The sequence below is a fragment of the Watersipora subatra genome, chromosome 5 (assembly GCF_963576615.1).
Source record: "Watersipora subatra chromosome 5, tzWatSuba1.1, whole genome shotgun sequence".
NCBI classification, from domain to species: domain Eukaryota; kingdom Metazoa; phylum Bryozoa; class Gymnolaemata; order Cheilostomatida; family Watersiporidae; genus Watersipora; species Watersipora subatra.
The window spans coordinates 65661335-65929740 of NC_088712.1; the positions used below are offsets into that span (position 1 = coordinate 65661335).

Consider the following 268406-nt stretch of genomic DNA (forward strand, 5'->3'; position numbering starts at 1 on the left):
GCTTGTAATGCCGATTGTGTTGTTTTCGAGACATGCTGAAACGCTTTAAAAAAGCTTTTATGACTTTGAAGGTTAGTGGACTAATCTTTATTTTGAGTACAAAATCGGAATCGGCGTGTCTGATTTACCTAGTAAATACGATAAAAGCTGTACGTGACAGTTATGGTTTAAACAAGGATCTGGCTTGGCTTGTCACAGTGCTTATCCTATACCTAGTTCTAGACCCATAGTAGGAAGCTACTGCTTCGCCTCGCGACTCTTTTCCTCCAGTAGGTAATAGCTATAGTATTGCTGTCAGTAGACGTATTGATTTTAACATACATACGAGCAGATTGCATCTCCTTAGCCTGTGGGCCTCAATAGACTAAGCAAACAGAGTATGTCGTCTCGTATCCTATTCACCCTATCCTTTCTCTCTAGCACTCTCTCACATCCTGTTCTTCTGAGTCTCCTAAGCTTAAAGGATATGTTGACTCATTCATTAGAGTCAGCATCTGCTGCCTAGCTACATTCTCTTTTCTGACTCCTTTCCTTCCATCAGACTTCTCTTTTCTCAACTACTTTTCATAACATCGGACTTTCATCATGCCCACGTATCAAGGATATTATTTTGGAGACGAGCTAACCTCACCCTCTGTCACCCCAGGCACTCGCACTCCTGTTTCTACGCCAACCTCTGGGGAGATGCCCACCCCCGGCAGCCTCATGTCAGTCAGCGCAACGCTCAGAGCCTACAAGATGTAAGTTTGAGTTGAAATTTTTTTTAAGTGGTTGCTTTAGTTATATAGGTCAGTATCGGGGTATAGCTACGTTGGCCTCCAGGCATATATAGGTCGGTTTTTTGGCATATATAGGTCAGTGTCTTGGCTTGTATAGGTCGGCTTCTTGGCATATATAGGTCGGTTTCTTGGCATAAATAGGTCAGTCTTCGTGTATACCTAGGTCAATATATGAATATATTTAGGTCACTCTTTGTGTATCTGGTGCAACTGTGTCAGTCATTAGACATATCTTAGTCTGTCTAAGGTATATCTAGGTCACTCATTCGGTATATCTAGGTCATCGGTCTCCTAGTGTATCTAACACTCTTGTTTGGTATATGTAAGTCAGCCGGGAGATGTACTCACTGGTGAGTTCTATGAGTAAACTCAGTTACTTATTATCATTACTGTGACCCCTGCATACCTTTGTTGAATTAGGCTGGAGGGATTGCCCTCAGATGGTTCTATAGAAGGAGTAAACTTGGCTGGAGGGATTGCCCTCAGATGGTTCTATAGAGCGAGTTTGTGTATCTGCTAGACCGTTTAGTAGTGTGTTATCAGCTAGGCCTCTCATTAGCAATAGCAATTAGCAGAGAGGGTGATTAGCACAGAGCTCTTTTGGAGAGAGATTAGCTTAATTACAGGTCAATAACGCTGCTCTGGAGTAGCATTGGGATAGTCTCCGATCTCGAAATTCTACGTGTTTCCAGGCTTATTTACTATTCACAACGACCTCCCCTCAAAGGGTTCTTTTAATTCTCATCTCAGAGTTGCTAGTAGCAGACGACCACCTCACAAGTGGACATCCACACTCCAGCTGCGCTTTAATGGTTTCCGCTCAAATCAATGATCAAGTTTTTAGCCAATGCGCTAGCTTATGCTACTCAATCTCAGGCTTTTACTAGCTTGAGATCACTAGCTCATGCGATCTCAAGCTAGTAAGAGAACTTCACTAGTTATAGTACATTGAATTGAGCTCTACAGTTTATACTCCCGATGGTTGTTAGAGATAGAAGCTTCTCCAAGCATTTCCACGCTTCAATGAGTGGTCATTCATCGCATCACTCTATGAATAGATTCGTGCGAAAGTGTGGATGTTCTAAGTTTTGAAGGAAGCATTTTCATGAGCTTTGTTTATTTGACGCAGGTTGTGTTTCAACGAATATCATTGATATTATTGGAATGTGTCAAGTTAACTTCTGCCAGCGATTTTCGGTTGCATTCAAGGTAGTCTGCTGTAATCGTAATTTAATATAATGAATATGAGGGCTTCATTTCTTAACAAGTTAAACCATAACTGTCATGAACTACTCTTATCGTATATACTAGGTAAATCAGACACGCTGATTCCAATTTTGTACTCAAAATAAAGATTAGTCCACTAACCTTCAAAGTCATTTAGGCTTTTTTAAAGCGTTTCAATATCCGTTTCGAAAACAACACAATCGGCATTACAAGCTCCGCCCATAAATATGTGACCAAACTTAGCTTTTTCAGGAACGGAAGTTGGGAATGTTTAGTCCGATTTAAAATAATAGAGATGGGTGTCTTAAAACCCATTATTATCTAAATCCAGCCTGTAAAATAATTTCAGTTTTTTTATGAAAGGTATATAAACTATTTAAAATTGCTCGTAGCTTGTTACACGGCGTTTAAATGGGCTGAACGCCGAGAAAAATGAGCTCAAAAAGCGCGGTTTTATCACGAGCTAGCGTTGTTATCGCGCATTTTTTAAATATGCAATGCTAAATAGCTTATCTACCTTTCAGAAAAGACTGATATTATTTTTAGGACTGAATTTAGATATTAATGGATTTTAAACACCCATCTCTATTATTCTAAATCGGTCTAAACATCCCTACGTAACTTCTGTTCTTAAAAAGCTAGATTACGTCACGTATTTATGGGCGGAGCTTGTTATGCCGATCGTGTTGTTTTCGAGACCAATATTAAAACGCTATAAAAAGCCTTCATTACTCTGAAAGTTATTGGACTAATCTTTATTTTGAGTACAAAATCGGAATCAGCGTGTCTGATTTACCTAGTAAATACGATAAAAGTTGTATGTGACAGTTATGGTTTGAACCTAACTAGGATGACAACTGATCGCTTGCTACCCACAGAATCGGTCAACAGCAGAGTAATATGCTAGCCTCCAACATAGCTAAGATACCTCCACTTTATATGGTCTTCTGCTTTGCTATGGTCACAGTTTTACATCAAAGGTATGACAACTTCGACAAACCATACTTTGTAAACTTGAGGCTGCTGTGAGAGAGTGATACTCTATCCTCACCATTGTATAGCTGCTCACATCTGGGCCAATGATCAGCGCTGTTATCTGCTGTTCCAGCTCTTGCTCTGACAATGTTGGCCGTATGCTACAATTACCAGCTATTGATTTTATGGTCCAGTTACAAGCTCTCTGAGTGAGGTGTGATGATATGCTAGGATAGTTCTAAATTATGTCTATGGCATGTTCAATAATGTAATGGAATGCCATACAGAGCCTGCTTGTTTATTGTTCAGGAGTGGCGACCGTAATGTGCCAAACTCTACCTAACAAACACATGTTACACTTATCTTAAAACTAATCATTTCTGTTGACTCACATCTGATTGGCTGTTAATTACCTATTAAAAACTGATGTAGCCTGTGGACATCTGATAGTTTTAAAAATATGGTAAAGAGGTGTGTGCAAGGCCCACCTTAACCAGATGTACATAATATGTGAATGACAACCAATGTGAACTCATCTTGCCCTTTGACCTCTGACCAGAGTCGGGCTGACTTAGAGATGAACTTCCACAAAATTTTAGTAGAGTTTATCAGAAAGTATCGGTATTTTTCTATCATTTGTGATTGTTTTTCATGTTTGATTTGACTGCCAGAATGTTTCAAGATTAAGTTGCACAAAACTCGATCACTGTTAAAACTTTCTGAAGAAAAATACGTGAGAAATAAAGTCACTAGTCGCTATCGTTGCTATAGTTGATATCGGATATTGCGTTCAAGTTGCAGCGTTACGCGTCTCTGTTCTGTTTGTTTATTTGCAACTACAGATGTCATAGTCAAATTTTTACTTGATCCGACGTTGATTTCTCACATTTTTCTTCTGATCATTTCAACTGGGATCAAGTTTGGTCAATTTTAATATTGAAACATCCTGGCAGTCAGATCACCTCAAACATCAAAAACAATCGCAGATGATAGAAAGATTTTCTTATAAATTCTACTAAAATTTTGTTTAAGTTTATCTTTAAGCAAATGGTTTCTTTCTGTAATTTTATTTAAAGATATCTTGAAGGCTAGAGGAGTGCGGAGAGTGTTTAATAGAGCCAACACTAGAGGAAACCTTTGGAAATTTCCCTTTCCTGTTTGGAACATAGCTAGATAGTAGAAGTATAGATGTACAGTCAGACCTTGACTTATCACCACCTCAACATACAAACCTTTTAACATACGATGTAAAGTTTGAGCAACTGTTTCTCAAAGTGTGGTAGTTTCATAACTCGGTGCATATATACATACATGTAGTTTACTTTCACCTAGCTTGTCTCTATGACACTATAATAATGGTTGACGGTTCATCATATATTTTAGAGTTTTAAAATCCTGGATTCTTTGCAGACTTGTGTGAGTGGTTTTGTTGGTTAAAGAAAAAAAAGTAAACAGTTTCCTTAGAATTAAAGCAGTAAATTATGAAAAGGCAATTCTTTAAAAACTGTAGGAAGGTATTTAGGGATGACAGGTAGGAAGAAGGTGCAAGAGATGTGAAGAAAGGAAAGCCTGAGATAAAAGAAAAGGGAGAATTTGGACACGATAGTTACAAATTTTACTAAAAGATCGGAACAGATTTCCATTAATATCGAGATTTGACTGTATTGACGCATAGCTTGAGATGTTAGTCAAAATTGATATTTATAGACTATGATACCGTATAGCGAGTGTTATCAGTAGATACGTTCATGGATCATTGTGAATATTATACAATGATACCTCATCAATCACATTTTGTTGAAATACTCATATAGAGAATAACTCTTAGATTGTAGATACACATGGGGAGGTCTCAGTTGGGGAGGTCTCAGCATTCATGCCCGTAAATGGTGGATATTTAGTCTTAGATTGTAGATACACATGGGAAGGTCTCAGTTGGGGAGGTCTCAGCATTCGTGCCCGTAAATGGTGGATATTTAGTCTTAGATTGTAGATACACATGGGGAGGTCTCAGTTACGGAGGTCTCAGCATTCGTGCCCGTAAATGGTGGATATTTAGTCTTAGATTGTAGATACACATGGGGAGGTCTCAGCAGTCGTGCCCATAAATGGTGGATATTTAGTCTTAGATTGTAGATACACATGGGGAGGTCTCAGCAGTCGTGCCCGTAAATGGTGAATATTTAGTCTTAGATTGTAGATACACATGGGGAGGTCTCAGCAGTCGTGCCCGTAAATGGTGGATATTTAGTCTTAGATTGTAGATACACATGGGGAGGTCTCAGTTACGGAGGTCTCAGCATTCGTGCCCGTAAATGGTGGATATTTAGTCTTAGATTGTAGATACACATGGGGAGGTCTCAGCAGTCGTGCCCATAAATGGTGGATATTTAGTCTTAGATTGTAGATACACATGGGGAGGTCTCAGCAGTCGTGCCCGTAAATGGTGGATATTTAGTCTTAGATTGTAGATACACATGGGGAGGTCTCAGCAGTCGTGCCCGTAAATGGTGGATATTTAGTCTTAGATTGTAGATACACATGGGGAGGTCTCAGCATTCGTGCCCGTAAATGGTGGATATTTAGAGATGTGTAGGGAATCTGAAAGCAATCTTTCTATTGTAAAGTAATTTGTCTCGGATTCAGATCCATTGAAGCCAAGGCTCTTTTTATGGACTCATAATCATGATGCCTGTGGTAGATGTAGTTTAGTTTTTGTCATAATTATGCTCATATGAATTAGGAGTTGTCTTCTGTCTCCTTGGTAGTAGTCTTCGTTAAGTTGTAGTGCCTCTTTTAGGGCAGTAGTGCTTTTGTTAGGAGTTGCTTCTCTCCCTGATATTCTCAGCTCCTATCCCCAGTAATATATTGATTACCTAAAGTCGAGAAGCCCGGCCAGTATAGTCTAAGTTCTGCTCTACACTCTTATGACTCAGTGATATTGATTTTCACTAAGTTTGACATGACTTACAATGTGTAAACTGTCCATATTCTATCTAATAATAAAGTGCTCAGACAGGGCTCCCAAGGGAGCCTCTCCCGCTGCCTTAATCCTGCTGCGCTGGCAATGCGGGTCAGCAGCGATCAATAGACTTATTGATAAGGTGGAGTCTTAGGTGACTCAGCTCCTGGTGGCAGCAGCTGTTGTGTGAAGGCTTCACTCCGCGCTAGCCTTCCAGTATAGCTGTAAGTCTACCTCTTGTATTCAGTAAGGTTAGTTACACTCTAGCTGTTGTACATCTAAGGTGTATGTCTGATATATTGCTTCTAGCGTAGATGTGTGACTGATAAAGCACTTCTCATGAAATTATATCAATGGCTTACCAGTCTGCTACTAGTGATCTTGTGTTGATAGAGTATTGCAAGTTTCCTATGTCTAGAAACATGCTGACATGTCAATTTTAAAACTGATGTCGCAACCTGTCCAGAGTAATGGTGATGTTTACCTACAAGTTGTAGTCATGATTGAGTGATAGTCTCAGTGTTTACTTTGACAACACCAGGTTTATTTAGATGTCAAAAACAATAGATTAAGACACTGCTTAGAGGTGGTCATCACTCTCTACTTGCTTTGAGAGTATCTGATACATGTTATGGTAGTATCTGATACATGTTATGGGAGTATCTGATACATGTTATGGGAGTATCTGATACATGTTATGGGAGTATCTGACACATGTTATGGGAGTATCTGATACATGGTATGGGAGTATCTGATACATGTTATGGGAGTATCTAATGCATGTTATGGGAGTATCTGATACATGTTATGGGAGTATCTGGTGCATGTTATGGGAGTATCTGATACATGTTATGGGAGTATCTGATACATGTTATGGGAGTATCTGATACATGTTATGGGAGTATCTGATGCATGTTACGGGAGTATCTGATCCATGTTATGGGAGTATCTGATACATGTTATGGGAGTATCTGATACATGTTATGGGAGTATCTGATACATGTTATGGGAGTATCTGATACATGTTATGGGAGTATCTGATACATGTTATGGGAGTATCTGATACATGTTATGGGAGTATCTGATACACGTTATGGGAGTATCTGATACATGTTATGGGAGTATCTGATACATGTTATGGGAGTATCTGATCCATGTTATGGGAGTATCTGATACATGTTATGGGAGTATCTGATACATGTTATGGGAGTATCTGATACACGTTATGGGAGTATCTGATACATGTTATGGGAGTATCTGATACATGTTATGGGAGTATCTGATACATGTTATGGGAGTATCTGATACATGTTATGGGAGTATCTGATAAATGTTATGGGAGTAACTGATACATGTTATGGGAGTATCTGACAGAGCTGCTTTCAAATGACTTTTTTATGACTCAAATCAAATCATATCCGGCGAACTAAAAATCAAATCCCCCACCCTTGTCAGCAGATTCGAAGCAAATCAAATCGAATCAGCCCAATAACGAATTCAAACCCTTAATCATTTGAGAATGATTTGAAATACTCTTTCAAATTGTTCGCTCAATTGTTGCATAGTATGATCAATCTACAGTATAGCTGTAGCGGCGTAGCCTGTACTCCTATCCATAGGGCCTGAACCAGGGGGAAAGGGTTACGGGGATTGCCCCCCTGCCCGTTTTGGGTTTTATGGATAGGAATAGTATAGCGGTATCTCTGTACCACTGTATGTATTATGTATGCTAAATTCATCACTAGATACGGTTTTTTTCTTTGTTCTACGAGGTATGTTAAAACATCATTGCAGAGCACATCATACCATTGGCTCGATACATCAATGAATGAGGGAGGGTTATGTAACAGTTTATGGTCATGGCTGTGACTTTGAGCTTTTATTGAAGCTTTTAAGCAAGAATGTACAAATGTAAAAAAAAACTTTAGATACTTGTTTAAAGTTAGAAAATATAAGATATAAATATAAGATAAAACCTGAAAATATTGGCAAGTGAAACACAGTTACTGAGGCTTGAACTTGAAAGAGACGAAACTAAGCATTGAGCATATAATTAACAGTTACATAATATTAACACATTCACTTAAATACACTTGTTGCATTTTAGAAAAACTAGCTTGCGCAAGTTTTCAGATGTCACGGAGCTCCTGTGTGGCCTCATGATGAAGCCACTTTTACTAAAAACCCGTTCTATGGGAGCTGATGAAGCTGGCACTGAAAGGACCTTCAGCGCCAGCTTGCTAAGCCTCAGTAACTGTGTCTCACCTTGCCAATAGCTTAGAGTGTTACAAGAAGATCTGCTTTTTGCCATATACTTTTCAATCTCCTGATTTACTGAATCCAGGTTACTTGTACCAGCTAAAGGTGCTCTATTCAAAAAATCAGCGAACATATCTTCATTATCACAGATTTGTATTTGCTGAGTGCATGTGACTTCCCCTTTCTGTACATCGTCCTTTTTAATCGAAATCCCGTTTTAAGTATTATACTTCAATTAGTAAGTGACTGTGAATAAATTATTATTAATTATATTATTATACATATAATATAATTAATTATATAATAATAATGTATACATAAATGGTAACGTTTAAACTATGTATGATATATAATTATTACATTTATTATACTTACTTGGATAGAATGTTATTGTTATGCTATTCATTTATAATTTAAAATAATAAATTAAATCAAAATTCTATTTAATATTATTCTAATAAATTTGATATAACAAATAAAATTTTAATTTATTTTATTAATTAAATTCTACCCAATTATAATATAATGCATATTTATATTCATGAACATTGTCATTACTGTGAATATTGATTGTGTCCGCGGCATGGAATAGTATTGTATAGAATATTATATATTATAATACTCTATTCATTCATTAATGCCGTAGGCACAGCACAAGTAATTTTTATTTTGACTAGTGACTGTGAGGTTAGAGTGGGATAGTCACAACCAATTTCTAGCAATCAAATAATTGATATCAAAGTATTCAATGCCAGAACCACAACTACAAACATGCCTTTTCCTCAACTTACCAGAGCTGCTCATGTTGATTTCTTTTACACACACGACACGCGGCCTTTTTCTTTTTTCTGTAGAGGGACACGCACGCGGTTGCTTAGTCTCGGTATCGATGGTGCGCATTTCTTGCCAAAGTTTGGGCTAACTTCGCAAACGTCGTAAAAATGTTTCGATCGATTACAGAAGACAAGACTATCGATAGCGATGTGATTTGATTTATTTTTCAAATCAAGTCTTCAAATCAGCCCGAAACTTCAAATCAAATCACCATTTGTGTCAAATCAGTACAGTATGATTTGTTTCAAATATTCAAATATTCAAATCACCATGATTTGAGAGCAGCTCTGGGATCTGATACATGTTATGGGAGTATCTGATACATGGTATGGGAGTATCTGATACATGTTATGGGAGTATCTGATACATGTTATGGGAGTATCTGATGCATGTTATGGGAGTATCTGATACATGTTATGGGCGTATCTGATACATGTTATGGGAGTATCTGATACATGTTATGGGCGTATCTGATACATGTTATTGGAGTATCTGATACATGTTATGGGAGTATCTGATACATGTTATGGGAGTATCTGATACATGTTATGGGAGTATCTGATACATGTTATGGTAGTATCTGATACATGTTATGGGAGTACCTGATACATGTTATGAGAGTATCTGATACATGTTATGGGAGTATCTGATACATGTTATGAGAGTGTCTTATACATGTTATGGGATTATCGGATACATGTTTTTTTTCCTATCAAATGTTCAGTTAAATATTTTTCTTTCAAGTTTGAAAATGTCTTTTTCTGCCAGCATCTGCAAGTGGCAAATATAGTCGAAGGAGTAAAAATGAATCGCGTCTTTTTGATAACAAACCGGCTTAGTGTCTGCTACGTTTCATCTGGTTGTTAAGATCTACGAATCCCGCATTCACGTTGAGTAGTTAATGTTTGGTCGAGGGTGTATACTTGCGTTTGGTGAGTGCTGACAACACAACAGACAGCAACATGTGGACTAGGAAGCAAAACATATAATTAAACTGACATTTATGTTCCAAAATATATCTTATGTATATGATTATTAGAACGGTTATGGATTAGCAGCAATGCATCTGTTAGCTATGGTAATGCTTAGAAAGGGTTTGAAAGTTGGCTTTCTTCTACCACATACTGACTATGTTATACTAATCTATTAAATTGTTACAACATTGGAATATTGTAATACTTTATTGTACTGTTCTGTGGTATTACTCCATGGTATCACTCTATAATATCAATCTATAGGATCACTCTATTGCATTACTCTATGGTATCACTCTCCTTTGTTGCTCTATGGTATTACCTTATTGTACTACTCTATGTTACTGCTCTATGTTACTACTCTATGGTATGACTCCATTGTATTATTCTATTGTATTAATCTATTTCATTACTTTATTGCAGTAAGAAAATAGAAGAAATCGGTAAAATGACGGCCATGACGCAAGAGGAAATTGTATCCAGTACAAAGACTGTTCTGCAGGGCTTGGAGGCTCTTAAAGCCGAGCATAATCAGGTACCCGAGAAACCTTATTTTCCTCTTTTCGTTATAACCAGATACCTAGGAGCACACTGTCTTTAATCAAACGAGTCTTGCATACGGGTTTTCTTTTTGCACACAAAGAAGCTCACTAGTAGTTCGCCTGTTTTGGAGTGAGCCATATGGCCACTCACTCGTGGAATGCTTCCAAAATGTGTCATTTAAGCACGCTATCTTTATTGGCTTATGCCATTCTGATTTCTCTCAAGTGGCTTTGTACAACAGTATTTAGGTCCTGTTCGTGTGTATTTAAGCAAGACTAGCATGATACCTATTTGAAATTCTCACCTTCACCCGTGTATTGATTTCAATATGGGAGTTGTCTCTCCCTTCTAAGGCTCTGTTTTCGCTTGTGCAAATTCAGTTGTGGCTTCCTGTTGGAATATGGCCTTAGTTCCGTGTCTCAGTTATACGTTCTTCCATGTCTCATACTACGTTACAGATTCTTGCCAGCATAACGGCATCACTCTCCGCCATTCAAGGGCAGTCTAGCTCCGAGACAACTCCCCATCTCCTTATCGATGAGAAGGCGTGTCTCATGCGCAAGTCACTAGAAAACATAGACTTAGGACTCGGCGAGGCGCAAGTAATGATGGCCCTCGCTCAGCACCTTCAGCAAGTCGAGGCTGAGAAGCAGAAGCTACGGGTGCAGGTGAAACGACTGTGCCAGGAGAATGGGTGGCTTCGAGATGAACTGGCCACCACCCAGCAGAAGCTTCAGCAGAGTGAGCAGGTCTCTGGCTATGTAACTTTATTTCTTTCCAGTATTTGCTTCTTTTCCTACTTTTTTCCTTTTATATCTAGCTCTGGCATGAGTGTTTCTTGGTCGGCTTTCGGAAGCCATCATGTTTTACTAAAAAGCGGTGCTCATTGTTTTGAGGCAGCACCACCGATAGTTCAACATAGCAGATATGTAATGATGGGACAATAGTCTCTAGATTCTTGTTTCTGGAGGAGCTCAAAGGCTTATGATTGAGCCAATCAAGATTTGGTAGCACTGCTGCCGATGTTTTATTGATAGCTAATAGGTAAACTTCACTCCTACAGTGTCACTGTTTGACTACTAGGCAGCACCTGTTTGACCTTGGCTGTAGCCCAGGTCGGTCATGATGGCAACTGGTTCCTATTCATTCAATAGACGTCAACCATGTTTTTGGAAAGATTCATGGCCACTAGTTCTGTATCACACGAACACACTCTAAACTAGCACCTTATAGGCTGTATTTATTCAAAGTCAACGCTGTCTGTCAAGGCCATAAGTATACCCTAGAATGAAATCTTGCTGATAGAATGTGCTCTGCTTGCTCTGAGCAGAAGGTGGCCATCATGGAAGTGGAGAATGAACAGTTGGCCTTTATGAAGACGATGAGACAGTATGATGCAGACCGGCCCGATGAGGATCAGCCTACTGCTGAAGGAACTCAAGCTAATGCACCTCTTGACTTGGGATTTCCCGATGAGGACCCGAACAACACTGATTGTTAGTAAATCTCTTTCAAGTTTCAACCTATCCCTTATTGCAGTCTCTTGCTGTTTTTGCATGTTTTCTCTTCTGCTACGTCATTCCTTCTATTTCAACCCACATGATTTATGCAAGGTAGTTAGCTGCACCGCCAGTAAGTCATGATGCCTGCTGACCAAAGTATCAGAGTTGTATTTTCATGGCAGCTTAATAAAAGTAGGCAACTCCAAATATGAATTGTTTTGTAGCGATATCACCTTCTCAGAATCCAAATGCCATTACAGCTTCAACGACAGGATATGAAATTCCTGCAAGACTTCGAACGCTACACAATCTAGTCATACAGTATGCCTCCCAGGGTAGATATGAGGTGGGTGGCCATGGTATATGTAGTCATACAATCTGCCTCCCTAGATAAATATGAGGTGGCTCGGTGCAGTCTATGTAGGCATACAGTATGTCTCTAGGGTTTAGGCATGTGGCTACATTTACACCTTGTTGAACATTGTCTGAAGTGATTGGTCTGCTGTCATAGCATATGTGATGGCAGACCAATCAATGCTTTCCTAGAAGACCATAAGATGAATTTATAAATAGACTATCCAATGCTGCTAGATCATAAATAGATAGCAAGGTGTAGCATACCAGTAAGTAATTCTGTTCTCACGACTCAGCTATGAGCTATAGCTTTTTTCATGTTCCCCATTATTATATCAGTTGGCCTTGCCTCTATACTTTATGCAGTTTTTCTGTGCAAAGGTATAGCCATGTTCTTAGATGGATAAAGGGAGGTGCAACACACACTTATTAGACAATATGTGGGTTTAATCTGCTTCTCAGTCGATATAAGAAGGGCTATGATGTGCCTTCTAGAACAGATATGAGGTGGGTGCATGATGTGCTCCCAGAGCAGGTATCATGTGGGTGCATGATGCGCTTTCCGGAGCAAGTTTGAGATAGTTAATAACTTAGCTTAAAGTAGATATCATATGAGCGTATCGTATCTCTAGGTGGCTGTGCCTCTGTGCAAACAAGCTCTGGAAGACCTGGAGAAGACGAGTGGTCACAACCACGCAGACGTAGCTACCATGCTCAATATTCTTGCACTTGTCTACAGGTTGGTTCTCTTAGTCATTCAGAATTCAAATTCTGAATTCATCATTCAGAATTTCAGACGTAGCTACCATGCTCAATATTCTTGCACTTGTCTACAGGTTGGTTCTCATTAGTCATTCAGAATTCATTCAGAATTTCAGAATTCATTGCATCTCCTCAATGGCGGTTGGATAGTACACAGTGTATTGTTAGTGTAGTCTATATGGTTCTTTGTCTCTCCCTGTAACCATCACTGCTTCTTTACCAGTCTGTAGTTCTTGTTCGTCTCCCTTGCTTTTTCTCCGCATCTCTTGTGACACCCCTTTTTTATCCGTTTCAAGGTCAGAACCTTACATGATATCTCTCCTCTATCTTTCCTTTTTTGCAGTCCATCTACGTGTACACTCCATTCTCATTCTATCTGTCACTTGCTCTCATCCATCCTTGTTAATAAGGTATCCATTCACTATTGATCTTGTCCCTTTGACATCATTAATTGAATCCTTTCACTGTCTCTTTTGGCCCTTTGACGTAGTTGACAAAGTTATAAAATCAAATAATATAAACATAAAGGTATAAGTACAGGGCTTGACAAACTCTCTCCTCACCGGCACAATGTTTCTGTCCATCTCTGGTTCAGTCACTCGTGAGAACCTGAATGTCCTCTTCCGCTGCGTGAATTTGAAGGTTGTAACAAAGTTTGCCACTCCTCTTTCTTGTAAATGTGCCTTCGCCGGCAACTAATACCCTTTGCTCAGCGTCTATGCTCTCTGTAAGGTCCCTTCTACTATGATCCTGCATACCTCCATCATTCTTAACTATCACTTGCGTGCTACTTCAAGGTGCCCTCCGTCTCTTCCGAAGGAAAGATGACAAAATATCCGACATCTCACTAGAGGCTCCTACACTTACCCTCCAAAATAAAGGTGGAGCTATCTTCCCTTCCTCTGCATTTACTTGGCGTGTTCGCCTACTTATTCACATTATAATCTGTCACTGGTGGTGAGGCTATCGTTCTCGGGATAAAAAGGACATAATACAACACCGACCTTTGAAACAGCCTCATCAAGATCCCTCTCATATAAGGAGATCTTTCTCATATAAGGAGATCCTGGAGCCACCATAAAGCCGGAGCATGATTATAAAGATCCGGGAGCCCGCTGAATATCAATTTCAAACTCGTGGTTTTTTTCAGAGTATTCATACTTTTTAGTTTAGTGTCTCTTTGGCAAGTAACTATGGCGCGTTTGACCTTCAAGTACCCGACAATGCTATTACCAATAAGGGTTACCTGACTCTTCATAGCTATCAGTCATGTATGTGATCTGCCGCTAATCAATAAAATCTCTTTGCTATCTGTCACACTATCCACTTTCACAAGTGGATCCACTTCCCTGTTAACTGTCGATCTCAATCTGTCTTGTTATCACCTCCTAACTGCTGTCACCTAAAAATATAAATTAATAATATTGACAGATGTCATCAGGGAGCTTGGTTACTCTACCTCGCTTGCTATGCCTAATCACATGAGTACTTCCCACACTACTGGCATATGCATTGTCAGCCTCAACACCCGCTCTATCATTCCTATCAACCCTGGTGTCACCATCCTTCGTACCAGAACCCATGCTTTTCTTCAAGGGAATTCTCGATCTCAATACTCTCCACCCAATAGCTACCTGGTTCTTCAGCCTCATACTTGACAACTCCTTTTTTCTCTGGTCTTTGTGGTAAAACTTGACCCATATGTCATCTCCCTTGACTAGGGCTTTTACCCTTTGACCTGCGGCCTCTATCAAATTTCTTATGTCTCAACTTCAATCGCTTGTCAGCGCAGTAAAGCTCTGCAAAGTCCTTAGCACTGTGTAAACATGGCAAGCCGCACCTCAACTTCCGCTCAAACATCAGCTCATCGGGCCTTTATGAACTCTCCAATGGGGATGTTTTATATGACAACAAGGCTTTCTGGTTATTCGATTCTTTTCTCCACATAGATTTTACAGTCTCTATCACTCCCTCAGCCATCCCATTACTCTGTTGGCGGCGAGGAATGCTAGTCACATTCTTGATTTTATACTCTTCCAATAGCTCCTTCCACTCTTTCAACGCATAGCAAAGGCCATCAACTGACCGAATACATAATGGAGAGCCATATCTCGCCATTATGGAAATCTAATTTATTCACTAATAAAAACCCTGTTTGATTAGCCATCTGAATGACCTCTATCTATTCCGTACAATAATTGACAAAAACCGCCTACCACACTCCCTCAAACTCAAACAGGTCTGTTTCTAACACTCCCCGTGGACCTTTTGGCAGTTTGCTATTGATGATATGTAGATAACTCAATCTATGACACCGTATACATGCATCACAATTGTTTACTAGATCTCAAATGTCCCGATTAATACTTGGCCACCATACCTCTTGGCTCTACAGGTGAACTTCACAATACCTTTATGCCCATCATGCAATGGTCCCAAAATCTCCTGATTGTGTCTTAGGTACATAAATCCTTTAATTCATCACTATCAATCCTTCCACTTTGCACGAGCTATCACTCATTGGCCTCAACCTTCTTAACCTCGTTCATTGGGTTAGTGGGCCAAGTGCCATGTATCCTTTGAACAATCAACTGATACTCCATATCCTGTTTAGCAAATTTTCTCAGTCTCCCTAGAGACACGCTCTTTATTGCCCTTATATATCTGAGAGCATGACATTCAACTTTCTCAGCATATCTTTTTTCATGGTGGGGGTCTTGACAAGAAATCCGCTATAAACATTTACCACCTGGAATGTGGAAAACTAAGTCGTATCTCATTAGTCGCATCTTGAGGCGGTGAACACGTAATGGCAGGTCAGACAAATCCTTATTACTTAAAACCAGTACCAATGGCTTATGATCTCTCTCGATCTCAAAAATCCTCCCAATCAGATAAAGAAGAACTTGTCACAAGCCCACGTCAAAGCCAATGCCTCCTTTTCTATCTTACTATATCTTTTTCCAGTTCCGTTAACTTCCTTGAGACAAGCTACCAGCTGCCGAGAGCCATTTGGGGCCTCTTACAGCAGTGCTGCTCCCAAAGAATGTGCGCTCACATCAGCCCTCACCCCATGCCTACATCTATACTCAAACAGAGCCAAAACGGAGGACCTCTCTATCTCAGCCTTCACAGCTTTAAAACTCTTCTGCTGACTCGCTGTCCAACACAAATCATTCTTCTTTTCTAACTCCCTTGGAGGAACCTCACCTTCCCAAAGCAAGGGGTTATATCTGCTCAAATAATTTACTATCACCAAAACCTTTTTAAGTTCTTCATGTTGTAGGGTGCCGGCATCTCCTTTATCACTCTCTGTTTTTCTGGGTTCACTTTAATACCTACCATACTCAAGACATGACCGAGAAACTTCACACTCTTCTTTTCAAACTCATACTTGTCCTTATTCAATGTCATACCTGCACCAGCCAACTTATCCAACACCATTCCAAGTCGCTTATTGTGTCATCATACAAACAACACCCTTCATACAAACAACACCCTTCTCATCACCCAATGTCTTTTCATCTGCCTTTGAAAAAACTTTGGGGCAGCCGAAATCCCAAATGGCATCTCACAGTACTGATATCTATCGAATGATGTAATAGAATCATTGAGTTCCTCGGACTCCTCAGCCAGCCTCACTTGCCAAAACCCTGAATTGGCATCCATTTTGCTAAAAGACTGTACAGCCCTCGAGTGACCCAAATATGTCCTCCAAATAGAGCGGAGGAAAAAATTCTCTAAAGACAATCTTATTCAACCGAGTCAGATTTACACACGACTTCACTCTGCTATTCGTTTTAGGGGCCACCACTATTCCTGAGCACCAAAATGTGGGCTTTTCCATGTTTGCTATTACTCCTAATCTCTCCATTCTTTCCAACTCTCACCTGGTAGCATCCGTTCAAACATAAGGGAACCATTCGTTCTTTCAAATTTATCCTAAACACTTCTGGTAGCACACCAAGTTTCCCAAATAACTTAGAATGCTCATCTCTCACCTCGTCAGTCACTAGTCCCACAGTCTTCGCTATACCTAAACTCAGCATTTCTGGTTTACCTAACAATTTATTCCAACTCTCTCTAAGGACATAAAGGACAGCTTTAACTAAGGCCCCCTTTATCTTCTCCATAACATCCAATCTCTGTCCATCTGCCGCAGTAAAAATATTTGAAATTCTCCTAATTGTCACACCCAATCTTCTAGCAATCTTCTCAGTCACTATGGACACATCTTCACCAGTATCTACTCTAAAACCTACCTCCCTATCTGCACACCTTATTTTCACCTCAAGCGCATCTCTAAAGAAAGGTTTCCTTTCTGCTAGTCACAATGACTCATCTTTGTCCAATAACTCGCCACTAACCACATTCACTCTCCCTGAAGCCTCTTTTTCTTGATCATTCTTTGAACATTCTCTCTGATAGGATGGCCTTCACACAAAAAAAGCAACCTGTCTTCGGCACTTTCGAGCTGTCTCAATTGGCCGGCCAGCAATTCCTAGCCAAATGGTTACCTCTACAGCTATAGCAACCTCTACCTCATTCCATACTTTTTCAGCAGTGGCTGCCACATCTTCTCATGTGATAGTTACTGCATCTTCTGTTAGTGGTACTATAATTATTTCTTTTTATCTTTCCTGCTTCATTAGAAGTATCATTGCCCCACTGTGTGTTCACTTTATCCTCTACAATAACAATATCGATCATAAGTATCAATTGATGGTCGCAGATGCCACTCTTTCACACTCAAATCTCATTTAGGTCGCACTCATCCAATCCGTAGTAAGGTCTCATTCGCCTAACAATTCACATCTCACTCATTCATTGGACATTCCTTTGATAACAACTTGTACCATTACATTATTCAGCAAACCCCTCCCATTTGGAAGTCCTTTTTTTGGGACTCTCCACTTTTTCCATGAATCTATCATTTATCTCCTCTTTTTTCTGTTCCATGTACAAAAACTTCTTCCTCACGGTCACTATAACTTTCTTATCCTGAAAATGAATAGTGAACCTCTCTTTCAACACCTGATACTGTATCTCATTCACTTCAATATCGCATGAGTCAAACATATTCATACCTATTTTTCCCATGCCCTCTAAAAATAAGGCTGCTTTTCTCAGTTTTCTTTCGGACCTCTCGGCTACTGCCTTCTTGCTCTTTTTATCCGCATGGTCCCTTCCACATTTCAAACCAGAACGTACAGTAAAACTTTCAAAAGTCTTCACGAAACGAGTACAGCACTGCAGCTTGTCCCCATTTTCCAATTCCAATCTATATATTTATTTCTCGAAGTTAGTATTGTGTCGTTCCAGCTATAGCTATTAAAATTTTAGAACAAAAAATCCGTATCGCAGAAGATTTGATCTCGGACACTCCGGTTTGCCAGTCCGATTACCAATTCAGCTCCACAAGCTTGATGAATTCATTAAGCAATATATGTCGCTATATGGGAGCAAATACGCTACCGTTTATGGCGTTATGGCGTTATGGCGTAACATCATGAGAAGCGTTAGTTTTTATTAGTAAGCTTACTCAAATTATTCATGGCAATATGCCAAGCTAATAGCAAGTGGCAGGCAACTCTCATTACCTCTCATTGTTTATAAGCTGATTTTAATACTTGTGCAACGCCGAGTAGCACAGCTACTTTAGGCATATGTTTCACCATCTTTCCATCTATATCTAACCAGTAAATCGCTTCTCTGGTGCCCATATGAGTAACACCAGCTACAAAAATTTTACTCGGTACATCGATCTCTCTCTCACTTACAGTCAGCAAATTCCGCACTTAACCAATCACTGAACAAAACACACTATCTGTCCAATACCACCCATGACACCATGTATTGTTGGGTGACTCACACGTAGTATATACGGTTTTTTGTCTCTTCCTCTAACCCTCCCTGCGTCTTTACCAGTCTCTAGTTCTCGTTCATTTACCTCCCTTTCTTTCCCCATTTTTGTGACACCCCTTTCTCATCCTTGTCAAGGTCACAACCTTACACGACATACCTGCTAGTGGATAGTACAGAAATTAGTATTGGTTAGTACAGATGATGCATGAACTCACATTGTTTTACAAATGTATCTCTACTTCCAGGGATCAAGGCAAGTACAAAGATGCTGCCAGTCTGCTGAATGATGCTTTAGGCATCAGAGAGAGAACACTCGGGGTAGACCATCCTGCAGTATGTACTTATATATCCTTCTTCTCATTACATTCAAAACCCAAGATCTACGATGTTATAGCTAAAGAAGTGAAGTGTGTATAAATGCTGGTCTCGTGTATTGTTCATGGTTAGGACCCCAGAATGCCTGATCATACATAACAATAGCATGTATGTATCTGTCAGCTAAGGCTTTTATCTTCTGTAACAGTCATTTTTTGGTAAAGGCATCAACTGATGGCTAATCATATCTTAAACCTTATACAGGTGGCTGCCACCCTAAATAACTTGGCAGTACTATATGGAAAGCGTGGCAAATACAAAGAGGCCGAGCCACTGTGCAAAAGAGCTCTGGAGATTCGGGTAAAGGTACTAGGCAAGGACCACCCAGATGTGGCCAAACAGCTGAACAACTTGGCACTGCTTTGCCAGAACCAGGGAAAGTATGAGGAGGTATGGAGTGCATTTTAATCAGAACACATGTCGGTACACTGTACAATATACATGTTGGCACACTGTACAGTATAAATGTTGTTACACTGTACAGTATACATGTCGGTACACTGTACATTATGCATGTTGGTACATTGTACAGTATACATGTTGGTATAGTATACATGTCGATACACTGTACAATATACATGTCGGTACACTGTACAGTATACATGTTGGTACAGTATAGATGTTGGTGCACTGTACAGTATACATGTTGATACACTGTACAGTATACATGTCGATACACTGTACAATATACATGTCGATACACTGTATAGTATACATGTCGATACACTGTACTGTATGCATGTCGGTACACTGTACAGTATACATGTCATTACACTGTACAGTATACATGTCGGTACACTGTACATTATGCATGTTGGTATACTGTACAGTATACATGTTGGTATAGTATACATGTCGGTACACTGTATAGTATACATGTCGATACACTGTACAGTATACATGTCGATACACTGTACAGTATACATGTCGATACACTGTATAGTATACATGTCGATACACTGTACAGTGTACATGTTGGTACACTGTATAGTATACATGTCAATACACTGTACAGTATACATGTTGGTATAGTATACATGTCGATACACTGTACAGTTATAACTGGTTGGTTATAAGTATTAGACTACATTGTATACACTGAGGTCATGCTCTTCTACTTGTGGTACACTGCATAGTATAACATACACTGTTTAGTACAACAACAGAGTATAACAACTCAAGTTTTATACTCTGTCAACAATCTTTGGCATGATATATTATATGTATACATATATATATATGTATACATTTATATACAGTCAAACATGGATAACTCGCCCTCGGATAGCTCGAACACATGGTTAACTCGAACGGTTTCATTGGTCTGTTCCCACGTAATGATAAATTGCTTTAGATAACTCGACCTCAACACTGTTAATTCGAACAGTTTTTTGCCCAACGGCTACTGAAACGGTTGTTATCGCTTTAGAAAATCACTTTTTTCCAAGCCATAGAGGTAAACCTCCACTTTTCGTAATTCATAGGCGTCGTTATTACCACCATCAACAAAATATTTTTGTCAACGACTTTTCTAAAGGTTTGGTGAAATTTGATTTTTACCAAACATCCGGCTAGCGATGGCCTTTCGGAAGCAAGGAAAAGTGAGGTAACCTTCGCATAAACTTCAAGAAAAATCGGCAAAATTGATCTCGGTTAAAACGCTCAAAAGAAAAAGATGTCTTTTCTTCTGAGCATTTCAACAACGATCAAGTTTTGCCAATTTTAATCTAAAACACGTCCTGGCATTAACATCACCTCAAACAACAAACCAATTTCAAGTGATAGTAAAATCTCTATACTTTTTGATAAAAAAGTTTTAAACTTTACATTAGAAGCATTTAATTTGAAACAAGCCATTTATGCTTTTGATTTATATTATAGTTTGTATATGTACATGTATCTACTAATAAATAAATGGACTTGTGACAGTGCTCTGATAAATTGAACGCTCTGATAACTCGAACACTTTCGCTCGGTCCCATGAAGTTCAAGTTATCCATGTTTGACTGTATATGTATACATATATATATGTGTGTATATATATATATATATATACATATATTATATCTATATATCTATATAATATTATATATATATATTAGATGTATTTGGTGATTTATTGTCTTGCATAGTTGAGAATTGCTGTTAGTCAAAGCCTTAAAACTGATGATATGCGGTGAGTATTGTTATCAAATAGAAGACAGTGCATGGTGACGATGTGTAGGAACTGTCCAATTCTATCAAGTTATGACTGGTTTCCAGAATCTAATGAATATCTGTTGCTTATTTGCTGTTGCTCAGGTCGAGTCGTACTATAAACAAGCCCTCGAGATATACGAGCACACTATGGGTCTAGATGACCCTAACGTAGGCAAAACCAAGAACAATTTGGTAAGGCCAGGCGGCAGCGATTACCAGACATTAATGTTGTGCAAGCCGTTGGTTGTTTAACCCAAGCTTATCACCTTGTGATAGTCTTTAGTTACCAGGCATGTGCCCTGGAAGTTACACAGATGGATATTATTTCTCCTGCACCTAGATGCATTTCCTAACAGCATGTGTATATCGTACGCCCGTGGGAGTCGTTCTACCTAGGCTTGACAGCATATTTACTCGGAGTTGTCTTGCCTATGTAGAATACTCTTAGCTTTCGTTGTTGTTCAGCTACCTTATTGTTTCGCAGGTTGAAGTGTATTATCAGAGAGCGCTAGAAATATATTGTAAAAAGTTAGGAGGAGATGATCCTAATGTCTCGAAGACAAAAAACAATTTGGTAGGTTCCGAGGCTATATTGTGAGAAAGCTTGTAACCATTCTACAGTCAAACCTCTGCATACGAAGTTCCTTCTGAGATCTGCTTTTTATGTTGGAATTTTTGTATGTCAAAGCAAACATTCCTATTAGAGTATGTTGTAGTTGGTTTAATTTGTTCCTCAGCCCAAAATTCTACAATGACTCTTGAATAGATGCTGCGGGCAGTTACACAGCGTTGAAACAATTGCATTATATAAGATTGGGTGATGACTAAACGTGAATAAATAAATATATGTAAAAAAGAATTTTAAAAAAGTGTTTCCTTTAAACTCTCACCAACCTATTCACTTTCAGTTACTAAACTGGGATTTTCGAGATACTTCAAACATCGTATGCTGGAAATTGCTTCGTACACAAACAAATATTTGCTGGATTTCTACTTCGAATGTTTGAAAATCTGTGTGTCGTACATAGAGGTTTGACTGTGTTTATCCATTGCTTTTGCTTGTTTCATCTTCATGCAAAGGTTCCCCACCTTTGAGTTGGCTATGATCTGTGTAATGTTGATATTATGTGTAGACTATGCATGCATTTGTGAGTAGTGATAGATATAGAGGGTGGGTTATAGTAGTCGACAGTAATAAACAGATTGGTGGAATGTAGTAGTTTGGTATATACATCTAGCTGTGTATACATGGCTACCTGCGTCAACTTGCTCAGGCTAAGTTTACACTAACAACCTAACTCTTGTTGGAGGTGCAATGGTTTTTATAGAAAGATTGTCTAGGTCTCTTGTTGAGGAGACAAAATAGTGTGATAGCTTTGTTTTACGATTTCAGGCGTCTGCTTACCTCAAGCAGGGTAAGTACGATGCCGCTGAGCAGCTTTTCAAAGAGGTCCTCACTCGCGCTCATGAACGAGAGTTTGGCCCTACGACGGAAAAGAACCGACCTATTTGGATGCTGGCTGAAGAGCGGCAAGCGAACAAAGACAAAAAGCAAGATAGGACATACACAGCTGACTTCATAGCATGGCACAAAGCTGCTAAGTTTGATCTGTAAGTAATCCACCTGACCTTGAGCATACGACTCCCTCTATACACGGTGAACATTCTTAAGGTCTGGTTACCTTTGGATGAGTAGAATAATTTATATTCAGTGCTTCCTTGTTCTAGCCTATGCTTTCATTGCCGGGATGGGCTCTTACTAGACATCTTAGCTCTCTTCTGCAATCCCAAACTTCAGGTTAAGTTTTTCACTCCTATCCCAAGCTCCCCTGATGTTAGCCCGAGTTTTCCGCTGGTATATCGTTTGCTCATGCAGTTGTCGTATGGTATTGGGTTGTCACGGATGTGCTTGTGGCCATGGCAACAGTTGACAGGTGCACTTCATTTTACAGGACAACTGTAACAACAACCCTAAAGAACCTGGGTGCACTTTTCCGGCGTCAGGGAAAATTTGAGGCGGCCGAGACGCTAGAGGAGTGTGCAATGAAAGCCAGAAAAGCAGTAAGCTCTTTTTTCATACCATCCTAGCAATATTAAGATGCTTTGGTGTCTTTGTGCTAGCTATAGGGTGCCCTTGTCGCAGCTATGTGGTGCCCTTGTTGTAGATATGTGGTGCTCTTGTTGTAGACATGTGGTGCCCATGCGGTAGACATGTGGTGCCCATGTGGTAGCAATGAGATGCTCTTGTTGTAGCTATATGGTGGTTGGTTATTCATGTGTGCTTGATTGTGTGTTTTGGTTAAAAGAAGCGTTAAAATTGAGTAGGTATAAACCTTGCCCTTGTGATAGCGAGTGGGTGCTTCTGTGATGGTTGTGTGGTACTCTTGTAGTAGGGATGTGGGACCATAGTGAGAGGTTGTACGACAGGCTGCAGTTTTAGAGGAAATGGAGGTATTAAACATGTGTCAGTCATTCTCTGCTGACCAGTCTTGGTAATACTCGTATATTACTGCTGTCATTTCTCCTACACATGCAGTGTGTTACAGAAAAGGTTCTCGAGTATAGGTCAACAGTTTTCTGATCACCACACACGTACAAGCGTGTCAAAAGGCACCAGGAAAGAGAATGGAAGAGCTAAAGTGTTGATGTCTTGTAGACCTTATTTGGCTGTCATATTCATACATGCAGGAAAGTTTGTTCCATTTTCTTTCTACTAATCAAATTCATATACCTCACAAATGTTTATTCTAGGCTAACGACAGTAACAAGCAAAGGGTGGCGGAGGTCATTGGTGGCTCTGCAGATGCAGTAGGCGGGCCCATTCATCGAAGATCTGCCTCCAAGAATCATCTCAACGACTCAATGAATAGCCTGAGCTCAGTGAATAGCGATGGGGATTCCAAACAATCTACGGGTGGGTGAGAGGGCTGCTTGTTCCTCATGCTCTTGCACAGGCTTCAAATACCATACACAAATCGTTTGAAATATTAGTCACTGGAAGGTAGAGTTATATTTAGTAAAATATGCAAAAAGGATACATTTGTAATAATAGTTTGATGAGGGTCAGTGAAGTCATCGCTGGAGTTACATTTCCTCTAGATTTTGTATTGTGACCGCAGAAATATCTGTTTTACATACAGCTTCTCTGCTCACCTCGATCGGTGCTCAAACATTTCAGAGAATTTTCTAAAAGCCAGCGTAAAGACACCTATATACATGCGAATTTGTATGCCAAAGCTAAATTTAGATTACCCTGCTTTTTGCTTGATCTTGCGTTCAAGCGCTGCTTATTTTGAATTGCTGCATGCGTGATAGCATGCAGTAAAAATGTGAGAATTTGGGATGTTTTCATAGCAACTCACCAAATAAAATAAGAACTAAGTGGTTTAATTAACATAAGTGTTAAAATTGAGCAGGTATAAACCTGGCCGACTTTCAAATGGCACAGGATGGGACGACTCATAATAATAGAGAGCAAACTTATTACAATTACTAAGTTGTACCCAAGGATGTTAGGTTGTATAACAGCGTACCTACAATTTTATCAGCAATAAGTCTGAAATACGAAGAACAATTAGGTGAGAATACATCACTAATTACATAGAGTTCTCAGTCTGCTCGTGTGACACTTGGGCTACATAACAGTAACAATGAGCTCTTGTCAAACTATTTACCTCTGTAACAGCTCATGCTCACACAGTTTCCCAACATTCTAATGTCTGATTCACCGAGTCGTAGGGCACTACTAAACTCTGGCATAGGAAGATAATGTGTTGCGGTATTCGCTTCACACGTCGAAACCATCGTATATTGGAGCCAATATTTTTATTTTCAATGCATTTTATTTTGTTTAATTTGTTTCGGAGTCGAGAACAATGATGAATGCATCAAGGAATGACGTATTATAGTATTAAAACAAATGCATTATGTAAAACTTTGTAAGAAACTGAATAGAAAAACTAAATGAAGTGAAGAGGGGTGTTCTATTGTTACTTTACCCTAAAGACGCAGACGTGTAGACGAATCAATACTTGAGTTCAGTTGAGGAGTAAATGGTGGAAATATCTGGTGTAATTTACTATACCTTTCACTAGATACAATATAAATTAACTTAATTGGTAAATTTTGTCTGTTTTATATTTTACTGTAAGTTGCTACTGGTACCATTTTTTGCTTTTAATACGAACATTGTCAGGTTATAAAAGAATTTGGACATTGATTAGAAATTACTTCATACACGTATGGGGAGGTAAATATTGAGTGCCTACAACTATGGAAACATCATGCGGGATCAATGTGTGACCATACTGTGGAATTGTCATTACCCTGCTTGAAACTGTAGTTTGGAGGAGGGCACAATTGCTAAGGGAATTGGGCTCCTACTTGAAACTTTAGTTTGAAGGAGAGCGCAACTGTTAAATGGAGTTGTGCCTCCTTATTTGAAACTGTTACTGAGCAGGCTGGTAATACATACAACGGAGCGTTATATGGTTTGAAATGTTACTACATGTTTTATTCTGCTTTCGGCTGTTCATGGGTGCGCCTTCGGCAGTGTCCAGGTATGACAACAGCAGTCAGTGTTGCTAATGAGCAGCGAATAAGCAGTCAGTGTTGCTAATGAGCAGCAAATAAGCTGTCAGTGTTGCTAATGAGCAGCGAATAAGCTGTCAGTGTTGCTAATGAGCAGCGAATAAGCAGTCAGTGTTGCTAATGAGCAGCGAATAAGCTGTCAGTGTTGCTAATGAGCAGCGAATAAGCAGTCAGTGTTGCTAACGACCAGCGAATAAGCTGTCAGTGTTGCTAATGACCAGCGAATAAGCAGTCAGTGTTGCTTATGAGCTTCGAATAAAACCAATGCATATCTGATGAAAAACAATTGCGCCTGCTGCCATTACATCTGCATTTGGAGCCAATGCTAACCTTTAAATCAGGAGTGCATAATTCTAGTTTAATATTCAAACTTAGTCACCAGAAAGCGAAAAATGATGCATATTTCTTAACTTTCATAAAGTTGGCTTTTCAAAGCAAGCCAATCAGATGTTTGATGTAGTGCACGTCTGAAATATTTCGAAAAATGAGCGTAAAAAACAAACTCATAACATGTTTACAAAATGCTTTTCGAATGAGTAAATTCAATTGTAAATGGAGAAATATCCATCCTATGATAAAATCCTAAATGACTTGCCTGCTTAACTTTGTGTCATCGATAGGCCAAGCTTCTTTTAAATTTCCTGTAAGAAGCTAATGACAAAAACGATGGGTTGATGACACCATGCATACTTTGTTGGTCCTTAAATTCATCGATGGCCAATTAAAGTTTGATCTATGATAGAATTGTTGATTCACAGTCTTACCTGATTGGAATGTTTCAACTTGGATGATTGCATTCTACTCAGTTGGTGCTTTCGTTGCTGTTGTAGATTGATGTCTGCGATTCCTAGTCCAAGCCACAACCATTCCCGAGGAAGAGGCTGTTGCAATGAATGCAGGTGGAGATGATTCAAAGACATTCAGCAGATAATTCTTTTGACCTATTTATCCACTGGCTCCAGCGCTTCGCACCACCCGCTATTCCGAGACTAACACGAAAATGAGAAACTTTCGAATGGGCAGCCAGTTTTTCGCTCAAGCAATGTTTACAGTAGCTCTAGGTATTTATCCAATCAGATCATTTTAGGTTGAAAAACAACCAACATGGCTGAAACTACGATGCAGATATTTTTCATTGTGTTCAGTTAATCTTGCCAGCTAGTCTACGGCGTAGTTGTGCTCTCTTGTCATGAACAGCCCTCATGAATACTCACCACTCCTCGCTAGTCTGTCTCTATAGTACACACATATATATAACGCCTCACTATTTGATGCTCCGCTCTCTCCTCCAGTATTTATTTGTCTATTGTTACTAATAAATATTTTATTGTCTATTCTCTGTGTGTTACCACAATATCCTTTTGACCGGTTGGCAAGTACGTGCTAATTCACTCTACCAGTTCTACTCGAGCTTGGCTCAGTTGATGTCAAATTCGTTTGACTAAAATTAATTTAGTCACCTCGTCTTCTGCTCAACTCGTCACACAGCCATACGCTCAACCCGCCACACACTCAGCTCGTCACACAGTCAATTCATCATATGCTCAGCTCATATGTGACAATCGATGGAACAAGGAGATAAGTAAGAAACACAGCTGGGCATCGTAGAAGATTTATGACTATTGCCATTGGTCAAGAATAAAAACAATATGTATCACATGCATTACATATCCATTTCATCCAACAAACAATAACAATACATGTATAAGGCAACATAACAGCACTGGCTGTTAGGAAGCTGGCCTGGAGGAAAATATTCCTACAAGTAGTGTACATAATAATTATGCACATAAATATGCTCTTGATGAGCTGCTACGTTGAGCGTGATGAGGTAGGCAGTATCATACGGGGGAGTGCAACTCCAAATAATTATGAACAACGCCGGCAGTAATTTTCACAAGGTAATAGGATGGCTAATCAGTTAATCAGACATAAATGGCAGCTATATATGCTGAATGTAATGTTCATTAAATTATCCTCGCCTCACACGTAACAGTACCGCATCCATTTACCAGTATTCCAATGTAAAGCGAAAACTACTTCCGTGAGTAGCGAGTCTGTTACAGGCACAAAATAAAGCTTTAGTCTTCTGTTTAAACTCTAGCACACGGGGTGTGACAACAACCCTGCTTGTCAGAGGGTTTATCTTTATAAGATAAGAGTCCGGGTGACTATTTGATACCCGCATACCAGCTGGAAGTTCCACTTGTTCATCCATTCCATCGGAGTACATTGTGGCTAGCATACAGCTAAGTAACTAGTCTGGCACTCCTTAGGTGATATCATTGCCGGAACAAGACCACTGTTATCATGCCTAAAAATAAATACCCAAATAAATGCATTTGCATCATTAAACAGCTATAACCTGGTGGTAGCTCTGTATACATTCAAACATTAAGTTGCAAGTTTGACCTTTGTCCTTACCTAGAACATAAGCAGCTATTAGCTTATGCGAATTTTCCAGCTTTATATAATTAGATAGGAAGCTAGGTGTCTCTCCGTCAATAGGGAGGTATAGTACAGCCAGACAGACTATTCCAATATAGACATAAAGGAGACTAGGTCTTTTTGGGGTGTCGACTGCTGTAATAACAGATAACAATTCTACGTCAAGTCTCTCGGGAATCAGAAAGAGTAAAAAAAATGCATAAACCAAAAACAAAAAGGTGCCATGCTACGTGATCATTGGCAACCAGTCATTATATCAGCAGGTTGAAAAAAATTAAATCCATCAGGTCTGTTATTAATACCAAGACACCACATGTAACAGACCTATCAATATAACCACCATGTCTTATTAGTACAAGGACAACAAATGTAACAGACCTATCAATATAACCACCATGTCTGTTATTAGTACCAGGACACCATATGTAACAGACCTATCAATATAACCACCATGTCTGTAATTAGTACCAAGACACCATATGTAACAGACCTATCAATATAACCACCATGTCTGTTATTAGTACCAGGACACCATATGTAACAGACCTATCAATATAACCACCATGTCTGTTGTTAGCATCAGGACACCATATGTAACAGACCTATCAATATAACCACCATGTCTGTTGTTAGCACCAGGACACCATATGTAACAGACCTATCAATATAACCACCATGTCTGTTGTTAGCACCAGGACACCATATGTAACAGACCTATCAATATAACCACCATGTCTGTTATTAGCACCAGGACACCATATGTAACAGACCTATCAATATAATGATCATGTCTGTTATTAGCACCAGGACACCATATGTAACAGACCTATCAGTATAACCACCATGTCTGTTATGAGTACCAAGACACTATATGTAACAGACCTATCAATATAACCACCATGTCTGTAATTAGTACCAGGACACCATATGTAACAGGCCTATCAATATAACCACCATGTCTGTAAATAGTACCAGGACACCATATGTAACAGACATATCAATATAATCACTAGAGTTGATGTATATGTCCATTCTAGGAACTAGCAAGAGTCATGCACTGGTAGCTATATTGCAACAGACAACTATACATTTCAAGAGATTGATGTGATGTAGGTCTATTTCATCCTTGCATAGTAAATTGTAATATAAAACAAAGTAGATGAAAAATATAAAGAACAAAAAAGACATTGCATTGTAGTCCGGCAGATTAAGTGGCTCGGCATACAAACACCGCCGATAAAAATAACAACAAAATGTGAACAAGATGATGAAACTAAATCCCTGATGAGGTTAAAATAATGAAAACAAAATATAGTCTGTCCGTGTACCTTGAATAGGTTCATTAGATGCAGTGCTGCTAGCAGGATCTGCCTGCGTTTTTGTACTTCCTGGAAGTAGCTGAAACGGAAGCTGCTCTCTCGGCTGAGTGTCTTTGCTATATAGAAGCTCTGCCACAATAGTAGTTGGCTTACCTGTAGCAGACCATACTGTGTTTCTCTAAAATGCTGGAACAAGTTAATATAAAAGACTCTTGCATCAGTCTTAGCTAATTTACCCAACAGACTTCTCTCCTTATAGACTTACCTAACAGACTTGTCCCCCTATATGTTTACCTAACAGACTTGTCCCCTTATAGACTTACTTAACAGACTTGTCCCCTTATAGACTTACCTAACAGACTTGTCCCCTTATATGTTTACCTAACAGACTCGTCTCCTTATAGACTTACTTAACAGACTTGTCCCTTTATAGACTTACCTAACAAACTTGTCTCCTTATATACTTACCTAACAGACTTGTCTCCTTATAGACTTACCTAACAGACTTGTCCTCTTATAGACTTACCTAACAGACTTGTCTCCTTATAGACTTACCTATCCGAGTTGTTCCCTTATAGACTTCCATTCGAAAACAATCCTCGTTTTTCTGGTTTTTCTTGAACATTGCAACCTTGAGGTGATGAATACGGCTAAAATAAAAAAACTCATGCAACACATTGATATGACTCACCCTTGCTATGAGACAGCATCATACTACCACACAACTAACTCAAGAATAGAGTTGTGCTTAGTAAGACTTACATGAATATGCAACCACCAGATTTGACTTGACCCTCACCATTCTCAACCATGTAATTGTCCGAAGCGGTGCAGGTTACTACAAACATTTCAGGATACCAACCATATTGACCAATAAATAACATGATCTGACTTGGTACAAGCAAAACTGTCTAATTGGCCTCCTAGAATTAACAGCCTGCCCAAAATTAACAGCTTACCAATTTTTCTTGGCAAATTTTCAACTCTTTTGCGTTGATCAATTCAGATCAAGAGACCTATCATTCTTTATATCTGAACATGTCAGTCCACATATCTGAACATGTCAGTCCACGTAGCTGAACATGTCAGTCCACGTAGCTGAACATGTCAGTCCACATAACCGGACCTGCTAGGCACCAAGCTGAAGCGTCTTTTTTATTTTTATACATTTGGTGTAGTCCTATAGCACTTACATTTGTAGCGAAGCAAATTAGTTGTGGGATTGGAAACTTTCAAGACTGTATTATGTGACTTTCGGTCATCCACAAAGAACTCTAATTTAGTAGGACTAACACGTAGCATCTCTGGTATAGAATGACTCATCATTCAAACACTTCTAGTTCTCTACAATAACATTCATTGGATAGTAAGTTTGAACAAGTAAAATAGACCTAAACTCACGTCTGATATTGTAAAATGACATGAATCGCATTGTCATGGAGTAACTCGTTTCACAATAACCTCAATAATTTCAACCTTCACAGTGACCTCAATAAAAGGAGTTTGAGTTTACAATGTTCAAGGATGTCGCTTAAATCTTATGTAGTATAGTGGTTTACGCTAAGTTCGTAGCTTGTGAGTGTCTAAAAATGAAAATAAATCACTGATTTGGGAATAACTTGTTACTTTTGTATTGAATCAACACCAAAACTGCAAAATCTAGAATTGACCAACAAATTTAAAACAATTTTTTCCGCTGTAATATAACAACTAACAATTTTATGAAAAATGAAAAATTGCTGACACAACTCTTTTGCCATGTTTAAAAACTACTCACAGAGCTCATTCAAATAGTCCAACAAAACCAATTATCTTAATAAATGTCAAAATGTTCTGCTCAGAATAATGGCCCATCAATCATCAGCTGTGTGTTGCTTGTTGGAATTCAAAAGTCATACAGCCAAACTTGGATGGAGGATAAATACTGAAAATGAAAACGTGTCAAAAGACGGGGCTGGCGACTAAGAATAGTTCAATTCTCATCGAACCACCATCACAGTCGGCCCGATCCACCACACGTCGAATCAACTCTCATGGCCCCTTCAACTTGAACACAATGATGTTTCGATTAGCAAAGAATGATAACACTGGTAAGTGAGTAAAAGGCAGGAAAGGCTACTTGGGTTCACTTACATGTTAATAGAAGCAGTATATTGGCTAGCTCTCAGATTTCAGATAAACAATTTACTTGGACAAGAAAAAACAAAATAAGATAATAGCCTACTAGTACATTTATAGCTTTAAAAAAACACTATTGCATGACAATTCTTAATACACAAAATGATCTACTGAAAAATAATCAAATAAAAACAACTTGAAGACATTTTCTGTTTTCAGTATAAATTCTGTATAAATGTTCAGCAATTCAACAATGAATAACAAAGCTAAAGGTATACAAGTTGTAAAAGGACTCATCTCTCACATGAAAAACCATACTCTTTACTAGATACTATTCGATACAGACAGGATGAATAGGTAACTAGATTGTATGTACATTTATAAATAAAAACAATGTATCTTATTGTAACCAACAGTTTTAATCAGTTACAGAATGACCACAAATAGTCTATGTTGCACTTTAAAACTTCTTATAAGGTATTCTGCAGACGCTTAAGTTTATAAACTAAAAGGTTATGTTTGAGTAACTAGAAATACTTTAAATTATGAAGTAGTTTGTATTTTACATTCACCATGCTGCGTTCAAAGTTGTGTTATAAATAACGCAGGTGTCTACCCTAGTTTTCTGTTTTGTTGATGTAAACTACAGAGAATGCACAGCGTGTTGATGATGTGCTAATGCATATAAGTCCAAGTTTGCAGATTTTAAAAGTAAGGCTTTGAGCAATGATATACAGCCCAATTGGGGCTGTATATCATTGCTTTGAGCTAGTAATTAGAAAACTAATGAAGTTCGTATATGTAACAAATGGATCTGAATGTTCCATGGAAATTGAATGCAAATATACACACATGCGAATATCAAACAAAAATTTTAGGAGGACTAATCATATGCACAATTGCGAGTTGAGTAACCGAGACATCTGGGCCCGTTGAAATAACCTAAACACAAGTATGAATGATAAACTGGGAATAAAAACTGAACAGAAGCATTGTTAAAAGTACAGTGACAAATCTGCAACGTTTTAGGAAGCCCCGTATAAACAAAGTAATACCACGACATACATAATTTTATATAATCAGAAGTTATCACTAAAATGCATTCTAGAACAAAAACAATTTGAAACAATAAAGATTCCGCTCAAACCTATATTAAAGTTTTGATTTGGCAGATTCAGCATCGTTGAGAGGTTATTCTTTTAAGATTCGTACGCTCGACCAAGCCAACTATGGATATCACAAAATTAATAACACCATTAATAACACTGTCTAGAATGACAACAAAGAAAATAATAATTCGTTTATATATTACGATAACTCATCGTCCGAGTAGCAGTTAGGCTGTAGTTTTGGATGCTAACGAACATTTGTAAACATTGGAGTATTAGTAAGACCCCCGAACCTAGCGCAAGGACGCGTTGTTCTTGGCTTAACGCTCGTCCGAGCTCGTTAGGAAACAAAGCTGTGACAAGCGTACGAGATATTTCATCATTTCGCGAATTTTTACGTAAGTGTTGCGCTAGCTGCTAGCAAGATTTCGCTTGAATGCAGACCGGAAGCCTTTGACAATTTTCATTAGCGAAACTTTTTGCCCGACGGTTCTGACGAATTTTCACGCGACATGTTGGAACTGTGTTACATATGTACCGTATCCTATTATAGTATAGAGTCTATACTATAGACTGACATTTATCGATAATACCTTTTTGATGGGAGTTGTCAACCCTGCTTATTACTACAATAAAGAAGACACTGAACTCAAGGGATAGAATTTTGAAACAGAAATTAGAAAGGAAAAGTTGATCCTTTGGTTAAGAAAAAAACGATCTATCCCACACAAAAAATAATTGCAAATTACTATGGAAATTATAGCACCATATTAATCCTAGATTGTCCAAAACTATAGCAAATAGCTTGTCTAAACCATGTGCGGAGCAGTTAGTTTTCTCTGTTGTAACTATTAATTAAGTAAACTGAAAAGTTACAGCAAGTTCTATCCTTTCTTAATAACGAGTTGTGGATATCTTCTGTGTACTGGAATCACATTAGTTTTGCACAGACAATTTGAGCAGCAGGCACCTTTCACTGTTGGATCAAACTGCTGCAGGGCAGCCCTTTACAAAAGCTTATTTGTCTATATATCTCCATATTTCTCTATCTCTCTTTATTTTTTTCCGGAAAGTCTAATGACCTGAGCAAGATTGAACACATGCGTGCTGAAGGCAACATTAAAACAGGGAGGCAAAAGAACTAGGGCAATGTCCAATAAAATACGAATGTCAAGTTTCCATGTATTTAAACAGATTCCCAAGTAACCCACTATGCAAGCATTATTAGCTATCATATTAGTTTATTACTGAAACTTTCATAACAGATATAGGAGTTAACAAGCATGAACTGAGGTCAGACTACAGACTCTCTAATACAAAAGAGTCTGACTGCAAGAGTAAATGGAATAATAACACCCACACATGGCGTGACCTTCTGACTAGTTCAAATATGTTGTCTGCTATTTGCAAAAGTTTCCAGAAGTAATGTCGAATTTTGTCATGATTTTGTACCAGTCAATAAAATATGATATTTGATGAGATCATCTGAAGGAATAGTAGGAATGCTCAAAAATTTTGAGTTTTGTTGATAAAATAAACTATTTAATGGCGGAGATGAAGAATACTAGTTGTAACAAAGTCAAAGCTTAAACAAGCTGCAACATAAAAAAGCCGGCAATAGAGGGACAGGGTAGAGAACAAGAGGAGGAGGGTCTAATAGGGAGATAAATGTAAACACTTGATATGGAACATTCTAGCAGTGGTAATGGTTGCTATCATTCACATGCACCTTTTATTATGAAGATACATAGAAACTGATCTGTCAGAGTCTTCTCTCTACCCATTCACATTATAAACTACCTCAACAGTCAAATAGTGACACGCTGTTGGTGTGAAACCGCAAGAAGGCATAAGCTTCTTGCGGTTTCATATCAACAGTGTGAAACCGCAAAAGAACTTCTGCTGCAATTTCACTTCTTGGCCAAAATTTGATTAATCACAAGCCGTGATCACCATGTCACAGATGGATCTAAACCTGTATCTCATGCAAATGTTTTAATAGGGTTTATTGAGTTAGGATTAATGTGTAAAGGTTGTACTAAGCTACAACTTGCTTGTTATTATAGGCTGCATCAATGTCTGATGTATGACTCTTTTTTGCTTATGGATAATTGATAAAACTGTGAGATCTTGCACCACAATGTCTTGAGTACATTTATGAGCACCTGTTCCATGATGTCTTGAGTACATCTATGAGCACCTGTTCTACTATGTCTTGGCTATGTTTGGGAGTACCTAAGTTTCAACACTCGAGTCAGGTCTAATGGCGCTTTTACCAAAGTGTCTCAGGTTGGCTAGCAATGGGTGACACCTGTGTAGTAGGGGCTACAAAGTTGATTATTAAACTGAGTAAATCTAAAACCATATCTAGTAGTTGAAGGATATCTTGTTGCTAGAGCAGGCTATGTATGATTCATACTGGCATACGTATTATGTGTATTACAAACAAGATAAACTTGTTTAGCAAGATGATTCATGCTACAAATAAATGTGAAACACTACAAGGAAATCGCAAGCATAACTTCTAGCAGATGTTTCCCAGGAAAGGACTGTACGAGTGTGACTGGCTGATAAAATATATGTGATTGACACCTCAAATATAACGTAAAAATATACATTCACATAACAGTGTCAAAAATAAACTACATATGTTAGTAAAGACCATAGAAATGATGCAGGAGTTTAGGTTATGTCCTGCTGAATGAATTTAAAGCTTAAATATGTCATTTAGGAACAGTATTGATTTCTCGAAATACCATTGAAACATGTCTATATAGCACCAAGTTACAAGGCCGCTCTATATCCACCCTGTGAGACAATAGCTTGAGATCAACACAATTGGCTATTAATACTGTAGCGACTACAAGGGCTGGTGGACTGAGTACTTTCCAACTGTTGATTGGTTGCTAACAACATGCTTTTTTCTTTTTCTTCTTAGACTGAGTTTCTTCATTTGGAAGGGGCCCAAGTTTGAATGATGTGTCAACAGGTTGAGGATGAAGGCTTAAAAACTGTTGCTTCTTTGAGATTGCTGCAATGCAAAGTACTGCAATAGAGGCACTGCGACTAATGTAGTTACTAATATATGAGTCAAGTAGTTACTAATATACAAGTCATGTAGTTACTAGTATACAAGTCATGTAGTTACTAGTATACAAGCCATGTAGTTACTAGTATATGGGTCATGTAGTTACTAATATACAAGTCATGTAGTTACTAGTATACAAGTCATGTAGTCACTAGTATACAAGTCATGTAGTTACTAATATACAAGTCATGTAGTTACTAGTATACAAGTCATGTAGTTACTAGTATACAAGTCATGTAGTTACTAATATACAAGTCATGTAGTTACTAGTATACAAGTCATGTAGTTACTAATATGCAAGTTTTATATGTACCAGTATAATGCTGTTTGACTCAAGTCAATAGAACTACTATTAACTATAAAACATTGCAAAATGAAGCACCAGTACTGGCAACATGTTCCTAGTGCTGAGTAACATACTACTCTTGCTGACCTGCAGATGCTGACAGATTTTTTATGAAAACAAAACAATACTAAATTCTAGACCTTAACATATTTTTAGAGAGATTCTATTCATGTGTATAATCCAAACAGATTGAATTCTGATCATAAAGATTAACTGACAGCACAAACTATTATTGCTTCTGTAGCAGCTAGCATTACATATTATTATATTATATTATTATATCATATTATACATATTACATATTGGAGTTTAAATAGTTATGCTGTGTAGTTTTGATTAAATACCAGGTCTTATCAACAACTTTAAGGTATGAATATGAATGGAAACATTTGCAATCATTTCAAAATTTTGACGAGCAACAGCTGCTATGCTACTGCTATGCTACATGATTATATGAAAATCATGCGCTTCTTCAACTAAATTAGCTAAAGACCATTTTTTCAAATCTTTTCACTCGTAAAAAGCGGAATATGTCAGTAGTAGTTTCTAAACATAAGACTTGCATGAATAGCTAATTTTAACAGAATATTTGTTCAATTTTCAGTGTGTGTGTTTGAAGTATTTTGTTCACTCCACAAAATTTGAAGCGCAAGCCAATTGGTCTAATCCTATAATCACTGCTCAAAAAACAATGTAGGCGTTAGAATATAACACAAACTTGTAGAGTATTTATTAAGTCTCCTTCAAACTTGAGTTAGAATTATCTGCCATGTTGGGCAACCAAAGCCACTACGATTGATGACTAGATGAATAAAATGTAATAGAATGTTAGCCAACAGTCATTCCGGCTGATGCGCTGGCTAATCATTGGAATTGACTTCGTAATTCAAACATTTACAGTATGTTTTGCCAACGAAATATGCATCTAATGACCAAAATTTACTTTTGCTTAGCAAGTCTTTTTGTTCTCAAAAATGGTCGTTTGTTCTTTTAACACCCAAACTATCGCTGAAAATTGCTAATGATTATATCGGTTTAAATAAATGCATTTTTAAAATTCTGTCATGTAACCTTATATCAGGTTAATAGGAAATAACGTGTTATAGATAAAATGCTGATAGAGAGGTGCCTGCCAAAAAAGATTGAGTCGGACGAAATTTGCTGGCCAAGATTTATCGGTAAGGTATTGAGTCAGAAGGTGCATGCACCCAAAGACATAACTCTTAGCAAAGACATACCTGCTAGCAAAGACATACCTGCTAGCAAAGACATACCTGCTAGCAAAGTCGTACCTGCTAGAAAAGACATACCCGCTAGCAAAGACATATCCGCTAGCAAAGACATACCTGCTAGCAAAGACATACCTGCTAGCAAAAACATACCTGCTAGCAAAGACATACCTGCTAGCAAAGACATACCTGCTAGCAAAGACATACCTGCTAGCAAAGACATACCTGCTAGCAAAGACATACCTGCTAGCAAAGACATACCCGCTAGCAAAGACATACCCGCTAGCAAAGACATACCTGCCAGCAAAGACATACCCGCTAGCAAAGACATACTTGCTAGCAAAGACATACCCGCTAGCAAAGACATACCCGCTAGCAAAGACATACCTGCTAGCAAAAACATACCTGCTAGCAAAGACATACCCGCTAGCAAAGACATATCCGCTAGCTAAGATATACCCGCTAGCAAAAACATACCTGCTACAAGAGATTCAAAAGCCTCTTCTACATTTGTCTTGTCTTGAGCTGAGGCCTCCATGAATATCATATCAAATTTGGCTGCAAGTATACCGCAAGATGCTTACTAGTTTTCTGCAAAACTTTGCCAGATATTGTTTCTTCATGGTTTGTTCGAATATCCATTGGAACAAACCACGAGGAAAAACTATCTGGTAAATTGTCTAGATGTCTATTGTGTTAAAAACTGAGATCTTAACAGAGTGGCAGCTGTGAAACTACGCATCCTATGCAACTTCAATGCTACAAAAGGATATGAAGGGTCAGCTACTGATACCCCAAAACCTTTCATTTGACCTAGTTGAACTTATCAAATAAGACTACCTTTAAGTGGCAAGTTAGGTCAAAGTATTATGGAGTTGTGTCCTCTTTTAGAGAAATAGCTACTGTTTACAAATCATAACATACTGGCCAAATTACTGGTACAACATGAGATGAGAACGTATTAGTGGATCACATTGAATCAAGAACAAGCTGTATAGTTGCTATGGGTAACATGGCCCATGGTCCATGGCCGACATGAACATGTACATGTACAGCTTTCGGTCAAGTGTTTAAATATTTTCTCATTACCGAAATGAACATCTTTACCACGTACAAACTGTGAATAAAGAAGGATTTTTAGTGTTGAATTATGGGTAACTGCGGTGTTGAATGTCAGCTCCATGGAAAGCTAGCAAGGCAGGAATATTTTCTCACCTAGACCAAGTCTAATAATACATGTAGATTACTAATGTGTATATCAAATCTACATCTATGGATTGTGTGTATATGGGCATTTCATGAGCTCAGCAGCACATCAAAGCAATCTAAGCAGCTGATAACACGATACTGTGAGTTACACCTAGTTTAGTCAAAGTTACCTGCGTATCAAGTACTCTTATAGGTTTATCAAATCTTTCTATAGGTTTTACTGGTCTGCCATTTAACCTAGACAGGTATCTTTATTTTTGTAGAAACATTTCTCAAGCAGTCTTGCTTTCAAAACTAAGCCAGTATTGATCCAACACAAGACAAAATCTGCTTGAAAATTTTTCAAAATTATAGATTTCTAAATAGATTGGCTTGAGAGAAGTCACTGACTAAAAAGCTACAATTTGTTGAGGACAATTAGAATAATGGTGAGCAATTGAAAATATTGCGACTTCTCTACTGTATTCGTCACTACTCAAATGCTCACCTGCAAGATTCTCTCCTTCCTCTCTCGACACACTGCGCAGGTGCCTTAGATCTGACTTGTGACCTATTAACATCAGAACTGGGTTCTCCAGCTTAGCGTGTTCATCAAGCTCCTTCATCCAACACTTAGTCACATCTTGGAATGTCAGATGTTTAGTGATGTCATAAAGTATGACAACTGCTACTGCTCTACTGTAGTACCTGTAGTAGTTGTCACATGCTCAGTGATGCCATAAAGTATGACAACTGCTACTGCTCTACTGTAGCACCTGTAGTAATTCTCACATGCTCAGTGATTTCATTAAGTATGACAACTGTTACTGCTCTACTGTAGCACCTCTAGTAATTGTCACATACTCAGTGATGCCATGAAGTATGACAACTGCTACTGCTCTACTGTAGCACTTGTAGCAATTGTCACATGCTCAGTGATGCCATAAAATATGACAACTGCTACTGCTCTACTGTAGCACGTGTAGTAATTGTCACCTGCTCAGTTACCTCATAAATTATGACAACTGCTACAGCTTTATTGTAGTGTCAAAATTGGCCACTTGAGTAGTGGGCAGAGTGGGATGAGATCTCCTATTGGTCAAATGAAAATATAGGATGCTGAGTTATTTCAATTTATTTAAATTAAATTAAAGAGTTATTTCAATTTGTATTGAATTGACTAAATTATGTAATAGTCAAATATTGACTTCTATCATGGACTTACAACATTTTTCAAGGTATTTAAACTTTATCTATTAGAAGCAAGAAGAGAAGACAATGGAATCAGTTGAAACTGTACACCTCTTTCCTGTTATCATACTGCATGCTGAGCAACCAAGCATTTGCTATTCAACATATAGGCTATTTTGGAAGCAGCCAGCTATAAAAAAACAACAAACAAGAATTGAGAATTGTAAGTGGCCGAGACTGGTCAAACTTTGAAGGAGAACAATTTAGAATGCCATGTAAGATGAAGTAAAATGGTACTTGCTGATAGGTGTCAGTAAAGTGCCAGCAAGGTGTCAACTGAGCGGCAATAGCAACAAGATGACACCTAGGAGGTTTCAGTCAACGTAAGGAAAGTAGAGTGTCAGAAGGCTGAAGAGTGACATGTTTCACATGCCTGAATGTGGGTCTTGCATACGCATTCAATTCTGTTTACGTAGTATATGGTGTTGTCTGACTTGTATGCCCCTAACCTAGCTGTTCTACTCAACGCTTGCACATTGAAAGGCAGACAAATTACTCTCTCAACTTACTTTAATGGCGTGATAAAAATTCTTATCCGTCAACTTGTGACATGTGACCCAAGACAAGCTCTCAATTTTGTCCGCCGTTTGCTTTGAAAGACCTGCGCAAAATGACTCTGTGCTGACTCGCAGAGATCTGGTTTTATTGGTAAGGAGTTTACTGACAGAGTTTGTTGAAGTACCTCATGGTAAAGTGTTTTTTTCGTTAAATAGACTTGATGTAACAATGTAGCAACTGCATCAACACCATATGTAACAATGTACACCCATGCAATATTTGAAAGTATAATCAACAATGGTTTTTTCATACTTTTATCAGTCAGAACGTTGTTAGATATTTTGTATCAGTTGAGTTGATGGTTGAAGCAAAACTAGTGTTTCTACTAACCAACTGCAGCTGCTGCCGCTAAACAGTCTAATTGAGTAACATGTCAGTAAATGGCAAAAAAGCATTTTCATATTCTACCTTCTTGATGGTCCTTTAAAGTGAAAACTTTCTGTCAAGCTGCACTAACAGCATTGTTGCATTAAAAAAGATTTTTGGTCTTTGAAAAAATGAAAGGCTATTTTTGACGATGTCAATATTACCACCTTATTATTAGTGATAATGTGATAGAAATCTATCTTCATCATAATGAGTTAGCAAGACGCCTGCAGTCCATAATTGAAGAGACAACCTGGCTAGTGACTCACTATGTTTCCATGACACGCATGAGGTGCATCATGCGAATCAAGTTGCGTAATCGCGCAAACTAAGTGTTTCTATGGACATTCGCATGATACGGATTGACTCCAGAAACCTTTTTGGAAAAAGGTAAGGAATTGTATGCTAACAGTTAATAATTAGCGACGCAGTTAGTGACGCAAACACGTGAAATTTGATAGAAAAAGGATGAACGGAAGTATTGAAAATGTTTAAAATTGAATAGCAGGTGCAATATTTTAATGCGCGTCATTCGCAAGTGTTGTTTCCATTGTTCGCAAGCACGATGGGTTTGATAAAGTCTTGCGAATCGCAAAACTCGCTTAGCTTACGGATTAATGCCGTTTCCATGATGTGGTTAACTTGCGGATTGGCTCAAATTTGCGCAGCGTCATGAAAACATTGTGACTGCCAATCATGGAAAAAGTGAGTAATTTGCTTTCTCTAGTCATGATCAACCAAAAAATCCTCTAGTTACATAACATTATAGTTTGTTAACAAACGTTAAAGCCGGCAAGGCAAATTATAGTTGTGAGTTATCACATTTTCACTCTGCCAATATAATAAAAATATTTGAAATTCCTAAAATGCAAAGCTAGTTGATTCATGCAAAAGGCATATCACAAAAATATATTTTTTCAATGACTTGGCTTTTTAGCTCATCAGTGTGAATTGCCAATATAAAGCTACTATTAACTAACTCAGAGCTATGGTCTCCACCAAGAAAGCACCTATGGTATCACAAACAGCTACGCATCGCACGCTATGTTTCATGCCTGTTCTTTCATTTCTTCTCACTCGACCTTCAAACCACAACTAGTAGAGAAGACAGCTATCAGTGTGTGGCCAAAGTTAGAATAAAAACGCACTTCTATCATTGTTTGTGATAGTTTTCTTGGTGACAGAAGTTGTCTTACAACAGCCAGTATGCCCCCTTCTATTTGCATCTATCCAATCCCTTTGAGAACATCAAGAGTCACCCCAATGAAGTCATATCAAGTAGGAAGATTACTATGAGTAGCAGATTAAGTTTAACACACAGGTGTCCTTTAGCGGGATATTGTCGAAGCCAAGGCCGGGACGTAGTCTACACACACAAAAAAACAACAAAGGTCCACGTAGTTAGTTATGAGCAAAAACAAAAGTATCCACCCAAAAATCTCACCCATCCGATGAGCAGAACACACAAAAACTAAACCAATCGACAGAGCCACCCATCATGTCAAAATATTTCAAGTTTCAAGTCATGTCTTGCACAACTCACCTTATGGTTTATCAAAACTTGTCCCAAAGTCCCTATTAATTTGAGACTGTCCAATTGCTGTTTTAGAAATGGTCGCCGCTAGCCTTAGCCTAACGTCTTGATTCAACATCTCAGTAACTATCGGGGCATTGCTGAGTGCTCCCAAACTTTTTGCTTCTCTCTTTTAGCAATGCCCCGCTAGTTAAGTGAGATGTTGAATCAGGACGTTAGGTTAGGCTAGCGGCGACCATTTCTAAAACAGCAATTGGACAGTCTCAAAAATTAATAGTGACTTTGGGACAAGTTTTGATAAACCATAATGTGAGTTGTACAAGACATGACTGGAAACTTGTAATATTTTGACATGATGGGTGGCTGCTTATTGGATTGGTGAGATATTTGGGTGGATACTTTTGTTTTTGCTCATAACTACGTGGACCTTTGTTGTTTTTTTGTGTGTGTGTAGACTACGGCCCAGCCTCGGCTTCGGCAATATCCCGCTAAAGGACACCTGTGGTTTAACAAGTTGTCTGAAAGTTCTAGTATTGCTGTACATGAGTCAGAGTATAGCAAGCACTTAATGGTGAGTGGTGTGCTGCAGGAAGACAAAGGGGTGTAAGTTGACAGGCGCTTACAAGTGTGCAAGAACTCTGAAGTTCTCCTGGCCTGCTGTGTCCCAAATCTGCAATTTTATCTTTTTATCATTGTGAACAACATCTCTGCAGGCAAAATCTATTCCTATGGTAGTTCTACTTTCGAGTGTGAACTGGTCCCAAGCGTATCGGGTGAGAAAGTTTGTCTTTCCGACTCCAGAATTTCCGATAAGGACAACTGCAATAGAGATTATTCAAATCAAACAGCTACTACTATTAACTTACCAAAAATGTCTGTCAACTTCCTGTGTTACTATCATCAAGTTCAAAAAGATTTAAATAGTAATAAAGCATAGATGAGGAAACAGTGGTCAGACGGGAAGACAACTCTCTCTGTAATGTTGCAGAACCTTTCTAATTCCAGCTACAATGCTATAGAGAGTTGATTTGTCCTTATTCTTCAACACTCCTGTATCTTGACCCATCAATAACTAGCCCTATACAGATACAGTCTGGATACATACACACCGGGTCTCACTGTTTATAATAAACCAAGGGTATTTACTAAATGCATGGGTCAAGTTGTTGTTCTACACATTTTCCATTTTCTATTTAGTAAAGACCAACAAAAACAATAAAGACATGTGTTTTATAACTGGTACCCCTAAATAGGTCCCTCTCTTCTTATGGTACCCCTAATAGGCCCTTCTTTTCTTATGGTACCCCTAATAGGCACTTCTCTTCTTATGGTACCCCTAATAGGCCCTTCTCTTCCTATGGTACCCCTAAATAGGCGTCTCTATTCTCATGGTACCCTTAAATAGGTCCCTCTCTTCCTATGGTACCCCTAATAGGCCCCTCTCTTTCTATGGTGCCCTAAATAGGGACTCCTCTTCTTATGGTACCCCTAAATAGGCCCCTCTATCCCTATGGTACCCCTAAAAAAGCCGCTCTATTCATATGATGCCCCTAAATAGGCGTCCTTATTCCTATGGTACTTCTAAAAAAGCCGCTCTTTTCCTATAGTACCCTTAAATCGGCCCCTCTATTCCATGGTACCCCTAATAGGCCCCTCTCTCTATGGTGCCCCTAAATAGGAACTTCTTTTCCTATGGTTCCCCTAAATAGGCCCCCTATTCCTATGGTACCCCTAAAAAAGCCGTTCTATTCCTATGGTACCCCTAAATAGGCCCCTCTATTCCTATGGTACCCCTAAAAAAGCCGCTCTATTCCTATAGTACCCTTAAATAGACCCCTCTATTCTTATAGTACCCCTAAAAAGCCGCTCTATTCCTATAGTACTCTTAAATAGGCCCCTCTATTCCTATGTCACCCCTAAAAAGCCCCTCTATTCCTATGGTACCCCTAAATAGGCCCCTCTATTCCTATGGCACCCCTAAAAAAGCCGCTCTATTCCTATAGTACCCTTAAATAGGCCGCTCTATTCCTATGGTACCCCTAAATAGGCCCCTTTATTCTTATGTTGGATGCTATGGGATAGAGTTGCTGATTGTCTACTACTCAGCTACAAAAAAGTGGTTTCTAGCATTATTTGCTGGCAGTGAGCCAACATCCAACAGCTACTATAACATTTCAAAGGAAAAGGAAGTTTCCTCTTCCTTTTGAGATTGGTCTGTAGCAACCAATTACTTGCCATCAACTTCCAATGCCTCCACAGACTCATGTAGTTTAACCTAAGCTTTGAAGAATAAGGGAATTTAGTATTCAGAAACTAGCCTGAGCACTATACATACGCTAGACTAAGTACTCAACATATACTAGCCTGTGCACCCTACATATGCGTGCCTAAACACCCTATATATGCTACCCCGAGCACCCTACATATGCTGGCCTACGCTCCTTACGTATATAAAATTAGCCTAAGTACACTACATATCCTACCTAAGCGCCCTACATATGCTAGCCTAAGCGCCCTACATGTGGGTTGTGGGTTGAGTAAACCAATCAACTAGAAGTAGGGTGGCAGAAGTGTCTTTATGCAACTTATAAAATAAGAGAAAGAGACCAAAGTTATTGCCTGAATATATACATGCGTCTGCTAGCTTGCACTTTGACACTGCTACCGGCACCTACGACAACTACGGGGGAACCTCAATGGCCTTGAGTTAAATTAACTGTTTTCCTAGTGTCAGGGAACACCACTAACATATTTCTTTACCTAAAAAATCGTTTAGAGTGTGTCAAATCTTTACTCCTGACTTCATAAGCTTTTAGCTAAATTTTATTGTTTCCATACTTTAGAGGAAAACAAGGAGAAGGGAGAGACCTATCAATCTTCTGTCTACTGCCCCCCTGAAAGTCTAAAAGAATATCCAATGAGTAACCAAATATACCTCTAGCGAGGATAAGAATAACACAGCATTGAAGTCTTTAGTGCATGTAGCACATGTCCAATCAGTCAAATGCAGTCAAAATAAGCCGGAGATGATACGGTTATACGTAACACTAACTCGTAAGCCTTACCTCACCCCCAGTGTTTCCAATCAGCTGGTAACAAAGCTTCATTATCACTTGTAATTTTAATCAGTTCAACCAGTGCATTTGGCAAAAAGGTTAAAACTACATTTCTTATGCGCCTCCACCTACCCACTATCATGAACCTCATGCTAGAGTCCCGATGTCAAAGATCTACATATCCAGACATGAATAATCCTGCCTCCTAACCATACATCCGCTATGACTATGAAGGCTAGTTTCATGCTGTTACGGCAGGACTGCGCCTGCTGACATGAACCAACTTGAACGGATGGTTGCTCAAAGCTGGAAGGAATCACTTACTTTTCCAGACTAGATCATAACTCTTGTTCATATAATCCACTTTTCGATCTGGAGGTTCCATCACTTCTTGTGCAATTTCATCTAAAGGTCGATCTGATCCCGCAGCTTCAAGAGCTGACTAAAGCAGCAGAAACATGTTCAGTTAAACTTTGTTGAGGCCATTTGAGCAAAGAAAGTACTTGCAGGTTGTTGGCATTACATCACAAGGCACCTGCACAGCTTGTCTCCTACTAATATACTTGGCATCACGCTTAGTATACGTATATATGCAAAGATTGTATCGCTGCTGATCTACAATGAGTTTAAAGGGTAATTCTCTTGCAGTAGATATACTCATCTTTACCTGTGGTTACTAGTAAATGTTTACCAGAATATTTACCAGTAATTCTTACCAGAATATCTGTAGAGCAGGAGATGGAAGTAAGCTCTCAGGCTATCGAGAATATTAGCCCCTAGTCCAGTATTTGCGCTTGTCAAGCGATCTTCAAGTCTATTTTCTGTCGTTACTGATTGAATTCGATCTAAGAGTGCATCTCACAGCTTTTAAGAACTGTTTTAGTTGACTCCAGTCTGTACGCTGATGAGTTCAAGTTTTCTACGTCAGCTGGGGCTATCCTAAAGCAACGAACTAAAGTAATTTTGCAATAACACTAAGACAAGGAACTCCCACAGCAATGAATCAATATCCGTGGAAGCTTATTGGCTAAAAGTATTTTCGTTTCCTCTCATCACACTCCCTCCGCCTCGCTCCGCTCTTTCTCTGGTTACTTAACCACATGCAGTGTAATCTATTCATAAGCTTTCATTTAAGTATACGCAGAAGTTTATTTTAGCAGACCAACTAATAATTGGCTTCATGAGTACACATTATATATAAAGTAAAATAGATTCACTATATTTATATAGTCTATTGTAGTATAACAGATACCTTTGTACAATCATAGTGCAACTCAGTCAAGTCTAAATTACCAATTCTCCGTACATGCCAATATAAACCACTCTTTCTATACAAAGAAAACAGATCACTAATGACATCCGGGTAATTATGTACCAGCAATACATAATACACAGGTAAAGCCTGTACACTTTAACTACATTGTCTACACTCACTGTTCCGTCTAAAGTTTTACCTTCGCGGTTTACAACGTGAATAAAGAAGCGATTGTTGATATTGCCAGCTACAGTTCAAGTTTAAAAAATTTAAATGGTATATTTTATCATGAGCTGTCTCAGCAAGTAGATGATAGATTTTGCTGTACAGATTTATCTGACCACTAGCAAGCATATTTGGCCGTCAGATGAAATTAGAATATGCAGTTGCCAATGCTGCTGGTAGGGGCAACGCTCTGTCATTATATGGCAGTTAAATTATAGATGAAATAGCCTGCATATGCAAATGTAGATGATACTCTATCTACAATTACTAGTATGTATATTATCTAATCGATAACATGATACTCTACCTATGATTACTATTATGTATATTATCTAAGTTATAATATGATACTCTACCTATGATTACTAGTATGTATATCATCTATGTTATAACATGAGACTCTACCTATGATTACTAGTATGTTTATCATCTAAGTTATAACATGAGACTCTATCTATGATTACTAGTATGTATATCATCTAAGCTGTATCATGATACTCTATCTATGATTACTAGCGTGTATATCATCTAAGCTATATCATGATACTCTATCTATGATTACTAGTATGTATATCATCTAAGTTATAACATGATACTCTATCTATGATTACTAGTATGTGTATCATATAAGCTATAACATGAGACTCTACCTATGATTACTAGTATGTATATCGTCTAAGTTATAACATGATACTCTATATATGATTACTAGTATGTATATCATATAAGTTATAACATGATACTCTATCTATGATTACTAGTATGTATATCATCTAAGTTATAATATGATACTCTACATATGATTACTATTATGTATATCATCTAAGTTATAACATGATACTCTATCTACGATTACTAGTATGTATATCATCTAAGTTATAACATGATACTCTACCTATGATTACTAGTATGTATATCATATAGGCCCTAACATGATACTTTTTATCGTGTCGAGTAGATCAGAAACAAGGAATATCTCAAGCTATATTTACTCATCAACAGTCAAAACATAAAACCTTTACTAAGAACAAAGCAAATTATCTAAAGCAACTTCACATTTGAAAGTATATAAGTTTTAGCTGTCAATTCGCAGTTTAGACCATTAGCCATAGAAAAGCAAGTATCCACCAGTATGAGAGTAGATGCCTGAGAGGTCAATGATCCACTTAGTCTATGTTCTGCTTATAGCTAATTATTCTCTGGCTATCAAAGTTTTGTTTTATCATATAATATGCTGGAAGTATTGCTAAAGATTATCTTTTGTCAATATTCTGAACCCATTTACAATGCCTGTCTGCTTGGCATCGCTGCCTGTATTTACTGGTCGCCCGAGTGGACACTGCCTCCCTATGAGAATAGATTTTGCCTATTAGCTAGGTGATTAAAGCTTTGTTATTATATACGTGTATTTGATTGCCTCAAGTATAGTAAAGTGACAGATAGTTTTTTCCTGAATGTCTACTAGCTTTTATAATTTAATGAGTATGATAAACTGTGATCTAGTGAATAACTTTTTATGGTGCACAAAGTGAGGTCAGCATTTTGAAAAGTTCCCAGAACACATGATATCAGTCAAATACATTCTTTATTAACTGTTGTTTTTAGTAACTGAGACACGTAAATCGCTCAGGAGGGTCTTTTATCCTGAGTTCCAGTGAGTATCACAACACTTCTTGACAGGCAAGCATTGATTGGCTATATGTCGTCATATGGTCACTTGAGCTAGTCAGCCCTACCTTTCTGTTGCTCTTGGGAGTGTTTACAATTATTCTATATAAAGACATATCTCAAGCCAGTTAACAATTACCTTTACTCTCTAGAATGAATGGTGTTATGTAAATGAACCCTTTCAGCTATAGCAAACAGCTACGTTTGTCGGATGTTTTATGTTTCCTGTCAACCTATAATAGAACTTTGCATTAAAACTGTAGAAGTAGTACAGCTATGTTTTCTCTTCCTTAGAATATAAGCCACTCCAGAAGCTTTAGCAGCAGCAAAGTCCAGTGATTAGATATTTTCAGCAATTACATACGTTGGCCCTGGTATTTTTCCATGGAGATGTTGTTGAACAAAGTATAACATGTTGAAAGAGATATTTAGTGATTTAGGGCAACACTTACCAACTGTGTTTAGCTCACTCCTAGAAGGGATGCTGATCAATTCTTTGTGTGACAGATTAGTGATTAGTAGTAATGGAGCGGTATACTACTTCCTCTAAAAGATACTTCAACAGATCCAACCAGCTGGAACGGTAAATGATTACAAAGTGACAAATCCTCATCACCGATACGCATAAAATACACCTCAATACGGTTAGTGAATATGGAATGATGATACGGGCACCTGTAGATCTACACACGCAATCAATGCTAATCTGATTTGATCAAGCAGTCAATTCTCTAAGTAGCCACACAGAGTGAACTGAATGAAAAAAGTGCTTTTGCTATGTTTTAGCTTTGTCTAGCTTTTTGAAGAAGTTGTACCATGAGTGGAGGTTATACCTAGCATGGCTACCTAGTAGGCCTATATCTAACATACCTAACATGGCTACCAACTATACCTAACATACCTAACATGGCTACCTATTATACCTATCATGGCTACCAACTATACCTATAATGGCTACCTACTATACTTAACATACCTAACATGGCTACCTACTATACCTAACATGGCTACCTACTATACCTATCATGGCTACCAACTACACCTATAATGGCTACCCACTATACCTAACATACCTAACATGGCTACCTACTATACCTAACATGGCTACCTACTATACCTATCATGGCTACCAACTATACCTAACATGGCTACCGGCTATACTTAGCATGGCTACCTACTATACCTAACATGGCTATATACTATACCTAACATGGCTATATACTATACCTAACATGGCTACCTACTATCATCATACAAAGCTGTTATACTTAAGCTGGTATCAAGCTGCTTCTGCGTTATAGAAGTACACAGATTCTGGCAACTTCCTCGTAATACAAAAGATATATATATTGGATGCTACCATGGACCTATAAGATGTTATATATATTTATAATGGATTACTATCTTTCTAATAAACGCTGTTCGCTGGTAGTCGCTCATTTGGAGTTATGTTCTACTACCCAATATTTTCAGGTAAGCTCTAGTACCACACACAACTACTTTTACTTGTAGGGGTCTCAAGCAAAGTCTGCTTAATGTGTTTTTTCCTACAGCTGATCTTGCTATAGCCTTAGATCACACGATAATAGCTGAGTTGAAAGAGGAGGTTATTCCACATATGCAGTTAGTTAGGCAATACTCAATAACACAAGCTAAAGGAGAGCAACATTTGTGATTGTCATAATTGAACAATAAAAGGAAACTCTACGAAGTTTGTTTGTAGAACTCAAAATAACTGCTTTGTGTTATTGAACTCTGATCAAACCAGTCTATAATCCTAATTAAGGCGAGTCCAACCATATTGATTGGGGATACATGTCTAGTGGGCATCACGGATCAATAGCCGAGATCTAAGTGTTCTCATCGCTTAGCAACCACGTAGCAATCAGTAGTCAACCATAATCTAAAGGAAACATCTTATTGATTGCACCTACTTTTGCTAATCATGATGATGCATTCAAACTAAAGACCAGAATATATTCAAAGAAAGCTTCAGGTAGAGACGCTGCTACTCACGTATATGAGAGATAGAACAGGTGAGAGATGCAAAGTAGGCATGCCAGCTATTTCGTCTAAGTTTCTACAATCTGGTTAATATTTTAAAATTTATTTGTAATTATTCAGTTTATTTACTGTTCATAGAGCGTTCTACCGGTTATCTATAATTCTACAGCTTGTCTAAAGTGTTCTACCGGTTATCTATAACTCTACAGCTTGTCTAAAGTGTTCTACTGGTTATCTATAACTCTACAGCTTGTCTAAAGTGTTCTACTGGTTATCTATAACTCTACAGCTTGTCTAAAGTGTTCTACCGGTTATCTATAACTCTACAGCTTGTCTAAAGTGTTCTACTGGTTATCTATAACTCTACAGCTTGTCTAAAGTGTTCTACTGGTTATCTATAACTCTACAGCTTGTCTAAAGTGTTCTACCGGTTATCTATAATTCTACAGCTTGTCTAAAGTGTTCTACCGGTTATCTATAACTCTACAGCTTGTCTAAAGTGTTCTACCGGTTATCTATAACTCTACAGCTTGTCTAAAGTGTTCTACCGGTTATCTATAATTCTACAGCTTGTCTAAAGTGTTCTACCGGTTATCTATAATTCTACAGCTTGTCTAAAGTGTTCTACCGGTTATCTATAACTCTACAGCTTGTCTAAAGTGTTCTACTGGTTATCTATAATTCTACAGCTTGTCTAAAGTGTTCTACCGGTTATCTATAACTCTACAGCTTGTCTAAAGTGTTCTACCGGTTATCTATAATTCTACAGCTTGTCTAAAGTGTTCTACCGGTTATCTATAACTCTACAGCTTGTCTAAAGTGTTCTACTGGTTATCTATAACTCTACAGCTTGTCTAAAGTGTTCTACTGGTTATCTATAACTCTACAGCTTGTCTAAAGTGTTCTACCGGTTATCTATAATTCTACAGCTTGTCTAAAGTGTTCTACCGGTTATCTATAACTCTACTGCTTGTCTAAAGTGTTCTACCGGTTATCTATAACTCTACAGCTTGTCTAAAGTGTTCTACCGGTTATCTATAATTCTACAGCTTGTCTAAAGTGTTCTACCGGTTATCTATAACTCTACAGCTTGTCTAAAGTGTTCTACTGGTTATCTATAATTCTACAGCTTGTCTAAAGTGTTCTACCGGTTATCTATAATTCTACAGCTTGTCTAAAGTGTTCTACCGGTTATCTATAACTCTACAGCTTGTCTAAAGTGTTCTACCGGTTATCTATAACTCTACAGCTTGTCTAAAGTGTTCTACCGGTTATCTATAATTCTACAGCTTGTCTAAAGTGTTCTACCGGTTATCTATAATTCTACAGCTTGTCTAAAGTGTTCTACCGGTTATCTATAATTCTACAGCTTGTCTAAAGTGTTCTACCGGTTATCTATAATTCTACAGCTTGTCTAAAGTGTTCTACCGGTTATCTATAATTCTACAGCTTGTCTAAAGTGTTCTACCGGTTATCTATAACTCTACAGCTTGTCTAAAGTGTTCTACCGGTTATCTATAACTCTACAGCTTGTCTAAAGTGTTCTACCGGTTATCTATAATTCTACAGCTTGTCTAAAGTGTTCTCTATGATAATAATGTTTATCTAAGAATGTATTGTTTCTGAAGTTTTACAATATTTATATATTCTTCTATTTGTATAGAATTCTACGGTTCTACAGACTGCAAATATAAACTGTGCCTGGAGTTATACACAAGTTGATTTGAAGATTTTAAGTTGATTTGACTGTCATTTCAAGGCTGCTGAATAGGCATTGAAATGCAATTAAAGTTAAAATGCTTGATAAAATTTCCATTTATTTCTCCAGCTCATAAGGATAAACTGTTTAAGTTTCATGAAATTTTAATTAAATTAATAAGCAGCTTATTTAAAATAATATGCATTTCTTTTTAATAAATTACAAATGAATGCAAGAATCAGCAAGGATACAATTTAACAAAGATTATGTTTACCAAATTATTCTAACTCATATGCTGTCAATTCTATTGCTGTCTGTAACCTCTAGCCTTTAACCTGTAACCCTTGCTGCCTGTAAATTTTAAACCTTAAACTCCAAAGACATGTATTCCATTTAAATCACTGCCATAATAAACGTTAAAAGCTTTTGAAGGGTTAAAGAGGGTTAAACTATTATTACAATTACAAAAATGCACACATGCTTTGGGTGACGAAGAGTTGGTCTTATTTTTATTAGTATAACCCGCAAGCAGATTTTTTATTTTGACAAAAAGAATATATAATTAATTATCTATAAGCAAATACTGGCCATCATAGATGTCATATGTTGTTTTAGTCAATCGCTGAGGAACAGAAGGCTAAAAATGGATGATGACAGAAAAAGTGCAACAGCTTTCAACGACTCAACAGGTCATTATTCTAGACGTATAATAAGAATATTTGGGTGAAAGTATGATCACGCATAAAATCTTGGCTGTTATCATTACGCATGTTTACATATTATAACTATTGCGATAACTACATAATAAATTAGCTAACATTATAGTATACAATGTATTATATTACACAAAACTGTCAAATTGATACTTACGATACCAGTTTAATTGACATACCCATACAGAACTGATGACAACTAAGTCATTTCAAATATAAACTTACATTCTAAAGTGCTAGTATGGGTTTAGCATCAGCTCTCACTTTACTCTCTAAAGTGATAGTATGGGTTTAGCATCAGCTCTCACTTTACTCTCTAAAGTGATAGTATGGGTTTAGCATCAGCTCTCACTTTACTCTCTAAAGTGATAGTATGGGTTTAGCATCAGCTCTCACTTCACTCTATAAAGTGATAGTATGGGTTTAGCACCAGCTCTCACTTTACTCTCTAAAGTGATAGTATGGGTTTAGCATCAGCTCTCACTTTACTCTCTAAAGTGATAGTATGGGTTTAGCATCAGCTCTCACTTTACTCTCTAAAGTGATAGTATGGGTTTAGCATCAGCTCTCACTTTACTCTCTAAAGTGATAGTATGGGTTTAGCACCAGCTCCCACTTCACTCTATAAAGTGATAGTATGTGTATAGCACCAGCTCCCACTTTACTCTATAAAGTGATAGTATGTGTATAGCACCAGCTCCCATCTTAATCTAAAGTGAAACTATGTATATAGCACCAGCTCCCATTTTACTCTAAATGTATTTGTAGCTTGTAATATTTACAAATTTTTTCCTGCTAATTTCCTGTTTGACGAATGAAATGTAAACTAACCAGATACGGCTTTACCAATATGTTGATTAGAGGCATAGCTAGTTCAGTATAATATATCTTATAGTCAACTAACTATATGCGTATATATACATATATATACATACATATATATATAATTGGGGAATAATGTATATATATAATATATATATTATATATATTATATAAACTATATATATAATGTATTATATATAATATATTATATATATAATATATTATATATATAATATATTATATATATAATATATTATATATATAATATATTATATATAATATAAAATATATTTATATATATATTTTATAAATATACATTGTATATATATAAATTTGATATGATTTGTAATAAGAAATTTGGTCCTTAATGTCAACTTTTAGCCTAAATTTTATTGTATATATACAATATATATTATATAATGCCATATACCGTAAAACCTCTAATTGAACGCCATGGTGCTCTATTTTTCAATCCTTCTTCTATAATGACGGTCAATTGAAGGCAGCGTTTAAATAGAGGCTGGCGGTGTATTTTTCAAATGGCTCGTCAGAATTCTCGAAAGATAAATTTAGCCCTATTACGGGCAAATCGAAAGTCGCCTATATTTTGCTCTTCATTCCCAGTGGAGTGATATTAAACTTTTGGGATGCAACAAATCTGCTAACTTACCTCCAACTTGTCAAGGATCTCTTAATAAATATGCATCGATAAATATCTCTTCCAGTTGATATCTATTGCTTTCACTTGACCTGCGATGATATTATAGCCTGTGTCCTGTGATATTATAGCCTGTGTCCTGCTTTGATATTATAGCCTGTGTTCTGTGATATTATAGCCTGTGTCCTGCTTTGATATTATAGCCTGTGTTCTGTGATATTATAGCCTGTGTCCTGCTTTGATATTTGTTGGAATTTAAAATTTTTACTTCATATCAAATTTTAAGATATACTTTTATTTTATATCTATATTTAACAATAACATAATGTTGCATAAAAGCTTTTCACACTCAGCGTTATGTTTGATACAGTTTGTAGCCAAAACTAGCTTTTCATGTACAATAGAAGGGGAGTTATGAGCATCTATTCATTGTAAGCCATGTTAAGATAGCCGTAAGGATTCTATTAAATAATATGCTATAAATCTAGATATTTATCAGCTATATAATGATAATCTATCAAATGATACAAATGTAAATTCATGAACAAGTGACATAAACAAACCACACGTATATTACATGCAGAAACAAAAATTAATGATTTGAAAACAAAATATTTCCATTGCATTCTGATTGTTGCTTTTGATGGAACGAACATCTTCTAGTTGCCCAATATCTTCCACAATATCTTCTGACCTCAGTTCTTTTTCTATAATGCTAAACTAGTCGATATTAGCGTCTAAACAATTTTTGTCAGAGGAAAATTTTTACACGCTGCATTTAGCACAAACCCAACCCGTAAAAGTTTGCTTGCTAAACATAACCTTTGGCCCAAAACTTGCAAACCGTTTTTGTATGCATTTTTTTTGAAGTCTTAAGACCGCGGAAAACAAGGAACTATTATTAGCCCAAAACAGTTATTAATTATTTCTAAAGCGTTGCTTTCGAAGTTCATTTACTGACGTAAATTTAAACTGTTTTTCATATAGGCACATGTACTTCGATGTATCAAGACCACGTTAAACAAGGAGCTACTATTAGACTGACACTGTTATTGATTATTGATATAGTATTGCTTTTAAAGTTTTAACGAAAAAAGCAAAAAGCTTTGGAGTTGGACAACAAAATAATTGATTGTTATTAATGTAAACCCTTCATTAATAATACAGTTTTGTAGACACTTCTCTACTAATCACTTGATATTATGGGTTCATAAAGATCAAATATAGTCAAAGTGGCGGTCAAATAGGGGTGGCCTTCAAATAGAGGGTGGTGCTCTATTTTTCTACCCCTCTCTCGTAATGGTGGTCAAATAGAGGTGGCGTTCAAATAAAGGTAGCATTCAATTAGAGGTTTTACGGTATGTTATATATATAATACTAGCTGTACTACACGGCGTTGCCCAGGTAATAAAAAAGTCTTTAGACAGAAAATTGATTTGTATTTAACATATAACAACATTTGCCCTTCTAACTTTCAAGCTACATATCATGAGAGAAGTGTTTTGTGTAGTTGAAATAAATTAAGAGAGAAAAGAAAAGCAACTGTAAAGGTTTCCAAATTCTGTCAACAGCTGTAAACATTCAACTTTCATATCATGAGGCAAACGCTTTGTGTGGAACAACTGCATTAAAAAATAAAACAACTATAAAGGTTTTCAAAAAACTGTAAATTTAAAATTTCATAACTTGAAAGAAGTGCTTCGTTGAAATAAATTACGTGTAGAAAGAAAAATAAAAATGTAAAGGTGTTTAAATGTAAATGTGAAATCATTAGCAAGTAATGGCTAAATATAGTCTATTTCACTACAATTACAATAAAAAATTATTTGGCATACAATTACATGATTTCAGTTTGTTTCAGCGTTGGCATGCAAAGATTGGCATGTAGGCTAATATCGTAGGCTGTAGATATACATAGAGTGGTACAGTATAGATACCCATAGTCATTATCTAATGCAATCACCTCCTGGTAAAAATCATCATCATTAAAAATAGTACCAAAATTTTATGTTAACCTTAGTAACTATAGGCACCTACAATGACTTTAGTGCATTTTGTGGTTATGGTCTGCAGGCCCAAGATAATATAACATTACATTGTACTATGTCCAGAATGTACTACGTAGAGAGATTTGACCTTCGAGACAGACGTGTAACATAAATGCTGAATCTAACTTAAACGAATTTAGTTTGCTAAACACCTACTTGAAGGAAGTTTTAGTATGTATGTTAGTAAACTTTAAACTTGTAACAGAAATTTTATCATTCCGAAACATTTCTATTATAACGAATACCAGGTATACAATATAACGGATACGGATAACTCGCCATGGCGAGTTCAGCGACGTATATCTTTTAATAACGTACATAATCAGTACACAAATCGCCAAATGTTAAGTTCGAGATAAATTATTGTCGTTATCATGGGGCGGAATAAATTAGCACTAACAAAAAAAGAAGCATTGTGTTGCATAAACTTAGTTCCCAAAATATTTTTAACAGATGCATCGTAACGCGTGTACGCAGTGCTAAAATAATTAGCATGCGCATAAGGTATGCAGTATGTGAAAACATCTTTGATCAATATGCTGTACTAGTTTAGTGGTAGAGCGTCCGGATTAGAAACTTGTCAATGCAGACCTCGTGAGTTCAAATCCATCAAAATGTGAACTTTTAATATCAAGACTTAATAGCTATAGCCGGAATAACAGACAGATCTACAGACGGACTTTGAGAAATATATATACATATATAAAAATAAACATACATGGTTTTTTACTATTCTTGTAATTATAACATCATGATATAACTTAGAGGATAAAAATACTAGTACATGTAGATATAGGTGTAGATATAGGTAGGGTATCATGTTATTATAACTTGAATGATATGCATACAAGTAGCAACATTAGAGCTTAAAATCAAATGTATAGTAATAACCAACTAATGCAGTTTTGGCAGAAGAATGTGTTGATGAGAAAACTTCATTTTCACCAGAGAGTATTGAAGGAGACCTTTTGGAACCCCTCAGTATTTCTAGTTCTTTAGCTGAACTAAGTCTCCAAAGGATCTCTGAATGTCAGCATGAAAGGTTAGTGTAGCTTTGCTTATTCTACTAGTAGTATGCGTGCTAGTAGTGTAATCATGGTACTACTACTACTACTACTGCTAGTAGTGTAATCATGGTACTACTACTGCTAGCGCTTGTACTCATGGTACTACTACTACTGCTAGTAGTGTACTCGTGGTACTACTACTACTGCTAGTAGTGTACTCATGGTACTACTACTACTGCTAGTAGTGTAATCATGGTACTACTACTGCTAGCGCTTGTACTCATGGTACTACTACTACTGCTAGTAGTGTACTCGTGGTACTACTACTACTGCTAGTAGTGTACTCATGGTACTACTACTACTGCTAGTAGTGTAATCATGGTACTACTACTACTGCTAGCACTTGTACTCATGGTACTACTACTACTGCTAGCACTTGTACTCATGGTACTACTACTACTGCTAGTAGTGTACTCATGGTACTACTACTACTGCTAGTAGTGTACTCGTGGTACTACTACTACTGCTAGTAGTGTAATCATGGTACTACTACTGCTAGCGCTTGTACTCATGGTACTACTACTACTGCTAGTAGTGTACTCGTGGTACTACTACTACTGCTAGTAGTGTACTCATGGTACTACTACTACTGCTAGTAGTGTAATCATGGTACTACTACTACTGCTAGCACTTGTACTCATGGTACTACTACTACTGCTAGTAGTGTACTCATGGTACTACTACTACTGCTAGCACTTGTATTCATGGTGCTACTACTACTGCTAGCATTTGTACTCATGGTACTACTACTACTGCTAGCACTTGTACTCCTGATACTACTACTGCTGCTAGAACTTATACTCATGGTACTACTACTGCTAGCACTAGTACTCATGGTACTACTACTGCTGCTTGTACTTGTAGTGCTGGTTATAAAATTGCATGCTATCCAAGTATCTCTTTCTAGTTCAAATCTCTTGCATGGTACCACAGTATGCTTTAGTTATAGAAGTCCTGTGAAAGAAGTCGTCAGTGACTTTGTCAAGTTTACAAGATTTGTATCCAAAACCAGCTATGACAATCAGAGTTCTTTCTAAATGTATACTTATAGTAGATTTTTATTGGTTTTGCAGCAACACTGCGGATGTCATCTGCTCACCAGAAACTGATCTATCCTCAGTGGTGCAACCTCTCAGCTCACAGAGGAGAGAATCTCATAAAATAGGTAAACGTAAACATTCTATCTTGGAGAAGAACAGGTTTTGCTGGGATGTTGAGTTTAAATTATGTTTCTGCTAATTTCCTTTGTCATACATCTAGTTGATTGAGATGTGTAAAATTACTTGGCAGCTCAACTAACTGTGTTTAGTACTTGAACCTTTGGCAGGGATTAGATGCTACACATACTAGTAATCATAGGTAGAGTATCATGCTATTAATAGTTCTCATGCTTTCATGATATACATACTAGTAATAATAGACAGAGAGTATCATGTTATAACTTAGATGATATACATACCAGTAATTATAGGAGAAGTATCATATTATAGTAAGGTATTGCAACCAACTCACTTAGTTTGCTAAAAGCACATAAATTCCGCAGTGTTATTTTTCATATGTATGAAGTCTGCTTGAGTTTTAAAGTCATTGTTTAACTGCATGTAATTGTTTGGGTATAATATGCAGTAGAAGTACTGTAGGAATATTGACTTGCTTGTAGATTGTGTAGAAGATCCTCATGGCTCTCTCACTCAACATCCACATTCAAAACTTGTTGAAGATGTCAATGAAAAGAAGGAAACAATGAGCAGTGAGAATTCATCAAGCTGGAACAATGCAGAGCTTTCTTCCCCGTTCGTACCTCTTTTACCTGCAACACCTGCAACACCTGCAACACCTGCAACACCTGCAACACCTGCAACACCTGCAGCACCTGCAACACCTGCAACACCTGCAACACCTGCAACACCTGCAACACCTGCAACACCTGCAACACCTGCAACACCTGCAACACCTGTAACATCTGCAACGCCTGCAACACCTGCAGCACCTGCAACACCTGTAACATCTGCAACACCCGCAACACCTGCAACACCTGTAGCATCTGCAACACCTGCAACATCTGCCTCACCTGCAACATATTCTGCTGCTGCAACACCTGTAGCAGCTGTCTCAACTGCAGAGCCTCCATCGCCTACACAATCTATTTATTCTATCAGAAGTGGTGCTGTAACTAAAATAAGTTCTAATGTACACGCAGCTGCAACTCCCACAACAATGGTATCTGAAAATCTATTTCAAAATAGAGAAACTACTGAGGATATTCCAGAGACACACTACACCAGGTTAGTTTACTGTTATTTTATGGTAAGCGCCAAGTATAACAGTTGCCACTAAACAACAGGAATGTGCACTAATTTGGTAAACTTTCTGAGTGTCTACAACAAGTAAGACTAGCAAGCAACTAGTAAGATAGATGGCTACAGGAAGTTGTAACTGTTGTAAAGCAAGCTTTTAGTTTTCCTTATAAATAATCTTTGCTGATTCAAACTTATAAAACCTTTGCAGAGAGCAGCAGGGGACAGATTTAAATGATGTTATTTCCGTGAAAAATGAAGAGAAGATAGATTCAGAAGAAAGCATAGAGATTGAGGTATGTAACAGACATAGTATGATGACCCGTGATATTACGCTAATTAGAGGGAAGCCGTTCATCAATAAATATTTAAACACATACAGGTATATGGCGTTTGTTAATACAACCTATATAGACTATACTATGTTGGTCTCTTCAAATATATCTTCATGCCTTTGGCATCTGTAATGTTGTGAGTAAAAGTCAGAGAGGCTGTTTTTTATCTGGTAATCTCTAACAACTTGAACACATTGTCACGTATTATGGTAGTTTTCTCTTATGGCTGGAGCAGACAACTCTTACTCCAAAGATAATTTTTTTGTCATTCAAAGCAGTGACAATTCACAATGTTGAAGAAGGCTAGATCAAACCAATCTTAATTAGTAAGGGTGGCCTTGAAACAGCCTCTAGATTGAAAGAGCACACAACTACCAACTATGCTGGATGTGCCTTCAAGTCAGGAGCACTTGGCATCTTAGTCAAGGCTGGCAGCTGTGTTTATATTTTAAACTATGGCATCCTGTGTCCTAGTAGAGCTACTGTTGTGCTAGATGTTTCTACACACTCCATAGACTCTATAGACTCATAGACTAGAGTCGACCAGATTAAATGTGTAGCCTGACAATGAAGGGAAAACAGCATAAAGATGGTTTAGATGGAAACTAGAATAACCAAGAGGCTGGATTAAAAAGACTTTTTATATGAAGCGGGAATTTTAAATGTTTGTACATTTTTTTGTAACTCGGAAGTAAAGAGCCAATGAGAGTTGCTTATAGCAATGCAGACAAAAATACAAAGGCGTTCAATTAATGTTTGAAAGTCCAAAGTGAAGCCATAAATCTGAAAATATCTTTATCCCATTTTCTTAGCCATGCCTTAGGATATTATGACAAGCTCACAGAAGTCATGGTCTGCTACAATTACGTGTGTACACTTACATTGATTTTCAGTTTAGCAATTTCTAACTATTTAAAAACAGGGCTGGCTCTCTCGGCAAATTAAAGCTGGTCAGGATTACTTGATAGGCTTTTGCAATTAATCCAGTAATCCAGTAATCCTAATCCTGACACTGACAAAACAAGTAGCAAAATTATAAACATTTTTATAGAATTTTTTAAACAGATACTTGCAGCTATTTGTAGATCTCAATATACATGTAAGTAACACTATTAACATTTAACTGGAATTGCGATGAAAATGGAGTTGCTAGAAATATTAGCAGTTAGCAAGACTGACGATCATATTTATTACATATATTAGTACTTTTAATAGAGATAAAGTTGTGATGAGAATCACAATGAGTGTTGATTAAATTGAGTGATACAGACAGCTACAAACAATCCGTACATCTAGTACAAACACCCATGCAGTATAGCCACAAGAAGTACTGCAACATACAGTACAGCCACACGCAGTACAGCTGCACATAGAACAGCTACACACAGTAGGCCACATGTCGTACAGCCACGCATAGTACGGCAACATACAGTACAACCACATACAGTACGGCCACACACAGTACAGCTACATACAGTACAGTCATGCACAGTGCAACCACACACAGTACATCTATTCATAATACAGCTGCACACATTTCAGCTACACGCAGTACAGCCATTTGCAATACATTTAACACCTGTGTAGAGTGTAGCTAACACACAACATACCCTACTGCAAACTGTTTACAGTACCTGAGACAAGAGTTGGGGTGCCCAAACATTGATACTGTATATTAATCTTGTAGAACAAAGATATAGAAGAGCAGGAAGAGACTATCTCTGTAGAGGATATCTCTGACACTGAGAAGGAACTGGAAAATGAATATTCCAATGAACGAAAGGTGATGGCAATCGAGTCTGCAGTTGCCACCAATAAATCAGGTAAACTGTCACCTGTTTCTCCTATCAATGCCAATAAGCTTGACTTGAATATACAGTACCTGCCTTGCATGCTAGAAATGAACGAAATGACTATTAAACAGTAGTACAAAGTAATAAAATATACTCTATGACACGGACTAACAGGTGTTTCAGAGTGACCATTTGAGATAATCTGTTAAACTACTGGCCCTTCAACAATAAAATTAAAAAAGTGATCTAATATTATTCTACTAGAATTTGATTGTGTATTCTTCACCTGCCATCATTTAGTACTTCCTCAATCTAACTCAGTCATATTATAAATCATGTAAGTAATTGAAGCAGCTCATACAATATTTTGAGTTGTCTCTGGTTGTCATAGCAACCTTTTATTATACAATGGTCTCGTTTCATTTAGCTGAACAGCTGATGAATATATCTCAATCTTTCAGACTCGGCTGATGTACTAAAATAGGCCATAGTAGCTGATAGCTAACTATTTCCATAGGTGTGCCTATTTGACAGGCTATCTCAGAGGAACATGACATGACATTTGGAAGTGTATTGCGCAACAAAAATAGGTAGTTGTCTTCTCAGCATGGAAATACTACAAATGCTGGTAGGAAGTATTGCTTATACATATGAAATTTATGAAGCAGCAGTAACAGCATAGTCAGCAGCCCGTAAATATATCGAGTTAGGGGCAGGAAGGCAAATCCTATCGAGGAAGGCAAATCTGCATTTGACATTTGTTTAATATATCGATAGATGTTGGTAAAGTTGGGAAATACTTTATTGCTAATTCGATCAGATTATCTTGCAAGTGCATGTATAAAAAGCTTTTTTGCTAATCCAGATATGTACTCACTAAAAACTCAGCTGTATCGTACGTGTAAAAAATTACGATCGATAGCATGAGAAGACAGCAACCGATATTTAAGTCTTGGAATATAATGAACATTATTAGACATAAATGTAACTAATACAACAACTTTAATATAAACTAAAATATGCAAAGTTGCTACTTTAGAAAGTTTGTAAGATTCTCATGTCACCCTTCCTTCAATGATAAATATACTCATCCAGATGACAGATGGTACACAGGCTATACAATTAGTTTACTATACTGGCTGCTGTAGCTGGTGGGAAAACAGTAACCCTTAATCTAGAAGGATTAGAAAACAAGAGTTTAATGGAGTCTTGTATAGAGTTTCATTGAGCAAGAGAGATTACATAGCATTATATATAAAGCTATTTAAAGCTTATAAACAAACTCACAAGCAATTTCCATGATTGTAAATCTTTGTTTGAATCAATCAAATATGTTTTACAAGTGAATTTTGAAAATGAAAGCTTGCGTAGCCTAAAACCTTTACCGTAGTACCATTTAGCTGCAGAGTATTTTGTGTTCAACATGATTTGTAGCGGGTTTCAATGGGTAGAACAAATAAATGAAAACACTTATGAACCCTCGCTGTAGAAGGTGAAAACGACTCCAAAGGGAAGTTGTCAAGTGCTTCAAAAAAGCAGCAGCCACTTACAAGTAAGAAAAAAGGAGTTAAGAAAAACAAAACTGCTCCTGGGAAACTTGCCAACATCGTAGCGGCCAGAGCACCTTCTCAACAGAGAGGAATCACACCTGGTACGGCGAAACGTTTAGTCAAGGGGTATGTATCAACCTCAGCTCAGCTTTGAGTTTATCTTGTTGATGAGTTGCCTTCTCTTAATTTCTTAAAGCATTCATTGTCTTGACAGACAGACAAGCCAACCAGATTTGTCTTATGGCAAAATTGACATAACAAATAAGAGTGAAGATCTGAAAGTTCTAGCACAAGTGGCCGGTCCGAAGTCCCTATCAAGTGTTGTAACAAATGGAACGGCGGGTGAGTTCTGCTATCTCCTATCTAGCTTGGATCTGTTCATCTAATGAGGTCAACTTATCAAACCTAATAGAGAGAGTGCTCTTGGCATAGTATGAATTAGACAAGGCACTCAAAACATAGTATGAATTAGACAAGGCACTCAAAAGTCTGCAATAGTTTTGATACAACCAAACACAATTCTTGCTGATGTGATTATGTGAAGAGGAATATCCTGTTAACACTCTAGAGTCTAGAGAGACATGTTCATGCAAGAATGTCCATTGATCATAGATAGTATCAATAACTTTCCATCAACTGTGAGAGTATTTAGAATAGCGCAGTTCCTTTTAAACTGATTACTATATTGAGGCTCTAAGCTTGTATAACTCCACGGAAAAACAGAAATGAAAGAGTTTCTTTTTACACTCTTTCAAAGATGTGATGTTTCAGAAGTAACTGAACAAACATGATGGTTGATGTATACTGAGCCAAAGAACGTGCGTATATTTTCTATGAATAGAAAGACAAATAGTTTAAATGTAAAACTCTTGTTGCTGAGGAAAAGCTTTCTAGTTTTGTTTATTTATGATCTTCATTACCCAGAACTTCAATCAGTATGTTATTAGAAACTAGTGTTCTGTTTGCAGCCATTTTTTATTTCTCGGTTGGTTAGAAATGTTTTTGGTATTTTGGCGATATCTCGAAACTAATAACTCAATCAGCCTAAAACTTTGAAATTATTTTGAAGATGTGTACCGAACACAATGCTCAAAATTTTTGCAATTTTATCTAATCTGAAAGTGTGACAAAACGAAACTACAAAGTCGAGTTTACTCGAGGGTCAGGTATGAAACATTCCCCTTGAATTATCTTGAGGCTTCAAAGTGTTGACTCTGTTCAATTCTGTCATCAATGGTTGATGGTTGTGTAATGAAAGGTTTTGAGGCTTCAAAGTGTTGACTCTGTTCAATTCTGTCATCGATGGTTGATGGTTGTGTAACAAAAGGTTTCACCTAAAGTGCAAGTTTTGTGTAACCCACAATGCAGCTTATGTTTTACACAGAAACATTCATAGCTTCAGATCTGAAGGCACTAAACTAATCCCACTTACAGTTGCACCAAGTAGATACTTACAGTTGCACCAAGTAGATACTTACAGTTGCACCAAGTAGATATTTACAGTTGCACCAAGTAGATACTTACAGTTGCACCAAGTAGATACTTACAGTTGCACCAAGTAGATACTTACAGTTGCACCAAGTAGATACTTACAGTTGCACCAAGTAGATACTTACAGTTGCACCAAGTGGATACTTACAGTTGCATCAAGTAGATACTTACAGTTGCACCAAGTGGATATTTACAGTTGCACCAAGTGGATACTTACAGTTGCACCAAGTGGATACTTACAGTTGCACCAAGTAGATACTTACAGTTGCACCAAGTGGATACTTACAGTTGCATCAAGTAGATACTTACAGTTGCATCAAGTGGATATTTACAGTTGCACCAAGTGGATACTTACAGTTGCACCAAGTAGATACTTACAGTTGCACCAAGTAGATACTTACAGTTGCACCAAGTGGATACTTACTGTTGCATCAAGTAGATACTTACAGTTGCATCAAGTAGATACTTACAGTTGCACCAAGTGGATACTTACAGTTGCACCAAGTGGATACTTACAGTTGCACCAAGTGGATATTTACAGTTGCACCAAGTGGATACTTACAGTTGCATCAAGTAAATACTGTTCATAATTCAACTCTTTTGTCTCTGGTAGAGGAACCAGTTTAATGCTTTCTACTAATTCAAAACTCTTGATGAATTACCAAATGCACTAAAAAGGGATTTTGCGTTGTTTTAGCTCTTTTTATGGCACTAATGTATTTAGCGTAATACAGCGTGACACCAAAGTGAAAGAATTATTTTGGTGTAGAATAAAAAATAGATATTATTATATTCATTATAAATACTATTACAAACTAAAATACAATATTTAAAATTCATTCGTCGCTCTCACAAACTCTAGAACAAGATGTTCAAGTGCTCAATATTCAATATTGTTGATTGTTTCTATTAAATACTGTTTCTTCCATATTTGCTGATGGAAAAAAGGTAAATGCAAAATCAAGGAAACAGATACGAAAAGTGATTTTGGCAATGAGTAACACATTGGCCAGTAACAAAAAGCGCTGACAAACTGTGGGGTGCCGAACAACATTGCAGCAATATAACTTAGAGTCCAATAGTTGGCGCCAAAAAGAATTGGCGCCAAATTGATCCATTCCGACTAAAGAGAGCATATTAAAATGGTTTTTTGTCAATTTTATTCAAAGAGCAAATATATGTATAATATAATAGTTATTATGTTAATCCCCAGATACTCTTTGTTAAATGACAGATCATTGCTACACCCGTATAGTCATGTCATAGTCATGTCGTAGCTACTAACACCTGAATAGTCATGTCATAGTCAGTGTCATAGCAACACCTGCATAGTCATGTCATTCAAAGGTAGCATTCACAATGTCTGGTCAGTGACAATTTTTGGTAAGGTTCAAAATGGACATTGGTTTTTGCAACTTTTTATTCTGTAGTGAAAGCTTCTAAAACCAAGGAAAAGAAAGCCCAGCCAAACAAAGACTTGGGTTCCAAAACTCCTAGCAAAACCTCTATAGATAAAGTCCTCGCAAAAGTCAAAAAGTCGGGAGGTGGAGGCGCCTCAACTCCAAAGTGGAAGAAAGGGGGACTAGGAAAGGTCACGGAAACTACCGAGCTCCAGCGATTGGCAGGTAAACGAGAAGCCAGGCTCCTCTTAGAATTTAATAAAACATTCTTATGACACGATGTGGAACTTGAAAATAATTTTTCAAAGCAGCCTTCATCTTGCATTAATTATCAGTATGCAGGATTTATCACCCCATACCTCAAGTCGCTGTAACGCAGGCTATTTAGGATACGAAGAGAAGGCAACAAATGTAGTACTAGTCATTTACCTCTATTTTATTGCATTCTTTTTAAAATGTATCTTAGGATCTAAAACTGCTTGAACTTGTTTTTGCAGTTGAAAATGAAAGTGAAAAATTCTTCCTTGCTGCTGAGTTGACAGCTGACAGCTCTGAAGGTCCAAAAGACACCACAGCATCAAAATCGCCACAAGGTCAATCAACTCCTGAAAAAATAAACCTTGACCTTCCGGAAGAGCCTTTACAAGACAGGAAGTTAAGCATTACCAGCACTGACGCAAGTCTGGTTGTCAACATGCAACAAGAGGTTCGATTTTTTGATTTTACATTAGGAATATTTAGCCAAATTCACCATATATGCATATATACTATATGTATATATTTAGGGTATATATAATACATATATACTATATGTATATATGTAGGGTATATATATTATGCATATATACATATATACTGTATGTATATATGTAGGGTATATCTATAATACATATATACATGTATACATATATACATGTATATGTATATATATATGTATATATATATATATATATATATATATATATATACATATATATATGTGTATATGAATATATATTATATATATGTATATATGCTACATATACATATATGCTACATATATGTATATGTAGCATATATATATACATGTATAGATATATATATATAAATATATATAAATATATATAAATATATATATATATGTATTTATATGTATATATACATATATATATATGTATTTATATGTATATACATACGTATATATATATATACATATACAGGACAGATAGCGCAGTTATCGGGACAGTGATCATTAGGTCCTTGGTTCAAACCCCAACAACTGCACCCTTCTGGTGGTCCTTAGACAAGACCCTTGCTTGTATAATGTCTACAACCCCTATGATGAGTGCAATAACCAAAGCCATGCCGGCTCAGGCGTCGCCCGGTCAAACAAGGTCCGTGCTGCCTGTAGCTGAACCAGGACAAGGCAGTGAAAAATGGGCTATTGGTTCAAAACGGATGAAATGGACTAGGACTGATAACACGGACCTCATGCAGAGTTTAGTGGGGCTATATGGGAAAAATTCGTCAACTGTGGATAAACATGCGCCTTGAATTGCCACTAACCGCTAAGCAACTTGTAGCTCAGAAGAGTAACATAATCAAGCGGCACCTCATATCAGAACTTGAGGTAGATGAAATTAGGGAACAGTTCACCCAAGTAACCTTGACCAACGAGGAGTGCATATCAACACACACCGTCACACATACACAATCTTGTGTTGTCTCACAAGTTGAAGAAGACATGCATTTTGACCTTGAACCAACGGTGAAGGAGCTTGCGGAAAATATCATCAACAAGATGTCAGCTGCTAATGATTATGGAAGCAGGGTACCACTACGGAGAGTTAGCAAGACCATACCCAAGAAGCTGTTAGAAGACATTAACTTGGCACTGGAGTCGATCTCAACTGGATCGACCAGGGAGACTAATGCCTTAATCTACAGTACGGCAACCGTCGTCTTGGAGGAGATGGGTATTAAGCCACTGTCAACAAGGCTTCAAGCCATTTCATCAAAAAATTTCTATCATTCCTACAAAATAAGATCAAGGACTTGCACAAGAAAGTTAGTAGGCTCAGTGAAAGATCTAACCACAGTTTGGAGCGTCCAAAAAGGGAAGCCAAACAGCAGGTTGTAGCACTCCCGGCACGACTGAAGCGGTACACCAACGAGCGGGATAACAAGAGAATGAACAAACTGCTCATCAATAACCCATTTAAGTGTATTCTCAGTTCAAAGGTGAATTGCAAAGGCCAATGTCAGATCCTCCCCGATCTAGCACCTCAAAGTTCTGGAAAGACATCTGGGAGAAAGAGACTACTCATAACACCACTGCAAATTGGCTGAAGAGGCTTAAATGGAGCCACCAACACACTGTGGCTCAGCAAGGACTCACCATCAGCGAAGTGGACATCAAGTGCAGAGTGCAGCGTATGAAGAACTGGGCAGCACCTAGCCATGACATGATTCAAGCCTTCTGGTTGATGAAATTTACATCACTTCACACTAGAATGGCTAAGCAGATGGAATGCCTAATAGAAGAAGGCGACCATCCGGAATGGCTGATCAAAGGACGAACTGTACTTCTGATAAAAGATCCAAAGCAGAGGCCGATTCCCAAGAACTATCGACCAATAACGTGCTTGCCCCCCACCTGAAAACTGCTCTCAGGAATAGTTGCAGACAAACTGGAAGAGCACATGAGTTACTATATGACCAGTGCTCAGAAAGGAATTGGGTGCAACACCCGAGGAGCCAAACATCAGTTACTGGTGGATCGAACGGTCTCTCAAGACAGCAGGAGAAGGCATACCAATCTTACCATGGCTTGGATCGACTACAAAAATGCCTATGAATCAATTCCCCATAGTTGGATACTTGAATGGCTCAGTATGTACAATTTTCACCCTGCTCTTGTGGCATTCATCAAGATGTCAATGACCAAATGGAAGACGGAACTGGAGGCTAATGGCAAAAAGCTGGCGAGTGTAAAAATTAAGCGAGGCATCTATCAAGGTGACTCCTTATCACCGCTGCTCTTCTGCATATGCCTAAACCCTCTAAGCAATATGCTGGAGAAGACTCAATATAGGTACCAGTTTAAGAGTGGCACCAAGATAAACCACTTCTTCTACATGGATGACATCAAGCTGTACGCTAACAAAGAAAGGGACATTGATTCGCTAATACACCACACTCATGTATACAGCAAGGACATCGGAATGACCTTCGGTATTGAGAAATGTGGAAGGCTAATTCTTAAGAAAGACCATTCTTTGCTCACAGATGGCCTAAGAATGCCAAATGGTACCATCAAAGATATAGAAGAAGGGTACAAGTACTTGGGGATTATGCAAAGCATCATCAACCACGAAGCTGAGGTACGTCACAAAGCCATTACTGAATACAAGAAACGCCTTCGGCAGGTCCTACGGAGCCAGCTCAATGCCAAGAACCACATCATGGCAATAAATACCTACGCACTGCCAGTAATAAGATATCCAGCAGGCATAATAAAGTAGACTGAGGAAGCCATCAAGGAAACAGATATAGCAACTCGTAAACTGTTGACCATGCATGGAGCACCCCACCCAAAATCTGATATTACTAGATTGTATCTCGATAGAAAAGATGGCGGTAGGGACTCAAAAGTGTGCAGCAGACAGTGAAAGAGGAAGAGCAAAGCATCAAAGCCTATGCAGCCTCCATGGCCACTTCAGATAAGTTGCTAGCTGAATTTCAATCGGCTGCTCTTACAATGGACCTTCGCCCTGATGATGAGGAAATTGACTGGCACACGAAACCTCTTCATTGTGCTTACCACCGACAAATATCAAAGATTGGCGATCTTCACCAGACATATATGTGGCTGAACAAAGGAAATCTAACGGCCAATACAGAGTCGCTAATCATGGCAGCCCAGGAGCAAGTGCTCCCAACAAGGCAACTCCAAATAAAAATCTATCACACTAGAGGCGATCCTAGATGCAGACTGTGCAAAGATGCACCTAGACCATCCAACACATCATCAATGGATGCAAGCAGCTAGCAGAAAACGCATACACTGAGCGGCATAATCATGTCGCAGGTGTTGTGTATAGAAGTCTATGGGACGAGTAAGGCCTTAATAAACCACAACACTGGTGGGAAGCTCCTGAAAATGTCAATGAAAATGACCGCGCTAAGATCCTCTGGGACTTTTACATCTGGACTGACAAGCATGTCCTAGCAAACCAACCAGATATAGTGGTGGTGGACAAGGAGAACAAGAGGGCTACTATAATAGATATAGCAGTACCCAATGACTACAATATAGCCAGCAAAGACAAAGAGAAGGTAGAGAAATATCTCCCTCTTGGAGAAGAGATTGGGGAAGTGAAGTCATTGGGGCACTGGGTGCAATAACACCGGCGCATAAAATGTGGCTTGCCCAAATACCAACAGCAATCAACTCAGGTGAGTTGCAGAAAAGCACGCTATTGGAAACAGCTAAGATTTTGAGGCGAGTGCTCAAACTCCTAGGTCTCTGGTAGGAGACCCGAGTTAGAGCAGAAATTACTATCCATACGGGTTAACCGGGGTGAGGAAACAATTTTTTATATATATACATGTATATACCCTACATATATACATATAGTATATGTATATATATGTATATATACATATACTATATGTATATATGTAGGGTATATTCATGTATGTAGTACATAACCCTTTCTAAATCTATAGCTAGCTATAAACATATTCAAACATTTCTGCTCAGATTGTACTCTCAAAATGAGACTGTAACAGGTGATGAACAAGTTATCTTACACACCAGCAAACTTTCATCAGGTGACTATCTGTTTAGGTCCAACCAGAAGTTAAGGAGAAAAGTGTTGAAGTACTGCCAGTAAAGCTCATGTCTAATGAGGGGTCATTGCTGAAGTCTCTCATACCATACTTACCCCTTCCACTCGCAGTAACATGCCTTGTGCTTAACATCCTGTTACCAGGAGTAGGCAAGTATAAGCTTTCATTTGTCAACCTGCGGAGTTTGCCAATAATGGAAATGACAGCTGAAGTAAATGATTTCAGCCTTCTTTTTCAAGCCTTCAGCCTTGATTTCGTCTTTGCGTTCTCTGGCATTATTGGTACTTTACTCAAGTCTATGCATTGGCTTGCAGTGCTCAGAACTAGTTGACATAGATAATAAATTAACCATTGCTAGAACAGCAGTCTCGGTGTCAAGGATGCATTGTAGAACGCAGCATATTCTGGGGAAGGGAAATTGATATAACCAGCCAATTTTATTTTGCACTATGAGTTAGTCAGAGTTAGCCAAAGCACTCATTACTGTTCCGTAGTCAAAGTGCATAGAATGTACCAGCAGGATGCTATAGTGTCATATCACTAGGCTTGGTAATCATGGCTCACCTGTAGTTTTTGGTCCAGTAGATATACTCCGACCTGAGAATAGTGTGATGAGTTGAATATAGGAAGGCAAGATCTTTGACATCTACAGATGTACACTTTTGTTATACAACTTTCCCTTGTAAATCAACTAAACCAAACATTTTTCTGCATCATGGAAACACAACGTTCTGTTCTCAGAATCTAACAAAATGTTTACTGTGAGAATAATATAGGGCATTCATATGGCCGGTGTCATTTATTTGAGACAAGTGTGGCAGGTGAAGGAAAAGTGCCCATATGCTATTATTATTAAGGTTGCCTATGCCCTACACCTAAGCTGGCTGTGTACTCTGCTCCAGCTGCCGGTAGAAACCAGACTAATTGCAGGTGAGCTACTAACCTGTCCCTGAGCTGCCTTGTCTATTGCAGGTACAATTTTAAGTGGCTTCAGTGTTCTCTGCTGCGGAAGGCCGAGAGCGGAAGGAAAGGATGACAGAATGAGTAAAACTGTAATATTGAACCTGTTTGTTGGTGAGTCTTTGAGTTCTGTGCCTGGCAGGTTACAGGTGTTTCTCTCCTGCAAGCTGCATATGTACACATGTACACATGTATATGCAGAACATGTTCTGCTTTGCTGAGGCCTGTTTTTAAACCCTTCACTTATACATGGATAAAACATGGTGCTTTGCTGTCAGCTGTGTAAGGTGTAAAACGCTAATAGCCTAGGATGGACTTCTGAGTTCATGCATGAAGAAGCATACAGACTTAACTTACTGCGGTTGGCGTAATTAGTGACACTTCAGGTCTAATCCTAAACTATTGATAAAGATAGACTGAGACGCACTGTTGTAGGTATAGCCTCAGGCTCACTTTAGCAAATATAACCCTAGTCCTGCTAGCAAAAATATAGCCTTAGAGCTGCTGTCTAAGGTGTAGCACTAAACTGTAACAAGTATAGATCTAAACTGGCTGTTACAGGTATAGCCCAGATGGTAACTGTAACCTTCATGCTGGTTGGCTGGTTTTGGAGCATTTTCTGGGGCATCTACATGGTTGTGCTAGCAAGTATGTATTTCAAAACTTGTTTTATTAATCGATACCATTGGTAGTTATAGAAATACCATAGTATTTCTATAACATTATGTTATAGCAATGCTATAACATTATGTTATAGCATTGCTATAACGTTGTTTTATAGCTTTGTCTTGTTCTTATGCTCTTATGCTTATAACAGTGATACATTATTGCGCAAGGTAATGCTATTTCATGACATACATAGCACAGCTATACCATCATGTCATAGCAATGCTATTTCATTGCAACATAGCATTGCTATAGCATTTTTTAGCTGTATGTTATCATGTTATATAGCAATGCCATATTATTGTATCTTAACATTGCTATAACATTTTGTGCTTGAATCTTTGCATGGCTCCCTGGAAGTGTTGGACAGGATAGTTGTAGAACCAATTAGCAGCTTTTATTATTAGACATTTTATAATGAGAGATTATAGCTACTCTGGTGAGCACAAAAAACTACCGGAGTAGTACAAAAGCTTGAAGGCAGAAGCTAAAGATAAACTACCCACTTTCAAAGAATCCTAGCTAGTAATGCAACATCTACTACTGGAAATTCACCCGGTTGTCCTAACACTCCTGGTTCTCATGGTTTGCCTAGCTGTCATGGATCTCCTGATTGTAACTATTTTAGGTGATTTGAAAGCTAAATAGAAATGTTTCTTTACTTAAAAAAAATCACTGAGCAGTTTCTCTGAATTTTCTTATTTTGGCCTGCATCACAGAACTGTAAGTTAGATAATGACTCAGCCTTCAACTCAGTCCTTCATGCCAGCCGCATGAGGCTAGACACTCACTTCCTGGTTTCCTTGCCCTCATCCCTACTTCTTATTTCTTTATTTATTTAACCCATTCCATATTTGTCTTCTTTTGTATTCAATTTTATTTACTTTCAAGTTTACTTTGTATGTACTATGTAAGCATACATGCATAAATGTTTACATGCATACATGCATACATGCTTACATGCATACATACTTGTAAGCATGTATGCATACATACTTGTAAGCATGTATGCATACATGCTTACATACAGCTCCTTAAGTCTGACAGTACATCCCTTCAGCTGTAAGTTCTTTATTTGTGTATATGTAAAACTATCATGTGATAGAATTATAAAGGAATGATGCTTGCTTCTCCTTCTCAGCTGACCTCATATAGAAGTACTGAGGGTCAAGGTCAGGTCAGGTCAATCTTGACTACTCACTAATCAAGGCCTATATCAGGGGTTCCCAACCTTTTTCATTCAGTTCCCTTCAGTACTTTTAACTTACATGACTAAAAACAACTAATACTAATTATAATCTCAATTTATTGTACATACCTGAACATCTAACAACATATTAGTAATTTTTATACAGCACGCATACAACACACGACAATACATGACCTTCGGCATGGCGGTGAATCGGTTTATACAGCACGCATACAACACACGACAATACACGACCTCCGGCATGGCGGTGAATCGGTTTATACAGCACGCATACAACACACAACAATACACGACCTTCAGCATGGCGGTGAATCAGTTTATACAGCACGCATACAACACAACAATACATGACCTTTGGCATGGCGGTGAATCGGTTTATACAGCACGCATACAACACACAACAATACACGACCTTCGGCATGGCGGTGAATCGGTTTATGACTAGGTTAACTTACTACCCAATAAAAATCTGGATGGATGTGTTCACATATATGTCGGTTCCGACTAGTAGCTCATTATTAGCAACTAGTGTTATAGATAAAACCAAAATGTTAAATGATGAAACCCAAACTTGCACTGCAGGACATAAATTAAAAAATTAACAAATCAGACACTTCTCTGTTCCCCCATGTATATTCAAAATACCACCCTCGGGGAGAGTCCTCCCTGGTTGGGAACCCCTGGCCTATATAGTTGATAGTAGTATCTTTACTGATGTGACATAGTGAATATCATGAAAAGTAGGTATTATTATCACTAGTACCTGGCAGTTACTAGAGCTACTAGAAGTACTACTATCACTAGTACCTGATAGTCACTAGAGCTACTAGTAGTATTACTATTACTTGTACCTGGCAATTACTAGAGCTACTAGTAGTACTACTATCACTAGTACCTGATAGTCACCAGAGCTGTTAATACTACTGTCACTAGTACCTGACAGTCACTAGAGCTACTAGTAGTATTACTATTACTTGTACCTGGCAATTACTAGAGCTACTAGTAGTACTACTATCACTAGTACCTGATAGTCACCAGAGCTGTTAATACTACTGTCACTAGTACCTGACAGTCACTAGAGCTACTAGTAGTATTACTATTACTTGTACCTGGCAATTACTAGAGCTACTAGTAGTACTACTATCACTAGTACCTGATAGTCACCAGAGCTGTTAATACTACTGTCACTAGTACCTGACAGTCACTAGAGCTACTAGTAGTACTACTATTACTAGTAGTACAGAGTTGATACTAACAGTCACTACAGCTGTTAATACTACTGTCACTAGTGCATGACAGTTCCCAGTGCTGCTAGTAGTACTACTATAGCTAGTACCTGACAATTACTATAGTTGTTAGCAGTACTACTATTACTAGTACCTGACAGTCACTAGAGCTACTAGTAGTACTGTTATTACTACAAGCTGCTAAAATAGTTCCCTTCTCCATCAATACTACCCATTCAGTCATCCAACCTACATACCATAGTTATTCATTGTTACTAAAGTCACACACAGTCATCAGTTGCCAAGTCACTAAATTGTTTTTATAAATACATGTACTGTACTTAAATCAGGATGTCACGACAGAACAAAAATTTCAAATATTTATCAATTGAAGTTTTTATGATATAGTTTTTTATTTCAAGGTTTTAAATTAGATTTGTCTGGTAAAAAATGGCAGTAAAAACTTTTAGCTAAAGTAATTTAATTCTTATAATGTAGTAATTCACTTGTGCATGTACTTTGGGCTGATAGAGAAAAATTCACCACATCTGTGTGAGAATCCTTTTAGGCACAGAGAGAAAACAACTCCAGTCACACATGATAGCTTGTTTTGGTATTCAGACCATCTGGTTGTTGTAGAAATTTTTTACCTTGGTTAGAGCACTGGTTAGAGCACTGATAGATGTAGAACCGCTGCACATTTACCTGTCTGGAATTTTAGAGTCACAAACTGGAAGAGGAAGCGGAGATCTCAAAGGCAGTTTTACTATACTGATATAACTTGGGTAGATCCTACTTTTTAAATCTTTTTAAATCATTTTATATTTCTGTGAACTCTAACAAACTTGTACTTCAAATTTACATTTTTATAGAGTTGTTGAGGCAAGAGCTTGATTCACATTTTTTGTCTCTTTCCTTTAAACTGGCCACAGTATAGTCTGTTTTAAGTATATTAACTTTATAACATCTTCAATATATAAAAATTTGTCAAATGTTTATGGTGAGAGATGTGCAACTGCTCTCACAAGTTGTACAGGTAAGTTTCGCTAATCACTAGTTTTTTAATCCAATGGACTTGCAGGACTTATCAACCACCTGTTTACACCTGTCTACGCCTGCCTACTTTTGCCTATGCGTACCTACCCATGTCTATAATGATCTGTGTCTATAAATCTTCAATATGTTTCAATATCCAAATATTGGTCACCCCATAAGTAAACAGTTTGAGCCTGGTTATTTCCGATGATACACAAAAGTAATTTGCATTTAAAGACGCTCAGATATTATGAAACACCGAATCTAAGTTTATAATTTGTTCATTCCAGATAAAAAGGTCATTTGCATGAATGCAATGCTGTGATGTGGCCAGTATTGAATGAGATTGAACTTATTTTGTACAAGCCTCAGCATGAGACAAGAATGGTTAAACCAGTAGGCTACAAAGCACGCAATTAAAGTAGAATTCACTTGACACAGTTGGACAGTAATTATATTTAATTGGAGCTACTAGATGCATAGTGTTGAATACTCACAGTATCTTTAATACTTACAGAGGAGTTTAAATGGGTCGTTTATGAGGAGAAAATGCAGAAGAAGAGACTAGCCCAACTATTAGGAACGAATCAGGGTGGCTCTGCCTGACCCTTGACCTATTTTTCCTACTGGTCAAGTTATAGTATTTTCTGTTGACTGTTTTACCTTGCGAGTCAGAGATCAATCTGAAAGCCTGGCACTACTAATTGCTTGGGTGGTAGCTAACTATTTAGCCCGATGAAATCACCAGCCAATCAGAGCAGCCAATGGTTATCAGCTGGCACCTTCAATTCTGTAAACAGTCTTGTTACTAGCTAGTCCATCTTTGTCGCTATCAAAACATTTCATGAGTTTTGCAGTGTTATAGTTGATGAAAATATTTCCTCATGTTGGGGAGAACAACACGTTATTACCGCTCGTATTACCTAAAAACGCTGTTAGTTGTAAACCATCATCTCGATGGCTCTTTAGCTCACAATCCCGTGTGCTGTTGTTTATTCACATAACTTGTAGAGTGACATTACAATACAACCTATAAACAAATGTAACTCTTGTAACTTGGTTCCAAGATGCCACATAGCAGGTAAAATAAGCAACTGAACATTATGGGACTGCTAGGCCCATTTTAATGCTTACCAAAAGTACAAAGAAGGAGAATAAAATTTATAATAAATTTCTTGGCAGAAAGGTTGCTCAGTCACAACATAAATTAAGGTTGCGAAGTTGTCTACCCAAATCTAAAACTACTTGTAGAGTTGTCTACTAATACATGTATCTAACATTACCTGCAGAGTTGCCCATTTTAATCTTACACGGTTCACAATTATCTATACCTAAAAACGTTTAGAAAGTCAATTCATTAAAAGTTGCAAAGTTACCTACACATACTCAAACTATGGTGTGCATGAAAGTATTTCACAGGAAAACCCTTGAACTCAACTCAAAGGTTTGCTAGATGAGGGAGGTAAATCAATTTAGTCTGCGAAATGGAGGTTGTTAAGGAGCTTTAAGAGCCCTCTGAGAGCAAATCTGTTGATGGCCTCAACTGTGTCGAATTAGCAATAGTTTTGAATATAAATCTTTATACTAGACATTTTAGTATAAGAATTTCACATAAATACTTTACATTAATATTTAGCATAAATATTTGTGTGGCTTCAAAGTTTAGTAAAAATATTAGTCATAGCATAAAGAGAATGGCTGTGCATAAAAGGAGTCCTTCAGCGATTGTTGTTGGCCGCACCCTTCAAGGAAATGCTCTAGATGACAGCATCTGGTGAGGGCTTATAGACAACTACGCTATAGCTGTTCCAAATATGGACAAATTTAATGAATCTGATGTTTTGATGTTTTCTACAATGCGCTGACTTTATTGTATGCTGCTTTTATTCCCTGATAAGTAGGACTGCATAAAATAGTGGACACTAATGAGCTGTAGTGGCTGGAAGTACACAGTAGAGACGGACATACCTATAAACTGTAGTGGCTGGAGGTACACAGTAGAGACAGACATACCTATAAACTGTAGTGGCTGGAGGTACACAGTAGAGACAGACATACCTATAAACTGTAGTGGCTGAAGGTACACAGTAGAGACAGACACACCTATAAACTGTAATGGTTGGAGGTACACAGTAGAGACAGACATACCTATAAACTGTAGTGGCTGGAGGTACACAGTAGAGACAGACATACCTATAAACTGTAGTGGTTGGAGGTACACAGTAGAGACAGACATACCTATAAACTGTAGTGGTTGGAGGTACACAGTAGAGACAGACATACCTATAAACTGTAGTGGCTGGAAGTACACACTAGAGACAGACATACCTATAAACTGTAGCAGTTGGAAGTACACAGTAGAGACAGACATACCTATAAACTGTAGTGGCTGGAAGTACACAGTAAAGACAGACATACCTATAAACTGTAGTGGTTGGAGGTACACAGTAAAGACAGACATACCTATAAACTGTAGTGGTTGGAGGTACACACTAGAGACAGACATACCTATAAACTGTAGTGGCTGGAGGTACACAGTAAAGACAGACATACCTATAAACTGTAGTGGTTGGAGGTACACAGTAGAGACAGACATACCTATAAACTGTAGTGGCTGGAGGTACACACTAGAGACAGACATACCTATAAACTGTAGTGGCTGGAGGTACACAGTAGAGACAGACATACCTATAAACTGTAGTGGCTAGAAGTACACAGTAGAGACAGACATACTATAAACATACTATAAACTGTAGACATATCATAAACCTGGGTTGGTCTTAAAAAGGATGATAAACGTTCAAATAGTTTGTATGATACAATCCATTCATCACACTTTAATATTTATGAAAGGAAGGAAAGAATTGCGAAGGAGCGCTACGCAAGCCAGGTTTCATGGCCAAAGAGATGGGGCTGGTTGCCCGAGCTTTATAGAAAGGCAGGTAGAATAAAACTATACCTTAGGATTGAGTTTGTGGTGTGGTGATCTAAATTTATCGTGGTGAATTTTAATCTTCGGTAGATTTGCTTGCTATGCTTTTAAGGCGGGGAAAATCTTCTTTTTCTTTTCGCTAGACAAACTATCAGAGTGTGATTTCGTCACAATCATGCCCTGACCAATCAGAACGCAGCTCTATAGTCGGGACTTACTCTAAAGTATCAGATATACCGACTATGGGTGACACGGCTTGCAGGCCCGCTACACCCATACAACCAGCTACAAAGTCTCCACATTGTCACTTCTCAGGTATTATTTTATAAAAACCACAAAAGCTTATATGTATGTTAACTCATAATATAATATATTGTATTATATAATATAGCATAAAATATTACATTATTTTATAATATAATAGAGGATATTGCAATAAAATAAACTATAATATACTAAGGTATAATTAAGTACGTTATAATGCAATATAACATATTATAAGACATGATAATATAACAAATTACAATACAATATGTTATGTAATACTACAATATATTAGGGAATAATACAATATGATATAGTACAAGTGTGGAACACTTGCCAATGTCACGAAAATATATCTAAAAGTTTATATATCTAATAATTTCTGAGAGGTCTATCGTTTGTTCATTGACCTTTAGAAGGTCAACTTTGAATAAATACATATTGTGGTAGCTGTAAGAGTTGGCTCACTTTCTTTACATTTACTAGTGCTACGACAACTAATGGTTAGTTCTTCACTAGTCAAGTAGTACAGCTAACTCCAATTACCAGTTAGTTCTTTATTAGTCAAGTAGTACAGATAACTCCAGTTAACGATTAGTTCTTGATTAGTCAATTAGTACAGCTAACTCCAGTTAACAGTTAATTCTTTATTAGTCAAGCAGCGCATCTAACTCCAGTTAATCATTCGTTCTTTATTACTCACAAAGGGCAGCTAACTTCAGTTAACTGTTAGTTGTTGATTAGTTAAGTAGTACAGTTAACTCCAGTTACCTGTTAGTTCTTTATTAGTCAAGTAGTACAGATAACGCAAGTTAACAGTTAGTTCTTTGTCAAGTAGAAACATGAAATTTTTGTTTATATTTTTTGTAAATTGTGCTATTGTCATTGCAGCGAATTCTGGAAGAAGCCCAAAAGGTCTAAAAGCTTTCGAGACACTAACTACTGCATCAGACTATGGATCTCAAATTAAAAAGTTGTGACACCGCTGTTTGTTTCTATGGTTGTGTGAACTATTAGTGGGTTATTTGTCATTATTGTTTAGGTTATAGTTGAGTTTAAAAAAAAATATCAATATAAGTATGAAAGTATCTAATAATATTTTCACTTTGCTATATCTAGTAAAAGCCTGCTGACATTAAAATGTTAAATATTGCTGCCTTCAATCTAGCGCACTTTGTCTCAACTGTGTGGATGTCTCAAAAACATGTCCATGTTCCAAACTAACAATTGGTTTAGTTCTTTTAGCCATTAGAAGTTGTTGGTTAAAAGTCAACGAGTATATGGTATATTAGTATTCTACATTCATGTAAATCTTGACTGAATACAGTACTAGCTGATTGAAGATCGCAGTGGATGTGCGGTTAAAGAAAGGAGAAAAGCTGTGCTCGGCTGTTAGGGGGCTGTTTGAGTCTGAGACTGAAGACAGACAATTATTAGTGGCAGACTCGTAAAGAGACTGCCTCCTCCACTGACCACACAGAACAGTGACGCGTAGTAGATGGCTGTAAGAGGCTCTGTTTTCTCTACCTATAATTATCCAACAGTGAAGTAGATGAAATGTAAGCCAGCCTGTAGGAAAACCAAATTTCTCCATCTATGCAATATAGTACGTTATTGGCAATTATTGCCAATAAAGTACTATATATATATATATATATATATATATATATATATATATATATATATATATATATATATATATATATATATATATATATATATATATATATATATATATATATATATATATATATATATATATATATATATATATATATATATATATATATATGCATGCATCTACATATAGGTATTCCTAGAAGGAAATTATGCAGATGCATTTACAGTCTGATATTAGTTATAACATGGCCTGTTATAACCTGTTACGACTTTTGATAACCTGTTATGAGTATTTATAACCTGTTATGACCTGTTAAAACCTGTTATGACAGTCTGTAGTTTGTCATGCACATACTCTGATTAATTGGGCCGATCAAGAAGCATGGACTAAGCTTATGTAAGATGAGATCCTCACCGAGTTTAGTCCAAACGCTCCAATGGTCAGCAAACCAATAGAGAAGATAAAGTTGATGGCATTCAGACCAATCAGGGAAGCTGTCTAAAAGATATAAGAAGATGACATTGCAGTGTAATGCCAAGCGTAAATGCCTCTCAGCTGTGATTAGCAATGCTCAACAACCCCTCACAAATTTAATAACTACATATGACTTTTTCGCAGATTACTTGCAATCAAAAATTAAAAGTTTTCTCCAATTTCTTTGCTAAACCTGCGACCTCAAGTCTTAATTAAACCTGTGACCTCAAGCCTTAATTAAACATGTGACCTCAAGTCTTAATTAAACCTGTTACCTCAAGTCTTAATTAAAGCTGTGACCTCAAGTTTTGATTAAACCTGTGACCTCAAGTCTTAATTAAACCTATAACCTCAAGTCTTAATTAAACCTGTGACCTCAAGTCTTGATTAACCCTGTGACCTCAAGTCTTAATTAAACCTGTGACCTCAAGTCTTGAATAAACCTGTGACCTCAAGTCTTAATTACACCTGCGACCTCAAGTCTTAATTAAACCTGTGACCTCAAGCCTTAATTAAACATGTGACCTCAAGTCTTAATTAAACCTGTTACCTCAAGTCTTAATTAAACCTGTGACCTCAAGTCTTAATTATACCTGTGACTTCAAGTTTTAATTAAACTTATAACCTCAAGTCTTTTTATTCAAACCTATAACCTCAAGTCTTGATTAAACCTGCGACCTCAAGTCTTAATTAAACCTGTGACCTCAAGCCTTAATTAAACATGTGACCTCAAGTCTTAATTAAACCTGTTACCTCAAGTCTTAATTAAACCTGTGACCTCAAGTCTTGATTAAACCTGTGACCTCAAGTCTTAATTAAACCTATAACCTCAAGTCTTAATTAAACCTGTGACCTCAAGTCTTGATTAACCCTGTGACCTCAAGTCTTAATTAAACCTGTGACCTCAAGTCTTGAATAAACCTGTGACCTCAAGTCTTAATTACACCTGCGACCTCAAGTCTTAATTAAACCTGTGACCTCAAGCCTTAATTAAACATGTGACCTCAAGTCTTAATTAAACCTGTGACCTCAAGCCTTAATTAAACCTGTGACCTCAAGTCTTAAATAAACTTGCGACCTCAAGTCTTAATTAAACCTGTGACCTCAAGCCGTAATTAAACCTGTGACCTCAAGTCTTACTCAAACCTGTGGCCTCTAAAATCTCCCAACTAAATTTGTGACCTCTAGCGGTTCCTAGCTAAACTGGGTGACCTCTAACATGTTAAAGCTGAAATAGTGATCTCCAGCCGATTCCTAGCATGTGATCTTTGTAATCTGAGAATTTATAAGTTTGTAGCATGCAGTACTTTCTAACCTAGCTAGCAACTTTTAATAATTTCCAACTAAATCTGTGACTTTTAGAAAATTTTAACACCTGTATCTTCTGTCAGAATGACTCTTCTATAAAACCTCTTCAGAAACATTTTTAGCACCCTCAATCGATGATGTGACTTTTAGGCCGGCGAAAAAACTGATTTAGGAGCTCCATTTGCTTCTATTTATATGGGGACGTCACAATTTTGATGAATTGGTGATGCTAAGTTTTGCACGTTAGCTATAAAATGTTCAAGTCTCTCTTTTAATTAGGTAACTTGATTGTTGGCATTGCTAATTCTGTTTCCAAATAGATGTGGTAATGAACACTGGTCACGCGGTAGTCCTCACCCTTCACCTGGGTAGGCCACATATGACAGTAGACTTCATGCTTTTGTAGCACCTAATGAGCTTTCTCTTTTATTAAATTAAATATATTGACCTGCTTATGAACTCAGGATTCCCTCTCCTGGTACCACGTGTTAGTTATATTTAGACTAGAAATTACACTTACAAACAGTGCGTTATCATCCTTGTATTTATCACCAATAAGTCTCCGTACAAGAAGGAAAGAGCCAATAAGAAGAGAGCCAGCTGGAAGACCACCGAGGAACATGGGAAGGTAGAGAAACAGGCTAGTAATCAATGATGAGACTGACTCCAGAGTAGAAGCAATAGCGCAGGAGAAAACTGACCCTATGAAAAGGGCTCCCATTAGACCCTGTAACCCGCACGATAAATGTGAGATGAATACAATAAACTTTATGTATGTTTGTCACAGCCCAAAGTCAGCAGCTTTGAATCAGTAACAAGCTACATCCCAGACAAGAAGTTGAACTTCTGTGAGAAGGACTACACAGATAGAAAGATCCTTTTTGACGAGCGGACACTTATCCGGGCATTCTATAGAAGAACTAGCTGAATGTCTGGTGTTGCAGGAGTAATAAATTAATTACTCAATCAATTTGACTAACTTGAGCTAGTCTAAATCTTTGCTATCACGAGAGCCGTGACTGAAGCCATTAATAATACAATTAATAATAAGCCAATAATCATTACATTACTACCTAATGATCACTCATGTATATGAGAATTTCAGCGCTAGTAATAACTAATAGTATTTTCCCAAACATTTTAAGCTTGTGTATTGTAGCCGATGTAACGACTATGAACACAATTGTTTCATTGTACAGCAATGTAGCTACTAGGCCTAGTAGTTTAGACCACCTGTCTGTAGACCTGGAGATGTAGAGTTGAAATTCAGAGCAAAGCGCATTTTTCATTCCTGAAATTTTATTGCTATAACTGGAAACACGAAAGACAGATAAACAAACAAACAACATACAATAAAATTTATGTAGATGTTGAAACGTATATAAATGTAGAGGCACGCTAGGGTTGATTGCGTAGATCTCTAACAATGTTTCAGAAAATGACAAGGTATAGCATAGTTATATGTGAATTAGCATGAGTTAGCTTTAAGCTAATTTAGGCCAACAAAGTAATGACCTATCGGAACTTTACGACTGGTACTAAGGCTAAAAGTACTAATCGAAATAAGGCTTTCCTATGAACTTATTTATAGTCTTTCCACTATGAGATCACATAGACACTTAGTTATACTTATTCTTTCTTACCACTTTCACTAAAAGCAACTACATACTATATTATAATTTCATTAAATATGTCAATCTTGTTTTAGAGGCAGACAGACAATCAATGGCTCTTAAAAGTAACTAACAACTACAGAATAAATAACTATATAATGAATCTCAGCGTTTGCCATTTGTTGTCTGTATGTCCAGTTAAAGCGATAAAGTTTTAGAATTGACAAAAAGCTTCACACTGAATTTGAACTTGCGATCTCATGTTCTGAAGACAAACACACTATCCATTACACTACACGCTCAACTGACAATGACAATGAGTAATTGTGTGCTTAATTATTATCCTGGTTATAATACTCACACTTAGATAGCTTGCAAAAACACTATAGGTTACTACTGGCACGCTTGAAGATCCTGATTGTGTGAAATATCATGATGCATAAACACATTTATAAGCACAAGCTGGCTTCAGATAGATGGACCTGAGTCTTATTATAGCAAACATTTAGACTAGGTTACGTTACTAGCTCAAGTTACTCAAATTCATTAGGTAATCATTCTATTACCGTGCATCGTGGGACATTCAGTAGGAACTATGGTAATCCATTCTATTACACGTGTATTGTGGGACATTCAGTAGGAACTATATAATAATTAACTATCACTAACAACTATATACTAAATGGCAACATCCTCAATCTGTTATAAATGAAATGGTCCTTTTACAAAAGTTTTCAGTGTAACGAATAGGAAAAAGTCTCTTAACATAAATGAGAGAGAGGAAATAGTAGGTCAGCTACATGAGAGCCTGCGACAGAAGGGCTTATGGGTAATACTTAAACTTGATGAAGATGTTTAGGGATAACTTTAGGGGTACTTAAAAAAACTTTTTAGAGCTCTAACAAATTCCATAAAGATGAGAAGTTCTGATTTTTGAATTAAGCTTGAGAAAAATACGTGATCCAAAACTCACATCTCTACTACTTCATACACTTTAGTTATGGTTTATATGAGTCAAGGTGACAGAGACATTGGCTGTTCAAGTTTAATTCTTATTGTCTATGGCAAAATGTCGGTCTGCTTTTGAAACTATCATCATACAAGAAAACCATTTTTTTAAGAGCAGACCATATTCTCAGCAGTCGGTCTGGTTACACTGGTAGGTCGTCAAACTGATATACTGTAACACTGAATATAATGCTTTACCTGAATAACAACAGGCTGAGAACAAATTATTGATATCTGGAACTGGCTGTACTTATTGACACCTACTTGGATATCTGAAACAGACTGCATTTATTCATACCTACCGGGATATCTTGAGCTGACTGTACTTATTCACACTTACCTGAGATACTTACCTGAGACACTTACCTGAGATACTTACCTGAGACACTTACCTGAGACACTTACCTGAGACACTTACCTGAGATACTTACCTGAGACACTTACCTGAGACACTTACCTGAGATACTTACCTGAGATACTTACCTGAGATACTTACCTGAGATACTTACCTGAGATACTCACCTGAGACACTTACCTGAGATATACTGAGTAATTCTAAAATCTTTAGTTTTGACTGGAAGAAATGGTTGGCCTGGACAATCATCTTCAGTTTGCATGTTCAACTGTCTCCATATAGACTGCTGTAATTTACTTGCAAATTTACCTGCAAGCATCCTGTGCCAGTCACTAAACAGGAAACAGGAAGTCAGGTAGTATTAATGATTTTGAGAGCCTGCTAAGGCAGATATAATTGAAGTTTGTGGCCAGAAAAAGTCATTAGCACTGAAAGGTTTAGGTTAGTTTCCCAAAGCTGTTGTTTTTTTAAGGAAATGCAATACATATTTTTTTGTAAAATATAACAAAACTTGATAGATTGCTGACATTATAACAATATTATATTAATGCTAAAAAGTGTTTATCAGAAATATTAGCAATGCATCCAATATTGATTAGGGGTTGTTGATATCATTATTTCTCTTTTTCTTTCAATATCCTCCAATAGCATTTTATGATGAGGAATAATCTCAAGAACTAGCCAACCAGATAACTCTAAAAAGTTCCAGTAATTTCTACCATTCCTCGGTTTCAACCTTCAATTACGTTGCGTAACCGTAGCGCTATGCATACTTTTGCCCAGATATCGACTCCTATCACCCGATGAATTCATCAATCTTGTGTAGTTCAATGGGTTAGTGTATTGCTTGGAAAATGGGAGGTTCCAAGATCAAATCTTCTCTGATACGGATTCTTTATTACAAGATTTGAATAGTTATAGCTGGGCATACCAAAGGACATACAGACAAACTTTGAGATTTATATAGGTAGATAAAAGAAGAAACATTAGAAGCATGTCAGAGTTGAGCAAGTATTATTTTTTCCACAGTATTCCTGGTGAACGGGAGGAAGAAATGCTAAAACTGAAAGTTAACATTGGCTAAAATACATAACAAAAATGTGCTTGAAGGTTTTTAAATTCCTCCATGTTGGAAGCAAGTTGAATGACTTGAAACCTTATTCTTTTAGACACATTAATGTGTGTAGGATAGTCCTGAAGCTGCACTTGCTGTCGAGATTGGAGTAGTCTGTGGGTCATTGAGATGTCTTTTTTGTTAAATTGTAGCAATTTTCCATCCATTTCAGCTGCATCCTGCTCACTACCTGCTATCTGAGCTCTGCACCTTGAGTAGCCAAGCTATTGCGCACATGGAACCTCCATCAAAGATTGTTATGGTGTATTTTATTGCAATTTGCTTACTTGATAAAAAATAAAGTTCCAATAAGTTCAAAACTCATGGTTATATGGCGTCAGCAAAGTTTTCCATAGCCGTTAATATGCGTTTGGCCCTCAGAATAGCTTATTTATAGAAATTATTGTGTAAACATAAAAACATAAAAGCGTAAAACTTTGGGAGCGTGAAAACGTGAAAACATTAAAACAGTCAAAACATAAAAACAATAAAAACATAAAAACAATAAAAACATAAAAACAATAAAAACATAAAAACAATAAAAACATAAAAACAATAAAAACAGTCAAAACAATAAAAATCTATTACCGTAAAAACGTTCAAAGAGAACTAATTAAAAAAGTGTTAAAAATTGTAAAGATAAATTTTAAATTTTTTGTAAGTTTTACAAAAATCTTGCTATTTAAAGCGAAATTAAGACAGCGTTAAACTATGAGTAACTATCACCTGTTTGTTTACATAACCATATTGCCAGCGCTGTTGAGAGTGCCGGCATTATTGTGGTTTTGATTATGTTCTGTGCCACAACTTCAAATCATGTATATATTCCCACCAGCTTTAAACATATCCTGTTGTTGTTATTCTCTAACAGGAAATGCTCCAATTCTATATGAACATATTTTATTCATATTATTTATTAACAGGAAATGCTCTAATTTTTTATGAAAATATTTTGTTCATATTATTTATTAACAGGAAATGCTCTAATTTTATATAGACATATCTTGTTGATATCATTTATTGACAAGAAATGCTCATATTCTATATGAACACTTTCTGTTAACATATGCTCATATTTATTACATCTTGTTGTTTGCTCTTGACAGTTTTGAGTACATTCTGAGTACATTCAGCACTTACCACAGCCTCTAGCACATTATCTTGCTCCTCAGCTGTAAGTATGTTGTGTGCTTATGTCAGCTTCAAATGCTGTTCTCCTAGTAACCTCAACCAAGTGTGGTAACAACTGCGACGGTACAGACTATCCAATGAGACGTAAAGATAAACAATTTGTATAATACTTTCAGTTTAACAATACCAAATATGCTAATTGATGGCATTAAGATGAGACAATAACATTCCATGTTTTCACCCAATCAAAAATACGAATGTCACTTGAACATAGAGTCATTTCTATAATATTTGTTGATTTGCAAATCCTTTGCACAGATGTATCCTATAGCTGGCCATAATCATAGAACCAGAGTCATATAATGTAAACAGCGCTCAGTTAGACCGCCCCATCCGCATCCATCATTTGGGCACATGAAGCTGCAGGGTGCAAAGTTACACTCTATGTATCACATTCCTACTTAGTCATTAGAGACAATAACCCTGCTACAGATGGTAGACTGCCACTAGAAAGCTGCTATAAGGAAAATGTCAAACCAGACCATTCAGGTCATCGTTTAGTTAGTTAGCTAAATAAACAAAGTAGCTTTTAGGCACCTTTTAGGTACATGTGTTTTATTAATTTCATTTTAGACTTAGTCTCTACTATTTTCATCTAAGACTTAGGCCCTACTAGTTTCACCATAGACTTAGGCCCTGCTAGTTTCATCATAGACTTAGGCCCTACTAGTTTCATCATAGACTTAGGCCCTACTAGTTTCACCATAGACTTAGGCCCTGCTAGTTTCATCATAGACTTAGGCCCTACTAGTTTCACTATAGACTTAGGCCCTACTAGTTGAATACATACAAGATATCTAAAATTCGTCTAAACATACATGTAGGTAAATTTTTCCTCTCTTTAGGCTGGTTTGCTCTATGCACATTATGTGTTCAAACATGTATAATAATGACCTGTATAGCGGCATGCTGCCAGCAGACAGCAGTAAATGGCTTGCACTAGCATCTTCAAACATTTTGAACCAAATTCTTTTTGGGTGCCTCCAAGGATATGCTAAAAGCGTGCTTGGTCATATAATCTCACCCATGCATCTTCAGGAGTTGTTGGCTCTCTCACAAGTTCAGATATGTTGTGAGTATTGTAGCTTTAGCAAGAAAATTCAAGATGAAACTAGGAGTCCTGATTTGAAGAAATTTTATGGTATTTTACTGTTTGCACCGACATTGTTACAAGAAATAATTGTCGAGTAAAGACCTGTAACTTCTACTCCCGTCAAAAAGTCTCTAAACTGAGTGACAGAAATTAACTATAGGCTGGAACAAACTGGATAATCAGTCAGCAGCCAGTGTCATGTTTGGCAGCAGGCAGCAGGTAGTCAGCAGCCAGTGTCATGTTTGGCAGCAGGCAGACTACATGTAGATTAGAGAATCTTTCATGAGTTGCTGCTGACCTTTCTCAGTGCTCTAATGTGGAACTCAAAATTCAATTACTGTATTATTCAAAACATTTTCAGTCATGCTGTCTCCTTTTATGTTTTAATTTGCTGGTTTTTAGAAAGCAATAGAGAGTATAACAATTCAATGCTGCTTATTGAATTTCTATCTAATATTCTAAAGTAGACAGTATTAAAGATACTTACTGCGTTGTAATTCGCTGCCTCACCTTATTCAATTAAAATATAATCATGTCACAGCTCAATAAAGATTGTGCAGGAAAAAGTCATCTACAATGTTCAGGACAGATCAGGACAAGGATACGTGCAAACATACCTAGTTGTTTTAACTACTCATTGTAACTTGATAGGCTTGCATAACAGCATGGTTCCACTGTGTGACAGCTTGTATGACATCATGGTTCTACTGTGTGACAGCTTGTATAGCGACATGGTTCTACTGCGTGACAGCTTGTACAAGAACATGGTTCTACTGTGTGACAGTTTGTGTGGCAACATGGTTCAACTGTGTGACATCATGGTTCCACGGCATGACAGCATGGTTCTATTGTACAACAATATGGTTTCCTTTGTATAACAACATGGTTCCACTGTATAGCAACGTGGTTCCACTATATGACAGCATGGTTCCGCTGCGTGACAGCTTACATAACAGCACGCACTGTACCACATGTGAATGTGCACTCAGTCAAACTGTAAGCTTTGAGTAAATGAAATTCAGGTGCAGATAATAACTAACAGAAACTGTCAATTAGATGTAATATTACTACCAGACTGTTCTGGAGACAGAACGCTATGTTTCGTGGTCAGGAGGGCAGTAAATAACAATTTATACGCTTCACTGATAACTGTTTTCAAGCATTAGCTAGCTAGCAGCTGCGAAGGCAGCAGTATAGAAAAGTTCTCTAAAAACATTTGCTTTTAACATTTCTCTAAAAACATTTTACCAAATACTGGATAGTCGTATCATTAGCTTGTATGCTGCCGGTCTACCAGAAACTCATCAACAGTCTGCCAGTCTGGCAGAAGCATGCCAGCAGATTAGGATGATAATGAACACAACACACACTGAAGACCTCTGTACACTTGAGGTACCTCTAGATGGAGTCAATCTTTCATCTTATTTAAGGGCAAAGCATCTGGATGGAGTTTCAACTGACAAACCTACTCCGTGCAACATCGTGTCAGCCCATTGTCACTTAGAACCCGCTATATCAAAACTAGACTGCAACGAAGAGCTTGTACAAATGCCTCTTGGTGCATCATCCTCAGCTAATGAGCTCAGCAACAGCACTTCAGCAAGTCAGCCAGATGAGAAATGTGAAAAAGATACACATGAAGCATCCACACAAACCAACAGCAGCAGTCAGAGACCAGCCGATAAGCCACAAGGTAACTGCATAACTAGATATGCCAAGCATTACTGCATTGCAATATAATTAATATATGTTATAATATAACTATAATATATGTTATAATATAACTATAATAATTGGGATAATATATAATACAAGTAATGCATATCACTGCATCCGATGCACTTGCTGCTAGAGGCTTACTGGTAACTAAGGTTAAGGGTTACCTGGTTAACTGGGTTAAGGGATTGCTGCCCTCTCCGTATTCTGGTTGTTAGCAAGTTTATAGAAACTCAAAGCCTGAACAGATGCAACTGCTAAGGTCTGACTCAGGTCAGGCAACATAAGGTAAGTGGCTGATGTGGTCATTCTATTTTTCAATGCTGGATGCTTTTGTCATGTTGATAGAACGAAGGCACATTATGCTGAGCTACAACAAGATATCTAGAGCAATAGCCATGAAGGTCAAGGACCACCTGATAGCCCGAGGACACCAAGTTTGGATGGATGTTGAGCAGATCACTAGCGGTTAGAGTAACTCTATAGTATTTTCCATTTATACACTTTCTGTGTGATGCCTTTGGGCAACTTTCATATTTGCTGTATAATAAGGGTTTAGACTTTCTTGATATCTCATCAATTGGCAGCGGATATACTTTAAGAGCCATCAGCGTGACAAGCGGTCTTAGCATGCTGTCACCACATGCACAAGAAACAATTTTCCATCTTACTTAAATTGGATGGCTGTTCAAGCACATTTTGTGTGAAGCAAGCCCAAAAGTGCTCAACCTTTGCCATTTTATCTTACTACAAAAAAAGGCATAATCAGCAAACAGATTAAAGCTGCTACAAGCTTTAATTTTCTGGATTATCAGCTCAAATAATGTGGTTTAAAATATTTAGCTGACTTTTAGCTGCTGCAGGTAATTCATTTTCAAAGATTACCTAAGTAATCGAGACTCTATAGGTAAATTTCTGGTGAATGTTTGCTAGGTATTTGTTGCTATGGTTACATCACTACAAAATGTTATCTCAGTATGAACTACTGCAGGTATATTTTAAATTAGTCTACTCAGCTACTAATTGTTGCAGGTGCTGTATGTCTTTGATTATAATCTGTCAACGCATTTAGCAAACGTTTCGTACTCAAAGTATGCACTACTTTGAACCAACTATTATCCTAGATCTGGTTTTGTGTCTGATAGTCATCTAATAACTTTGTAGCCTGTCACAGCATTGAAAATGTTAAAAAGGCATAATTGGACATCTGGTAGTAAACGCTTGTTTGAAAAGACTCAGTACAGTCTTGGGTGATAAATTAATCTTAGAGAATTGGCAGCAGAGTCAATAATCATTGGTCACTAGTCACCGGTCACCAGTCACTAGCAGCTGATCAACTAGTCACTGGTCACTAGTCACTGGTCACTGGTCACTGGTCACTAGGTAGTCAGTTACCAGTCATTAGTCACTGATCACTAGTCACTGGTCACTGCTCACAGGTCACTAGTCACTAGTAACTGGTCACCAGTCACTAGTCACTGACCACTGCTTACTAGTCACTAGTCCTTAGTCACCGGTCACTAGTCACTAGTCACCCATCACTAGTCACTAATCACTGATCACTAGTCACTGATCACTAGTCACTGATAAATGGTCACTAGTCACTAGTCATTAGTCACCGGTCACCAGTCATTGATCACTAGTCACTGGTCACTGCATGGTCACTGGTCACTGGTCACTGGTCACTGGTCACTAGTCACTGGTCACTAGTCACTGGTCACTAGTCATTGGTCACTAGTCATTGGTCACTAGTCATTGGTCCCTAATTTACTGGTCACTAGTCACTAGTAATGAATGAATGAGATACACTCTCCAATTATAAATGAAGAGATACTGCACCTAGTTATAAATGGATCTCTTAGCAAAGAGCCTAAACATGTTATTTCTAGAAGATTCCACCCTAGAGGCGATGGGTCGGGCTATAGAGAACAGCTTGCTCATGCTCATGTTCTACAGCAGCACCTATAAACACAGCATCAACTGCAGGACAGGTATGACCTCTCTATCATTGTCTACATTTCTATGGATATATGTCTATGACAGGGTCAAGGTCATACTACGCTAGTCATGCTATGTTTGTATTTATGTGTACATTTATGTTTATTATATACTTATAGCTATGTTTATTATATACTTATAGCTATGTTTATTATATACTTATAGCTATGTTTATTATATACTTATAGCTATGTTAGTTATATATTTATAGCTATGTTTATTATATAATTATAGCTATGTTTATTATATACTTATAGCTATGTTTGTTATATACTTATAGCTATGTTTATTATATACTTATAACTATGTTTATTATATACTTATAGCTATGTTTGTTATATACTTATAGCTATGTTTATTATATACTTATAGCTATGTTTATTATATACTTATAGCTATGTTTATTATATACTTATAGCTATGTTTATTATATACTTATAGCTATGTTTGTTATATACTTATAGATATGTTTATTATATACTTATAGCTATGTTTATTATATACTTACAGCTATGTTTGTATTTATGTGTACATTTATGTTTATTATATATTTATAGCTATGTTTGTATTTATGTGTACATTAATGTTTATTATATACTTATAGCTTTGTTTATTATATACTTATAGCTATGTTTATTATATACTTATACCTATGTTTTTGTGAATGTTAATGTTTAATATACGCTTACAGCTGTTGATGTCAATGTTTAAGTTTAGATCTACACCTTTTTCTATGCTAATGCTCATGCCTGTGCTCATGCTTGTGCTCACACTTGTGTTCACGTCTGTGCTCACGCCTGTGCTCATGCCTGTGCTCATGTCTGTGCTCACGCCTGTGCTCACGCCTGTGCTCATGCTTGTGCTCACGCCTGTGCTCACGCCTGTGCTCATGCCTGTGCTCACGCCTGTGCTCACACCTGTGCTAATGCTTGTGCTCACGCCTGTGCTCATGCCTGTGCTCATGCCTGTGCTCACGCCTGTGCTCATGCTTGTGCTCACGCCTGTGCTCATGCCTGTGCTCATGCCTGTGCTCACGCCTGTGCTCACACCTGTGCTCATGCTTGTGCTCATGCCTGTGCTCACACCTGTGTTCACGTCTGTGCTCACACCTGTGCTCACGCCTGTGCTCATGCCTGTGCTCATGCCTGTGCTCATGCCTGTGCTTACGCCTGTGCTCACGCCTGTGCTCACGCCATGTCTGTGCTCATGCGTGTGCTCATGCCTGTGCTCATGCCTGTTTTCATGCCTGCACTCATACCTGTGCTCATGCTTGTGCTCATGCCTGTGCTCACGCCCATACCTATGATTATGCTCATGATATTGCTCATGCCTAGGATTGTTGTTGAGCTCTCATTTGCGTCTCTCCTAGTTCCTACTCTTATGCCCATGCATGTCTTTCCTAGTTCCTACTCTTATGCCCATGCATATGTCTCTCCTAGTTCCTACTCTTATGCCCATGCATACGTCTCTCCTAGTTCCTACTCTTATGCCCATGCATATGTCTCTCCTAGTTCCTACTCTTATGCCCATGCATATGTCTTTCCTAGTTCCTACTCTTATGCCCATGCATATGTCTCTCCTAGTTCCTACTCTGATGCCCATGCATATGTCTCTCCTAGTTCCTACTCTTATGCCCATGCATACGTCTCTCCTAGTTCCTACTCTTATGCCCATGCATACGTCTCTCCTAGTTCCTACTCGTATGCCCATGCATTTGACTCTCTTAGTTCCTACTCTTATGCCCATGCATATGCCTAAGAAATCAGAGTTTCAGATATACCGTACTAGCTGAATGCCTGATGTAAAGCTGAATGTAATGAAAACATTTTTTGCAAAGAAATTTTAATTTTGATCAACTTATACAAAATATGCCATTCTAACACTTAAATGAAGGTGTTCGCTTATTCCTGTGTGTGCTAAGTTTAATTAAGTTCATGTTATATATACATATACGTATTTATAGCATTTTGGGAAGTCTGGGCACATATCTTTCTTTTAGTACATTGGCAGTTCTTTGAGCCATTAAAGATTGGCAAGCGTAATAGTTGTGTCTGCAGTTGTTTCATAGTATGGCAAGGCGGCTTCATGGCGGAGTACTTAGCATGCTTGTCTGTGATATCAGTGTTTCCAAGTTTAATTTCAGTGCAATTGAACTTGGGAACACTGATTGAAACTTGAGAGCAATGGAATTGAACTTGGAAACAATTGCAGTGCTTCCAGCGCTTCCGGCGCTCCAAGCGCTCCAAGCCTTCCAAGCACTCTAAGTGCTCCAAGCACTCCAAGCACTCCAAGCGCTCCAAGCCTTCCATGCACTTCAAGCACTCAAAGCGCTCCAAATGTTATTGCTATGAATGGACACACAGCTGACAAACAAACACATTCTTGGATTTATATACTGTACACAGATGTGCTAGGTGAAAGCCCGGCGTTGCATTAGTATTAAAAAATGTTTTTGTACAGAAAATCTATTTTTCATCATCATATACACTAGAAATTCCCCTGTCATACAGCCTACGACCAAAGTGATATTGGAAAAAAAGGGTACTGATGGTTGAGAAATGCAATATTAGCAGTCAAATGGCACTGCAGTGCAATAGGATAACTGCAATGGTAGCTGTAATGTACTGGGTGTGGGTGTTATTATATACAACAAACAGCAATAATAAAAGGAAAAGATTATATGTTTATATCTCTCCCCCTGCAATAGGAGAAATACAATATTAGAAGTAAAATGCACTGATATTATTAGAATAACCAATATTATTAATATAGTAATAATATAAAACCAATGCACAATTTTGTTTACATTTCAAAACGTCATAGCTAACAATATCAAGAAGTTGTGATATTTATATAGATATTTAGAAAATCTATTTAACAAAACTATTTAGAAAAAATAATAACAGTAACATATTGCCCATCATCGATGTTTTTAGCGTGACTATAACACTTTAATAGTCATCCAAACTTATAATTAAATATTGTAATAATCTCATAAGAATCGTTAGAAAAAAATATCATCGTCATTTCCTTTACTTTCACTGCTTTGGACATTAGTTAGAATACCAAAGTACTGAAAAGTGTCCAAAAAACTCAGTTACTTTGAAATCGGCAAAAAAGAAACAATTATATTTCAGTACTTTTACGTTAATTACAGAAACTTTCGGCAATTCGACAATGCTATAGACTGGGGAAATGTGCACATCAATTTTTTGTGAAATGCGCACGACTTAATGGTTCTATTCTCTGTCGCTCGGCGTTTCATTTGCCGGTCTTAATTTTGATAAAAGTAAGGTTTGGCAAGTTTTAATAACAATTTTCGGCCAAATTAATCTGTCTATTTGTGTATAATCCAATCAGATGAGTAAGTTTTAAGATACTGTTGACAATTTACAAAGACTTGGTAACATATTTAAATAGGCTTATATGTGTTTTGTATCATTATTATACTTGAACGATTCTACAAAACGATGGTTAAATTTGTTGATGAGATTTCGATACAAGGGTTTGCGACGTTGTTGATGAATCATTTTCGTGGGTTGTGTGCACATGCATTTATCATAAAACTCTCAAACATTCGTTCCGCTCGTTTGGTTGGGGGAACATTTACCATTCTGACTTTTAATAAAGGTGTTTGTTTATTTCTGTGTGTGTCTAGCAAATGCATAATTTGAATATTTGAAAGCTGGAGGCATAGCTAAAACAGATTGTCAAAGAACATTTTTTACTTTTTATGCTACATATTTGTTCAAAATTTAAAACAGCTTATAAACAGTGACAGGTAATGTTGCCATTGGCTGAGTTTCTTTACACAATGAATTTGAGTAACTTGAGCTAGTAACTTAAGCTAGTAACTTAAGCTAGTAACTTAAGCTAGTAACTTAAGCTAGTAACTTAAGCTAGTAAATTAAGCTAGTAATTTAAGCTAGTAACTTAAGCTAGTAATTTAAGCTAGTAATTTAAGCTAGTAACTTAAGCTAGTAACTTAAGCTAGTAACTTAAGCTAGTAATTTAAGCTAGTAACTTAAGCTAGTAATTTAAGCTAGTCTAAATCTTTATTATAATAAGAGCCATGTCTCTCCTTCCGTCTGGGCATTAGAAAAAAAGATTGCACATCACAGAAATTGCCCCATACATGCTGATACACGGATGTTTAGGCAGCCACACTATTACTAAACTATGCAGCCACCTTACCAGGAATCGAATAATTGTGGTTGTAATCGTTACACATCATGATCTCTTTCCCGCCGTATTTGACCCTAAGCGTTGTTTTTGGGAAAATCTGGGCACAAATTTTTCTTTTAGTACCGCCGCAAGCATGTGTATTTTAACCAATCGCTTTAAACTGGACATACGACAAACAGACACTTAAATTTATATACTCCATGCGTGTATATGTACATGTAAGTCTTGGGTATGATTAAGATGTTATACATTGACATGTTTATAAGTCTTGGAGTTGTCCTCTTGGAGTTACCAAGTCCTACTTGGTGAGAGGGCAACTCCTAGAAATTCATAAAACTCTGTGAAGTGTCTAAATTATAAGGATTTATCTAGGGGACAAGCATGGACAGTTTTAGGTTAAGTTTTACTAAAATTTGATATCTGACAGAAGCTGAGTATGCATTTGAGAGGAGAGTTCGGATTATCCCAGTGCAGGCAGAGCTAAATTATACAGCAGACGGTTGGCTTGGAATGATCATTGGTACCAAGTACAGGTACCAACTCGCTAACTCATGCAAATATGAACAAGACCTCAAAGCTTTACTGAACAATGTTGATAAGATAGCTGAAAGTGCGAGACAAGTACCAGGTCAGTATGTCGTTTTAGTTTCAGCTTCGAGTGTGCTTAGCTGATTGTTTCAGAAAATGGTAGCAGCATTAAGCTTTAGATGTTTAACTACAACTATTTTTTACACAGAGAGACTAGTTTGTTAGTTAACGGGTTCTATATTTTTATTCTTTTTACATTTGACTTTACATGAAAACTAATATATGTATATGTATGTGACTGCTCAGCATTTTTAGCCTGTGTACCAACAGAGTAGTAAAATAGTAAGACTATATGGCATTTTAGCTACTAGGTGTCAAAAAGCTTATAAGAATTATTAGGGTTTTTAATTAAAGTTTCTGCAATAAGCAGAATATGTCAAAAATATTCAGTCAGATTTGAGTAAGGCTAGCCAGCAGTTTTTCACGGAGACCAACAACAGCAAAGCAGTTTTCTACGTGTTTCAGTTTTTTCAGTAAAAGATTTTTTTCAATAAAAGTCTTGTTATCTTTCTCACATTTTTATTTCTTGACAAACAAAGTACTACAAGATTGACTAAACAGTTCTTCACCTCTGTCAAAAATCAATAATCATTAATCAATAATCATTACCAAAAATCATTAATCAATGATCCATAATCTTTAATCAATAATCAATAATCATTAATCAATAATCATTAGCCAACAGTCATTAATTAATAAACAGCATTTATAGGCTTATGCATCTAATTAGAGTCTAACCACAATCTAATCTATTGCATCTAATCTGAATTTTATAGTCAAACTTGGAGTGAATGGAAATCCACCAACAGTAGAGACACATGGGGCAAGCGCACTTGATGCATATGAACAGCCAAAAAGCAACAAACAGAAGGCAGATCTATTGAACTTCTCTAAAGAATTTAAGGAAAGGTTGGTATGAGCTTTTGAATCTCTGGAAATGTTAGTCTGTCCACTTTTAAAGAAGCTGTTAGATTGAGGTTATTGTCGGTGCTAGGAATTACCAAAGATAGTTTCTGTTTTATCTCTATCAGTCAGGCGTATGTCACTGGAATTCATCACAGCAATATTTGTATCGATAGTCAGAGGAGTAGCAGACTTGTTTGTGTTTTTCTGATTTGTATTTTTAAAGTTTGTCTTATTTGTAGTTTGACTGTAATTTGTATTGAATTGGATGCTTTGAATATTTTTACACAACTAACATCTTGCCAGAGAGACACAAAAGATACTCAATGCATTATGGAGTACCATAAACAAACATGTACAAGAGTAGACATCAGAAAAAAGAGAAAACAAAAACTGTTTTGATACAATATTATTAAGGCTTATATAGTGAGAACTAAATTACCAGGTTTTCATTAATTATTGCGCTGTATCAGCCAATCAGCTGTATCAGCCAATCAGCTGTATCAGTCAATCAGCTGTATCAGCCAATCAGCTGTATCAGCCAATCAGCTGTATCAGTCAATCAGCTGTATTAGCCAATCAGCTGTATCAGCCATGGTTGTATTAGTCAAGTGATCTAGTCAAGAAGTCCCAACTTGCTGAATCAACTCGAGATATAAAACTTCTCAGATAAAACTTGAGATTCCGTTTCTGTGCAGCGCATATTAATTTCTACCATTATGAGTTATTAACCTAAGGATAACATTAATTAGATATTAGCATGAATAAATCTCACCCCACCTTTTTCCTAACATGATGATCTAGGCTTGAGCTTTAAAATATTTTATGTGTATCTTTTTTGGAAAAAATGCCTAGTGTTACATGGAAAACAGCCAGTTGGAACTAGGAAGTACCTTTGAACTTGGAGTTATCTTTTCTACATTTTACACAACTATCAATTGAAATGATAACAAGGCAATCTGAAAGCAAATCGAATACAAACATTTCTACGGCCAAACAACCTGCTATTCACAGGCAGTCAGTATGGCAATCTACATTACCTTTATGTACCATCATCTACCTCTGTGTACCATCATCTACCTCTGTGTACCATCATCTACCTCTGTGTACCATCATCTACCTCTGTGTACCATCATCTACCTCTGTGTACCATCATCTACCTCTGTGTACCATCATCTACCTCTGTGTACCATCATGAACCTCTGTGTACCATCATCTACCTCTGTGTACCATCATCTACCTCTGTGTACCATCATGAACCTCTGTGTACCATCATCTACCTCTGTGTACCATCATCTACCTCTGTGTACCATCATCTACCTCTGTGTACCATCATGAACCTCTGTGTACCATCATCTACCTCTGTGTACCATCATCTACCTCTGTGTACCATCATGAACCTCTGTGTACCATCATCTACCTCTGTGTACCATCATCTACCTCTGTGTACCATCATGAACCTCTGTGTACCATCATCTACCTCTGTGTACCATCATCTACCTCTGTGTACCATCATCTACCTCTGTGTACCATCATCTACCTCTGTGTACCATCATGAACCTCTGTGTACCATCATGAACCTCTGTGTACCATCATGAACCTCTGTGTACCATCATCTACCTCTGTGTACCATCATCTACCTCTGTGTACCATCATGAACCTCTGTGTACCATCATGAACCTCTGTGTACCATCATCTACCTCTGTGTACCATCATCTACCTCTGTGTACCATCATGAACCTCTGTGTACCATCATGAACCTCTGTGTGCCATCATGAACCTCTGTGTACCATCATCTACCTCTGTGTACCATCATGAACCTCTGTGTACCATCATGAACCTCTGTGTGCCATCATGAACCTCTGTGTACCATCATCTACCTCTGTGTACCATCATGAACCTCTGTGTACCATCATGAACCTCTGTGTACCATCATGAACCTCTGTGTACCATCATCTACCTCTGTGTACCATCATCTACCTCTGTGTACCATCATCTACCTCTGTGTACCATCATGAACCTCCGTGTACCATCATGAACCTCTATGTACCATCCTATACTTCTGTGTACCATCCTGTGCCTCCGTAACATCATGTACCATCATGTATTTCTGTGTACCATCGTGCACCATCATGTACCTCCGTTCGCCAACGTATACCTTAATCATCATAAATATTTCTATTATCCTGTTACAGTTGTGAGAAATGGGAACACCTTAGTTTTACTCCTGGTGCATTTACCTAAGGGCAGAGGTTTCAGCACCTTCAAACTGTGTGAATGTTGTCTGTTGGTTCAAGTACTTAATCCTGAACTGTAGCATAAGTTCCTCATTACAGGTTGGCAGGAGTAGATGAAGCAACGATGAAGGATTTAGCCATGATACTGAATAGATCTCCTTCTTTGTTTTACGAAATTATATCAAAAGACAATTTCTTAGATTTGCTAAAGTTTCACCAGCTAATTAAGTCATTCACTGGTACCGAGGCTAAGTGATGCTAGAGCTGAGGCTAAGTATGTTGAAGCTGATGCTAAGTGATGCTAGAACTGAGGCTATGTGATGCTAGAACTGAGGCTAACTGATGCTGGTATTTAGACTAATTAATACTAAACTGAAGCTGTTGAAGTGAGCACTATATAATCAGTTATTTTAATACTGCCTCTTGTACCACAAAGTTGTGCCATTCAGTTGCAACACGCATGTTAATGATATATTCTTTAGATTTGATACATATCAGTATTTTTCAGCAAGTATGCTTATCATGAATGACCTCACTCTCTTATGACACACATATTCTCTGGTAGTTCAAAGTCTTTTCCTTCTCATTATATGTACAGAAGGCTAAACCTTCCATATGATGACACTGGTAGAGATATTGTAATTAAGAAATGGTTTAGTCTAAAGGTAAAACTTGGCTGCTTGGCTGTTTCAGAAATAAAACAAAGTTCTTAAAATTTGTCTAAATGTGACCAATTATGTTCTGCATAGGAAGAGACAGTCTGTTATTTTACTTTTATTAGCATCGTAATTAAAAATGAATCATTTTCATGTTGTTACAGTTTATAGTCAGGCAATTCATCCCGGGTTGTTATTCTATTGATAAAGTTAATTAATGTAAATTTTATTTTTCTTGTTTACTATTTACAAAAACTAGCAATTTTAAGTTTATTATTACTTCTGACATTCAGAAAATTACACAATGTTCAGCAAGCTATCAAATGTTCAGCAGCTTATTATGTTTGAGAACCTATTATATTGAATGATGTACATAGCAACAACAGATCATAAACCTCTAAGAGGAAATATACTATAAAAATTCTGTAAAAGCACTTTAGTTGAGATTTACAGCTTTACAGCTTCTATGTTTACAGCTGAGATACCATGAGCTCACATGAGATCATTTGAGCTCACATCAGATCACATGAGATATCATGAGCTCACATCAGATCACATGGAATCCCATGAGCTCACATGTGATCACATGAGATCCCATGAGCTCACATGAGATACCATGAGCTCACATCAGATCACATGAGATCATTTGAGCTCACATCAGATCACATCAGATCACATGAGATCATTTGAGCTCACATCAGATCACATGAGATCATTTGAGCTCACATCAGATCACATGAGATCATTTGAGCTCACATCAGATCACATGAGATCATTTGAGCTCACATCAGATCACATGAGATCAAGTAAAATCAATATTTTAAACAGCTGCATTAATGAACTAGTTTCAAAGCTATGATGAAGATTTTTTTATTTTCTTTGGCAATCTTAATATAAAATATCTATTTAATCATTGTATTCCACGAAAGCTTGTGCTAACATTTTATTGATAAAGTATCCATAGCTGCTGTGTAAAGAGATGTGCATAGCTGTTTAAATCTCTCATCTTTGAACATGTTTCAGAAAGAACTTTGAATCTTTGAGATTTTCCTATAGCAAAATATTTAGTTGAGCTTTTCAAATCACAAGAAAAAAAGCAAAGCTGAACTACATGTACAACACTGAAATAGAAATAAGCAAAAAGCAGGCATCTGCGAGGCATATATAGAATTCTGCCAACATTAGCTCAAATTCTTTTTCTAATAAACCATGTAGTGTGGCCAGCTGAAGCATCTGCAAATGACTTCCTGGATAAATCAGGGATCAACACTTAACGCTGCAACAAGAGAAGTCACTCTTTTATCCCCTTGTGTCAACTCGAGTCATAAAAATGAAAAATTGCTTGACAAGCATCAGTAATTAGTTTCTATGAACATTTATCTGGAGAAGTCTTGAGCTTTCAGAAACAAAGGACTGGGTGAGTAATGACAGCCAATCAAAGCCAATCACAGCCAATCACAGCCAATCACAGCCAATCACAGCCAATCCAATTTAATCTCATTATAACAATCCTTATGACGCTCTGGTTTGAGTCCGACAAGTTCAACCCGCGGTAGCTAATCTACATGTAGGTGTATGTCTATTTCCTCCTCACTGATGGCTAGCTAATCTACATGTAGGTGTATGTCTATTTCCTCCTCACTGATGGCTAGCTAATCTACATGTAGGTGTATGTCTATTTCCTCCTCACTGATGGCTAGCTAATCTACATGTAGGTGTATGTCTATTTCCTCCTCACTGATGGCTAGCTAATCTACATGTAGGTGTATGTCTATTTCCTCCTCACTGATGGCTAGCTAATCTACATGTAGGTGTATGTCTATTTCCTCCTCACTGATGGCTAGCTAATCTACATGTAGGTGTATGTCTATTTCCTCCTCACTGATGGCTAGCTAATCTACATGTAGGTGTATGTCTATTTCCTCCTCACTGATGGCTAGCTAATCTACATGTAGGTGTATGTCTATTTCCTCCTCACTGATGGCTAGCTAATCTACATGTAGGTGTATGTCTATTTCCTCCTCACTGATGGCTAGCTAATCTACATGTAGGTGTATGTCTATTTCCTCCTCACTGATGGCTAGCTAATCTACATGTAGGTGTATGTCTATTTCCTCCTCACTGATGGCTAGCTAATCTACATGTAGGTGTATGTCTATTTCCTCCTCGCTGATGGCTAGCTAATCTACATGTAGGTGTATGTCTATTTCCTCCTCACTGATGGCTAGCTAATCTACATGTAGGTGTATGTCTATTTCCTCCTCACTGATGGCTAGCTAATCTACATGTAGGTGTATGTCTATTTCCTCCTCACTGATGGCTAGCTAATCTACATGTAGGTGTATGTCTATTTCCTCCTCACTGATGGCTAGCTAATCTACATGTAGGTGTATGTCTATTTCCTCCTCACTGATGGCTAGCTAATCTACATGTAGGTGTATGTCTATTTCCTCCTCACTGATGGCTAGCTAATCTACATGTAGGTGTATGTCTATTTCCTCCTCGCTGATGGCTAGCTAATCTACATGTAGGTGTATGTCTATTTCCTCCTCACTGATGGCTAGCTAATCTACATGTAGGTGTATGTCTATTTCCTCCTCACTGATGGCTAGCTAATCTACATGTAGGTGTATGTCTATTTCCTCCTCGCTGATGGCTAGCTAATCTACATGTAGGTGTATGTCTATTTCCTCCTCACTGATGGCTAGCTAATCTACATGTAGGTGTATGTCTATTTCCTCCTCACTGATGGCTAGCTAATCTACATGTAGGTGTATGTCTATTTCCTCCTCACTGATGGCTAGCTAATCTACATGTAGGTGTATGTCTATTTCCTCCTCGCTGATGGCTAGCTAATCTACATGTAGGTGTATGTCTATTTCCTCCTCACTGATGGCTAGCTAATCTACATGTAGGTGTATGTCTATTTCCTCCTCGCTGATGGCTAGCTAATCTACATGTAGGTGTATGTCTATTTCCTCCTCGCTGATGGCTAGCTAATCTACATGTAGGTGTATGTCTATTTCCTCCTCACTGATGGCTAGCTAATCTACATGTAGGTGTATGTCTATTTCCTCCTCACTGATGGCTAGCTAATCTACATGTAGGTGTATGTCTATTTCCTCCTCGCTGATGGCTAGCTAATCTACATGTAGGTGTATGTCTATTTCCTCCTCACTGATGGCTAGCTAATCTACATGTAGGTGTATGTCTATTTCCTCCTCACTGATGGCTAGCTAATCTACATGTAGGTGTATGTCTATTTCCTCATCACTGATGGCTAGCTAATCTACATGTAGGTGTATGTCTATTTCCTCCTCACTGATGGCTAGCTAATCTACATGTAGGTGTATGTCTATTTCCTCCTCACTGATGGCTAGCTAATCTACATGTAGGTGTATGTCTATTTCCTCCTCACTGATGGCATATTTCTGTTAAACAAGTGTGACAACTCTTAATCAACAGTAAGTCTCTATCAGCCACAGTGAAAGCTATTCTTTGTTACAAAGGGAGCCCCTTATATTCCTCATCTACTCATTATACACCCCCCTGAATCTTATACCCACTAATTTTATGGTTTGTTGGTACATTCTAGCATGAGACACACCAAACATGCTATATGTGAATACAAACCGATCAACTGCAGCAAACATGACAGATGCTTTTTGTATTCTGCTGATTCAGGTGACGACTACCACTATATAGTAATTTCTAACAGCTCTGTGTCAATATACAGAGATGGCAGCTCTGTGTTAATATACATAGACGGCAGCTCTGTGTTAATATACATAGACGGCAGCTCTGTGTTAATATACATAGACAGCAACTCTATGTTAATATACATAGACAGCAACTCTATGTTAATATACATAGACAGCAGCTCTATGTTAATATACAAAGCGGGCAGGTCTATGTTAATATACATAGATGGCAGCTCTGTGAAGTGCCTGGAGCTGCGGTGAAATTCACGGAACCATTGATTAGAGTTGTTAGAGAAATTTCTTACCGTATAATATATACATAAGACAAACATTGAAACCACCGTTGCCATATCAACAGATTTCAAGGACCTTTAGGCTTGTCTCCGTTTACAGCAAGTTATAAACTTAGTTACAGCTTTATAGACAACTATGAACCAGTATATAGCTGTCATTGTTGCAATTGTAAACGCTAGTAACTAAAACTCATCTCTTCCTCAGTCAGTGTTCAATTTTTTAGCAAGGAGAGGAAACTCCATGTATACATCAAGACCGAGTTGTTGCCTCCCATTCTAGCTACTTGTTATTCAGTATGTTTTCTTTCTCCCACAGCTGTTTGAAAATGTAGGACCAGAAGAGCTCTTATATGCCTGTGAATGGGCCGATGTCCGACCACCAACGCTCAAAGATTTCGATATAAGCTTTTTTTATAATTCCCTGGCTTGCCACAAGCTGGAAAGAAGCTGATCCTAAGTACTTAATGAGCTTTACTTGTAGAGATGTAGATGTATAGTGGATGAGATTAAGATTAATGAAGTTACTAAACCTTAATAAAATCAACATGAAATTGAAGGTAATAATAATAATGATATATAGAGTAATAATAATGATATCTAGAGTAATAATAATAATGATATCTAGAGTAATAATAATAATAATATTTAGAGTAATAATAATGATATCTAGAGTAATAATAATTATATCTAGAGTAATAATAATGATGTCTAGAGTAATAATAATGATATATAGAGTAATAATAATGATATTTAGAGTAATAATAATAATATCTAGAGTAATAATAATGATATATAGAGTAATGATAATGATATATAGAGTAATAATAATAATATCTAGAGTAATAATAATGATATATAGAGTAATAATAATGATATATAGAGTAATAATAATAATATCTAGAGTAATAATAATAATGATATCTAGAGTAATAATAATAACAATATCTAGAGTAATAATAATAATATCTAGAGTAATAATAATGATATCTAGAGTAATAATAATGATATCTAGAGTAATAATAATGATATCTAGAGTAATAATAATAATATCTAGAGTAATAATAATGATATCTAGAGTAATAATTATGATATATAGAGTGATAATAATAATGATATATAGAGTAATAATAATGATATATAGAGTAATAATAATAATATCTAGAGTAATAATAATGATATCTAGAGTAATAATAATATCTAGAGTAATAATAATGATGTCTAGAGTAATAATAATAGTATCTAGAGTAATAATAATGATATATAGAGTAATAATAATGATATATAGAGTAATAATAATGATATATAGAGTAATAACAATAATATCTAGAGTAATTATAATAATATCTAGAGTAATTATAGATTTATTAAGCAAGGCAATAAGAGATATATGTTTCACAATATATACAAGCAATTCAAAGTGTGCACGTACAAAAAGCAGCATGCAAGAGACTGTCAAGGATCTCCGCCTTCCTTGGCTTATCTGGGATCCTTACATAAGCAGAAAGCTCAATCTCTGGCTGGTCACATCTATGAGACGTGGCTTCAATATATACTGTAGGTTATAATGATCTAGGCTATAATGTGGCTGGCTTTGCCAAGCCAAGTATTGCCTTGATTCTAGTAGTATATGGTTTGGTTAGAGAATGTGTCAATTATGAGAATAAGTTCAGAAGCCACATCCTGTCTGCTCGACTTCGGTATCCAGAATGCCTCCAGCTATCCAACACAACACCAGATTGTTAGCCCCATCCTTCAGGTGAAGATTACTCTCACGTCTCCCCTCTAAGTTTTTTTCCTATTGTTACAAGTGGGAGTGCCAACACGCCCGCACTACAACATAGCAGCGAGTCCAATGCGAAAACTCAGTTTAAGTAGAGGCGAGCCAATATCAGTAGAACAATAGGTCAGTACATAACATAAGTTAAACACTGGACCAGTGAATCCTCACTCACACAACAAGACATACATTGATTCTTGTGAGTATACAAACATAACTAGACAGAACAAGTCATCTCTTGCTATACAGGACAAGTAGAAGATGCAAGCTAATACTTGCTATACAATTAGTGTTTGCGCAGTGTTATGGAGTTTTGTGACCTCTCTAACAATAAAGGCATTCACTCTTTTAATCTCGCATGCCCAGTCGGTAGCCATGCCTCTTCCTGGTGAAAATACGCTTATGCATGTAGAGAGTGAACACGCCGTTGTAGACATCGATTGTGGGGATTTTATTGTTTTTGATCGCAGACATGCCCCTAATTCTTCTGTTGTAATCATCGTAACAGCTTTGTCTGATATGAAAACTATCATTCTTGGATTTTAGATGCCTGTTATACAAGTGAAAGTTTATAGAGTACACTGCGCAGACTACTGAAAAAATGTTGTACGTTTGGATGAGCTATCGCCATGGATCTAACAAAGTCAAAGAGTCACTAACGTCTCTAAAATGTAGTACACACACTCGTACCTATCTGTAGTCAACCCGGAGAACCTTACTGGTCCTATGCAGATGTAAATAATGAAGTCAGCAAGTTGTTTCCATTTCCATTTCACATAGTCCATAGTGATCCAGTCGGAGTCAACCGACTCCTTCACAATAGGCTTACCTATTACATACGTCTTCATACCTGTAGACACAAAATACAGCGTCAGAAAAAAATTTAAAACATACAAAATTGGTGGGCTGAGCTACCACTTTGAATTATTTACACATCAAATCTATCTGGTGGCTCAGACAGCCTACCGCTTTTCGTTCTGGTGTAGTTTCAGAAGACCCTTCTGCTGTGATGTCCGACTTTTTCTTTTGCCAGCAACAAATAGTGGCTTAGGCGATTTGGGTACAGCTGATGGTTCTGATAGTGGCATCGACCTATGTATAGGGGATTCCGACACTGGACTCTACAAGTCAGGAGTTGAAGGGTTTACGCTTACGATTTTAGGAGCTTGAGGAATATGCGTTATTTGGCAAATACCTGTTTTTCAGAAGTAGTTTGTCTTTGTAACTTATGGCCATCATCTCATGGCCTCGAGTTTTGACCCTTGTTGGTTTTACCGCTTTCCTACCTGAGTCATGAACAGTTACTTTTTGAGATATGCCTAATGGTTTTCTCGTTCGTAGAGCATGTCTCCTGTCGTACCAGGCTTTTTGTCTCTGCCTCTGCTCCCTCTCAAACTTTCACAACCCATTTAGGTCAATTCTGTTCTCAGTGATTAATTCCATAGAATTCAAAGATTTATTAAACAATAGCTAGGCAGGAAAATAACCATTCGTTAGGGGTGTGTCTCGATACACTTTTAGGGCAATCTGTATATTGAAGTTCTTTTTTATCAACAATTTCACCACCTGCGCTGCCCTCTCTGCTGCTTTGAGGGTATCTAGGGCAGCTGGTGATGTGTTGAATGTCTAGTTTGCCCACCAAAAGATTTGAAGGTTTGTGTCACAAACTGAGGCTCATTGTTACTTATACTTGTACTTGGGATGTCGATGAGGTAGAACAGTTCTTCGTTTTAAGACTACTGACTGCTGAGTGTGTCTACCAAAATGTATCTGCTATAGTAGTCTACTACTACAAGGTATGTTCTTTGTTCTTTTTCAAAGAGATCTATTGCCAGCCTCAACCTGGGCCGTTTTAGTAATGATGTTTGGACTAGAGGTTCTAGTGGTATCAGGCAAAACTCTTTGAAATTTCCACATCTTTGGATCATATTGTTTATGTCAAAGGTTATGCCCTGCTATCATATGAGCTCTGAAGCTCTCCTGATACATTTTGTCTCACCTTGGTGGCCAGCATGTATTTCTACCAAAGCTCTTTTCCTCTCTATAAGTGGAATGAACACCCAGTTGTGAAAGAACAACACACTATATATTTGTGTCAAAAAATCCCGAAATGCGTAGACGCTCCTACCCTCATCTGAAACCTCTTTGCTTGGTTCTGCCAATTTTTCCACCATGATTCTACTATTCGTTGTGGAAGACCTTGACAGAGCATCAGCTAGCATCAGTTTGCTACCTGGAGTGTATAAAATATTGTAATTATATGACAACATTGTTAGTGTGAACCTTCCTTGGTTTGGTTAGAAAACCGTTAGCATACCAGTTATAAGAATAAGTCCAGAAGTGATGTCCTGTTAGCTTGGCTCCGGTATCCGGAATCCCTCCAGATATCTTACACTCTCGTTATGATCATTAGCCTCGTCTTCAAGATCAAGGTTACTCTCACATTGATAGCTGAGCTGACTTTGCACTTAACAGCCAAGATGGCTTCATCCGTGCCGACTTGGTCCAATCACTCGGCTGATGCGCACGCAACTAATTGTAGACCTCTTAGCCGAAACACTCGGTGCTAGTGGCCGGCTGCTTTCTACTCCAGTAATATGAAAACATAAAGGTTTTATCGTAGAAGTAGCTTTCTCGTGAAGTATATGAAAAGTTTAGTATCAAAGCTGTAGAGAAAATCATAAAATATCAAACCTAAAATAAGAACAGAGCAAGGTAAAAAAAATTCCATTGTATTAGAGAAGTGCACTTGGTGAAATGTAAATCACTGGACATTTCTTTCCAGAAACTTAAATATGCTCAGCAAACAGATTTCATCCTTTGTCAGAATAAGTTACACTAACTACTTGCTACCTGTTATCTACCTCTTCCTCCTGCTAGCTGTTATTTGCTATAACATATAATTTGTTACCTGCTAACTACTATATTTTACTGGTCACGTGCCTCCTGATGCCAGTTACTTGCTGTCTTCTACTTTCTACCTGCCTCCTGTATGCTGTTACCTGATGCTTGCTGACAGCCATCTGTAACTTTCTACCTGTTACCTATAATTGCTACTTGCGATTCAATAGCTGCTGCTCATAACCTGCTGCATGTGACCTTCTGCCTGTGACCTGCTGCATGTGACCTGCTGCATGTGACCTGCTGCATGTGACCTGCTGCATGTGACCTGCTGCATGTAATCTGCTGCATATGACCTGTTGCATGTGACCTGCTGCAAGTGACCTGTTGCATGTGACCTGCTGCATGTGACCTGCTGCATGTGACCTGCTGCCTCTGATCTGCTCTGTGATAGGTGTTACTTGCATTCTTTTACTAAATGAAATTTTTTCCAGACTCGTCATTCCATTTCTCACTGAAAAGTTTTTTCTAATTACAATAAATATTTCTAATTTTTAATTAATATATCATCTTTAGCCATTTTCTGAAGCACATCTAAGTGTACAATGTATAAAACATACAATATGAATATATTATATATTACTATACTAGCCAAAGTGTACTGTCTTACTGACGGATATGAAAGGAATACTTTATGAACAAGAATATCCACTAATTTCTAATAAATGATATGTTTATATTTCAATACAAACTTTGTAAAAACAATCTGCACCTTTGTAGATTTTGATTGTTGTATTGTAACATAATTTTGCAATTTGTAATACTGTAAAATAAGTTGCTCCCGGTAAGGCACATACCGCAAACACCCAACTCATACGTACAGCTTGCTGGTTGATTGTGGTCCCCGGATTTCTGTTTTATATTTTTTTTTTAATTTTAAACTGCAAATACCTATTAACGAGTTGTGTTTGTCACAAGTTTATGCTGCTTCAAGTCCATTTTAACATAACAACCGCTTGTTGCTTATTTAGCTTCTGTTTCTACTCATATCTGTCGGTGTACTTTGGTAATAACAATACTCAGAGGTATGTAAACGCATAAATAATATAGCTGATATGTTTGCTCTTCTAGTGTTATAGGCTGTCCAAGCTGACCAAGAGCTGACCAAGACGAGCTATTAATAAACAGATAGCCTTTAATCTAGTAAAGAGACCAAGTCTATAACTGCTGGAAATTATTTATTACTTGGAAATCTAAAGATCACATCAGCTTCATTCTATGATCTATGATAAAGTTTAAGTGTAAATCGTTACAGAGCATCGCTACCAACAACTCGGCAGATAGGATCTGTCTTATGAGTCAGACTGCTCATTGGTGCTAACCATTTCAGCAGATATAACCCATTGTTTTACCCTCACCTCAAACCTGAATAGATCGACAGTAAAATCATATCCTTGTAATACCACAACCAACAAATCTGCATTTTCCTAATCTCCTTGAGGAGTGGGCTCTGGTTTTATGTCTTTGATCACCCTAATTTGTGACTATCTGTACTTAGCTCCTTGTCAATCTTCTGGTATTGTACAAGAGATTAGTAACAAACTTTTGAAATGCAACCAGGAATTGAGATAAGTCTCTATCTTTATGTATAGTTTACCCAAAAGCCTGCTTTCAACGATTTGCTATAGTTTTGTATCAGATTACCTCTATGAATCCAGTCCTGAGGGTAAATTGTAATCACACAATAGGAGATTTTACCTTTCACGGGTTTTAATCAACCGTGTCTCAGCTAGTTCTTGTAACTACCGTATATATAAAAATATTATTATCAATAACATTAACATTAAACTCTTAAATTGCCTTCCGGGGAGAAAGTGTCCTCGATAAATCGATTGACAGAGTTGTTGATGAACAGGAAGCTGTTAGTTATTCCATCAAGGATATGAACTCACTAGGATCACCAATAACTCTCATTGCTTTTAGCTGCACCTGTAATGCTATTATGTAACTTGTCTCAACCAAAATTATGCAATCATAGTACAAGACTTATTGTGGACAAACCCATGACAATGCAATCATAGTACAAGATTTATTGTAGACAAACCCATGGCAATGCAATCATAGTACAAGACTTATTGTAGACAAACCCATGACAATGCAATCATAGTACAAGGCTTATTCTAGACAAACCCATGACAAATTATATTGATGCAGTAATTTTCATCAAATGTGGTCGAAGTGAAATGATTTTTATTGCTCTCCTATCAATTACAGCAACTAAGATGTCCTTTCAATTTAAGCAGTTGCAGTTTCTTTTATGACTTTCTTGTGCCATGAACATTAATAAAGGTCAGCGTTAAACAGTAAAAGTTGCTGGAATGCAACTTGAAAAACAAGTTTTTGTCAAAAATCAAGGCAGATTTTGTGTGTCGAGGAAACTTTATGTAGAAGCAACATGTGTGGAAAAAAGATCTTTATATAGACAAAGGTAGGTAAAAATAAAACTAAGAACGTGATTTGTAAAGAGATTGGTGATTTCCTGCAAGGTAATTTTTTACAGCCTTTAGTTATTATTATTATTATTATTATTATTATCACTCAGTAAATTTTTTGTCTTTATTTTTCCTTTAACTTTGATGCTTTTTATAATCATTTGCAATAACTTTTCAAGTTTTAATATAAAAATAATACATGTATATCATTTTAATATACATGTATATATCTTTGTAATATATGAGTATAATATATATAAATTGATTGCAATACATGATTGTAACTGCATACATCACCCGGTCAACACCAGGTACCGATAATAGTTATATATAAAAGTTATCGTATGCTTTTAACTTCATTTCCTTGTAAAACTGGTTCAGACATAAGATTTTAAAGAAGGACAAACACAGCTCAAAGCACCTGTAATCGACGATATGTCAATTAGAATATTAGATATCATTATCATTTTTTAGTAAACAAGTTGAACTTTTGTTCATGTTTTTATTAAAACGTACTTTCCATATTTTGAATATTTTAAATGCGGAGCCTTTTTAAAAGTGTAAGCATTTTATAACATAATACTGTAAGCTCGAAATCTTTAGTATAAAAAGCTGTGTCTGTCTGTCTGTCTGTCCATCTGTCAGTCCATCTGTCTGTCTGAAGCCACAGTTAGAAGTTGTTAAAATAGTTATCGTAAATTCTGGCATACAAGTTAACCCAGCGTATAAGTCAAAGTCTAAAGTTTGGTTTAAAAGTTCTGGTTTTGACATGTACCTGCCGTATAAGTTGACTTCTTTCTCTGGCTCAAATCATTTGATTTGAGCCAGAGAAAGGAGGCATCGCCGGCATCAGCGGCGAGTTCAGCCGGCATCAGAGGTAGCTGAAGAAATGGCATTCAAAATTGCCATTACGAAAAATGCCCATGTTTTTGTGCAGTCAGCAATTTTTACAACAATTAACAAAAAAACAACAAGAGACGACAGTTTTGATGAAGTCCACAAGCCGCGAAAAACAATACTGCAACACCGTATTGGCTCACCTTGCCAATAGAATGAACTTGCCATCTTTGATGATATGTAAATTTTCAACAAAAAGGCCGTGTAGCAAGACAGATTTTTTTCAGGCACCATAAATCATGTACAAGAAAAAGAATGGATAGACGACAGTGGATATGTCAAATAGATTACCGAAGTGTGGCCTTGTGGGCAGATACCACAAAAAATCATGAAATGTGAAGAAAAAAACACGCTGTTCCAGAAGACAATTTTATCGATGACAATTTGAATGGTACAAAGTGAGTTTTTTTGTCTGATCTATTTCATGTTGAGTAAGATTACGAGTATTTTACTATTTATAAATAAATCCCATATATCATATCATTTAATTTTGAATCGCATAGTTTTGTGAAGAGGAATTTTACTAAAATTTGCGTCATGAAAAACATGACTATCGAATAAGTCTAGGATGAATTTTTAAGCTTGAAATTCATGCTGTCACGCTGTCGAGTACTCAAAGAAGTGGTGGAAATTGACAAGTAGGTAAACATGAGGTCAAGTAGGTCAACATGCATGTACTGAACTTATCTTTAACTAAAAGCAGGCTGTCATACAGAAATAAACTCCAAATGAAACAGTCACAAGAAAGCTGAATGTCTGTTTAATCAACAAGAATACTAATTTCTACGGGTATTTTTTGCTTTCACTTTCCTTTTGTCACACCCCTAGAAGTTCCCATTCTGCATTTTTGTATACCACAAGATTTTTGTTAGCCAATAAGAGCGGAGATAATGCTCATGTTCGCTATATAACCATTGGAAGAGAGCCCTTCTATAATCAGTAGTCCGTGCTCTACATTTTGTGATCTGAACATTTGAGCCTTGAGGAAAGAATGAGAATTAGCTGTATTATTCTGTTGCTGGCCGTGCTGTTTACCATCGCAATGGCTGCTAGTCGGCGAAAGAGTCGAAATGGAGAATATCTTGTCTATGGGTAAGAAGCTGGTGAATTGTTTGGCATCACTGGTATCACAGCTAGTAGCATTGGTGACATGGCCTAGCAGTATCAATCATATGTCTATGTCTGGTAGCATTGGTGACACGTCTAACAGTATTAATCATATGTCTATGTCTGGTAGCATTGGTAAAATGTCTAACAATATCAATCATATGTCTATGTCTGGTAGCATTGGTAAAATGTCTAACAGTATCAATCATATGCCTATGTCTGGTAGCATTGGTGACATGTCTAACAGTATCAATCATATGTCTATGTCTGGTAGCATTGGTGACATGTCTAGCAGTATCAAACATATGTTTATGTTTGGTAGCATTAGTGACATGTCTAACAGTATCAAACATATGTCTGTCTGGTAGCATTGGTGACATGTCTAGCAGTATCAAACATATGTCTATGTCTGGTAGCATTGATGACATGTCTAACAGTATCAATCATATGTCTATGTCTGGTAGCATTGATGACACGTCTAACAGTATCAATCATATGTCTATGTCTAGTAGCATTGGTAAAATGTCTAACAGTATCAATCATATGTCTATGTCTGGTAGCATTGGTGACATGTCTAGCAGTATCAATCATATGTCTATATCTGGTAGCATTGATGACACGTCTAACAGTATCAATCATATGTCTATGTCTAGTAGCATTGGTAAAATGTCTAACAGTATCAATCATATGTCTATGTCTGGTAGCATTGGTGACATGTCTAACAGTATCAATCATATGTCTATGTCTGGTAGCATTGGTGACATGTCTAGCAATATCAAACATATGTTTATGTCTGGTAGCATTAGTGACATGTCTAACAGTATCAAACATATGTCTGTCTGGTAGCATTGGTGACATGTCTAGCAGTATCAAACATATGTTTATGTTTGGTAGCATTAGTGACATGTCTAACAGTATCAAACATATGTCTGTCTGGTAGCATTGGTGACATGTCTAGCAGTATCAAACATATGTCTATGTCTGGTAGCATTGATGACATGTCTAACAGTATCAATCATATGTCTATGTCTGGTAGCATTGATGACACGTCTAACAGTATCAATCATATGTCTATGTCTAGTAGCATTGGTAAAATGTCTAACAGTATCAATCATATGTCTATGTCTGGTAGCATTGGTGACATGTCTAGCAGTATCAATCATATGTCTATATCTGGTAGCATTGATGACACGTCTAACAGTATCAATCATATGTCTATGTCTAGTAGCATTGGTAAAATGTCTAACAGTATCAATCATATGTCTATGTCTGGTAGCATTGGTGACATGTCTAACAGTATCAATCATATGTCTATGTCTGGTAGCATTGGTGACATGTCTAGCAATATCAAACATATGTTTATGTCTGGTAGCATTAGTGACATGTCTAACAGTATCAAACATATGTCTGTCTGGTAGCATTGGTGACATGTCTAGCAGTATCAAACATATGTCTATGTCTGGTAGCATTGATGACATGTCTAACAGTATCAATCATATGTCTATGTCTGGTAGCATTGATGACATGTCTAACAGTATCAATCATATGTCTATGTCTGGTTGCACTGATAAGTATTACTTCATAATCCAGCAGGTTCATATAATTACTAAATGATAGAAAAATTGTTCTTCTTGCTAACTAAAGTCACTTCAACGTTTAATCAAATAATCAAAATTATTTTTTGTAGTTATCATTTGAATAAGTTGAATAAAAAGGAAAAAAGTCATTTCCTATTGTTTGGTTAGAGCAGCAGACATGACAGTTTAAAAGTCTAACCATATGCCTCGTTTCATTGAAATTTTAAATCTTACTAGAGAATAACAGGAATAAAACGTAAAATCATTACCATAGCAATATTGTTTTTTAAAATAATTTAATAACATATATTTTCAGCGACCCTCCTACGACTCAGTCTACCTTTGAAAATTGGAGCTGGTTTGAGATAGTACAACAAATCCTAAATGGAAAGTAATTCGGTGAGTGCATACTTGTTCAGATGCTCTCTCAGATATCGAGAGTTCAGTCATTTTATCTAGTAGAGCAGGAATTTTCTGCTTCAAATCAATTGCTATGTCGAAACAACTTTAGCTCTGACTCTGTAAAACTATGTTGCGTAGAACCTGGCAAAATAAATACTCGCACCAGCTGTCCTTTTCTAAATGCTCTCCGGTTTATTTTGTAGTTGAAATGGCCACCAAAAAGAAATCCCCTTCTCCCCTCCTGCAAGCTGAGCTTTTTTTTCAATCATATTTCTGGACTAATGAGACTTTTTGGTTATTATTGTTTGTTCTTCAGCTTCAAGTTTATTGAGACAATAAGAACAAACGTTGAATACTGAATACCTAAATATTGAATATTATAAATTTTATTTAGTGTTTTGCTTACCAAAATGAACTATGACTGTAAGTCTGTCTATTCCATCTGTCGATTTACTCTGAGAGAAACTGAATTTAACTGACTAAAGATTTTATTCAGCATCGTCAACTCTCTTCAGTACTGTATTCTCACTAGACACTATCAACTCACTACAGTACTATATCCTTACTAGACACTATCAACTCACTACAGTACTATATCCTTACTAGACATTATCAACTCTCTTCAGTACTATATTCTCACTAGACACTATCAACTCACTGCAGTATTACATCCTTACTAGAAATTATCAACTCACCACTGTATAATAATTGTTTCACTTATGATGCCTTTTTTGCTAATAAATGATGTAACTGTCTTGTAAGGTTGTGTAAGGTTAAGTAAAGTTGATTTGTTTTTATAAAATATATACACAAACATTTGAGTCAAGGTCATTTCTTTCTGTTCGCTTCTAAAGACATTATCACAGTTTCGCACTGTTATGTTTGTCTTCAAATTACTGCCTTGAAGCTTCTAATTCACCATAAAAAGTATTGTATTTATAAATTATAGACAAACTTGAATATAATGCCATCTATAAAAACAGAAAACACAGAGAAAACATTCACTGTACCAGACACATTTGACAATACATGTCTTAGACTGTCACCTTCATGTATTGTACAATGAAGTGACATGAGATGCAACAGTATCAGTTGAGTCAAAAATATTTTGCAGGCAATAATATAGCGCTTGCTATCACAATGCTAGCTAGAATTTTTGATCATCCATGTTAATATTTGTTTGCTTGACACCCACTGATATCTTTTTGAGTCAGGCGGTAGATTCGCAGTGTCTTGTAAAGGTCAGCATACCTGGAGTGAAACAAGTAAAATAATTTGGAGACAAGTTTTTAGAAATCCTTAAAATGAGCTCCAAAGCCTTGCTGATAATAGCTAGCAAGTAGTTGTCTTCTAGTTATATAATCTCCAAAAATACGCAACTACTATCTCTCTAGCTATATCGAACCTAAACCTACATGAGTAACATCTCTAGCTATACCTTACCAAATCTACACATATCATCTTTTTTAGCTATACTGTACCCAGAGAAACCTCTTGTCACTAACTTATCAAAGAGTGTTATGCAGGTTTAAAGCAATCTTGTAAAATATGTTGATGTTCATCAACTAGCAAGCTGCTAGGTTTCTAAATTCAAATGTTACTGTAACTGCAGGCACACTACCTACCTATCTAATAGTAGCCTGTATTAGGGTGTGACTGCCTGTACAGACATTCCGCATCATTCTGGCAATATCTGGTCTCTGTTCCGGCCCCGAAGCAGCTTCCATATATGCATTCTCTGTGTCGTCTACTGACAGAGTTTGCATCACAGTTGCCATAGCAACTCGTCCAATCAGACCAACTACTCCAATTTCCATCTGCAAAACACGAGAAAGATTTTTTAATAGAGGTAGAGCTGGTTAGATCACTTTTCTTGGCACATGTGTGGTCTTTATCTTTTAAGAGTATTTCAAGCGATACGGAATGCAATGACAATGCAATGGGGCACGGTTATGTCATATTTAACTTTGATGTTTCTGTTCAAGAGGCTTGGCTGAATGCACTACTTAGTAAGAGATGATGGAACCACCTTACAAAGTCTGATTAATTGCTTTTTGATCTGTCGAATGCTCTGCAAAAAACAAACAGGACTAAAAAAAATTTTATGAGATGATTAAAAATGTAGAGCCACAAACACTATGGTTTGACTTTCGGTGTACTCCCATACCACCTACTCCCATACCACCTACTCCCATACCCCCTACTCCCATACCCCCTACTCCCATACCACCTACTCTCATATCACCTACTCCCATACCACCTACTCTCATACCACCTACTTCCATACCGCCTACTCCTATACCACCTGCTCCCATACCACCTACTCTCATACCCCCTACTCCCATACCACCTACTCCCATACCACCTACTCCCATACCACCTACTCCCATACCCCCTACTCCCATACCCCCTACTCCCATACCACCTACTCTCATATCACCTACTCCCATACCACCTACTCTCATACCACCTACTTCCATACCGCCTACTCCTATACCACCTGCTCCCATACCACCTACTCTCATACCACCTACTTCTATACCACCTACTCTCATACCACCTACTTCCATACCACCTACTCCTATACCACCTACTCCCATACCACCTACTCCCATACCACTTACTCTCATACGACCTACTTCCATACCACCTACTCTCATATCACCTACTTCCATACCACCTACTCCTATACCACCTGCTCCCATTCCACCTACTCCCATACAACCTACTCTCATACCACCTACTTCTATACCACCTACTCTCATACCACCTACTCCCATACCACCTACTCCCATACCACCTACTCTAGTACCACCTACTCCCATACCACCTACTCTCATACCACCCTACTCTCATACCACCTACTTCCATACCACCTACTCTCATACCACCTACTCCCATACTACCTATTCCAGTACCACCTACTCCCGTACCACCTACTCCCATACCACTTACTCCCATACCACCTACTCCCATACCACCTACTCTCATACCACCTACCCCCATACCACCTACTCCCGTACTACCTACTCCCATACCCCTTACTCTCATGCCACCTACAGGGTTATGAGTAAGTTTCATTAAACCGAGCAAAGAGCGCATGAAGTTGCTGCTTGCTAAGGTAAGTGTACTAATAGCAGTCAGGCAGCTAATTCTGATGATGAGTATACAAATTACAAGACTGCTTTCAATTATAATTCACTATAAAAGCCAGAATATGTAAAGATATAACAATTATTTTTAAATAAGACTAATATTTCCTGTTACAACAAGAACCACAAATCCTATTCATTATGTAACTAAAAATTATGGTTTTTTTGTGTTGACTCATAAGTATGAGAGGTGTTGTGCATGGCAGAGTAACCAGAATGGAATTGTCTCACCTTGTTCTCTAGTCAGCATCTCACCTTGAGAATTTACCTATTTAGCTATGAAGTGTTCATAAAGAAAAAGACACCTCATGTTGTCATAGAAGTATCAACTTACCTAAAGATTGGTGATGTTCACCGCTTTCTGAACTAGCTGAGGAGTCACTCCCTCTCCTATATCCATCATAAAATCCTGAACTCTCTGAAGATCCACCACGCCTCCTATATCCATCACCACTTTCTGAACTCTCTGATGAACCACCACGCCTTCTATATCCACCACCACTTTCTGAACTCTCTGATGATCCACCATGCCTTCTATATCCACCACCACTTTCTGAACTCTCTGATGATCCACCATGCCTTCTATATCCATCACCACTTTCTGAACTCTCTGATGATCCACCATGCCTTCTATATCCATCACCACTTTCTGAACTATCTGATGAACTACCACGCCTTCTATATCCACCACCATTTTCTGAACTCTCTGATGAACCACCACGCCTTTTATATCCATCACCACTTTCTGAACTCTCTGATGAACCACCATGCCTTCTAAATCCATCACCACTTTCTGAACTCTCTGATGAACCACCATGCCTTCTATATCCACCACTACTTTCTGAACTCTCTGATGAACCATGATGTCCTCTGAATCTACCAAATTCTGAGCTCTCTGAAGATCCACCGCGTCTCCTGTAACCTTCGCCATTTTGTGAGCTTACTGAAGAGCTGTCACCTCCTCTGTAACTACCACCTTCTTCTGAACTCTCCGATGAACCACCACGTTTTTTGTAGAAACCATTACCGCCTGAACTTTGCTGTTCTGTGTAAACATCTCTAGGAAAGAATCCGCCATCTCCTCCAGAGTTTATATAGCTAGTTCGGTGAACAGAGGGTTGCTTTCGGTATGGTTCCCCAGCCTCTGTGAGTGTTGCTAGGTAAGAAATGATAAATGAAGTATTGTGTTACAGAACTATGCAATTTATTATATTTCTGATTAAAACACACTCTCAGAGCTTATCTGATTGTACTTATTAATTGAAACTTGCCTCAAAAGGAACACTGTATTTTAGTTAACTGTTAAAATGCGTAGATGAAATGCTAAAAGGTTTCTATTATAGCTACTCTGTACCAAAAGTAGCCAGAAAGAAATTACTTTTCTTGGTAATAAATCTTCAATAACATTGAGTGAAATAGCGACCATGTGGTAGTGGCTACTCAAGCTTTTTACAATTAGTTCTCCAGCATAAGTACCATGTGAAAGAACAAAAATTGCCTCACTCCTTTAGAATCTCAAGCTAGTGAGTATTATACTGTGTGCTAGCAATTGGTTTGTGTGGTATGTAGCCTCACTCGTTTAGAATCTCAGACTAGCAAGTATTACTGTGTGCTAGCAATTGGTATGTGTGGTACATAGGAATCACTGTAAAAGCAAGCTTTGTTCATGGATGCTTTTCAGTAAAGTTTTGAATCGTGTCTCTTATCAAGTTAAAATTCTATACAGTCAGTAAGAATATAAATATGGCATAGGTTGAAATTGCACGGAGTTCCTTAGGTGCAGATTTATTACAGAAAAACGTATTTGCGTCATAATCTACTTCCAGACCCTACCACAGATATCTAAATCTCTGTTCAGCCTGAATCAATTTATCACCTGACTGTTAAATGGTTACCATTGTTCCTGCTCAGCTAATCTGATATGAGGAACACAGGAGTAGCTGGTTTTGTTTACAGTTAGAGCAAAAAATTTATGTCTTTCCAATTGTGCGAGAAAAATTGTAAATGAGAGTTACTGGTGTTTTATAATACCATTTATATGAAAACTCAAGCAGTTTCCACAAGCTTTTAAGTTCAATTTTTAAGAATAAACAACATAACTTTTTGTGAGACTGTTTACATCTACCTTTAGAGCTGTTAAAATAGGTAAGTGCAAAGACTGCTAGAAGCAACAATAGCAGCGTGCAAAAATACAGATCTAAAGGCTTGATAATTTAACATCTATAGTCAAGTCAACAACTGCTTGAGCAATACATGTGTAGTAACATGTTTGATAGAGCAATAAATCTGTGGTAGCATGTTTAATAGAGCAATACGTCTGTAGTAGCATGTTTGATAGAGCAATACGTCTGTAGTAGCATGTTTGATAGAGCAATATATCTGTAGTAACATGTTTGATAGAGCAATACGTCTGTAGTAACATGTTTGATAGAGCAATACGTCTGTAGTAGCATGTTTGATAGAGCAATACGTCTGTAGTAGCATGTTTGATAGAGCAATACGTCTGTAGTAGCATGTTTGATAGAGCAATATATCTGTAGTAGCATGTTTGATAGAGCAATACGTCTGTAGTAGCATGTTTGATAGAGCAATATATCTGTAGTAGCATGTTTGATAGAGCAATACGTCTGTAGTAGCATGTTTGATAGAGCAATACGTCTGTAGTAGCATGTTTAATAGAGCAATACGTCTGTAGTAACATGTTTGATAGAGCAATATATCTGTAGTATATAGCATGTTTGATAGAGCAATACGTCTGTAGTAACATGTTTGATAGAGCAATACGTCTGTAGTAACATGTTTGATAGAGCAATACGTCTGTAGTAGCATGTTTGATAGAGCAATACGTCTGTAGTAGCATGTTTGATAGAGCAATACGTCTGTAGTAGCATGTTTGATAGAGCAATACGTCTGTAGTAGCATGTTTGATAGAGCAATACGTCTGTAGTAACATGTTTGATAGAGCAATACGTCTGTAGTAGCATGTTTGATAGAGCAATACGTCTGTAGTAGCATGTTTAATAAAGCAATACATCTGTAGTAACATGTTTGATAGAGCAATACGTCTGTAGTAGCATGTTTGATAGAGCAATACGTCTGTAGTAACATGTCTGATAGAGCAGTATATAAGTGGAACATAAGCCTGTACATCAGGTGAACAATAAGAAAGTCATGGATTTTCATGTATTTCAAAATATGAAATATATTTTATATTTTATTGGTATATTTTCTGGTATCTACTGAGTGCAGAACTTGGTAATGTATAAACTGATTATTTTAGGTATAATAGAGGTAAAACAGGTTGTCAGGATATTAGAGAATGATGCATTTCCAACACCGAGTCAAAGCGCAGACTTAGGTACTTGTGATACTATCAACTGATAACTCTAGAGTACAGCCAATTATTTAGCTATAAGAGACCATGATGGTGCAATATTTGACTAAGTCAAGACTCATAGAGCGTTAAAAATAGAGTTAACCCTTTGTAAGTTAGCAAAGTGGGTTGTGAGTTGAAGTGCCCAATGTATTTGTCATCCATACGGTTGACCTTACGATGTCCTCCATAATCAACTACGTGACAGGTTTTAGCACTTTTTGTTTTTTAACCAGAGTCTCCATGTGTTTGATTTGTTTTAAAATAGCAGACCTTGAATCTTTCTTCACAATGTAAGCAAAATAATAAGTCTATCATCATAACCATTAGAGTTTTTTTATTGTGAGGCAACTTTAGGTGAGTCTTCTATCAGGAACCCACAATATTCTGTAATGGCCAAATATTTGTATGCAAATATGAGAGTTAAGGCTACAAAGTGTTAAAATGCTATGTTGTTTCTACAGTGCATACAAAATAGTGCATACAACCAGGCATGCCATCAACTCTAACATAAAAGTGTAGAGACATCATATAAGATGGCGTTCAAACATAAAAACTAACTTGAATTTATTGGTTTCTCAGCGGAATACTTGAGTGCACTGGCACAACCTTTACTCATCTGACATGAAGTTTAACTGTTACAATTATTGATATTTATTTGCTACAAGCAAACAGGAAAAATCAAATATAGGCTAGTGAATATCAGTACTACAGTCGATACTGGTTATCTCCCAATGACCCTATTGTAACTACAATAAAGATAAATATCACGTTTTTGAAAAGACCAAAGCTGATGTGCAGCTAATATCCGTAGCTTATAGCATATCTGTAGCTTATAGCATATCTGTAGCTTATAGCATATCTGTAGCTTATAGCATATATGTAGCTTATAGCATATTTATAGCTTATAGCATATCTGTAGCTTATAGCATATCTGTAGCTTATAGCATATCTGTAGCTTATAGCATATCTGTAGCTTATAGCATATCTGTAGCTTATAGCATATCTGTAGCTTATAGCATATCTGTAGCTTATAGCATATATGTAGCTTATAGCATATCTGTAGCTTATAGCATATATGTAGCTTATAGCATATTTATAGCTTATAGCATATCTGTAGCTTATAGCATATCTGTAGCTTATAGCATATCTGTAGCTTATAGCATATCTGTAGCTTATAGCATATCTGTAGCTTATAGCATATCTGCAGCTTATAGCATATCTGTAGCTTATAGCATATCTGTAGCTTATAGCATATCTGTAGCTTATAGCATATCTGCAGCTTATAGCATATTTATAGCTTATAGCATATCTGTAGCTTATAGCATATCTGTAGCTTATAGCATATCTGTAGCTTATAGCATATCTGTAGCTTATAGCATATCTGTAGCTTATAGCATATCTGCAGCTTATAGCATATCTGTAGTTTATAGCATATCTGTAGTTTATAATTCAATGCAGCTCACTTTGTCGCATGCACACAAAGATTTTGACACACTCACGACTATGTTTTGAATTGATAGATATTGTTTGACAATTCAACACATAGTGTTGAACTGATAGGTCTCTATAGAGTCAACTAAGGTAAGGTCTGAGTTCTAATGACAAAATAAATGTGTACATTGCAAAAGTCAAGCAGTTAGCATACATCAATACGTCTTTACTATACAGGCAAAAGGACTCTTCCTAAACTATTTTGAAAGATGCTGCAAATCGTTACCTGCCAATTTATTGGCTATACGTGTAGTCGATCTACAATTTTTATGAGCTTTTATGTCTGTGCTAATATTTATAATAATATTTTTATTCCTTGTTATGGATGATGGAGTGAAGGTCAACCACCTGCCGTCTTTAACCTTTACATTTGCTTTTAAGAGAATTCAAAGCTTATCTGAAGATAATCCATATTTTTTTAAGTGAGAATAATTTAATATTAATATAATAGTGTGTACTGGATTGCGAAAAGTCTTTTTTGTTATATTTCATATCTTTTTGCCACTTATTGACTTTAAATAGCAAATAAATAATATAAGCCAAACAATATAAACACCCATTATACTGACACTGAGTTGACAAGGAAAAAAAGTTTTTATTGTTCCTACTTTCCGGCTACTAATAATCTCATTTTATAGTTTTGTAATATGTCTTCTATTATAGAAGACAAGGACTCATATAATAAATTCAGCAAAAAAACGTAATTTTCAAAATAACATATAATATCTATTGTCTTGCTGTTCACAACAATTTTCTTGAGACCTCATCTTATCCAATATACTTTCAAATCTTCAAATATGAATTTTACAATAAAAATACAAATAAAAAATTTTCCTGCATTTCAGCGACTTTATCATGTAAATTTCATACGGCTTTTCACTGGCTTTTAAAATGAAATTGTAAAATTTTGCCAACGAGAGAAAGTTTGCTTTTATGCATAACCAGGGAAAATTATCAGTTTCATTATTAAACACAAAGTGTCTGAAATTTAACTGAGCGGACAGGACGCTGCCAAGCTACGCTGCCAAGCTACGCTGCCAAGCTACTGTTGCTAAACCAGTTTCAATATAGGAAAATAGAATTACAAAACTTATGATGCTTCAGATGAAATTTCTAAAAAACATTTGTTTTGCAGTAATTGAGTTTATCTCCACGCGGCCTGTAGTTCTGTTACAACTGGAGTTATCTCCTTCAAACAGAGTATTTCAAGATAACAGCCATGATCTCTAACGTTGACACAATGATCTTTAGCACTGATACAATAATCTCTAGCATTGATACAATAATCTCTAGCATTGATGCAAATTTCTCTAGTGTTGGCACAAGATATGTAGTACCCTATTGAGGCGATGATTTCCACAGTAAAAACAGTGACAGGCTCCAACAATTTCGCAAGCAGAGAAAATGAGCGAATTAAAGTAAAGAGCTAAAGAAGGTAAGAGAAGATGAATCTATTCATATCATGAAGGCTTGAAAACTTCTGCGTTACCTATGCATTCCCACTTGTCCACGTTTTTATATACTATTTCAGGCAGCTGTTTGCTGCTTGATATTTTAAGATAGCATCAACAGTTACACTAAGGCTAATTATTATAGCCTTAGATGCTAAACTATAACAATCGTAGCCTCTAAAATAGTGTAAAATCTAAAATAGTAAGATTAATTGATAGCAGTCAAATGCTTGGTTTGTTTTTGATAATAAATGTTATGTGCTAGGTTATTCTACAATAAAGACAAAAGAATAGCAAGGAATCCTTATGACAACAAAAAAGTATTATTTTCACAGACGTATGTACAAGAGAAGATTACTCTCACAGATGCATGTAAAATGTTACGGCTAAAGATATGCTCTGGCTTTATCACAAGGTCATGAATATCATATATGTACTCTGCAAGTTACTGCGGCTAACGATGTCACCAGAAGCGGTGTGATTGTCTATTTAAGTCAGGAGAACATAACTTACTGGTAAGAAGTATTGCCACACCAATGATCATGGCTCTTCCAAAGCTGCTCATCAAGAAAGCTGTAAGCATATATAAAATCATTGAATTTATTTCTTCCCGATTTGATATATCAGATAAACTCCATTCTCCCAACACTGATGTTAACATTTGAATGTTTTCATGACAGTTGAACAAAGAGAATTGATGCCGAGAAGACTATCAACAGCACATAAGAACTTTCTAAAAAATATTACTTTGCACTAGCTGTCGAGGTAAACAGGAGTATAAAATAAAGAGAGGATTACTTCTCTGTTTTTAGTCTGATATAACAACTACATGTAAAACATTTTTCAGACATGCTAAATATTTGTGACCTGTTTTCTCCTGCCAGTCGCCGCAAAAATTCGGAACTGCTTCTATAATATTTAGAAAAAAATTATGTTCAGAAGATTGATCCACTTACATCAAACTTACCCTTACTTAAATTCACTCTTTATTTTCAGCTACAGTCTTGTTTAGACCCAGAGAAGTCTCTCTGAGTCTCCAACACTTCTATCAAACGGATTAAAATAGAAATGTCCTGTTGTGTGCATTTGTTAACTTACCCATAGCAAAGGACTCTGTTGGTGCCAGTCAATGTGTCAGCTGCAACTGATTCCGTACTTCCTCATCCTACTTATATAGCTCAGCGGAGAGCACGAACTCAACACCTCCAGGTACACGTAGTCTATCATCTACAAGAATTCATTTGATGCCCTACTCACTAGCTTGGCAGTTTTGGCTTCCAATCAAAGCTTGTCTGAAAATAGAATTAAGTATTGAATATTTAATTAGTTATGCCTCTGAACGTACTATTTGTGTCGCGTGCCAGAGATGATAAAAAACACCACTGAATTATCAACTTCTATGAAACATATTTACCACTATCGGAAGTGATATAGACAAAATATATTTGGCCAGAGTCATGTACAACATCTGAATATTAATTCCACGTGATTGATATGTTGAGGTGAATTATAGCGATCATCTTGTCACTCTGTAACGCCAGGCCTACGCAACATAACAGATTAGAAAGGGATTATCATACTACGTCTTTTGATCTTCTGCTCTGAGCTGGCCTTAAAATGCTGCCTTAGTTGTTACGTAAGCAAAAGTGCAACTAGTCTACTTGTTGTTGGCTGCCAATTCTGTTGTCTCCTTTTTCTTCGGCAATTTTAATAAGCTCTGCTGCTGGGTAATCAAAGCATATCCTGTGCTTTAACAGTAGTGTGTAGGCTGTTTTAATCTGGACGATGTCCAACTTATTGGTTCAGTCACATACTTTCATTAAGGTAAACCGTGATTATGATCACAAATTAGCTCTTTTGAACAATAAATCTCATCTTATCAAACAAGCATCAGACTTCCATGTGTCAGTTTTAAGCTAGCTTACTAAAACAGGATCGATGGCTTTCTAAAAATATTAGTGTTTTTTGTAAGCGTCCTACAATGAAATAGATAGTTAAGTTTTTATACCAGCTGATTGAAAGAGTGTCATATACAGGTCAGTTATATAGGTAGGTTAGGTTTGGAAAACTATTCAAAATCAACAACGTGTCAAAGACATCATTTTTAGGTCACATAAGTGTATAAGGTATTGTCTATAGATCAGCTAGGTACAGAAGGCGTCATAAGTAGATGAGCTAGGTATAAAAGCATCATAAATAGGTCAGCTAGGTACAGAAGCATCATAAATAGGTCAGCTAGGTACAGAAGCATCATAAGTAGGTGAGCTAGGTATAGAAGCATCATAAATAGTCAGCTAGGTATAGAAGCAGCATAAATAGGTCAGCTAGGTACAGAAGGCATCATAAGTAGGTGAGCTAGGTATAGAAGCATCATAAATAGGTCAGCTAGGTATAGAAGCAGCATAAATAGGTCAGCTAGGTACGGAAGGCATCATAAGTAGGTGAGCTAGGTATAGAAGTATCATAAATAGGTCAGCTAGGTACAGAAGCATCATGTATAGGTCAGCTAGATGTAGAGAGTATTATTATATTTAGTGCATGCTGGTATACATTGTTTTTTATTAAACTTTTAATGAGCTGATGATTTCTTGATGATAAGTTCAAGCATAATTATTTTGATTGATTTATTTAAATATTTTAGTTCAATACAAAACAGAAAAAGCAAGTAATCTTGCTAAAAACAAGAAGAACTCATATTAACTGACAATACATGTACATTTCAACTTCAACTATAAATATAGTGTAATAAATATATGTAATGTTACAACTCATTTTTTGATTCAATTTTATTTGATTTTACTTGAACACGCTCATAGGGAAAAGGCGCTTAACAGCCGTGTTGCACTCCTACATAGAGGTCACTACTCTTAACAGCCCTGTTGCACTCCTACAGAGAGGTCACTACTCTTAACAGCCGTGTTGCACTCCTACAGAGAGGTCACTACTCTTAACAGCCCTGTTGCACTCCTACAGAGAGGTCACTACTCTTAACAGCCGTGTTGCACTCCTACAGAGAGGTCACTACTCTTAACAGTCGTGTTGCACTCCTACAGAGAGGTCACTACTCTTAACAGCCGTGTTGCACTCCTACAGAGAGGTCACTATTCTTAACAGCCGTGTTGCACTCCTACAGAGAGGTCACTACTCTTCTAGAACTGCAGGGCGCTCAACAGACGTGTTGCACTCCTACATAGAGGTCACTACTCTTCTAGAACTGCATATTTAATTAGGTCAAAGTTATATAACCTTCTCTAATCTCAAAGCTGTAATCAGGGGTTGCCAGGCGTTTAATCTTAATGCTAACAGATGCGCTGAGAGAGACAATATTTCCTTTTTGTTTTGTAGAAGAATTACAAGGAGACTTATTGATGAACGTCGTAACACACGCATATTATTCTTTTGATTGTCGCTCCGCAGGTCTAGAGTACTAATACACTGCAGTATGATAGTGTCTAGGCTGCCAATATTAGCAGTAGAAGGACTAAAAGAACAGGTAGAGGTGATAGAACTGAAAGATGGAGTTATAACGCTCTTTCAGGTATTATATGTCTAGCCAAAGGCGGCAATGAAAAAAAGAGGAAAGAATATATTACAAACATTCGCATCATCTCATTCACCCGTGCAAAAGCTATGAACAAAATATGAATCTTAAATTACCTATAAAACAAAAATTTTATCTTTCAAAACACTCTCCAAATCTAATTGTACAGAACTTTCTTCTCTAAAAAAGGAGGCGCCTTTCGCAATGCACCCAACGCCTCCAGTATGCGTGTTTCAGGTGGCTTTTGAGAATTTTAGTGTGTAAACTATCTGTCACTATGACATTGTTCAACGAGATTTGACATTATCTTATAACCCTTACTTCATAGCGCCTTGTGTAAGTTTCATAGGCTATACATCCGCATGAGTAAAACTGGCAAAATCTCTTCATCTCACTATGAGCGCAACGACCTGAGTCCATAAAGTATTTTGTACTCTGTCCTGCTCCTTCATTCACATCTAGCAATGAAATATTGTTTAAAATACTGAAAAGACCAATATAGTAGCGTAGGCAAATATCTTGGGTCACCTGACTGTATACACCAGCATAATCACCAGATGGCTGTACGAATGGCTATCGAAAGGATTGCAAGTAGAATAAAAGGTGAGAAAAAAAATACATTATTTACTCCGCAGTATATGTTCAAAAGCTATATATGTTTTTATATGAACTTTTTGTGATGAACGCCCGAAAATTCATCACTTAGAGCAGTCAGCTAGTTCTATAAACCATTACTTCCTAAAGAACATCAGTACAGCTGGTTATGGCTAAGATGTCTGCCTAAAAGAGAGAACAACACCTAAAGTAACATTTCCTCAGCTCCTGCTACGAAACTTTAATACAAAGTGCAGTTCAAAGCAAATGTCTGTGAATCTATAGTGATGCGTGTAGAGAGATGTTTGTCTGCTTTTTCTTATTCATAGACAAGTTTCTTTTTATTTTCAAGTAAATCTACCTATGGATGTCTAAACATGTATGTGCTTATATGTATGTACGTATACATACGTATGTAGGTACATGCAGGTACATACATGTACACACATAAATCTGCATCACCTACCTCTTTTATTCATGTAACAGGTTTACTTGTTTACAGTGTTCACTACTTTAACAATTGATTGGTTGTAAATGAGCATAATAGTACATAGTGTATAACAACGCCGTTATTGTTAGGTAACAAATATTTTGTATGTCACCTATATTTTGTTGTATTTTGTTTCCTTTCAGTTCAGAAAAGGAAAGCATATATAGAGGTTCAGATTACAACTGAGTTTTATAGATTTAGTTTTCTATCCGAAAAACTATCTGATGCGGACACCATAAAGCATTTAAGCCAGTTCTATTGGCCAACAACCAGTTCTATTGGCCAATGAGCATGCTCGTATGAAAAAATATCTATATAGAGACCTCCGGTGAGTAGGATGGTTTTACGAGGAAACGATACTCATTGCCATTACCGCTTGACACAAAAAGCGTGCCACCCTGATATGATACGACCACCACCGCAAAGTGATTGATATGTTTTGTTTGTCGAGTTAATTATAGGATCACCTGCTTGTACCTGTCATCATAAGTCTATAACTAATAGATTGCTGTAAAAACATGTTTTTTGTTTGACAACGTGAGCCACAACCAAACCAAAGTAGAGTGAATCAATTTCACTGTTTATTTGGAGAAATGAAAATAAGAGAGGTAACTTGCACTGAATAATCTACGCTGACTGTTACTGACTTACCCCAGTGATGACTGTCAGTGGGTTTACCAGCACCGCCAGTTAGTACTGACTTCTGGCACTGACACACTACGAATACTGGCAGTTAGTACTGACTTCTGGCACTGACAGACTACCAATACTGGCAGTTCGTACTGACTTCTGGTGCTGATAAACAAAGCCGACAGTGAGTGCTGATTGCCAGTTCTGGCTATTTAACTATGTTTGACTTTCTTAAATCTCTCATCAAATTGTGAACATCGAGTACTTCTATAATGCAGAGCTTTGCTCCAAAATCTACTGCCTGAAACACAGTGTTTATCTAATAGATTGAGTTTTTCAAGTGTTTACAGTCTATTTATTTGTAGAGTATATCTGTTCTTCAGAAGCTTATTTATTTGTATGCATGCTAGTTAATTGTTAACCTATCAACTAAATCATGAACAGGAAGCTGCTTATTCCATTTCTTTACACAACAGCCATTGCCTTCTAAATCAGTCAACAGCATCACCTGCAACACCTGTCAGCAACATCAGCTGTGACATCTGTCAGCGGCATCACCTTTGACATCTGTCAGCAACATCACCTGAGGCATCTGTTAGCAACATCACCTGAGACATATGTTAACAGCCTCATCTGTGACATCTGTCAACAGCCTCACCTGTGACATCTGTCAACAGCCTCATCTGTGACATCTGTCAACAGCCTCACCTGTGACATCTCTCAACATCCTCATCTGTGACATCTGTCAACATCCTCACTCGTGACATCTCTCAACATCCTCACCTATGACATCTCTAAACCTCACTACACCTAGATCACTCCGCAGCAAGTTCACAATAAAATTGGCTCAATAAGCTATAAAGACAACTTGGTTTTTAGATAAGCTTGCTGTTCACTCATCTAAAGTTTGTTGGTGTAAAAACTAGGGGTTGGTGCCTCAGTGCTGATATCATGATTTTTATTACCAAAGTAAACATAGAATTCAAGGTTGTATCAAAAATAAAGCAGTAATGCTATTACAAGTTTTTGTGAAGAAACCAATTGGTTGTATTGGTCAGCGGATGCTCAAATAAAACGCTGAAAATATTAAGCTCTGTAACATTTAGAAACAGCATATAATAAAATATACAGTCAGTAGCTTTAAACAGCTGTTGACGGTACTTACATTACAAACAGTTACAGGCTGATAACATTTTCATATCTGATATGGACTCCCTTCTAGTACATTTATATTTGGAATTGAATATTGTTTATTCATTTAAAGGTAAACAGGGAAAATAACTTCTATAAACTCACTTGTGAGCCATGCAAAAAATAGGACAATTCTATTAATTTTATTTGAGCATCATATAATGAACTTCACTGAAAATCGCCTAAAAGAAACTAATTGAACAACTGTATAATATAGTTTGATTCTTTTGTGGTCCTGTAAACAGAGATCCTTCTGCACTACCTAAGTGAGACCGAAGAGAGTTTTGCTAACTTCTCTTTTAATGATTCTGTTTTAGACATTTCTTCTCCAATGGACTCATATTGTTGAGTTGTAGGCACAACGTCTGGTCCAACGAGGAGAGTCACTATCTTTTTGTCGTCTTGCCTTTGATAAAGCATCTCTCCAGGAAAGTCTACAAGACCCCATCTTCTAGCTCTCAGCAGGATTCCGACCACCTATCAATGAAAGACAGACACATTTTTTGGAACCATACTATCTTTTAGCATGATTGTCCATACTCAATTTTGACCTTTTAGTTATGACATGATCTTAGTAGCAAATAATCCTTTCCTGAATTCGAATGCATGCAGAACAAAATCCACTCAAAACATTAGATCTTTATTACTTCTTTAAAAACTTTAGGTCAGATTTGACCGATTCTAATATTGTTTAATACATATTTTAGGATGTCTTTCCACATTGGCAATATGTGTATATACAAAGGGGAACAGCTTCAGCTATTACCTGGGCAATGCAGCTATTTTTAAGACTGTAGATTTAGTTTGAGACCAAAACAACGTTTTACACAACTCTTCTGAGTTTTTACTCTTACAAAATGTAGGAACTCTCATTATTTTACTTCAGAAGCTGAATGTACCAAAGCTTTGTAATAAGGTAAGATTTAGAACGAAAGGAACTTTTGTCACATTTCATAGAAGCAACTACATTTATATGCACTGAATAGAGCACAAAATACCTTTCACAATTCCTACATATCTGCCTTATCAATTCAAAATGTTGCAAACTCTAGTTTGCTTTAATTTCGTCAAACAAATCTCAAAGCAAGCGTTGAAAGTAGCAAAAAAGTCACCAGAGCACTACTCGAAACTTCGAAACAGCGAAACTTCATTCGCTGTTTGAGAATGACAGTTGTAAAAATCTATCTGTTTAATTGTTTATAAGAAACAATGCCTTAAAATGTTTTAGGTTTCATAATAGTTTAGTATGAAATGATAAAAAACAACTATGTATTATTTAAATGGATCATAAGAAATCTTTAGCTAATACAAAACTAACACTTTTCACAACTGCAATCTACTTTGATTACTGGTATGTTCAAGTATATAATCTAAGCTTTGACATATACTCTACCTATGATTACTGGTATGTACAAGTATATAATCTAAGCTTTGACATATACTCTACCTATGATTACTGGAATGTACAAGTATGTAATCTAAGCTTTGACATATACTCTACCTATGATTACTGGTATGTACAAGTATACAATCTAAGCTTTGACATATACTCTACCTATAATTACTAGTATGTACATCATCTAAGTTATAACATGATACTCCACCTATTATTACTAGTATGTATATCATCTAAGGTATAACATGATACTCTTCCTATAATTTCTTGTATGTTTTACTGCGGTAGTCTCTGTCAGTTATCTTGCTAGAGCAATTTATGAGACGTAGCTTATGAGGTGAAAACTTACCCTAATACATGTAATTCACATGTATTAGTATTGCGTATACCCTAGAGTTTTTCAAATATGTGTTATATTGAAGTTATCGCCTCTTGGAAACTGTGAATTGTAGACCATTGAATTTGACCCTTGCTAATTTGTTTATGGCTGTACTGTGCTTACTTGCAACTCAATCAGAGTGGCTTTTAAAAGCTTAGAATATGTTGGATGACGATGTAGTATTTTAACCAACCTTGTTTGAAATGGCGGTGTAGTATTCAAATAGTCTGCCAAATGTTACTCGAACTATGTCAGGATTTGTCTCATCTTTTTTTCCTATTCCTCTAATTACACTCACAAGAGTCAGCATTTCGTTATTAATGTGCTGAGAAGCTCTCACTGCTCTTTGTTCTGTCAGTGAACCTGTTGAATAGAACACCTGTAGGGGAGTGTCAAATAGATCTCTTGCGAAAGAGTGGACTGCTTTGGTTTTTATTTCCCATTGCTACTGCCACTATTATTATTTTTACTACGAGTATTACTATTACTACTAATACTGCTACTAAACTGTGTGATTTTGTTTAAACATCGCTATCACATTTTTTCGCAGTAAACGTTCCACATTGGCTTAATATAGGTGTGACAACAGCAATTTCTACACAATTTAAAACATTCATTGCAGGAAAGTCAACTTGATTTTAATCAGGGGTAAGTCGCTCATAGAAGAACTTGGGCAGAGAAGTAATAGTACAAATCAATGACACACTTTCTATAGGATTTGTAAACTTGAGTATTCATTCAATTAAAGAAAGCAGGTGCATCTCTATCTACCTTCTGGTGGCTTCCCATAGGTAGACTCTTTGTGGGAGAAGCTCATCAAGTGACTAGCAGAGGCATCCCAGGCCTTTTCAGCTTTTCTATTTATTCCGATAGAGCGAACAGGAGTGCCCTCAGGTGGTGGAGCTGGCATGGGATATGGATAAATGCTATGTCGAGGTGTTGCTTGTTCTCTGCTCTCCTTTTCCTCAGACATTTCTGTAGGTATACTACATTTACACCAGTATAGACAATAGAAAGTCTAATCAACTAACATTTCTAAGTTTATACAGAAGTTCCATAAAGGATTAGATGATGGTGTTCTATAATCCTATCATATATGCAAAAGTAAATATGTACACATGTCACATCTTTAGACTGGTATAAGTCAGTACTTTGCACCACTAAATGGTTACTTCTTTATATTACTCATAAACATTTGAGTAGTGTAGTGTAGATCATCGAACAAAATTCCCTGCGTCTTCAGTCGAGAGACAGGCACTCAAGTCTACAGTACAGAGATGAACAAGCAAGTTTACAGTAGAGAGAGACATACAGATGAGTTCATAATATAGAAACGCACGTGTAAGTCGGTATAGAAACATACATGTGAGTAGAGAGCCATTATGTGTGAATCTACAGTATAGAGACATACATGTGAGTAGAGAGCCGTTATATGTGAATCTACTGTACAGAGACATACATGTGAGTAGAGAGCCATTATATGTGAATCTACAGTATAGTGACATACATGGGAGTAGAGAGCTTTTATATATGAATCTACAGTATAGAGACATACATGTGAGTAGAGAGCCGTTATATGTGAATCTACTGTACAGAGACATACATTTGAGTAGACGGCCATTATATGTGGATCTACAGTATAGAGACATACATGTGAGTAGAAAGCCATTATATGTGAATCTACAGTATAAAGACATGCATGTGAGTAGAGAACCATTATAGGTGAATCTACAGTATAGAGATATACATGTGAGTAAAGAGCCATTATATGTGAATCTACAGTATAGAGACATACATGTGAGTAGAGAGCCGGTATATGTGAATCTATAGAGACATACATGTGAGTAAAGAGCCATTATATGTGAATCTATAGAGACATACATGTGAGTAGAGAGCCATTATATGTGAATCTATAGAGACATACATGTGAGTAGAGAGCCATTATATGTGAATCTATAGAGACATACATGTGAGTAGAGAGCCATTATATGTGGATCTACAGTATAGAGATATACATGTGAGTAGAGAGCCATTATATGTGAATCAACAGTATAGAGACATACATGTGAGTAGAGAGCCGTTATATGTGAATCTATACAGACATACATGTGAGTAAAGAGCCATTATATGTAAATCTACAGTATAGAGACATGCATGTGAGTAGAGTCATTATATGTGAATCTACAGTATAGAGACATACATGTGAGTAGAGAGCCATTGTATGTGAACCTACAGTACAGATACATACATGTGAGCCTACGGTATAAAGACATACATGTGAGTCTATAGTACACAGACATGCATGTGCATCTACAGTGTAGAGATTAACATGTAAGTTTACAGTAGAGAGAGACATACAGATGAGTCTATAATATACTAACATTCTTCTAAGTCAGTATAGAGACATACATGTGAATAAAGAGCCATTATATGTGAGTCTAAAGTATAAAGATATACATGTGAGTAGAAAGTCATTATATGTGAATCTACAGTTGAGCAAGTGCATGTCTAGAGTTTTCCATTTGAAATAATTTGTGCAGATGAACAGCCGAGTGAAATAGGTAAAGCATAAAAATAGCTATTAAGAGGGCTGAAAATAGAAATGTTCACATGATATTTGGTAATAAAAAACATTTCACTTTATCTTAGGTAATCTATCTACTAATAGACATAATAATAACAGTAATAATAACAATAATAATAACAGTAGTAATAATAATAACAACAATAATAATAATAATAATTGTTGTGCAAGACATCATTGTACAAGACAAAGAGATTGATTACACATGGATGATCGACACAGCCATGACAGGAGACGCAAGGATAACAGAAAAAGAGAAAGTGGAGAGGTATCAAGACCTGGCAACAGAGATAAGAAGAATATGGAAAACATTAGCGACGGTAGTACCAATCATTGAGGAAGCACTGGAAGCAGTGGCAAACCAGCACGAGCAAATGCAGCTGCTGGACATAGAAAAGAAGGAAGTAGATAGAGTACAATTCTCTGCTCTACTAGGATGAGCGAAGATACTGAGAAAAGTGTTGGATATCCCAGGTTAGGGGCCCTAGCCCGGTACCAACATATCACCTGCTGAAGAGCTGAGGAAATCAACAAGGGCAATAATAATAATAATAATGATGATGATTAACAGATGGCATGCATGCAGGTTGATAGAGCATAATCAATGTCTGGTGCCACATCTTTCTAACAGAAGGTCAAAAAAGTCTTTTAAATCGTAACTCTAATTGCTGTCTTTAAGAGCATCAGAGTTACGATTGCTCTCTTGCTGAGTAGAGACTCAAATAAATCATGAGTGTTTAAAAATAACAGAGACAGCTCTGCAAATCAGATACGACTGCATCCTATTTGTTTGATGTACCTGTGCTAGTCATTGATCTTTGAATCTTGATATATTATGTTTAAATCATTAATATATCATGAACTAAAAACCTACCATAAACGAATCCATCTATTGTTCAATATACATTGCTGTAAGATTAAAAGATTCAAGTTTGTTTCCCCTGTTCTTAAACGTATCAATAACCATAGTTGAAGTATCATGTTATAGCTTAGTTGATATACATACTAGTAATCATAGGTAGAGTATCATGTTATAGCTTAGATGATTTACATACTAGTAATCATAGGTAGAGTATCATGTTATAGCTTAGATGATATGCATACTAGTAATCATAGGTAGAGTATCATGTTATAGCTTAGATGATTTACATACTATTAATCATAGGTAGAGTATCATGTTATAGCTTAGATGATATACATACTAGTAATCATAGGTAGAGTATCATGTTATAGCTTAGATGATTTACATACTATTAATCATAGGTAGAGTATCATGTCATAGCTTAGATGATATACATACTAGTAATCATAGGTAGAGTATCATGTTATAGCTTAGATGATTTACATACTAGTAATCATAGGTAGAGTATCATGTTATAGCTTAGATGATATACATACTAGTAATCATAGGTAGAGTATCATGTTATAGCTTAGATGATTTACATACTAGTAATCATAGGTAGAGTATCATGTTATAGCTTAGATGATGTACATACTAGTAATCATAGGTAGAGTATCATGTTATAGCTTAGATGATATACATACTAGTAATCATAGGTAGACTATCATGTTATAACTTATATGATATTCATACTAGTAATCATAGGTAGAGTATCATGTTATAGCTTAAATACATACATGTAAGCAATCATAGGTAGAGTATCATGTTATAACTTAGATGATATACATACTAGTAATCATAGGTAGAGTATCATGTTATGACTTAGATGATATACATACTAGTTGACATTAAGTATCGTGCTATCGCTTTCTTTGAAGCAGGCATTTTATAGTTGCCGTAGTTATAAATTCTGACCAAAACTGACATGAATAAAATATAAAAAGTGTTCCCATATTACTAATGTCTGTCTCGAAACACTCTAGACACACTGATATTGTGGTAATGTACCTACCGGTCTTTCATCAACTCACTCCTTGTGTACAAATACTTGTAGGCAATTGCTCATGGCTCTAAAATATATTCCAGCACAGCTTGTTGAGCCATACATTTCCTGCATGTTATTATAAAGCAATTACAAGCTATCAACTATAATAGGTACAGCATTCATCCGCTTATATCTGTGCACCGGCCTACTAGCCAATTTAACTAACATGCAATGCTAAGCAGCAATGATAAGAAGATGATGAAAGAGTGCATGTATGTTGAAAGAGTAGGAATGCGCTACCATCTAGTTGAAGCTGTTAGCTTTGTTGGAGCATGATAGTAGCTGAGGAGTGGTGTTGGTGAGGAGGCTCTTTGAGTCACCGGTTATAGAATATCACATTCCCATATGTAGCATATCACATGTCCGTTTGTAGCTTACAACATGCCTACATGTAGCCTATAACGTACCTACATGTAGCTTATCACATGCCTACAGGTAGCATATCACATGTCTAGATATAGCATATTATATACTTACACATCCCTTGACATTTGCCTGCTTATAATATGTCATGTACATTTTATATGAAAGAAATTATATAAATATATGTATATATTATATATATCCATATCCATGTCCGTATATCCATATCCATGTCCTTCGGTAAGTAATGAGCAAGTACTCATGCTATAGACAATACTGTTTTGGCTATTGAAGCCTCATCAGTGCAGCTCAGAGCAGGCAAGGGAGACAAATCCCACTGCCAATGAGAATTGACATCTGCCATAAAACAACTAGATTGCCTCACAGACTTTAAGAAACCAATGTGCTGGCACCAGAGTGCTCAAATCACAACAGTGATGAGCATTGCACTAAGGCTAATAGTGTCACACCTTTCACAGAATTCTCAACCGAACCGAAGTAAGGGAGCAAATACTCATGCTACAGACAGTACTGTTGCGGCCATGGAAGCCTCATCAGTGCAGCTCAGAGCCGGCAAGGGAGATAATCCCAGGTATATATATGTATATATATATATATATATATATATATATATATATATATATATAAACAGTTCACAGATATGTGAAAGATGTGAACTATGTAGATATATTCATATCTACTGTGTAGGTATACAGTAGATCTCAACCTGCATATATATACATATGTACTGTAGGTTGAGATCTACAGCCCGATGACTGCGCAAGCACGAAACTGACGGTACCTAGCCAAAATAAGTATTCTATCTAGTTCTCTACTAATTTATATATGTATATACTTATGTATGTAGTATATCTATTTATATGTAACACACCTATAGCCATGCATATACCGTATCACATCTACAACCACGGATGCAGCACCATCACATTTATGTCCATGGATACGGCGTATCACATCTATAGCCATGGATACAGTGTATCACATCTATAGCCATGAATACAGTATATCACATCTATAGCCATAGATACAGTATATCACATCTATAGTCATGGATACAGTGTATCACATCTATAGCCATGGATACAGTATATCACATCTATAGCCATGGATACAGTGTATCACACCTATAGCCATGGATACAGTATATCACATCTATAGCCATGGATACAGTGTATCACATCTATAGCCATGGATACACTGTATCACATCTATAGCCATAGATACGGTGTGTCACATCTATAGCCATGGATACAGTGTATCACATCTATAGCCATGGATACAGTGTATCACATCTATAGCCATGGATATAGTGTATCACATCTATAGCTATGGATACAGTGTATCACATCTATAGCCATAGATACGGTGTGTCACATCTGTAGCCTTGGATACAGTGTATCACATCTATAGCCATGGATACAGTGTATCACACCCATAGCCATGGATACAGTATATCACATCTATAGCCATGGATACAGTGCATCACATCTATAGCCATGGATACACTGTATCACATCTATAGCCATAGATACGGTGTGTCACATCTATAGCCATAGATACAGTGTATCACATCTATAGCCATGGATACAGTGTATCACATCTATAGCCATGGATACAGTGTATCACGTCTATAGCCATAGATACAGTGTATCACATCTATAGCCATGGATACAGTGTATCACATCTATAGCCATGGATACAGTGTATCACATCTATAGCCATAGATACAGTATATCACATCTATAGCCATAGATACAGTATATCATATCTATAGCCATGGATACAGTATATCATATCTATAGCCATGGATACAGTGTATCACATTTATAGCCATGGATACAGTGTGTCCCATCTATAGCCATAGATACAGTGTATCACATCTATAGCCATAGATACAGTATATCACATCTATAGCCATAGATACAGTATATCACATCTATAGCCATGGATACAGTGTGTCACATCTATAGCCATATATACAGTATATCACATCTATAGCCATAGATACAGTATATCACATCTATAGCCATAAATACAGCGTATCACATCTATAGCCATGGATACAGTGTATCACATCTATAGCCATGGATACAGTGTATCACATCTATAGCCATGGATACAGTGTGTCACACCTATAGCCATGTTTCCTGAGACATTACGCACTATAAACAAGCACAGTAACCAGATAGATTCCGTTGGTCCCTAATTTAGATCAATGATCAAGAGCTACTGACTGTATCAGGTCATGATTACAGAATACTGAGTCAATACTGTTACTCATTTTGCTGTAAGTTGATAACCTCTGACACGGTTGAGTACACAATGACAATGGTTAATCATTCACAGTAGGTACAGAACATGGATTACACTAGAGCCCCTTATAGCAGCCCTTGCACTAGAACATAGTTCATTAGTGGATGACACCAACTTATATAATTCATAGATACTAATATTTTCGATTAACAAGGACAATATTTCCATGGAAATTTAATAAATCCGTTTTGAATTCTGCTAGATATTGCCTCTAACTACTATAAAAGAACGCTTGGCATTATTACATTTCTTAGACTATTCATTAGTTTTTAGTAAGACTTTAGCTTTTTTGTGTTTGTTGGTTTTTTTGTACACTACTTTTTAGTTAGTTTACTTCCTGTGGTGCCTTGTGGAAAACATGTAAAATATGACTATCGATAACCACAAGAAAGATTGCTCAAGTACATGTATATATTGGCTTTAGGTTGGGAACTTAAAGGAAATTGGCAACCATCAACAATAAAGTTAATGCATAAAGCAAGAAACTGATAGTTCAGTTTTCTGGTATTTTCCAAACAGCACCTTTAACTAGGTTTTACCATATGGAAATATAAATAGACAGGAATGCTCATAATGCATAAGACCAAGTCTATTTTAGAGTTACCTACCGCCGCACAATTTTTATTTAAATCAAGATTTGCTTTCCCGCTATGGTTCTGATTTACCGAAGCCACTTTAACAGACTTTTAATCACTTCCCGTATGAGCTGGGTGTCTTCTTGTCTTGTCGATCGTCAAACGGAGGTTCGTATTTATTATAGAAGTAGTATTTGAGAAATCTGAAAAATAATGGCTCTGAAAGGAACGTTAACAAATTTTAAAATTTTATGTACACAGTTATGATAGCAATCAAAACCATAAGCTTTACGATGATCTTACCAATGCCGACTGTGGATAAGATTTTCAAAGCATAGGCCCCTGGCATTATTTTTTAACAAACTATACTTAAATTACATTTTTGAAGATATTTTGATAGAATTTTGTGTTTCCAAAAATAAAGAAGTGGAACAAATAGTACCAATACTTTATGATATGCCTAGATACGTCGGTGGATTGAGTTGCATTAACGGGTTTGTAACTTACACATTTTTGTTGGAGAGAATTATGTTATTCAAAGTTATGAAAGTTTGTTGGACACGAACAAAAAATCAATCAATCAAAAAACTAAACGAATCAATTCACGGCTTGATTTGGCCTGATATTTTGTCTGTACAGCCTTTATACTGTTTTAATTTTTGGGCCAGTTAGTTTTCATTCATTGTTCTTGTTGCAGAATGCATTGCTTATTAATGCAGCTGGAAGTTTTCGGAATTCTTAATTTTGCTAGCTCAGGAGTAACCAACTCAGGAGTTATTCAAGTATTCTGGTCACGTACAGCCTGTCAAACGCATTCATAACAACTAGGTGTACTTAAACTGATGACAAGCTGAAAATCCACTCGTCTGCTAAATCATTATATATATGTTGTTGCGATTACTTATAACAACAATTTGAGCAAGTAATTGTCACGCTGGTTAATTATCTGAGCCACTACAAACCATAGGAAGTGTTACGACCCTGTTAAGATACATGCTAGTCTAGCTGGTCACACCTCGAGTAACTTATGTTTAGGTAAGTCATATTGTCTGATACCGCTGCTTTTTCAAACTTTTGCTTTTAAACTCAAGATATTCTGATTTGTAAGCATAGAAAGTTAAGATATGTTGGATGCTACTTCTCATGGACTATCATACTGAATATAATACCACTAGGCACCATTTACTCATCTCACCCTGTGTAGGAATTTTTACTTTTCCTCACTACAGGCTACTCGGCTGTAGAGGAGCAATTACAGCTTATTGGCTAATGCACTAAAACCTCCACATACAAAATTGATCTTGTTCGAAGATTGTTTTCATGTGTCTAAGCTGTCATATGTTGACGCAAATCTTCCTTTAAGATGACACTGTGTTCTGTTTAGTTTAGTTCATTCCGCAGCTCAAAACCTCAACTATAAATACTTCAGTTTATTATCATATATTAGCAACGGTTAAGATCTTGAGGCGAGTGCTCAAACTCCCGGTCTCTGGTAGGAGCCTCGAGCTCGAGTAGGCTTTACCACCCACTTGGGTGAGGAAACAAATTTTTTGTATATAAATATATATATATATATCGTTAAAATAAATGCATCATATCAATATTAAAAATTTAGATGTAAAGAACTAAGCTGCATTAAGAAGTCAAATAAATTTGCTAATTTATATAAATTTCAATGTTTGTCTTTTTGTCAAACCCCCAGTCCAGTTAACCAATTAAAATCTAACAATGAAAAATTTGGTTTTGGTTTCTGGATTTGATCTTGGGACCTCCGGATCTAAAGGCGGCGGCTTAACCATTAAGCTACACTGATCAAACCGTAATTACTTTGGTTAAGATACTCACACTTGAAGGGCTTGCTATTATGATTGACGTGTTTTATAGCCTTTTCGCCTTTATATTAAAGACAGGTGAATTTAGGTGTAAACTTGGCAATGCAAAAGGTGGCAAGTGTGTAGATGTATCATAGACATAGCGTAGATATAGCATAGATATAGTGTAGATGCAGCGTAAATATAGTGTAGATATAGCGTAGACAGTGTAGATATAGCGTAGATGTAGTGTAGATATAGGGTTGATATATGTATTAATACATATATATATATATATATATATATATATATATATATATATATATATATATATATATATATATATATATATATATATATATATATATATATATATATATGATTGATACACACATATATATAAACTGTAAAACCTGTATTTGAACGCTACCTCTATTTGACCACCACTATGCGAGAAGGGTTAAAAATAGAGCGCCACCCTTTAATTGAATGCCACTTCTATTTGACCCATACTATTTGACATTCTTAATCTTTAGGAACTCATAATAGCAAGTGATCAATAAAAGAGTGTCAACAAGAATGCGCTAATAATGACTCAATTACATCAATACCAATTTGTTTGTTTTCTTTGTTCGCATCGAAGTCCGTTCTCCAACTCTGAGTCTTTAAATTTATTCATTAAAATCTTTGATTGCAACACTATAGAAATAATTACTAAATACATCAGGCTAATACTAGTGCCTTGTTTAATGCGGTCTTGATAATTCGACGTATGTGAAAAGCGTTTTATCAATAACGATGCTTTGGACGACTTGTGCTAAGTGCGCACCCGGTCAAAATTCATAATTGTTTTCGTGAACAGTTATTCAGATAGCCAAGTTATGAAAGATATAGCATAGATATAAAAGCATAGATATAGGGCAGTTATAACGTAGATATATCGTAAATGTAGCGTGGATGTGGTGGAGGTGTGGCATAGATGTAGTGTGGATGTACCATAGGTGTAGTGTAGATGTGGCATAGGTGTGACGTGAATGTGTCGGAGGTGTGGCGTAGATTTGGTGCCGATAAAGCAAAGAAAATAAGCATCTGCACAACTATTCAGAAATACCCAAAGTCGATTGTTCAGTGCAGGTGTTAGACTGTCGGTTTGCTAATCTGATATCACGAATTGGAGTCATGTTGAAATCAATCTTTTAGCCTGACCTCTCACACTAGCTCCGGAAAAACGGAAGACAGACAAAATTGCTTGTGCAGTAATACATATATATTTTTATTTTTTTTAGACCAATGCAACATTTTTTTGCAGCATAGACCTTGCTGTCTAGATATATATAAAAGTGAGAAAAGATATATTTAAATTTACATTGCAGGTGTGCAGGTGTGCGCTCCCTTTAACTTAACCTAAAATTTCCGTAATTATAAATTCTAAACCAAGTGAGAGTGATAAGAAAAAAGCATAGTCTAAAAGTAGTCGATACAAACCAATAATCCTACAGTGGCTGTACAACCATCAAATTAAGAAGTTAGGGTTAGTTTTTTCCTATTTGAAGATTCAAAAGGGTGAGTTTGGAACGATGTTGGAACGAATTAGGGTATTTACATTTATTTTACTGTTCGTATAACGTACAATAACTTTAACGTAAGCATTCTTGGAATGGATTTTTTACGTTGTAAGAGCGTCTACTGTATACTGTAAAACCTCTGAGGGCCATGGAGCTGTATTTTTCACCCTTTCCCTATTGTGGCGTTCTATTGAAGGTCACTTTCAAATAGAGGGTAGTGTTGTATTTTTGAGACTATCTGATCAAAACTTTTGGAAAGTACATTTAACCCTTTTACGGGTGAATCAATGCTGATGTCGCCTATATTTTGCACTCTCCCTCCAGCAGTGTGACATTAATGCTGTCGGCGTCAGCATTTTTGCAAAATGGTTTTTCATGTCCGTGAAAGTATCAGGCCGAGTTAGACAAGGAACTACTTTGAGTAGCACATATTAGACAGATACAATTATTACCTATTTCGATTGTGTCACTTTCAAAGTTTTAAACAAAGACCGAAAAACTTCAAAGTTAGAAAACTGATTTCGATACCCTGTTTAAATAGATAGCGATTCCTGGATAGTGTCATCATTGTTCATCAGATCGTTTTGTTGAAGTCTTCAAATCGGGTTGTAAACCACTCTTATGAGTGAATCTGAAGACAATGGGTCAGATTTAGACCTCATTGACTTTGAATCAGAGTGTAGTTTTGATGATTGTGATGATCAGTTTCCTCAGACACACCATCACTAAAACCAGGGTAACAACGAAAGAATTAATTGTTGTTGATGTAACCTAATCTAGTCATTATTTGTACCATTTTGTTGAGAATGTTTTACTGATCATTCTCTCTTATGGGTTCATAAAGATCAAATATAATAAAGATCAAAGTGGTGGTATATTAAAAGTGGCATTCACATAAAGTGTGTTGCTGTATTTGTTAACCTTTCTCCTATAGTGGCATTCTATTAGAGGTGGCGTTCAAAAAGAGGTGGCGCAAAACTGTAAGGAAACTTGACGTGGTATATGTTGGAAGTTACTTAAGATCGAGTCAACTATTTGCTCTAAATTTAGGCTGTATATTCAAAATTTTTGAATACTATGATGAGCAAGTGGAAGTAGGTGTGAATATATATCACTTTTTAAAGTTTTATTCAATGACCAAGTTCTTCTAATAGTCGAAGTATCATTGGTTTCAGTTGGACATTGATTACCAGTAGAACCACAGGATAGAGAGTGATTTTGCTACATCACTGGCCCTACTGGCTCCAACTATACCGTAGTTGAATTATGTAACTGATATACAGTTGGGGTGAACCCTAGTTCACACAAAACATTCTAATGCTCCTGCTGCTATTGATCACATGATAATATAGACATCAGAAGGCAGCATGAGTTCAAAGGGACTTTTCGTTGATGCTTGTTTTGATTAGTTTGTAATACGTTCAGTTGTGTAGTTTAGACACGACTACCTTCATGAACTTGTTAGTGTTGGTAGTAGGTTTGTAGGAGGCCAGTACGTTTTGTTATACCCGTTAATTACAGTTATACCTGTTAAGTACAGTTATACCTGTTAAGTACAGTTATACCCGTTAAGTACAGTTATACCTGTTAAGTACAGTTATACCTGTCAAGTGCAGTTATGCCAGTTAATTACAGTTAAACCTGTTAAGTACAGTTATACCTGTTAAGTACAGTTATACAGTGTTAAGTACAGTTATACCTGTTAAGTACAGTTATACAGTGTTTAGTACACCCACTATGTTTCCGTGTCGAGATTAATTCACAAGTTTGCATCATCTGCAAAATGGAAATGGCCAAAACCCGCAAATCAATTGACTTTTGTTACTCGTAAATCTTCATTACATGTTTTATGGCGAAAGGTGAAATGGCGCTTGCGAATGATGCGCAAGAACATGCTGTGTAAGCAACTCCATTTTAAACATTTTCCATCCTTCAGTCATTCCTATTTCATCCGAAAGTTGATCAAGTTATTGCGAATATGTGTATTTCAGTTTATTCCGAATACATTAATCTAATGGTTGTTGTAGCGAAGAAGATATGCATATATGTATATAACTCAAATAATAAAAAGTCTATAAAAAAACTAATACTAAAAAATTCAATTAAGTTTTTTAATTTTTAGTGGAAGTGTAAAGATTTGAGTCGAGAAAGCCAGCTGCTAAGCGAGACAGGAGTCTTTTTAACAAATCTCCTGCGGTTAATCCATAACACATGTTGTGGATTAACCGTGGGTTTCACTGGTAGGAATGCCTATCGAAACGCTTAACGCATGGTTATTCAACGTGGTTACTCAACGTGGTTACTCAACGTGGTTACTCAACGTGGTTACTCAATGTGGTTACTCAGCGTGGTTACTCGACGTGGTTACTCGACGTGGTTACTCAGCGTGGTTACTCAGTGTGGTTACTCAGCGTGGTTACTCAGCGTGGTTACTCAACGTGGTTACTCAAGGTGTTTACTCAACGTGGTTACTCAGCGTGGTTACTCAGCGTGGTTAGTCAACGTGGTTACTCGACGTGGTTACTCAGCGTGGTTACTCAACGTGTTTACTCAGCGTGGTTACTCAGCGTGGTTACTCAACGTGGTTACTCAACGTGGTTACTCAAGGTGTTTACTCAACGTGTGCCTGATTCCAAATCCGCACAATGAAAACCTGGTGTGTAAGAGGCTGCAGGGAAGATGTGAAGTGTGACTCGACATTTCTAAAAAGTTGGGTGTTTGAAAGAAAGAGCGATATTGATTCTGTAGAGTATTCCCTGTAGTCAGAGTGATCCCCTTGACCTTGAAAAGTACGTTTAGAATGCGTTGGAAAATGTTAGAATAGCATGCAGATTTGATTCGATTAGATCTAGTGCCAAACTCATAATTCATAATCGACCAATCGTAGGGTTTCTTATCGGCTAAGGCACTAAGCCTAGATCCTTGTCCTTCATACCGCTCATGAGAACTTACTGTATCTGGAACTAACACAGCAATCTTCCATAGCTGCTTTGATTGACTGCTGAGAAGGGCTTACTAGTTGCAACATAAACATCAATTTAGTAGCGTTCTGACTTGTGAACCTGCTGTATGTGCCTGTTCTAGCAGTACGGTGGAGTGTCAGAATAGCTACATAGCCCAAGCTTATGATGTGCACACGAATAACTTACCAACATGCATTTTATCTGGTATTAGAACTATCAACATTGATCTGTATGCATCATTTAAGGGCAAATAATGACACCTGTTTACTTACAAGCTATCGCAAGCTTCAAATTATTACAAGCTCGTAATATATCGTCATGCTTCCTAGAGTAGAATAATAATAGTTTGTGCGTATAAAATACACACAAACTATAATAATACAACACAAATACAACAGTAATAATACAACACAAATACTAATAATATTTTGTGTGTTTCGTAATGTTGAGTAGGAGTGTTGATCTTATTAAATATAGATTAGTAGATTCTATTAGAAAGTATCGGTAGTTTTTTATCATTTGTGATTGTTTTTGATGTTTGAGGTGATCTGCCAGATTAAAATCGACAAAACTTGATCGCGGTTAAAATGCTCAGATCAAGTGAAAGTGCGATTATAATGTCTATATAGTTGCATGTTTTGATGTCGAGAAGGAATGTTAGTCGTATTAAGATGTAAACTTGGCAATGGTGCGCTGACTCTTGCTGTCACTGAGTATTTGCAATCTCATTTATTTTAGATGAAGTTCTAGACTAAGTACCATGGAGCTAGCCCACAATCTCACTCTCAATGAGGAGGTAGTCAAGAGCCTCCCTGATAACAAAAAGGATGTATTTATATTTGAATGGCTGCAGTTTTTGGATAAAGTGTTGTCAGCTCTAAACGGAGTGAGTATTTTTATTCAGTTTCCTAGTCTGAAGCAGTGTGGACCTTTCCTTCCCTTTTTCTGAATTTTATTGAAGGAAAGGCAGGCAATGCGCAAGGGCAAACAACACCTGAGAATAGCTCGAATCCGATGTTTCTAGATATCTTTGTGTGCCGCTTGATTTCGACTGGTAAATTTTGTGAGTCAATTCTGTCCTTCTGCTAGTGTGCTAATATTCCTATGAAAAGTGAGGTCACAGCCGCTCCACAGCATATTCTTATTTGGGATGCTCAGCCTGTTCTGGTCTAAATATATCGTCATATCCTCATGGAAGGTGCTGTCCGTTTGAATCTTGACATTATTACAACTATTATTTTGTCATGAATGGAGTAACTCGTGTAGATATCCAACCAACCAATCTTTAGTACCTGTTGCTCCTTCTACTTGTTACTGTTTCCTTTCACCGGTATAGGAGCTTCTGGCGCTCCTGGAGGTCTAGGAGCTTCTGCCGCTTCTGGAGGTCTAGGAGCTTCTGGTGCTCTTGGAGGTCTAGGAGCTTCTGGCGCTCCTGGAGGTCTAAGAGCTTCTGGCGCAGGACCTTTTAGCCCCAGACTTTTTAGCACCACTATTTTCACACCAAAAAAGTTATTTATGTTTGAATGCAGTAAATAAATAACATGATTATAATAACAAGAAAATGCGAAAAAACATTATTTTATTCATGAAACTTCACACATTACGCCTTTTTCTTCAAAATAATTAAAAATATATTTTTCATTTCCATCGCCCAAATTTGGTAAAAGGATCCTGTCAAATAAGTAAATGTAGCCGTTGTGTTCAAGTTTTTTTTTTCTATCTTTACATGAAATTTGTTAGCCAAAAGTCACAATGAGAGATGGTTAAATTCTGAACTTGTGACCTGCACCAAAAAGTCATGCGCCAGAAATCGTCCCGCCAAAATCTCCCGTACCACAACCTCTGTGCTAAAAAGTGCCATTCCGATCTTTTTGCGGCCTCATTGTATATTATACATGTATGTTTGCACAGGGTTGTTATTGCCTTCACTCTTCAAGTTTGAGACAGAAATTTAATTATTATACTACCAATCTATCCCTTACAAGTTAGCGACAGGACATGTCGCAGAAGTTGTACTCCCTCTTAAACCGCAGCTACAGTTATACTGCTGGCTGCAGCTGATACAAACAGGGGCATGTTTTTAATTAATCTTTGTGCATGGAGTGCACCGAGATGAATGAGAGACCCATAACGTAAACATTTTAGTTCATTACAAACATTTGACTCACTTAAAGCCACAAATCGTTTGTGAAAATGCGAGTAGTTTTGTACCTGAAGTATATTGACCCGTGTCAAATGTCACGGTCAATGTTCCAGGCTGTACTAATGCATATATGAGACTGATAAGCCTTGTCACACCCATTTGTGTGCCCCATAGATATAGTAAACTATATCTATCGTTTACTATATCTATGGTGTGCCCCATGCATCATGTCTATAGTCTGTGGTCTGAAGCAGACTCCAAACGTGTTTGTTACGATTGTACAAGCATTCTGTTATCCTAGCCTACTAACATGAAAATATTTATAAATGTTTCAGGCTACACCTTCTGCTGAAACATCGTCGCGCATACACCTACCCACCGTATGTAGTGTACCATTTTGTGCCCTAATCAATGCAAGAATTAATATTATATCTCCTCAAGTTTTGAGGGGCTTGCGGTTGGTATCCGTTCTCAATTGTGTACCCCCTAAGAGCAGGGAATCCTGTATTCCTTCTGCGCAGGGATACCTTTACCCCCTGCTCACAGGGAATCCTATATCCCCTACGCGCAGGGATTCCTGTATTCCCTACGCGCAGGGAATTCTGTATTCCCTATGTGCAGTGATTCCTGTATCCCCTACTCACAGGGAATCCTGTAACTCTACTCGCAGGGAATGAGAAAGCATCTGTAACACTGATAAGGATTTATCAACATAGAATACCAGTTGTATAAGAACAGCAGCATTTTATGGCCTCTACTACCATTCCTGACATTTGTTAATGGCAATGAGAGCTTCTTCCTGTGCTGAGAGGCATTGGTTGTCCGCCTGCCCGCTTCAAGCAGTTCATAGAGAGCGTTCCTTTAAAATAACTCTATCTAACTGGTACGAACAAACGTTAAGGCATCCTTTTTGCTTTTGTCTAAGCCTACTGTATGTGGCAGCCTCTCCAGCATCTATTTCTATATAAATAGCCTCTGGCAGGTGCAGCTGATTTAAATATACGGCTGATAATCTCTGTAGTGGCTACTAGCTATTTACTTATAAAGATAACGCTGCCTCTGACTAAGAGCTGCTGCCAGGCCGTAAAAGTAGGGCATAGTCTATAATGATAGCGTGGATAGAGATCTCTAGTATTGATTTACTATCATACTAATGATGTACGGTTATTGCTCAGCGTTGCATAGAGCGGAGGTCTATCTCTGAATCTTATCTCTATCCCTTATCCTTTCTCTTCTACCATCTTCGTATGGCATCTTTCTAGTCCTCCGCCTCTTCCATACCCACAATTATATAGTCCCTTAATCACCTAGAACCTCCATTTTTATAATAAAATATTTCTGTTTATTTTCGTCAATCGTATTGTGTAAAAAATTGATCATTCTTCAGGAACTTTACTAGTTTCATGTTTGCAACTAAATATATTAACTTTATTAACTTTCTATCCAAAAAAGACTTGCATTGTGTAGAAATTGTCTCCCCTGCGCATGTATACATCTGAACATCAGTGATAGCCGGCAACGCATTTACATGTTTGAGAGTTACCGTTGCATGCAGGTTTTATTAGGCTATCAGACGGCTGCTGGGCACACTACCTACGCATAACAGGCAACTCCTCGGGGAGCAGCGTGTAATAAAATGTGTAATATTTCTCCGTTATAATCAATCTAAATTTTGAAAGGGTTTCCTGTATCCGAGGCACTCCATATTTCCACTCTGCCCTAGTTATCTCCGCATGCTTCAGATGGGAATAACTATCCAATAATACGTTAGAGTTTGTCTTGTAGTATATTTGTAGCGAGCCCTTTACAAACATTTTAGAGGAGTTGTAGAGAGTCCTCTATGCATTCTTTCACAAATTTTCAACTCGCATCACAATCTCTGTAATTCATACCGGCCATTTGTCACAGTCTACTCAACTTCCGGATAGACTTATGTATACAGCGTTCATCTTGTTTTGTTTATCATACCTTATTTATGAAAATTGGTGAAAGAGACTTATTTGATTTCGACGGTGCAGTCAAACTTCGAAATCCAAAGTTAATCTAATATTTTTGCTGTGTCAAGGTTAGCAAAGGTTAGAAGAAATATTCTTACTAGAATAAATTGTACTTTGTTTAATTCACACTAGAGTCTATAAACAACAACTAATGTTTTTGTTTAATTCACACTAGAGTCTATAAACAACAACTAATGTCTTTGTTTAATTCACACTAGAGTCTATAAACAACAACTAATGTCTTTGTTTAATTCACACTAGAGTCTATAAACAACAACTAATGTCTTTGTTTAATTCACACTAGAGTCTATAAACAACAACTAATGTCTTTGTTTAATTCACACTAGAGTCTATAAACAACAACTAATGTCTTTGTTTAATTCACACTAGAGTCTATAAACAACAACTAATGTCTTTGTTTAATTCACACTAGAGTCTATAAACAACAACTAATGTCTTTGTTTAATTCACACTAGAGTCTATAAACAACAACTAATGTCTTCAACAATTACACATAGCATTAAAACAGATGCATTATATGAAATATATAACAAAACTATATGTATGAAACCGAATATTAAAACATATATGAATAAGTAAAAAGATACATGTATTTATTGTCACTCTACCTTAAAGGGAAGTGTAAACCGGGTAGGACTTCAGGCCTCTGATAGAGTGAGTGGTATAAGTAGGCCTACATGGTGTGGTAGACTAACTTGCGATATATATATATTAAGTTTAAATTATACTAATTTGTATATTTATATTTTTAATTTCCGCCAGCTTGAATTCTCTGGTGTGTTCAAAAGATTGGAATTAAGCTAGTTAAACTGTACCGTGTGTCAAGGTCCGTATGATAAGGAATATTTCATTCCTGCGGTATTTCCCTACTGATACGAGGAGATGCCATTCGTGAGTTTCTGTGCGTAGATTGAATTATCAGTTTTTCAACAGATACAATGGGTCAGTGAGCCAGCTAAGTAGTCCATAGCCAAGGCCCATGTTGGTCTTCCGAGTCAAGCTGAAGAGCCTTTCCGATTGTGGGTTGGCATAACACTCTTTGAATGTGTTACTTCAGCCAAGTTACTTTAAGGCAGACGAGGAGCAGAAGATGACAGTTTACACTGTTGACACTCGTTCTCTCCTGTTATGCCACGATTGTAGGCTATGCTCGACCATATTACACAGGGAGTCATGTTATCATGACAACGTAGTATTCGCATGACATAACCTTTGTATTTTTAGGCTGATGTCAAACAGAGTCAAAAAACATTGACTAGCCAGTTGACAGCATTGCTGACAAAAAGCCCCGGCCCTCCGACTCGGTACCTTATCGCTAAGTGTCTTGCCACTCTCTTTACCATCGGCAACACCAATGAGCTCTTCAACACTATCGACAAATGCAATGACATCATCAAGAACAAAGACGATTCACCGAGCTACCTTCCAAATAAACTGTAAGTTAGCTACAACCCACTAGTACATCATGTCACAGTTTTAGGTTCATGGGAGGGCTTGAGACTGGATGTACAGTCAAACATGGATAACTCGCCCTCGGATAGCTCGAACACATGGTTAACTCGAATGGTTTCTTTGGTCCGTTCCCACGTAATGATAAATTGCTTTAGATAACTCAACCTCAACTCTGTTAACTCGAACAGTTTTTTGCCCAACGGCTACCGAGACGGTTGTTATCGCTTTAGAAAATCACTCTTTTCCAAGTCATAGAGGTAAACCTCAACTTTTCGTAGTTCATAGGCGTTGTTATTACCATCATCGGCAAAATATTTTTGTCAACGACTTGTCTAAAGGTTTGGTGAAATTTGATTTATACCAAACATCCGCTTAGCGATGGTCCTTCGGAAGTAAGGAAAAGTGAGGTAACCTTCGCATAAACTTCAAGAAAAATCGGCAAAATTGATCTTGGTTGAAACGCTCAAAAGAAAAATATGTCTTTTCTTCAGAGCATTTCAACATCGATCAAGTTTTGCCAATTTTAATCTAAAAAATGTCCTGGCAATAACATCACCTCAAACAACAAACCAATCTCAAGTGATAGAAAAATCTCTATACTTTTTGATAACATTTTTTTAAACTTTACATTAGAAGCATTTAATTTGAAACAAGCCATTTATGCTTTTGATTTATACTATAGTTGGTATATGTACATGTATCTACTAAGTACTAATAAATAAATAAATAAATACATGGATTTGTGACAGTGCTCTGATAACTTGAACGCTTTGATAACTCAAACACTTTCGCTCGGTCCCGTGAAGTTTGAGTTATCCATGTTTGACTGTATATGGTATCTGATGCTCCGAAGCAGTTGTCTTCTCCTGTTGTAATGACTGAATTCGAGCGTAGTTTCCGTATTATTGACCTTTCATGACCTTTCATTTGCTGCTATATCGTGGTTATTGGTGTTCAATATTGAAGGATCTACTCACTCTAATGCTACTGTATATGTTTAAACTGGATGTGCTCGGACTCCATGTATACGATTTGCTCAAGTTATCCATATAATCCAACGACCTTTACAAACTGCTGGCTCTATTCAAATATTTTATGTTGCTTTGTTCATTGTTTGTTCTATAAGATACACAACATTTGTTAAAAGTCAAGGAAGAAATATTTCAAATTAGCTTCATAATTATGGTAAATAGAAATACTACACTGCCTTTATACTCTGTGATTGGTTGTGCAGTGTAATAATACTCAGTGATTGGTTGTACAGTGTAATAATACTCCGTGATTGGTTGTGCAGTGTAATAATACTCCGTGATTGGTTGTGCAGTGGAATAATACTCCATGATTGGTTGTGCAGTGTAATAATATTTCAGTATTGTAAATGCAAACTGTGATATGTTTTATTTGCATATTTACTAAAACAAGAAAGTGCTCCCTAATTTTAGCACATGTGTTCTTCAAGTGTAAATAAAAGAAATTTGCTAGGACCAGAGTCTATCACGAATTTACATAGGAGTCATAAAAACTCAGTTACTTATATTTGTTAGTCTGGTAGGTTAAAGGTTGACTTGCAATAAAATTCACATTACAGTTATTTGGTATCAAAAGATTCACCATGTCTTACTCTGTTGTGTTGTAGGTGCAAAATATGTGGGAATGTGATTACAAGCTCTTAAATTTCAAAAATGAACGGTTAATCACAGCCATCATGAGACCGCCGTAGATTAGAATCCCTATCCAAAACGGCTCAAATGGGACGTAGTTGTACAAGATGGCTTTTGTTTACCCATTCACGCAACCTCATTCGTGGAAATATTTTCACAAATATACTTCACGCGTTCAATAAAACCATGTCTGTTGTCCTTATGCGTCTGTTTCATCGTCATTGTAGTGCTGTCACTTTTAGCGCGGATATCTTAAAACCTACCGTGAAAATTCGTTTAACTTTTTAACCTTAGCTCGTATGTGTTCATATCATTGTCTGATAAACATGACAAGCCTGTTGGTCACCTGTATTAATCGAAAAACACTGCAGAAATTATTTGCACTGTTTGGCAGGAAGTATGGGTCACATGATCAGATTACGACTAGACAATTAGACCAAGCAGAAACAAAATTGTAAAGTAGCGAGTATCTATATTTGATACGGGGTCTTCGGTAAAACCCGAAGTGTTTGTCATAAACTAGTGCTACGAGAAGTTTTATATTGAGCCTTTTTTTTGGCCTTTCAGTTTACGGGAGAACATCACGTGACAAAACATTAACCAAATGTAATGACTACGTCAGAGAAATAAACTGATTTCAATCTACGGCGGTTTCGTGGTGACGGCGATTAACTGTTCGTTTTTGAGCTTTTAAGAGCTTGTAATTACATTTCCACATATTTTGCACCTACAACCCAACAGAGTAAGACATGGTGAACCTTTTGATCCCAAATAACTGTAATGTGAATTTGGTTGCAAGTCAACCTTAAAGATACTATATCATGGTCAATAGGAGATAAGTAGATAGTATCTGCAGTTTCAGGTTTGAAAAAAGATCAACCAATAAGAATTCACCTAACCCAACTCAATACACAACTCAATATATTGCTAGCGCAGTCTTCAATTGAAACGAGCTTCAATCTGAAATCAACCAATAAGAATTCACCTAACCCAACTCAATACACAACTCAATATATTGCTAGCGCAGTCTTCAATTGAAACAAGCTTCAATCTGAAATCAACCAATAAGAATTCACCTAACCCAACTCAATACACAACTCAATATATTGCTAGCGCAGTCTTCAATTGAAACGAGCTTCAATCTGAAATCAACCAATAAGAATTCACCTAACCCAACTCAATACACAACTCAATATATTGCTAGCGCAGTCTTCAATTGAAACAAGCTTCAATCTGAAATCAACCAATAAGAATTCACCTAACCCAACTCAATACACAACTCAATATATTGCTAGCGCAGTCTTCAATTGAAACAAGCTTCAATCTGAAATCAACCAATAAGAATTCACCTAACCCAACTCAATACACAACTCAATATATTGCTAGCGCAGTCTTCAATTGAAACAAGCTTCAATCTGAAATCAACCAATAAGAATTCACCTAACCCAACTCAATACACAACCCAATATATTGCTAGCGCAGTCTTCAATTGAAACAAGCTTCAATCTGAAATCAACCAATAAGAATTCACCTAACTGAAATCAACCAATAAGAATGTGGATGGGGCTGTTTATAGGTGAACTTGCACAAAAATTCAGCAGATTTTGTCCGAAGGTTTTGGTATTTTTCTATCATTTGTGATTGGTTTTTTATGTTCGCGGTAATTTACCTACTGGGACGTTTCAAGATTAACACCAACCAAACTTGACCGCGGTTAAAATGCTCAAATCAAATGAAAGTGCGATTATGACATCTATAGTTGCAAAAAGATCGACAGAATAGAGACGCGTAACGCTGCAATTTGGACGCAGTAGCCGATAATCAACTAACAACAATAGCGACTAGTGATGTCATTTCTTCTGATCGCCTCAAACAAAAAACAATCACAAATGATAGAGAAATATCGATACATAATGATAAAATCTACTAAATGAGATGTAGCTGGACTGCGTGCTACACACCACTATCTAGCTGGATTAGTCATATCGTATCTTCTGTCTCAGGGCTGCCATCACAACTATTGGTGTTCTTTATGAAAGACTCGGAAGGATGGTTGGAAGATCGTATGAGGAAACAGTTGGTCACCTCATGAGGTCTCTTAAAAACTCAGAGGTATGTCTGCCTATTCTATACTAATGTGCGGGTGTTGACTGTATCATATGGTAGTCGGTAGTGTGTTTCGATGTTTATTGTCTCTGTGCGGGTGTTGACTGTATCATATGGTAGTCGGTAGTGTGTTTCGACGTTTATTGTCTATGTGAGGGTGTTGACTGTACTATTGGGTAGTCGGTACATTTTGACATTTGATATTAATATGAAGGAGTTGATTGTATTGTGTAGTAGTTTGTGGTCTGTTTTGGCATTGATTATTGGTATGCGGGTGTTCACTAGCAGCCACTACCATATGGTGCTTTGTGATTTGTCTCTGCACTTATCACTGTTGTACAGGTGTTGTATGTAATATATGCTCATTTTTAGTTTGTGTTTTAATTCGATTTTCATGTGTTGGTCTTCACTGTATCATTGATAGTAACGCTATCATATGGTATTTTATGGTTCTCTCCACAATAATCGCTCATACAAGAAGTACGGCTGCTACAATCATTGTGTTACGGGTGTTGACTGTATCGTATAGAGTTTGAAGTGGTGTAAATGATCCAGTCAATGAGGCGTCAGCTATGACTGCTGACTATCACGCATGCCTACTAGTGGCAATTCAACTCGTCAACTCACTTCACTATATATTAATAGTTTCATAGTCCTCGTAAGAAGTGGTCTTGTACATTATGTTATCTCAGAAACCATGTTATTAAAATTGTAATATTATATATAGATAAAACATGCCTATGAGTTATTTTTGTCAGAAATCCTTTTGTTTGTTCATCCATCATTTCTCTAGAGACACGACGTTATGTAAAAGGCTCACGTAGACCATTTTCTCACATAGACAATTTTCTCACATAGACCATTTTCTCACATAGACCATTTTCTCACATAGACAATTTTCTCACATAGACCATTTTCTCACATAGACCATTTTCTCACATAGACCATTTTCTCACATAGACCATTTTCTCACATAGACCATTTTCTCACATAGACCATTTTCTCACATAGACCATTTTCTCACATAGACCATTTTCTCACATAGACCATTTTCTCACATAGACCATTTTCTCACATAGACCATTTTCTCACATAGACCATTTTCTCACATAGACCATTTTCTCACATAGACCATTTTCTCACATAGACCATTTTCTCACATAGACCATTTTCTCACATAGACCATTTTCTCACATAGACCATTTTCTCACATAGACCATTTTCTCACATAGACCATTTTCTCACATAGACCATTTTCTCACATAGACCATTTTCTCACATAGACCATTTTCTCACATAGACCATTTTCTCACATAGACCATTTTCTCACATAGACCATTTTCTCACATAGACCATTTTCTCACATAGACCATTTTCTCACATAGACCATTTTCTCACATAGACCATTTTCTTCTAGAATTTTTCCAAGTACTGTATAAACGCTTATGGAAAGACCAGCTGCAAATTACTGAATATTTCTAAATAGCATTAATTAATAACGTAATATTATGCCTCTACCAACGTTAAAACTGCAAATTATTGAATATTTCTAAATAGCATTAATTAAAAACGTAATATTATGCCTCTACCAACGTTAAAACTGCAAATAGAAAACAATTATGAATACTTGACTCTATTAATAAATACAGTAAAATAAATAATAAATTGAACAAGAGCAGTTGTGAGCCGTAAGTCACTTGGTAAACCATCATTGAATATTTTGGTACCTAACTGATGCTGAGTTATATCCAAAGGGAAATGCACAGACCTCTGATAGTAAAAGGCTGTAGAGCTGTATATTGAAGGCTGTTTTTCTTTGCAACGATTTTTAACATATCTATATTAAGGGTGAGAAACTGTGTGATAGTTGTGCAATTGGAACGCTAGCTCCCTGATAGAGTTATCAAAGTTTATTTTCTACTAGAGAGCATTAGAATATTTACACTTCCTGCAATATGTTTGGAATGTTTTGTGTTTACCGTACATAATGCTTACACAAACAAGGTTGTATAGCAATATATAGTGAATAACATTATATTACTAACATACATGGGCTAGAATATACATTGTACTTAATACATGGAGTTGCCAATATCAACACAATGTCATCTAGGCAGTTCCTTTTGTAGTAAATTCCATTATAAACCATATTCTTAGCTGTCTCGCTGCTGGGTGCCATTGCCAGGCACCCACAGGGATTAAAGCACTATTACAATGCTTAAGTCTAGCCCTTGATTGAAAAAAAGACACAATGTATTTTACTAAGGTTTGATCTCCTGTCCAGGGTGTTTGCCAAATGTAGTGTCTCTTAGGAATTCATAGGAGACACGCAGGCTGACCTTGCAATGTCATTTTACATTCCGCTCTAAGTGCTGACGGCAGCTAATGTTCTGGTCGATGAACGAGTTATAAATGCAAAGATTTTAGTGTTGTGTTCATTTTCTGCCAGAATTCATATTTCCAGCAACAATACTATTATGTGTTGCAAAAGAAGGGTGAGGTGAAGGCGGTAAAACAAGTCATTAATTTATCAGGCCAGTTGTATTTACTTCATCTGTGGATACATACGAGTGGCTTCTTTTTAGTTGCATATCTTAACGAATAATAATACCACAGTTGTCTTCTCATGGAATGAAGGTGCGCTCATAGCAAGGGTATGATGTAATTATTCATTGCACTAGAATTTGTCTACTCGTGTATATTTTTTCGCAATTCCACTCAATATTTAACATCTAGTTGGCACCAGATAAGTTTGTATGATGCCTGTTGTCTCCTCTTGCTTCAGTCACAAGGTCGGTATGAGGTCATGAAGACACTCGAGAGGATAGTGGCAGGACTTGGAACAGCAGGCAAAAATATTCACAAGGAGATATACAAGGCAGCCTTGAAACTTCTGGTCGATAACAATATGAATGTTCGCTGCTCGACCTCCAAGGTTGGTACTCAGGCTATAGTTCATCGTTATAAGCTGGTATTTTATAAGCTGTGCTACGATGTCACAGACAATTAATTTGGTTCACAATATTTTACTACCAGCGTGGGGAACAACTTTCCCGCAGAGCAACCAGTAGAAATATGCAGCAGTCAATATATTTATAAATATAAAGTGCACTCTCAGGATACGATTACCCTGATATACGATTTTTTTACCTCACGAAGTGGAACATGAGGATTTTTTTACCTCTTCATATGATCTTATTTCACCATACGAATTCAACAAAATTTTCACCCGAGTTCAAATTTGGCAGTCGATGTGCTTATTACGTACGTCAAAATAACAAAGACGTCGGAATGCGTTTCACCGAAAACATTTTCACAACGCCTGAAAGAGACACAATGACCGTGTTCTCTCAGTTCATCAATTCTCGTGTGTAAAACAGTATATTCTCTTTAACTCATTCGCACCCAGGCGCGAGTTAACTCGCATATTTATAACGTAGCTATGCACCTAACGCGAGTTAACTCGCGTCTGAAATTTACCAACTCCTTGCATCGTTATTTTCAAATTATAAAAGAATATTTTTGATTAGTTAGAAAGACAAATTTCTGGCCAATCAGACAAACTTTAAAATATGTCTCTATGACGTCTCCAGCAAAAGTTATAACCAAATTATTACACCCATCTCAGTTTCTATCAAAACCGGAAATCGTCATGCCGACTTGAAATTTTATCGTTCGTGATAATTTTTTTTCAACTCCAGAAGTAAATATGCAGATTCAGAAGTGGTAAGACATTCAAAGACTGCATAAGTCAAATCGAAACATTATTTTTAGTGTTTCAAAGTTTTTATTAACTTTTAGTTTTGCCAATTTGTATCGTTATGCTCGAATAAAAATGCACTCTTCACGCTGCCAGCCGTAGTCGGACTAACGTTATCTTTCAGTTTCGATAGGATCATATTAATTCTTAGAGCTGTCTATGAAGTCTGAAAAGTCAAAAACAGAGTTATTGAACATATTTTTATTATTTGAAACGTTTTCATGATGTTTTATTTGAGTTATATTGGCATATAGATTTGCTATGATTTTGTTTGAAGGATGATGCTCGTGAGGAAAAGTTCGAAGTTAGAGTTTCATGATTTTCATGTTCATCACTAACTGCATATGTATAAATAATAATCATAAATATGTACTGTCTGTAATAAATGAGTAATTTCAGCCAAACTTTGTATATTTTGTAATTTTTATGGTGCAAATCTAACTTTGTTTCAGCAAATGACAATTTTTTCAAAATTGGAAATTTCCTGAAACTACCTTCTTTGAGGCACGGATCTACATAAAAGGGATACACGGTGTCTATATGAATGTACTATATTTTGAAAGAGGAGACTTGGTCTGTTCTTTTGAAATTTGATTGAATAAATTATCTCAAGTCTGTCTCCTGTAGTAGTAAATTGAATTACGACAATTTTCTGAAAAATTAGCGGTATCTGGGGCTGATCGCCTAGAAATTCGTCGGGTGCAAATGAGTTGAAACCAGTAGTAAAGTTGGAGTTGCGATCCTTTTAAACAGAAGGTTAGACAACTTCTCTTAACCTGTGAACAAAAATCCACTTCATTACGAAAACAGCATCCTTCAGGTTTTTTGCCGGAATCAGGGTGAAAATTTTTTTAAACAGGCCTGCTAAAAGTTTTAATGAAAGCGAAGACAGAAACTGGTAAGCGATAAAATTTCAGTGATAAAAAGTAGAGATGCCCTGATTCTAAATTCACCAGCCGATTCAGATACCGATCCGATATACCGATTCTTATTGAGAAATAATCCGATTCAGATCTTTTGTGTTGCTTAGCTATTTGTTCATTTTATTGTAGAAAAAATAAATATTAATGTGTTTATTTGTTTGTATTTATTTATTTATGAAAAAAGAGATATATATAAATACATATTCACATACTGACATACCGTGCAGGTAGTTACAAAACAGTCCATATTTTTTGTAATTTGTAAGTAATAATAGTAATTTTTTTTAATTAATAAAAGTAATTGTTGTTTTTGTCAACAAGAACTTCAGCGGCACCTGTGAAGGAACAGCGTTTTTTATTTATAGTAAAACCTGCAATAGTGTACTCACAAGAACTAGCTCATCAAATGATCTGTAGGACTATAACTATTTAGACAAACTTCAAAAGTTAATGTGTAGATAAATAAAATAGAAGAGAGAAACAAATTACATTCACAAATGAGAGCAACCCAACAAACAAGCTATGTATCATCAGGATCAGGGATCAAGAAAGTGATAGATAACTATATATATCTATATATATATATATATATATATATATATATATATATATATATATATATATATATATATATATATATATATATATATATATATATATATATATATATATATATATATATACATGTATATACTATTCATTAGTATATGCATATATACTCCTTTCAGTAGAGTCAGTATAGTAAGAACAGTCAGTACAGTAAGTACAGTCAGTACAGTAAGTACAGTCAGTAGAGTAAGTACAGTCAGTAGAGTCAGTACAGTAAGTACAGTCAGTACAGTCAGCACAGTCAGTACAGTAAGAACAGTAAACTGTTACAGTCAACCAGCATGACCAGTGATTCAAGAGGTAAAACTAGTAAATTATGAATAGCCTGTCCACCCTACAAATGACAAACATGGGGAACACCAGTGCTGTCAGTATAAATAGTGTAACCAGTCTAGTAATTGTCATACCATATAACAGGGTTAGGCAACTTCTCTTCTTCAGGATTTTTTCACAGGAACTTTCTTAGTGAATACCTCTGTCTGATATTACTACTATGATAGTTTGAAGTCTCTGTAGTTGCCTTTCCAACATGTTTTCATGCGTATATGATGTGTATATGAGTACATATATTCCAATAGTGTATGTAAGTAGGGCCTATATATATTCCAACATATGTATATGCGTATATGATGTGTATATGAGTACATATATTCCAATAGGTGTATGTAAGTAGGGCCTATATATATTCCAACATGTTTTCATGCGTATATGATGTGTATATGAGTACATATATTCCAATAGTGTATGTAAGTAGGGCCTATATATATTCCAACATATGTATATGCGTATATGATGTGTATATGAGTACATATATTCCAATAGTGTATGTAAGTAGGGCCTATATATATTCCAACATATGTATATGCGTATATGATGTGTATATGAGTACATATATTCCAATAGGTGTATGTAAGTAGGGCCTATATATATTCCAACATGTTTTCATGCGTATATGATGTGTATATGAGTACATATATTCCAATAGTGTATGTAAGTAGGGCCTATATATATTCCAACATGTTTTCATGCGTATATGATGTGTATATGAGTACATATATTCCAATAGTGTATGTAAGTAGGGCCTATATATATTCCAACATATGTATATGCGTATATGATGTGTATATGAGTACATATATTCCAATAGGTGTATGTAAGTAGGGCCTATATATATTCCAACATATGTATATGCGTATGTGATGTGTATATGAGTACATATATGCCAATAGGTGTATGTAAGTAGGGACTATATATATTCCAACATATGTATATGCGTATATGATGTGTATATGAGTACATATATTCCAATAGGTGTATGTAAGTAGGGCCTATATATATTCCAACATATGTATATGCGTATATGATGTGTATATGAGTACATATATTCCAATAGTGTATGTAAGTAGGGCCTATATATATTCCAACATATGTATATGCGTATATGATGTGTATATGAGTACATATATTCCAATAGTGTATGTAAGTAGGGCCTATATATATTCCAACATATGTATATGCGTATATGATGTGTATATGAGTACATATATTCCAATAGTGTATGTAAGTAGGGCCTATATATATTCCAACATATGTATATGCGTATATGATGTGTATATGAGTACATATATTCCAATAGGTGTATGTAAGTAGGGCCTATATATATTCCAACATATGTATATGCGTATATGATGTGTATATGAGTACATATATTCCAATAGGTGTATGTAAGTAGGGCCTATATATATTCCAACATATGTATATGCGTATATGATGTGTATATGAGTACATATATTCCAATAGGTGTATGTAAGTAGGGCCTATATATATTCCAACATATGTATATGCGTATATGATGTGTATATGAGTACATATATTCCAATAGGTGTATGTAAGTAGGGCCTATATATATTCCAACATATGTATATGCGTATATGATGTGTATATGAGTACATATATTCCAATAGGTGTATGTAAGTAGGGCCTATATATATTCCAACATATGTATATGCGTATATGATGTGTATATGAGTACATATATGCCAATATGTGTATATAAGTATATATATTCCAACATATGTATGTTCATGTACGTGTTGCAGTGCTTGAAGGCGCTTATCTTTGAGGCGCAGTTCGTGCTTCAGACAGAAGTTGACACTCTAGTGGCCACCTGCATACGAGCTCTCGACGGCTCCAACTACGACGTCAGGTGTCACATTGCCCAGCTGCTCGCTGTCCTCTTAGCCGAGTGCCTCAAGGCTAAGAATGTTGCCGGTGGGTTTCACAAGCAGATATGCTGGTGGAGTGGTTGCTGTGTTATAGTTTTTAGCTGCTTTTGGGTTGATAGTAAATATTCCCTCAAGTATCCGTCTAGCTCATAGCAGATATTAACCGCAGGCGCTTGCTACGCGTGAAGACCTTTGTTGCAGGAAACTAGCTCTATGTGTAAGAACCTCCAATAATCTTGCACAATTTCAACACCAAACATGGTTTTTTGCAACTTGTCATAATTATGTTGTCCTCTGACCAAGTCTTACCCTCCTATACATATATATATATGTATATATACGTAATATATATAAATGTATATATATGTATATATACATGTATATATATATGTATATATACATGTATATATTTTATGTATATATACATGTATATATTTTATGTATATATACATGTATATATATTTATAAGTTTATAATGTATTATATGTATATATATACATATATTTTATATATACATATATTTTATATATATATATATATATACTCATCATACATACATCCTATTTGCTATATACTCTTACACATATATGGTGGATTACTGTATAGAGACTACTGTACACATATGAGTGTATATTCACTGCTGTATATGGACCAATGTATAGTGAACATAAGACTGCAATCACAATTATTGTAATTTCTGATTTTTCTCATCAGAGACATCAACCAAGAGCAAAGGTAAGCGGCAAGCTTGACTGATATCTTATCTCTCCTTATGCCTGATTTGACTCATTCTTGTTACTTTACTTGCTCAACATAGCTTGACACCTCCTAGTAGCCTAGAGCACACCTATAGCATTTACAGAGGGCCAGATCGTTATACCAGTCTATAATAGTAGTTTACTGATATATCATCTACCTTCTTATACCAGTCTATAATAGTAGTTTACTGATATATCATCTACCTTCTTATACCAGTCTATAATAGTGGTTTATTGATATATCATCTACCTTCTTATACCAGTCTATAATAGTAGTTTACTGATATATCATCTACCTTCTTATACCAGTCTATAATAGTAGTTTACTGATATATCATCTACCTTCTTATACCAGTCTATAATAGTAGTTTACTGATATATCATCTACCTTCTTATACCAGTCTATAATAGTAGTTTACTGATATATCATCTACCTTCTTATACCAGTCTATAATAGTAGTTTACTGATATATCATCTACCTTCTTATACCAGTCTATAATAGTAGTTTACTGATATATCATCTACCTTCTTATACCAGTCTATAATAGTAGTTTACTGATATATCATCTACCTTCTTATACCAGTCTATAATAGTAGTTTACTGATATATCATCTACCTTCTTCACCATTTCTTACTCAGCAACTTTTAGCGTGCTTCATTTCTAAAACCTCGTTCTGAATTGGTGCGTTCATAACTGCTGGAAGTGATTAAAATATTATTGTTTAAAATATTTCCTATTTTATTGATATTGCTAAGGTGAGTTGCTAGTTGATAGTTTATTCATATTGCTAAGGGGGGTTGTTAGTTTATTCATATTGCTAGGGAGAGTTGTTAGTTTATTCATATTGCTAAGGGGAGTTGTTAATTCATATTACTAAGGAGAGTTGTTAGTTGTTAGTTTATTCATATTACTAAGGTGGGTTGTTGGTTGTTAGTTTATTCATATTACTAAGGAGAGCTGTTAGTTGTTAGTTTATTCATATTACTAAGGAGAGTTGTTAGTTGTTAGTTTATTCATATTACTAAGGTGGGTTGTTAGTTGCTAGTTTATTCAATTTGCTAAGGGGAGTTGTTAGTTGTTAGTTTATTCATATTACTAAGGAGAGTTGTTAGTTGATAGTTTATTCATATTACTAAGGAGAGTTGTTAGTTTATTCATATTACTAAGGAGAGTTGTTAGTTGTTAGTTTATTCATATTACTAAGGAGAGTTGTTAGTTTATTCATATTACTAAGGAGAGTTGTTAGTTGTGAGTTTATTCATATTGCTAAGGAGAGTTGTTAGTTGTTAGTCTATTCGTATTACTAAGGAGAGTTGTTAGTTTATTCATATTACTAAGGAGAGTTGTTAGTTTATTCATATTGCTAAGGAGAGTTGTTAGTTGATAGTTTATTCATATTGTTAAGGAGAGTTGATAGTTGTTAGTCTATTCGTATTGCTAAGGAGAGATCTCACTCTATTGCACTCATCGAAGAAAGTAGTTGAATTGTTGTTGTAAGTCAAAGGTGGCACACAGATGCTAGGCGAATGAAACTATCATGTTATACAAAACAAGATGATCTTTTATTCTCTAGCAGTGAATTGCCTTTACCAATTAATACGCTGCTGTAAATCGCTCACAGATTTTGATCAACCGCTCTTTTAGCTTGCCTAAGCTTAGCAAGTCTCAAATATTTCAATACAATGCAGCATACTTGTTCATGTCTTTTTATATCTCAGTAACAGCCTATCCTGCTTGTCGCAGGAATCTTCTGCAGTGTTTGTCTACGTAGACTTCCTTATATCGGTTCATCTATACATTGTATTAGATGCAAGTTCTAACAGTTGCTTCGGATTTTCTTTGTAGGAAGCAAGGCTAAGAAGTATGATGTGAAGGAGGTGCTTGGGTTGCTAGCCTCAGGATTTATAAAGGCTGGAAAGGGCTCTTCAGCTGTGGAGATGGTGCGCGGGGCTTCAGCTATCAACCGAGAGATCAGAGTGGGCATCACTCATGTATGTACTTCATCGAGTGTATGGTTTTACTTGACATGACCACTGCTGAGGGCGTCTCTCCGCTTAATTCAGCCCTTGTTTCATTGTGCTTCCATGACTAGATCGGAGCAACCGGTTCTCTTCGTTAACTTGCTGCACGTACAATGTATCCACTTTTTCACTTTATAACCCGCTCCAATTTGTTGCTCATTCTTCTGCAGGCTTACAACGAGTTTATCAAACTGATGGGTGCTCAGTGGCTAGAGAAAAACCTCCCCTTCGTAGTGGACCACGTGGTGACCCTCGCGGCTAACCCGCGTACAACTCACACCCACATCGACGCCGTCTACGCTAGAAAGTGCATTGTGTTTATCATAGCGTCGTCTGTGCAAGGAATGCTGGGAGAAAAAGCGCAGGTGAATGCAGCCGAGGAGTTGTCCAAGGTTATTGCTAGGGAGATGCAGCTGATGGGTAAGTCAATGGCTATTTCTATATAGCAGCAAGACACCTCGTAGTTGGTACTCACATGTATGTACAGTAGACACTTCTATACCGTATACCTCCTATAACATCAATTCCAGATTACTTAAAAAATTTATGTGAAGTTTTTGCTTCCTACTATGTAAAAAATTCCATACAACGTTAAGGGTCAAGTTAGTCGAGTTTTCAAAATTGATTTATTAAATGTTAGTTTTTTTCTTCTCCACACTTGCTGAGGACAAAACGCCGTGCATTTAGCGTTATATCTATAATATATACCTTTCGCGACATTCTAGTTCGCCGTAATTGATCGTTAAATGTTTCGACAAAAAGTCGAATAGGATAGCTGCGCAATCGTTAATAAATACAAAGGCGATCGGTTGGTTCAGGTGTTACAGCGTCGGTCTACCAGTCTTAATGTCACGAGTTGGAGTATCGTCGAAAATTATCGTAATCCTAACCTTGACCCCTGGGTAGTGATAGACAACGAACAGGTAGAACTGATTTTTATAGTAAAAAGATTTTGTTGTTTTGCATTATTGTAGAAGTACAAAATATTTGTTATTAGCTTTACTTTGCAAAATAGACTTGGCTGTTTAAAACAATAAGCAAATCGTTGTAACTGAACATCAAAATGTGCAGTCCCTATCAACTTGTAAAATTACTGCAATCACAGTCTATAAAACCTGTGAGATTGATCATAAGGAGAAAAATTGTTGATGCAAACCAATAATACTGCAGTTGCGGTACAGCTCACAAAGAGTTAAGTAAAGTTTTTCCTTTTTGCATTGCCAAATGAGTGAGTTTGGAAAGATCTTGGAACAGATTAGACAAGTCACATGTATTTTACTGTTCGTATAACGTAAATTCCTTATAACGTAAATGTTCCTTGAATGGATTGTTTATGTTATAGGTACCTCTACTGTATATCTATATATATATAGAAAAATAAAACGTTTTTTACTAAAATGAGTTCGCCCTACCGTTGCAGTGTGAGTTCATTTTTATAAAATAGATTTTACTTATTCCATTAATGACATCATATCTAGTATATTCAGTTATCTTTTTAGTGTCTGACTGTGCAAAAACATGCTGAATTAGATGTATATATTTGTTATTATACATGCTGAATTAGATGTATATATTTGTTATTATACATGCTGAATTAGATGTATATATTTGTTATTATACATGTTGAATTAGATGTATATATTTATTATTAAACATACGGAATTAGATGTATATATTTGTTATTATACAGGTTGAGTTAGATGTATATATTTGTTATTATACATGTTGAATTAGATGTATATATTTGTTATTATACATGTTGAATTAGATGTATATATTTGTTATTATACATGTTGAATTAGATGTATATATTTGTTATTATACATGTTGAATTAGATGTATATATTTGCTATTATACATGTTGAATTAGATGTATATATTTGTTGCTATACATGTTGAATTAGATGTATATATTTGTTATTATACATGTTGAATTAGATGTATATATTTGTTATTATACATGTTGAATTAGATGTATATATTTACTATTAAACATACTGAATTAGATGTATATATTTGTTATTATAGAATGAATGAAGCGTATTTTACTAATATGTTTATGCTAAAGTTACAGCGAATGTTTACTTTAGTAAAATACGTTTTACTTCTTCTAGCTGCATGATTTAGGAATTATCATATCTTTATTGATTGTGTTAAGAGCTTTTTCTTTCAATGAGCAGACGTGTCTAGTTGATATTCACATCAAAGTCCTGATTTTCACAAGTTCGTTAAGGTTTGTTACTGTACTCTGCGGAGACATGCTCGCATTCCCTAAGATATCAGGCGAAATTAATTCAGGTTTAGCCCATTCTTTGATGTGGGGTTCTTGAGATTCGTGTGTTCAACTAGGCAAATGTATGTTTGTACCTTATCTTCATATTTCATTAGTTCACTCCGAGTCCAGTTAGAGTTGTATAGAGTCAGTACTTACTCTCACTACTAACTCTCTGAGTACCATTGTTACTCCTTGCAGGTGCTGAGGCTAATACGGATTCACCTCACCAGTCTGTCATCTCAGCCACACAGCACGTACTCGTCTGCTGTCTCCAAGAGCTCGGGGGTATAGTTACTAGTCTCAGCACCACCACTACACAGCTCATCGGTGACTCTAAGACAGGTATAAACCATACTAAATATATCACATTCTAGTATCCTTTATTCCTGAAATGGCAAATGATTCAATTAATTTAATTCGCTGCTTTCAACTTGTTCATTGTTGTTCACTGATGATGTTTTTACAGATATAGTGAAACCAGTGATGTCAGTGCTGACCCATCCATCTCCCGCTGCCAGGCTGGCCGCTGCTTGGTGTCTCAGGTCTATAGCCATAGCTGTACCGGCCCTTCTCACACCTCTACTTGAAAAGAGTATGGAAAACTTAGATAAGGTTTGTATCTTTTAATGCTCATTAATTTCTTGGAGTTATTTTCTCTTATTTTTCCCTGACAATTTGACTGTCATCTTGAGATATTCTTGTCAAAAGGTAAAATCTGATTTTTCTTGCAAATTGTCACTAAGCACAATCTACGAGAAAGCTCTATTGTATCAACTCTATCGTATCAGCTCTATTCGATCAATTGTATTCACTCTATTGTGTTAGCTCTATTGTTTTCGCTCTTTTGTATTCACTCTGTTGTATTAGCTCTATTGTATTCGCTCTGTTGTATTCGCTCTATTGTATTCACTCTGTTGTATTCACTCTATTGTATTCACTGTATTGTATTCGCTCTATTGCGTTCACTCTATTATATTAGCTCTATTGTATTCACTCTATTGTGTTAGCTCTATTGTTTTCACTCTATTGTATCAACTCTATTGTATTAGCTCTATTGTATTCGCTCTGTTGTATTCACTCTATTGTATTAACTCTATTGTATTCGCTCTATTGTATTCACTCTGTTGTATTAGCTCCATTGTATTCGCGCTATTGTATTCGCTCTATTGTATTAGCTCTGTTGTATTCGCTCTGTTGTGTTAGCTCTATTGTATTCGCTCTATTGTATTCACTCTATTGTGTTAGCTCTATTGTTTTCACTCTGTTGTATTCACTTTATTGTTGTCGCTCTGTTGTATTCACTCCGTTGTATTCGCTCTGTTGTATTCGCTCTATTGTATTCGCTCTGTTATATTCACTCTGTTGTATTCGCTCTATTATATTCGCTCTATTGTATTCGCTCTGTTGTATTCGCTCTGTTGTATTCGCTCTATCGTGTTAGCTGTATTGTATTCGCTCTGTTGTATTCGCTTTGTTGTATTCGCTCTATTGTATTCGCTCTATTGTATTCGCTCTGTTGTATTCGGTCTATTGTGTTAGCTGTATTATATTCACTCTGTTGTATTCGCTCTGTTGTATTCGCTCTGTTGTATTCGCTCTATTGAATTCGCTCTGTTGTATTCGCTCTATTGATTTCATTCTATCGTGTTAGCTGTATTGTATTCGCTCTATTGAATTCACTCTATCGTGTTAGCGGTATTGTATTTGCTCTGTTGTATTCGCTCTATTGTATTCGCTCTGTTGTATTCGCTCTATTGTGTAAGCTCTAGTGTATTCAATCTGTTGTATTCGCTCTATTGAATTCACTTTATCGTATTCGCTATATTTTTTTCCCTCTTTTTGTATTTGCTCTATTGGGTTCATCTTGATTTTGCTCTATTTTATTCCCGTAAAATGTTTCCTTTTATTGCGTTTGCTCCATTGTACTCAGTCTATTGTATTTATTTTATTGTATTTTCTGTAATATATTCTGTTGTTGCTCACATTCTATTGAAATTCATAACAATACTTGAGGTTAATACAATGTCTGGTGCTATAATAGCAGTAGAATACAAAAACTGGCCGACTATGAAAACGGGCTGTTTAAGGATTTTTCCTCTCAACATTAGCAAATACTGCTTCTTGTTCATTTGAAATCATTTTTTCTTGTAGTAACAGATGACTTGTCTACAGTTCTGTTCATATATTATACAGTTCTGTTCATATATTCTACAGTTCTGTTCATATATTATACAGTTATGTTCATATATTATACAGTTATGTTCATATATTCTACTGTTCTGTTCATATATTCTACTGTTCTGTTCATATATTCTACAGTTCTGTTCATATATTATACAATTCTGTTCATATACTATACAGTTATGTTCATATATTCTACAGTTCTGTTCATATATTATACAGTTCTGTTCATATATTTTTCAATTCTGTCCCATTTCTTCTTTAAGAAAGCAGTAACTGTGTTTTGTTAAATGGATAGCGGTAATCTATGAAATCCCCTCCTGACACTATGATCTTGCAATTGTTAATATAGCTTATGAGATTGTCTAAAAGTTTACCGTATAATTGATATGACAGAATGAGCTCACATAGAGCTGGCAACTTTTTAAAAATTTTCACATGTCAGCCGATCCACTTTGTTTTCGGATACCCACATATGTTTTCAGCAATTAGTGTTTGTCTTCTCTTTTGCAGATGAAATCAACTGGTGATGCCCTGAATGGCTATAGCTTTGCCATAGCATCACTACTTGGAGCAGTTAGCAAATGTCCCCTGGGTATTCCTTATTCTATAGGAAAGGTAAGCAAGCGCCCTTATGGGTTGTTCACTCCCATAGGCAAGATAGGCAGGTGCCATCTAGGCAGGTGCCATCTAGACAGGTGCCATCTAGGCAGGTGCCATCTAGGCAGGTGCCATCTAGGCTTGTTTATTTCTATGGGCAAAGTAGGCAGGTGCTCTTCGTTCCTTACCTGTTCTAGAGAAAAGGTAAGCAGGGGCCACCATTTATCATTAGTTACGCGATTGGTCTGGTGCTACCATCAACCATTGCTCACATCATTGACTATTGGTCGCACCTTTGATCATCGGTCACACTATTGGCTAGGGGTCACCTTCGTCCATTGGCTACACCGGAGATCATCTTTGAGCATTGGCTACACCGGAGGTCACACTACTGACCATTCGTAACATCATGGGTTTTTGAATCAGGGACCACTATTGGTCATCATCCCGCATGTTTCTCTTTGTAGAAAGTCTTTAACATAGCGGAGGAACTGCTCCGATCTGCTGCACAGAGCTCAAGGATGTCCTTACCAAGGATACAGTCAGCCTGGTTGATCATATCGGCTCTCATGACTCTCGGGTCCTCTGTAGTGCGGCCATGCCTACCCACTTTGTTACAGCTCTGGAGAAACACCTTTCCTAGATCTGTCAAAGTAGGTTCATGCGTTATCTCATTCATTACTCATTATTACGTAGATCCCTGTAAGGCTTTTCTCACTACTGATATCAGTATATACTAATATATATTTAATTGGGTTAGCACAATATGTAATGACTGCGGTAACAGCATGTGTTATCACCACTCATCGGCTGATCAACGCTGACATTATTGGTGAATCTGTAGCTCTGATGTTCATATATCGATCAATCTCGTCGTTTGTCATTCGTTTGTCCAATTATAGCGATAAAGTTTTAGCTTTGCAAAGGATTTAAACACGGAACCTCTGGGTCTGCTGACCAGGGTGCTCATCCACTACACTATGTTGTCCTACCATACTATAGCATAATGAGACACATAATTGTGCATCGCTTGCGAAAATACTAGCATGCTTCAAGTTCATGAATGCGTTACATTATAAATAACATTAGGCGTAACGTCATGTCACAAGCTAGCTTCATATGAAGGCACGAACAGTTTAAATCTTCCCTCTCATTTCTTAAATCAGTCAATTACCACAAAACAGGAATATTTTGTAGCATAACAATTTTCCGAACTCCTATGCTTCAGAATACTCTGAAGCATAGGATTACTATAAAATAGTTAACTATAATCGCTGTATTTTATTAGAATGACATGTTAGGACTCATAATCTAACATCTCTATTTAATCAAAGTGTGTATTACATTCAAAGTATTACCATTCTTCTCCTTTATTGTAAGTTGTGTGTTGTCAGGAGCTCGATGCAGAGAACTCTAAAGGTGATGCGTTCACATGGCAGGTGGCACTTGATGGTAGGGCAGGTGCTCTCGCCTCTATTCTCAGCTTTGTCAGACGCTGTCCAGAGCTGCTGACATCTGAAACGACAAAACGTATTCTTATTCCAGTCGAGTGCGCTTTCATTCTACTGCAGAAGTAAGAACTCATTTGCTGGTTTCTCTGTATTTCATAGTTCACAACTAGATTACATGAGTTAACAGTGTTAAACTAAATTGTGTAGTACTTCATGGGTTAACAATGTTATGCCTAAGTAGTTAGGACTTCATGAGTTAATAATACTATCTACATATAGCTAGTAGCTAGAAGGTGGATCTAGCTATATACAGCTAGTCACTGCTCACAGAATGTTACATCTGCAGGAAGTAGGATACCAGGAACAAAGGTCTAATAGTGGTTGCAGTTCTTTTGATGCTCATTTTCTTACATAATTTTAGAATGCCATCCATAGTAAAAGAGCATGGGACACACCTGAAGGCCTCCGCTGCCATGCTACGCCTGAGGCTATATGATATTCTCTGCGGTCTTCCTCCAGAGTCGTATGTGGGAGCTTACAAGCACCTGTTCAGAGAGCTGGTTGCAGAGTTTACACTCACTGGTATGATTTTATCAATCCTACAGTTCTTTATAACAAATTAACACAATAAAATAGTCAATTAAGGTGCATATCGCTCTTTGTTAAAGAAGGTAGAGTGAAGTGTGAGAATTTTATAGCTTCATACTATCATTAGATTTGTATCTTTTGGTTTGAGCAGAATTACGTTAGGATTTGTTTCCCCTTACCAGCTGTTTGTTCAGTAGTACATTGCAGAAAAGCTGCTCAGATATATTTTCTCCTGTTACCCTAACCCTTGACTATTCACATGTGAATTATGAACACTGCACTGAAAAAGTTGGCTACTTTTATATCAGCTTCTGATCTGCCTTGTATTTAAAAAAGGACCACAGGCATATGGATCATCTAGCAGCTCCACTGACAGTTGCACCGCTGCCATAGCAACATAATTCAGATACTATTTTCAACATGAATATTTAAATACTCAACTATTAGTGTAGTTATTAGGGCCAATGCTGATAAAGTGATTCAAGAAGACACTTTGTGAGCAGATTTTGCTGAATTAATTAAAGGTTGACTTGCAACAAAATTCACATTACAGTTATTTGGTATCAAAGGATTCACCATGTCTTACTCTGTTGTGTTGTAGGTGCCAAATATGTGCAAATGTGATTACAAGCTATTAAAAGCTCAAAAACGAAAAGCGGCCGTAGATTGGAATCTCTTTATTTCGATGACGTAACCACCAAATTTGGTTATCGTCTTGTCACGTATGTTCTCACGTGAATTGAAAGGCCAATACAAAGCTCAATATAAAACTTATCGTAGTACTAATTTATGACAAACACTTCGGGTTTTACCGAAGACCCCATATCAAATATAGATGCTCGCTACTTTACAGTTTTGCTTCGGCATTATTCAATCGTTAAGCTGTTCTCTGATCATGTGACCCAATACTTTGCAAATAATTTTTGCAGCACTTTTCGATTATCACAGATAACCAACAGGTTCGTCATGATTATCAGACAATGATATGTACTCCTTCGAGCTAAGGTTAAAAAGTTTAACGATTTTTTACGGTAAGTTATAAGATATCAGTGCTAAAAGTGACAGCATTACAATGACGATAGAACAGATGCGTAAGAACAATAGACATAGTTTTATTGAATGCGTGAAGTATATTTGTGAAAATATTTCGACGAATAAGGTTGCAAGAAAGTGTAAACAGAAACCATCTCTCACAACTACATCACATTTGAGCCGTTTTGGAAAGGGAGTCCAAACTAGGGCGGTCTCGTGTGGCTGCGATTTTCTGTTCGTTTTTGAGCTTTTAAGAGCTTATAACCACCTTTCCACATATTTTGCACCTGCAACACAACAGAGTAAGACATGGTGAATCTTTTCATATCAAATAACGGTAATGTGAATTTTGTTGCAAGTCAACCTTTAAAGATTGTCTTCCCTCAATCATCAACAATTGCATAGTCTGTACTGTTGCCATTATTCAACAAGTTTACTAAATAACATGACTTGATGGTCCTTATATATTCATACACTAATACTACTAGCTATTTTGTGTTAAATGGCCCAGTCAGAGTGGGTGAGAAGTAGTGAGCTAGTGAGGGTGGCATCTGAGAATAGATCTTTTCAGGAGTATTCCTCTAGCAAGTCATAATCTAGCTTGGAGGTTTTTGGGTTTTACCAATGTTGATTAAAGAGACACTAGTCCCTCTGTGTCAAAGTTGATTAAAAAGGCACTAGCCCTTCTGTGTCAAAGTTGATTAAAGAGTCACTAGTCCCTCTGTGTCAGAGTTGATTAAAGAGACACTAGTCCCTGTGTCAAAGTTGATTAAAGAGACACTAGCCCCTCTGTGTCAAAGTTGATTAAAGAGACACTAGTCCCTCTGTGTCAGAGTTGATTAAAGAGACACTAGTCCCTCTGTGTCAAAGTTGATTAAAGAGACACTAGTCTCTCGGTTTCAAAGTTGATTAAAGAGACACTAGTTCCTCTGTGTCAGAGTTGCTTAAAGAGACACTAGTACCTCTGTGTCAGAGTTGATTAAAGAGACACTAGTTCCTCTTTGTCAAAGTTGATTAAAGAAACACTAGCCCCTCTGTGTCAAAGTTGATTAAAGAAACACTAGTCCCTGTGTCAAAGTTGATTAAAGAAACACTAGTCCTTCTGTGTCAAAGTTGATTAAAGAGACACTAGTCCCTTTGTGTCAAAGTCGAACAAAGAGACACTAGCCTTGCTATTTCAAAGTTGATTAACGAGAAATTAGTCCCTCTGTGTCAAAGTTGATTAAAGAGACACTAGTACCTCTTTGTCAAAGTTGATTAAAGAGACACTAGCCCCTCTGTGTCAAAGTTGATTGAAGAGACACTAGTACCTCTGTGTCAAAGTTGATTAAAGAGACACTAGTCCCTTTGTGTCAAAGTCGAACAAAGAGACACTAGCCTTGCTATTTCAAAGTTGATTAACGAGAAATTAGTCCCTCTGTGTCAAAGTTGATTAAAGAGACACTAGTACCTCTTTGTCAAAGTTGATTAAAGAGACACTAGCCCCTCTGTGTCAAAGTTGATTGAAGAGACACTAGTACCTCTGTGTCAAAGTTGATTAAAGAGACACTAGTACCTCTGTATAAGAGTTGATTAAAGAGACACTAGTACCTCTTTGTCAAAGTTGATTAAAGAGACACTAGTACCTCTTTGTCAAAGTTGATTAAAGAGACACTAGTACCTCTTTGTCAAAGTTGATTAAAGAGACACTAGTACCTCTGTGTCAAAGTTGATTAAAGAGACACTAATCCCTCTGTGTCAAAGTTGATTAAAGAGACACTAGCCCCTCTGTGTCAAAGTTGATTAAAGAAAAACATAGTCTCTCTGTGTCAAAGTTGATTAAAGAGACACTAGTCCCTTTGTGTCAAAGTTGATTAAAGAGACACTAGTACCTCTGTGTCAGAGTGATTAAAGAGACACTAGTACCTCTTTGTCAAAGTTGATTAAAGAGACACTAGTCCCTTTGTGTCAAAGTCGAACAAAAAGACAATAGCCTTGCTGTTTCAAAGTTGATTAACAAGAACCTAGTCCCTCTGTGTCAAAGTTGATTAAAGAGACACTAGTCCCTTTGTGTCAAAGTTGATTAAAGAGACACTAGTACCTCTTTGTCAAAGTTGATTAAAGAGACACTAGTACCTCTTTGTCAAAGTTGATTAAAGAGACACTAGTTCATCTGTGTCAAAGTTGATTAAAGAGACACTAATACCTCTGTGTCAAAGTTGATAAAAGAAACACTAGTCCCTCTGTGTCAAAGTTAATTAAAGAGACACTAGTCCCTCTGTGTCAAAGTTGATTAAAGAGACACTAGCCCTTCTGTGTCAAAGTTGATTAAAGAGACACTAGTCCCTTTGTGTCAAAGTCGAACAAAAAGACACTAGCCTTGCTGTTTCAAAGTTGATTAACGAGAAACTAGTCCCTCTGTGTCAAAATTGATTAAAGAGACACTAGTACCTCTGTGTCAAAGTTGATTAAAGAGACACTAGTACCTCTTTGTCAAAGTTGATTAAAGAGACACTAGCCCCTCTGTGTCAAAGTTGATTAAAGAGACACTAGTACCTCTGTGTCAAAGTTGATTAAAGAGACATTAGTCCCTCTGTGTCAGAGTTGATTAAAGAAACACTAGCCCTTCTGTGTCAAAGTTGATTAAAGAGACACTAGCCCTTCTGTGTCAAAGTTGATTAAAGAGACACTAGTCCCTTTGTGTCAAAGTCGAACAAAAAGACACTAGCCTTGCTGTTTCAAAGTTGATTAACGAGAAACTAGTCCCTCTGTGTCAAAATTGATTAAAGAGACACTAGTACCTCTTTGTCAAAGTTGATTAAAGAGACACTAGCCCCACTGTGTCAAAGTTGATTAAAGAGACACTAGTACCTCTGTGTCAAAGTTTATTAAAGAGACATTAGTCCCTCTGTGTCAGAGTTGATTAAAGAAACACTAGCCCTTCTGTGTCAAAGTTGATTAAAGAGACACTAGCCCCTCTGTGTCAAAGCTGATTAAAGAGACACTAGTCCCTCTGTGTCAAAGTTGATTAAAGAGACACTAGCCCCTCTGTGTCAAAGTTGATTAACGAGAAAACTAGTCCCTCTGTGTCAAAGTTGATTAAAGAGACACTAGTCCCTCTGTGTCAAAGTTGATTAAAGAGACATTAGTCCCTCTGTGTCAAAGTTGATTAAAGAGACACTAGCCCTTCTGTGTCAAAGTTGATTAAAGAGACACTAGTACCTCTTTGTCAAAGTTGATTAAAGAAACACTAGTACCTCTGTGTCAAAGTTGATTAAAGAGACACTAGTACCTCTTTGTCAAAGTTGATTAAAGAGACACTAGTACCTCTTTGTCAAAGTTGATTAAAGAGACACTAGTTCCTCTGTGTCAAAGTTGATTAAAGAGACACTAGTTCCTCTGTGTCAAAGTTGATAAAAGACACACTAGCCCTTCTGTGTCAAAGTTGATTAAAGAGACACTAGTACCTCTTTGTCAAAGTTGATTAAAGAGACACTAGTACCTCTTTGTCAAAGTTGATTAAAGAGACACTAGTCCCTCTGTGTCAAAATTGATTAAAGAGACATTAGCCCCTCTGTCTCCTTTTGCTGAACCGATCATCATTAATATTTCAACGCTTGTTGCAGAGAATCCAGCCAATACCTCCACATCATTGCTGCGGGACATGTGCCATGTAGATGACAGTGTGATTCTTGGAGCCTGGCTGCAAGAAACTGATCACAAAGACATCGAGGATCAGGTGCTTGTGCATTTATTTATATAGCAGTGGCCTTTGCTGCAATGTAGTGTTTGTAGTATGGCTCTTGACTGATCAGTTTCACACGCTGTTGGGATTGGCTTTCTTATTGCCACCACCAACTTAATACCCGATGCTGGTGGGTCTCCTTTGCACAGTTTACAAGTTTATCATGACCTTTATCATGACCTTTATTATGACTTTTATCGTGACTTTTATCGTGACCTTTTGAATTTATCTTAATTTTCACACAAATTACTTTGCGCATCTCGTGGCCTGCTTGTAGTTTGAACCGAACCGGCGGATAGATTTTGAAAATGTAAGTAATCTAGGTCGTGATAACCTGCTTGTTGCTCAGTTTCTTGTAGAGATTGTTGTACAGTCATCTTGAGTTGACCTTCACCTCTCTTTGTTCATTTCTTCTTTGTTAGTCTCTCTTTGTTCTCTCTGTGTCTAGTTTCTCTTATTATTTAACCTCTCTCACCAAGGTCGCTCAACCCTCTCTATTATACTGCTCTTTCCTCCCGATCTTTTGTGAAACTCTTTTGCTGCTGCCTTTGGCTCACTCTTGGTTTTATCATTGTTATCTTTTATAAGAGTTATCTTATCTTTTATGAGAGGTTGCTTCATTTGCATCTAAGCCTCTCTCTCTCCGTCTCTCGTCTCCTCACACTGTTTGCTTTCTCGATATGATGATAAGTTGTTTGACCGAACCTGGTCTCCGTCATCTACCCTCAGATGTTAGTCATGCGTCTGAGCTGAGCTGCTAGCATTAAATAGGAATGCGATTGCATGCATGGTTGACACATGCTCACCCCGTGCATAGCCCTGCCTGATATCTTCATCATTTATTCAGGCATGGTAGGACTCACGCAGCGCATGAACCAATCACAGGCTTTGCTCATGTTCAGCTGATTATTAGAGCTCTGCAATGTTAGGTTCTTGTCGTACGACTAACAGCCCCTAACTAATGACTGCCTTGTTAGTGCCCTTTCAATGTATCGCACTACTTCACTTTGGCATTTTACTATTGTCATTATTTCCCTCTAAACCTTTTGTCTGCTTTGTGAATTTATATACGCGGTCAATCATAGTAAAACGGTTACAATCATTGAGGTTGGATGCATAAGATTGTGAAGACAACTCAAAATTTATTAATTTTGTAGGCGCTATTTCATTTATGTTTTGTAATCTTAGTGTCTTTTCCAGAGCTTTCTATTCTCTTATATTGTGTTTTGAAGTATTCAGCATGACATCATGCATTCAGCATGAAAATGTATGTTTAACATTTTTGAAAGAGGGCTTACCTAACGGTCAGTCTCTCAATCAATTATCTAGCCTTCTACACTTAGTGAAGTCTATGGAATCGTTCTATGGACTCATTCTGTGAATAAGTGCTACCTAGTTGATCTGGTTGGGTTCTTGCTATTGGCCATGCTAGCAGGTGACCACATCTCAATTCGTCTTTCAGCTTCAGCCAAACAGCGCAGCTGGTTCAGGAGCTCTTGAACATGACTCATCATATCTGTACAGCAGCAGTGACAACGTGAGTAGTTGGTGAGGGGACACATGGTGTCAGCAGTGAGGTAGTTAGTGAGGGGACACATGGTGCCAGCAGTGGGGTAGTTGGTGAGGGGACACATGGTGGCAGCAGTGGGGTAGTTGGTGAGGGGACACGTGGTGGCAGCAGTGAGGTAGTTGGTGAGGGGACACATGGTGTCAGCAGTGAGGTAGTTGGTGAGGGGACACGTGGTGGCAGCAGTGAGGTAGTTGGTGAGGGGACACGTGGTGCCAGCAGTGGGGTAGTTGGTGAGGGGACACGTGGTGGCAGCAGTGGGGTAGTTGGTGAGGGGACACATGGTACCAGCAGTGGGGTAGTTGGTGAGGGGACACATGGTGCCAGCAGTGAGGTAGTTGGTGAGGGGACACATGGTGCCAGCAGTGGGGTAGTTGGTGAGGGGACACATGGTGGCAGCAGTGGGGTAGTTGGTGAGGGGACACGTGGTGGCAGCAGTGAGGTAGTTGGTGAGGGGACACATGGTGTCAGCAGTGAGGTAGTTGGTGAGGGGACACGTGGTGGCAGCAGTGAGGTAGTTGGTGAGGGGACATGTGGTGCCAGCAGTGGGGTAGTTGGTGAGGGGACACATGGTGTCAGCAGTGAGGTAGTTGGTGAGGGGACACGTGGTGGCAGCAGTGAGGTAGTTGGTGAGGGGACACATGGTGTCAGCAGTGAGGTAGTTGGTGAGGGGATACATGGTGCCAGCAGTGGGGTAGTTGGTGAGGGGACACATGGTGCCAGCAGTGGGGTAGTTGGTGAGGGGACACATGGTGCCAGCAGTGGGGTAGTTGGTGAGGGGACACATGGTGCCAGCAGTGGGGTAGTTGGTGAGGGGACACATGGTGGCAGCAGTGGGGTAGCTGGTGAGGGGACACATGGTGCCAGAAGTGAGTTAGTGAGGGGACACATGGTGGCAGCAGTGGGGTAGTTGGTGAGGGGACACATGGTGTCTGAAGTGAGTTAGTTAGTGAGGGGACACATGGTGGCAGCAGTGGGGTAGTTGGTGAGGGGACACGTGGTGGCAGCAGTGGGGTAGTTGGTGAGGGGACACGTGGTGGCAGCAGTGGGCTGGTGGTTATACTTTCCAAATGCTGCTTGAGGAAGTCTACATGACTGCAATACGGTTATAGAATTGATCAACCTTTTGTCACAATACAACTGTCCTATCAGTACAAGTAGTTTTTATCTACTTTCTATGAGTCATCAATTTGTAGTGAGGTAGTCCTTATCTATTCATTCTCTTTTCTTGCCACTGCTAGCCTGTGGAGTAGTAGAAGAGATGGCATTCGTACAGGCAGACCTCTACGTATGTATGTTGAAACAGTTGGATATTGGAGCAAATATTCCTATAAGAATTTATTGTAATTTCTTCAATTTGTTCCACAGCTAATAAAAACTTAGACTAATGCCTAAATAAATACTGCAGGAAGTTATGTATAACATTAAAACAAAATCATTATCTTTAATTATAGGCAAAAAAGTAAATGTTAAAATCAAATTAATAAACTAATTATTAATAAAAAGCTGTTTATCTTCTTGTTTTACATAGAGGTACGAGAGTAAAAGTGTAGGTTTGGTACTGTGTAGGCTCGGTACTGTGTAGGCTCGGTACTGCGTAGGCTCATAAGTCAAAGTTTTGATGAAATACACTGGTAACTTTCTCTAATGTAAGCAAGTGTTTGATATATCTTTTTTTTACTCTGTTTATAATGCCAGTATTTATAATCAATATTTTCTATTTTGCTTAAAAAACTATCACATTTCAAGAACCTTTTAACATCATTTGCTGGGCATTGTTTTGGGTAGAGTCAACTTTGCAGTTGAATCTGACATCACACATTGAAATTTTTTATGTAGATGTGATCATAGTTAGAGATTTGACTGTAGTCATATTGAAGGTACTACTGGTGGATTATTAACGCTACTTACATGTACATGTTGATATCATAAATCTCTGTTTATTTTATGTTATTTTGCATTTTTGCTGATTCTTATTGGTTGCTTCTGCTAAAACTTGAACTCTGAGGCTATATTGCTGCTAAACGACTCGGCTACGAGGAATGCTTGATGAGCCTTTTTGTCACCTTATCGCTGCTTCTTTTTAGACATCCAGAGAATATAGCAAATACCAGTAACTGCCTGCCTGTGCAGTTACTGACACTGATGTACATACCAATATTTTCACTGACACCTGCTCCAGTGTGTCGCTGTTCAATCCTGACACCTTTGTGTCATTGACTAGTCCTGTTAGTGATAAACACACTATTTAGTTGATAAAATTAATTTTTATTTCATCTGTGAGGAGCTGCAAACACGTCTCTATAAACACGTCTCTGTAAACAAGTTTGTGTCTCTCCAGTAATTTGTCGTTCGCTTTTCACTCTTCTTACTTTTCTGTTAATAGATGGATCCAGGGCCCCTCCCACTAGGGGTTGCTGTCATCGACAGCTCTGTGAGGCTTTATGGAATGCTGTTCGCGAGAGTCAGTGACAAACACAAGCTACAGATGCTGCAGCACTTCAAAGAGTGCATGAAGCAGGCAAAGGCAGCACGTCAGCAGGCCATTCAGATCAATATATTTACAGCTGTGCTCTGTGCCCTCAGAGTAAGTCTTCATTTCTCTTATGGTTTTGTCTCTTTCCCTTCTTGCTCTCCAAGTAAATCTTTACATTTCTACTATGGTTAAGTCTGTTTTCCGTTTTTCCTCCAAGGATATCCTTTATTCTTTTATTGTTTTGCCTGCCTCCTTTGGTGTCCACAGAGTCCGTGCATATTTCTCTCTCATGCTGCTGTTACCCTTCCTCTGTCTCATTATGCTATACTGAAGCCCCTGGCAGCTGTAGTCCTCCGCAGTCAAGTCATCTACAGTCAAGTTAGCAAGTATTCTTATGTTGTTAAGTATTTGATGACTCAAGGGTAACCAGGTGTCAATCTCTGTCAATTGTAAGCTAATCAAATGGTGCTATTGATTCCTTCTCAGAATCGCTTAGGGCTGAACAGCCTCTAGCATTCCATCAGACTGAATTTCATATCTTACATATGCCTTTGTGGTGTGACTACCTTTGTGGTGTGACTACCTTTGTGATGTGACTACCTTTGTGGTGTGAGTGCCTTTGTGGTGTGAGTGCCTTTGCGGTGTGAGTGCCTTTGTGGTGTGAGTGTTTTTGCGGTGTGACTGCCTTTGTGGTGTGACTACCTTTGTGGTGTGAGTGTCTTTGTGGTGTGAGTGCCTTTGTGGTGTGACTACCTTTGTGGTGTGACTACCTTTGTGGTGTGACTACCTTTGTGGTGTGAGTGCCTTTGTGGTGTGAGTGCCTTTGCTGTGTAAGTGCCTTTGTGGTTTGAGTGTTTTTTGCGGTGTGACTGCCTTTGTGGTGTGACTACCTTTGTGGTGTGAGTGTCTTTGTGGTGTGAGTGCCTTTGTGGTGTGACTACCTTTGTGGTGTGACTACCTTTGTGGTGTGACTACCTTTGTGGTGTGAGTGCCTTTGTGGTGTGAGTTTCTTTGTGGTGTGAGTGCCTTTGTGGTGTGAGTGCTTTTGTGGTGTGAGTGTCTTTGTGGTGTGAGTGATGTTGTGTTGTGACACTAGTGTGTTTGTGCTGAGTATACCTGCCCATCTTCTGGCATGGCTATTCAAAGTGATAAATGCTAGTGTGTTTGTGCTGTAGCATTGTGCTGAGAGCAAAAAGGATCTTGGATCGGTTGATGTTCGGAATTCAGCTCTCATCCTTATCATGGTAAGTATTCAACCTGTAACTAGCAGTGTAATACAATTTAAGGTAACTAGCAGTACCTGTACTTGTAATGTAACTAGCAGTACCTGTACTTGTAATACAATTTAAGGTTCGCTTCTCACTGCATGGAAATGCAAAGATTGATGCAAATTCGAACTGTTTTAGTTTTGGATCACATACTACACACTTAGTTGATGTTACCTGACAATGACCTTTTGAATACTCTGCTGTACACTTAGGTTAATGCTGCCTGGTGATGATCATCTCCCTTGGCAGCACCATGTAGCATGCATGTTTCATTGTACGGTGTAGGTGGCATGCAGTATAGTACTCTATCTCTTTGATGTAACATACAATGTAGCAACACGCAGTGGTATGTGACATGCCATCTAGACATGTATTTTATGTGATATGACTTACCGTATACAGTGGACCCTCAGAATACGAATTTGATCCGTTCCAGGGTTGGCAGCCTATGGTAAAAAAAATTGTATGTAAGGGTATAGAAACCATTGTAAATATACAATGCAAATGCATCCCTGGTGAAAATCATCCAGATTTTATAAAAGTGTTGTACATGTTGAAAATTAGTAACAAAATGGTACCTATGTTAACTTTAGTAATTATAGTTACCTACTATATCGTATTTAGTGGTTATGATCTGAAATAAAATGCAACATATTGTGTGTACCAAATGCAGTATGTACGGTAAGGAGCTCTTACCTTCAAGATTTACGTACGTATAACATAAACTTTGAATTTACTTCAAATAAGTTTAGCTTGCTAAACACACACTTTAAGCTACGTTTTAGTATGTATTTTTAACTATTTTACTGGATTTCAACTTTTTATCGCTAAAATTTTATCACTTATCAGTTTCTGTTTTCGCTTCCACTATAACTTTTAGCGTGCCTGGTTAAAACCTTTTTCAACCTAATTCGACACGAAAGACTGAGCGATGCAGTTCTCAAAAGCGGCCTCTCGCACACTTGACCATTTATTGGCCATCGAAAAGAAAAATTTAAATTTTATTTATTATACATTACATACATACCTTAGGAGTAACGTGACTCGAGTTAGTACATGTAGCGAGTAGCGCAGAGAGGTGACAAAACCATATCAAAGCTAATTATGTTACCATACACTTAAAAATATATTTATTACCCAATGAAATAGCATTTTAGCAGGCTAAAAGAAGTTGTCTAGTCCTGTCAAAGGGATTGCGACTCCAATTTTTCTACCGGTTTCCATAGATATACATGTAGATTACCACTTCTGGGTCATGAAAAGCAGAAATGGCCAGGAAGACACAGTTTTCCTGCGGATTCAGAAAGTGCTCTAAAACAAGCTAACTTGGTGCAATATAGAAGATAGCCTACTTGATCCCTATTGAGGATGATGCTTGCTGGTGCAGTGTAAATGCTGGTGCAATGCAGACAATTGCTAGCTAATGCTTGTACAAGGATTCAGAAAAGGTTGTAGTTTGTTTTGTATGAAATGTGCACAAGAATCAATGTAACCATATATACAGAAGTTTGTACGTATTTGTACCCTAGAGGGCAGGGCTTTAGCAAGTTCTAGGAGGTAATGTGGATGCGTCATACATACGATGATTTGTATTTATGTAGTAGAAAACAGGCCAGTCTGCAGAAACATGATTAAACATGGAATACAATAAAACATAAAATGAAATGAACAAACATGAAAAACATGACACACAAAGAGGATAAATAATGATATACATTATACATGCATTGTACAGTATTGTTTTTATGTGCCAGTCCGCATCAGTAAATTGAACACTTCAAATTAAAAATTATTTTTAAAAACCTATTCTAATAGCACTTCTTTAGGCACACTTTCATCTCTAGCTATCCTGTTAGATTCGCTGTTATCATCTGTGCTTTTTGACACTTCTCTTGAAAAAAATCTTTCCAGTTAAGTCTGTTTCTGACAAATTAAAATTTTTCAAAAATAGCTCATGCACCTTTCATTAACATTGTCCATAAGACGGCCTGTGTGAACCTTTTCTAGATTTTTATTTTCAATGAACCTAATAAGGTTTTCATACTAACTTAAAGCTTCCTTCATTTTTGCCGATGTAGGTTTTTAATAATAGTTGCAATTGTTGATTGATTGCTACCACATTCCTTGGCAATATTACCAATACGGGCGCCTTCTTCGTATTTATTTATGATCACCAACTTTGCTGTCATGGAAATCATTTTTTTCTTTTTTCCTGTAACGTTTGTATTGGTCTCAGATTCCATAGCTAACAAATTAAATGTAGATACTTGTAGTTATATACGTATGCTGAATAAAGGTTTATAGTAAATGTGAGTATAGAAAAAGGGAATATAAAGCTAAAAATGGATATTTGCTCTCGCTTATGTACTTTTTCACAAAATTTCCCGTGTGGAATGTTGACCTGAGAGAAATCGGTCATATTGTCTCTTCCAAACGTTGTGAAAATGTTTTCGGCAAACAGTATTTTGGTGTCTTTCTAATTTTGACGTACGTAATAAGCACATCGACTGCCAAACTTGAACTCAGGTGAAAATTTTCTTGAATTCGTATGGTGAGATGAAAAAATCATCATGTTCCACTTCGTAAGAGGAAAAATTGTATATCAGGGTAATCGTATCCTGAGGGTGCACTGTATTACCTTATGTGAGTTTTTCATTGTCTTCTTTCTTTGTTGCAGGACATGCTGGCAAGTCCGAGTCCTCTGCTCAGATGTGCTGCCGGGGAGGCACTCGGAAGGATGACCCAGTGCTGTGATGATAATAAGTTTGTTGCTGACATGGTACAAAAGAGCTTTGAGAAGTAAGATCTTTTTTCTGCTTATTTCATGGTTGTTTACTGGCTATATATGACAGGTATTTTGGCTAGTGTAGGAGGCACTCTGACTCGTTATGACAAGTACTCTGAATAGTGTAGTAGGCACTCTGACTCGTTATGACAAGTACTCTAACACCATCGTGTACTCATTTTCGTTCACTTCTTTAGACTTCAATCTTCAAGAGACGTCGTGTCACGAACAGGGCACAGCCTGGCGCTGGGGTGTCTCCACCGGTATGTTGGAGGCATGACATCAGGTCAACACCTGCAGTCTAGTGTCAGCATTTTGTTAGCGCTTGCCAAAGATCACTCTGCTCCAGTTGTTCAGGCAAGTACTGCAGTTGTGTTGACTCTGTGACAACAGAGTTAAGAGCTCTGGGTAGAGTCACTTGATCATTGTATCTACAAATCTTTTTGGTGCCAATATATTTACCTCTAATGCTAGTTTCGTATTGGCCAATGGTTTTACTAACATTTGTCAGAGCGGCTATAGTAACACTGATATTGATAGTAGTAGTAACAGTATAAAGTATGGTAGTGGTGGTGGTAGTAGTAATAGTAGTAGTAATAATAGTAGTAGTAATAGTGATAGTAGTAATAATAGTAGTAATAATAGTAGTAATAATAGTAATAGTAGTAGTAATAGTAGTAGTAATAGTAGTAGTAGTAATCCAAATGAAGGGTTAATTTCAACTGTTGAACTAATTAAAGTATTCAACTCTGTTAAAGCTGACTCCTCAGCTGTTCACCATGTTATTATTATTGTTACGAATATTACTCTTTGTATGGCTAGAGAGCTATATTATTCTTCTACCATCAATAGGTCTGGGCTTTGCATGCACTCGGGCTCATCGCTGACTCTGGTGGTCCAATGTTCAGAACGTATGTGGAGGCGACTCTCAATCTGATGCTCAACTCTCTCTTAACCGTACCACCATCACACACAGATGTGCACCAGTGTCTCGGCAAATGCCTTGCTGCGCTCATCACAAACCTTGGTCCTGAGTTGCAGGGTTCGTATTCAACTATCTTACTCTATTTTACATTGTGGTCCAGAAACATCTGCAATGTAGGAAACTGCCACGCAGTAGTTGAGTGGTTCGAGCCCTGCTAAGAGATGTCAGGAAGGACATCCGGTCATAGTTTGCTCTTGTGCTAAGAGAGGCCTCTTTTAGGATGTCAGGAAGGACATCCGGTCATAGATTGCTCCTGTTCTAAGGGAGACAACCCTGACAATATATATGAAACAGGCAACAAGGAACCAACTCAGTGCTTCCCAAGAAACTTATGGCATGTCTAATCCAAGCGATTGGAGAAAATCATGAGTTGAGGGACCCGCCCACCGTAGAACACTCTTAACTTTGTGATCCATAAGTTGACTAACAGAGATATGCTCGCTGTCTCCCAGCTCTGAGTAAGAGAGTTCACTTAGCCTCATTCCTACACCGCATTTCTATACTGCTGCATTTCTGACCATTGCCTGCATGCTCCAACTAATCCTATATGTACTCTGAAAATATTCCTTCATGTAGTCTGAGAATGCGCTCTTGGATCAAGATTAAATCGTCAGACATGAAAGGTCACAAATTGAATGGGTTGAATCCAGTTTCATATAGCGTATGAGTGTTGGTCGGGTAGACATGGCAGGAATGTCCTCTCGTTTCTCTCATATCCTTTTTGAGAGGAATCAGTTTAAGGATGTTATGTTATAAAATATCAGGTTCTTTAGAGCAATAAGGGAAGAATTTTTGGATGAGAGTCATGCTAGTGATAATTGAAGGATTTATTGTCTCCCCCTGCCAGCCATACCTTAAATAAAACATATGATAGTGTTGCATGTTTTTAAATTATTTAAAAACTGTGACTTCAACAATATTGGTAAATTTGTACTTAGTTGGAGGGAATATGACATTGTAAAGTCAATGTGGAACCAGATGGAAAGACGTATGATACTGACGCTGATGTATTAGTCTAGGTTAGTTCTTTTATAAGGAAACATGAGAACTTTTAAGCAAGTTTATTGCAAGAGTTACAGGTGGTGCGCACGAATCACGGGTGATGTGCGCACGAATCACAGGTGATGTGCGCACGAATCACAGGTGATGTGAGCAAATGTTTGTTTAAACAACTTTGACCTTGACCCATGCACTTATTCTGTCTATACAACATTTCAACAAGTGACTTAAGTTGATGTCTTGACAGGTGTAATTCACACTGCATGTGTCATTCACTTGAAATGTGTCAGCAGGTACTTCCTCTCCAATCTATGATGCGAGGCTATCATGCTTGATCAGCTGCGCTATCATGACAGACCACCCTGACTCTTTGGTGCAAGCACAGGCTATTTCCTGTCTCCAGCAGCTACATCTCTTTGCACCCAGACACGTTAATCTCTCTTCACTCGTTCCTAGACTCTGTGTAAGTTTAACACGTTTGTTGCTAGGCTGCAAGTCTGTTGCTAGGCTGCAAGCATGTTGCTAGGCTGCAAGTCTCTTGCTAGGCTGCAATTCAATCGAAGATAAAACTGTTGAAACATAATTGTTTGTGTCGATATGCAGGTCTGTAGGTGGCTGTGCATTTCTAGCGTACACAAAGTTCCCTGTTCATTCCTTATTGATTCTGTAATGGCCCAAAACATCATATCAAGTTACCCTACAGGAGCAAAAATTATTCGATGGATTTAATAATTCGCGTACAGTCAGTTCCGCAAGTTATTAAAATCCGTGAATAATTAGTTTTATTTTTAACACAAGGGAGAATAACTACTACGTCAAGTTACAAACTAGCCACTAGGCTGAGGTAGTAAATGTAGCTGAGTTCCAAACTCTTTTTAAAATCATCACCGGGGCTTTGAGTTAAGCCCATCATCAATGCATCACACTTCTTTACAAAACTATTTAAGGTTGTCACAAGTTATTGGGTTGTCACAACTTGTTGGGTTAGACTACGCTGGTTTTTCGTGAAGATGAGGAGTGTTAGGGATAGAAAAAATAAATATTGCATTTCACCAAAGAACCAAAGTAAAATTCAATATGATTAATTTAGTGAATGGTTTTGAAAAAACTCATAACTTACCACAAGTTGTTTGTTCACCAAAGGCCTCCAAATAGATGAATATATATGAAAACCTCTGGATGCAGCCCGAAATTTATAGCATAGCATGATCGACATATATTTCACAGCTAAATAGAAACCTAAACACGTCGTATATGCATGTAAGGGCTAATATACGCTAGCAATAGGGTGAAGGTTTTACTCTATTGCTAGCTGCATTCACGGATTAATTTATTCGTGAATGTGTTCATCTGCGAATAATTTAGTCTGCGAATATGCATGAAAAGACAGTTTTCGCAAAATTCAACTCCACGCATAATTTTATCCTGTAGGGTATGTACCATTAAATTATATTTGGAAAAGAGTGATGCTAGGAAAGCTTGTTTCTTTTTATATGTAAATCTGAGCTCACTAATTCCTGCGGTTTTTGAGTTTTTGCATTTAGCAAAATTAGAAAGCTTAATCATCTGATTAAAACTTATCAGAATAATGAGAAGACAACAACAGCCGTCATATTCTGAATAGCCAAACATTGCAGGCTCTAACAAAGACAAGACATGTTTTGTATTGATTTCATAGAGTTCATGTCTCTAAGAGTAGCTCTATGGAGAGCATGCTTTATTGTGTGCATTGTTCCCATGAGATAGGCTAAGATCTGTAGATGATATGAATAGTATTAGTGAATAGAGAAGTTACCTGTGGGAGATTTACACAAAGTTCTACCAACTAAAAAGATACTCCTGTCTTTCTGTCTTTGCTATTAGATCAGAGGAATTAACAGTTCAAAAATACAGCATGTATAACACAACTGTTCCATTAACAGTCTTTCAATTGTGGCTAGAGTAGATATTTTATCATTCATCGCAAGGGATGCTCACACATTGGTGATTGTCATATTTTCTACCACAAAAGCTCTCAATAATTCACAAGCCACAGTGACTTTTATTGTAGTAATAATAGCAATAATAGTAATAGTAACAATAATATTAATAGTATTAGTAACAATAATAGTAGTAATAATCAGAGTAATAATAATAGTAATAATAATAGTAGTAGTAATAGTAGTAGTAGTAATAATAGTAATGCTGCTCTCAGTTGACCAAACAACCTTTCTCTCCAGCTAATACGGGTCTCATTTGCTAGCGTTGTCACGTGATCATTTACTTTCTTCAGTATTTTGGTTACATAATAGTTATTTTTTTAAACTTTTCTGTTGGCTACTCCATAATGGTTTCTATGATCCAAGACTGAGGTAAACCAATCACATACTACAAGTTGCCTGTCAGAGCGGACAGATTGTATGTTTACTTGCTTTACATTTTCATCAAACAATTCAACTGCAAGATTCATATAGCCCACAATCTGCAGGAAACTACAGGGTTACAAGCGCTTACTTTAGTAAGGTGAGGCAGAGGTCATTCACTTCTGTTTTACCATATATATCGGTAGCGGTGAAATGCTGAGGCCTGATTGGTTGAATCGATTTGTGAGTGTTCACATATATAAGCATTTTCTAGACGAGTTTAACTTCCCCGCACTTGCTGCTCAGAAGATCAGCCGTGGCATGTTTGAGGCAGTTGGCTCAGAGGGAGGCCAACGAGATCTGTGACTATGCCAGAACTCTTTACAAGCCAGCCAATGAGGATGAGAGACTAGTTATTGCGGAATCAGGATTGGAGGGCGCCCTCTTTGGTCTTCTAGATCGGGAGACTGATGGCCAATTGAGGAAGGTAATGAGTTTATCATTGTAGGGTTGTTATAATTCCATGTTAGAATTGTCTCATCTTGACTCGTAATATTGTAGAGACCACAACTATTTACCATAAAGTTATTCAGTCTATGCTGTGCGTAGTTCTATGTGTAGTCTAGAACTCTGTGTAGTTCGATGATAGAGGTATCTTACAAGCTTGCAATCATATTCAGATATATCAGATGCAAGAATTTTGAACAGTTCCTGTAGTTGCATGAAATATTCTTGTTTGCTTCTTTGCTGTAACGCGGTCTCAGATTGAGGAGCAACTGGTTTACTTATTCCTTGCAATTTTTAGGACGTGAGAGACACTCTCACCAGCATGTTACAGAGTCTGGCAGGTGGCAACCTTTCCCATTGGTTCCAGTTGGTCCGGAATGTTCTGTCAGCTGCTACAGGTTAAACTAAACTACATCTCTGTGAACACAGTTGTATCTTAAGTTGCGTTGGAACAGTGGCTTACATTTGATGGCCTGATGGTGCTTAGTTTAATGCAACACAAACTTGGCTATAATTTATGTGAGCGAGATGGTGTGGTGGTGCAACTGCATGGTGGAAGCTCTTCCTTACAGATCTAGCATCTGGGGACTCGGAGATGAGAGACTTTGCGGTGTCTGCAGAGGATGATGAAGATGGCAATGAGGATGATGATGAACAGTTCAAAGGAGTTCAGGAAAAGGAACTCAAGTCTCACCTCGCTCCAAAGTGGCCGACGAGGGTCTTTGCTGTTTCCTGTATGATGAAGCTGATGCAGGTCAGTCATGCACCTGCTGCGCCATGCCAGCGTTAACACTTGAGCAAGAGGCGGAGAATACCTAACTCAGCCTTCAATCGAAATTATGCATAAAAGCTGAACAGGATCGTGATTAGTCGGTTGTAGCATAGGCTCATCGTGATTGGATACTTGGTATCATACGGTGGCTATGATTAATGAGTTGTCATCAGTACGCTGTACCTATCCAGTACCCTGTTTTACGATATCGGTGATATATACTTTTGGTTTGTGCTGACCTCATACTGAGTTAACTTACATCTAGTCTGATGCGACCAGCTGAGGTCTAGAAACATATTGATTGACCAGATCAGTTATTCTTGTTATTCACACTGAGCATCATAGATAGAAAGAGTTTGGCATGAAGGGAGTCTATAGTAAACTTGTCCATCTTGTAGTTGAACAGGAGGTTAAAGGTAGACAACTGCTACTAACCTCTTTCTGAGAATATTTTGTATTGACTATTCTATAGCATCACACTTTCTCATGTGTTACAAGCTTTTGCTGGCTCAGTCTATCTAGCCTTAGCTCACACAATATCTCTAGCCTTAGCTCACACAATATCTCTAGCCTTAGCTCACACAATATCTCTAGCCTTAGCTCACACAATATCTCTAGCCTTAGCTCACACAATATCTCTAGCCTTAGCTCACACAATATCTCTAGCCTTAGCTCACACAATATCTCTAGCCTTAGCTCACACAATATCTCTAGCCTTAGCTCACACAATATCTCTAGCCTTAGCTCACACAATATCTCTAGCCTTAGCTCACACAATATCTCTAGCCTTAGCTCACACAATATCTCTAGCCTTAGCTCATCTTATATCTATGCTATGGTATTTCAGGAATGCAAGGATAACCAAGCTCACCTAGATTTAGCGTTAGCCCGAGAACTGAAGTCCAAAAAGGATAATAGTGAAGATTATCTGGTCTTACATCTTAGTGAACTAGTTCGAGTCGCCTTCATAGCAGCCACATCCGACAGTGACAAACTAAGGCTAGGTGAGAAGATGTATGCTCACGTATACTTTTGTTTTGTATCTAGTTTGTCATACCATGTAAGACATGTGTGTATCTGAGTAAAAATGTATTTGAAAGTGCTGATGAGAAACTGTCTACTTCATCTCTTCTCAAGCTCATTACGCTTCTGTCTCGTCCTACCTCAGTTTTGCCCTACTTCAGTCTCGCCCATCGCAGTCTTGCCCTATCTCAGTCTTGCCCTAACTCAGTCTCGTTCTATCTCAGTCTTGTCCTTCCTCAGTTTTGCCGTATCTCAGTTTCGCCCTATCTCAGTCTCACCCTATCTCAGTCTCACCCTATCTCAGTCTCACCCTATCTCAGTCTCACCCTAATTCAGTCTCGTCCTACCTCAGTTTTGCCCTACTTCAGTCTTGCCCATCGCAGTCTCGCCCTATCTCAGTCTTGCCCTAACTCAGTCTCGCCCTATCTCAGTCTCGCTCTATCTCAGTCTCGCCCTATCTCAGTCTCGCTCTATCTCAGTCTCGCCCTATCTCAGTCTCGCTCTATCTCAGTCTCGCCCTATCTCAGTTTCACCCTAATTCAGTCTCGTCCTACCTTAGTTTTGCCTGACCTCAGTCTCACCCTACATTTTGCCACTTAGCATGTTCTTCTATGATCGAGGCAGTATTTATACCATGAAAGTAAGATGGTATGTTTCTTGAAGGAGTGTATAACTCCAAAGATTGAGTTAACTTGTGTGTTGTGCAGGGGGACTAGAGTTGTTACAAGATGTGATAAACACCTACTCATCAGTCAGGGAGCCAGAGTTCCCTGAACATGTTGTTTTGGAGCAGTACCAGGCCCAGGTGAGAGATAGCCTTTATTCCTTATCAAGAGGTCATGTCTTGTAGCATGATAAGGGGCTACCATTAGTGAAAATAAGAATACCTGAGTACATGTGTTCTGCTCTTATTTGCTATCGTGTTCTCTTATCTCTATGCTGTTCTGGCAATCTGTTGCTATGCTTCACAACTCTAGCATAAACTATATGAACAGGTGTCAGCAGCGCTAAGGCCTGCCTTCACCTCTGACACGCCTTCAGATGTGACAGCGGCTGCTTGTGAAGTGTGCAGCACGTGGATTCGCAGTGGGGTAGCTCGTGACTTGAATGACCTGCGACGTGTCCATCAACTCCTCAGCACCTCTCTAGGTCAGGGTCATCTCACTCACCTTCACCACATATCATACATGTGTGTCGATGTATCAATTGCTTAAGTATCAGCTACATTTCATTGCTTCGGTCAGCGAATGTTTAGTGGTTCACTGATAATACAACTGTAGTACACTGGTAATACAACTGTAGTGCACTGGTAATACAACTGTAGTACACGGGTAATACAACTGTAGTACACTGGTAATACAACTGTAGTACACTAGTAATACAACTGTAGTCCACTGGTAATGCAACTGTAGTACACCAGTAATACAACTGTAGTACACTAGTAATACAACTGTAGTACACCAGTAATACATCTGTAGTACACTGGTAATACAACTGTAGTACACTGGTAATACAACTGTAGTACACTGGTAATACAACTGTAGTACACTGGTAATACATCTGTAGTACACTGGTAATACATCTGTAGTACACTGGTAATACAACTGTAGTACACTGGTAATACAACTGTAGTACACTAGTAATACATCTGTAGTACACTGGTAATACAACTGTAGTACACTGGTAATACAACTGTAGTACACTGGTAATACAACTGTAGTACACTAGTAATACAACTGTAGTACACTAGTAATACAACTGTAGTACACTAGTAATACAACTGTAGTACACTAGTAATACAACTGTAGTACACTAGTAATACATCTGTAGTACACTGGTAATACAACTGTAGTACACTGGTAATACAACTGTAGTACACTGGTAATACAACTGTAGTACACTGGTAATACATCTGTAGTACACTGGTAATACAACTGTAGTACACTGGTAATACAACTGTAGTACACTGGTAATACAACTGTAGTACACTGGTAATACAACTGTAGTACACTGGTAATACAACTGTAGTACACTAGTAATACAACTGTAGTACACCAGTAATACATCTGTAGTACACTGGTAATACAACTGTAGTACACTGGTAATACAACTGTAGTACACTGGTAATACAACTGTAGTACACTGGTAATACATCTGTAGTACACTGGTAATACATCTGTAGTACACTGGTAATACAACTGTAGTACACTGGTAATACAACTGTAGTACACTAGTAATACATCTGTAGTACACTGGTAATACAACTGTAGTACACTGGTAATACAACTGTAGTACACTGGTAATACAACTGTAGTACACTAGTAATACAACTGTAGTACACTAGTAATACAACTGTAGTACACTAGTAATACAACTGTAGTACACTAGTAATACATCTGTAGTACACTGGTAATACAACTGTAGTACACTGGTAATACAACTGTAGTACACTGGTAATACAACTGTAGTACACTAGTAATACATCTGTAGTACACTGGTAATACAACTGTAGTACACTGGTAATACAACTGTAGTACACTAGTAATACAACTGTAGTACACTAGTAATACAACTGTAGTACACTAGTAATACAACTGTAGTACACTAGTAATACATCTGTAGTACACTGGTAATACAACTGTAGTACACTGGTAATACAACTGTAGTACACTGGTAATACAACTGTAATACACTAGTAATACATCTGTAGTACACTGGTAATACAACTGTAGTACACTGGTAATACAACTGTAGTACACTGGTAATACAACTGTAGTACACTGGTAATACAACTGTAGTACACTGGTAATACAACTGTAGTGCACTGGTAATACAACTGTAGTACACTGGTAATACAACTGTAGTACACTGGTAATACAACTGTAGTACACTGGTAATACATCTGTAGTACACTGGTAATACAACTGTAGTACACTGGTAATACAACTGTAGTACACTAGTAATACATCTGTAGTACACTGGTAATACAACTGTAGTACACTGGTAATACAACTGTAGTACACTGGTAATACAACTGTAGTACACTGGTAATACAACTGTAGTACACTGGTAATACAACTGTAGTGCACTGGTAATACAACTGTAGTACACGGGTAATACAACTGTAGTACACTGATAATACAACTGTAGTACACTGGTAATACAACTGTAGTACACGGGTAATACAACTGTAGTACACTGGCAAATCTGGTGTGTTACAGACAAGCTGAAGTCAGATGGTCGAGCCAACAAGCAGCTAATATACAGTGAGACTGCAGGTGCCATGGAGAAGTTGGCAGTGCTCAGAGCATGGGCTGAGGTTTGTCTTCTCTTTTAGAAATGTCAGTTATCAGGGCGAATGATACATGTATATATGTTACATTAAATAAATAATATAACTAGAAATTCCACTGTCATACAGCCCACGACCAAAGTAATAATGGAAAAAAGAAAGGGTACTGTTGGTTGTCGAAAAAGTAGTTCTCAGCAGGAATTGACAGAGTATAATGTAAATGAGACTTGTTTGAGATGATATAAAATAAATTTGAGGCAGCACGACTTTAAAATGGCGCAACAGAAATAACAGAAATGTAACAGAAATAAATATTAATAAAATAAATAATTAACTATCTCAAACTTATGCTTTACAATAATAAAATAAATATTAATTCAAGCTGTAGACCTAAACTACTGTACGTAATTTAAATAACAACAGCAATAATGAAATATGTTTATTATATCTCTTATTATATTGAAATGCAATATTAAAAGTAAATGGCAAGCTGCCGTGTAATATACAATTTGAAAGTTGGTTGTTGGTTAAAATAAATATTAATTCAAGCTGTAGACCTAAACTACTGTACGTAATTTAACTAACAACAGCAATAATGAAATATGTTTATTATAGCTCTGAAATGCAATATTACAAGTAAAATATATTGTAATATACAGTTTGAAAGTTGGTTGTGTTGAATGCAGAACAGTTTTGACAACGATATGTAACAGAAATAAATATTTAACTATCTCAAACTTATGTTTTACAATAATAAAATAAATATTAATTCAAGCTGTAGACCTAACCTACTGTACGTAATTTAACTAACAACAACAATGCCAACAATAAAGAAATATGTTTATTATATCTCTGAAATGCAATATTAAAAGTTAAACGGCAAACTGATGTGTAATATACAGTTTGAAAGTTGGTTGTGTTGTGATGAATGTAGAATGGTTTTGACAGCAATATGTAACAGAGAGCAAGTTGGCATTTACGCGTCTGGAAGTTTTATGCAAACTGGAGTGAAATAAAGAAATATTCTTGTCATAAAAGGGCGTTGTAGTAACGCCCTCCCTACTTTGTAGATAAGATGTAAAGAAATCTGGCTGATGTTCTAGATAATTTGAAAAACCTTCGGTAATTGGACAAAAACATAGGCTGATAAACTGTGTACCACATTTTCGTACCTGTAAATCGGTCTACGCCTCAAACAGTACACAGTAAACAGTTCTACTATCTGTCGCACGGCTTTATTGGCGTTTCGTAGGTCGGTCGAAACTATTAATAACCAAGCTGTTCAAGCATTTTGTGGCGATTTGTGGCAAGACTTTATCGTTCTATTCTCTGTCGCTCGGCGTTTTAATTTCTGCTCTTAACTTTTATTAAACGAAGCTTTTCAAGCGTTTTGTGACGATTTTCGTCCTAATAAATCTGTCTATTTATGTATAATCCGATCAGATGGGTTAGTTTTAGAAATTTGCGGTAACCTTTCAAAGGCTTGGTAACATATTTAAATAGGTTTATATGAGTTTTGTATCATTATTATACTTAAACGACTTTACTGAAAAATAGTTAAATTTGTTGATAGGATTTCGTTGCAAGGGTTTGGTGACGGCCGTTAACGGATAATTTTTCGGGAGTTGCGTGCACCTGTGCATTTATCATAATTCTCCCAATCAATCGTTTCACTCTTGTTTGGTCGTGGGACAAACAAGATGAAACGATATATAACTTTAACTGACATATATACAGTGTATATATGTCAGTTAAAGTTACAATGTATATATGTTACTCGTATGCACTGAATATTTACACTGATGTTCCTGTTAAGTTGAGAACAACAAATTCCAATTGGTTTCTTTTTGAAGAGCAGCCCTGAATATGCTCGATGTAATCTTTTTAGGTTTATATTGAAGCAGTCAGTAGGGAAAAGAGAAAGCCTACTCCCGCGGGTACAGAGAGTCTACTTGACCTTGTGAACCCTGAATTAAGGTCACTGGCAAGACTATGGATAGCCATATTGAGAGATCAGGCCCTCCTATCTTTATCATCAGGTAAACTAGAATGGCAAGCATGTCACTTGTCATTTGGACTTGTTCTCTCTCTTTCATTTGTAATTCCTGGCAGTGAATGTATATGTTTATAGAATCGCTCCTTTTATTCCTTCTTGATGTTCATTCGTCAGCAAGCTGACGAATCATTCTAGTTTAACTCAGTTCTTATGTTCTTCAGAGTATCAGAACAGGCTGCCCACTGATGGTGGCGCCTTCTTTACGCCAGAGACAAAGGATGCTGTCAAAGGTCACTACAGGTCAGTTTGGGCTGCTTGTCTACACGCAGCAACTCTTTACTTAAAGCAGGAGGGTTTCGGCGTCAAACTCAACACTGACGCAGTTACAGTTCAAGAGTCTATCGAGATCTCTGAGACTGACAGGTTTCATCTTTTACTTGGTAAGTTGTCTTCTCTTTGTCCAAATTTTGTCTAGAAGTTCCTTTCATCCTGTTTATTATCCTCCTTCCATCCCTTCAAGTTCCTTTCACCCTGTTTATTATTCTACGTCCACCCCTTCAAGTTCCTTTCACCCTGTTTATTATCCTACTTCCACCCCTTCAAGTTCCTTTCACCCTGTTTATTATTCTACTTCCACCCCTTCAAGTTCCTTTCACCCTGTTTATTATTCTATTTCCACCCCTTCAAGTTCCTTTCACTTTGTTTATTATCCTCCTTCCACCCCTTCAAATTCCTTTCACCCTGTTTCTTGTTCTACTTCCACCCCTTCAAGTTCATTTCACCCTGCTTATTATCTTCCTTCCACCCCTTCAAGTTCCTTTCACCCTGTTTATTATTCTACTTCCACCCCTTCAAGTTTCTTTCACCCTGCTTATTATCCTACTTTCACCCCTTCAAGTTCCTTTCGCCCTGTTTATTATTCTACTTCCACCCCTTCAAGTTATTTCACCCTGTTTCTTATTCTACTTCCACCCCTTCAAGTTATTTCACCCTGCTTATTATCTTCCTTCCACCCCTTCAAGTTCCTTTCACCCTGTTTATTATTCTACTTCCACCCCTTCAAGTTTCTTTCACCCTGCTTATTATCCTACTTCCACCCCTTCAAGTTCCTTTCGCCCTGTTTATTATTCTACTTCCACCCCTTCAAGTTATTTCACCCTGTTTCTTATTTTACTTCCACCCCTTCAAGTTCCTTTCACCTTGTTTATTATTCTACTTCCATCCCTTCAAGTTCCTTTCACCCTGTTTATTGTCCTACTTCCACCCCTTCAAGTTCCTTTCACCCTGTTTCTTATTCTACTTCCACCCCTTCAAGTTTCTTTTACTTTGTTTATTATCCTCCTTCCACCCCTTCAAGTTATTTCACCCTGTTTCTTATTCTACTTCCACCCCTTCAAGTTCCTTTCACCTTGTTTATTATTCTACTTCCATCCCTTCAAGTTCCTTTCACCTTGTTTATTGTCCTACTTCCATCCTTTCAAGTTCCTTTCACCCTGTTTATTATTCTACTTCCATCCCTTCAAGTTCCTTTCACCCTGTTTATTATTCTACTTCCACCCCTTCAAGTTATTTCACCCTGTTTCTTATTTTACTTCCACCCCTTCAAGTTCCTTTCACCTTGTTTATTATTCTACTTCCATCCCTTCAAGTTCCTTTCACCCTGTTTATTGTCCTACTTCCATCCTTTCAAGTTCCTTTCACCCTGTTTATTATTCTACTTCCATCCCTTCAAGTTCCTTTCACCCTGTTTATTATTCTACTTCCACCCCTTCAAGTTATTTCACCTTGTTTCTTATTCTACTTCCACCCCTTCAAGTTCCTTTCACCCTGTTTATTATTCTACTTCCACCCCTTCAAGTTCCTTTCACCCTGTTTATTGTCCTACTTCCATTCCTCCAAGTTCCTTTCACTTTGTTTATTATCCTATTCCACCCCTTCAAGTTTCTTTCACCTTGTTTATTATTCTAGTTCCACCCCTTCAAGTTATTTCACCCTGTTTCTTATTCTACTTCCACCCCTTCAAGTTCCTTTCACCTTGTTTATTATTCTACTTCCATCCCTTCAAGTTCCTTTCACCTTGTTTATTGTCCTACTTCCATCCTTTCAAGTTCCTTTCACCCTGTTTATTATTCTACTTCCATCCCTTCAAGTTCCTTTCACCCTGTTTATTATTCTACTTCCACCCCTTCAAGTTATTTCACCCTGTTTCTTATTCTACTTCCACCCCTTCAAGTTCCTTTCACCTTGTTTATTATTCTACTTCCATCCCTTCAAGTTCCTTTCACCCTGTTTATTGTCCTACTTCCATCCTTTCAAGTTCCTTTCACCCTGTTTATTATTCTACTTCCATCCCTTCAAGTTCCTTTCACCCTGTTTATTATTCTACTTCCACCCCTTCAAGTTATTTCACCTTGTTTCTTATTCTACTTTCACCCCTTCAAGTTCCTTTCACCCTGTTTATTGTCCTACTTCCATCCTTTCAAGTTCCTTTCACCCTGTTTATTATTCTACTTCCACCTCTTCAAGTTCCTTTCACCCTGTTTATTGTCCTACTTCCATTCCTCCAAGTTCCTTTCACTTTGTTTATTATCCTATTCCACCCCTTCAAGTTTCTTTCACCTTGTTTATTATTCTAGTTCCACCCCTTACTCCAAGATGTTAGTATACTCTTTCACAATTGCTTTCAGAGTCAGGTCAAACCCATTTCTGCTCAGTTTTTGGTTTTCAATCAGGTGTGGCCATGGAAGCTTTATGCAGTAGAACATCTGCCCAATCAGACGATACTATTCTTACCTGCCTCAAATCTGTTGAGACTCTTCTCTCCTCAAAACGGGAGGCTGTTATATCCCCCGCAATCAGCAGAGAGATATTGGCTGTTCTCCACAGGCTTATGTTGACGAGGGACAATGCCAGTATTAGGAATCTGTCAATAGAGGTACTCCAGCAGCTCGTTCTCATAGCCAAAACCAACACTCAGTGTAAGTGAATCTCTTCTGCCTGCATGCACTACTCTAGAGAGCTCATAGGATAGCCAACCAACTTATGTATATATATATTTATATATATTATACAAATATATACAGTCAAACATGGATAACTCGAACTTCACGGGACCGAGCAAAAGTGTTCGAATTATCAGAGCGTTCAAGTTATCAGAGCACTGTCACAAGTCCATATATTTACTTATTTATTAGTAGATACATGTACATATACAAACTATAACATAAATCAAAAGCACAAATGGCTTGTTTCAAATTAAATGCTTCTAATGTAAAGTTTAAAACGTTTTTATGAAAAAGTATAGAGATTTTTCTATCACTTGAGATTGGTTTGTTGTTTGAGGTGATGTTATTGCCAGGACGTTTTTCAGATTGACATTGGCAAAACTTGATCGTTGTTGAAATGCTCAAACGAAAAGACATTTTTTCTTTTGGGGTTTTACCCACGATCAATTTTGCCGTTTTTTCTTGAAGTTTATGCAAAGATTACCTTACTTTACCTGGGATTCGTTAAGAGCAACACTCCGAGGCAGTTCAATTAGAAGTTTTACGAGGTTTTACGGTACATTCTATATCACTCACGCTTTTTTAATAGATACTTATTGAGTGTACACACGTATTCTGTGTTTAGGTCAAACGATGAATAGTTTTTTTGTAGCTAAGACAACGGTATACGTTTAATTACAACAATTTTTAATACGTTTTAAACATTCAACATTCCGACGTTGATTCAACACGAAATCAACGTCGGAAAACTATTCATCACGGGCTAGCCGGGTCACGCACTCAAGATTTTCGCCACGCACATACAAAACAAAAACAACATGCAATTTTTGTTTTGTATGTGCGTGGCGAAAATCCTTGCACGCGTGACCCGGCTAACCCGTGCTATTCATCGTATAGCAGTATAAATCAAATTTGACCAAACCTTTAGAAAAGTCGTTGACAAAAATATTTTGCCGATGGTGGTAATAACGACGCTTATGAATTACGAAAAGATGAAGTTTACCTCTATGGCTTTGAATAAAGTGATTTTCTAAAGCGATAACAACCGTTTCGGTAGCCGTTGGGCAAAAAAACAGTTCGAATTAACAGTGTTGAGTTCGAGTTATATATAGCAATTTATCATTACGTGGGAACGGACCAAAGAAACCGTTCGAATTAACCATGTGTTCGAGCTATCCGTGGACGAGTTATCTATGTTTGACTGTATATAAGTTAATTTATATATACATATATTTCTCAAAGTTTGTCATCTATCATTCCTGTCTGTCTGTCCAGCTATAGCTATTAAAATCTAGGAATAAAGGATTAAAAGCTCCACTTTGTGTTGGATTTGAACTCACGAAGATTGAAATAACAAGTTTGTAAACACGATATATATACACAATGTATATATAGTATATACATATATTATATACATGTATATATGCCTAAACTAAGTTAATTTAAATATATATTATCTCTACACCTGAAGTAATGTTCAACAACTATTGCAGTTACATAAATCAGTAGACAGACAAACATTTCTCTATATAATTTGGTTTTTGAGCGTTCGAGTAACCTAATATACACAGCGCTTCATATCTCCCGTTTCAGTTTTATAACTATGGATTTTCTGAAGGCTTGTGTGAGGGCAGGTCTAGAACATGTAGGAAGGCGACGCTTTCGTTAAAAATATAGCAAAGAATTAAAAGAAAACATGAGCCAGCCTCACTGGTTTGATTTTGTTAAATGTGTGAAGGAAGTGTAATTAGCCGTTGAGGAGTGTGAAAATGATGTGAAGAGAAGGAAACTCCTTCAATGAGTGAAAATGAAGAAACTGATTTGATAGTTCAGAGTGAAATATATCATTATATATATTAAAAATACAAAAATATCAAACAGAAAAATATATAAATCTATAACTAAGAGATGTTAACTGAAAGTGGAACTAGCACCACCTTTATCTCTCTACCTACTCACTGTTCATCTTCTCTATTGTCAACCCTAAACCTCTATTCATCTGTCAACGGGATCACAAACTGGCCATAAAATTATATGTTTGTTAATAATTGATGTATGAATTCAGTTGCGTTCATATAGTTCATACCTACATTTACCTTGTGCTATAGCTGTACATGACACATTTGTCATAATGTTGTGTTTTATCTCTAGTACTTAATAAGGTTTTCTCCGAGCTGTTTGAGCTCTGAACTGAGTTAAAACTGATTACAGCATATTCTTAATAGAATATTTGTCCTAAATACAGAACAAATCTCACTACAATTTAACTACTGTATCTAGAGGTTTGCCTGTCAATTGCCTTGTTTTGCGCAAAAAGACATAAAAATATTTTCCTTTGCTGTATGTAATGTTTAATGGCTGAATAGCTTAATCTCGTCAATATAAGTACTCGTTCAGAGTTATTCTCTCTCTGTTGACTCGTGATTAGCTTACGCTTCGTTATGTCCTCTATTGAGGTTATCTTATGTTATCTATTGAGGTTATCCTGTATTGTTAAATTATAAATTTAACAATACAGGAGTTATTCTCTTCTGTATTATTAAATTTTGTTGTAATTTACAGTTATTCTATTGTAGTTTATTTGTTATGATTAGCATTTCCATTAGTATCTTTTCTCTCATTTTTGTAAGATCACTGATTATGTCTGTTTCAAATGCACCAATGAAATATTTTTAACAAAGCATTGATCATTGATAAAGGATGGAGTCAGTTTTAGACTTGTACAACATGTTTTAGACTTGTACAACATGTTTTAGACTTGTACAACATGTTTTAGACTTGTAAAACATGTTTAGACTTGTACAACATGTTTTAGACTTGTACAACATGTTTAAACTTGTACAACATGTTTTAGACTTGTACAACATGTTTTAGACTTGTAAAACATGTTTAGACTTGTACAACATGTTTTAAACTTGTACAACATGTTTTAGACTTGTACAACATGTTTTAGACTTGTAAAACATGTTTAGACTTGTACAACATGTTTTAAACTTGTAAAACATGTTTTAGACTTGTAAAACATGTTTTAGACTTGTACAACATGTTTTTCTCTGAAAATTGTTACTATAGCGATGTTTCTTCAATGTTGTTATATTAATGTTATTAGCACCAGAGAACAAGCAATACACAGGTATTTTATTATCTGTTGCTGTTTTATTGTACATTTAGTGGCCATTGCACAAACTGACTGAAGTATTTGGTGTCTGGAAATAAAATGCAGCAATTATTAGATACTAATGACCCCTGCCTGACCCCCAGGTCTTGATAAAACCAAATTGGTATTTAACTTATGCTCAGAATTGAGATCATTTGGGAATAAAGCTTATTAGATGCTGCTTGTATTCAAGGGTTTGATTAAAGTATTGAGTGTATCTACAGTGTTTGGGCTTGTTTTATACTCAGTGGAAGTAGACATGAAAGAGAGAGGATCAAAGTGTCAGAGAATCTAATAGGAATCACTAGTAACTTACACAAAATTATTCATCGAGGAGTTTTTTAATCATTAACTTTGAGCAGATAAATCCAACGGTATGCATGTACAAGTAGATGTTAACTCTGGTTGTCTACATTTACTACAGGGTGTTAACTCTTCTTGTTTATGTGTACAAAAGGATCATAGGTAAAACCGAAGTGTACAAGTGTAGAATTCAGCTGGGAAAGTAAACGGAGGTCACTTAGCAGTATACATCAATTGCAATAGATTTCAGCCAAATCATTTCCTTATTTGAACGACAAGATCTGTGTCTTTATAAAATGTGTTTAACACAGTTGTCTTAACTCTTATTCTCTGCTCCGGTATTCATCACGTTGAGTTATTTTTCTGTCCCACACTTTTGCAACTACACCCAGTAATATTTGTTATGCATCACAACAATCACTTGTGCACCTAGCTTAAATCTATTTTTCTTTCACAGCACACTTCGTAGAGTTGTTACCTCTCTCAGCTCGAATGTTTAGGCAACTCCTCATTGTTTTTTATGAATAATCCTATAGACGCAGATGCGAGCTGTTTGATTATGTAATGTTAAATATTATGTATTGCTACAAATCTGTGGGATAATCTGGTGCACCCAGGATGCACCTAGGGTGCACCTGGAGTTATGTGGTTTGTATAGTGGATATAAGGCAGCTACAGCCAATTAGATGGCCAAATGTTACTGCAATCGGAAACCATAGGTAGATGTTATTCACACCAGTAATCCTATGTATAGTATCGTGTCGTTGCTTAGACTTTATACATACTAGTAATCATAGGTAGACTATCATGTTATAACTTAGAAGATATGCATGTACATACCAGTAATCATAGGTAGAGTATCATGCCATAGTTTAGAGGTGAGTCTTTTACAATCTATTACGCATAAATAATTCAAGTCAATATCATGAGTTTTCTTATCGTGTGCAATATATAACACGTGTTAATAGGCCAATGTGTTTCAACCTGGTGGATGTTCGGATGAAGTATCTGTATTGCACCAGGGTGATGTCCTGATCTTTACTCACAGGTGATGATGACGTGACTCCAGGGGCATCCTTCGTTTTCTCATGTCTCGAGGTGTGCCTCTCTCTCATTGTCCGTCACATTCCGGCCATCAACTCGACACTCGTTAGCTCTGGCATCTATCAGGCAGCAGCTCTGAAGCTCAGTAACGAAAAGGAAATGAATGAGTCAGTTGGTGCAATTCTGAGCGTGCTTGCGGAGTTACCAGCCCTCTGCTCTGATAACGGTACAGCCCTAATTTCTTTCTGAAGACTCACATTTTCTGTGTACATACCATGTTTTTCGATATGTTAGCGCTGGTCATTACAAGTGTCCATTGATGTCATGTTGTATCTGTTGAAGTTTGTACATTAGCAGGCATTACTCTATTTATTCTGATAGGTTGGTGGGAGACTTCTCTCTACTAACATGTAGGTTTACTCCAACCATCTTTCTCTTCCTAGTTATCATATAGTTCCACATAGTAGTCACAAATAGTCATCTTTTCGTACAGTCATCATGTATAATTTATATGTATAGGTTGTGCCTCTACAAAGGCCATCTTATGTATTCCATATGTGTAGGTCGTGCATCAACAATGGCCATCTCATTTACTTTGTATGCATAGTTCCTGTCACTATAATGAACATTTTACATATTTGAATGTGTTGGTTATACCGTCAAAGCTATCATTCTGTGTTTGTCGAGTGCATAAGGTGCTATTGTATATGCAGGTCGTGCCGCTATAATGCCAATCTTGCTTTACCTTGTGATCGGCACGATAAAGGAGGTCTCTCCAGTCAGCAGGATGGATGCTGACATGTGTCCTGCGGTTAAAACAGCGCTGAAAACTTTAACGGTTCTTTGCTCACCAACCGCATTTCATAAAGACGGTGAAAAGCATTCACCTCAGAGTATTGAGGTTTGTTCATTGTTATGTTCAGAATGTAGAGTGACTGCGGAGGCTAGCTTATGTACATGGTCATGTCTGAGGATTAAACATAACATGTTTCTACACTTGTATCTGCGCTTGTTCCGCTTTCTTTAATTCTGTATATAGCAGTCTGTACCTGTGCTTTTATACACTGTTAAACTAACTAATCTCTTTACACAGCTCCTCCAGTGTGCAATAACCTACCTACTAGAGGCCGGAAAAGATTCAAATGGCATCCCGCCCCTTGTGCTCTTGTACGCCGTGGCCATAGTCGCTCAGTCATGTCCCGCACAAGTTGTTGCTGCCTGTGAGATCAAAGAAAAGATTGTTGCTACAGTAACAACTATCTGGTCAAGCTGTCAATCTCCCAAGGTACTGCTATATTCTTAGTTAGTCTAGCAATTTCTCAACATTCTGCCGTGTTTCTGATCTGTCCTACAATCTCTCAAGGTTCTACTGTATTTCTGATCTGTTCTACAATCTTTCAAGGTTCTACTGTGTTTCTGATCTGTCTTACAATCTCTCAATGTTCTACTGTGTTTCTGATCTGTCCTACAATCTCTCAAGGTTCTACTGTGTTTCTGATCTGTTGTACAATCTCTCAGGGTTCTACTGTGTTTCTGATCTGTTGTACAATCTCTTAAAGCTCTACTGTGTTTCTGATCTGTTCTACAATCTCTCAAGGTTCTACCGTGTTTCTGATCTGTCCTACAATCTCTCAAGGTTCTACTGTGTTTCTGATCTGTTGTACAATCTCTCAAGGTTCTACTGTGTTTCTGATCTGTTCTACAATCTCTCAAGGTTCTACCGTGTTTCTGATCTGTCCTACAATCTCTCAAGGTTCTACTGTGTTTCTGATCTGTTGTACAATCTCTCAAGGTTCTACTGTGTTTCCGATCTGATCTACAATCCCTCAAGGTTCTACCGTGTTTCTGATCTGTCCTACAATCTCTCAAGGTTCTACTGTGTTTCTGATCTGTTGTACAATCTCTCAAGGTTCTACTGTGTGTCTGATCTGTTCTACAATCTCTCAAGGTTCTTCTGTGTTTCTTATCAGTTCTACAATCTCTTAAGGTTCTACTGTTTTTGTGATCAGTTCTACAATCTGTCAAGGCTCTGCTGTGTTTCTGATCTGTACTACTATCATTTAAGGCATAATCTACTATGTGCCATTCGTTGCAGTGCCCAAACAGGAGAGCATTATTTATGACATGTTGTATCCTAGCAAAAAGATCTGCTCAATTTATTATACACCATTCTTTGCAGTGTCCTAAAAAGGTGGAGACTATTCCTACTTCAGTGATAACATATCAATTACTGTGGTAACTCTTTGTCAGGATGCTCAATGGGGCTCATTGAGGTCTTTAGAAGCGCTTTTTAATCTAAACTATGTGTCTCTGCCCAGACCACATATTGTTTAGTTCTGTGTACTATTTATATATGAGGACTATGTAGGTATTCTTGAGATACTAAGATTGTCTAGACACTCGTTATGTTTTGTAGATTCGTCTAGCATTTGTGCAGATGTGTTCAGCTCTCTTTCAGCACAATGATCCCCTTGTCTCTTTCACTTATATCCACTCCTTCACTCCTCTGCTCTGTGGGCACCTTAGCAAAGCTCCAACCAACCATGACATTACCAATCAGGAAGTCTCTCAAATTCTCACAACTCTAGAGGTGCTTCTCAGACTGGCAGCCCCTGATCAGCGTAAGTTAGCTATTTACTTTTGGTCTTCTGCAAACTATCAATTTGTATTAATTGCCAATGTTTATTTGTCTATATATGTTCATACTATCTATCATGTTCATGTTGTCTATCATGTTCATACTGTCTATCACGTTCATACTGTCTATCACGTTCATACTGTCTATCACGTGCATACTGTCTATCACGTTCATACTGTCTATCACGTTCATACTGTCTATCCTGTTCGTACTGTCTATCACGTTCATACTGTCTATCACGTCCATACTGTCTATCACGTTCATGTTGTCTATCTTGTTCATACTGTCTATCATGTTATATTTATACTCACATCTGCGGTCATGTCTCTATCTTTTCAGGCGTTGGACTGATGGCACTCTTTTGTTCTATATTGTCAGCATATCTGCTGACGGGCTCGTCCTTTCCGACAGCCACCACTCACTCCAAGCAACTCTTCGAGATTGCACTTAAAACAATAATTAGCCTTGGTTCAGCTTATCCTGAGCAGTTTCAGGCGGTCATGTCCAGTGCCCCGCGACTGAAGTCAGCTGTAGAACAAGCAGCTTTGTTGAATAAGGCCAATGCTGAAGCGGCGCAGCGCAAGGCAGATGAGTTGCAGCAGAGAAAGGAGAAACAATCGAAACCTACGATACAACTTAAGATGAATTTTGGCAATTTCAAGTAGTGGTTTGAGGGTAGACAGGGGAGTTGTCATCCCTTAAAGGGATATTAAATTAAGGAATGTTAAATGAGAGTTTTCATTCCTAGAACACACTAGCTCAAAATCAGCTCCTTTCAAATGTTAATTTTACGCTTTTATTTATGGTTCCGATTTTGATTTTTGCCAAAATTGTCCACTGAACGAATGATAATTCACACAGTCAGTCTACTCTATATGTACGAATTTTTTTATATCGCTTTTGTCTCTAATTTCTTAGTTTTATTTCTTGTATTGTATTTTCATTCTAATTCAACTCTACCAATCTACCAGGCAGAGCTGGTTGATGATTAGTCTTTCTATGGCATTATACTTAAGGTGAGAATTCCAGCCTATAAAATGTTGTTTTTTTAAGTACAAACTATAGACAGTGTCTCCTTGTATTTGCAATGAATTTGTACAATTCATATGAGCCAGGTTCATCAAAGAGAAAAGTTGCTAGGTTTATTTCAATGTGAAAAGAGTTTGATATATTGTATTGTTGAGCATTATCAACCTTGTCCCTGTGGCTGGAATATAATTGCTCATCACGATGTGAATGTGCAAGATTCTTCAACCATTCGATGCAAGCTTGTTCTATCGTCAGGTTCGTTTCAACCCTCTCTCTGCTTTGAAACTCCATCTGATTTTCATAGTCATCATAAATATCATCCTTGACAATGCATTTTTGGATGATACATGGATATTAATATCCTGGCATATTCTACTGCTAATTGTGAAAAAAGTTTTAACCATGTCTGTCATGATTACAGCTGATAGCTCTCTTCTAGCCATGAGGTAATTCGATGGAAAGCATTAGTTTTTGGCTTTGACCAACTTGGAAAAGTGTTTTTGTCTATGCTGGCATAGAGCCACAGATGTCTATGCTGACATAGAGCTACATATGTCTATGCTGACGGAAGAACAAATGTCTATGCTGACATAGAGCCACATATGTCTATGCCGACATAAAGCAACAGGTGTCTATGCTGACATAGAGCAATAGATGTCTGTGCTGACAAAGAGCCACAAATGCAGAGAAAATGAATGAAGAGGGTCATCAAGATAAAGCATCAGCCCGAGGTTTTACCAAGTGCTCAGATTTGTGCTCTAGTTCTATACTTGTCACATCTTAGGTAAAAGTTGCTAATTTTTCCTCCTTGCATATTGTTATGTAATTGACAGTCATTTTGCCTTGCTGACATTACAGTGAATAAGTGAACCAATTTCACTGATTTGTGAAGTGGCCAAGTCATTATTGTTTCTGTTTTTAATCTGTGCTGGTTGGTGACTGTTCAAAATGACGATTTCACAACTGACTCCATGGTAACCATGGTAACAGTGCTTCAACAGGGTAATCGACAGGTTACTGAGCTGTTGACATCGTTAATTGCAGTTTGCACACAATACATAGATATTAATTGTAGAATGTTGTTTGTTCGCAAGCAAAATATATTCTAGAATATTGAAGGGACTAAAACAAGATTTCCAGCCAAAATTTGGTTCTCTTTGAATTTCTCCATCTTCTCGCAGAAGTGTCGCACTTGCGTGTCTAATTTGTTGGCTTTGAGTTTATCGTCGCCAGGAAGTGAAGTTATCATTTCTTTGCTGAGCGCAGGCTCCTTAAGCAAAGAACGGGGCATGTCCATTCCCTGCTTTCCTCTTTCTAGCTTTGGTTCTGGCTTGCATTGTTTGAAAGCTTTCTTGTTGTCCACATTAAGGTTAGCTTTCTCTACCTTTCTAGCGCGGTGAGAGACCTCCTTGTAACAAATACACTCATTGATAAGAGAAGAAACTAAACAAACATGATATTAATACTTTCTCTGATGAGGTACATTTGTAGACCAGCTAATGTAGACAGCAGGAATAGATTTCTGTGAGTGTTGGTACTTTTGAACCCTAGTGCTGTGAAGACATATTCCTGAATGTTCTCTACATGGCAGACATACAAAGTGTAAAACGGTTGAAGGAATGCAACTGACCTGAATTTTGTTTGTTGGTCGACATTCACTTGCCTGATGCTCATATAGAGTTGGCAGTGAGCTTCTTTGCCAGCACTTTTTTCTCAGCACCTTCTTTCCTGCCTGAGCACTACCTGAACATCCTGTCTGCCCCTGAGCACTACCTGAACATCCTGTCTGCCCCTGAGCACTACCTGAACATCCTGTCTGCCCCTGAAACACTTGTTTGGATGAGCAGGTACAAAGGCCTCACTTCCAAATTAAAATTTAGTGAACTATAGATTCAGTGCCAACAAATTACAACATTGCAGTTCTGTTTATTTTATTGTTTGTCTTCAATTCTTGGCTTTGCAGAGAGGGCTGCCATCTTGTACACAATGTGCAGGAAAGCAGTCTTACTTTTGTGGGAAGAGTTTTGCTCACAACCATTAGCCAGCTCATATATAATGTTTATTTTGTGCTCAGACAGACAGAAAATGCTGATGAGTTCTTGAAACTTGAACAAACTTTTCAAGTTGTGTTAAGTATTTTTCTACGCAATTAATTGGACTATTCTAGTGATATAGGGATATAGCTCCATAATATATGAAACTATGGTCATTCATGAACGCATAGTGCCCTTGAAGGACCTGGTACGCTTGTATATTATCATTTGTAAAGATGGTTTTACGTTTTAATTCAAATAACTGTGTGCCTATTGTGAAGTCTATCGATTATTCCAGTTTAAAGATTTTTTAAGAAGAACACTATAAGGGGTTGAATCGGTGTTATACTATAATTACTTCAGATCACCTTATTCTGACCAGCTAGCACCCACCTTATTCTGACCAGCTAGCACTCACCTTATTCTGACTAGCTAACACTCACCTTATTCTGACCAGCTAGCACTCACCTTATGCTGACCAGCTAGCACTCACCTTATTCTGACTAGCTAACACCAATGATATACAGCCCCAAAGGATAGCCGACGGCGCTCATATGGGCGGGGTTTAATTATGAAGCTCTGTTGGGATTAACCCGAACACGGCACCCGAACAAACAAATATGCTGAATAAAGCACCTTGTAAATTTACGAATATTATGAACTATAGTGGTTATTTTACTTATCTGTTAAATTCATTTTGTTGTCAAATAAATATAGTATCCCAATATTGTCACCGTTATGATCAGTCAGTTGCCATTCACAAGCATTCGTGATATTAATAGTCAATCGTAAAATAGCTCAAATTCGGTTTTGCATTTAGATTTTGAGTATGAAAACTACACTGCACAGCTTTGCCTGCTGTTCCATCTCATTGGCAAGGTAAAACAATGTGAAACCGATGAAAGACTTTGTCATTTTATATTAGGGGTGGCAAAATATTAATCAAAAACTAGAAAAAAAATGCCGTTGTTCGGGTAATTATATTCAACTTTAGGCATATACTACGACCTTTACTAATTTTAAAATTACTAAAAGTAGGTAATTTGAAATGTTTTATTTTGATTAGATACATTATTTTGGTTAGGTATTACCCCTACATTGCAGAAATTCAATGTTTGCTATTGTGACCCGCGGGGTCTACTGGCTGAATAAGCTAATGAAACGATAACAGCGATTCGTGTTTTCTAAAACCTAACAAGGCAACGCGACCGCCCCGCGAGAGTTGTGTTTGCTTTGAAACCCAGGCTAGCACAATCCTAATAGAGCTCCATCATTAAACCACGCCCATATGATAGCCGTCGGCTATCCTTTTGGGCTGTATATCATTGCTAACACTCACCTTATTCTGGCCAGCTAGCACTCACCTTATTCTGACTAGCTAACACTCACCTTATTCTGGCCAGCTAGCTCTCACCTTATCCTGACTAGCTAACACTCACCTTATTCTGACCAGCTAGCACTCACCTTATCCTGATTAGCCAACACTCACCTTATTCTGACTAGCCAACACTCACTTCATTCTGACCAGCTAGCAATCACCTTATTCTGACTCACCTTATTCTGGCCAGTTAGCACTCACCTTATCCAGACTAGCTAGCACTCACCTTATTCTGACTAGCCACACTCACTTTATTCTGGCCAGCTAGCACTCACCTTATTTCGATTAGCCGAAAGTTTCGGCAACTCTGTGTTTTTTCGAAGCATTTCACAAAATCCCTGCTGGGCCTTGAACACTTCTTCTATTGCCAAAAGGGCAGCTGTTTCTTTCTTTTCTACCAGTGATTGGGTGTCTTGGCTTATATGCACCAGTTTTTGGCTGTCCTTTTTTAGATGTCTGCAGTTGAACAGGTGCAGCATCACATGTTATCAAATGTTAAATATTTTGTGCAACGCTGCAAAGGATTCTGGGTATTGTACGATTAGAAATGTGACCTTCAGCATTGATGAAATGACATTTCCAATAAGATGATCGTCAATGTGAATGGTCAGAAAATGTGTAATATAGTGTTGTCTATAGAGTTATGCCCATCTAAGAACATAACCATATAAAACTCTAGGGAGCATAGCTCTCAGTTGCTCACACGGATAATTATCTAGGCCAACAGGGTTGTTCAGGGATAAATATAAAAAAAGATGGGATTGCTCCATGGTATAAGCTGTCTTAAATAGGGGATGAGATAGCTCTATAGCAACTTTAGTTATAACAGCATCAGATAACGTTATAGGATCTCTTGTTGTAAAGAAGAGATGATATAACTCTTTGCTACTTCCTGTCATAAAGAAAAGATGATATAACTCTATGGTGTTAAACACACAATAGGAAAAGAGCCTATTTAGCTTGGTGTAGTCTAAGTAATAGATATTTGCGATCGCCCCACCAAACTTAACTGGTGAGTAAAATTTTGCTTTTTTTACTGCATCTAAAATAAGTTTTCACTCAACATCTCGTTGTTTATCAGTAATTTTACTAGGTATATCTATGAGCATCAGGTGATGTGAGTCTATGAACATCTAGCAAACTGTTACGTAATTGTCTACTCACTTTCTTGCGAAGGGATCGTTTTCCGATTCGCATTTGTAGACTCTTTTTAAAAAAATCTTGAGCTCTTTCTTTTCCATGTCTATTCCTGCTATTTTGCCCATGAACTCTCTTCTATAGGCGACAATTGACCTGTTTAGGTCAGTATCAAAGTATTGATGTCTATTATTGATCCGTAGAAAGGCACTTTTATTAGTCCCAGTCAAACCAGATGCGGCTCCGATAGTCGACATTCTTCTGCTAGTTTCCTCAATAAACTGTGCACCTTGGATGTACCGTGTCTCTGCTTGACAACATCAAACTGCGGTTTCTCTTCTCATTACTCAGTTGATACGTGCCAGAGTACTCTACCTGTGAGCGTGGTTAGGGCGGACTTTGAAGTGCGTTATCTTCACTGTTCTTACTATATACATATATGTAAGTCTAGAGTCTGCAGTGCTCACAGCTTTCCATACAGTGTGGAGATGAAGTTCTTTCTAAGATTTGTTCAATTAAATACATGAACAGTATAAATGACGGAGCTATTGATCTGGTTTATATAAGTATTAATGTTTAATCCTGCGCTAAACCTGCCTGAGTATTCAGTGATAAGAAATTAACCTCCATCTTGATAAATTAGTTGGTCAATGTTATATTTAGTCATTATTCTGTATTGCGTGTAAACTGTGTCTAATTCATGATAATGTAATGCTCTTGGCAGCTGACCAAAATGCCATATTTTCGTTGCTTCTGACCATGTCTCCCCTGTTAATGACCATGTCTCTATTGTTTCTCACCATGGCTCTATTGTTACTGACCATGTCTCTATTGTTACTGACCATGTCTCCATTGTTACTGACCATGTCTCTATTGTTACTCACCATGTCTCCATTGTTACTGACCATGTCTCTATTGTTACTCACCATGGCTCTATTGTTACTGACTATGTCTCCACTATTACTGACCATGTCTCTATTGTTACTGACCATGTCTCTATTGTTTCTCACCATGGCTCTATCGTTACTGACCATATCTCTATTGTTACTGACCATATCTCCATTGTTACTTACCATGTCTCCACTGTTACTCACCATGTCTCTATGGTTACTGACCATGTCTCTATTCTTACTGACCATGTCTCTATTATTACTCACCATGTCTCTATCGTTACTGACCATGTTTCTATCATTACTGACCATGTCTCTATTGTTACTGACCATGTCTCCATGGTTACTGGCCATGTCTCCACCGTTACTCACCATGTCTCTATGGTTACTGACCATGTCTCTGTTCTTACTGACCATGTCTCTATTATTACTCACCATGTCTCTATCGTTACTGACCATGTTTCTATCGTTACTGACCATGTCTCTATTGTTACTCACCATGTCTCTATGGTTACTGACCATGTCTCTATTCTTACTGACCATGTCTATATTATTACTCACCATGTCTCTATCGTTACTGACCATGTCTCCATTGTTACTGACCATGTCTCTATTGTTACTGACCATGTCTCCATGGTTACTGACCATGTCTCCACTATTACTGACCATGTCTCTATTGTTACTGACCATGTCTCTATTGTTTCTCACCATGGCTCTATGGTTACTGACCATATCTCTATTGTTACTGACCATATATCCATTGTTACTCACCATGTCTCTATGGTTACTGACCATGTCTCTATTCTTACTGACCATGTCTCTATTATTACTCACCATGTCTCTATCGTTACTGACCATGTTTCTATCGTTACTGACCATGTCTCCATGGTTACTGACCATGTCTCTGTCGCTATCAGAAAGCCCACAGGTGGGTGTTAAAGAGGCTGTTTCTTAAGAGTTTGATAAAGTTTTGAAGTCAAATATCTGTAGTGACCATTGCGGAAGCCAGGGAGTATATGAATATGAAGTTTGGATAAAATAAGCAAACAGAACGTGGAATCGCATGGCGTTTAAGCAGACTAACAGACAAACACAACTACACAGTTGGATGTATTAAGATAGATTAGTTTAATATGTAGCCAAGTAGATCATTTCTGAAAAAATTGTTTTCAAATTTTTTATGTCTAAAGTGTTATTCTCGTTGGAGCATTTCATGCAGTGTTTTGTGCACTGCTATAGTGTACCTTAGACTTCTCATGAACAGCTCAATAGAAGCTGATAGTAGCCATTTATTTGCGTATTCTTTTTAGGAATTCATACCAGCAAGTCCTTCAATTCAAGCAAGTTTAGCTTCATTGCTGTGAAAACTTTTGTCCTGACTTGAATGTCTAGCACTTTCTAATTGGGGTTTTGACACAGTACACTTGGAGAATGTAGTTGGATTAATATAATAATAACAGTGCCACTATTGACAAAATTATATTTACATTGACACAATAACTAGCAGCTACTGAAGTTATACAATGTTTGGTCTATGCCCACAGCTGTAGTTGTAATGATTGTAGGCCTAACGTAGTAGTAATATTAGTAGTAGGTATAATGTAGTAGTTGTAGTGATAGTAGATATAGTCTAGTAGTTATAGTGATAGTAGGTATAATGTAGTAGTTGTAGTGATAGTAGGTATAATGTAGTAGTTGTAGTGATAGTAGATATAGTCTAGTAGTTATAGTGATAGTAGATATAGTCTAGTAGTTGTAGTGATAGTAGATATAGTCTAGTAGTTATAGTGATAGTAGGTATAATGTAGTAGTTGTAGTGATAGTAGATATAGTCTAGTAGTTATAGTGATAGTAGGTATAATGTAGTAGTTGTAGTGATAGTAGATATAGTCTAGTAGTTATAGTGATAGTAGATATAGTCTAGTAGTTGTAGTGATAGTAGATATAGTCTAGTAGTTGTAGCGATAGTAAGTATAATATACGAGTTTGAGTACTATTTCACCTGGTTCCAATCCGATGGATGATTAATTAAAGAAACTTTACACAACTTTGAGAATAGATGTTTATTGCAATAATGCTGCAGTTTTAAATATTAGTAAATTGAAATATCAGTTGTTAAATGTCTGGAGACACGTTTATAAATCAGATGGGTCCTGTGTCAGAGTATCTGTCTGTTGTTGATGTTGTGGGCCAACTTGAAGATGAGGACCAAGTTGTAGAAGATGAATAGGTAGAAGTAACGCCTCCATCAGGACCGGTCTCGCCTTGAGCACCACTCTCATCCAAAGAACCTAAACATAGTCAAACCACATTAGGTAATGACAAATGAATTGAGAATAAATTTAGTTCAATTGTTACAAAGTTTGATCACAGTTGTTCTCACTATGCTTGGACAATAAAACTGAAACATAATATTTATTATCTATACAACAAAACCATTGTGATAAAGCGCTCGAGGTATCACCCGAGAGAACATCAGATATCCAACATTTCTGCTGTTTACTTACCACAAGGTACATTTCCTCGGCATGTCTCCCTATCTTCAGGATTTCCTTGACATGGGTCACCCACACAAGTCCTCGTCCTAGATCTTGTGCCATCACGACAAGAAAATCTGGAGGAGCAGATGCTCCATGCTCCCCAGTCAGTCCAAACTGGTGTAGCTAAAATTGGAATAAAATATAAAGTTGTACTAGGCATATATGGGGGCATTAACATAAAGTCATTTTAGATGAGTGGACAGTTAGCAATTTAGCTTATGTGCTATTCATGTTTTTTTGTTTTGTTTTTCTAAAAGGTAGACAAATTTACTTACTGAGGTTTTATCTTTTTACAGAGTTGGAACACTACACTACTTACTATGGCAATGACTATTTTTACAGAGTTGGAACACTACACTACTGACTATGGCAATGACTATTTTTACAGAGTTGGAACACTACACTACTGACTATGGCAATGACTATTTTTACAGAGTTGGAACACTACACTACTGACTATGGCAATGACTATTTTTACAGAGTTGGAACACTACACTACTGACTATGGCAATGACTATTTTTTCTACAGAAAAGATGAAACCCTTTACGGAGGCAATATCACATTTCCATGCAAAAAAGGCACACTACTTACCAAGGCAATGACCCAAGTTGCAGTTCCTGCCTTGTCCTGACATCTGTGAGCCTCCCTCACAATAGCGCCCTCCATTTCTTGGTGTAGGGCTGTCACACAGTCTATATCGGCCTCTAATTCCCACGCCACAAGTAACTGTGCAATCTGACCAACCGCTCCATTCTCCCCACCCTCCATCAACTGACAATAAAGTTAACAGCTTATCAATAAAGATACCATAATAAACTGTAATCAAATAAAGGTTGCAACTGAAAACTAAGCGTCTAGCCCAGGTGTGTCCAAATATTTTGCAAAGGGGGCCAGATTTGGTGTGTTAAAAATTTGGGGCCAATCTTGGCGGACATTTTTTACATTCAGCAGCAATTAATTTAAATAAATTTTACCGAGCCAGTGAGTGTTTCATATTTGATTTTTTATGTTAATTTCAGCTATCTTAAGCATGTGTTTTAGTTCGTATGAAACATGCATATCAAAATTGCATTGACATTATAGTTGAAAATTAATAATCGCCTAACTTCACTTTTTAACACCAAGTTTTTTGTAACAGTTGAACAGAAGCAATTGTACTCTTGGATACAAATTAAATTTGAAACATAAAAAAGTATATCACATTGGCAGTTTAATATTTATAGAATTTTTGAACACAATTACAGAAAACACGAACAAGTAATAGGCATATCAACAAGTGCCGTTATTAACCATTAACATTATTAACCCTTTGAACCCTGGTCGTTTTGTCAGTGCATGTCAGTAATCTTAAGCAATCTGTCCAATGATTCGAAGTTTTTAAACTTTTATCAAATATAACTAAACATGCTCATAATACAATGTTATTGGGTAAAACACTAGTAAAAAGGTCGAGCAACCCGCAGCAAATGTCATCAAACAGACAAAACAGTGCGTCATCATTATTCGGGCTAAAACTATAAAAGTTCATACGATTTGAAAAAAAACTCATAAAAGCATTTACAGTAGCATCATATCCATTGAGCACATGTTCATCATCATTTCAAGACTCAAAATATATTGGAAAATTATAGTATGTATCATAAAATTTTTTACTTGCATCACAATCATGGTCTACCAAAAAACGAGTCGTATTAATTTTTCCGCGACACTGTTCTAATAAAACTTGTTATTCAATCGAAGGAAGTAAAGGTATTTAAAATCTGTTACATATGGATGAGACATTTCTGGTCAAACATCTGTGCAAGAATTAATCTGATTGGTTTACGCTGTTACGTAAAAACTGCTTTTGTGAACAAAGTCATGTGAATGCCAGAATTCCGGCCGTTAGGGATTTTGACACACCTTGCAAAATGCCGGAAAATCGGTCGTTTGGGTTCAAAGGGTTAATTCTACAGGCGGGCCAGACGTTGTTGATTTTATGACAGAGGCTGCGGGCCAGATGAAAATTGACCCCGGGGCGCATTTGGCCTGCGGGTCGGACTTTGAACATGTCTGGTCTAGCCAATGCTGCTAGTAGATTGGGAAGATAGCTAGAAGATGTACAAGATGGGTAACCTTATCTAATCAATCTAATCACCTTGACATCCGATCCTCTCACTGCAGGTTTGATTTTCAGTGCTGATGCCCTGACAATCCAGTCCTCCAGAAGAAGGTGGTGGATTAGTACAAGATCTGAACCTGCCATAGGTACCTCTTCCACAATCGGATGAACAAGCACCGAATGCTGACCAGGTGCTCCAGCCACCGTTCACTGGGCATATTATACCTTCATTGCATCTGCGAAACCTGTTCTGAGGTCCCTCACATTCTTGGCCGCCGGCCAGAGGTGTTGGGTTGCTGCAGCTTCTAGATCTTGTCTCTACACCTCCGCCGCAAGAAACAGAGCACGCTGACCACTCTGTCCACTCTGTCCAGCCACCATTCACTAGAATATTTTAATTGAATGAACTTGCAATACAAAAAGCCAAGCAGAATTTGGCAAACATAAGTTTGATTCTTGCATAATACATATTTGGGGTGGTCTCAAACCAGCTCCAGATGGAAAGTGACTAAACTGGTACTAGATGAGGAGTAACCAGATAACTAGCAATAGTAAACAAGACGGACTAACATTGAGGGTGCACCAACACTATTAAACACTTGCCTTGGCTCAACAACTGAAGATTGCAAAATAGATGTCACTCAGATGTAGGACGTCTATATGCTTTCAATAAAATAAATCATAAGCTTCGCGATAATTACTGCAACAATTACAATAAGAAAAAACAAAAAGTAAATGATAAACGTCTATCATGGGATACAACTTCTAGAACTTCTTTTGCATGTGAGCACTTACCTGCACATGTTTGCCTGTTGCATGGACGAACATCCATGTGAGAGCCATCGCAGTAATTACCTCCGTTGATTGGAGGAGGGTTGGAGCAGGTTCTTTGTCGAGTTGAGTCTCCACCACCACAAGTCTTTGAGCAGCTAGTCCAATCTGACCAGGGGCTCCAGCGACCGTCGACTGTTAAACACAGGAGCAGAGATGTAAGTAGCGGTGCTGTATATAGCAGTCAGTTAGGGTTTCTGTTAAGAGTATTATAACTCAACTAACCAACACAAACTATGTCATAGTTGCAGTCCTCTGTTACAGCCTGAGGTCCTTCACATTGAGCTCCACCATGCAATGGTGGAGGGTTAGTACAGCTGCGAACGCGTCTTTTACTCCCACCATTGCAGGAGGCGGAACAGCCTGACCAATGGCTCCAATCTGTCCATCCTCCATTTTCTGGAAAGAACCAGCAAGCCAGACTACTGTATCAGCTAGTAGTAAACAAGTCATAGGTTTTTTGTTAAAGGTATGTTTTATGGCATGTAGCCTGCTAGAACCATGCCTATGTTACATTCAATAGAACTAACACACTTATCAGCTATTTGTACAAGAAAGAAGGCAACTTCAGTCCTTACTGCGACATTCATTCTCATTGCAGGATTCATAGTCATAGGAGAAGCCAGTACAAGCTGCTCCACTCGGTGATGGAGAAGGTGCAGTGCAGGTTCTGTCTCTTCTTCTGCTGCCGATGCCACAAGAACTAGAACAGGCTGACCAGGAGCTCCATTGGGTCCATCCACCATGAACTATGACTGCAAGCAAGAGGGAACCTTAAGCAGATTGTTCGAATAGCCATTCTATTGGCTGACTGACGGGCGTATAACAATCTATCCCACAATTCTTACATGCAGTTGTGGTGTATACCGCATTTCTCAATTCAGTCGGAGATTATCAAATAATGTTCTATTTGAATAGTTTTTAGAGAAACTAGAGTGTGAAAAGCTTGTACAAAATTTTCATGTTTCAGTGAAATTTTATGTTACAATTTGTTGGATAGAGGAATAACATAAACAAAAATGTAAGTTAAAAAGAGTTTTCTGCTCTTGCCCAAATCATTTTCTCATTTCTTTTTAAAGAAACCCAGTGCAATGTTATGATATAAATCTTGTTGCAAAGCAAAGAATGTCAGCATTGCTGATATCCTCCTGCAAATTGAAATTGTTACTTCAACTTGAAGGAAGATATAAGAAATTACAACTAAATTCAGACTCGTTTACAGCAAACCATTTGAGCTTCTAACAAATTTAGCCTCTTTTCATCCATATTGCAAATGTTAACATGGTAAGTTAAGCAAGCATGACCTGACAGAGGGTAGTCAATAGTTGGTAGATGGTGGTTGATAGTTGGTGGTTGTTAGTTGGTAGATGGTGGTTGATAGTAGATAGTTGGTGGTTGATAGTTGGTGGTTGATAGTTGGTGGTTGATAGTTGGTGGTTGATAGTTGGTGGTTGATAGTTGGTGGTTGATAGTTGGTGGTTGATAGTTGGTGGTTGATAGCTGGTCGTTGATAGTTGGTGGTTGATAGTTGGTGGTTGATAGTTGGTGGTTGATAGTTGGTAAATGAGAGTTGGTAGTTGAAGTTTGATAGTTGGTAGATGATGAGTTGGTAGTTGATAGTTGGTAGCAGTTACCAGTTGATAGCGGGTATCTGATAGCTGGTAGCGCCCTAACATTTTAGTTTGATTCTGCTAGTCACCATCTGTTAGTAAGAACTGTTAGTCTATAGTAACTTTTATAGTCACACTATAAAGGTCTCACATATACACCGTATTGACAAATTATTTTACAGCAGCTTATCTAGCTGACAGCAGTAATTTACCTTCACAGTTGATGTTCTCGTTACAGGACCGGCTGTCATAGATTGAGCCACTGCAAGCTCCGCCACCAAAGGCTGGCAAAGGATTTGAACAAGCACGCTGTCGAGATTGGGATCCGCCTCCACAAGAAACTGAGCAGCTGGACCACTGACTCCAACTCGCCCAACCTCCATCCACTAAGCAACAAAAACACCAAGTAATCTTGCAATTTTACAATGTAGTTATCCCTGTGGTGCGCCTCGACACATTAATTTGTCTTAGGCAGTTCAGAAATCATCATCTGTGTCTAAGCACTTCCATATCTACATAAATCTTCATTTATTTTTACATTATTCTTCTGGCTAATTATAAAAAACCTTGTTAATTTGTTTGAACACAAGAAGTTATATAGAGCCTTCAGGAAGTGCGTCTTACTGCTATATCTCTTGCAGAAACCTTGTAAAATACACCTGAGCTATTATGGTTCAAAGCATTGTGTAAACTCTCTAAAATAGTACGCCGATTTTCTGATTTCTGTTCTTCACCTCACATCTCCCAACCCGTTCTCAAATATTATTACCTGGGCATCTGCTGTTGTCACTGCATTGCTTCCTCAGCTGACTCCTTCCAGTGCAGTCGTCTCCTCCTGCCGATGGTGGAGGATTAGTGCAAGTTCGCACTTTACTACTAAAGCCTTGACCACACAAGGTTGAGCACTGGCTCCACTCACCCCACTCTGTCCATCCACCATTAACTGAAAGTATAGCAACTGTTTTATGTTTGTACACACTAGGCACAAGAAAATTTACTACTTTTACATTCTAGCTGATGGCCTTCAACATCCGCTCATGATTGTAATGTGGTTGTTCTTTAACTAATTCAAACTGTGCCGTGCCCAATATGTGCCCAAAATGTTCTCAATAGCGAAACTATTGCTCATTTAAAAAACTAAAAAAGCTCTTGTGCTTCTTCAATGAAAAACTATTGGCTATTGTATTTCCTCAATGCACTACTATTGGCTGTTGCATCTATTCACTGCACCACTATTGGCTGTTGCATTTCCTCAATGCAACACTATTGGCTGTTGGTCCTCTTCAGTGCATCACTATTGGCTGTTGTATCTCCTCAATGCACCACTATTGGCTGTTGCAGAATAAAGCTCAAATTTTCTGTATTTCTGTAGGCTTCAGTAAAAAATCAAAACCATGTTGTAGTCCAGTATAGCAATCATGAACTTACTTGTACAACTTTAATTGACACTAACACCATTTCCAACCTCTGTATTTATGCACCTCGAGGAGGGGCAGCTTTTATAGAATATCAGACAGCATTGGCTACACATCGCTTACAACTTATAGCCTGTCTCCAATACAAACTACAGCTTCTCACGAATTGTTGGTGGTAGAATTATAGGGTAGTCCAGTGTGGTTGCCAAAGAACTAATATGAGATAGTTCACCATGAACATTGTTGTCTATTGCACCTGATTGGTGTACTGAATATCCTGATTTATATTTGTAGACAGGCGTCAGGCGCCGACTACTCGTGGATGCATAAGATTCCTGGTTTATCTGTTGATAGAGGTCTATGACTAACAACCATTCATATGTTTTGCCGATGTCTAACTTGAGGCCTCTACCGCTTTTTATTGCCAGAATTTATGGTCAACATCTTACAACAAAACCAGTTGCCACTGTTTGGTTACTGCAGTGATTATTCTTATTCCCACTGTCTTCACTATTTAGTGTTATCAGTATTGCACCAGTAATTGACGTTACATTAGTTATTGTTATGACAATCTATCCAAATAACTTGCAGTAAATCTATTAGCATAAGATGGCTTGAAACATTTTTTTCAAAAAGCTAATTACTTCTCTCAGTTCAGTTTTGATAATTCTAAAAAAATTGTTCGTTACTTCCGACATTTTTGGGCAGGTGTCAGGTGACCGGGAGACGGCAGTCAGATGACAGACAGGTGACAGACAGGTGACAGACAGGTGACAGGCAGGTGACAGTCAGACAGCAAGTAGGTTAAAGGCAGGTAACTGGGAGGTGATCAGCAGGGGATCAGCAGGTGATTGGCAGATGACAGAAAAATAACAAGCAGATGACAGGCAGATAACAAGCAGGTGACAGGCAAGTGGCAGGAAGGCAACAGGTGACAGGCAGGCAACAGGTGAAAGACAGGTGGCAAGCTGACGACAAGCGTGTAACAGAGAAAAAGCGTTTTTAAGAACCTGACCTACCAGAGCAGGCGTTTTCATTGCAAGGGTGTAAGTCAAGGGATTCTCCACTGCAGGCCATTCCTGATCCAGATGGCCGAGGGTTTGTACAGCTTCTTGTTCGGCTTTTACTTCCTCCACCGCAGCGGGTTGTGCAAACACTCCAATCACCCCAGTTTGACCAGCCTCCGTCAACTAAAGTTATGCAATGTGAATTCGACATAAAATGGACAAATCACATTACAGAATCACTGCAATGAAGATTGATAAAGTTTTAACTACCTGAACATGGAATGTTCTGGTTACACTGGCGTCGAAAGACAGACCTGCCATCACAAGAGACGCCGCCGTTTGAGGGCGGAGGATTTGTGCATGTTCTGCTTTTAGTTTGACTTCCACCCAGACAAGTTTGGGAACAAAAAGTCCACTCAGACCAGTTTGCCCAACCACCATCTACTCGCACTGCAAGCGTATTACGGATAGTTTGACCTTGATTTGTGAGGTACACAATAACGACCTTGAATGCAATGGTGCAAGTTACCTAAGGGTTTGACTAAAATGGGACACCGTGCCAAATCACACTCTACTGATGATATACTTCATCATATATGTATACATGTACTTAGATGTTAAGTAGTAGTTATAGTTGTTGTTAGTGTCCTCAACAGATGTCACGTCAGAGTTAAGAAAGTATAAGAACAAGAAATTATATTTGGCTTGTAGAAAAACTAATACAATACATGTATTCAGGCAAAAATTTCAACTTTTAACAAGCCGAGCTCAATAAAAAGGTATCAGTAAATAGCATCCTTTTGCAAGAATTTTATAAGTATATGTATTAGTGGTCATTAGTTATAGTCAATAGTTGTCATAGTCAATAATAGTAGTCATAGTCACTAGTAGCCATATTCACTAGTAGTCATAGTCACTAGTAGTCATAGTCACTAGTAGTCATAGTCACTAGTAGTCATAGTCACTAGTAGTCATAGTCACTAGTAGTCATAGGTGGTCATTATTCATAGGTAGAGTATCATGCTATAACTTAGATGATATACATACTAGTAATCATAGATAGAGTAACATGTTATAGCTTTAATGATATACATACTAGTAATCATAGGTAGCGTATCATGTTATAACTTAGATGATATACATACTAGTAATCATAGGTAGAGTATCAAGTTATAGCTTAGATAATATACAAACTAGTAATCATAGGTAGAGTATCATGATATAGCTTAGATGATATACATGCCAGTAATCATAGGTAGAGTATCATGTTATAGCTTAGATAATATACATACCAGTAATCATAGGTAGAGTACCATGTTATAGCTTAGATGGTATACATACCAGTAATCATAGGTAGAGTATCATGTTATAGCTTAGATGATATACATGCCAGTAATCATAGGTAGAGTATCATGTTATAGCTTATATAATATACATACCAGTAATCATAGGTAGAGTATCATGTTATAGCTTAGATGATATACATACTAGTAATCATAGATAGAGTAACATGTTATAGCTTAAATGATATACATACCAGAAATCATAGGTAGAGTATCAAGTTATAGCTTAGATAATATACATACCAGTAATCATAGGTAGAGTATCATGTTATAGCTTAGATGATATACATGCTAGTAATCATAGGTAGAGTATCATGTTATAGCTTAGATGATATACATACTAGTAATCATAGGTAGAGTATCAAGTTATAGCTTAGATAATATACATACCAGTAATCATAGGTAGAGTATCATGCTATAGCTTAGATGATATACATACCAGTAATCATAGGTAGAGTATCATGTTATAGCTTAGATGATATACATACCAGTAATCATAGGTAGAGTATCATGTTATAGCTTAGATGATATACATACCAGTAATCATAGGTAGAGTATCATGTTATAGCTTAGATGATATACATACCAGTAATCATAGGTAGAGTATCATGTTATAACTTAGATGATATACATACTAGTAATTATAGGTAAAGTATTATGTTATACCTTATATGATATACATACTAGTAACCATAGGTAGAGTACAATGCTATAGCGTAGATGATATAACTAAGATAGTATAACTTAGAAGGTCCACACACTGTAATCAGAGATACAGTACCGTGATAAAGCTTACATGATATAATGACCCACTCTGTAGTTCTTTGGTAATTCTGTGTAACGGGAAGTAAACAGAATAAAAGTATAGCTTGTGAGCCAGTCAGCAGTAACTGCTGACAGTTGGCTTGTAAAATCACGTGTTTTACAAACCAACTTTTACAGTGGCAGCGGCCTACCTGGACAGAACTGCCTGTTACAAATTCTGCTGCCTGCTTCAAGCCCTAAACAATTGCGCCCTCCATTCTGTGGTCTCGGGCTGTTACACTGCCTCTGTCTCGTCTGTCTACCACCGCCGCAAGTTCTATCACAGGAAGACCATTGACTCCATTGGCTCCAGCCGCCATGTACTACAACAGATGTCTGTTATTACATTCAGACATTGGCAATAGTGAAAGCAGCTACGGTACACAATTAAAGGTGTTCGTAAATACTCAATGTCTGCTTGAGTTCTTTTCCCAGTAAACCAAACTTGGAACAGGTTGGATAGACCGATTTAAATGAAGACATTTGATATACTGCTGAGTTACATAATGAGCTGTTGATCAGCAGACAAACATACCACTTAGCCTGTGATCTCTTAGCAGGATTTCAAATCATTAATATAGTTTTTATGGCATGCAGCAACATTGGTGACAACTCCAGATTTCAAAAGAGACCAAGATTGAGTCATACTATGGGTGAGTAAACACAAGGAAGTTGGAAACGCTACATGAACATTACTCAATAACCCACAGCATAAACTTGACCCGCTTCATTAGACAAGAGCACACAACTACTCAGAGGAAAGTGGGTGGACATTCAGAGAGTGAGTAAGCAGAGATGTTATCAGTTTAGCATCATACCCCACCAAGCGAGCTGCCTCTGTCAAACTGGAAAGCTTTGGTCAGCTAGTATAGGCTAAACTTTAACAAGAAGCACCTGTTACAACCTGTTACAGGTTGCCACTGGCACGACAGTTGCATAACAGATGCAGCAGTTGAATGATTTTAACAGTAATGCCAGATTGCTGAGTTTACAGAAGAATGCGGTTTGAAAAGTTGACTTGAATATCATAAAGTTGAATTAGCTGATATTATTTGAGTGTGCAAGTTTATGACAGAAGCTGTAATATTATAGCTGGGCACACTCGGAGCACAAGAAATGCTTTTCTCAATAAATTAATGCAATGAACAGAAATGAATTATAAAGAACTAGTCAGATAAAAGTAACTTAATAGCAACCTTGAATAAATTAACTTTTATAATCATAAAGAACTGCAAAGACAAAACCACTATCAACAAATCTATTAAATTCTTCAAGTTTATCTAAGCAGAATCAACGACAATAAAATTCCTAGAGAGTGTAGTTAGACACAAATATTAATTGCATGTTCATATGTATTTGGTCAACAAACATGCAATCTACACAAACTTAGTTTCAGAACATTCCAAATTTTTTCTTAGAACTATTTTGAAACTAAAATAAAATGCGCTTATTTGCTCGGAAATTGATTATAGATTTGGACTATGGGGGATGCAGCGGAATATCACATGAATAAACTTTTAATATAATGTCAGCAAGTTCTACATATAATTTTCAGCAAACCACTAGATATCTCATTTTAACCAACAGCTCAATTTCAGTTTTTCTGTTGAAAACTACATGATATCAACTTATTCGTTATTACTTGCGCAAAACTTCATAATTTCAACTAAACTAAATCATACACATCCAACAAGGTTATAAAAACTGGTTTAAAGCTCTCAAACTTTTGTTGTTGTTTCAGGTAAGTTTAGCCTTGCTTCCATCTGAAGCAGTGCACCAGTAAGTGCACAGGAGCTCAAGTAGATCAGCAAATCTAAAACTGATGCTAAGAGACATTTGCTGAAAGTTCAGTATTTATTAATGCAAGATTTTTAGCAAGGGGGCCAGCTCTATCAAATATGTTAAATATAAAAAACTGAATGAACAGAAAACTTTTTTCAACATTTTACATTTTAATGAATTTTCTCAGCGGCTTGTATATTCCAACTCAAAGCCCGTTCCTTGACCCTCTCCGGTAGCACTGTAGAGGGTCAAGGTTTAGTCCTTGATACTCTACAGTTTCACTGCATGCCAAGGCCTTTTCATTATTCACAAAAGTAGTCAAATGCAGTTCATATTATTCGTATAACCACTATGTTTACATATTTTTCACAAGTTCTATCCATTATGTATGATCAAATAACATGGGCACACAACTTACTAATAAAATCTGGGCTACCATCATATCTAACTTAATACCAATTTTTATTAAAAATAGAGTTGAACTTGAGTATGAAGTGCTGGAGTGTAGCTTTCTCATAAAAATGGGTCATGCTCAATAGAGGGGTACGTCAGCTCCTTTGAAATGTTAAGTCAGTTCATCTTAAAAGGTGGGTCAGCTAGATTCAGAAAAAAGGTGAGCTAGATTCAGAAAGTAGGTCAGCTTGATTCAGAAAGTAGGTCAGCTACATTCTGAAACTAGGTCAGCTACATTCAGACAGGTTTGCCAGCTTATTCTGAAAATTTAAGTCAAAATCAACTCTCTGCCTTTACCAGAATTTTGAGAAAATTATATTTAAGAAGTGAAGCTTGTTGTGTGGCTTGTATTACGAATATTACAAATGAAAGCTTGTGATATTATTACAGTAAAGTTGAGTGTGGGAAGGAATAGGAATAGAAGCGTGAAGTACCTCTCTGAGGGTATGCACCACTGTCTCCAGCCCTCCTCTGGGGTCCTCTCATTGCTACAAACCAGATGGATATTTTAATAAGTTATTATCTGCATCATATCAGAATATAACTAAGATAATATACGTATCAGTAACCTTAGGTAAAGTATCATGTTATAGCTTAGATAATATACATATCAGTAACCGTAGGTAGAGTATCATGTTATGGCTTAGATAATATATGCATACTAGTAACCATAGGTAGAGTATCATATTATAGCTTAGATGATATACATACTAGTAATCATAGGTAGAGTATCATGTTATAACTTAGATGATATACATACTAGTAACCATAGGTAGAGTATCATATTATAGCTTAGATGATATACATACTAGTAATCATAGGTATAGTATCATGTTATAACTTAGATAATATACATACCAGTAATCATAGGTAGAGTATCCTGTTATAGCTTAAATGATATACAAACTAGTAATAATTGGTAGAGTATCATATTATAATTTAGATGATATACATACCAGTAATCATAGGTATAGTATCATGTTATAATTTAGGAGATAAACATACTGGTTATCATAGACAGAGTATCATGTTTTAGCTTAGATGATATACATACTAGTAACCATAGGTAGAGTATCATATTATAGCTTAGATGATATACATACTAGTAATCATAGGTATAGTATCATGTTATAACTTAGATAATATACATACCAGTAATCATAGGTATAGTATCATGTTATAATTTAGGAGATAAACATATTGGTTATCATAGACAAAGTATCATGTTTTAGCTTAGATGGTATACATACTAGTGTACATACTACTTATGTGATATTTAATATTATATTATGATAAATGTTTGAATTATATTCAATTGATGAACTCAATTGTAAAAGAACAATGAAAGAATGTCAGTAAAAGAACCCACCAGCAATGACGGAAAAGGAGGCCAAAAGCAAACATATCGTCGTCGTGGATCCAAATATCATGGTTATAATCCTTAGCTAAAAGTATAGCTGTGTGTGAACCTGTAGGCAAAGCAAAACATGTCAGAACACATTTCAATTATTAGCAAAACAAGAAACTTGCTCTTGGTCTTTCCAGGCAAGAGACTTTATATGCTAACCTTTATCATTCTACCAGTATATCAGACTAATCGTTGACTAGGGTTAACTTGTGACAGTGCAAAACAACGCAGATACAGCGATAGGTTATGTGTGGCCTGTTTACTTTGTTATTTAACCTTCCCTCATCTATCACTAACTGACTATTGTTAACTGTTATATATATGAGTTATCTTGGTTAATGACACTTCAGAGACGTTTAGACCAGTATTGATGGCTTTTTATACAAATCAACAGAATTAGCAACAAGTTGAATAATACAAGATTATTTTAAAGCAGCAAACTCGGCTCATGATAAAACTAAAAAACAGACACATGCTGTCTGATGTCAAACCTAATATATCTATGTTTTATCGGGAAAGTTCACATAAAATTACCACAAATACAAAAGGGCGTTTTTTTCATAAAAATAAAAGTTCAGACTGTTGAATTGCTAAGAATGATAAGAAATGATAAAGCCTTCGTACATGACCAACCTTGATATGGAACCTCGTAGTATGACCAACAGGTTTCAAGATTGAAAGGATTCTCCATTGTCGAGACTTTATAGTAGACAAACCATCCGTCTGCTCAGCCTAATGAGGCATTGAGCCAAGACACATGGTGGTACAAACTGGTTTCCGCTGATTCACTCGACAGATAGACAGGGTTAGGCTAATGGCCTGTAGAACCTGAGCAGCCACTCAGCACTGATACCCACTTCTTACATGCGTGCACCTATCACATGACTGCCTGTAGACAGTGAGACAAAGGGTAAAAGCGTCTTAGTGTCACCTCATTGCTTTCAGCTTTCGAACTCTGTGATCTCATAATTTGTAATCTCTCCAACTGAGGTTAGCAATAAGTAACAACAATACTTGAGTCACAAACATTCAATAGAATCGAGTGTCTCTAGCAGAGTATATTTAACTGACCAAATGTACTGACTTCTTGTTTTTGAGAAAAGCAGCCAATAACCTTATTTTCCTGCAAGTGATTTATTTATGACCAACTAGTTGAAAAGAGCTTTATTTAAATTGAACTACAATAAATTGGACTACACTAGATTGGACTACAATAAATTGGACTACAATAAACCGGACTACAATAAATCGCACTACAATAAATTGGACTACAATAAATCGGACTACAATAAATCGCACTACAATAAATCGTACTACAATAAATCGCACTACAATAAATCGGACTACAATAAATCGGACTACAATAAATCGGACTACAATAAATCGGACTACAATAAATTGGACTACAATGACTTGGACTACAATGAATTGGACTACAATGAATTGGACTACAATAAATTGGACTACAATAAATTGGACTACAATAAATTGAGCTACAATGAATCGGACTACAATGAATTGGACTACAATAAATTGGACTACAATAAATTGGGCTACAATAAATTGGACTACAATAAATTGAGCTACAATAAATTGGGCTACAATAAATCGGGCTACAATAAGTTGGGCTACAATAAACTGAAATACTATAAATTGGACTACAATAAGTAGGATTAAAATGAGGCACAATAAAATTTGTGATTTTCTTAAACATTATTTATCATTTATGACAAAATTTCATGAACTTACATCCTCGCTGAAGCAAATAGTAAAAATGACACAAACAAAATGAACTTACCAGGAATTTAGCGGTGAAACTTTAGCTGATTTATGACAGATTGATTTAGAGAAGATCAAGCACATGAAGCATTGAGCCATGAAAGCTGACGCTTAAAATTCATAAAGAGACTTATCTCTCAGACTGGCTGATAAAGCAATGCATGGTTACTCCATACAGTTCTTCTCTTCTCCATTTGAACAGTCGCATGTTTAGTAGATGCAGATCAGAACAATCTGATGTGAGCTTCATAATATTTCTATATAATTCTTCTCAATACGTTGTTATTACATTAGGAAACAAGATATTTCTTGTTCGGTGTCTATGGACAGCTATCAGAGGCAAGAAGCTGCAGAAACCACTGTAAAGCCTTAAATAGGTATTGATTAATTATAAGTTGTCTTGATCCCTGTCATGATTGGTCAGGTAGACGAGTCACTATTCATTCTACAACAAATTACTTGTTCACTGACCAGAAGGTTTTATTTGAGATAAGTTTATATTTGTTTGTAAGCTAGCAGCGCTGCCACAGGATAGACTGAGGGTTTTGTAGTGACGCTCACAAGATCAATACCAATGAGAGCATTTGATCATATGGTTGGTATCAACCAAGGCTATAATACAGTAGACCATCAAGTAGATCTAAACTATCGGGTGCCATCATATCTTTAGAAAGCTTTGTTCATTTTGATAGGTAAGCTAGCCATATACATATACAGTAATGCATCGACGCGCAGAGTTATTCAGCGAATACTTGCCCCATATGCCTAGCTTGTTGTATGCCCAAGTAGACATTTCTATAAGAATATTTTGAATTTGTGTAAGTTAAATTTAAATATATTAGTCAATAACATTTAGCATTAAAACAAAGGCCTCATGCAAATAATGTTTACGTGCTAACAATTATATAAGGTAGAGGGGGAGTGAGGGGAGCGGGTGGGGTGTACAGTCTAGTAATAGAGAAGGTGATAGAGATAGCTAGTCTAGCTTAGACTGAACTTTCAATTAGCCTAACTCTAACTTGTTCATATTTTTGTTGTTAAATGTTAATTCTTTGAGTTTTATTTTTCATTATCGCAGACAGCTACTCTACTTTTCATCATTTTAAGATGTCTGTCCTTCTCACCACTTTTACTACGATATGCCTTCAGAGATCTTTTAAAAATAAATCAAAGGGCTTTATTATGTTATTTCTATTATTTCTTTTTGTAAACCTGAGAAAAACATCACCATTCTTGTTATCGCTGCTACCACTCGTACAAGCCTACCTTAGAGTTTTTTGTTTTAAAATGCTGCCATTAAAGCATAACCTACTGTGTGATATTACTCTAACATTGCAAAAAACAGCATTCTGAGGAAGAGCCCTAAACATGTATGTCAATTTATGAAACTTGGGACATCGTAAACCGGTTGTTAAACATCAAGGGATGAAAAAGGAAAGGCTTCAATTGTTGAAATAATTTTGCGGGTCGAGATCTGTCTTCATTGCCCTTTACTGTTGCTAATGGCAGCCATACAAAATAACTGACCTTTACACATTTTAGGTCAAGGCTATGGACTCTAAACTCATTTAATAAAATCGACTATGGCCAATCATCTGCTATACTAATTAACATGCACAAATGCTGTGCTATATATAGGTGAGCTTCATTTACACTGCGTTTAACATTCCTGGCCAATCATCAGCACTGGTAGATTATATACTGTCTCATTTATGTCTGGGTTGTAACCTCAACATGTCTGTACTGCAATGATCTCTGCACATGTCTGTACTGCAATGATCTCTACACATGTCTGTACTGCAATGCTCTCTACACATCTGTGAATACTAGTCTATAAGTCAATAACAGTCACAGAGAGGAAGTAAAATTTATAATACACAATACACGTAGTTCACTTTGAAAATCTTTTTGGAAATCACGTCTTTAAAATATGTATTTGCTCTTCCTTATCACCACGCAATAAAGCTTTACCTCTGTTCCTCTCTTCCTGTAACAGGAAAGACAAGATTATCTGATTGGCTTAAGGAGTAAGAGATGACTGCTGCTTACTGAAACAGAACGGTGAGTAATGATATCATTCTACGCTTTACTTACCCACCTATCTATTTACCTACGCCTAATCTACTTATGAACAGCAGACAGTAAAACCTTCCATCTCCTGGTAAGAAAGCACATCTGATGCTGCTGTACGGTCATTCAATTCAGACAGCTGCTTCTTTGCTCAGTCAAGCACTACAGTACCTTTGTCGCCGTAGACCTGCAACAGATAATATTCTTAACTCAGTACCTGATGACTGTCTAACCTCAAGTTTACCCAGAAACCGTGTAACGCTGTTGAGAGTTGTCAGCTCTCGATCAGTTAGCAGCAACGCAAAGACCTGCGTTGTACTCTATTATATACAATTTCATGATAACACAGAAAGAATAATAAATATAATGGTCTGTATGCTCTCTACTCATTTCCTTGACTCTGTATACAATATTAATGCCTTACCTTTTTTATGATGTATAGGGTCTTAGGTACAAAAAGGTCCAGGGCCTATATTACAAGAAGTTTGTTGGCACATTATTTGTAAGTATGTATAGTTTTTTGTTTAAAGATGTGTCTGGAAGGATAACTGAAAAGTTGGACTTGAACAAAGGAGGTAAATTTTATTTCTTCTAATAATGAATTTAACGTGCCAGCAACATCATTATATACTTAAGCTGCTGTATTTTCAATTATACCCCAACTTACCTGCTGCAGATGTCATACTGCAAATAACTCGGTCGGTCTATGTGAACATCAGATCATTCTGTACCAAGGAGTATCACTGTACATGTATGTATAGTTTGCTAACTTGACATAGCTCCACTCTGTTGTTGTTTAAATCTATTGGTTGTATCTATTGTTTATATCTATTGTTTATATCTGTTGCTTATATATATTGTTTATATCTATTATTTAGATGTATTATTTATATCTATTGTTTATATCTATTGTTTTTGTCTATTGTTTATGTATATTTATTGTTTATATCTATTTTTATGTCTATTGTTTATGTCTATTGTTTATATCTATTGTTTATATCTATTATTTATATGTATTGTTTATATCTATTGTTTATGTCTATTGTTTATGTCTATTGTTTATATCTATTGTTTAGATCTATTATTTATATCTATTATTTATATCTATTGTTTATGTCTATTGTTTATGTATATTGTTTCTATCTATTGTTTGTATCTATTGTTTATATCTATTGTTTATGTCTATTGTTTATGTCTGTTGTTTATATCATTGTCTAAAGGTTGGTTAATGTCAATTTGAGCTTCTTTATAAAGTAATATAGTACGAAGGTCTCTTGATTCAGTCATAAGACAGAAAAAACTGCTATTCATGACACATAACAACTTTGATATCTGGCACCTAACTACTTTGATATCTGACACTTAACAGCTCTGATATCCGACATATAACAACTCTGATATCTGACACCTAACAACTCTGATATCTGACACATAACAACTTTGATATATGACACCAAAAAACTTTGATATCCTAACGATTCTGATACCTGACACCTATCAACTCTGATATCTGGCACTAAACAACTCTGATATATGACACTTACCAATTTGACATCTGATGACTAGTAGGCCTATTGTGATATCTAGTCACAAATGACTGTCATATAAGACAATTAACAACTGTGACATGTGACATTCAATAACTGTTGACGTTCAGGGTAGATACTTTAAAAAGAGAAACTGGGTGAAGGAAAGTTTATGAATTCTTGCTCATTAGTTGCTTCTTTAAACAGGAAGAGCCTAAGTCTACGCTTCTAGAGGATCAAACGTTTACCTCAGTTAAAAATTTTCTAGAGGCATTACTTGCGCAGCCTGCCCTACCTGCACAACCTGCACAACCTGTCCTATCTGCGATACCTGCGCAGCCTGTAATACCTGCGCAACCTGCCCTATCTGCGCAACCTGCCCTACCGACGCAATCTGCTCTACCTGCACAATACAAACTGATCAACTTGTTACCCTACCAGTAACAAACCTTATGTATTTGATGTAAAAAGACAATTTGGTGGATGCATCAGCTTTTGAACATCTACACAGCTGTCTAGGATGTTGATAGCGCAAGACTTAATGGCTCACTGGAATTCCATTTATGAGTTTTGCTCTAATACACTTTGCTACAGAACAGCACCATTTCAACACCTTCAAAGCAAACATAATTGACGGTATCAATACAATAGTTTGAAGCATGAGAAGGTATGAGCCATTTTTCTCAATACCTGATCAGTATAGCAAGTCTGAGTTGATTACAACAGTCAGCCATAGGAGGCAGATGATAAATATCTGACTTGACAGACGCAGCTGAGATATTCTCAAGTTTTTTATGCTATTTTTCATAGGTGGTTTGTTTATATTGCCAACCACATAGTTCAGAACTCTATCTTTCAAATGTAGGTAAGATTTGTTTTCTTTGTTATGCAAGGTCAGATAATTTCTTTGGCACCACAATGATTTCAATATTATGACAACTTTCTTGGGCTTGATGCTTTTTTGCTTTTGCGAAAGTTTTAATTAAAATAAGCACATTTCAAGTGTCTAAAAAAAAAAACTTTGTTAAGAAAGAAACATTTAGTCTCTATTTTGGGTAAAAATAAATACTAACAATTTAAAAGCACCATATTTTTTACTATTTTGTCAAAAAACATGAAATTCTGCATGTTTCAATGAAGAATGATGAAAATTGTCTCAAATGAGAGTCATATTATTCCCCTGACCTCCAAAAAGGAAGTTGCAATGTTTCATATTTATCTTGTGCAAGGTTAACATTGTCCATAAGCTGATACTCAGCATCTAAGTGTAATCCAGAGATAAAAAAACAACAATCTACGCTTGCGTCTGTGTAAGTTTTTCGCACTCTCAAGAAGATGGCAGCATCCAGACATATCTCATATTATAAAATGTTTATGAACTACAAAAAAGACAGGCCGAGGTTGTAGTCCTTATACATATTCCATCAAAAAACAGGCTGAGGTTGTAGTCCTTATACACACTCCATCAAAAGACAGGCCGAGGCTGTAGTCCTTATACACACTCCATCAAAAGACAGGCCGAGGTTGTAGTCCTTATACACACTCCATCAAAAGACAGGCTGAGGCTGTAGTCCTTATACACACTCCATCAAAAGACAGGCCGAGGCTGTAGTCATACACACTCAATCAAATGAACTATCTTCTTACCAAAATTCCTTCTATGGTCACATATTTATAAATCATATTAGTTGATTCCAAAATGTACTTGTATCCTGTTGTCAAAAGTGAGCATAGCTTCGCATGCCATTTCATACTCAGCATACTGTATTGTTCTTGGCTTAACATGTGTATTACATGTGTATTACATCTGTATTAAATTTGTATTGCATGTTTATTACATTTGTATTACATGTGTATTACATGTGTATTACATCTGTATTAAATTTGTATTACATGTTTATTACATGTGTATTACATGTGTATTACATGTGTATTACATGTGTATTACATTTGCCAAGCACTGCATTTCATGGCTTAAACTAGCTACAAAAGAGATACTTTCACAGCGTCGTAGGAATATATTTTATAGAAAAATAAAATTACATTTATTTACAGAAAGAGCATGAGGCCATTTGATGACAAAATAAATATATAATATGCAAACATGTTATTCTCAGCGCTTTCAATTGTGAAAAGAATTCCATATAAATTAAAGCTGGTAGGAGATAACTTGTTAGCTGCATAGCAAGTAAACACTATAATTATTACCTACCTAAACATTGTCGAAGTGTAGCATGTTAACATATAACACAGTAATGCGCCATGTGGTACATAACACAGTGATATCAGCTACACTAAAGCAAATATGACATTGATTTCTGTTAGTAACAAAAACAACAATCACCATAGCAATAAAGACAGTAGTAATGAATGGCTGTTAGCTTACATTCTATGTAAAGAGCTAATACTTCTGCACCAAATGGTAGCCTAAGAAAGAACGATCGACTCCTTGGTCTATAAAATTTCCATAAGTTTTCACTTTCATTGCGAGAATTTTGCCAGCTTCTAGGTAGAAATAGCCTGAGATGAAAGAAGAATCAATTGGGAAATCATCAGGGTGACTCGCCCCTCTGTAGGATACGTTTAGTCGTCTGCCCCTGCAAGTATGTTAATTAACAATTCGACTTTGCTTCAAACAGAAAATGCTAAAACTAAAACATCTGATGAACAAATTTGGAACTAAAACACCAGAAAGAGAAGGGAGTCAGAAAGTCACAAGGTCAGAAGTAGGAGATCAGACAGAGGAGTATAATGTTAGAACTAAGAGATCAGACAGAGGAGTATAAGGTCAGAAGTAGGAGATCAGACAGAGGAGTATAAGGTCAGAACTAGGAGATCAGACAGAGGAGTATAATGTTAGAACTAAGAGATCAGACAGAGGAGTAGAAGGTCAGAACTAGGAGATCAGACAGAGGAGTATAAGGTTAGAACTAGGAGATTAGACAGAGGAGTAGAAGGTCAGAACTAGGAGATCCGACAGAAGAGTATAATGTTAGAACTAGGAGATCAGACAGAGGAGTATAAGGTCAGAACTAGGAGATCAGACAGAGGAGTATAATGTTAGAACTAGGAGATCAGACAGAGGAGTATAATGTTAGAACTAAGAGATCAGACAGAGGAGTATAAGGTCAGAACTAAGAGATCAGACGGAGGAGTATAATGTTAGAACTAAGAGATCAGACAGAGGAGTAGAAGGTCAGAACTAAGAGATTAGACAGAGGAGTGTAATGTTAGAACTAGGAGATCAGACAGAGGAGTATAAGGTCAGAACTAGGAGATCAGACAGAGGAGTATAAGGTCAGAAGTAGGAGATCAGACAGAGGAGTATAATGTTAGAACTAAGAGATCAGACAGAAGAGTATAAGGTCAGAACTAGGAGATCAGACAGAGGAGTAGAAGGTCAGAAGTAGGAGATCAGACAGAGGAGTATAATGTTAGAACTAAGAGATCAGACAGAGGAGTATAAGGTCAGAACTAGGAGATCAGACAGAAGAGTAGAAGGTCAGAACTAGGAGATCAGACAGAGGAGTATAATGTTAGAACTAAGAGATCAGACAGAGGAGTAGAAGGTCAGAACTAAGAGATTAGACAGAGGAGTATAAGGTCAGTACTAGGAGATCAGACAGAGGAGTATAAGGTCAGAACTAAGAGATCAGACAGAAGAGTAGAAGGTCAGAACTAGGAGATCAGACAGAGGAGTAGAAGGTCAGAACTAAGAGATTAGACAGAGGAGTATAAGGTCAGTACTAGGAGATCAGACAGAGGAGTATAAGGTCAGAACTAAGAGATCAGACAGAAGAGTAGAAGGTCAGAACTAAGAGATCCCACAGAGAAATATAAGGTCAGTACTAGGAGATCAGACAGAGTAATAAGGTCAGAACTAGGAGATCAGACAGAGGAGTATAAGGTCAGTACTAGGAGATCAGACAGAGGAGTATAAGGTCAGAACTAGGAGATTAGACAGATGAGTGTAAGGTTAGAACTAAGAGATCAGACAGAGGAGTATAAGGTAAGAACTAGGAGATCAGACAGAGGAGTATAAGGTCAGAACTAAGAGATCAGACAAAGGAGTATAAGGTCAGAACTAAGAGATCAGACAGAGGAGTATAAGGTCAGAACTAAGAGACCAGACAGAGGAGTATAAGGTAAGAACTAGGAGATCAGACAGAGGAGTATAAGGTTAGAACTAAGAGATCAGACAAAGGAGTATAAGGTCAGAACTAGGAGATTAGACAGAGGAGTGTAAGGTTAGAACTAAGAGATCAGACAGAGGAGTATAAGGTCAGAACTAGGAAATCAGACAGAGGAGTATAAGGTCAGTACTAGGAGATCAGACAGAGGAGTATAAGGTCAGAAGTAGGAGATCAGACAGAGGAGTATAATGTTAGAACTAAGAGATCAGACAGAGGAGTATAAGGTCAGAACTAGGAGATCAGACAGAGGAGTATAAGGTCAGAAGTAGGAGATCAGACAGAGGAGTATAATGTTAGAACTAAGAGATCAGACAGAGGAGTATAAGGTCAGAACTAGGAGATCAGACAGAAGAGTAGAAGGTCAGAACTAAGAGATTAGACAGAGGAGTGTAATGTTAGAACTAGGAGATCAGACAGAGGAGTATAAGGTCAGAACTACGAGATCAGACAGAGGAGTATAAGGTCAGAAGTAGGAGATCAGACAGAGGAGTATAATGTTAGAACTAAGAGATCAGACAGAGGAGTATAAGGTCAGAACTAGGAGATCAGACAGAGGAGTATAAGGTCAGAAGTAGGAGATCAGACAGAGGAGTATAATGTTAGAACTAAGAGATCAGACAGAGGAGTATAAGGTCAGAACTAGGAGATCAGACAGAGGAATATAAGGTCAGAACTAGGAGATCAGACAGAAGAGTAGAAGGTCAGAACTAAGAGATTAGACAGAGGAGTGTAATGTTAGAACTAGGAGATTAGACAGAGGAGTATAAGGTCAGAACTAGGAGATCAGACAGAGGAGTATAAGGTCAGAAGTAGGAGATCAGACAGAGGAGTATAATGTTAGAACTAAGAGATCAGACAGAGGAGTATAAGGTCAGAACTAGGAGATCAGACAGAGGAGTATAAGGTCAGAAGTAGGAGATCAGACAGAGGAGTATAATGTTAGAACTAAGAGATCAGACAGAGGAGTATAAGGTCAGAACTAGGAGATCAGACAGAAGAGTAGAAGGTCAGAACTAGGAGATCAGACAGAGGAGTATAATGTTAGAACTAAGAGATCAGACAGAGGAGTATAAGATCAGAACTAAGAGATCAGACGGAGGAGTATAATGTTAGAACTAAGAGATCAGACAGAGGAGTAGAAGGTCAGAACTAAGAGATTAGACAGAGGAGTGTAATGTTAGAACTAGGAGATCAGACAGAGGAGTATAAGGTCAGAACTAGGAGATCAGACAGAGGAGTATAAGGTCAGAAGTAGGAGATCAGACAGAGGAGTATAATGTTAGAACTAAGAGATCAGACAGAGGAGTATAAGGTCAGAACTAGGAGATCAGACAGAGGAGTATAAGGTCGGAAGTAGGAGATCAGACAGAGGAGTATAATGTTAGAACTAAGAGATCAGACAGAGGAGTATAAGGTCAGAACTAGGAGATCAGACAGAAGAGTAGAAGGTCAGAACTAGGAGATCAGACAGAGGAGTATAATGTTAGAACTAAGAGATCAGACAGAGGAGTATAAGGTCAGAACTAGGAGATCAGACAGAGGAGTATAATGTTAGAACTAAGAGATCAGACAGAGGAGTAGAAGGTCAGAACTAAGAGATTAGACAGAGGAGTATAAGGTCAGTACTAGGAGATCAGACAGAGGAGTATAAGGTCAGAACTAAGAGATCAGACAGAAGAGTAGAAGGTCAGAACTAGGAGATCAGACAGAGGAGTAGAAGGTCAGAACTAAGAGATTAGACAGAGGAGTATAAGGTCAGTACTAGGAGATCAGACAGAGGAGTATAAGGTCAGAACTAAGAGATCAGACAGAAGAGTAGAAGGTCAGAACTAAGAGATCCCACAGAGAAATATAAGGTCAGTACTAGGAGATCAGACAGAGTAATAAGGTCAGTACTAGGAGATCAGACAGAGGAGTATAAGGTCAGAACTAGAAGATTAGACAGATGAGTGTAAGGTTAGAACTAAGAGATCAGACAGAGGAGTATAAGGTAAGAACTAGGAGATCAGACAGAGGAGTATAAGGTCAGAAGTAGGAGATCAGACAGAGGAGTATAATGTTAGAACTAAGAGATCAGACAGAGGAGTATAAGGTCAGAACTAGGAGATCAGACAGAGGAGTATAAGGTCAGAAGTAGGAGATCAGACAGAGGAGTATAATGTTAGAACTAAGAGATCAGACAGAGGAGTATAAGGTCAGAACTAGGAGATCAGACAGAAGAGTAGAAGGTCAGAACTAGGAGATCAGACAGAGGAGTATAATGTTAGAACTAAGAGATCAGACAGAGGAGTATAAGATCAGAACTAAGAGATCAGACGGAGGAGTATAATGTTAGAACTAAGAGATCAGACAGAGGAGTAGAAGGTCAGAACTAAGAGATTAGACAGAGGAGTGTAATGTTAGAACTAGGAGATCAGACAGAGGAGTATAAGGTCAGAACTAGGAGATCAGACAGAGGAGTATAAGGTCAGAAGTAGGAGATCAGACAGAGGAGTATAATGTTAGAACTAAGAGATCAGACAGAGGAGTATAAGGTCAGAACTAGGAGATCAGACAGAGGAGTATAAGGTCGGAAGTAGGAGATCAGACAGAGGAGTATAATGTTAGAACTAAGAGATCAGACAGAGGAGTATAAGGTCAGAACTAGGAGATCAGACAGAAGAGTAGAAGGTCAGAACTAGGAGATCAGACAGAGGAGTATAATGTTAGAACTAAGAGATCAGACAGAGGAGTATAAGGTCAGAACTAGGAGATCAGACAGAGGAGTATAATGTTAGAACTAAGAGATCAGACAGAGGAGTAGAAGGTCAGAACTAAGAGATTAGACAGAGGAGTATAAGGTCAGTACTAGGAGATCAGACAGAGGAGTATAAGGTCAGAACTAAGAGATCAGACAGAAGAGTAGAAGGTCAGAACTAGGAGATCAGACAGAGGAGTAGAAGGTCAGAACTAAGAGATTAGACAGAGGAGTATAAGGTCAGTACTAGGAGATCAGACAGAGGAGTATAAGGTCAGAACTAAGAGATCAGACAGAAGAGTAGAAGGTCAGAACTAAGAGATCCCACAGAGAAATATAAGGTCAGTACTAAGAGATCAGACAGAGTAATAAGGTCAGTACTAGGAGATCAGACAGAGGAGTATAAGGTCAGAACTAGAAGATTAGACAGATGAGTGTAAGGTTAGAACTAAGAGATCAGACAGAGGAGTATAAGGTAAGAACTAGGAGATCAGACAGAGGAGTATAAGGTCAGAACTAAGAGATCAGACAAAGGAGTATAAGGTCAGAACTAAGAGATCAGACAGAGGAGTATAAGGTCAGAACTAAGAGATCAGACAGAGGAGTATAAGGTAAGAACTAGGAGATCAGACAGAGGAGTATAAGGTCAGAACTAAGAGATCAGACAAAGGAGTATAAGGTCAGAACTAGGAGATTAGACAGAGGAGTGTAAGGTTAGAACTAAGAGATCAGACAGAGGAGTATAAGGTCAGAACTAGGAAATCAGACAGAGGAGTATAAGGTCAGTACTAGGAGATCAGACAGAGGAGTATAAGGTCAGAAGTAGGAGATCAGACAGAGGAGTATAATGTTAGAACTAAGAGATCAGACAGAGGAGTATAAGGTCAGAACTAGGAGATCAGACAGAGGAGTATAAGGTCAGAAGTAGGAGATCAGACAGAGGAGTATAATGTTAGAACTAAGAGATCAGACAGAGGAGTATAAGGTCAGAACTAGGAGATCAGACAGAAGAGTAGAAGGTCAGAACTAAGAGATTAGACAGAGGAGTGTAATGTTAGAACTAGGAGATCAGACAGAGGAGTATAAGGTCAGAACTAGGAGATCAGACAGAGGAGTATAAGGTCAGAAGTAGGAGATCAGACAGAGGAGTATAATGTTAGAACTAAGAGATCAGACAGAGGAGTATAAGGTCAGAACTAGGAGATCAGACAGAGGAGTATAAGGTCAGAAGTAGGAGATCAGACAGAGGAGTATAATGTTAGAACTAAGAGATCAGACAGAGGAGTATAAGGTCAGAACTAGGAGATCAGACAGAGGAGTATAATGTTAGAACTAAGAGATCAGACAGAGGAGTAGAAGGTCAGAACTAAGAGATTAGACAGAGGAGTATAAGGTCAGTACTAGGAGATCAGACAGAGGAGTATAAGGTCAGAACTAAGAGATCAGACAGAAGAGTAGAAGGTCAGAACTAAGAGATCCCACAGAGGAATATAAGGTCAGTACTAGGAGATCAGACAGAGTATAAGGTCAGAACTAGGAGATCAGACAGAGGAGTATAAGGTCAGAACTAGGAGATCAGACAGAGGAGTATAAGGTCAGTACTAGGAGATCAGACAGAGGAGTATAAGGTCAGAACTAGGAGATTAGACAGAGGAGTGTAAGGTTAGAACTAAGAGATCAGACAGAGGAGTACAAGGTCAGAACTAGGAGATCAGACAGAGGAGTATAAGGTCAGAACTAGGAGATTAGACAGAGGAGTGTAAGGTTAGAACTAAGAGATCAGACAGAGGAGTATAAGGAAAGAACTAGGAGATCAGACAGAGGAGTATAAGGTCAGAACTAAGAGATCAGACAAAGGAGTATAAGGTCAGAACTAAGAGATCAGACAGAGGAGTATAAGGTCAGAACTAAGAGATCAGACAGAGGAGTATAAGGTTAGAATTAAGAGATTAAACAGAGGAGTGTAAGATCAGAACTAAGAGATTAGACAGAGGAGTATAAGGTCAGAACTAGGAGATTAGACAGAGGAGTGTAAGGTCAGAACTAAGAGATCAGACGGAGGAGTATAAGGTCAGAACTAGGAGATCAGACAGAGGAGTATAAGGTAAGAACTAAGAGATTAGACAGAGGAGTATAAGGTCAGAACTAGGAGATTAGACAGAGGAGTGTAAGGTTAGAACTAAGAGATCAGACAGAGGAGTATAAGGTAAGAACTAGGAGATCAGACAGAGGAGTATAAGGTCAGAACTAAGAGATCAGACAGAGGAGTATAAGGTCAGAACTAAGAGATCAGACAGAGGAGTATAAGGTCAGAACTAAGAGATCAGACAGAGGAGTATAAGGTTAGAATTAAGAGATTAAACAGAGGAGTGTAAGATCAGAACTAAGAGATCAGACAGAGGAGTATAAGGTCAGAACTAGGAGATTAGACAGAGGAGTATAAGGTCAGAACTAGGAGATCAGACGGAGGAGTATAAGATCAGAACTAAGAGATCAGACAGAGGAGTATAAAGTCAGAACTAGGAGATCAGACAGAGGAGCATAAGGTCAGTACTAGGAGATCAGACAGAGGAGTATAAGGTCAGAACTAGGAGATCAGACAGAGGAGTATAAGGTTAGAACTAGGAGATCAGACAGAGGAGTATAAGGTCAGAACTAGGAGATTAGACAGAGGAGTATAATGTTAGAACTAAGAGATCAGACAGAGGAGTATAAGGTCAGAACTAGGAGATCAGACAGAAGAGTAGAAGGTCAGAACTAGGAGATCAGACAGAGGAGTATAATGTTAGAACTAAGAGATCAGACAGAGGAGTATAAGGTCAGAACTAGGAGATCAGACAGAGGAGTATAATGTTAGAACTAAGAGATCAGACAGAGGAGTAGAAGGTCAGAACTAAGAGATTAGACAGAGGAGTATAAGGTCAGTACTAGGAGATCAGACAGAGGAGTATAAGGTCAGAACTAAGAGATCAGACAGAAGAGTAGAAGGTCAGAACTAGGAGATCAGACAGAGGAGTAGAAGGTCAGAACTAAGAGATTAGACAGAGGAGTATAAGGTCAGTACTAGGAGATCAGACAGAGGAGTATAAGGTCAGAACTAAGAGATCAGACAGAAGAGTAGAAGGTCAGAACTAAGAGATTAGACAGAGGAGTGTAATGTTAGAACTAGGAGATCAGACAGAGGAGTATAAGGTTAGAACTAAGAGATCAGACAGAGGAGTATAAGGTTAGAATTAAGAGATTAAACAGAGGAGTGTAAGATCAGAACTAAGAGATTAGACAGAGGAGTATAAGGTCAGAACTAGGAGATTAGACAGAGGAGTGTAAGGTCAGAACTAAGAGATCAGACGGAGGAGTATAAGGTCAGAACTAGGAGATCAGACAGAGGAGTATAAGGTAAGAACTAAGAGATTAGACAGAGGAGTATAAGGTCAGAACTAAGAGATCAGACAGAGGAGTATAAGGTCAGAACTAAGAGATCAGACAGAAGAGTATAAGGTTAGAATTAAGAGATTAAACAGGGGAGTGTAAGATCAGAACTAAGAGATCAGACAGAGGAGTATAAGGTCAGAACTAGGAGATTAGACAGAGGAGTATAAGGTCAGAACTAGGAGATCAGACGGAGGAGTATAAGATCAGAACTAAGAGATCAGACAGAGGAGTATAAGGTCAGAACTAGGAGATCAGACAGAGGAGTATAAGGTCAGAACTAGGAGATCAGACAGAGGAGTAGAAGGTCAGAACTAGGAGATCAGACAGAGGAGTATAAGGTCAGAACTAGGAGATTAGACAGAGGAGTATAAGGTTAGAACTAGGAGATCAGACAGAGGAGTATAAGGTCAGAACTAGGAGATCAGACAGAGGAGTATAAGGTCAGAACTAGGAGATCAGACAGAGGAGTATAAGGTCAGAACTAGGAGATTAGACAGAGGAGTGTAAGGTTAGAACTAAGAGATCAGACAGAGGAGTATAAGGTAAGAACTAGGAGATCAGATAGAGGAGTATAAGGTCAGAACTAAGAGATCAGACAGAGGAGTATAAGGTCAGAACTAGGAGATTAGACAGAGGAGTGTAAGGTTAGAACTAAGAGATCAGACAGAGGAGTATAAGGTCAGAACTAGGAGATCAGACAGAACGCAAAGTTAAAACTATGCCAGCAGTACTTATTATGCTCAAAGTAGCGTTAGCAGAGTAGAAATGATCAAGAAATATCTATACACATTTATATGGTCATTCATCTGCCTCAACTAACAAAATCCTATTTTCCCATGTCAGTAACTCGCATCACTATTACCAACACCCAGTGTAACACCAACAAATCTGCCTAAAACCAAGTGATTTGGGTTCTTCTTTGTGTAAAATTCTCAAAAGGCGACAGAAAGTGTAACACTGCGAGTTGTCCAGACTGAGTGACCAACCAGATATTGAGCATTTGGTATGCTTACAAGTTAATCTGTGTAGAGGAAGATGTCATCAATGTGATTTCTTGGTCATGACTGTTTTCATTGGGCAGCATGACAATGCTGAAGGAGGCCTCTTTCTTCACCAGTTCATCAAAACTGTAAAAAGTTGTTTTTCTAATTTTTACATCTTATTGGAGTGTTTGTATCCCAGGGCTGATACTCTGAAAAAAACACCCACCTGGATAGGCCCAGACTTGGATATTGTACCCCCAATCACCTGGTTGATCAATTTGAAATACACCCCCTAAACACTGGGAGTTCCCTAGAGGGCGCCCAGGTTCCACGCCCCGCCAAACATCCAATATGATTCATGTATTAATAAAGAAAAAAGCTACAAACAAAATTTTCAATTTTATTTAAACACGTTTTTATTTCGGATTTTTCGTTTGTTTAGTATTGCAAAAACGATCGTTTTTTCTTCTGCAAACGGCTTATTTTTTGTTGCTAACAGAGACAAACATATTGTAGTTTACTAATGGTAAAAAAATTAAACAAAAAAGGCAATTAGCTAACCATAAATCTATTTATATAAACCGTTCGTGTGGCGACATAATAGTTGCTCTGCCCACAACGTCAGTATCGCAAAACGACAAAATGTCGCTATGTCTGCAAAAGGGTTAATAAAACTGATTCCAAACAACCATCAGATCATCATTTTCATTAACAAAGAAAACATAATGAATATCAATGAAATAAATATCATATCATTCATTCTTAATATATTGCTAAAGGGTTGCTAAGATGATGCAGTGTCGACTGTCTCTTTTCCCTTCCTTTTCTGTTAGCAAGCAAGCAGCAATCTGCTTTAAAATGAAGATTGGAATTTCGGTACAATTTCTTGGTATTACTTTGGCTGAATAAAACCTTAATGAGCATGGGCTCTTTTACTGGCTTGCTTGTGGAAACACCCCCTAAAGGAGCAAATTCACTGACAGTGCCCCATGGTCTGAAAACCCCCCCTAAAACGTGATTTTGGGCCGAACCTAATGGGTCTTTTAGGGGTGAGTATCAGCCCTGGGGTTTGTATTTACAGACAGTTTCAAGTTGTACCTACAAAATTTCCCGATTAGCATGTGTTTTAAACACCAAGACGAACTTATGTGTTTTCTGTAGCACCTGTCATAAGTTGCCGCTAGTACCAGATGCCTGCGCTATGTAGCATCTGTCATATGTACCACGTGATACATATCACGTATGTAAGATAGTACCTCTCTTGAGACATATTGGGTTTTCCAAGCCAAGTAAGTTGTCCATAGATATGGTAGAGGCCGGCAGCAGGAACGATTGGAGAACTCATTGAGTTAGCTGTGTGCAACGAAGGTGTTGATCGGTTATTTCCCCCATGCATTTCTGCGTCTATCCAGTGTGCATAGTCTAAAAATTTTGAAAAGTTGAACACTGACACAACATCACAAAAATAGTTGTAGACAAATCATGGTAACACAAGAATTAGGTCATACATAAAAAAGGCGTTCGAACAACCACCATTTTTTGTCAAATGTTAAAAGATTCCAAACACAGTCGTGCTTTTACATACTACAGTCAAATCTCTATATGCTACAGTCAAGCATCTACATGATTCAGTCAAACCTTCACAATATACAGTAAAACCTCTGCATACTACAGTCTAACCTCCGCATATCACAATCAAGGTTATATATGCGATTTACAAATATATGACAGTCAAACCTTTACATATCACAGTCAAACTTCTACATACTACAGTCAAATATTTAAATACTTTAATCAAACCTCGATGTACAATGCAATCTGTTTTAATATTTGCTTCATATGTCATAATTATTGCTATGGTGAAACAAATATTCTTACTATAATAACTCATTATGTTCATCTTAATTCTTTCCATGAACAATGAACAGCGATAGATAATACAAGTGGTTATATATAGCATTAAAACAAATGCATTATATAGAACTACTAGCTGTACCACCCGGTGTTGCCCGTGTAATAGAAGAGTATTTGGACGGGAAATTGATTTGTATTTAATATATAACAACATTTTCCATTCTAACTTTCAAACTACATACCATGAGAAAAATAAAAACTGTAAAGGTTTTAAAACTTTGTCAAATAACTGTACCTTTCAAGCTAGTAGCCTGGCATATTGCCAATGGAAAATTCCACTAAGCTAGTTAATAAGGTTAGGCTTCCAATGACGGTAAGCCATGACTTTGAGTCTGCATTGTTGTCGAGCTCAGGTGTTTTAATAATAGCTATAGCCGGAAAACCTACAGACGGATCCACAGACGGACTTTGAGAAATATATATATAGATGTAAAAACTGAATTTGGTGTAAAAACGTAACTATTGTAGTTATAATCTGTACAGGTTTTAATTATTACTTTACCCTGCAGTCAATTGAATGCATAGGTTTGGCTGTGCATAGGTTTAGCTATACGTAAGTTTGGCTGTGCACAGGTTTTGCAGTTCGAATGTTTGGCAATGCTTAGGTTTGGCTCTGTGTAGGTTTAGTGATGCATAGGTGAGTAGGAAAATTTTACCGTTCAACTATAAGTGCTTTTGTGTGTACCTCTGAAGTACCTCTTATGCAGCTCTCATGTACCTCTCATATACATTTCATGTACCTCTCATGTATCTCTCATATACCTCTCATGTATCTCTCATATGCCTGTCATATACCTCTCATTTACCTCTCATGTACCTTTCATGTACCTCTCATATACCTCTCGTTTACCTCTCATGTACCTTTCATGTACCTCTCATGTATCTCTCATATACCTCTCATATGCCTGTCATATACCTCTCATTTACCGCTCATGTACCTTTCATGTACCTCTCATATACCTCTCGTTTACCTCTCATGTACATTTTATGTACCTCTCATGTACCTCTCATATCCCTCTCATGTATCTCTCATATATCTCTCATATGCCTGTCATATACCTCTCATTTACCGCTCATGTACCTTTCATGTACCTCTCATATACCTCTCGTTTACCTCTCATGTACATTTTATGTACCTCTCATGTACCTCTCATATACCTCTCATGTATCTCTCATTTACCTCTCATGTACCTCTCATATACCTCTCATAAACCTCTCATATACCTCTCATGTACCTCTCATATACCTCTCATGTATCTCTCATATACCTCTCATGTACCTCTCATATACCTCTCATGTACCTCTCATATACCTCTCATGTATCTCTCATGTACCTCTCATGTACCTCTCATATACCTCTCATGTACCTCTCATATGCCTCTCATGTATCTCTCATATACCTCTCATAAACCTCTCATATATCTCCCATGTACCTCTCATCATGTACCTCTCATGATTAAGCCTTCATATCTATAGTTAATGAGAGCATTGATCAACCTTTCAAAGAAAAGAAGGTAACACTTAGTAGTCGAGGATTTAGGAATTAGCTGTATTCAAGATGAAACTCTAGAGTTGGCTGATCATAACATGTACCTAGTATATAAGATTCTTTTCCAAATTTCATATAAAATAATTAAATCTTAACAGTTTTGATTAACAAAGTACAAAGTGATATAAAATTACAGTTCTGTGTAGCCCTATATCTCAACATTGGATGGAATAAAGTGACGTTGTGTAATAATATTATTAAGCATCATGGACAGAATGTAGTGCTTAAACAAAACAGACTATAGAGCTTCAAATAATAGAGCTACTAATGAGCATCCATGATCCACCAGAATAGAGAAAATTGCTTAACAGTTTCATAGTTTAAGCAATATTTTGGCGAATTGTGGAGGTAGTATTGTGGAAATAGATAAGCTCTTAAGTAATGCTTCTCTGATCAAATAGAACATGCGGTTTGAGAGCAGGAAGACTTCCACCTTTAAAACCAATGCTGTAAGTTGCTGTATAGCGCAAGGAAACAAGGAATGAGCATATCAGTACCTTAGAGAGGACACCTCCCTAGCGAGTGACCCTTTAGAAACATGTTACAGTTACAGAGCTAGTCCTTTCAAGCACATTTGCAGTGGGTGAGCGAAAAAGCAGAATTTACCTGAAGGATAAATAATGACACCTCGTCTTGTCTTATAATGACGATGGCTGCCTGCAACGAGATACTAGCTGGTCGAAAGTCCACCTAAGGAGTTTCTTCAACACAATCCTGCCACGCTCGTTACACCGACTTATACTCATGAGAGTTCCAAGCTATGATAACAAGTGAGTATAAGTTCAGTCGCGTCCCACATGTCATCAACAGATAACTTACGAGTTACGCACAACCAAACTTCCGTAACATATTTCTATCGGTCTAGGTTCTATTAATGAGTGAAATAAAATTGTCAATCTATAGACTCATCTATACCTGACTGGATCTTTAAAAAGCACATTACCTTCAGGTCCGGTGGAACAAGTGGTGCACATCTTGAGATGAGCTGAGTAGAGTTTGCTTGCCTGTCAAGAGAAATTAAACAAACTGAGGAACGAGACAATCAACTTCAGCAGCAGAAACCTAGGCAACTTTACTCAGCGTCTTGCGTTAGGCGAGTTCTCAAAATATATTAAAGGTGGCGGAATTTCAATCAAGAGTTTGAAGGCAAAGAAGGAAGTCTAACAAAGCAATGGCTAGAGTCTAATTCATGATTTCTTCTGATCCATTGATGACTATCGGATAGATCGAAGATAGGAGAGTTCTGTCAGATCACTTACCTCTTTTAGTTCATTCATGTCTTGCTGGAGCTTTTCATGGCGTGTGTGGACGTGCTCAGCTGCAAGTACAAGTGAAAAAGGTTATCAGAGGGATTTCTTTATACAGCGACAGAAAGCTTAGACGATATACATACCTGTAATCATAGGTAGAGTATCGTGTTATAACTTATATGATATACATACCAGTAATCATAGGTAGAGTATCATGTTATACCTTAGATGACATACATACCAGTAATCATAGGTAGAGTATCATGTTATAGCTTAGATTATAACATACTAGTAATTATAGGTAGAGTATCATGTTATAACTTAGAATCTTAGATGATATGTATACTAGTAATCATAGGTAGAGTATCATGTTACAACTTAGATGATATGCATACTAGTAATTATAGGTAGAGTATCATGTTATAACTTAGATGATATGCATACTAGTAATCATAGGTAGAGTATCATGTTATCACTTAGATGATATGCATACTAGTAATTATAGGTAGAGTATTATGTTATAGCTTAGATTATAACATACTAGTAATTATAGGTAAAGTATCATGTTATAGCTTAGATGATATACATACAGGTAATCATAGGTAGAGTATCATGTTATAACTTAGATGATATGCATACTAGTAATTATAGGTAGAGTATCATGTTATAACTTAGATGATATGCATACTAGTAATCATAGGTAGAGTATCATGTTATAGCTTAGATTATAACATACTAGTAATTATAGGTAGAGTATCATGTTATAGCTTACATGATATCCTACAGATTCTTACAGTATCCTTACAGATACTCTACCAGTAAGCATAGGTAGAGTATCATGTTATAACTTTCAACATATAATGCAGTCGCTATGATTATATTTATGATAAGTAATTAGTCCTTACTTTGAGTTTCAACTGATCTCCTGTGTAGAATGGCTGGCTGGGAACCGCCGGTCACCGTGTTACCTGTTTCTAAATGCCTCTCTGACCTCTCCGATTCTCCACGACCTGCTGCCATTTGCAAAACTACCTGCTGTTAAAAAAGTTTTTGATAGTTGGAAATGCATCTGTTTACCATCAAGTCTAAAGAACAGATCACAGCCAAAATACGTCACTTTCTTATTTACGCCCGTACCGTTGTTATTATTATCTCATTGGTTGAATGCAATAAATTCTGTCAGAGCAATAATGTTGACCAGTCTTTATTGTCCGCCATTTCATTTTCGGTTTCATTACTGAATGATGTCGACGATATAAACATTTTTGAACTGACAAGAACATATCAATGACCTTGTGAAGGTCATATGAAGGTGCAGCTGCACATCATTCTTTGTTATGAGATACGAATATTCCATTTTTTATCATTTCCATCTTATAACTCATAGCAGACTCATGATACAGCGTGTTTACTCAGCATGTCTATTCAGCATGTCTACTCAGCATGTCTATTCAGCATGTCTATTCAGCATGTCTACTCAGCATGTCTACTCAGCATGTCTATTCAGCATGTCTATGCAGCATGTCCATGCAGCACGTCTATTCAGCATGTCTACTCAGCATGTCTATTCAGCATGTCTATTCAGCATGTCTATACAGCATGTCTACTCAGCATGTCTACTCAGCATGTCTACTCAGCATGTCTACTCAGCATGTCTACTCAGCATGTCTACTCAGCATGTCTATTCAACATGTCTACTCAGCATGTCTACTCAGCATGTCTACTCAGCATGTCTATGCAGCATGTCTACTCAGCATGTCTACTCAGCATGTCTACTCAGCATGTCTACTCAGCATGTCTACTCAGCATGTCTACTCAGCATGTCTACTCAGCATGTCTATTCAACAATGTACACCTAGTCTATAACTACTAAATGTTTAAGATGTAGCAAGCATTACCTGTCCATCTCATGAAAGTTAAATTATAGAGTATTGGACTAGGATTAATTCTGTGTGCTCAGTTGAGTATTCAGAAGAGGTAAATCGCTTTAAGAAAATTATTCATGCACTTGGCATGTGTAGATCGCCATGGCATGCTGGTTTCGTCTAACAGTAATATTCTTGTCGGGTCTGTATAAATTACTTTGAGTGACTATTTGGGTGTAAATCGCTCAGTTACAAGTCCTTCAATATATAATTCTTTCAGTAGGAGCTTTCGGTATAATTCCTTCCGCAGGAGTTTAATGAGCATCCTGTGCCATGCGCTGGCTAAACCGCAAATAGAATTCTGAGAATTAAAATTTTGATGGTTTTATCAGCTGGAGCTATCATCACAAGGACACATGCTCGAGTCAGTGTTTGGAATTGATTTCAAAAATAGCCTTAGTAAATATCGCAAGATAACAAAGTTGGAGACCCGCTTGTCTAATCCTAGTTAAACAGTGTATAGATCATAGGCTATTTGGCAGTATGCGTAGGTGGGACAAGGCGGGTGTCGAGTGAGTTCAAGGCAGCAAGTGAGCAGATTGCAGACGGACTCAATATTCTTCGTATATATTTAAACATGGAAAATTAATTTATCAAATTCATAGCTACAGTAGCTGTCCATTGTATAAACCTTAAAGGTTGCCTTGCAACAAAATTCACATTGCAGTTATTTGGTATCAAAAGGTTCACCATGTCTTACTCTGCTGTGTTGTAGGTGCAAAGTATGTGGAAATGTGATTACAGGCTCTTAAAATCTCAAAAATGTTATTGTTTTGACACATGATATTAACACGTCATGATATTAACACGTGAAATGAAAGGCCAATAAAAGGCTCAATATAACACTTTTGGTAGCACTAGTTTATGACGAGCACTTCGGGTTCTACCGGAAGGCCCTTATCAAATATAAATGCTCGCTACTTTACAGTTTCGTTTCAGCTTGCTCTTATCGTCTAGTCATAATCTGATCATGCGACTCATATTTTCTGCCAAATGGCGCAAAAAATTTCTGGCACATTTATGTTCTCTTGTCTAAATGGTGAGGTGAGGGGCCGGGCAAAACTAAACACCATATGTGACTAATTTTATTACCATTGTTTTTGATAAAATCTCCGGTAATTTTTTCATCTTTGTTTCTGTTGTTAACACCTTGAAACCTAACCTTGTATGTACAAGCAGGTCTCCTCATCCCTGAACATATCAACAACTTTCCATTGACTGAAAATACTTATAATACAACTCCTTTTGAATTAAATATTATATTGAAGCTTCAAGCTTGTAGAACTCAATGACAAAAGAAATAAAAAAAAATATTTTTTTGCAAAGAAAATGGTTGCAGTACACTGAGTCTGATAGAGTGTGTATCTTTGTATGAATAGAAATATAATTTGTTTTAGTCTAAAGCTTTTGTTGCTGAAGAGAAGCTTTCTAGTTTTGTTTATTTATGATCTTCATTACTAAGAATTTTAATCAGTATGTCATTAGAAACTGGTGTTCTGTCAGCCATTTTTCATTTCTTAGTCGGTTAGAGGCGCCATTGTTATTGTGGCAATACCACAATAGTTAAATGTCCAATCAACTTGAAAATTTGGAATTAAATAATTGGTAATACTATGTAAACCGGATGCATGAAAAGTCAAATGAAGCTACCCAGTCGAGTTTACTCGGCTGTAGGATCAATAGGGAAACATTGTGTTAACAATGGAATGTATACTAATTTTATATACTGATTTCTCGCATCAATTGTTGACAAAGTATTTTGCTTCATGTGTTAGAATTCTCCTTATTTTCTCACCCGTCAAAGCAGCAGCCTTAATAACAATACTGCTCACAATCAAATCGCGAAATTGCTAAATACTTGTAATACTCAAAAATTATCTAACAAAATCACAATATTGTTTAGTATTCTGCAGATCATCTGAGAAACAATTATAAATAGCTATAAATAGCTACAATTATTTATAGTCTGCAGTCTGCTAGTTTTACTTCATGTTTACACTCTTCGCTACTGAATGCTGTTCTAGGAATCGTCTCCCCTTTTGGTAATATCGCTATGAAGCACATACTGAGAAAAGGCCACAGATGTTTGACTGAGTATTCAGACTAGACTGATGATCTATAACAGGCAACAATTGGTCAAATGTGGAAAGGTTACCTTCCTGTTTATAACTTCTACTATGTGTCGGCTGAAAGTACTTGCCATCGTGAGTAGATAACCCTAAATATTAGTAAGTGCTAAACAGCTGATGATCAGCACAGAGTTCGCTGCCTTTAATGCTGTTTTATTAATTATTTTATAATCAGGAGAGAGTTGGAATCTGATAAATAAATATTTTAAAAACAAAGCAATTTGAAAAATAAAATTTGAATTAATTAGTTTGTATTGCGAGAATAATAACAATAACAATTGTGAAAGAAGTGAGTAGATTAATAGAATTAGTGTGGTGGTGACGCAATGATGCAAGAGGTCAGCCGCACGCTCACTCCACGGCGCTTGCTATTTTAATTAGCTGCTTCCAATTCTACGAATTCAAGGAATTACTTAAGCAGATAAGCCGCTAGTGCAAACAAAAATATTCCTTGCAAATTCATTTTAGTCTGGCCCGTGTCTTGCTTGATGTTCGCAATCAGGGTATCATGTGATTCTATTAATCTTTGCTACGACTTCATGAGCGGTTGTTAATGGTTTCTCGAAGTGAAGAGGAATGAACTCTATGGGGGTGTTTAGGGTAACTCTTGTACATAAAAAGGTAAATCTAGAATTGATTGAATTCTTAAAAATAATTATAGCATATTGCCTTTATCCAATCGTCTTGATTAATTATCTGACAGGCTCAAACAGCAATTCACCTGACCTCTAGTCATACTACGACCAGGAAACCATGTAAGGATTCTCCCCTAAACCTAAAGCGAGTTCATTCAACTCTTACCCATCGGAGGAGCAATTGATTTTAATCAAAGCTCTGTTATCTAAGCTATTAGAATCAAAAATATCTTTTGATTCTAGATACTTTAATAATGGAATAGTAATATTCAAAGGAGGCAACAAAGGGGTCCCAGCCGTGACTCGAAGTGGTGTGTGAAGTCATGTGATGCCCACCAGATCAACTAGCAAATTAAGGATTGTCATTTAAAATAAAAATGATGCAACAGCGAGTGCGCATCGCTTCTCTCAAACATACGGATAAGATAGAGAGGTGTCAGCTACCTATTAATGTGCATTGGAGAATTGTAACAAGCAGTTAGATGATTTAGGTACAGTAATGGCAGCACAGAAAGTTCTACCAATCCAAACCTAGTATTATATCTCATCATAAAATCTTAATTTTCTCAATTATTCTAGATATACAAAGAATTGTCTTACCGAGTGTCCCGGGAGCATCTGGTTGTCTCGGCCATTCACAGCTGCCCGCACTACCAACAGTTCCCAGTACAAGCAGGCTACAGTCACCAATAGGAGCATTACAAGAATACCTATGATAAAATTGAATATATTTTGAGCCTCTCTTCTGCAGAACGCTGTTGATTTTTCCATTGCGAAAGGTGAGTTTAAAATCAAGAACTCGCTGGATCGCTTACCGTCACTCATTTGAGCGCCCGGCACGTGCGTTTCCTTTTATACGTTTCATACAGAGTTTGAAATGGCGGTTGCTTCACAGGAGTGATTTGTAATGCTTATTTTTAAATTCTTCGCAAGCAGCCAATTTGATTGGCTAGTTGATCATCTGCTGCCATGCATTTTAGCTTGGAACACCTATGCCTAGAGACTGTAGACACACCTCCCTGATCGACAATATTTTTTTAGCAATTTCTGGATGCTATTGGATGGGCCGAGCATGAGTAGACTTGAGTTAATCATTTATTATAAAGTGTAGCCCGAGGTCTCATTTTACAGTAACGAAATACTGCGGCGCTTTTATTATTCACCCTTAATGCATTCGATCAAATAATACACTAATTCAGTTTTTATAAAGTGACCCGCAGAAGAAAAAGTGTTGAAACTTGAATCCTTAATTGTTAAGCCCAATGAGTACCTGCAGAGACTGTCAATAATGATCAATAAAATGGTGAACCCTGCGAGTAAAGTTAAATTGTTGGACACTCGGTTGCCAAATAAAGCAGGCATTTTGTGTGAGCTGTTAGATAATATTTTTTCTGAGAGGGAAATTAATGTAGCTGATTGTGATTGGCTATATAGGGAAACCCTTTAGATAGGATGCGGTAAATTACTAAGATTGGGTAGACAAGATAAATTCCACTACGCTAGTATTGTCACCGCACTTTGTATTTGTCAATTTTAAGCAAGGACATGACAAATAGAGTTTAAAAAGGGTGAAAATTAGAATAGCTATCTTTCAAAATATACATGTGACAATAGTTATGTTTAATGGGAAATATGCAAGCATAAACTGAATGGCCCCATTTCAACCGTGGGTAACGGACGTCACATATTTTTTTGGCACTCAGAAACTGAGTCAATTTTCTCTAGCACAGCGGTTAAGCAAGCTCTAAATCACATGTAAGAGGTCAGTGCCCAAGATATGACCCATATAGTGTCACCCTCGAACGTTTCCAAAATTCCCCGATTCAACAATAGCGACTCGGCGAGGGTTTATTTAATTTAGCGCTTGGATATTATGATAATAAACGGGCCTGTTTGACCGACTGGGCGCGCGTGTGAGCAGCCTTGTGGGTCTGTTGTTGTTGTTAAACAGCTGCTTCTGCCTGACTGAATAGAATGAGGAAGCACCAGTGCATGTAGCCTTAGCTCTTAGTTTACTAAGCAAAGGCTAATCAGCGTGTGTAACTATAAGTGCTGGATGGCTGACACGAGTCTATAGAGCACCAGATGCTTACCCAAAGGTGTTACGAGTTCATTGAAAATGCAGAACGTAAAAGATAAGGAAATAATAAAAAAATGACTGGCTGTTTCTGTCGCAATCATAACGGATGAGTCATTGGAATTTCCAAGACAAAACGTCTAGGGTGGACATTTACTAGTGTGAGGTCAGCCAGAAGTAACAGAGAGTACAAAATTACAGCTTGTGACAGGCTTCGTTCCACGAACATGCTGATGATAGCGTTTGGCAGCAACCTAGAATTCTGATGGCAGCAGAAACTTAGCATGCCGATGGCAGTAGATGGCAGCAACTTGGAATGATGAAGACAATAGTTGGGAGGAAAGAAAAAAACTCGATACTTGTCAGCTAGGTGTCAGCTATAAACCCTTCCATAGGTTAAGCATTGTTTAGAAACCACTGATTCCACTTGCAAAAGTCTGCTAGTTGAATTGTTTTGTTATGTAACTGGAATCAATATCCAAGCTGTCTCTAATACATAATAACAAGTGATGTCAGCCACTACAGCTAGAATACAGTTGTGGGAGCAAAAATGATGCCATGCATGGCTAACCCAACAAGGCTATAAGCATTTTCGTTGGCGAAAGCCATTCATAAATAATGGAAGCTTGAGAATCTAGAAGGAGAACTCCAACCTAATAAATGAATGAATATGTGGGCACTGGCCACAGCCTCCCATCTTTCGAGTGAATTGTCACTCAGGAATGGGCCCATGTTCTGTATTTCAATATGAAGATAGAGTACCATATGAACTCAGTATGAGAGGGAAGGTTGTGTAGTGTTCTAAAATAAATATATTATGAGATACACAAGTGGTTAGTATATACGCATACCAGTGATCATAGGTAGAGTATTACGTTATAATTTAGATGATTTACATACCAGTAATCATAGGTAGAGTATTACGTTATAACTTAGATGATATACATACCAGTAATCATAGGTAGAGTGTCATGTTATAACTTAGATGATATACATACTAGTAACCATAGGTAGAGTATCATGTTATAGCTTAAATGATATACATACTAGTAACCATAGGTAGAGTAACATGTTGTAACTGATATGATATACATACCAGAAATCAGAGGTAGAGTATCATGTTATAACTTAGATGATATACATACTAGTAATCATAGGTAGAGTATCATGTTATACCTTAGATGATATACATACCAGTAATCAGAGGTAGAGTATCATGTTATAGCTTAGATGGTATACATACTAGTAATCATGGATAGAGTATCATGTTATAACTTAGATGATATACATACCTGTAATCACAAGTAGAGTATCATGTTATAACTTATATGGTATACATACAAGTAATCATAGGTAGAGTATCATGTTATAACTTAGTTGATATACATACGGTAATCATAGGTAGAATATCATGTTATAACTTAGATGATATACATACTAGTAATCATAGGTAAAGTATCATGTTATAACTTAGATGATATACATACCAGTAATCACAGGTAGAGTATCATGTTATAACTTAGATTATATACATACTAGTAATCATAGGTAGAGTATCATGTTGTAGCTTAGATGATGTACATACTAGTAATCATAGGTAGAGTATCATGTTATAACTTAGATGATATACATACTAGTAATCATAAGTAGAGTATCATGTTATATCTTAGATGATATACATACTAGTAATCATAGGTAAAGTATCGTGTTATAGCTTAAATGATATACATACTAGTAATCATAGGTAGAGTATTATGTTATAACTTAGATAATATACATACTAGTAATCATAGGTAGAGTATCATGTTATAAATTAGATGGTATACATACTAGTAACCATAGGTAGAGTATCATGTTATAGCTTAGGTGATATACATACCCGTAATCATAGGTAAAGTATCATGTTATATCTTAGATGATATACATACTAGTAATCATAGGTAAAGTATCGTGTTATAGCTTAGATGATATACATACTAGTAATCATAAATAGAGTATCATGTTATAGCTTAGATGATATACATACTAGTAATCATAGGAAAAGTATCATGTTATATCTTAGATGATATACATACTAGTAATCATAGGTAAAATATCGTGTTATAGCTTAGATGATATACATACTAGTAATCATAGGTAGAGTATTATGCTATAGCTTAGATGATATACATACTAGTAATCATAGGTAGAGTATCATGTTATAACTTAGATGATATACATACTAGTAATCATAGGTAAAGTATCGTGTTATAGCTTAGATGATATACATACTAGTAATCATAGGTAGAGTATCATGTTATAGCTTAGATGATATACATACTAGTAATCATAGATAGAGTATCATGTTATAGCTTAGATGATATACATACTAGTAATCATAGGTAAAGTATCGTGTTATAGCTTAGATGATATACATACTAGTAATCATAGATAGAGTATCATGTTATAGCTTAGATGATATACATACTAGTAATCATGGGTAGAGTATCATGTTATAACTTAGATGATATACATACTAGTAATCATAGGTAGAGTATCATGTTATAGCTTGGATGATATACATACTAGTAATCATAGGTAGAGTATCATGTTATAACTTAGATGATATAAATACTAGTAATCATAGATAGAGTATCATGTTATAGCTTAGATGATATACATACTAGTAATCATAGGTAGAGTATCATGTCATAACTTAGATGATATACATACTAGTAATCACAGGTAAAGTATCATGTTATAACTTATATGATATGCATACTAGTAATCATAGGTAGAGTATCATGTTATATCTTAGATGATATACATACTAGTAATCATAGGTAAAGTATCATGTTATATCTTAGATGATATACATACTAGTAATCATAGGTAAAGTATTGTGTTATAGCTTAGATGATATACATACTAGTAATCATAGGTAAAGTATCGTGTTATAGCTTAGATGATATACATACTAGTAATCATAGGTAGAGTATTATGTTATAACTTAGATGATATACATACTAGTAATCATAGGTAGAGTATCATGTTATAAATTAGATGGTATACATACTAGTAACCATAGGTAGAGTATCATGTTATAGCTTAGGTGATATACATACCCGTAATCATAGGTAAAGTATCATGTTATATCTTAGATGATATACATACTAGTAATCATAGGTAAAGTATCGTGTTATAGCTTAGATGATATACATACTAGTAATCATAAATAGAGTATCATGTTATAGCTTAGATGATATACATACTAGTAATCATAGGAAAAGTATCATGTTATATCTTAGATGATATACATACTAGTAATCATAGGTAAAATATCGTGTTATAGCTTAGATGATATACATACTAGTAATCATAGGTAGAGTATTATGCTATAGCTTAGATGATATACATACTAGTAATCATAGGTAGAGTATCATGTTATAACTTAGATGATATACATACTAGTAATCATAGGTAAAGTATCGTGTTATAGCTTAGATGATATACATACTAGTAATCACAGGTAAAGTATCATGTTATAACTTATATGATATACATACTAGTAATCATAGGTAGGGTGTCATGTTATAACTTAGATGATATACATACTAGTAATCATAGGTAAAGTATAGTGTTATAGCTTAGATGATATACATACTAGTAATCATAGATAGAGTATCATGTTATAGCTTAGATGATATACATACTAGTAATCATAGGTAGAGTATCATGTTATAACTTAGATGATATACATACTAGTAATCATAGATAGAGTATCATGTTATAGCTTAGATGATATACATACTAGTAATCATAGGTAGAGTATCATGTTATAGCTTAGATGATATACATACTAGTAATCATAGGTAGAGTATCATGTTATAGCTTAGATGATATACATACTAGTAATCATAGGTAGAGTATCATGTTATAACTTAGATGATATAAATACTAGTAATCATAGATAGAGTATCATGTTATAGCTTAGATGATATACATACTAGTAATCATAGGTAGAGTATCATGTCATAACTTAGATGATATACATACTAGTAATCATAGATAGAGTATCATGTTATAGCTTAGATGATATACATATTAGTAATCATAGGTAGAGTATCATGTTATAGCTTAGATGATATACATACTAGTAATCATAGGTAGAGTATCATGTTATAACTTAGATGATATACATACTAGTAATCATAGGTAGAGTATCATGTTATAGCTTAGATGATATACATACTAGTAATCATAGGTAGAGTATCATGTTATAGCTTAGATGATATACATACTAGTAATCATAGGTAAAGTATCATGTTATAACTGATATGATATACATACTAGTAATCATAGGTAGGGTATCATGTTATAACTTAGATGATATACATACTAGTAATCATAGGTAAAGTATCGTGTTATAGCTTAGATGATATACATACTAGTAATCATAGATAGAGTATCATGTTATAGCTTAGATGATATACATACTAGTAATCATAGGTAGAGTATCATGTTATAACTTAGATGATATACATACTAGTAATCATAGGTAGAGTATCATGTTATAGCTTGGATGATATACATACTAGTAATCATAGGTAGAGTATCATGTTATAACTTAGATGATATAAATACTAGTAATCATAGATAGAGTATCATGTTATAGCTTAGATGATATACATACTAGTAATCATAGGTAGAGTATCATGTCATAACTTAGATGATATACATACTAGTAATCACAGGTAAAGTATCATGTTATAACTTATATGATATGCATACTAGTAATCATAGGTAGAGTATCATGTTATATCTTAGATGATATACATACTAGTAATCATAGGTAAAGTATCATGTTATATCTTAGATGATATACATACTAGTAATCATAGGTAAAGTATTGTGTTATAGCTTAGATGATATACATACTAGTAATCATAGGTAAAGTATCGTGTTATAGCTTAGATGATATACATACTAGTAATCATAGATAGAGTATCATGTTATAGCTTAGATGATATACATACTAGTAATCATAGGTAGAGTATCATGTTATAACTTAGATGATATACATACTAGTAATCATAGATAGAGTATCATGTTATAGCTTAGATGATATACATACTAGTAATCATAGGTAGAGTATCATGTTATAGCTTCGATGATATACATACTAGTAATCATAGGTAGAGTATCATGTTATAGCTTAGATGATATACATACTAGTAATCATAGGTAGAGTATCATGTTATAACTTAGATGATATACATACTAGTAATCATAGATAGAGTATCATGTTATAGCTTAGATGATATACATACTAGTAATCACAGGTAGAGTATCATGTTATAGCTTAGATGATATACATACTAGTAATCATAGGTAGAGTATCATGTTATAGCTTAGATGATATACATACTAGTAATCATAGATAGAGTATCATGTTATAGCTTAGATGATATACATACTAGTAATCATAGGTAGAGTATCATGTTGTAGCTTAGATGATATACATACATGTAATCAAAGGTAGAGTATCATGTTATAGCTTAGATGATATACATACTAGTAATCATAGGTAGAGTATCATGTTATAACTTAGATGATATACATACTAGTAATCATAGATAGAGTATCACGTTATAGCTTAGATGATATACATACTAGTAATCACAGGTAGAGTATCATGTTATAGCTTAGATGATATACATACTAGTAATCATAGGTAGAGTATCATGTTATAGCTTAGATGATATACATACTAGTAATCATAGATAGAGTATCATGTTATAGCTTAGATGATATACATACTAGTAATCATAGGTAGAGTATCATGTTATAACTTAGATGATATACATACTAGTAATCATAGGTAGAGTATCATGTTATAGCTTGGATGATATACATACTAGTAATCATAGGTAGAGTATCATGTTATAACTTAGATGATATAAATACTAGTAATCATAGATAGAGTATCATGTTATAGCTTAGATGATATACATACTAGTAATCATAGGTAGAGTATCATGTCATAACTTAGATGATATACATACTAGTAATCACAGGTAAAGTATCATGTTATAACTTATATGATATGCATACTAGTAATCATAGGTAGAGTATCATGTTATATCTTAGATGATATACATACTAGTAATCATAGGTAAAGTATCATGTTATATCTTAGATGATATACATACTAGTAATCATAGGTAAAGTATTGTGTTATAGCTTAGATGATATACATACTAGTAATCATAGGTAAAGTATCGTGTTATAGCTTAGATGATATACATACTAGTAATCATAGATAGAGTATCATGTTATAGCTTAGATGATATACATACTAGTAATCATAGGTAGAGTATCATGTTATAACTTAGATGATATACATACTAGTAATCATAGATAGAGTATCATGTTATAGCTTAGATGATATACATACTAGTAATCATAGGTAGAGTATCATGTTATAGCTTAGATGATATACATACTAGTAATCATAGGTAGAGTATCATGTTATAGCTTAGATGATATACATACTAGTAATCATAGGTAGAGTATCATGTTATAACTTAGATGATATACATACTAGTAATCATAGATAGAGTATCATGTTATAGCTTAGATGATATACATACTAGTAATCACAGGTAGAGTATCATGTTATAGCTTAGATGATATACATACTAGTAATCATAGGTAGAGTATCATGTTATAGCTTAGATGATATACATACTAGTAATCATAGATAGAGTATCATGTTATAGCTTAGATGATATACATACTAGTAATCATAGGTAGAGTATCATGTTGTAGCTTAGATGATATACATACATGTAATCAAAGGTAGAGTATCATGTTATAGCTTAGATGATATACATACTAGTAATCATAGGTAGAGTATCATGTTATAACTTAGATGATATACATACTAGTAATCATAGATAGAGTATCATGTTATAGCTTAGATGATATACATACTAGTAATCACAGGTAGAGTATCATGTTATAGCTTAGATGATATACATACTAGTAATCATAGGTAGAGTATCATGTTATAGCTTAGATGATATACATACTAGTAATCATAGATAGAGTATCATGTTATAGCTTAGATGATATACATACTAGTAATCATAGGTAGAGTATCATGTTATAGCTTAGATGATATACATACTAGTAATCATAGGTAGAGTATCATGTTATAACTTAGATGATATACATACTAGTAATCATAGATAGAGTATCATGTTATAGCTTAGATGATATACATACTAGTAATCACAGGTAGAGTATCATGTTATAGCTTAGATGATATACATACTAGTAATCATAGGTAGAGTATCATGTTATAGCTTAGATGATATACATACTAGTAATCATAGATAGAGTATCATGTTATAGCTTAGATGATATACATACTAGTAATCATAGGTAGAGTATCATGTTATAGCTTAGATGATATACATACTAGTAATCATAGGTAGAGTATCATGTTATAACTTAGATGATATACATACTAGTAATCATAGATAGAGTATCATGTTATAGCTTAGATGATATACATACTAGTAATCATAGGTAGAGTACTATGTTATAGCTTATGATATACATTTGGTATTCATAGGTAGAGTTTGATATTATAACTGTAGTAAGTTTCACCATGACATGTACCTAAGACAGAGACCTAGTAACTGTAGTAAGTTTCACCATGACACATACCTTGGACAGAGACCTAGTAACTGTAGTAAGTTTCCCCCATGACATGTACCTAAGACAGAGACCTAGTAACTGTAGTAAGTTTCACCATGACACATACCTT

General features: G+C 37.0%; 8 protein-coding genes and 1 long non-coding RNA gene across 15 annotated transcripts; 4 read left to right on the plus strand and 5 right to left on the minus strand.

Annotated features, from left to right (window-relative positions):
* The first annotated feature begins 476 nt into the window (after nt 1-476).
* Nucleotides 477-27537, plus strand: LOC137396673 (kinesin light chain-like). The gene is made up of 13 exons (XM_068082989.1): nt 477-740; nt 10434-10545; nt 11012-11302; nt 11884-12049; nt 12280-12401; nt 13042-13148; nt 19282-19369; nt 19616-19801; nt 22095-22184; nt 23004-23221; nt 23563-23671; nt 24362-24524; nt 27031-27537. The coding sequence occupies exons 1-13, from the start codon at nt 586-588 to the stop codon at nt 27033-27035; spliced, it is 1812 nt and encodes a 603-aa protein (XP_067939090.1). The 5' UTR covers nt 477-585; the 3' UTR covers nt 27036-27537.
* Nucleotides 27538-27804: 267 nt separating this feature from the next.
* Nucleotides 27805-33339, minus strand: LOC137396801 (motile sperm domain-containing protein 1-like). Of its 2 annotated transcripts, none has more exons than XM_068083112.1 (7): nt 33233-33339; nt 31161-31311; nt 30730-30805; nt 30523-30617; nt 29977-30120; nt 28625-28780; nt 27805-28514 (listed from the first exon to the last, which is right to left on the minus strand). In XM_068083112.1, exons 2-7 carry the CDS (start codon nt 31291-31293, stop codon nt 28483-28485), a joined length of 636 nt encoding a protein of 211 aa, XP_067939213.1. In that variant the 5' UTR covers nt 31294-31311; nt 33233-33339; the 3' UTR covers nt 27805-28482. The 2 variants fall into 2 exon arrangements, with proteins under 2 accessions (XP_067939213.1, XP_067939212.1); XM_068083111.1 differs by having other exon boundaries at nt 28625-28783.
* A 2277-nt stretch (nt 33340-35616) lies between these two features.
* On the minus strand, nt 35617-49548 carry LOC137396611 (uncharacterized). 3 transcript variants are annotated; one of them, XM_068082926.1, is made up of 7 exons: nt 49407-49548; nt 46527-46744; nt 46135-46252; nt 43378-43573; nt 39554-39753; nt 38335-38415; nt 35617-36225 (listed from the first exon to the last, which is right to left on the minus strand). In XM_068082926.1, exons 3-7 carry the CDS (start codon nt 46193-46195, stop codon nt 36101-36103), a joined length of 663 nt encoding a protein of 220 aa, XP_067939027.1. In that variant the 5' UTR covers nt 46196-46252; nt 46527-46744; nt 49407-49548; the 3' UTR covers nt 35617-36100. The 3 variants fall into 3 exon arrangements, with proteins under 3 accessions (XP_067939027.1, XP_067939028.1, XP_067939029.1); XM_068082927.1 differs by having other exon boundaries at nt 46527-46749; nt 49411-49531; XM_068082928.1 differs by having other exon boundaries at nt 49411-49476.
* A 41321-nt stretch (nt 49549-90869) lies between these two features.
* On the plus strand, nt 90870-102205 carry LOC137396591 (uncharacterized). 2 transcript variants are annotated; one of them, XM_068082904.1, is made up of 6 exons: nt 90870-91431; nt 91803-91922; nt 93344-93445; nt 98065-98265; nt 99002-99134; nt 101465-102205. In XM_068082904.1, exons 1-6 carry the CDS (start codon nt 91086-91088, stop codon nt 101619-101621), a joined length of 1059 nt encoding a protein of 352 aa, XP_067939005.1. In that variant the 5' UTR covers nt 90870-91085; the 3' UTR covers nt 101622-102205. The 2 variants fall into 2 exon arrangements, with proteins under 2 accessions (XP_067939005.1, XP_067939006.1); XM_068082905.1 differs by having other exon boundaries at nt 93347-93445.
* Nucleotides 102206-114980: 12775 nt separating this feature from the next.
* LOC137396433 (uncharacterized) lies at nt 114981-117905 on the plus strand. Its single transcript, XR_010978552.1, has 3 exons — nt 114981-115114; nt 117023-117105; nt 117312-117905. It is a non-coding gene; the product is annotated as an uncharacterized lncRNA (long non-coding RNA).
* A 117-nt stretch (nt 117906-118022) lies between these two features.
* On the minus strand, nt 118023-127790 carry LOC137396432 (sericin-2-like). Its single transcript, XM_068082710.1, has 5 exons — nt 127677-127790; nt 127092-127151; nt 120595-121416; nt 118734-118925; nt 118023-118359 (listed from the first exon to the last, which is right to left on the minus strand). The coding sequence occupies exons 1-4, from the start codon at nt 127678-127680 to the stop codon at nt 118738-118740; spliced, it is 1074 nt and encodes a 357-aa protein (XP_067938811.1). The 5' UTR covers nt 127681-127790; the 3' UTR covers nt 118023-118359; nt 118734-118737.
* Nucleotides 127791-132770: 4980 nt separating this feature from the next.
* On the minus strand, nt 132771-139400 carry LOC137396656 (actin-binding Rho-activating protein-like). Of its 2 annotated transcripts, none has more exons than XM_068082972.1 (4): nt 139297-139400; nt 135571-135785; nt 134993-135162; nt 132771-133501 (listed from the first exon to the last, which is right to left on the minus strand). In XM_068082972.1, exons 1-4 carry the CDS (start codon nt 139305-139307, stop codon nt 133283-133285), a joined length of 615 nt encoding a protein of 204 aa, XP_067939073.1. In that variant the 5' UTR covers nt 139308-139400; the 3' UTR covers nt 132771-133282. The 2 variants fall into 2 exon arrangements, with proteins under 2 accessions (XP_067939073.1, XP_067939075.1); XM_068082974.1 differs by having other exon boundaries at nt 135571-135774; nt 139297-139390.
* Nucleotides 139401-142748: 3348 nt separating this feature from the next.
* On the plus strand, nt 142749-211872 carry LOC137396970 (HEAT repeat-containing protein 5B-like). Of its 2 annotated transcripts, XM_068083250.1 has the most exons (38): nt 142749-142769; nt 149679-149826; nt 154326-154537; nt 158218-158326; nt 161106-161255; nt 165712-165883; nt 168444-168589; nt 168790-169039; nt 171093-171236; nt 171361-171506; nt 173589-173693; nt 174143-174328; nt 175070-175248; nt 175548-175708; nt 180352-180464; nt 180748-180780; nt 181933-182007; nt 184424-184624; nt 185689-185757; nt 188459-188580; nt 188764-188923; nt 189419-189608; nt 190844-191013; nt 193167-193379; nt 193698-193797; nt 193972-194153; nt 195019-195175; nt 195902-195999; nt 196190-196343; nt 198416-198513; nt 200375-200525; nt 200704-200922; nt 203215-203460; nt 207996-208217; nt 208705-208892; nt 209085-209276; nt 210408-210612; nt 210969-211872. In XM_068083250.1, the coding sequence occupies exons 2-38, from the start codon at nt 149701-149703 to the stop codon at nt 211292-211294; spliced, it is 5970 nt and encodes a 1989-aa protein (XP_067939351.1). In that variant the 5' UTR covers nt 142749-142769; nt 149679-149700; the 3' UTR covers nt 211295-211872. The 2 variants fall into 2 exon arrangements, with proteins under 2 accessions (XP_067939351.1, XP_067939352.1); XM_068083251.1 differs by lacking the exon at nt 180748-180780.
* Nucleotides 211873-216904: 5032 nt separating this feature from the next.
* LOC137397600 (putative uncharacterized protein DDB_G0286901) lies at nt 216905-217996 on the minus strand. Its single transcript, XM_068083895.1, has one exon. It carries the CDS (start codon nt 217994-217996, stop codon nt 216905-216907), a length of 1092 nt encoding a protein of 363 aa, XP_067939996.1.
* Between the last annotated feature and the right edge of the window lie 50410 nt (nt 217997-268406).

Coding starts and splice junctions, on each gene's coding strand:
- LOC137396673 (XM_068082989.1), top strand. CDS start 586: ATGCCCACGTATCAAGGATATTATTTTGGAGACGAGCTAACCTCACCC. Junction 19,370..19,615: donor TCGGGGTAGACCATCCTGCA/GTATGTACTTAT, acceptor AACCTTATACAG/GTGGCTGCCACCCTAAATAA. Junction 23,222..23,562: donor AAAGCTGCTAAGTTTGATCT/GTAAGTAATCCA, acceptor TTCATTTTACAG/GACAACTGTAACAACAACCC.
- LOC137396801 (XM_068083111.1), bottom strand. CDS start 31,293: ATGATGAGTCATTCTATACCAGAGATGCTACGTGTTAGTCCTACTAAA. Junction 30,806..31,160: donor TAATTTGCTTCGCTACAAAT/GTAAGTGCTATA, acceptor AAATGTTTGTAG/TAACCTGCACCGCTTCGGAC. Junction 28,515..28,624: donor AATAGCTGCTTATGTTCTAG/GTAAGGACAAAG, acceptor ATTTATTTTTAG/GCATGATAACAGTGGTCTTG.
- LOC137396611 (XM_068082926.1), bottom strand. CDS start 46,195: ATGGAACCTCCAGATCGAAAAGTGGATTATATGAACAAGAGTTATGAT. Junction 43,574..46,134: donor TTATGATCTAGTCTGGAAAA/GTAAGTGATTCC, acceptor TCTCTATTGCAG/TTGTCCTTATCGGAAATTCT. Junction 36,226..38,334: donor TTTTGAATCTCTTGTAGCAG/GTATGTTTTTGC, acceptor TTTGCATTGCAG/CAATCTCAAAGAAGCAACAG.
- LOC137396591 (XM_068082904.1), top strand. CDS start 91,086: ATGATAATGAACACAACACACACTGAAGACCTCTGTACACTTGAGGTA. Junction 93,446..98,064: donor CAGCATCAACTGCAGGACAG/GTATGACCTCTC, acceptor GATATCTGACAG/AAGCTGAGTATGCATTTGAG. Junction 98,266..99,001: donor AAGTGCGAGACAAGTACCAG/GTCAGTATGTCG, acceptor TGAATTTTATAG/TCAAACTTGGAGTGAATGGA.
- LOC137396432 (XM_068082710.1), bottom strand. Junction 121,417..127,091: donor TGTGGCAATACTTCTTACCA/GTAAGTTATGTT, acceptor TTTCTTACCTAG/CAACACTCACAGAGGCTGGG. Junction 118,926..120,594: donor TGAACATCACCAATCTTTAG/GTAAGTTGATAC, acceptor CGTGTTTTGCAG/ATGGAAATTGGAGTAGTTGG.
- LOC137396656 (XM_068082972.1), bottom strand. Junction 135,163..135,570: donor CTATGGGAAGCCACCAGAAG/GTAGATAGAGAT, acceptor TCTATTCAACAG/GTTCACTGACAGAACAAAGA. Junction 133,502..134,992: donor ACACCGCCATTTCAAACAAG/GTTGGTTAAAAT, acceptor TTTCATTGATAG/GTGGTCGGAATCCTGCTGAG.
- LOC137396970 (XM_068083250.1), top strand. CDS start 149,701: ATGGAGCTAGCCCACAATCTCACTCTCAATGAGGAGGTAGTCAAGAGC. Junction 158,327..161,105: donor GGTCTCTTAAAAACTCAGAG/GTATGTCTGCCT, acceptor CTCTTGCTTCAG/TCACAAGGTCGGTATGAGGT. Junction 189,609..190,843: donor CCTTGGTCCTGAGTTGCAGG/GTTCGTATTCAA, acceptor ATGTGTCAGCAG/GTACTTCCTCTCCAATCTAT.
- LOC137397600 (XM_068083895.1), bottom strand. CDS start 217,996: ATGGTCAGTAACCATGGAGACATGGTCAGTAACGATAGAAACATGGTC.